The sequence below is a fragment of the Podarcis pityusensis genome (assembly GCF_964106645.2).
Source record: "Podarcis pityusensis genome assembly, chromosome: W".
In the NCBI taxonomy this organism is placed as follows: domain Eukaryota; kingdom Metazoa; phylum Chordata; class Lepidosauria; order Squamata; family Lacertidae; genus Podarcis; species Podarcis pityusensis.
Genome location: NC_138045.1, coordinates 25,769,369 through 26,057,726, shown reverse-complemented (window position 1 = coordinate 26,057,726; position 288,358 = coordinate 25,769,369). Strand labels below are relative to the sequence as shown.

General features: G+C 44.4%; 1 protein-coding gene across 1 annotated transcript; it reads right to left on the bottom strand.

Annotated features, from left to right (window-relative positions):
* Positions 1 to 72,626: 72,626 nt before the first annotated feature.
* Positions 72,627 to 177,042, bottom strand: LOC308467683 (far upstream element-binding protein 3-like; the record flags this gene model as incomplete). Its single annotated transcript, XM_080989402.1, has 6 exons — positions 176,935 to 177,042; positions 143,882 to 143,915; positions 95,479 to 95,525; positions 93,109 to 93,180; positions 90,891 to 90,948; positions 72,627 to 72,729 (listed from the first exon to the last, which is right to left on the bottom strand). The coding sequence occupies exons 1-6, from the start codon at positions 177,035 to 177,037 to the stop codon at positions 72,627 to 72,629; spliced, it is 417 nt and encodes a 138-aa protein (XP_080845528.1). The 5' UTR covers positions 177,038 to 177,042.
* Between the last annotated feature and the right edge of the window lie 111,316 nt (positions 177,043 to 288,358).

Here is a 288,358-nt window from a genome sequence, read left to right as displayed (position 1 = left end):
AAAGACTTAGAAATTTGGTCAAATTTGAAGCTTTCACTGCTGGGCCGTATTGCTGCGATAAAAATGAATGTATTGCCTAGAATGTTGTTTCTGTTTCAAACATTGCAAATTGTGGACAAAATGGACTGTTTCAAGAGGTGGCAGAGAGATATTTCTAGATTTGTGTGGCAGGGCAAGAAGCCCAGAATAAAATTTAAAATATTAACAGATGCAAAGGAAAGAGGTGGATTTGCCCTGCCAGACCTCAAACTTCATTATGAATCAGCAGCTTTTTGCTGGTTGAAAGAATGGCTGCTTCTTGAAAACACTGACATTTTGGATCTAGAAGGCTTTAACAATGTATTTGGATGGCGTGCATATCTGTGGTATGATAAGGTCAAAGCACATAAAGCATTTAAAAACCATATTGTCAGGAAAGCATTGTTTAATGTTTGGATAAGATATAAGGATTTATTGGAAAATAAAACACCAAGGTGGCTGTCACCGATGGAAGCGAAAGCTCTGAAAAAGCTCAATATGGAGGTCAAATGGCCGAAATATTGGGAAATTTTGGAACAAGATGGAGATAGATTGAAACTGCAGAGTTTTGAAAAACTGAAAAACAAAGTGCGAGACTGGCTTCATTATTATCAGATAATGGAGGCATACAATTTGGACACGAAAATTGGCTTCCAGGTGGAAAAATCAAAATTAGAAACAGAATTGTTAGAACCCAAAACTAGGATTTTGTCAAAGATGTATAACTTGCTGTTGAAATGGAATACTCAGGATGAAACGGTTAAATCTGTTATGATCAAATGGGCACAAGACGTTGGACATAATATAATGATGGCTGACTGGGAACAGTTGTGGACCACAGGTATGAAGTTTACGGCATGTAATGCCTTAAGAGAGAATATTATGAAAATGATATACAGGTGGTACATAACACCAGTCAAGCTTGCAAAAATCTACCATTTGCCCGATAACAAATGTTGGAAATGTAAAGAAACTGAAGGTACATTCTTTCCCCTTTGGTGGACGTGCCCAAGGATTAAGGTTTTCTGGGAGATGATTTATAATGAATTAAAAAAGGTATTTAAATATACGTTCTTGAAGAAACCAGAGGCCTTCCTCCTGGGCATAGTCGGCCAATCGGTGTTAAAGAAGGAAAGAATTTTCTTTATGTATGCTACAACAGCAGCAAGAATACTTATTGCAAAGCATTGGAAGACACAAGATCTACCCACACTGGAGGAATGGCAGATGAAAATGATGGACTACATGGAATTGGCGGAAATGACTGGCAGAATCCGAGACCAGGGAGAAGAGTCGGTGGAAGAAGATTGGAAGAAATTTAAAGACTATTTACAGAAATACTGTAAAATTAATGAATGTTAGAACGATGACGGATTGAAGTTAAGTGGTTTCTAGCTGTAATGGTATAAAAGAATATGGAAAAATTGGTTTTTAATACGTAAAAATTTAATTTTATAATATATCAAGATTAAAGATCAGGATTAAAAAGGAGGTAAAGGACTTGCTGGACTAACAAATTGAATTGGAATACAAAAGAGGGAGGTATGAGGAGGTCCGGGAAACAAGTAAATGTAAGAGAAGTGATGAAAAGATGGAATTGTTTTTAACTGTTTTTTATTTTTTGTATTTTGTATTTTTCCTTTTTATTGTTAATTTTCCTATTAATGTAATCTTTTTCTTTTGAAATTTTAATAAATATCATTTTTTTAAAAAAAGAGAAACTAAAAGATAAAGTGCGAGACTGGCTTCACTATTATCAAATAAGAGAGGCTTATAAAGTGGCTTCCAGGTGGAAAAATCAAAGTTGGAAACAGAACTGTTAGATCCTAAAACAAAGATACTTTCAAGAATGTATAACTTGCTGTTAAAATGGAACACTCAGGACGAGACGGTTAAATCTGCTATGATTAAATGGGCACAGGATGTTGGACATAACATCATGTTTGCTGACTGGGAACAGTTGTGGACCACAGGTATAAAATTTACGGCATGTAATGCCCTAAAAGAGAATATTATGAAAATGATTTATAGGTGGTACATGACACCAGTCAAGCTTGCAAAAATCTATCATTTGCCCGATAATAAATGTTGGAAATGTAAAGAAACTGAAGGTACATTCTTGCACCTTTGGTGGACGTGCCCAAAGATCAAGGCGTTCTGGGAGATGATCTATAATGAAATGAAAAAGGTATTTAAATTTACCTTCCTGAAGAAACCAGAGGCCTTCCTCTTGGGTATAGTCGGCCAATTGGTGCCAAAGAAGGATAGAACTTTTTTTATGTATGCTACAACAGCAGCAAGAATTCTTATTGCAAAGTATTGGAAGACACAAGATTTACCCACTCTGGAAGAATGGCAGATGAAGGTGATGGACTATATGGAATTGGCGGAAATGACTGGCAGAATCCGAGACCAGGGAGAAGAGTCAGTGGAAGAAGATTGGAAGAAGTTTAAAGACTATTTGCAGAAATACTGTAAAATTAATGAATGTTAAAATGATGTTGGACTGAAAATAAGTGGTTTTGGTAATAAGGTTACTAAGGATATGTAAATATTGATAGTTATATGGATGAAAATATATAGTTATAATAGGTTAAGATATAGAGTAAAGATAAATGAAAGAGGGTAAGGATTTGCTGAAAGGATTTTGTAAACGGGAATACAAAAAGGGGAGGTGTGAGGAGGTCAAGGAAATAAGTAAATGAGCCTAAAGACATTGAAAAATGGACTTTTTCTTCTTTAAAATATTTTTTCTTTTTTTCCCCTCTATTTTTTTAGCTATCTGTTTTTTGTATTTTGTATCATCCTTTTTTTCCTTTTTTTTCTCCTTTTTAGGTCTCTTTTTTGGTATTTTTCTTGTTAGTTTTTGTTTTTTCTTCTCTCTATGTGTAATTTCTGGTTTAACTTTTTTTTTTAATTCTTTAAATCTATGTTTATCGTAAAATTTCAATAAATATTTTATAAAAAAAAAAAAAAAGGCCATCACGACTCCACGTCACCTCCGGACGATCCATCGATCTCCCGTAGATACAGTATCAGCAATTAGCGACACGAGCTCCAGAAATAGCTTGCCACATTCCAGAGCTGATGCACTCTCTATCAGCAGATAATGCACAGTGAAAGATGCACTCAGGAGAGCATATTTACAACTTTATTCAGCGTTGGTCAGAACAAAGAGAAAACATGACTGCCTGCTTCAGTGTCTCAGACACAGAGAGAGAAACAAAAGCATAGACACAACAGAAACATCCTGTGAACAGGAAATACGCAGACTCTGTGACTCACAAAGCCGGCTCCCTTTTAAGGTGGAACGGAAATATCCTAACATCCTCCCCCTTTCCATGTAACCTGTAGTACCTGTGGTTCAACCCAATTGCAACCTCTGTACATAAACCTTAAGTTGTTCTCTGTTAACAACCTTAGACAACAGATCAGCAGGAATTTCATTTCCTGCCATGTAGGACACCTGAATGAGTCCTTTCTGAATACACTCTCTTGCACGATGTAGCTTAATCTGCAAGTACTTGGTTCTTTGCTTGCAACTCTCTGAGTTCAGCAAAGCCAAACAGGATCTATTGTCTTGATACACTTGTATAGGACATTTCACAGAAACTCTGATGTCCTGAAACAGTTGCATCAACCATTCACAATCCATGAGTGAAAATGACAGAGCATTGAGTTCTGCTTCACAGGAACTTAGGCTTACTGTCGTCTGCTTCTTGCACAGCCAGTCAAACAGACAGTGGTTGTACATGTAGCATACTCCAGAAATGCTTGTACCATCCGTGGTGTCACTTCCAAAACTAGCATCTGCAAAGATTTCAAGACCTCCAGTCTTCTGACTGGTGAACCTCAGCCTGTAGTGCAAAGTCCCTTTCAAATAGCGGGCTATGCGCTTCAGAGCTTTCCAATCCTGAACAGTGGGATTATTAGCATGTCTGCTAAGCAGGTTAATGCTTACAGCTATGTCAGGTCTTGAACATCTAGCAATGAACTTCAACTTGCCTAGAATGCATCTATACAGCGTAGTGTCAGAAAACGCTTCAGCAGTACTATCTACCTGGTAACCTGTCACCATTGGTGTGTCTGCTGGGTTTGCATCAACCAAATTCAACCTGGTTAATACATCAGCAATTTTCTGTGTTTGGTGTACCAGAAAATTACCTGCTTGGTCCCTCTCCACCTGCAGAGAAAGATAGTTGGATACCTCACCAAGATCCTTCATGTCAAAGTGCTCCTTCAGCTGAGCTAGGGTGCTTTGGTACAAAGCCTGATTCTTCCAAAACATCAGAAGATCATCAACAAAACATAAACAATACAGTTTGTTTTGCCCTTCCTCCTTGTCAAACACCACATGGATCAGCTTTGCCCTGGTGAAAACCTAGAGAAAGCAACGTCTCAGTGAGTTTTGTGTTCCAACACCTGGCACTCTGCTTGAGACCATATAAGGATTTCCAAAGTTTACAGACCCTTCCCTTCTGTATCTGCATTCCATCAGGTGGAAGCATAAACATCTCCTCAGCCAAAATCCCGTACAAAAAAGCTGTATTAATGTCATGATGGGAAACATGCAGTTTCTCCTCTGCAGCAATCTTGAGCATCAGCCGAATGCTCTCATACTTGACGGTGGGTGAGTAGGTCTCATGGTAATCCTGTCCTGGTACCTGTGAAAAACCTCTGGCAACCAATCTGGCTTTGTGTCTGACTACCTTGCCATTGTGGTCTGTCTTAGCCTTGAAGACCCATTTGCTGCCAACCAGTCTCATTCCTGGGACTACCGGTACCAGCTCCCAAGTTTGGTTCCTGTTCAAGGAATCAACTTCAGCCTTCATGGCATTAAGCCAAGGCTCAGCATCTTTAGAGGTTAACTCCTGAACCTCTTTGAAGCTTGAAGGTTCCCACACCTTCTCTGAGCTACTAAGAACAGCAGTTGCCGTCTTAGCAAACTCATCAGCAAATCTCTTTGGAGGTTTGCCCTTTGTGGCTCTTTCAGATCTGCGTACTATACGCAAGTCTTCTTGACTCATCTCCTCCTTCTTAGGAGAAAAATGACCAATGGTGAACAGTGGTTCTTCCAGTTCATTTTCAGATGCATCAGATGGTCTGACTGAGGCCTTTGTGCTCTTGTAGTCTGCTGTGTCATCACGGTCACTGACACCAGCAGCAGCGCCGCCCACTGAGCTGGAATCCGAACTCTGATCATCATCATCATCATCCTCAGCTTCCTCAGCTACCTCAACATCAGCTGCTTTTTTCACATCACCTTCATCTTCCTCTGGGTAACTCTGGAAAATTCCCACATTTCCCCCCCACTTAGGATTGTACTCAACACTCTTTGTGAACTTAATGGACTTAGAGTTGGTCATCCATACCCTGTATGCACCTTTTTCGTACCCCATGAACAAACCATGTGCCCCACGCTTCCCAAGCTTGTTGCTCTGTGGGGTGTGTACCCACATGTCAGAACCAAAGATTCTCATGTGCTTGACGTAAGGTTTCTTCCCAAACATCTTCTCATAGGGAGTACAACGAATAGGTGATGACAGTCTGCGATTATAGGTGTAAACAAACGTGGACAGAGCCTCCCCCCAATACTTCTCAGGGAGATTGGCATCATGCAACAAGGTTTTTAGGCCTTGAAGCAAAGTTTGGTTTGCTCGCTCCGCAAGTCCATTCATCCATGGCGATCTAGGTGTTGACAAGTCGTGCTGCATTCCCTTCTCAGTCAGGAAAGCTTCAAACTGCTGAGAAGTGAATTCCCCGCCTTGATCAGTAAAGAGACAGCCGATACGTTTACTGTGAACATTCTCCAACCAAGCACAGAATGCCTTGAACCTAGGAAATGCTTGCAATTTCTGCTCGAGCATAAACACATGAATGTACCTGAAAAAAGAATCAATTAGAACCAAGAAGTACCTTGCTCCACCCAAAGAGGGCGCAAGTGGACCAACCAGGTCTGCGTGGACTAGCTGGTAGGGTTTGGAAGCCTGCCTGCTAGACTCCTTGCCTTTTGGAGCAACCTTCACCTTGTTCTCTGCACAAGATACACATTTCATGTGAAACTTACAGGGTTTGATGTTCAAACCCTGAACCAATCCAGGCATCTTGGCCAGCGCTTGCCAAGACATGTGACAAAATCTTCGATGTGCCTCGTGAATGCATCCTGCATGAAGAACTTTGTTAGTTTGTGCAACACAACAAGAATCAACATTAGACACAACAGCACCAATGTCATCATAAGTTATACAGAACAATCCATCTATAAACTTTGCATGCAAAATGTCCTCTTTGCCTTTCCTGATGACACAGGCGCTCCTCTTGAAGGAAATCTCAAAACCACGCCCAGTCAGCTGTGGGACACTGAGCAAATTGTCTGCAGCACCTGGAACATAAAGTACATCTTTGATGGTTGTGTGCAGACTTGCCAGTCTCACAGTCCCTTCTCCTGCGATTCGCAACGTCTTTCCATCAGCCTGGTGGATCTCTCCGTCTTGAGGTGTGAAGGAGATAAACAGATGCTTATCTTTTGCCAGATGGCGGTTGCATCCCGAATCAGTAACAAATCTGGCCTTGGCCTTTGGAGCAGCTTTTCCAGCAAGCAAAACCTTGTTTTCCACCGGCGTGGGATTTTGCTGCTTGCCCCCCTGCTCCTGGCCATCAAACTTGCCTTCCGCTTTTGGAGAAGCAGTGCCAGCAAACAAAGCCTTGTTTTTGGGCTTTCCACCCCCCCCCCGCCTCTGGCCATCTGCTGGCTTCTTCCTTTGTTTATTTCCAGTCTTTGGACAAAACTTCTGAGTGTGACCTTGGGTCCCACAGTTCCAGCACTTCCAGCTTTGGCTCCCTCTGGAGGCTGGAATGCTGCCTGGGATGACATCACAGTCAGCTCCCCCTGCAGCTTGCAACCGGTGCCCTCGACATCCCTGCAAACACTCTCATTCTGGGATACAGCCAGGACCTCTGATGCAGTCAAATTCTGGGCTGGGATGATCGGCAGATGAGCTACTTTCAAAGCATTCCACATCTGACGTGCAGTCGTGTTGCCAGCTAGTGTAGCAATTTCCACCAGAGAGACGGACAAGACTATTACGTCTATGGCCCTTGAATCTTGGGCCCTCCATCTATCTGTCAGAGGAACTGGAGGGGCTTCAGACACAGTATGCCACACTCCAAACTGACGCAGCAAACTCTCACAGCAACTTGCCCAAGTCTCATAATTGTGCCGATTTAACTTTGGGCACTCAGTGCCATCATCTGAGACTTGTAAAAACTCCATTCCAGGGTTTTCACTTGAGCCGTGAGCCTTATTCACTTCAGAGACTCCTTATCTTGGCTACTCATACATCTTGAGGCCTGCTTGGCTCGACTCCCAGGCCAATTAGCCGGCCGGAGTTCAAAGAGACTTTGCCGCGGCAACGGAAAGCCTTGACATTTCCACATACCTCACAGCAGTCTGTCGCAGTCTTACTCTCCTGTAAGTGCCGTGAATCTGGGCCCGAAACCTGTTGTTGGGATAGTGCCAGGGAGACAAAGTCCATCATGGCCCCCAAGCCGCCTCCGGACGTCCATCGATCTCCCGTAGACACGCAGTATCATTCAATTAGCGACACGAGCTCCAGAAATAGCTTGCCACATTCCAGAGCTGATGCACGCTCTATCAGCAGAGTTCGCATAGCGAAAGATGCACTCAGGAGAGCATATTTACAACTTTATTCAGCGTTGGTCAGAACAAAGAGAACATGACTGCCTGCGTTGATGTCTCAGGCACAGAAAGAGAACGAAAGCATAGACACAACAGAAACATCCTGTGAACAGGAAATACGCAGGCTGTGACACAAACATCCTGCTCCCTTTTAAGGTGGAACGGAAATATCCTAACATTAACATCCTGACGGTAAGGACCTTACCCAACCCTAGTCAGATGTAAACACCATTTTAAAGTAAGGCTTGATGAGATAAAAGATGAATAGGAGTACCCATTCAGAAGCACATCATATTGGAAACAATGCAGTTCAGTACTAACACTCAGATATGCACCAGCTTTATTCCCAGTTCGTGATCCAGCAAGAGACAAACGTACTGGAGCTGATTTACATGTCTTGTTCTTCTTTGCTGGATTGGGGCATAAGCACTGAGCCCTATCTTTCTTCGTACCTTTATTCAAAGGGTTCAAGGCTTCTTCAATGGAAAGTCGGTCATCTTCTGTCTCTTCTGGTTTGTTTACTACCACTAGCCAGCAAAGCTTGTTCTGGCACCTTAGAATTCTCGTGTCTCTTCATTATTTTCTTATTCCAGGAAAGAAACACAAGACAAGGTCAGCTTTTTCCCCCTTTTCTTTTGCTAGTATTTTCCTGTCTTCCGATAATCAAGTTTGGTGCAGAAAAGGAATGGAGAGCTTTGTTGTTGTTGTTGTTGTTTAGTCATGTCCGACTCTGCGTGACCCCCTGGACCAGAGCACGCCAGGCACTCCTGTCTTCCACTGCCTCCCGCACTTTGCTCAAACTCATGCTGGTAGCTTCGAGAACACTGTCCTACCATCTCGTCCTCTGTCATCCCCTTCTCCTAGTGCCCTCCATCTTTCCCAGCATCAGGGTCTTTTATAATTCCTCATAGTAATCCCATCTGATCACTACATCTCTGGATATTTGCACTCCTACATAGGCTGAGCCTGTGACCTGGCTCAGGAACTAAGTATTTGTCATTACAAAAGACTGGCCAGGCTCCCCAGGGTACCCAATCAAGTGAGCACTAACAGGTTACCTGCCAGACAGGAGGTAAACAACGCACTCAGATGTCTGTTGTAGACTGCCCTTTCTGTGATGTAGGTACGATGTATCTGGGGGGTGGTCTTGAGCTGCACCCCTTCTGTGATGTAGGTATGATGTGTCTAGGGGTGGCCTTGGACTCCAGGGCGGGCAATTTAAAATGTCTCTATAAGGGCAGGCACATCTTTGTTCGGAGTTCTCCTCCTTCTCCTGCCTGTGGGGGGAGCACCCTGTTGCAACAGTTCAAAAAAGATCAGGCTTACTAGCTGCTTTGCTTCTCAATCTTCTCTGCTTGGCCTCTGTTATTTTCTCCAACCGATGGAGAACCTACAAAGGACTCTAGAAGGGCTCTTGTGGTCCCCATAAGGGAATAAGGGCAGATTTTTGTTTATTACAATATGCAGGAGTGGGCTGCAAAAGACGGAGTTTGGCCTCATTAGGTCCCCCTACCATGAACTCCTTAGGTGGGCCACCCTGCGTCCACTTCGTCATCACGCCTCGCTATTCTGCATCTCGAGATAACACTGAACTGCTCTGCAGGGTTGTTGTAAGGATTGCAAGTCAAGGCATCCAAAGTGCCTTTGAACATTGAAAAGCCCCTAATCAATGCTTTACTGTCGCTTTAAAAACGAAACTCTGATTAGTAAGAGTTTGGGGATTTAAAAATTGGTTTGTCCTGGGGGCGCTGAAGCTGTGTTCTGGCTTGAAAAGCCAGTGAGACCACTGGGCCATCTAGTTCTGTATGGTCTGCCACAGCCAGCAGCTGCTCTCCAGGATTTCAGAGCTCTGTTTCCCATGAATGGGTTGAAACTGCCGCTTTTTGCATCATGTGTCTCTCCCAGTGGGCCACCCAGAGCCATTTCCTCTATAGCGTTCTACATCCCATGTAGTCTTGCTTCTTCCAGCTCAATTCAGTTCATTCTGCAACTGTGCAGGTTAGGCCGCATCTGCTTTATGCATTCAAAGCACCATCATGCCCCTTGACATTTTAACAGTTGCATCTTTGTATTCAATCCCTTCAGCACCTTGGACAGCAGTCTCTCAAGGCTCAGCCACAGGTACCTTGTGCCCCATGCTTCCTAGGCACAGGTCCGTGCTTTAAAGGCACTGTGTCCGAGTGTTTTGTTGTCCCAGAGCTTTCTAATTGTGACTCATTTTCAGCATCCCTTTCCAGTGCAGCTTTATTTATTTCATGTCTTTAAGGAGTCCTCTGTGCGTGGCAAAGGCTTGTTGCTGGGACAATAGGAGGCTGCCTTATACTGAGTCCCACTATGGCTCTATCTAGCTCAGTCTTGTCCACAATGGATGGCAAAAACTCTCCAGGGTTTCAGACAGAGGTCATTCTAGCTGGAGATACAACAGATTGAACCTGAGAGCTTCTGCATGTAAGCAGCTGCTTTACCACTAAGCTATGGCCCTTCTCCCATTGCTTCTGCCCTGAAAGAACTGCAAGCCTGTCCTGCAGTCCTCCCAAAACTCTCTTTTGTGGCTACACTCTGCAGGAGGTCATTGGTTGCAGAAGTTGAGCTGTCTGCACAAGTGACTGAATCCGTGAGAAGGCTGATCTGTAATGAAATGCTGACTTTCAGGCATCTCTTGAAGACCTTTTTTATGCCAACAGCTCTGTGCTATCATTTAAACATTTCTTGAGCACCCAGACATTTGAATTCTTTGGACTGATTTTAATGTCCACCCTCCACCCGCTTTTGTGTTAGGATATTTCCGTTCCACCTTAAAAAGGGAGCAGGTTGTTGTGTCACAGCCTGTGTATTTCCTGTTCACAGGAAGTTTCTCTTTTGTTTAGAGCTTTTGTTTCTCTCTCCTTGCCTGGACATCAAAGCAGGCAGTCATGTTTTTTCTTTGTTCTGACCAAAGCTGAATAAAGTGAAAGTAAGGCTTTTCTGTTGCCGCGGCAGAGAGACTTTGATGTACGGCTGGCTAATTAGCCTGGGAGTCGAGCCAAGCAGGCTTTGTGATTTATGAGCTGCCGAGATAAGGAGGCATAAAGACTCACGGCTCAAGTAAAACCCTGGAATGGAGTTTTTCCAAGCCTCTGAAGGCACTCAGTGCCCTAAGTTAAATGGCCATAATTATGAGACCTGGGCAGTGTGGTGTGAGAACTTACTTCGTCAGTTTGGAGTGTGGCATACTGTGTCTGAAGCCCCTCCAGTTCCTCTGACAGATAGATGGAAGGCCGAAGATTCAAGGGCCATAGACTTATATGTCTTAATAGTCTTATCCGTCTCTCTGGAGGAAATAACTACACTGGCTGGCAACACGACAGCATGTCAGATGTGGAATGCTTTGAAAGTAGCCCATCTGCCGGTCATCCCAGCCCAGAGTTTGACTGCATCGGAGGTCCTGGCTGTTTCCCGGAATGAGAGTGATTGCAGGGATGCCGAGGGCACCGGTTGCAAGCTGCAGGGGGAGCTGACTGTGATGTCATCCCAGGCAGCATTCCAGCCTCCAGGGGGAGCCAAGGAGTCGGCAGCTGAGAGCTCTGATTCCCATGAGAGCCAAAGTCATCTTTGCAGAGGCCGGAAGGCCAGAAGTAAAGAGACAGAAGCCTGCAGATGGCCCGATGCAGAAGGGGGGTGGAAAGCCCACACCAGGGAAAAACAAGGCTTTGTTTGCTGGCACTGCTTCACTGAAGGCCAAAGGCAAATTTGATGGCCAGGAGCAGGGGGGCAAGCAGCAGCAGCCCAAGCCAGTGGAAAACAAGGTTCTGTTTGCTGGCACTGCATCCACAAAAGCCAAAGGAAGATTTATTGTTGACTCTGGAGCTACCCGCCATCTATCAAAGGATTGGCACCTTTTTATCTCCTTCACGCCTCAAGATGGAGAGTTCCACCAGGCTGATGGAAAGACGTTGCGAACTGCAGGAGTCGGGAATGTGAGACTGGCAAGTCTGCACACTACCATCAGAGATGTACTTTATGTTCCAGATTCTGCAGACAATTTGCTCAGTGTCCCACAGCTGACTGGGCGTGGCTTTGAGATTTCCTTCAAGAGGAGCGTCTGTGTCATCAGGAAAGGCAAAGAGGACATTTTGCATGCAAAGTTTATTGATGGCTTTTTCTGTATAACTTATGATGACAATGTTGTTGCTGTGTCTAATGTTGATTCTTGTTGTGTTGCACAAACTAACAAAGTTCTTCATGCAGGATGTATTCACGAGGCGCACAGAAGATTTGGACACATGTCTTGGCAGGCCCTGGCCAAAATGCCTGAGTTGGTTCAGGGTTTGAACATCAAGCCCTGTAAGTTTCACATGAAATGTGTATCTTGTGCAGAGAACAAAGTGAAGGTTGCTCCAAAAGGCAAGGAGTCTAGCAGGCAGGCTTCCAAACCCTACCAGCTAGTCCACGCAGACCTGGTTGGTCCACTTGCGCCCTCTTTGGGTGGAGCAAGGTACTTCATGGTTCTAATTGATTCTTTTTCCAGGTACATTCATGTGTTTATGCTCGAGCAGAAATCGCAAGTGTTTCCTAGGTTCAAGGCATTCTGTGCTTGGTTGGAAAATGTTCACAGTAAACGTATGGGCTGTTTGTTTACTAATCGAGAGGCTGAATTCACTTCTTGGCAGTTTGAAGCTTTCCTGACTGAGAAGGGAATCCAGCATAGCCTCTCAAGTCCTGGATCTCCATGGGAGATTTGTGAGCAAGCAAAGCAAACATTGCTTCAAAGCATTAAAAACTTGTTGCATGATGCCAATCTCCCTGAGAAGTTTTGGGGGGAGGCTTTGAACACGTTCGTTTATTCTTTTAATAGGAGACTGTCATCACCTATTGGTTGTACTCCCTATGAGCAGATGTTTGGTAAGAAACCTTACGTCATGCACATGAGAATCTTTGGTTCTGACATGTGGGTACACACACCACATAGCAACAAGCTTGGGAAGCGTGGGGCACATGGTTTGTTCATGGGGTACGAAAAAGGTGCATACAGGGTATGGATGACTGACTCTAAGTCCATTAAGTTCACAAAGAGTGTTGAGTACAATCCTAAGTGGAGGGGGAAATGTGGGAATTTTCCAGAGTTACCCAGAGGAGGATGAAAATGATGTGAAAAAAAAGATAATGTTGAGGTAGAAGAGGAAGCTGAGGATGATGATGATGATGATCAGAGTTCGGATTCCAGCTCAGTGGGCGGCGCTGCTGCTGGTGTCAGCGACAGTGATGACTCAGCAGACTACATGAGCGCAAAGGCCTCAGTCAGACCATCTGATGCGTCTGACAATGAACTGGAAGAACCACTGTTCACCATTGGTCACTTTTCTCCTAAGAAGGAGGAGATGAGTCCAGAAGACTTGCATCTAGTACGCAGATCTGAAAGGGCCACCAAAGGCAGACCTCCAAAGAGATTTGCTGATGAGTTTGCTAAGACAGCAACTGCTGTTCTTAGTAGCTCAGAGAAGGTGTGGGAACCTTCAAGCTTCAAAGAGGTTCAGGAGTTAACCTCTAAAGATGCTGAGCCATGGCTTAATGCCATGAAGGCTGAAGTTGATTCCTTGAACAGGAACCAAACTTGGGAGCTGGTACCGGTAGTCCCAGGAATGAGACTGGTTGGCAGCAAATGGGTCTTCAAGGCTAAGACAGACCAGAATGGCAAGGTTGTCAGACACAAAGCCAGATTGGCTGCCAGAGGTTTTTCACAGGTACCAGGACAGGATTACCACGAGACCTACTCACCCACCGTCAAGTATGAGAGCATTCGGCTGATGCTCAAGATTGCTGCAGAGGAGAAACTGCACGTTTCCCATCACGACATTAATACAGCTTTTTTGTACGGGGTTTTGGGGGAGGAGCTGTATATGCTTCCACCTAATGGAATGCAGATACAGAAGGGAATGGTCTGTAAACTTCGGAAATCCTTATATGGTCTCAAGCAGAGTGCCAGGTGTTGGAACACAAAACTCACTGAGACGTTGTTTTCTCTAGGTTTTTACCAGGGCAAAGCTGATCCGTGTGTGTTTGTCAAGGACGAGGGGCAAAACAAATTGTATTGTTTATGTTTTGTTGATGATCTTCTGATGTTTTGGAAGAATCAGGCTTTGTACCAAAGCACCCTAGCTCAGCTGAAGGAGCACTTTGACATGAAGGATCTTGGTGAGGTATCCAACTATCTTTCTCTGCAGGTGGAGAGGGACCAAGCAGGTAATTTTCTGGTACACCAAACACAGAAAATTGCTGATGTATTAACCAGGTTGAATTTGGTTGATGCAAACCCAGCAGACACACCAATGGTGACAGGTTACCAGGTAGATAGTACTGCTGAAGCGTTTTCTGACACTACGCTGTACAGATGCATTCTAGGCAAGTTGAATTTCATTGCTAGATGCTCAAGATCTGACATAGCTGTAAGCATTAACCTGCTTAGCAGACATGCTAATAATCCCACTGTTCAGGATTGGAAAGCTCTGAAGCGCATAGCCCGCCATTTGAAAGGGACTTTTCACTACAGGCTGAGGTTCACCAGTCAGAAGACTGGAGGTCTTGAAATCTTTGCAGATGCTAGTTTTGGAAGTGACACCATGGATGGTACAAGTACTTCTGGAGTATGCTACATGTACAACCACTGTCTGTTTGACTGGCTGTGCAAAAAGCAGACGACAGTAAGCCTAAGTTCCTGTGAAGCAGAACTCAGTGCTTTTTCATTTTCACTCATGGATTGTGAATGGTTGATGCAACTGTTTCAGGACATCAGAGTTTCTGTGAAATGTCCTATACAAGTGTATCAAGACAATAGATCCTGTTTGGCTTTGCTGAACTCAGAGAGTTGCAAGCAAAGAACCAAGTACATGCAGATTAAGCTACATCGTGCAAGAGAGTGTATTCAGAAAGGACTCATTCAGGTGTCCTGCATGGCAGGAAATGAAATTCCTGCTGATCTGTTGTCTGAGGTTGTTAACAGAGAACAACTTAAGGTTTATGTACAGAGGTTGCAATTGGGTTGAACCACAGGTACTCCAGGTTACACGGAAAGGGGGAGGATGTTAGGATATTTCCTTTCCACCTTAAAAAGGGAGCAGGTTGTTGTGTCACAGCCTGCGTATTTCCTGTTCACAGGAAGTTTCTCTTTTGTTTAGAGCTTTTGTTTCTCTCTCCTTGCCTGGACATCAAAGCAGGCAGTCATGTTTTTTCTTTGTTCTGACCAACGCTGCATAAAGTTGTAAATATGCTCTCCTGGGTGCATCTTTCGTTGTACGAACTCTGCTGAAAAAGCGTGCACCAGCCTTGGAATGTGGCATGTTATTTCTGTTTTTTTTTTTTTTTTTTTTAAAATGATATTTATTGAAAAATTTTTAGAATTACAAAAAAGCACAAAGCAGAAAAAGAAAAAAGAAAAAAGAGAAAACAAAGAAAAAACAAACCACATCAAACAATACAAATTCAAAAAAACCAAAAATACACCACAAACAGACAAAAACAAAGCCATCATTCTCGAATCCTCAACTTTCATTACCTTCTTTCTTTGACCTCCTCCTCCTCCCTTTTTTTGTATCCTGGTTATTAATTATCGCAGCAAATCCTTTCCATATTTCATAATATTCTGTCATTACATTACCTTAATCTATTTTCATCTTATCTTATAGAAAACCTTAAAACTTAAATCTTATTTTTACCAACTTCTCATAACCATAATATTCTTACCTAATTCTTTAAACATTTTTACTAGAGCCAAGTAATTTCGTTCCAACATTTTTCTAACATTCATCAATTTTATAAAACAATCCTAATAATAAAAAAAGAAATAAAAACAATCCAATCTTCATCCAGCGTCCCTTCCTCCTGGTCCCGGGTTTTGCCAGTCCTTTTTATCCCATTGATCTAGCACATTAACCTGGTAACCTTATATCCGAGGCCCTTAAGTCTCTTCCATGTCCCTTCCGCGGCTCTTCTTCATATTCTCCTTTCACTCGTGGGAACTCCAGCTTGGTAATGTTTTTGACCCTTTTCAACAAATCAGCCCCTTTTCCATAGTCCAGACTAAACTCCATGTGGTATTTAAAAACATGTTTCAGAATCCCTCCAAAATTAAGAGCCCCCACAGCCCCAAACATCTCACGGCCCATTGCCAGACTTGGAAAGTCCAAACATCCCTGCATAGGGGGGTCTATCCAACCCCCCATTTCCAAACCAGTCCAAACTTTTTCTTTCCAAATCTGGCTTTTTCCAAGTTCATTTGTCAAATCCAAAAGCTCATGTTCCTGCAGGGCCACAGCTCCCTCCATCTCTGGCGCCCAAGATTCAGCAACGTCCTCTTCTCTCATCTGTTCTGTCAGGGCACTCTACTGTTTTAATTCCTGGGTGGGCTCCATATAGTTTCCCACTGCCTGTTCAAAAATTCTGACCGCATTAGTCATCAAATCCGTCTTCTCATTTATCTGTTCCAGTAGGGCATTTGTTTTACAGAGAGCACACAACAGAGCTTCTGAATACATTGTCCTACAAGGTCAAAAGTCTATTCCCACGATTGTAATCTGTAACAGCTGCAAGCTCCCTGGAATTGGTTACAGTTTCACAGTCTCCCTCTAGGGGGAAAACTTCTATTTGTTCTTTCTTTTAAAGACAAATCTAGCAACAAACTTTCCTTTTTCAGATATTTTGTCAATATTTGTTCCTTTAAAATGTGAAAGGGAACAGTGGAATCACTATGTTTCTCTTCTTTTAGCTATCTGTCAAAAACGTTTGTCTCTGGTCAATGAGCTTCAAACGTCAGTCCTGACACCCCGCTCCAGGATCAGGACGGTGGAAAGTTACTTTACTTTAAACTCACTTCTGCAGGTTTAAACAGTCCGAAAAAGATCCCCCTTCTCCTGCTTCCGAAGGGGGGTTCAACAATTTTAAATGATGAAAGTTAATCTTTTAGAAGCGATTTTCTGAGCTCTATTTTACCTTGTCTTTGCTTTATTCTGTCTACAAAGAAACGGAAGGCTGACTTCCTGTTTAGACCTTCCCGTTTCAGTGCCAAATTGAAGTAAATTTTTAAGTCCAATTCCTTTCTGCTCGCAAGTCCTTATTTAAAGTCCAATTGTCCGAAATTTAAGTACTCACGGGTGATTATTTTAGAAGCCAAATTGTCCCAGGAAAAAGGCAGCGCTCTCCGGCAACAGCTATGCGGCTTCGCTCCACGGAAAAAGCAGTTGACTCTCAGCACCGCACCACTTCCCCCTCTTCGCTTCGGAGCCCGTTACTGGGTTCCTTTGCGGGTTGGGGGGGCGCTAAGGGTGCCCGCCGAGTCCCATGGTCACAGGCTTCATCCGCCTGTGATTTCTGAAAGGGTCCCCGCTTCGCCGTAGCGGAAAAGACCCGTTTCGCGCGGAACTAGTCCCTCCAGATCAGAGGGAGTCCGCCATTGCCGATGGCGCCACCCCGGAAGTATAAATGTGGCATGTTATTTCTGAGGCTCGTGTCGCTAATTGACTGATACTGTATCTACGGGAGATCGATGGATCGTCCGGAGGAGACATGGAGTCATGATGGCCTTTGTCTCCCTGGCAGTATCCCAACATTTTGTACATTGCTGTCTTTTATGACATGCCCTAGCTTCTGAGAAGCCTTTCGCTCAAACCAGTTAGACATGACATGTGTCAGGGGTTCAGGAGCAGAGGCAAGGGCAAGGGAGGAAACAGAGAGCGAGGGAGAGGAGGCAGAAGAAAAGATGAGTGATGACGAGGACCCGAGATCTCCGAGTCTTTCCAGTGAATCAGAAGATTCACAGAAAGGAGCACCAGTGGCCAGGGCAAGGGGGGAGCCTAGGGGGACACCCCAGGAAGATAGAGCCAGAGGGGACTCAGAGGGGAGCAGTTGGAAATCAGGACCAGCGTCACCGCCAGAGAGCAGGGAAGAGGAAGGGCGCCAGGGATCAAGCGCTGGCAGCTCACAACAGGGGGGAGGGCACGAGTCAGGAGTGGCCACACCTCCATCGGGGAGCGAAGAAACGGTCAGACGGAAGGTGGAAGGTTGGGCGCGCGCGACAAGTTCAAATGCACAGGAAGGTGGCGCAGTAGGCAGCCCGGAAAGGGAGCCAGGTCCTAAAGCCCGCCGAAAGGAGGGAGAAGAGTCAGGGGGGTCAGCGTCAGCGTCAGAGGAATCCCGGAAGGAAGAGACCCCGGGGGGCAGAGGGACCCAGAGAAGAACAGTCAGGCGGAAAAGGTGGAGCAAGGCTAGGATATTAAGTTGGTGTACAAGGGGCGGAGACTCAGATGGAGCTTCGCCGATCTAACCATTAGACGTAGGGTTGCACGCAGCAGCTTGAGAATGGAAACTGTAACTCAATAAAGACTTTTATTTAATGATCGCTGGCTAGCGTGATCCTCTGTGAGCTAGGATCTGGAAGCAACTCTGACAACATGAATTAGTCATTTTATCCACCCGGCATGTATGGAACAGACCCTGACGAATCAAATGACAAGGCATAATTAATCCCCCAGCTGAACTGAACAGGGAGCAGCAGCTGGGGTAGAACATGCAGACAAGAAATTATTAGTTCAAGGTACAGAAGCCCCAGAACACCCCAGCCACATGCAGTTAAGAATAGCAATTCCAGATTAAAGGGAGACATTTGTTCCTTCCTTTTTTCCAAGACAGGTGATGTTCCTACGAATACATTGGAAATTTTGAAAGGACCGTGGGCATTTCTCCTCCGCAGCTGAAGATCCAGAGCTATCTGAAGAGGGGGAAATACCAGGTCTTGCTCAGCTGGAGATGTCTTATTTCCTTTGAAGATATAAGCGGATGAGAATTTTAGGCTGCCGGGGGTGGGACAAAATCTGAGGATGGGAAAAATGATATCACTGGCAGTCACATGGGAGGCTGCTGAAAATGCACATGGAGAAACAATGGGTCCTTGTACTGAGGGGACTGTCTGACCTGCAGGAGGAAGCCAGTTGTTGAAAGGGAACATGGATCTGAGAAGGAGCTTAGAGGGAGATTTCAACATCCAGCTGGAGCCATCAATGGCAGTTCGTCACTAGTTCGGAGTTGGGGACTCTTTTTCAGTCTTAAGGGCCATATTCTCCTCTGGGAAACCTTCCAGGGGACATGTGCCTGTGGTGGGAGGGGCCACAGGTGAAAGTGGGTGGAGTGATGAATGTAAACTTTGGTTTCCTAAGGGAGGCTGGTTTCTACACACATTCAACTCTCCACTCTCTGTTCTTCATGACTCAAGGTTGCAAGGGGAGGGGTAGTACCTCTGGTGGGGGGCACGTTGTACTCCTTTTGGGGTAGTTTGTCCACCTTTGGTCACTACAGCTCTCACCTGCGGCTCTTAGAAACTGTCAGCCTGCAGCAGCAGCCACACCCCAGGAATGGCTTCAACTGGTGGGCTAACCAGGTGAGGGGAGTTGATGGGTCTCAAACCCTCAGTGAGTTAGGGGCTTCCCCTGTACGCAAAGCTAGTGTCGGGTACTGGCTAGAGGAGGAGGAATGGCAGGAGGCTACAGCCAGGGAACCCCCCTGGGAAGCATCAAATTGGGAAGGCTCCAAGCCAGGAGTCTGCTGGGGGGATGCAGGAGACAGGTCAGAAGAAGAAGAAGAAGGGGGAGCAGATGGCTTGGAGGCTAAACAAGCAACAGGTTTAAGGGAGACTGAGGCAGCTGAGGAGGAGGTGGTTGCGGCTGAGGCTGCAACAGATCCCCAGGCACCTGCCATGTCCACTGTTCCCTTCTCCCCTCCTCCTCTGTCCCCAGGAACAAGGGAGGCATTACATGGAGCAGAACAAAAGGCACAGAGAGCCCCTCCATGACTGTTGGGAAGTCAGCCGACTGGGGAGGAGCCTTAGGCTAGGGATGCCATATTTCTAAAAGTAGAAACCAAGACACCCCGAAAGCTGTGGAGCTATTTTTAGGAAGACCCCCAAATTGTTGAGCTTCTTAAAGGAAGACCCAGAAGCTGTTGATGTATGATAGCCCTACTTTAGGAGGAGGCTAAGATCCTCCTCTCTGGCAACTGGGGCTAGTCCTGCCTGTGGAGTTTCTCTGTCCGGTTTTGTCTCTCTGAAGAAAGAGTCCACCTTACTGCTCATCTCTGAGGTTTGATGCTGAACTGCAGCTGAATCAGCCCTGACACCCAGGCTCCGGACAATTGAGCAGATGAGACCACTAGGGGGTCCAACAGTCAAGAAGGTGGTTTCTGCCCGTGCTTTAGAGGGAAGTGACGAGCAGTGGGGCTCATCCACCTGGGAAGGTAGCTCATTTAAGAGAAGGAAGTCCCTGATCCTAAACCTGATTGATCCATTTAGCCCAGTATTGCCCACTTCCAGCCTGAGTGGCAGGAGCTCTCCAAGGTCTTGGGCAGAGAGAGGCTCCTACCTACATTGAGCTTCTAATTGCAGGTGCTCGGGACTGCACCTGGGACCTTCTGCATGCAATGCAGGTGCTGACACACTGAGGCTATGGCGCCTCCACAAAACCTTCAGTTATGGGCAGGAGGCACTACTTGGCATCCTTATATCCCACCCTTCCTCCCAAAGGAGTCCAGGGCAGCAAACACACAACAGTTAAACAACCAAAACATCCAAAAACAGTTCCTACACAGAAGCAGACTAAGAAAAATCTCTACTTAGAAGGCTTCTTGAAAGAGGAAGAGGAAGTAGGCATTGAAAAGATAGCAGAGAAGGGACCCCCGATAAGATGGTACCTGCAGGAAAATGCCACTACTCCTCTTTTGTCTCTTCCTTCTGAAGGATCCCGGTGAACAAGCAAAAAGCCCTTGGAAAAACACACACACACAAACACACAAGAGGACAAGACAAGACAGGGCTGTGCACCACAAACCATCCCAAAATAAGCCTCCATTCCCCATCAATCAATATTGGGCTAAAAGCTATAGAACACAAAGCTACATGCACCTAAAAACTGGTTTTGAAATAGCCTTGGTCTTGCCTAGTCCCTCAGCCTTGTGAGTTTGGGAGCTAGTCTGCAAGGGTGAAAATCTAATGGAGGATTCCATTGTTGTATTAACCAAGCAAGGGTCATAGGTGCCACCTATGTACCTTGTGGTTGCTCTGTGCCAGAGGGCAAATGAGGGTGGGCCTCCTCCCTCGCCTAGCTGGGAATGAGAAAGGAAAAGGTCAGAGTTGTGTGAGAGAGCTGGGCTGGAAGTTGGCAGAAGTCACAGAGAGAGAGCCATGCCTGATTTCTTCTTGATTCGAAGGCTGTAACTGGAAGAAGCAAGACCTTCTGGGGCGTTAATGCTGTGAGCCTCTCCATCTTTGGCTCAGGTTGTATATGTGTGTGAATAAACCATATATCATAAAGACACCACAGTCTCCGCTGAGCCTCATTCCAAGGAAACTTGCACTAACAACCTCACTAATGCAGCCCCTTCAGTCCTTTATTCTAGTTCCCCTTTCCATGCCGTACCATACAAGGCTTTGCCAGTATTTTCAGGGTCATCTTCCACCACAATTTAAGGTTGCCATATGTCTGGGGAAACCCGGACATGTCCTCTTTTGGGGGACCAACATGCCTATCTGGGCGATTTTTTTACATTTTAAAGGAAATGTCCAGGTTGAGGGGGAGGTGTTGGGGTCTCAGGCTCAGGTGGCTCGGGAGTGGGCTGCTCTGCCCGTCATGGCCCCTGCCAGCCCGAGCTGGGGAAAGGGGCATGGCAGTGGCGACCCCGCACACCTCTTTTCCCAGCTCGGGCTGGCAGTGCCTCAGGCTGTCCTCATTTTTTGCTCTTGTACCCTCGTTTTCAAACAGCTTAGTTCTTGAACGTTTTGGCTCCCGGAGCTGATTCCATTCAACTTCCAAGGTACGACTGTAATCAAAATCAAAACAACAACCACCCAGTAACCCACAACTGGATGGCCCCATTGGGTTCTGGAATTATGGAGGGATGAAAAACTGATCGCATTCCACTTTCTCTGCACTATGCGTGTACCCCTGACTGTGTCCTCCCTTACTCATTTCCCCCCTAAACTAGAAAGCCCCAAATGTTTTAGCTTCTCATCTGGGAGTTGCTCCAGCCCCTTGATAATTTTGGTTGCCCTCTGCTGAACATTCCTGCCCCCCCCCCCCAAGCTCTGCCTTCAACTGCAAACGTGGCAGACAATGCCTTCCTTGCAGTTGCACTGCCAAAAAAGTTCAGTTTTACTTTTAAGGACAGGAAATTCTCCTGCAGGCCATCTGTGCTAAAGAGAGGGTGCAGATATAAGTCGCCTTCTTTTGGACCACCCAATTTGCATAAAAATAAGACAAGATTAAAAGTGTTGAGTTTTCCCCACCCCATGGAAAAGGAGCAAATGAAAAATCCTCTCCTGAGCTGTGGCTGCTACTTGCTGAGCATGAGAGATGAAAAGGGCCTGTATGGATTTGGCAAAGTCAGCATTCAGAGTTCGAGAATCACACTTGGCTCATGACCAAGGGTGTCCAAAAATAGCAAAAGCCAAACTTTTGGCTGAGAGTTGATCTGTGTCCCTCCAGATTTTGCTGGTCTCCAATGCCCATCACCATCATGACCAATGGTCTGGGATTATAGGATCTGGAGTCCAGAAACACCTGGAGGGCCTGAGCTTGAAATTAGGAGTGTCAGTTTTTCACTCTGGGCCTGTGACATTCTGAACAACGGGACAGTCTCTGCAAGAGCGCTCCAATGCTGAAATGAAAAATATGGCATGTCAAACAATAGCTTGGGATCACACATCCACTCTGGAAGTCCTAAGGCCAGATGTGTGGGAGCTGTTTGGGCTTACTCACTGATCAGAGAAAGGAGTTCTGGGCACATCATTTTTTTAAAAAAGCATTCCCTTCTTTTCCTTTTTTACTTTATGCAAGTGGGTTCTGAAACAAAACGTTGCAACTTGGCGAGTACTTATGCCCAAGGCCAGCCTAAGACATTTCGCTGCCTGAGGGAAAGGACAAGATGCACTGAGGTCAGCTGGGTTGTTAAAAAAGTAGAGGGCAAGGCACGTGACAGCTCTCTTCTCCCACAGAAGCAGCCTAGTCAGGAGGAAGAGCTGAGGGGAATACTTTGCTGATAAATCTCATGGTAGTAATGTGCCTAGATAATTAACATTTTCTGTACAAGTATGAAATTGGTATTGTTTAAACAGTTGAACAAAAATATATATTTCCTAATAACATCAACTCTGATTTGGACCTATTTATAGTATATCCTGAGATTTTGCCAAGACATCTATATTTTGCATTATTCTCCAGACATGCCTGGAGTTGTTCAGTGACCATCCGTTCAATCACCTTGCCCAGGAATGGAAAGTTTGAGACTGGACAATAATGGGAAATAATGGCCAGGTCCAAATATGTCTTTTTAATAAGCAGTTTAACAATCACTTCTTAAAGAGGGTCCGAGAAGACTCCCTCACAGAGGGAAGCATTCACCGGCCCACTGAGCCTATTGCTCAGCCATGCCTGGTTCCCTTTTAGAGCTAGGATGGGCGAGGATCAAGGAGACAAGTGGTAGGTTTCACTCGTTCAAGTCTGTCCACATCCTCAGAGGCAACAGGTTGTAATGGATCCCATCCAACTTGACTAGACCCAGTGGCGTAGTGGGCTGCGGGGCACAGGGGCAGTTGCCCCAGGCACAAAATTGTTAGAGGTGCACAATTTCAGCACCCGGTGCTGCCTCAATACAGCTTCACGCTTCCATCACTGGGGTCCGATGACAACGGCTTGTCCATGCGATCAGGTAAGTGACCTCTCCAGACAATGGGATGGCTCTTCTTTTCTTATCTCTGGGGCTGTGATCCCCTGGGTGATGTGGATGCCATTAGGCAGTCGAATGCGCATGCATACTCCGTCTGTTTCCCTCCCTCCTACCCCCTCCTCCACGTGGCACCGGGAACTGGCAAGCCATCCTATGTCTCTGACTAGGCAGAGCTCTGGCATCCTCCTACCTTGGTGGAGTCTACCTCTTTCCAAACCTGAGCAATTTTATCTGCAAAAAAACTCATTACAAGGAGTCATTTCAGGAGATCTTGGACTCTGTATCAGACCCTGATGGCAAAGGTGGTTCTGTTAGACTATGAACCACCTGAAAGAGTCTCCTGGTACTGTTTTCACCAACAGATCCAGCAACAATGGTCCTCCTCACCGTCACTATCGCCACTTGGTAGGCTCGGCGTTGAGCTCTAACCCGTGTTTGGTCTCATTTGAAGTGGGTTTTTCACCACCAGCACTTTAGCTGTCTCAGTAATTGTTTCCTCACCCTCAGCCCCAGGGGTAGAACCACAGGGTCATCCAAGTGCCATGCCATTGGAGAGGGTGCTTTTTATGGTTTGTGGAGCAGCACCCTCTTATTCCCCACCACCAAATGTGCTTTCCATGTGTTTGGCCGCCGTCTATCGCGTCTCCCCAGATGAATTTGCTATTAGAAGGAGGCATGTGAAGCCATAATCCTGGAAAGAGATTCTGGAGAGAAGCACTTGACCCAATTTTAGCCTTTGATTCTGTGAGAGGCGCCCAGTGCTTGGTCTTACTAGCTGCAGCTCAACTTTAGCTATGTTTACAGCAGAGGAGCAAGTCCTGGAGGGCTGGCTTCCTATTCTGCCTCTATGGGTGAGTTGGCATTGATGAGGAAAATTCCGGGGTGTGAGGCTACTCAACAGCCCAGCTCGTCGGGCAGAGCCCGCGGGTACTTGCGGTCAGAAATGAAGGAGATTCCAGCCACAAATTGGAGCAAAACAGCGGTCAGGAGACCAAGATCTTTTTTTGTTGCGCAACAGGTTCCCACAGGAGTAAGAACCCTGAACATGGGGTGACATTGACTTTTAAAACTTCCCACGGTCACCCAGAATACATTATGTACAGACCCAATCGCCTTCTCAATCCAGCCCGCGGATGGTCCAGGAATCAGCGTGTTTTAACATGAGTAGAATGTATCCTCTTGCTCAAAATGCATCTCTGGGTTATTTGTGGGCCATAGGAATCCACTCATTATTTTTTTCAACATATGTGAAAAAACACATGTGAAGCACAAGAGCAGTCAAGTACAACATTCCTAGAGTGCACATGTTTACACATGGGGAGGAATGTTTGTCCAGCCAGCAGGTAAACTTCCTGTTTCCTTCTGGGCTGGGACAAACTTCCTCTACATGTGACTAAAGGTGGGTGTGGCCTCACCTGTGCAGGTAACGACAAAAGCACAGGGCAGGGCAGCCATCTCTCTCTCTCTTTCACCACATGCATCGAAGAAGCAACATCTGCTTAGCCAAAGATGCCCTCTTGGCCTCCAGCCAAGAGAGGACAAAGGGACTGTCTTCTTATGGAATAGTTTTCAAGTGTATGTTACTTTTCTAAGCTAAGTCTGCCCTCTGGGATCCGATTGTGAACAGAATGTGAGTAAACTCTTTTTATACTTTTCTAGCAGACTGTGTCGTGTCTTATCTTTTATGAGGGAATAAGGGGAAAATACCAGAACAGTTATTATAGAGGCTTTAGCGAGCCTGAGAAAACGCATCCGCTGCCAATTTTAGAAGAGGGGAATGTTACTCTGCTAAAATGTGGAACTTGTTAACACAAGTTGGATAAGGATATAATCAGACAATATATCCTCTCCTGCATCCCTGAACATTCCCACAGGTCTGAGGGACGGTGGACAGGCCATAGGCAAACATGTCCAGACTTCTCACTCAAAACAAGCTTAACACAGGCAAACATGTCCAGGCACCTCTTAAGTAAAGCTAAAGGTAAAGGGAGCCCTGATCATTAGGTCCAGTCGTGACCGACTCGGGGTTGCAGCTCTCATCTCACCTTATTGGCCGCCGAGGGAGCCGCCATAAAGCTTCCGGGTCATGTGGCCAGCAGGACTAAGCCGCTTCTGGCGAACCAGAGCTGCGCACGGAAATGCCGTTTACCAGGGAGATCTTGATAGGCAACACCTCCCTGATGAAAGGTGCACACACCCTTCCCCCTTGTACAGCAGCAGGAGAAATAAATCAGTCAGAAAGTCTTTTTCATCTCTACTTTATTTCTGACTGTACACTGTACAAAAAGCATGTCTGCTCACTCAGTCTCCTCCGAGCAACTGTGTTAATAATAATAATAATAATAATAATTTATTATTTATACCCCGCCCATCTGGCTGGGTTTCCCCAGCCACTCTGGGCGGCTTCCAAAAGAATATTAAAATACTATGTTACATCAAACATTAAAAGCTTCCCTAAACAGGGCTGCCTTCAGATGTCTTCTAAAAGTCTGGTAGTTGTTGTTCTCTTTGACATCTGGTGGGAGGGCGTTCCACAGGGAGGGCGCCACTACCGAGAAGGCCCTCTGCCTGGTTCCCTGTAACTTGGCTTCTCGCAGTGAGGGAACCGCCAGAAGGCCCTCAGTGCTGGACCTCAGTGTCTGGGTAGAACGATGGAGGTGGAGACGCTCCTTCAGGTATACTGGACCGAGGCCGTTTAGGGCTTTAAAGGTCAGCACCAACACTTTGAATTGTGCTCGGAAACGTACTGGGAGCCAATGTAGGTCTTTCAAGACCGGTGTTATATGGTCTCGGCGGCCGCTCCCAGTCACCAGTCTGGCTGCTGCATTCTGGATTAGTTGTAGTTTCCGGGTCACCTTCAAAGGTAGCCCCACGTAGAGCGCATTGCAGTAGTCCAAGCGGGAGATAACCAGAGCATGCACCACTCTGGCGAGGCAGTCCGCGGGCAGATAGGGTCTCAGCCTACGTACCAGATGGAGCTGGTACACAGCTGCCCTGGACATGGATTTAACCTGTGCCTCCATGGACAGCTGTGAGTCCAAAATGACTCCCAGGCTGCGCACCTGGTCCTTCAGGGGCACGGTTACCCCATTCAGGACCAGGGAATCCCCCACACCCGCCCGCCTCCTGTTAGACTTCCTCGACACAAGCAACAGGAAGGTCTCATATTACACAGAGAACAAATCCCTGAGAATTGCCTGGAACATCCTGTCCCACGGTTAGACCCATCATGTGATGTAAACATCGAACTGCTTGTTCGCAGCTGCGTAGTACTCATATCCCAACATCGGCATCCATCGCCTCATAAAACTTCCCCAGATCCCGGAGTGCATCATTATCGGTGGCAATTAGGAGCCGCACCCATTCCCTCGCTGACCCTGCCAAATGACTGATTACGAAAGCCACCCTCTGCTGATCGTTGGCAAATCCACTCCTCTGGAGATCCAGGGCATATTTCATTTCAGTCTTAAAGCTCAAATATTCCTGGGGGTCCCCATCGAACCTACCGACCAATGAAGGCATTTTCCTTCCCAGCGGGGCACCCCTCAATTCCTGATCTTGCGACCTGCGTTCCTCCAGCCTAATTCGCAATTCCTGCGCATGTTGTTCCGGTTCTAGGTGTCATTGTTTCAAAGCAGCAAATTCTTTCCTCGTCCCCTCCTCCATCGCTGGTTGTCTCTCCCTCCTTGCTAGCTCCTGGCAATGGACTTCTGGCAAACTGTCAGGATGATATGTGGGTGCTAGCCGAGATAACAACTCGGGACTCCAGCCAGCTTTACAAGATTTATTAAGTCCAAAAAACTATGTACAACCCAGAGCTCTTAAAAGCATGTCTTCCTCAGTCACTATCAGTTGCCGGAAGTGGCTCCTGCCTCTTCCCTTTCCAGCATAGAAACTTCATGAGCCCCCCCCTTTTCCTCCTCTCCCTACGTAAAGACTGAAGCGTCGAAGGCTGTTCCTTTCTCTCTGTTTCTGTGTTTCCTGACAGCCCCTCCTCCTCTTCTCTCTCTGACCAAGTGCAGCTGCTCATTAAAGGAGGCGGCTCCCTGTACATTCCGATCTCTCCCCCCTTCTCAGCCAACAGATCCCTGACACTCAGCCTTCATGGCAGTTAACCATGGCTCAGCATCCTTCGAGTCCAAAGCCTGGATCTCTTGGAAGCTTGAAGGTTCAAATACCTTCTTGGAGCTATTAACAGCAGTTACAGCTTTGGCTGCTTTAGCAAATTCATCAGCAAATCTCTTTGGAGGTCTACCTTTTGTGGCTCTTTCAGACCTGCAAATTAGATGTAAGTCTTCAGCGCTCCCCTCTTCTTTCTTAGGAGAAAAGGGGTCTGTAGTGAACAGTGGTTCCTCCAATTCTCGATCAGAGCCTTCAGAGTGTCGCAGAGAGGCCTTAGCACTCTTGAAATCCTCTGAATCATCTGATTCAGTTTCAGAATCAGAACCTTCATCAGTGGGTGTGGGGTTTTGCTGCTGTTTATCCTCAGACTCTTCACTGTCATCAGGATAACATTGGAAAATCCCCACATTCTCCCCCCACTTGGCATTGTACTCAACACTTCTAGTGAGTCTAATTGTATTAGTGTCAGTCATCATTACTCTGTAAGAACCTTTCTGATATCCTAGAAAGATACCTTGCAAACCACGTTTGCCTAACTTGGAGCTTTGTGGTGTGTGAACCCACGTCAGAACCAAAAATTCTCATGTGCTTGATGTATGGTTTCTTGCCAAACATCTTTTCATAGTGGGTACAACCAATCGGTGATGATAATCTGCGATTGTAAGTATAAACAAAACAGCTGAGCGCTTCTACCCAATAACTCTCTGGAAGATTGGCATCATGCAGCAAGGTTTTCAAGCCTTGAAGCAAAGTTTGGCTTGCTCTTTCACAAAGTCCATTCATCCAAGGAGACCGTGGACTTGACAAATCATGTTGAATTCCTTTCTCAGTCAGAAAAGCTTCAAACTGCTGAGAAGTGAATTCTCCCCCTCGATCTGTAAATAAACATTTCACCTGTTTATCATGCACATTTTGCAACCAAGCACAGAATTCCTTGAACCTAGGAAACGCTTCTGATTTCTGCTGGAGATTGAACACATGGAAAATGTGTTCATACCTGGAAAATGAATCAATGAGGACCATGAAGTACCTGGCTCCACCCAAAGAGGGTGCTAGAGGACTAACGAGATCAGCATGCACTACCTGATATGGTTCTGTAGCTTGTCTACTAGATACCTTACCTTTTGCAGCCATTTTAACCTTGTTTGCTGCGCATGCCTTACACTTTATGTGGTACCTGCAGGGTTTAATAATCATACCTTCAATTAAGGCAGGCATTTTGGAAACTGCCTCGAAGTTTAAGTGACCAAGTTTCCTGTGATAATCATGAATACATCCCGCATTCAAAACCTTGCTAGTATCTTGCACAACATCAACAGAATCATCATAATGCAATACAAACAAATGATCAACATAATCAGCATGCAATAGAAAGTCATCTTTCTTGGTGATGGTGCACTTCCTCTTCTTGAAGGAAACGTCTGTGTCCTGTTCAGTCAGCTGTGAGACGCTCAACAGGTTGTGTGCAGCATCTGGAACAAAAAGAATGTTGCGTATCGAAGCATCCAAGCTGTGAAGAACAACCGTTCTGTAGCCTTGACTGGAGATCGTGTGATCATCTGCTTGGTGAATCGCACCTTCCTGTGGAGTAAAGGACACGAACAGGTGTTTGTCTTTGCAGACGTGCTGGGTGGCTCCCGAGTCGACGATGAAGAAAGATCTAGACGTCTTCTGGACCTTTGGAGTGAAGCATGAGACCATAGCCTTGTGTTGTGTTGTCATGGACTTCTGACCTTTGCCTTTGCCTTTTCCACACGTTGAGCTTTCACTGCGCTGCTCTGTTGCTTTGGCATTGGGTTGTTTGCAATCCCTATTCACATGGCCTAGACATCCACACAAGTAGCATTTCACTGCCTTCAAAGCTTTGGCGCCATCTAGTGGTTGCACTGCATTCTGGGATGACGTCTGTGAGGACTCCCCCTTAGTGATACAGCTAGTACTACACCGATCCGCTTCATTTAACACCACAGCAGTGACATGCGCTACCGTTAGCTGAGCAGTAGGCAAAACAGCAAGCTGGCTGGCAATCGCTTCCCAACTTGAACCCAAAGAATGTAGAATCATGAAGGAATGCACAGCCTCTGGAAAGGTGATTCCACGCTGTTGCAACTCGTGCCTGAGATTCTGCATTTCCATGAGGTGAGCACGTACGTCTGCTCCTTCAACAAGTGCCATATCATGCAACTTGGCATAAAAGAACAAAGAAGCTCCCACGTCTGTTCTTAAATGTGAGTGTTGGAGACTGTCCTACATCTCTTTGGCTGAGGCCTTGTCACGCAAAAGACATAACTCTTCAGGAGACACGATAAGCGTCAGATTTCCCTTGCTTTCGAATCCTTAGCCTCCCATGCTTCGGTAACTGGAGCTGGGGGGACATCTGTTATCACATTAAACAGGCCCTCTTTTCTTAGCAGAGCTTCTGCATACTGCACCCACTCCTGATAATTCCCCTTTGAGAGCTTAGGAATTGCCATCGCATTTTGAAGGGCCTCCATTATTCTGGCATTGGCCTTCTGTGTCATTGAAGCATGCTGCGTCTGTTTACAAGCAGCTGCGTTTCAAACAGCATACTGCTTGAGGCTTTTGCATGCTCATGAGCTTCTGCTGCAACCGGTCAGTGCTTTGGCTATAGAAGTTCAAAGTCCACCCTAATTGCCAATTAATTAGGGACTGGCAGGCTTCCCGGGGCAATGAGCACATACCTCTCATCAATCTTCTTGACACGCAGAGAAGATAAGCTGCATTCCGTTCTTCTGGGCCGGAAACCAAAAATGTCGGAACCTGCGTTCGACTGAGCTCCTCCAAGCTCCTCCGGAATCGCCCTCCGATGATAATTAATGACCTGAGCCTCTGATAAGGCTCCAAGCACGTTCCCATTCCGCAGCGTTTCAAAGCGGCAGAAGTGACGAGAAATATGAGCTACATGCTAAGAGTTTTATTGCTAAGCTACGCAGACAGAAAAGAAATACATCCTCTCTCTGTGAGAGCAGAGAGCAACTGAACAAACAAAGGAACAGGAAACCAGTAACGTCACATCCGTCTCCCATCTCCTGTGAGACTTCCAACAGCCTGGAATGTCTCTGGAATTTAAACAGAGTCTTGTGACTCTAAGCAGCTGCACAGTGGCACAAACAGAAACCAACCATTTTTTTCTACATCTATTTGCTAATAGTCTGGAGTTTTCCCCTCTATAGTCATAGAAGCGTTGTTTAGAGTATAGAATGCTGATCATTGTTTTGTTGATTTCTAGGGAGTCTTCTCTGGTGACTGCTTTCATTGCGTCCCATAGGAGGGGGGTTATTATATTGTCTACATCGTTTTCCTTGAAGTAGTTTTGGAGAGTTTTGGTGAGACTCTAATTTGATTGTTTGAGGTTAGGATGGGACTGAAGGACCATGATGGGGTGGTTTGTGTCTCTCCTATATTAACTGTGACTTCTACTGGGGCGTGATCTGTGATTTTAATGTTACCTATGTTTGTTGATTCCACTGAGGGGATCAGACCCTGTGTGAGCAGGATGCTGTCCAGTCTGGACACTGTATTCTGGCATCTGGATTGGAATGTGTGGCTGGTGTCTCCCGAGTTTTGCTCACTCCAAATGTCGTAGAGACCTCTGGTTTTTTTTTAAGCATTTTTAGTTAGTTTAATTAACTTTTTCTCATTTTCCATTATCTGATTTAAAATTTCCTTTTTTCCTTTCTCTCTAATGTTTTTCCTGATGCTGTTTTATTGAATAAAGAAACCTCACATAACCGCTTTACTGGCGTCCCACACCATGTTCATTTTGGTTTCTTTGTTACAATTATTTACAAAATATTCCATTAGCATCTTCTGTGCCTTCTCATTTGTTTTCTGATCCTCTAATAGATTTTCATTTCACCTCCATCGAAAAGTCCTTTCCTTTAATTCTTTTATTTCACACTTAATTGCATTATGATCTGAAAGTATCTTTGGTTGTATTTCAATTTTTGTGACTCTAGGTGTTAATTCACCAGATGTCCACACGTAATCTCTTCTTGAAGCTGATTGATTTGGTTCTGAAAAGTGGGTAAATTGTTTATCTAATGGGTGTCTCAGTCTCCAGACATCTATCAAATTACAGTTCTCTATCATAGAGAAAAAGGTCCTAGGTAATTTCCCTTCCTTCAATTTTTCTTTTCTCCTTGATCTATCCAATGAGACCACTCCATTCATATCTCCCATTATTATAATTTTTTGATCCATAAATTCCAATATTTTTTCTTCCAGATCTTTATAAAATTCCATCTTATTACCATTTGGTGCATAAATTCCCACAATTATCAGTTTTTCGCCTTGCCAAGTGACTTGTACTGCAATTACCCTGCCCTCTTCATCTTTGAAGATTTGCCGAGCTTCTAGTTTGTTTTTTATATACATCATCACTCCCCTCTTCTTACTTTTATCTGATGAGATAAATTCATTTCCCAATTTTTTATTAACCAGTACTCTTCTATGTTTTCTGGCTACGTGAGTCTCTTGTAAACAAATAATGTCCCAATTATTGTTTAACAAAAAATGCTCAATTTTGTTCCTTTTATTTTTATTATTTATGCCATTCATATTCCAAGTCCATAATTTTAATGCCATTTTGGTTTCTTTTGATAAATAAAACTATAAAAGTTCTAAACCTGTTCTTCTTCCTCCTCTTCTTCCAAATTATCAATATCTTCTCCTTCCGGGGCCACTGCTGCTGCTGCTTCTCCTCTTCCCAACTCTTTATATCTCCTCAAAAATTTATATATCTCATCCACACTCTTGAATTTGAATTTCTTTTCTTTATAATAGAATGAGACTCCTTCTGGGAACTCCCATTTAAATTCAATTCCATTTTTCCCTCAATATTTGTGTCAAAGTCTTATATTGGTCACATTTTTTCAACAAACGAAGTGGAACGTCTTTAAAAATGATTGTAAATGTTCCCTCAATACATACCGCAATCTCTTCTCTATTTTTCTGCAAAATCAAATTTCTCATTTCTCTATCTTTGAATATAATCTAACAATCTCCTGGATTTTTTTTTTTTTTGCCTTTGTAGTCTTTGTTTTGATCCTAAATGCATTTTGTATTGTTTTTGCCACTTCCTTTACCTCCATATTTAACCATTGTGCGATTTCTGTTGTTAGTTTTTCCAAAATATTTTCCCCTTGTGATTCTGGAACTGATCTAAACCTCAAATTCATTTCTTGTTGTCTCAATTCATTCATAGCAATCACGTCCCACAACTCCTCCTGTGTTTTGTTCATTTCTGAGACTTCTCCTTTTTTTCTTCCTCCTTTTTCATATCTCTTACTTCTTGCTTTGTCTGATTCATTCTAAACTTTGTGTTCTTTTAGTTATCTCTTTCATCTGACCTCTCAATTCAGAAACAGTCATATCAATTTTTTTATCCATTTGCTCAAGCCTTGTCTCAAGATTTTTTTCACTCTGTTTTATATCTGTTTTTATATCATTTTTTATTTCTGCAAACATTTTCAAAATGCCTCCTTTATTTTTACTTTCTTGTTTCGATCTCCTCCTTTCTAATGGTGTCCGTCCTTCTCCTGCCTTTTTCTGTGCTGACATTATGCTTCTATTCTATTATAAATGTTACTTCACTCTTCACCACTAGGTGTCCCCCACCAATGTTAAGCATTCAGAAAGAAAACAAAGGAGAAAAAAGCAATATTTTCCGCCTCTTGTTTGGCTAATCCACCGTGTCAGAACAAAAGGATTAAAATCCCCAAAATGACTCAAATTATTAAAAATCAAAGATAATAAATTTCTTCTGCCACTTGCTTGGCTAATCCACCACACAGCTTTCCCCACACAATAAACACAGGAACAGCGAATCCGTTAATATCAAGGAAAAAGAAATCTTCTATTTGCCTTCAAGTGTTTTAATTTTTTAAAAAATCGCCAAATAAAAATCAAACCAATTCTTCAGCCACTTGCTGGCCTAATTCCATTTGAAATCCCACGATCCAAAAAGTAAAAAAGAAGAAGAACAGGTAATATCTATATTTAAAAAAGAAATCCAAATAAAAAACAACCCACCAATCCAATATCAATCCATAAAGAAGAAGGCGGGGGGGTAATTTAAGGTCTTATTTTCTGCTCCACTCCTCCTCAAAAATATAAAAATATACAATCCATAATTCCAAATCAGTTCCTGCTTGGGCTTAGTAGCTTTCCCCGAACACACTGCTGTCTGGCAATAACAAGAACTAAAAGAAATAAAAAATATGAAGCTTTTTAACTTTAACTACGCAGTTCCACAAAAACAAAAGTAAAAGTTTTCCAGGAGGTTCTCCTCCTGCCGTCTCAGAGATCCTAAGATAGACAAACAATATCCACAGTAAGAGGTATTCAACCCTTTTAAATCAATATATAGACAGTTCTGTTGTTGTTGTTGTTTAGTCATTTAGTCGTGTCCGACTCTTCGTGACCCCATGGACCAGAGCACGCCAGGCACTCCTATCTTCCACTACCTCCCGCAGTTTGGTCAGACTCATGTTTGTAGCTTCATGTTTGTAGCTATATAGACAGTTCTACTTTTCAGCAAATGTGTTTGTGTTGAAGTTTATATTTCCGCTGTAGGTAAGATCATATGTTTGTTGTTCCATAGGAACGTCATGTATCTAAGTTCAAATCCCAGACAGGGCTGACCTCCTTTTTTCCACCCCGCTGCTTCCGAATTATTCTAATTATTAAAGTTTTTTATTTCTCATCGAATTAATCCGAATTTTCTTCTTCTTTTGGAATCGATCGCTGTAGTAGGTAAGCTTAAGGCTGTGCTTCTCAGGAGTAGAAAATGCCGTCCCACACTGGTGTCTCGATCTCGCCGATCTTCCCACTCCTAAAAGGAGCGTATTTGGCAGTGGAGAGACCGCTCTTTGGCTTTGCTGGGAACCTGCCCTCAGAATCTTCCTCCTGAGGTTTTTGGGGCCTTGCAGCACCCATGCAATGCCCCCCTTTCCCCCAAAAAGCTGGATTCTCCCCTAAGGGCTGAATCCCACTTGCTCATGGCTTTGCGATCAACCACAAGTTGTTTGCTGTTGTTTCATCGTGGTCATTGCTGTCACTTGGTGTGTCTGTCAGTTGCCAGGGTTGAGTTCAAGGTTCTTCAGTAGTTGCAGGGCTTCGGGTATGTTGGTAGCCATGTGTTGTGTTGTGTTGTGTTGGTTGTTACAGAAGGGGAAGCCCCATTGGTATTTGATCCCTGCTTGTTGGAGATGCTGGGTGCATGGGCATAGGCTTTTTCTCTGTTTTAGGGTGTCCTGAGATAAATCTTGTAAGGCCAGTATGGGTTTGTCTCCATATCGAAGGTTGATTGAGTTTCTGAGGTTATTCCTTGCCTCTTCTTTATTTTTGTAGCATGTGAAGCACACAATTATGTCTCTTGGGAGGGGGGCGCTGGGTTTCGGCATAGGTTTTAGGGCTCTGTGAGCCCTCTCCAGGTCGTCTACTTCAAGTGTCAAGTTTGGGATTGTATTTTTCAGCCAGCATACAATTAGGTCTGCTGGGCTTTTCTCCTACACTTTTTCAGGAAAGTTGTGGAAGCGGATGTTGCAGCATCTACTATGGTCTTCGAGGTCCGCCTGTTTGATTTTCATGACTTTATTTTCCGTTTCTATTATTTCCAAGTGACTTTCCAGTTCAGCCAATTTATTATTCACACGTGTGTTTTCCTCTTGGTACTTCTGTAGTATTCTTTCTTGTATTTGGTTCTTGTTTTCTAGAGTTTCCACTTTAGAGGTTAGGTCACTTAATGCTTTCAGTAGTTCTTTTAATCTCATTTTCACTTCCTTCAGTTCTCATTTTGTTGCTGGGTCATTGTCATCTTTGGGGGGGGGTGTTCTCTGTGCTGTTTGCCATCTCCCTGGTTGGTGTCATCACAGTCTCACTGATGTTTTTGGTTTGAGACCTGCTTGGTGTTCTCTTGGAGAAGGGTGTGTTGTGGTTAGGAGTTGTGGTGGTGGTTCCTGGGTGTTGTTGAGCTGAACAGGCGTTGTTGACTGGTGGCTTTTACAGAGTGTCTGGATTAGGCAGCCATTAGTGTTCTGTCTGGGCTGTGCTTTAAGGGCTTCTCTGGGGTTCCTGCATGTCTCCTCAGCGGTGTTGCCAGGGCCGGGGGGGGGCAGACAAGCAGACAGATGAGTAAGCCAATAGACAGACAGTTCACATAAAGGGGTTGGTAGGCAGGGGTGTGAGATATTGATGGGGTGGGGCCAGAGGAAGGGTGTGTGTTTGAGGGGGTTATTCGGGGGTGCACCTGTGTGTACCAGTCTGTGCAGTGATATGCACCAAGGGGGTATTGGGGTCCAGTTGAGGGTGGAGGGTGGGGTTATGGGTTCATAGAAAAGAATTAAGAATTTAAGGTTGGCAAGGGTGTGTTCAGGAACAGAGCCAAACAAAACAATATAGAGGTTAAAGATGAAAAAGAAGTGGAGGAAAGGGGGAAGAGCAGAGGATTGGAGGAATGGAAGTTAGGGTAAAATAAAAAGGAGAGAAAGAAAAAGAGGGAAAGAGAAGGAAAAGAAAGAAAGAAAGAAAGAAAGAAAGAAAGAAAGAAAGAAAGAAAGAAAGAAGGAAAAGTGGGAAAGAGACAAAGAAAGATGAAGATACTTGGTTGCAAGTGGTGGTTTTAGTTTTAGTAAATAATAACTTTATTAACCTCCTCCTCCTTGACTTCCCAGTCAAGGAGGAGTTGGTATGTTTTCGAGAGAGCTTTGGTTTTTGTCCTAATTAAGTCTAACTCAAATCTTGAACTTTCTTGAGCAAAGCTTTTCCCTTTGTCAACTTTGAATCTCTCAAATAATTGATAATATTGGAACCAGTCAACAACATATTCTCTTACTTCCTCAAATTTCTTCAGCTTTAGCTGGTTCTCTTCTTCCTTCAATAGTACTTGGTACATCGGCCAGCTTCCTTCTGTGTTTTTTCTTTTAACTCCTAGGGTTTCCATTGGTGATAATCCACCTGGGCATCTTAGGTTCCAGAAGGTCTTTATATTTTTTCCAGACCTTATACAAGGATTTCCCAGCAATATGGCTCAGGAAGTTTTGATGTACAGTGGTACCTCGGGTTAAGTACTTAATTCGTTCCGGAGGTCCGTTCTTAACCTGAAACTGTTCTTAACCTGAAGCACTACTTTAGCTAATGGGGCCTCCCGCTGCCACTGCGCCGCCGGAGCACAATTTCTGTTCTTATCCTGAAGCAAAGTTCTTAACCCGAGGTACTATTTTTGGGTTAGCGGAGTCTGTAACCTGAAGTGTATGTAACCTGAAGCGTATGCAACCCGAGGTACCGCTGTACTTTTACTTTCTCGTATACTAGGTACGCATGCCAGCCGTACCTATTGTGTCCCTCTAAGTCAAGCAATTCTGAATTTTGGAGTGTACACCAATCTTTTAGCCACGTTAGACAGGCCACCTCATAATACAATCTTAGGTCTGGCAGGGAGAGACCCCCTCTGTTTTTAATATCAATTAAGATCTGATGCTTGATTCTGGGCCTCTTCCCCTGCCAAATGAACCTTGAAATAGATGCTGCCATTCCTTGAGGTGGCCCCTCCTGCCCAGTATTAGGATTGATTGGAATTAAAAAAGTAGTTTTGGTAGAAAACTCATTTTTATGACTGAAATTATTCCTGTAAAAGATAGTTTAAGTCTGGCCCAAATATCCAAATTTATTTTGATCTTCTCCCAGGTTTTTACATAATTATCCTGAAATAAGTTACCATATCTTTCGCTCTATAAGACACACCTGACCATAAGACGCACCTAGTTTTTGAGGAGGAGAACAAGAAAAAAATATATTCTCTCCCTTTCTGCGCAGCGCCCCTTCAGTGAAGCAGCAGGAGAAGCGGAGCCCCTTCCGTTTCTCCTCCCGCTTCGCTGAAGGGGCGCTGCGCAGAGAGGGAAAGCTTCAGCGAAAGCAATGCGAAGCCTCCTGAGCACAGCGGTAGGCTCCCGCTGCACTCAGGAGGCTTTGGGTGGCTATCCCTGAAGCCAGGAGAGCAAGAGGGATCGGTGCGCTCCTGGCTTCCGCGAAAGCTGCGCAGCCTGCAAATTTCCTTACTTTTTAGGAGGGGAAAAGTGCATCTTATAAAGCGAAAAATATGGTAATATTCTTTGAAGTTAGCCAGACGCCCAAGTATTTTGCTTTTTGGCAGATTTTCAAACCAAACATTTTTTCCAGTTCTTTTTCTTTTTAAAAAAATATAATTTTTATTAACAGGCCAATCAAATCACATCGATTCCAAATCACATTAGTTCCAAATTATACAGCCAAATTTTTAAAATTTTGTTGGGGGTACCCATACTTCAAGCTCCAAAAGGGATCCAAATATCACTCTTGCTGCTGCTTTAATTAAACAGTTCTATCCAGTTCTGTCCAGATAGTCTCTTTGTTATTTTCCTCATCTTCTTGTTGTTATCATATATTCCTTTCTTTGTGATATCTGATAATCTTCACAAGCGGGTTGAAAATAAACATGTCTTGTGTGGGTTTTACACTTTCCAAGAGTCCTATCACATAAAGGACAGACGCCATTTCCACACCTCCGTAAAAAACATTCCCACAGTCTGTCCGTTGATTTCACAGGCTTGCCAATCTATATCTCAGGGGGCTCTGCCAGGTCAAGATCACATTCTGATCACCATACATTCACATTCCGATGACCCTGGTCCTCCTCCCCCTCGTCCTCCTATGAGCAAGCCTGTCTTAACGAAGCTCCATTTTTAGCTGCGTCATAAAGCTTTCTTTCCAATCCCTGATGTTTCCACCAGTCCTCTCTTTAATCAATAATTCATTTCCATACAGTTTCTTATTCTCCTGCTTGTGATTAGTAATTTGCAACGATTCTTCTCTCTGGAGGGGAGGGTTATTGAATACTCACATAAGACCAAAAAAAAGAAAAGTTTTTTCCTCCCCCCCTTTCCGGTTCAGTCCAACATACCGATCTTTTAATGATGATTCTTCACTTGATTTATTGTCCAGCCCGTCGCTCTGCTCACAGAGATCCCATTATTCAACAGTCTTTACTCCCGATCTTCACTTGATGTATGTGCATTAGCTTCTTTCCAATTATATATTTCCAATTATATATTTCGAGCTAATGCTAACCAGTGTGCAATTAGAGACAGCGTCAGGGAGAGCCGACCTCACCCGAGGGCTTCGTGCCAAGTGCCCACACCCCCTTCTTTCGAATCCGGGGGTGAATTATGGGCACAGCTGCCAAGGCAGTCCCCCCATTCCCTTGGGGGGGCAAGGGAGGCTGCATACTCCCATATCAGCCTCTTAATTACCTCGTGTGGGTTGGAGAGATGTTATTGTAGGCCATCTTCCAGTGCACCCCCTGGTGGCCCCCTCCAGTTCTTTTTCTTGATTTGATGTGTTCTTAACCAGTATTTTTGTTTTTGTTTTATTTCGTTTGAATCCTGCTACTTTGCCAAATTTTTGTATTATTTCCATTATTTTTGATAAGCTCTCTTTTGGGTTTTCCGTCATTATAAGCAAGTCATCAGCGAATGCCTTTATTTTATAAGACCTATCTCCCTTTAATTTGGCTTTCTTCTAGTATTCTTCTATTTAAAATTTCCAAAACCAGCATAAATATTAAGGGATATAAGGGGCAGTCTTGGCATGTACCTTTATTCATTTGGCATTCCTTCATAATATTGCCATTAATAATTATTTTAGCTTGCTGTTCAGCATATATGTCCCTTATTCCTCTACAAAAATTTTCTCCAAACTTCATTTTTACCAGTAGTTCTTTCATAAATTTCCACGAGATGTTATCAAATGCTTTCTCAGTATCTACTACCATAATCACAGCAGGTTTGTCTATTTTGAGATCCAAATATTCCAACACTTTAATAACATGTCTAATATTTTCCTGCATTTTGTGCCCTTGTAGAAATCCAGTTTGGCTTCTGTGTATCAGTTCTTGTAGAGTTATTTTGAGCCTAGAGGCTAGGACATCTGCAAAGATTTTGTAGTCATTATTTAAAAGCACAATTGGCCTGTAGTTGGCTTTGTTTGTTAGGTCATGTGATGGGACGATGAGCTGCTTGTGTGTAAAATCCTAGTCCCTCAGAGTTTGGTCAAGTTTGCAAACCTCTGTCTGTAACGGAGCCCCTTAAACATGGCTCCGTCAGTCGCTGGCAGATTCCGACAGTGGTTGCTTTCGGAATCGCTTCCAACATAAAAGCTCCTTAACGGAAACACGTCTTCTGGACTCTCTGCGTGACAGTTTCCGGCGAGGAGTGGGTGTCCCTACAGGAGGTCCTGAAACCTCCCCACTGTTTTCGCTGGAAGTGTCTCTGAGCCATCCCTCCAGCTCCCTTTCCCTCAGCTCAGCTCCTCTCCCCCTACTGGTTCCCTCTTCAGCTGCTGAGTCTCTCCCAACCTGTTTGAGCCCTTTCACTTCCCTTCCTTCCGATGGCAGTTCCCTGACATCCACCTCCCCTCCAGGGCCCCCTTCATCCCCTCTCGCCCCCTCCTCTACGGGCGGTGAGGAGGCAAAACCCCGGAATGAACTTCCTTCATCTTCCGATGTCCCGAACACTTCTCTCCACCTGTTGCGGTTCCTGGTCTCGAAGTACTCCTCCTCCTCAGAGTCCATCTCCCCTTCCCCTTCCGATTCCGAGAATCCTTCCAACTCCTCCTCCTCATCGGTGGTCCCAAAGTATTCCCTCCGGAACCTCTCCACAGGCTGAGGTTTCCTTGGGAACCTTTGATGGAACGTTTCTATCAATACCTCGTCATTGATATCTTCTGCCATTACCCAAGTGTTTTCTGACTCCGGTTCTCCTTCCCACGCTACCAAATACTCCACCTGATCCCCCTTCCACCTGGCGTCGAGGATTTCTGCCACATGGCTGCTGCATTCCCTTTCTTCTATGACCGGTCCCCGAGTGGCCATCCCTTCTCGTCCCCCCTCATACGGTGACAGTAACGACCTGTGAAATACTGGGTGCAGTTTCATGTGGTTGGGTAACCGGAGCCTGAAAGCCACTGGGTTGACCTGTTGAATGACCTCAAAGGGACCCAATCTCCTGGGTCTTAATTTCTTACAACCTCCTTTGAACGGCAACCCTTGGGTTGACAGCCACACCCTATCTCCCACCCTTATGGTTTCACCTTCCCTTCGGTTCTTGTCTGCCTGCCTCTTGTATTCTTCCTTCGCCCTTTCTAAGTTGAGTTGGAGCTGACGATGGATTGCTTCCATTTCTTCTACAAAATGCTCGGCTGCCGGGACACCCCATCTCTCCCCTTCTCCCCCTGGGAAAGCCCTGGGATGACACCCATAATTAGCCAAGAAGGGGCTCATCCCTGTGGACACATTCTCGGCATTGTTGTAGGCAAATTCCGCCAGCGCCAACTTTTCTACCCAGTCATTCTCTCTGTCATTGACATAACACCTCAGGTATTGCTGGAGGACCCCGTTTGCTCTTTCCGCCTGCCCGTTGGTTTCAGGGTGCCGGGCAGTCGAAAAGTTGACCTCCACCTGCAGTAAGCTCATGAGCTTCCTCCAGAACCTGGAAGTAAATTGTTTTCCTCGGTCTGAGACCACCCTCAATGGCACCCCGTGCAACCTAAAAATGTGTTCTACAAATAACTTCGCTGTCTCTTCCGCCGTGACTGCATGCGAGCAGGCTACAAAGTGGCACATCTTTGTTAGTAGGTCTACCACCACCATGATGGCTGTTTTCCCCTTGGACTTCGGCAGATCAGTCATAAAATCTATCGACACTGCCTCCCAAGGTCGTTCTGGGGTTGGTAAGGGTTCTAATAGCCCCGCCGGTGCCCGCCTCTCCCCTTTGGCTCGCTGGCATTGCTCACACCCTCTTACATACTCCCGTACATCTTCCCTCACCTTAGGCCACCAAAATTCCCTGGTGACCAACCACATGGTTTTGTGTTGTCCAAAATGCCCCGCCGTGGGGCTGTCGTGCAACTGCTTGAGTACCCTCCCCCTTAAGTCTCCTTCAGGGATATACAGTGCCCCTTTGTAATACAAAGCTCCATTTCTTTCCTCGAAACCCCCTGGTTCCTCTCCCTCACCCCTAAGACCTCTGAGCTTATTCTGGGCGTATTCATCATTCTCTGTTTCCTCTACCATTCTCTGAATACACCAACACGTCGTCTAAGAAGGCCACACAATTCTTGTAAAGCAAAGGCCCCAGGACGTGGTTCATAAACGATTGAAAGCACGCGGAGCCTCCTTGTAGGCCGAAGGGCATAACTAAATATTCAAATGCCCCCAAAGGGGTGAACATGGTGGTTTTCCATTCATCCCCTTTCCTTATTCGTATCAGGTTGTACGCCCCCCTTAGGTCCAGTTTAGTAAAAATCTTTCCCTTCCTGACCCTTGTCAAAATGTCGTCAATCCTGGGCATAGGGAAAGCCACTGGTTCTGACACTGCATTTAAGGCCCTGAAGTCACACACAAGCCTCGGCTTGTTCGTGTTTTTTTTATCCACAAAAAACACTGGGCTGCCCCCCACCGCCCTGGACTCTCTGATGAACCCTCTCTTCAGGTTCTTGTCAATGAACTCTCTTAGCTCCTGCATCTCTCTGTCTGACATGGCGTACAGCTTGCCTACAGGGAGCTGTGCCCCAGGGAGTAAATTGATTTGACAGTCAAAGGGTCTATGCGGGGGTAGTTGGTCAGCTTCCCTTTCGCTGAAGACGTCGCGGAGATCTGCGTATTGTCGTGGTACCTTCACGTTCTCCGTTACTTCAGTCCCTGCTAGGGTGGCTTGGGCCCCTGCCAAACCCTTTCCCTCTTTGCAGTGTTCTAAGCAATGTGCTGAACCAAAAGAAACCACTCTCTGATGCCAGCCCACCAGCGGATCATGTAACGCTAGCCAGCTCATCCCCAATATAATGGGAGCTCCTCCCAAGGTGGCCACATTAAACGCTATCAGTTCGGTGTGCCTTGCCACCTTCATTATCATTGGGACGGTCTGCAAGCTGACTTCTCCTCCCAACAGCTCCCTGCCATCGATCGTGGTCACCTGCAGGGGGTTGCTTAAAGGGATCGTCTGTATCTGGTGTTCAGCTGCAAACTCTTTGCTCATGAAATTGCAGGAGCTGCCTGAGTCCAACAGCGCCTTTATCTTTAGAGGGTGTCCGTTTGGCAGCTCTAGCGCCACTTCTATCACTAGGGCGGGTTTAGGAGGTTCTGGCGTGGGCACTTTCACTGCTCTTTGGCCTGGCTGCTGTGCCCCGACGGTGGCAGCCAGGCGTTGGCTTTTACTTGCTTCGGTATTTCTTCCTCTCTTCCCTCCACAGCTCCTACCATCCCTTGCCATTCCTTCCTCTGGGGGCAGACTCTGGCAAAGTGACCTGGCTGTTGGCAGAGATAGCATTTCCGGGCGCCTTTTCCCTCCTTCTTTCCCCCCTCACTGGGCTTTGAAACTGCGCGCGCGCGCGCTGTTCCGATTTCCATCGGCTCTGCCGGCGGGAAAGTTGGCTCTGGAATGTCTGGAATGCGGAACTCCTTCCAACGTTCCCCCTTCCCTTCCCGCCTCTCCAATGCTCTCGCCTCCTGGCGCGCTCCTATGGTCAGCGCTGATTTGGTCAGCTGGTCCATAGACTCCGCCCTGGGCGCCCGGGAAAGTTCGTCTTTCACAGCCGAAGAAAGCCCTTCTTCAAAGAGCATTTGAATGGGTTCCGCCGATAGATCCCACCCCAATTTATGGATCAACATGGTGAACTCAGTCCAGTACTCACGGACAGATCGGCTCCCCTGTTTGCAAGCCATTAACTGTCTGCGGACCACTCCCTGTTCAATATCGCTGGAAAACATCAGATCCATGGCGCGAAAGAACTTCATCGTGTCCTTTAGGACGTCACTATTCGCTGCCATCAGGGGTCTAACCCAGTCTCTCGCCCCCTTTTCAAGATGCCCAATCACGAAAGCCACTCGTGATTCCTCGTCAGGGAATTCATCAAACTGCAGATTGAGGGCATATTGCATCTCTGTCCGAAAGCCATGATAGTCTTTGGGCTCCCCCCCAAACTTCTGCACCAATCCTGGTACCTTTCTGACGAGCTGGGTGTCTTTCCCCTTTTTGTCTGCATCCTGAGCCCTCCTCTCCTCAAGCCTCGCCGTCTGCAGCGCTAGCTGGACCTCCAACACCCGGTACCTTTCTTCCAGGCTTGGACCCGCTCCAGCTCCTGCTTCTCCGGTTCCGGCTGGGTTGCTCATGATGCCTTCTCCTGCACAAGCTGCTCACGGAGACTGTCGGAATGCTGTGATGGGACGATGAGCTGCTTGTGTGTAAAATCCTAGTCCCTCAGAGTTTGGTCAAGTTTGCAAACCTCTGTCTGTAACGGAGCCCCTTAAACATGGCTCCGTCAGTCGCTGGCAGATTCCGACAGTGGTTGCTTTCGGAATCGCTTCCAACATAAAAGCTCCTTAACGGAAACACGTCTTCTGGACTCTCTGCGTGACAGTTTCCGGCGAGGAGTGGGTGTCCCTACAGGAGGTCCTGAAACCTCCCCACTGTTTTCGCTGGAAGTGTCTCTGAGCCATCCCTCCAGCTCCCTTTCCCTCAGCTCAGCTCCTCTCCCCCTACTGGTTCCCTCTTCAGCTGCTGAGTCTCTCCCAACCTGTGTGAGCCCTTTCACTTCCCTTCCTTCCGATGGCAGTTCCCTGACAGGTCAGCTCCTTGCTTTGGAATAAGCGTGATGTAACTTTCCTTCCACGAGTTTGGGAGGGATCTGTTCATCAGTATATCATTCATTAAATCTTTTAGGGGGAGAAATAGAATTTATTCCATTTGTTTGTAATATATTGCTGGGAGCCCATCTGGACCAGGGGTTTTCCCTGTTTTGGATCTTTGTATTGCTTGTTGAACCTCTAAAGGCGTAATTGGTGAGTTCAATAAAGTAATTTTATCCTCTGGGATCTACGGTAATTTGTTTTCCTCTAGGTAGTTTTTAATTTTGTCTAGTCCTTCTGACCCTTCTTGGTATAGTTCTTTATAATATTTGATAAAGTTATTATTTATTTCATTTTGGTCATCAATCCATTGATCTTCTATTTTGATTTTATTAATTATCCTTTCCTCTCTCTTTCTTTAATTGCCAGGCCAGACGTTTTCCAGGCTTATTCCCAAATTCAAACTGTTTTAGGTTTAACCATTTAATTTTCCATTCCAGCTCTTCATTTATCAACATTGAGAATGACATTTGAAGAATGTTGATGTTTTGCTTAATGTTTTCATTATCTGGATGTTTGAATAATTCTCTTTCCTTTTGCTTTAGTGCTTCCCATATTTCAATGTTTTTCCTTTCTTTCATTTTTCTTTCATATGCATTTTGTTGAATAAAGAAACCCCTAAGCAGGTGGCTTAAACCACAAAGCCTAGGACTTGCCGATCAGAAGGTCGGCGGTTTGAATCCCCGCGACGGGGTGAGCTCCCGTTGCTCGGTCCCTGCTCCTGCCAACCTAGCAGTTCGAAAGCACGTCAAAGTGCAAGTAGATGAATAGGCGGGAAGGTAAACGGCGTTTCCGTGTGCTGCTCTGGTTCGCCATGCTGGCCACATGACTCGGAAGCTGTACGCAGGCTCCCTTGGCCAATAAAGCGAGATGAGCGCCACAACCCCAGAGTCGGTCACAACTGGACCTAATGGTCAGGGGTCCCTTTACCTTTACCTAAGCTTTACTTGACTCCCAGACAGTTTTCATATCTGTTCCTTGATTTGAATTCAATTCAAAATATTATTTTAGTGTTTGTTGGGCTTTTTGTAAGATCTTTTCATCTTTTAATAGATTTTCGTTCATACGCTACCTCTTTTAACTATATTTCCACCAGGTTATGGTCTGAAATTGTGCTGGGGTGAATTTCAGCTTTTTGGAATTCACTCAACATGTCCTTTGTGATCCATATTTCGTTGAGTCTTCCCACTGAATTGTTGGGATCAGAAAAGTGGGTAAATTATTTTCCCGTTGGGTGATTAAACTGTTGGGATAATGCTCCGGGCTATCTGCAGCCCCCCCCCCCGGATCTGTGAGCGTCCTCTGGTGAGCATAGCTCTGGAAAAGGCATCCCCGTCTTCTCCAGGGTGCTTCAGCGACATAAACCAACTTGATTTATGCACACTAGCCTTCTCTCCTGACACAGCAAAAGAAAGAGGCATTGTAGTTCTAAACTACAGTGGTATCTCGGGTTAAGAACTTAATTCGTTCTGGAGGTCCGTTCTTAACCTGAAACTGTTCTTAACCTGAAGCACCACTTTAGCTAATGGGGCCTCCCACTGCCACCACGCCGCTGCCACATGATTTCTGTTCTCATCCTGAAGCAAAGTTCTTAACCCGAGGTACTATTTCTGGGTTAGCGGAGTCTGTAACCTGAAGCGTCTGTAACCTGAAGCGTCTGTAACCCGAGGTACCACTGTACTATTTATTTACACTGTATTACACAGAGAAGGAATCATGGTGCTCTCTCTCATCCAGCTCTGAGAGAGAACAGGCAGGCAAAAGTGAAAGTACAGTTTCACAGTCTTACAACGGAAGAGTGATAAGACAGACTTCCTTTCTCAGGCTTTACTCAGACAGGCTTGGGAATTATACCAATCATAAAAAAACAGCATTGGGAAGCATGAAATCCTAACATAAACCTTCAAGTGTCATTCAAACCCATTAAATCTATCAATTGGATGAACGTATTTGGTAGCTTATTTTGTTTGCTGTCTTTTTTATTCTTTGTTCTGACTAAGTAAGGGTGAGTGACTCCATTGAAGTCACCTAAAAAAAAAATTTTTCCCCTAAAAGTCCACCATAAACAAAAATTGGTTGTAGCTCGTTGTGTGGAGTGAAACAAACCATGAGCTCAGGCTGGTATGTTACTCTTAAGCCAATCCATAGCTCAGGTCCGGGTAATGTGGCAGCAAGGTGACAGGAGAGAAGCAAAGCAGCTACCATTTCTACTAGGAATGCTAGCACATTCATGCTAGGCCATGGTTAACTGAACCAGGCCCCAATGTGATAATAGACACTAGCTCAGATTGGAGGGGGATTGTGTTGGATGGTTTGTGACGATAGGTAAAAGTGTGTCTCCACAATCAGAGGCAGTTTGTCACTGGAAACCAGTTGCTGGGGATAAATGGGACAGCCACTCTCTCCTTTGTGCCCAGATTGTAAACTTCCAGCTGTCTGTTGCCAGAAGCAGAATTATGGTTTAAGAACTGTGGTGGGCATTATGGGAAATGAGGCAGCAAAATTCTGGATTGAGCTGCTTCAACATTGCAAATGTGGTCATTGTTTGCCTTAACTCTTCAATGCTTTCCCACATAAAAATATGGCCTAACTAGTCATTTTAAAATTAACTGCTCATGGATAAAGTACTTCTTCCAAGCATATAATTGTCATGATTCTGCTCCATATTGATCCAGAGCAGAGCTCAACTTATGTTAGCAGAGTAAAAACTTAAACACAATGCAGGGTTCCCAAAAAAATGACTCAGAGGGAATCCGCTTCATCCAGCAGAGCATAACAGTTACAAATCCATAAACTCAGGATTGGCATAGTCCATAAGAAATCCAGTTGCAGCAGACTTACACTTACAATAAGACTAAAACCTTAACACTTAAGCATACTACGTACAGAACACCACACCAGAAGGAGAGACAGAAAGTGAAACCCAGACTCCTTCTGACCTTACTATTATAGTCAGCATGACCTTGCATGAAAGAGATCACAAAACCAGTTCGTGTTTTTCTTTGATAACATTTTTTTGATTTTCCAAAAATAACAAAAAGAAAAAGAAAAAAATCATAAGCAAATTAAACCATAATTTTTGGGTTGACTTCACTCCCCCTCTTGGTTCCATTATAATATACTTGTTCATGCACATCCATAAAATCTTATATACTTAACAATCCCATTTCAAAACCTTCTTCATCTTATTACAAGTGACTTTTAAAAGTTATACTAATGTAAAAATCTATACACAAAGCTTAAAAAATATGCATTAAACAGTTGCCCTTTTTTGTAATAATTTGTCCTGCATAGTTCAGTAACTTATTTTGCCAATCTTCTTTATCTTCTTTGGCCAAGGCTTCTTCCTTCCATAGGGGCTGGCTGGTCTTGGCCTGGCATCCAGTCTCGCATATCGGAACAAAGTCTTTTGCTCAAACAATCCATCAAGTCCTGTACATTTCAAAATCATAACTTCAATTTTTTTAACAACAATCATTTCCCACAATTTCTTCAAATCTTTATATGTCTTTTCCCAGGCCTTTTTGATAATTTTACATTGCCACCACATAAAGTAGCCTCTTAAACCTTTTGCCCTCCCTTCTTGTTTCTTCTCTAGCACAGTCAAAGCCTCCCTAATCATTTCACACAAGGTACCATCTTTATCAGTCAGGTCCTCCCATATCATATCACATTAAATTCCATTTTGTCTTTGACTCTTCTCACTTTCCCTCGTATGTTCTTCAGACCTCGTTTGTCTACCCGTCCCACCTTGGTGGTTTGTGCATTCACTTCTTTTAATTGTCTTGCAGCCTCTGGACTTCCGGGGGCGGCGCGAACGGCAATGGCGGTCCTCTTCCACTAGTGAGGAGGAGGCTCCGCAGAAACTGGGTCGTCCGCTACGGCGAAGCGGAGACCCACCTTGGAAACCCACAGGCAGCAAGAGCCTGTGGTCTTGAGGCTCGGTGGGCGCCAGAAGCGACCCTCAAAACGCAGAAGGAACCCCGTAAGGGGCTCCGGAACGTGGAGGGGGGTAGCGGCGCTGTGAGCCGTTTCGCGATCTGTGGAGCGAAGCCGCGCGGCTGCTGCCGATGAGCGCTGATCCTTTTTCCTGCAAATTTCTGATTCGGAAGAAAGCAACAACCCGTGAGTAAAGACTGAACATTTTAAATTCGAGACTAAAAGATTAAAATTAGCTGAAAGCGGAGAGACGTGGAAACAGGAAGTCCGTCTTCCGCTGTCACTGAACTTTAAAGCAAGGAGCTGGAGGAGTGGAGGCGTTAAAAGAACTTTTAATCCTACTGATCTGAGCACCCATTGAATCTTCTTTTAAACAAAGTAAGGACCTTAAGCTTATGATTTTGTACCTTTTATTCGCATCGTTCTACCTTCCTTCTATTGGAATTACAATTGGAATGAGAAGCCCAGGGTCTGGAGCTGCCTGAGCTGCCTGAGAGACTGAGCTGTCAGTTTTGCAGATTTGGCTATTGTGTATCAGAACTTGCAACAATTTGAGGGCATCTGGACTTGCTACTTTGAAACACCGTTTGAAACACCAGTAAGCACTGGTAGAAACAAAGTGACTGTTAACATTAACTCTGCTAAATACTTGTTTTTGAAGGTTTCTGGACACTAAACTGGACTTTAATTTTATTAGAATTCTTCCCTAAAGATATCTTAAGCTCCCTCTAGAGGATTTGAGACTTACAACAGTGACTGTACATTTACTTTCCCTTTCCCGGCCTCCTGTTTTCTCTGGGCTTCTGCTTTCCCATGGGAATAACTCAGCTTGACCTTGACTTTTAGATAACTTTGGAATGAGTGGCACAAGAAGAAGGGGAAGAACTAGACAAACAACCTTGACAACTCTAACCTCAGCCTCGCAGATACGTAGATCATCTGTACCTACTCTGCCTTCAGAGGTAGAAGAAGCCGTTCTGCCACAGGCAAGGGAGGGAGAAACGGAGCAATTACAATTGGAAGATATGGCCTCAGGATCATCTGCTTCTATTCTAGAGAAAATCTATGAAAAATTGGAATCTTTGGATAAGAGAGTGGAATCTTTGGACAAGAAAGCAGATGAGCAAACAGCCAAGATTGATCAAAATACAGAATGTTTAAATAGATTAACTGGACAAGTCGCACAGAACGTACAGGTAATTGGACAGTTGACGGAGGCCACAGCAGAAAATCGGAAACTGGCTGAGGATACTAGTAAAAAACTTGAAAATTTAGAACAAGAGGTAAGACCACTCTGCAAACAAGTAGGTGAACATCAGATTTATCTTTCTATGATAGAACTGCGAAACCGGGAGAATAATCTAAGGATTAGGTCGGTACAAGAAGCGGAAGGAGGCAACCTAGCTGAGTTCCTGACTAAAGAATTCTCCAAGTTTTGGAATTTAGAGGAAAAGGACTTTAAAATTGTGTCAGCTTTCAGGCTTGGAAGATTCGTAAAGAAGGAGAGGCCCAGAGATTGTTTGATAACATTGAGATCAAAGGAGGAAAGGGATAAGATTTTAGGCCTACATTACGAAAAGTCACTGGACATTCTGGACAGAAGAATTGAAATTTACAAAGATATTCCTAGACAACTGTTGGACCTCAGATCCGCCTACTCCGAACTTGTCAAATTACTGAGGAGCAACTCAATTGCTTTCAGGTGGGAATTTCCCCAAGGAATATCTTTTACCTTTAGAGGGAAGAAGGTTAAAATCAGAACATTGGAAGATAGAGACAAATTTCTGTCTACATACGGAGAGGACCTTCAAAAAGGAATTGAATTACCCTTTGGGCCTGGAGCATCGGCAGTACCGGCACCCGTGGAACCTGAAGATCCTGTGAATAAGATACCACCCCTAGAAAAATAACCAGATTTATTCAGGATGTCTCTACAACTTTTGAGCTGGAATATAAATGGCTGTAACATTCCGGAAAAAAGGAAGAAAATATTTCATATATTAAAAAAAGAACAATTGGACATTATTTGTTTACAGGAAACACATGTGACTAGGCTCCACAGAAAAGTGTTAATAAATAAAAGACTTGGCCAGGAATTTATATCTTCGGATAGAGTTAAGAAGAGAGGTGTGGTGATATATGCGAAAGAGAGCCTGTCACCTAAATTCCTATTCAAAGATGAACATGGAAGAATCTTGGCAATTGAGATACAACATCAAGGAGAGAAGCTTTTGATATTAGGAATCTACGCACCAAACGAAGGGAAATCGGAATTCTACAGGAAGTTGCATGAGACTATGCTGGACTATCTGGACTATAACAACATCATTATGATGGGAGACATGAATGGGGTCGTATCAACTAACATGGACAAGTCACAAAGTCAAAATGTTACAAAAGACGGCAGACTACCCAAAACTTTTTTTGAAATGACAGACAATATGGATTTGATTGACATCTGGAGGACAAAGAACCCCTTGGGAAGAGAGGGAACATTCTTCTCTGAAGCCCAACTGACCTGGACAAGAATCGACCAAATATGGATATCTAGAGGTCTGGCACCTAAGGCTAGAAAAGTGGAAATCTGCCCAAAGACCTGCTCCGACCACAATGCAGTAAAGATGGACATGATACTGTTACCAACCGGCTCTTTTAGATGGAAGATGAATGACAACTTGCTTAGAGATCAGGAGATTACCAAGAAGGCCCAAAAAGCCCTGAAGGACTATTTTGAGATAAATATGAACACCACGGTGGAAAAAAGAATCGTCTGGGACGCAAGCAAAGCCGTTATGAGGGGATTCTTGATACAACAGAATGCAGTAAAGAAAAGGACACAAAAGGAAAGAAAAGACAAGATTTTGGACAAAATAAAAGAATTAGAGAAGAAATTAAGATTAAACCCGAAGTCACAGCCAACTCTGAGAGAAATTAAACTCTATCAAGCACAATATTCTAAATTGATAAACCAGGAAATAGAGTGGAAGGTCAAATTAATGAAACAAAAAACGTTTGAGTCGGCGAATAAATGTGGAAAACTGCTAGCTTGGCAGTTGAAGAGAAGACAAAGATTAAATACAGTTACAAATTTAGAGATTGAAGGAAGAAATATTCAGAATCCTGTGGACATTAGAAAGTGTTTCCAGAGATATTTTAAAAAATTATACACTCAAGGGCCGCAAGACGAGGCTGAGATTAAACAATTTTTGGGGAAAAATGGACTACCAAAATTGTCACAAGAAAATAGGACAATCCTGAATTGTAAAATAACACGACAAGAGATTGAACAGGCCATTCAGAACATGCAATTGGGCAAATCTCCAGGGCCAGATGGGCTGACCTCCAAGTACTATAAGACATTAAAAGATTATTTGATACAACCTTTGATGGAGGTCAGCAATGAAATTATGGAGGGGAAGAGGGCGCCGGAGTCGTGGAAGGAAGCGTTTATCACATTGATACCAAAGTCGGAAGCTGAAAAGACACAACTTAAGAACTACCGTCCCATCTCTCTTCTAAATGTGGATTACAAAATATTTGCAGACATTTTGGCAAGTAGACTTAAAAAAGTTTTAAATGAAGTAATCCACAAGGACCAGGCAGGCTTTCTCCCAGGCAGACATTTGTTTGCTAATACAAGGAATATTGTTGACATTTTGGAACTTTTGCAAACAGATATAAACACAAAAGCAGTTCTAATTTTTATAGATGCGGAGAAGGCCTTTGACAACATTTCCTGGAAATTTATGAAGGGAAATTTAAAAGAAATGGGAGTGGGACGGGGCTTTGAGAATGGGATTGAGGCGATATATTCAGAGCAGAAAGCTAAACTGATAGTTAATAATGTGGTTACAGAAGAGTTTAAAATTGAAAAAGGAACACGACAGGGCTGCCCTATTTCCCCTTTGTTATTTATCTCGGTTCTGGAAGTGCTCCTGAATATGATCAGAGGGGACCGGTTGGTGGAAGGAATTCAGGTCGGAGAGAAACAATATAAGCTTAAAGCTTTTGCAGATGACTTGGTTTTGACCCTGCAGGAGCCAGAGTCTAGTACGAAAAGAGTATTACAACTGATTCATGACTTTGGTCGGGTGGCGGGATTTAAATTAAATAAACAGAAAACTAAGGTTTTGGGGAAAAACTTGACAGATACAGAGTCAGAACGGTTTCAGAGAGAGACAGAACTAAATGTGGTTAAAAAAGTAAAGTACCTAGGGGTAAACATAACAGCAAAAAATCTGAGTCTATTTAAGGATAACTATGAAAAATGTTGGTCAGAAATTAAGAGAGATTTAGACAGCTGGACAAAATTGAAACTTTCTTTGTTAGGCCGAATTGCCGCTATCAAGATGAATGTATTGCCAAAGATGTTGTTTTTGTTTCAAACACTCCAGGTTGTGGATAAGACGGAGTGTTTTCAGAAGTGGCAGAGAGATATCTCTAGGTTTGTCTGGCAGGGCAAAAAGCCCAGAATTAAGTTTAAGATATTAACTGATGCGAAAGAAAGAGGGGGCTTTGCCCTGCCAGACTTAAAGTTGTATTATGAGGCCGCAGCTTTCTGCTGGCTAAAAGACTGGCTACTTCTCGAAGACACTGACGTGTTGGACTTGGAAGGGTTCAACAACACTTTTGGATGGCATGCATACTTATGGTACGACAAGGTTAAAATCAATAAGGCCTTTAAGAACCATATTGTCAGAAAATCACTGTTTAATGTCTGGACAAAATATAAAGACTTGCTGGAAAATAAAACTCCAAGGTGGCTTTCACCTCTGGAAGCTAAGGCCCGAAAAAGACCCAATATGGAGGCCAAATGGCCAAAATACTGGGAAATATTAGAAAAAGATGGAGACAACTGGAAATTGCAGAGTTTGGAGAAAATGAAGGATAAAGTGCGAGACTGGTTACACTATGCTCAGATTAAAGAAGTTTTTAAAAATGACAAGAAACTAGGGTTCCAGGTGGAGAAATCGAAACTAGAAACAGAACTGTTAGAACCAAAGACTAAGGTACTTTCAAGAATGTATAACTTGCTGTTAAAATGGAATACACAAGATGAAATGGTTAAATCGGCTATGATAAGGTGGGCGCAGGACATTGGGTATAATATCATGTTTGAGGACTGGGAAAGGTTGTGGAGTACTGGGTTGAACTTTACTGCATGCAATGCTTTGAAAGAAAATGTAATGAAAATGATATATAGATGGTATATGACCCCAGTCAAACTTGCAAAAATATACCACCTGTCTGATAATAAGTGCTGGAAATGTAAAGAGAGTGAAGGAACATTCTTCCACCTCTGGTGGACCTGCCCTAAAGTGAAGGCGTTCTGGGAAATGATCTATAATGAACTGAAAAAGGTATTTAAGTATACCTTCACAAAGAAACCAGAGGCCTTTCTTTTGGGTATTGTCGGCCAAGGGGTGGCAAAGAAGGACCGGACATTTTTTATGTATGCAACAACAGCAGCAAGGATACTTCTTGCAAAGCACTGGAAAACTCAAGATCTACCCACACTGGAAGAATGGCAGATGCAACTGATGGACTATATGGAATTGGCTGAGATGACCGGCAGAATCCGAGACCTGGGAGAAGAGAGGATGGAGGAGGATTGGAAGAAATTCAAGATTTATCTACAAAAATATTGCAATTTGATTGAATGTTAAGCAGGATGCTAGATCATAAATAATTGAGCACCACTAAATTAGATGATTCAGGATGATAAGTGAGAATGAGAAAACATAAACTTTTTCGAGAATTATTAGACTATAAATAAATAGATGGGATATAAATGCAAACAAGATGATAAATTGCTGAAAAAAATTTATTACGATGAAAGTGGGAGCGGGAGATGTGAGGGAGTCCAAAGAAGATGTGAAATTATGTTAGAACATATGTTACTTTGTTTATTATATCTATTTGTATTGTAAACCTTAATAAATATTTATAAAAAAAAAAAAATTGTCTTGCAGCCTCTGAAAGTACATTAGTATTTTTTAAAAAAGTAGAGGCTGTTTTGTTAACATCTTCCTTTATCTGCTCACATTCTCTTTTAATATCTAAAAGCAAATCAAACCACTTGTGTTTTAAAATCTCTTGCCTTGCTTCCTGACTAGTTAGTTTTAGCACTGAACTTTTTCCTTTTGCCATTTCCGGTTTAGAATGAGGGGGGTCAATTCTCTCCCCTGTTCCCAGCACAGAACCAGTTTGAACTGGCTGTTCAGCTTCTCTGAAGGAATAACCCAAACATCAGGAACCTTCTGCTTGTTTCCAGGCAGAATAGAAGCTTACTTGACAGCTAGAAACTTTCAGCTTGCACTAGCTTGTATCACACAGAGAAGCTTCCAGAACCTTATTGAATTAAATAGAATAGTAAAGATCTCTACACCTTAAACCAATAGTTTCTGTACAAAAAAAATGCAAACCTGACAATAATATCTGGAGTTCTTTGCCACACCATGCCCCAGTAACACTTGGATGGCTTTAAATTAAACAAATTCATGGTGCACGAGGCTGTAAAACAAATTAAGACAAATTTAACATTTTTTCCAAATCTGACTGACTGACTTCCCACATGCTTTCCTGGATGTGTCAATGGTTCTCAATAGTGCTGCATCATATTTCCCACTTATTTCTAGTTTATCTTCAAACATTACACATACCTTACATCACCATACAATATATTTGCTTTTCAACTTAATTTGTTTTCAAACAACTATCCATCAATCAATTCCTGCATGTATATTAAGTTAACATTTCCAACTTCAACAAGTGAGGTTACTTAATCAGATTGTCAATCCCTGCTAAATCATTAATTAATATTAATTAACATGAAATAAACTTCTCCTTCCATCTGTGTGTGTCGAGACATAACAATCTTCTTGCTGCTCAGCTCCTTTGTCCCATGTCCCATGTAATCTGTAGTCTTCTTTTTTTAAGATAGGAACTCCAAGGTTGACCATCTCACTTGATATATTTTCCCACCAGCAACTTCAAAGCAAACAGCCCATAATGTCAGGGGGCTAACCGCCTTCTCCTAGATATTTCATAATCCTTATTGCAGCCTCTCCCCCTGATGCTAACCGCTCAAGTGGATGTGTCCCCCCAATGGAATTTCCAGTTCTTCTCTATGCAGACAAATCTGCTCCTTTCTGGCCAGTTTGCTTTTAATGTGGTGTAGTGGTTAAGAGCGGTAGTCTCGTAACTTGGGGAACCGGGTTCGCGTCTCCGCTCCTCCACATGCAGCTGCTGGGTGACCTTGGGCCAGTCACACTTCTCTGAAGTCTCTCAGCCCCACTCACCTCACAGAGTGTTTGTTGTGGGGGAGGAAGGGAAAGGAGAATGTTAGCTGCTTTGAGACTCCTTAAAGGGAGTGAAAGGCGGGATATCAAATTCAAACTCTTCTTCTTCTTCTTTTCTTCTTCATCATAGAATATCCAATGATCCAAAAGTCCAAATTTTAATTTGCTTCATTAGTAGTTCATTAATAGTTTTGTCCTCCGTAAGTCTCATCAGTCTAGGAAAGGAAAGGCATTTCTGTCTTAGCAAAACATCTTACGGCAGCCTTCGCTTCCTCCATTGTTCCAGCAGCGTCACATTACCCTGAACCACCTCTCCCTCACAAGTTTCCAATCTCTCTCTATCTTGTTTAAAAATCCTCACTTGTACTCTTATATTTCCATGGTCAAGGGGGAGGGGCCGGATTCTGAACCCTTACTTAATAAAAATAAGTTTTAAACTTTGTTATCATAAATGTTTACAAAAATAATAACAAAAGATGATCTAACCCCCCCCCCCATCTTTAATCTAGTCTATGCAGGAATTGTCATTCAAGTCTCATACCTCATTTTTTGTGGGGATAGCCAAATAGTTTGTAGCTTGTAGTTCACATCCAGTCCTGGGTGCTCCTTTAGATTTATTCCAATGGTCCCAATTGCAAAGGTGCTCGGCTGCTTAGCATGGCGGTCTTGGAGACAGCTTTAGTGATGGAGGACTTTGCACCCAGCACCTCACCCCCCCCCCTGCTTCCACGGCGGCAGGAACAAGCTCAGGATATGACCATGAGTATCCTTTCCCCTCAAGGGGAAATGGAAGGCAACTCTGCCTCAGGTTACCCCCTTCTCCTACGCCAGAATCTCTCCCACGAGTGAGAGAGGCACCACCATTGCTGCAGACTGAAACAGGAAGCTGGTTGCTTATGTTCTTATACTGAGCTAGAAGGACCAATTTAGTATAAGGCAGCCTCTTGCATTCCTGGGGTACTTAGACACCACTTTTCCCAAAGGCTCAAAGAGGGTGACAAAAAAATAAGTATTGTAAACACAAAAGATAAAGTTTTGTTGTAAACCCTTATTGTTTTGAAAGATGCACAGTCAAACCTACAGGCACCTGGTGACATCTCCAAAGTTAGGAGTGGGATAAGATTCCCAGTGGCACTTCTCCATGGCTAGGAAAACTGGAATAAAACAAATTAACCATGATGTTATGACTATGCAAAGCTGCCTTTCAATTTCCATGATTGACTCAGTCCATGAAAACGTGGGTTTCCTTAGCAAAGAATGGTGGTTTATCTTGTTCCTTTTGGAGTACAATCCAATCCACACATAACATATGTCATGTTGCTGCATGTGTTTCCTGATACAAAGAGCACACATAACAGAGGGGGAAAAAACCATTTCTGTAGCATCCTACAAATTTGGGCTTTCCATTTCCCCCAACTGTTGGGATACTGCCGGGGAGACAAAGTCCATCATGGCCCCCAAGCCGCCTCCGGATGTCTATCGATCTCCCGTAGACACGCAGTATCAGCAATTAGCGACACGAGCTCCAGAAATAGCCTGCCACATTCCAGAGCCGATGCAAGTTCTATCAGCAGATAATGCACAGCGAAAGATGCACGCAGGAGAGCATTATTTACAAGTTTATTCAGCATTGATCAGAACAAAGAAAAACATGACTGCCTGCATCAGTGTCTACGACACAGAGAGAGAGAAAGGAAAGCAATAGAAAACATAAACTTCCTGTGAACAGGAAATACGCAGACTCTGTGACTCAAAGCCTGCTCCCTTTTAAGGTGGAACGGAAATATCCTAACATCCTCCCCCTTTCCATGTAACCTGTGGTACCTGTGGTTCAACCCAATTGCAACCTCTGTACATAAACCTTAAGATGTTCTCTGTTAACAACCTTAGACAACAGATCAGCAGGAATTTCATTTCCTGGCATGTAGGACACCTGAATGAGTCCTTTCTGAATACACTCTCTTGCACGATGTAGCTTAATCTGCAAGTACTTGGTTCTTTGCTTGCAACTCTCTGAGTTCAGCAAAGCCAAACAGGATCTATTGTCTTGATACACTTGTATAGGACATTTCACAGAAACTTTGATGTCCTTAAACAGTTGCATCAACCATTCACAATCCATGAGTGAAAATGACAGAGCATTGAGTTCTGCTTCACAGGAACTTAGGCTTACTGTCGTTTGCTTCTTGCACAGCCAGTCAAACAGACAGTGGTTGTACATGTAGCATACTCCAGAAGTGCTTGTACCATCCGTGGTGTCACTTCCAAAACTTGCATCTGCAAAGATCTCAAGACCTCCAGTCTTCTGACTGGTGAACTTCAGCCTGTAGTGCAAAGTCCCTTTCAAATAGCGGGCTATGTGCTTCAGAGCTTTCCAATCCTGAACAGTAGGATTGTTGGCATGTCTGCTAAGCAGGTTACAGCTTACAGCTATGTCAGGTCTTGAGCATCTAGCAATGAAATTCAACTTGCCTAGAATGCATCTGTACAGCGTTGTGTCAGAAAACGCTTCAGCAGTACTATCTACCTGGTAACCTGTCACCATCGGTGTGTCTGCTGGGTTTGCATCAACCAAATTCAACCTGGTTAATACATCAGCAATTTTCTGTGTTTGGTGTACCAGAAAATTACCTGCTTGGTCCCCCTCCACCTGCAGAGAAAGATAGTTGGATACCTCACCAAGATCCTTCATGTCAAAGTGCTCCTTCAGCTGAGCTAGGGTGCTTTGGTACAAAGCCTGATTCTTCCAAAACATCAGAAGATCATCAACAAAACATAAACAATACAGTTTGTTTTGCCCCTCCTCCTTGACAAACACACATGGATCAGCTTTGCCCTGGTGAAAACCTAGAGAAAGCAACGTCTCAGTGAGCTTTGTGTTCCAACACCTGGCACTCTGCTTGAGACCATATAAGGATTTCCGCAGTTTACAGACCATTCCCTTCTGTATCTGCATTCCATCAGGTGGAAGCATAAACAGCTCCTCCCCCAAAGTCCCATACAAAAAAGCTGTATTAATGTAATGATGGGAAACATGCAGTTTCTCCTCTGCAGCTATCTTGAGCATCAGCCGAATGCTCTCATATTTGACGGTGGGTGAGTAGGTCTCGTGGTAATCCTGTCCTGGTACCTGTGAAAAACCTCTGGCAACCAATCTGGCTTTGTGTCTGACAACCTTGCCATTCTGGTCTGTCTTGGCCTTGAAGACCCATTTGCTGCCAACCAGTCTCATTCCTGGGACTACTGGTACCAGTTCCCAAGTTTGGTTCCTATTCAAGGAATCAACTTCAGCCTTCATGGCATTAAGCCAAGGCTCAGCATCTTTAGAGGTTAACTCCTGAACCTCTTGTTGCTCTGTGGGGTGTGTACCCACATGTCAGAACCAAAGATTCTCATGTGCTTTGACGCAAGGTTTCTTACCAAACATCTTCTCATAGGGAGTACAACCAATAGGTGATGACAGTCTGAGATTATAAGTGTAAACAAAATTCGACAGAGCCTCCCCCCAATACTTATCAGGGAGATTGGCATCATGCAACAAGGTTTTTAGGCCTTGAAGCAACGTTTGATTTGCTCGCTCCGCAAGTCCATTCATCCATGGCGATCTAGGCGTTGACAAGTCATGCTGGATTTCCTTCTCAGTCAGGAAAGCTTCAAACTGCTGAGAAGTGAACTCCCCGCCCCGATCAGTAAAGAGACAGCCGATACGTTTACTGTGAACATTCTCCAACCAAGCACAGAATGCCTTGAACTTCGGAAACGCTTGCGATTTCTACTTGAGCATAAACACATGAATGTACCTGGAAAAAGAATCAATCAGAACCATGAAGTACCTTGCTCCACCCAAAGAGGGCGCAAGTGGACCAACCAGGTCTGCGTGGACTAGCTGGTAGGGTTTGGAAGCCTGCCTGCTAGACTCCTTGCCTTTTGGAGCAACCTTCACCTTGTTCTCTGCACAAGATACACATTTCATGTGAAACTTTCAGGGTTTGATGTTCAAACCCTGAACCAATCCTGGCATCTTGGCCAGCGCCTGCCAAGACATGTGACAAAATCTTCTGTGTGCTTCATGAATGCATCCTGCATGAAGAATTTTGTTAGTTTGTGCAACACAACAAGAATCAACATTAGACACAACAGCACCATTGTCATCATAAGTTATACAGAACAAACCATCTATAAACTTTGCATGCAAAATGTCCTCTTTGCCTTTCCTGATGATACAGACGCTCCACTTGAAGGAAATCTCAAAGCCACGCCCAGTCAGCTGTGGGACACTGAGCAAATTGTCTGCAGCACCTGGAACATAAAGTACACCTTTGATGGTTGTGTGCAGACATGCCAGTCTCACAGTCCCTTCTCCTGCGATTCGCAACGTCTTTCCGTCAGCCAGGTGGATCTCACCATCTTGAGGTTTGAAGGAGATAAAAAGATGCCGGTCTTTTGCCAAATGGCGGGTGCATCCAGAATCTACAATAAATCTGGCCTTGGCCTTTGGAGCAGCTTTTGCAGCAAGCAAAACCTTGTTTTCCACCGGCGTGGGCTTTTGCTGCTTGCCCCCCTGCTCCTGGCCATCAAACATGCCTTTAGCCTTTGGTGAAGCTGTGCCAGCAAACAAAGCCTTGTTTTCCACTGGCGTGGGCTCTTCACCCCCCTTCTGCTTCGGGCCATCTGCAGGCATCGGTCTCTGTTTACCTCTGGCCTTCCGGCCTCTGCAAAGGCGATGACCTTGGTTCTCACGAGAAACAGAGCTCTCAGCTGCCGACTCGTTGGCTCCCCCTTGGGGCTGGAATGCTGCCTGGGATGACATCACAGTCAGCTCCCCCTGCAGCTTGCAACCGGTGCCCTCGGCATCCCTGCATTCACTTGCATTCTGGGAAATAGCCAGGACCTCCGATGCAGTCAAACTCTGGCCTGGGATGACTGGCAGATGGGCTATCTTCAAAGCATTCCACATCTTACGTGCAGTCGTGTTGCCAGCTAACGTGGCAATTTCCTCCAGAGAGACGGACAAGACTATTACGTCTATGGCCTTTGAATCTTGGGCCCTCCATCTATCTGTCAGAGGAACTGGAGGGGCTTCACACACAGTATGCCACACTCCAAACTGTCGTAGTAGGCTTTCACACCATTTTGCCCAGGTCTGATAATTGTGCCGATTTAACTTTGGGCACTCAGCAGCTTCAGAAGCTTGGAAAAACTCCATTCCAGCTCTTTACTTGAGCCGTGAGTCTTTTTCACTTCAGAGACTTCTTATCTCGGCAGCTCATAAATCTTGAGGCCTGCTTGGCTCAACTCCCAGACCAATTAGTCTGCCGGAGTTCAAAGAGACTTTGCCGCGGCAACGAAAAGCCTTGACTTTTCCACACATACCTCAGCAATCTGTCGCAGTCTTACTCTCCTGTAAGTGCCGTGAATCTGGGCCCGAAACCTGTTGTTGGGATACTGCCGGGGAGACAAAATCCATCATGGCCCCCAAGCCGCCTCCGGATGTCCATCGATCTCCTGTAGACACGCAGTATCAGCAATTAGCGACACGCGCTCCAGAAATAGCCTGCCACATTCCAGAGCCGATGCACGCTCTATCAGCATATAATGCACAGCGAAAGATGCACGCAGGAGAGCATTATTTACAAGTTTATTCAGCGTTGATCAGAACAAAGAAAACATGACTGCCTGCTTCAGTGTCTCTGGCACAGAGACAGAGACGAAAGCAAAGACACAACATAAACTTCCTGTGAACAGGAAATACGCAGACTCTGTGACTCACAAAGCCTGCTCCCTTTTAAGGTGGAACGGAAATATCCTAACACCAACCCCATAACAACAATGTTTTAAGATTAAAACTGAATCGTGCTCCAAAATTATATGCTTAGAAGAAGTAGCCAAGTGAAGGTGGTAAATGTCCTGTGTAAGTGTCAGGAGGTGGTTGGCGAATGGATGGTGGTCAATGAATTGAGGCTGAATCCTGATAAGACAGAAGGAATGTTTCTGGGGCACGGGGCAGGTAGGTGTGGGGGACTCCTTGGTCCTGAATGGGGTAAATGTGCCCCTAAAGGACCAGGTGCACAGCCTGCGAGTCATTTTGAACTCTCAGCAGTCCATGGAGGCACAAGTCAATTCTGTGTCCAGGGCAGCTATCTACCAGCTCCATCTGGTACACTGGCTGAGACCCTACTTGCCTGTGCACTGTCTTGCCAGAGTGGTACATGCTGTAGTTATCTCCCGCTTGGACTACTGCAGTGCACTGTATGTGGGGCTTTTTTTGAAGATGATTCAGAAACTACAACTAATCCAGAATGCGGCAGCTAGAATGGTGACTGGGAGCGGCCGCCGAGACCACATAACACTGGTCCTGAAAGACCTACATTGGCTCCCAGTACGTTTCCGAGCACAATTCAAAGTTTTGGTGCTGACCTTTAAAGCCCTAAATAATAATCATCCCATCCATTCTATTTTTCCCTCTTTTTCTGTCCCACGGTGCCTTGCACAGATCAACAAAGCCAGCAACAGAACAACCAACCAGACTACAGCAAGGCATGGGAGGATTATTACAAGAAACAGAGTGAGTAAAAGTCTGTATGTGTGCATGTGCGTGTTGCATCAGTTAAATGTGTTGGGCTAGGATCTAGGAGAGGCCAGGGTTCAAATCTCCTCTCAGCCATAAAGCTCACTGGGTGACCTTTTAATTTATATATATATAACAATTATTCAATATCATCATTTAACATCCATTTTCTAGTTTTCCCCCTCCCTGTTGACTTCCCCCAACTTCCATTTCTGGTTTGTTACACCAAATGTTACATTCTGCTGTTTATACATAATGTTCTGTTATTACTGATTATATTTCTTGTTCTCTGTAAATAAAGTTGTAAATGTTTATTTAAATCCTGACAATGATTGACAAATAGTAAATTTTGAAGTAGAAAACAATATACGGTGGATGAAACAAAGATCATTCGAGTTTGCAGATAAACCTGGAAACATGTTGGCATGGCAACTGAAGAAAAAACAGAAAGAGATGATAATCAACAGAATAATGGATGAAGGGAAACTCCTAGACAACCCTAAAGAGTTAAACAACAGTTTTGTGAGATACTTTAAAAAACTATACAAGAGGGAGACCGAGACTGAAGATGAGATAAAAGAATATCCGAAAGGGAAACAACTACCAGTGATACCAAAAGGAAGAACTGAATCTTTAAATGCCCCAGTGTCTATGATGGAAATACATGAAGCCATAAGAAAAACAAAGAAAGGAAAATCCCCTGGTCCGGACAGAATTATGGCCCTTCACTATAAAAAATTAGAATAATAATAATATTTTTTTAAAAAAAATTATATCCCGCCCTCCCCAGCCGAAGCCGGGCTCCGAGCGGCTAACAACAGTAAAATAATATAGCATTCTAAAATCAATTCATTATAAAATCAGTTCAAATAAAATTAATGGCAACCATTGGGCTAGAGTTCTGTGAGGATTGCCAAAGGCCTGGTGGAACAGCTCTGTCTTGCAGGCCCTGCAGAAAGATGTCAAATCCCGCAGGGCCCTAGTCTCTTGTGACAGAGCGTTCCACCAGATTGGAGCCACAGCCGAAAAAGCCCTGGATCTGGTTGAGGCCAGCCTAACCTCCCTGTGGCCCGGGACCTCCAAGATGTTTTTGTTTGAAGACCGTACGTTCCTCCGTGGGACATACCAGGAGAGGCGGTCCCATAGGTATGGGGGTCCTAGGCCGTATAGGGCTTTAAAGGTTAAAACCAGCACCTTAAACCTGATCCTGTACTCCACCGGGAGCCAGCGCAGCTTGGATAGCACTGGGTGAATGTGATCCGGCAGCAAGGACCCCATAAGGAGTCTTGCCGTGGCATTCTGCACCTCCGGATGCCGGGAGTTGAGCTGATACAGGCTCGTTTTATCTTGAGCCCAAGCAGAGCGTATTCTCGCAATCAGCCAGGATGGGCACGGGTCAAGAGGACAGGTGGTGGGCTTTCCAGCTCAGAGGAGTCTGTCCACATTGGCTGGGGATATCCAGTCAAAGTGGTCCAATACTGGACCCGAGGTATGGTTTTCCCAGTAGTGATGTATGGAAGTGAGAGCTGGACCATAAAAAAGGCTGATCGCCGAAGAATTGATGCTTTTGAATTATGGTGCTGGAGGAGACTCTTGAGAGTCCCATGGACTGCAAGAAGATCAAACCTATCCATTCTTAAGGAAATCAGCCCTGAGTGCTCACTGGAAGGACAGATCCTGAAGCTGAGGCTCCAATACTTTGGCCACCTCATGAGAAGAGAAGACTCGTTGGAAAAGACTCTGATGTTGGGAAAGATGGAGGGCACAAGGAGAAGGGGACGACAGAGGACGAGAGGGTTGGATAGTGTTCTCGAAGCTACCAGCATGAGTTTGACTAAACTGCGGGAGGCAGTGCAAGACAGAAGTGCCTGGCGTGCTCTGGTCCATGGGGTCACAAAGAGTCGGACACGACTAAACGACTAAACAACAACAACACTGGACCCGAGGACAGTCAAGGGGCCTCCAGTTCTGTTATTGTATCCAAATTGGCAGGGAGGTCACGGTGGAGCAACAGGACGTTCTCCGCAAAAAAGCTCGCAAATGCCTCACAGCTGTGTGTCAAATTGTTATTTAAATTTGGCTGTCCCTCCAGGGATGTTAAAGACATAATTATACTAAATAATTGCACCAGGCAAGAGCTAGCGGATGCAATGGAGGCCGAGAAGTAAGACTTCTTAGCGGCCTTCACTGCCATCTCATAGGTAGATGTTATTGAAGCTCTGTCACGGGCACCCTGCCATACTCGCTGTAGCCGTCTGAGGTCCCGCTTCATTTTCCGGAGCTCCTCGGTAAACCAGGGAGCCCGGTTTCTGCGGGGTCGCAGAGGGCGCTTAGGTGCGATCTCATCGATGGCTGCCAGGAGCTGGATATTCCAGCCCTCAACAAGCTCAGTCAATGAGTCGCCAGGGGGAGCAAGGTCCCGCAAGGCTTGACGGAATCTATCAGAGTCCATCAGCCTCTGTGGGCGAGCCCAAATCGGCTCGCCACCTAAGCAGGGTGGGGGTGGAAAGGCAATCCTGGCTTTCAGAGCGTAGTGATCAGACTATGGCACCTTCATCGAAGGAAACATGATCACATCTATGCCTGCACCAAAGATCAAATCCAGCGTGTGACCTGCTTGATGTGTGGGGCCCGAAACAAACTGGGAAAGCCCTAGTGTCGCCATGGAAGACACCAGGTCCAGAGCCTGTGAGGAGGGAGTGGCATCAGCATGGATGTTGAAGTCCCCCAATACCAATAGGTTAGGGAACTCCAAGGCCCAGCTGGCCACTGCCTCCAGTAGGCCTTACAGGGTGGCTGCTGGTGTGCTAGATGGCTGGTACACCAGGCAGACAGCCAAGCTCTCCTCGGAACCCCACACTAGGCCAACACATTCAGTGCCGGGGATCGATGGCGATGGTAGAGCCCTGAAAGGACAATCTTCTCGGTTTAATAATGCCACCCCTCCCCCCCCGGCCCACAGTCCGTGACTGGTGGAGGACAGAGAAACCCGGGGGTGCCATCTCTTGTAAGGTAACTGTTTCCTGTTTGCACACCCAGGTAAAGAAATCTCACAGGGTGGCAGTTTTGCTGCCTATAGAGCTGGCATTGCACAACACCAGTGACGGAGGTGAGTAATCCTTGCTCACCCTACCGTCGTCCCTCGAGATGGGGCACAGATTGGAAGGGGTATGAGCATATCCATATCTCAATCCCCTTCACCTATAAAATCTGCCCCCACCGCCATACCTCCCTCACCCCTCCACGGTAGCAGTCCCAAGCCTCATACTATCCTCCATTGATGGCATTGATGTTACTCTTTCCCAGCCTAGTTATTCTGCTTATAATAGCAACAACTCGATAAACTCTAATAGTCGAGTAGGACAAACCAGCTAATCATCAGCTACCTCTCTGATTATATGAAACTATTACATTATTTGTCAACCTTCTATTATAATATTAGACTAACCGATTAATTAAATCGGAAAATAAACCACAAAACATTCCACAGCTAAACAGAACTACCATATAACATACATTCAGGGAAGAAAAACCACCTAAATAGCAGGAGAACAACAATCAAGCATCTAACAGTAAACAAGCAAAACTTAAATATAATCATGAAACAATGGACTATAAAGAACTAAAACAGATGGCAAAGGAACGGGGGGGGGGGGAGAAAGAAAAAAGAAAAAAGTTTCTTGTAGCAGAGGAAGTTCTTGTAGCATCACATGCCAGCTCGAGAAGATTCATTAGCACTACCAATGAAGACACTAATAAACAAGATAATGGAAGAAGGAAAAACACCAGATACTTGGCAACAAGCGCACATTTTAGTGATACCTAACAAGGACAAAACAAAGAGAACATCAATAATTATCGACCAATTTCACTACTTAATATTGATTATAAAATCTACGCAGACATACTGGTTTTAAAAGACTACATTAATGAAGAGCAAGCGGGGTTTTTACCAGAGAGGAAAATCAGCAATAACCTAAGAATAGTAATAAATGTAATAGAATATCTGGAGCTGAGACTGAATAAAAAAGTGGCCTTTATATTTATAGATGCTGAAAAAGCGTTCGACAATGTATAATGGAAATTCATAGAAAAAGTTATAGAAAAAATGGGCGTGGGAGAAAAATTTATAAAAGGGTTAAAAGCGATATATAAGGGGCAAACAGCAAATTTAATAATTAATGGGGAAATGACCAAATATTTTGATATTGAAAAGGGGACCAGGCAGGGATGCCCTCTTTCCCCATTACTTTTCATATTAGTACTGGAAGTGCTAAATCAAGAGATAAAACTGGATCAGGATATAAAAGGAATAAATTTGGGTAACAGATCATACAAACTACGGGCATTTGTGGATGATTTGATATTAATGGTAGAGAATCCAAAGGAAAGTATTGCAAAACTATTGGGTAAAATGAGACTTTGGCAAGGTCTCGGGCTACAAGCTGAATAAAGAAAAAACAAAATTAATGGTAAAAAACATGAGTGATCGGGAGGGAAAGGAACTTGAGGACAAGACTGGGATACAAATAGCAAAGAAAGTAAAATACCTAGGAATACAAATGATGATGGAAAACATAAGCTTATTCGAAGATAATTATAATAAAACCTGGAGAGAGGTGAAAAAAATATGGAAATTTGGTCAAGATTAAATTTATCTCTGTGGGGCAGAATATCAGCCATAAAAATGAGTATATTACCAAAATCATTGTTTCTTTTCCAAACGATACCAATAATAAGCAAAATGGACTGTTTCAACATATGGAGGAAAGACATAGTAAAATTCTTATGGCAAGGGAAAAAACCTCGTATCAAGTATAAATTATTAACTGAGAAAAAGAAAGAGGGGGCTTTGGTCTTCCTGATCTGAAGATTTATTATGAGGCAGCATGCCTCAACTGGTTAAAAGACTGGATAACATTGAAAAAGGCAGACATTCTAGACCTAGAAGGCTGGAATACGAGGTTTGGCTGGCATGCCTACTTAATTACAACAAAGTGGCATTGCGTAAGGATTCTTTAAATCATATAGTTAGAAACTCATTATATAAGGTCTGGGACAGGTATCACAGATTATTAGAGCCTAAGATGTCCTGGTGGGTATCCCCAGTAGAGACGATATCGGTAAAAAAGAAGAATATGGATACAAATTGGGTAACCTACCAGCAACTGATAAAAATAGAACAGGGCCAATTAAAGATAAAACCATATGAATAAATCAAACAGTTCTGTAACAGTTGGATTCAATATCACCAAATAGTGCATATATTCGATCAAGATAAGAAGATTGGTTTTGGAGAAAAGGAGTTATTATTACAAAAGGAATTACTACAAATTAATAAAAAGACCCTATCTAGGATGTACGACCTACTTTTGGAATGGGAACTCAAGGATGAGATGGTAAAGGATGTTATGATAAAGGGGGCTCAGGACCTTGGACATAACATAATGTTAGAACAATGGGAACAGCTGTGGAAAATTGACATCAAATTCACAGCATGTTACACAATAAGGGAGAACTTAATGAAAATGATCTACCACTGGTATCTAACCCCCGAGAAATTGGCAAAAATTTATAAGCAAAAAACGAATGCGTGCTGGAGATGCTACAGCGAAACAGGAACAATGTATCATATGTGGTGAGGGTGTAGCGTGATAAAAAACCTTTTGGAATAAAGTTCATGAAGAGATAATAAAGATTTTTTAAAAATAATTCAACAAGAAACCAGAAGCGTATCTTCTGGGATTAATAACAAATGACATCCCCCATAAATAAGAAAAGGATATTCTTATACGCATCCGCTGCCGCAAGAGTTCTTATAGCAAACATTTTGAGTTATGTTGAACCAATGGGGGGGTGAGGTGGGGGGATGCTTTGTGTTACTAACATGTACATATGTGTAAACCTTTCTTTCTGTTATTTTGTAGAGATGAAAACTTCAATAAAAATTAATTAAAATAAAGAAATAAATCCTGCCAACAAGTCCGTGTTTTTGTTGTTGTTTCTGCAAGTATGTTGTAAAGGGTTCCCATTCTTTTCCAAAGTCACTATTGTCCTTCTCACGCAGTTTGTCCATTAACTTTGCCAGTTCTGCATAGTTCATCAATTTTTCTTGCCATTGTTCTGTATATGGTGTTTCTCCAGTCTTCCAGTTTTGTGCTATTAGAATTCTTGCTGCCGTAGTAGCGTTCATCAATAATGTCCAATTTTTCTTTGGCATTTCTTGTCCTAGAATACCTAACAAAAAGGCTTCTGGTTTTTTCACAATGGTTATTTTGAACATTTTTTTCAATTCATTATATATCATTTCCCAATTTTTTAGAATAATCTTACAATCCCACCACATGTGATAAAATGTACCTTCTTCTTTAAATCTCCAACAGTTCTTCTGTTCTGTTTTATACATTTTGGCCAGTTTTAATGGTGTAATGTACCACCTGTACATCATTTTCATATAATTCTCTTTCAACAATATACAATCCGTAAATTTCAAGTTCACTTTCCAAAGCCTTATTCAATCCTCAAATTGTATGTTATGACCTATGTCCTGTGCCCACTTGATCATTACTGCTTTAACTTCCTCATCTTTAGGTTCCCATTCCAACAGAATATTATACGCCTTCTTTAACAATTTAGAATTATCATCAATTATATCCTTTTGGAATTTGGAAACTGTGTAAGTGAATCCTCTCTTATTATCTTCGTCGAAGATTTCATTTAATTGCCTATAATGCAACCAACTCTGAAGGTGTTCCTTTATCTCATCATAATCTTTCAATTTCCACTTTCCTTCTTGTTCTACTAATAAATCTCTATACGTTGGCCATATCCCTTTCATTGTTAACGTTTTAAGTGATAATGCTTCGATAGGTGACAACCACCACGGAGTTTTGGATTCCAGTAATTCTTTGTATTTTCCCCATACCCTTATCAGGGACTTTCTAATTATGTAATTGTGGAATCCTTTGTGTACTTTTACTTTTCCATACCACGGGTATGAATCTGTCAGGGAACTGCCATCAGCTCAGAGGCGAGAGGTGGAAGGGCAGTTGTGTTATAGGGAACCTCCGAAGATCTTGCGAAGCAGCTCCTCCTCCAGTGGGGAGGAGGTGCAGGGACCAGGAGATGCTAGGGAGAGCCTCAACACCGAGCCTGAGCAAAGCGGAGGGGAGGGAAGTACCCCTTTGCCAGCGCCCACTCTGCACAGTAGGTTTCGGTGCAGAGAGGGGAGGAGAAGGCTGGGGGTCATGCGACTGTTATGCTGGGGGAGGTACAAGGACCGGCCACTCCCAGATTCTGCTAGCGACTGAGCCAGACATGAACTTGCGACACTCTTCACTGTAAATAGTTTGCACTAAGAATAAAGCTTGGAAAAGACAGGTCAGAGTCTTGTCTGTTTGCTCTCGAGCAACCACACCACCACCTGACAGAATGCCAATCAAATCTGTTATCGTGTCCTTCTAACTATTGCCTCCTCTTTTTCCAATTTAATCCAATCCCGAATCCAAGTAAGGCATGCTGCTTCATAGTAAATTTTAAAATCTGGAAGAGAAAAGCCTGCTCTCTCTTTTAAATCTGTAAGTATTTTATACTTTATTCTTGGCCTTTTCCCATTCCAGATAAATTTTGAAATATCTTGCTGCCATTTTTTGAAGCAAGCATTATGATTATTTTTATTTTTATTGGTATTGTCTGAAAAACGAACAGCATTTTTGGCAATACATTCATTTTTATTGCAACAATTTGTCCTAAAAAACAGAGATTCATCCTATTCCCAAATTCCTTTTTATTTCATTCCAATTTTTTTTTCATAATTGTCTTTATAAATATTAAGATTCTTTGTCATCAACCATATTCCTAAATATTTTACCTTTTTGTGGATTTCTATATCTATAGATTCTGATAGTTCTTTCTTTTCTGATTCTTTAAAATTTTTAACTAACAGTTTGGTTTGGTTTTTATTAAGTTTAAAACCTCTTGGATTATGCCGGACAAGAGTGTAAACAGAGGCTGAACATGGAGCCTGGCACACTTCCCTTGCGTAGCTTGCAAGCTATCCGTGCTCATCCAACGATCCTTCCTGCCTCTCCCTCTTGCCGGTAGCAGAGCGAACACAGCGGTGAGAAGCAAATTGCAGCACGTGTGTAATAATTCAGAACAGACACAAGGCATTCCTTATCTTCTCTTGCCTTTAATCATGAAGAATAACACCATAAATTCAGACCTGGCGAGAACTGACACATTCTCCCTCTCGCATAGCGTCCCAGAGGCAGACTGAAACACTCGGAGTCAAACCCCTCCCTTAAGTGTTTCTAACCACGCCTCAGGAAAGAGACGTCACCAGAACTCTTTAACTCTGTGAGTTCTGAAACCATTAACACCCCCTCTCGTCACGAATCCTGAGGGAAACTGTGAACCCCTATTTACAGACCTTTTTGAGTTCAACTCACCTCCCATTGCCTTTTGCCTCCCACTGGCATCTATCCCAGGCAATTGTTGAATCCCTTCCACACTCCCAGAATCACACTGTGCGAAACCAACCCACGCACTGGTGACCTGAAACCTCTTAGGTGGAACCCCCTTTGTGGTCCGAGTTGACTGCTGGAGCACAACCTCGGGCGCTCCTCCTGACCCACTGGGGTCAGCAAGTGTGTCTCCAGCAAGCTCAGAAGACTCCCCCTCTGACTTGCTGCGTCTTCGGGCCTCCTGCACTTGGCTAACAGGAGATGAAGGCTCACTCTTGGGTTCCCTCTTAACCTGTGGAGAAACCCACCCCTGTGCTTGACCATCATCAGTAACCTGGTCTTCAGCAACAGGCTCCGCCTCTGCCTCTCCTTCCTCCCTTTCTTCCTCCCTTTCCTCCCCCTCAGAATCGGACAAGCATTCTGAGAGAAAATCAGAACCAACCCTAGGCTGTGACCAACCACCCTGCTCAAAGAACTCAGCATGCTTGCTGACCAGCAGCTTGGTCTGATCACCCTCTGGGTATGCAAACTTCCACCCATTTGTTGCAGGATCATACCCACAGAAGATCATGTCCTGGTACCTAGGACCACCCTCCTTCCGTTGCGCTGTTGGTATTGGCACTGAAGCCCTGGAACCAAACGAACGGAAGAAATGCACCTGTGGCTTCCTCTTGTGCAACAGAAAATACGGTGTGTCACCTACATCGTGATTGTAGGACCTGTTAAAAACAAAGCTGGCAAACTTCCAAGCCTCACTCCAAAAGCTCTGAGGCAGCCCAGAGTCACACAGTAAAACCCTGACAGCTTCAGCCAGTGCTTCACTCCTGTGCTCTGCCACGCCTCTCTCTTGAGGAGACTTTGCACCCGTCACCTGGTGACGAATTCCCTTTTCCTTGAAGAACTCCTTCAGAGCAGACCCAGTGAACTGTGACCCACGGTCGCTCCTGAACTCTTGCACCTTGGTGGAGAACCTTAGTTCCACCTCCGCAACCCAATCCTGGATGAGTTGCGCCGCCTCCCTCTGCGACCTGAGAGAGAAACACCATAAATTCTGAGAAAAATCATCTGCCATTGCCAGCAGATACCTGGCCCCACCCAGACTCTCACACTTCATTGGCCCTGTAAGGTCTGTGTGAACCAACTCAAAAGGTTTTGTGGTTACCCTCTTTACCCCGGGAAACCTGCACCTTTGAACCTTGCTGCATGCCCTGCACACTAGGGATCCCTCACATGGCGTGATTTTACAACCTTTGGTGCAGCCTGGCAACCTCTTAACATCCTCCAGACAAGCATGAGACATTCTCTTGTGCCATACATGAACACATGAATCATTGCTGGGAACACTAGCACACTGCGCCTTTGCTTTTCCTGCATTCCCCCCACCCTCCAGAGGTGTTTCCAGAACAAAGAGATTGTCCTTGCTTTCCATGTTGACAAGTTGCCTCCCCCCCTCTGAAAATGGAACAGGTATCATTTTCAAAACAAATTTTGTATCCCTGCTTCGCAAGAGCAGATATCGATAACAAGCAACACTTCATCCCTGGTACAATGAAGCACTCCAGCTCCGCCTGCAAAACAGAAACATATACATTTGCAGCTTTAGAAACTTTCTTTTTTGTCCCGTCAGCTAATGTAACAGTCATTCCAGCTGAAACAGTTCTGCAATTCCGCAGCTCCCCAGCAGATGGCGTTATCAGGTGATGACTCGCTCCTGAATCCAACACCCACTTCACAGCTGTGTCCCTGCTGACAATGCTTGAATCTATCCTGCCTGAAAACAAGCTGCTCCGTCGTAGCGGATCAGCTGAGACACGGGGATTCGCGAAGTTTTCCCCTCTCCCTCATCCCCAGCCTTTTTTTTTTTTTTACTTCCTGGTTTTCACTGCGTGGCTCAGAGCTCGAGGTTGGTTTTATTTTGCTGCTGGTTGCTTAAATTTTATCTTTCCTGCCGTCCCTCTGCAGCCTCATTGCTCTGTTTAGAGAGCGCGCGGACCTTTGCTAGCGTCTGTCCCTCCTCCTGTGTAAGCGGCTGCTGCCCGCTTTACTGCCATGGCTCTCCTTCCCTCCCTCCTCCCCGGGTCCAGGTCGCTTTAAAGCAAAGCGAGAGCCTCGTAGAGCGTGTAAGCGGCTCCCGCTTTGCTTGACTGACAGCAGCCATGGCTCCGATCCGTGCATTCGCTCCGTAACACGCACAGGCATTTTCCCTTACTTTCTAGGAGCAAAAAAGTGTGTGTTTTGGAGCGAAAACTACGGTATATAATATTGTTATTTTCTTTTTTTATATATATAAAATATTTATTAAAGTTTAAACATTGCAAAAAAGAAAAGAAAGACAAAAGAGAAATATAAACAATAAACAGTAACAAAACCTCAAAAACAAAATCAAATACAGCAGTACAAAACATCAACAATACAAAAAAACAAAAGGAAAAAAAAAACAAAAGCATTTTTAAAAAAACCCAAAAGAAAACAAACAAACATACAAAAGAACCCCATATTTTCATATCCTTATCTTTCATTAGCTTATTTCCTCGACTTCCTCACACCTCCTTTTTTGTATTCTAGTTCAATTAAATATTCTAGCAAGTCCTTTCCCTCTTTCACAAATTTGGTTCCATAATTTAACTTAACGAAATTTTAGACTTAAATTTACATCTTTACCCAATGTCAATCTATTCATGCTTAATTCTTTATAATATTTCAACTAAAGTCATATAGCTTCTTTCCAGCATCTTTCTAACATTCATTAATTTTAGAATATTTCTGTAAATAAGCTTTGAATTTTTTCCAATCTTCTTCCACCGACTCTTCTCCCTGGTCTCGGATTCTGCCAGTCATTTCCGCCAGTTCCATATAATCCATCAGCTTCATCTGCCATTCTTCCCTGGTAGGTAGGTCTTGTGTCTTCCAGTGCTTTGCGATGAGTATTCTTGCTGCTGTTGTAGCATACATGAAAAAAACTCTGTCCTTCTTTGGCACTAATTGGCCCACCATGCCCAGAAGAAAGGCCTCTGGTTTCTTTAAGAAGGTATATTTAAATACCTTTTTCATTTCATTATAGATCATCTCCCAGAATGCCTTAATCTTTGGGCATGTCCACCAAAGGTGAAAGAAAATGCCTTCAGTTTTGTTGCATTTCCAACATTTATTATCGGGCAAATGATAGATTTTTGCAAGCTTGACTGGTGTTATGTACCACCTGTAAATCATTTTCATTAAATTCTCTTTTAAGGCATTACATGCCGTAAACTTCATACCAGTGGTCCATAACTGTTCCCAGTCAGCCATCATAATGTTATGTCCAACATCCTGTGCCCATTTAATCATAGCAGATTTCACCATTTCATCCTGAGTATTCCATTTCAGTAGCAAGTTGTACATTCTTGACAAATTCTTAACTTTAGGGTCTAACAATTCTGTTTCCAGCTTTGATTTTTCCACTTGAAAACCTAATTTTTTGTCCTGATTGTATGCCTCCATTATTTGATAATAATGGAGCCAATCTCGCACTCTGTTTTTTAATTTTTCAAAGCTCTGTAATTTTAATCTGTCACCCTCTTGTTCCAAAATTTCCCAATACTTCGGCCATTTGGCCGCCATATTGAGTTTTTTCTGAGCCTTTGCCTCCATAGGTGACAGCCATCTTGGGGTTTTATTTTCTAACAGATCCTTATATCTTATCCAGACATTAAACAATGCTTTTCTTACAATATGGTTTTTGAACGCTTTATGTGCTTTAACCTTATCATACCACAAATATGTATGCCAACCAAATACATTATTGAAACCTTCCAAATCCAAAACGTCTGTATTTTCAAGAAGCATCCATTCTCTCAGCCAGCAAAAAGCGGCTGATTCATAGTAAAGTTTTAAGTCTGGCAGGGCAAATCCACCTCTTTCTTTAGCATCAGTTAAAATCTTAAATTTTATATGGGGCTTCTTGCCCTGCCAGACAAATCTGGAAATATCTCTCTGCCACTTCTTGAAACAGTCCATTTTGTCCAAAATTTGCAGTGATTGGAACAGAAATAACATTCTTGGCAATACATTCATTTTTATCACAGCAATTCGGCCTAGCAGCGATAGCTTCAAATTTGACCATATTTCTAAGTCTTTTTTCACTTCAGTCCAACATTTTTCATAGTTATCCTTGTATAAATTCACATTTTTAGCAGTCATGTTAACCCCTAAGTATTTCACTTTCTTGACCAGTGTCAAGCCTGTCTCTCTCTGAAACTTCTCTCTCTCAATCACATTCAGATTTTTCTCCAGGACTTTAGTTTTCATCTTATTCAACTTAAAACCTGCTACCTGACCAAATTCTTGAATCAATTCTAATACTCTTTTCGTGCTTGATTCTGGCTCCTGTAAAGTCAATACTAAATCATCTGCAAATGCTTTCAACTTATACTGTTTAGATCCCACTTGTATACCTTTAACCAATTGGTCCCTTCTAATCATAACCTCCAGGACCAAAATAAAAAGCAATGGAGAAATTGGTCAACCTTGTCGTGTTCCTTTCTCAATCCTAAATTCTTCCGTCACTACGTTATTCACAATTAGTTTAGCCCTTTGTTCTGAATAAATTGCACCTATACCATTTCCAAAACTTTTACCAACCCCCATACCTAATAAATTCTTCTTCATAAAACTCCAGGAAATATTGTCAAAGGCTTTCTCCACGTCCACAAAAATCAAAACTGCTTTAGTATTAATCTTCACTTCTAACTTTTCTAAAATGTTAATTATATTCCTCGTATTATCAGACAAATGCCTGCCCGGGAGAAAGCCCGCTTGGTCTTTATGAATTTCTTCTGCTAACACCTTTTTTAGTCTTTTAGCCAAAATATCTGCAAAAATTTTGTAATCCACATTAAGGAGTGATATGGGACGGTAGTTTTTGAGTTGCGTCTTTTCAGACTCTGATTTTGGTATAAGTGTAATATATGCTTCTTTCCACGATTCAGGTGCCCTTTTCCCTTCCAATATTTCATTGCAGACTTCCTTTAATGGTTGTATTAACCATTCTTTCAAAATTCTATAGTATCTAGAAGTCAGTCCATCCGGTCCTGGAGATTTACCCAGTTGCATATTCTGAATGGCCCCTTCTACTTCCCGATCTGTTATTTTGTAGTCCAGCATTAATTTGTTGGAATTTTTTTGTAGTCCATTTATTTTCAAGAATTTATCAATGTCCATTTCGTTCTGCTTTTCTTGTGTATATAATTGTTTAAAATACCTCTGGAAGCACCTTCTAATTTCAGCTGGATTCTGTATATTCTTTCCTTCCACTTCCAGATTCGTAATAGTATTTAATTTTTGTCTTTTTTTCAATTGCCAAGCCAGCAGTTCCCCACACTTATTTGCCGATTCAAATGTCTTTTGTCTCATCTGTTTAATCTTCCATTCTATTTCCCGGTTCATCAATTTCATATATTGTACTTGATAAAACATTATTTCTTTTAAGATCTCCTGGGACTTTGGTTTCACCCTCAATTTCTTCTCTCCTTCCTTTATTTTTTCCAGAATTTTGTCTTTTTTCTCATTTTGCCTTTTCTTCTTAATTGCATTCTGTTGTATCAAAAAACCTCTCATTACGGCTTTACTTGCGTCCCAGATTACTCTTTTTTCCACTGAAGTATTCATATTTATCTCGAAATAATCTTTCAAAGTTTTTGGGGCCTTTTTAGTAAATTCATCATTCCTGAACAAAGAGTCATTCATCCTCCATCTGAAGGAAACGGTTGGCATTAATTTCATTTCCATCTTCACCGCATTGTGGTCAGAGCTAGTTTTTGGGCAAATTTCAGCCTTACTGATCTTTGGAGCCAGTCCTCTAGTTACCCAGATTTGGTCAATTCTTGTCCATGTCATTTTAGCCTCCGAGAAGAAAGTTCCCTCTCTTCCCAGAGGATTCTTCATTCTCCAAACGTCAATTAAGTCCAAGTTATCAGTCATATCAAAAAATGTTTTTGGTAGTCTTCCATCCTTGGTAATTGTTTGTCTTTGCGCCTTGTCCATATTCGTAGATACGACACCATTCATGTCTCCCATCAAAATCATGTTATAATCCATATAGTCCATCAAGATTTCATGTAACTTTTTGAAGAATTCCGATTTCCCTTCATTTGGTGCATAGATACCTATCACCAAATATCTATCTCCTTGTAATTGAATTTCAATTGCTACCAGTCTTCCTTGTTCATCTTTGAAGATAAATTTGGGTGATAGGTTCTCCTTTGCATAGAGTACCACTCCTCTTTTTTTGACTTTATCTGATGAAATAAATTCTTGACCTAATTTCTTGTTACTTAATAATTTCCTGTGTAATCTTGTCACATGCGTTTCTTGTAAACAAATTAAGTCCAATTGTTCTTTTTTCAATAAATGAAACACTCGTCGCCTTTTCTCCGAGATGTTGAGGCCATGGACATTCCAACTCAAGGCCTGCAGCGTCATCCTGTGGTTACTTTGGTACGCCCCCCAACTGCCCCCAGCTCTTGTTCCTCTTCTGTTGGTAGTAACGTTAACTCCTTGTCGGGGGGGTCCAATCCAAAAGACAATGATGAAATGTCCAAAGTATCCAAAGTATCTTTTTTTTGGTGATGCTCTCTTCCGTACTCTTTGCTCCAATCCTCTGTCTGGTGACCCTCTTTCCGGTGATGTTGGCTCTTTTCCGATTCCCTTCTGTAGGTCTTCTTCGTAGTTGTGCAATAACTTTATTTTATCCTCCAATGATCTTATCTTTATTTTTCTTCCTTTAAAGCTGAAAGATAGGCCTTGAGGAAATTCCCACCGAAAGTTAATTCTGTTCCTTCTCAGCAGATCAACCAAATCTCTATAATTAAATCTCAAATCTAAAAGATATTTGGGAATATCTTTAAATATCTCCACTCTAAATTTGTGTATTGTCAAGGCCTCCTCGTAATGCCAACTCAAAATTTTATCCCTCTCTTCCTTCGATCTGAGTGCAATCAAACAGTCTCTTATTCTGTTCTTCTCCTTCTTCCCTCCTCTTCCCAGTCTGAAGGCTCTCACAGTTTTAAACTCCTCTTTTTGTAGGTCCCGTTTCCAAAAGGTTGCGAATTCCTCTGTAAGAAAGTCTATCAAGGAGTCTTTTTCTAGTTCAGATACTCCCCGGATTCTCAAATTTATCTGTTTCTCCTTGAGCTCAAACATAGAAAGCATCTGTTGTTTCCACACATCCGGGACCTCTGTTTCCAATTGTGCTACTTTCGCTTCCACCGTAGCAATCTTTTCCTTAGCGTCCTCTGCAGTCTGTCTAGTTGAGTTAGATTCCTTAACTAGTGTCTCAATAGCTTCTGTATTAGAACTGACTTTTTGTTCCAAACTTTTTATACTTTGTGTGTTTTGGTCCAATTTTTGTGAATTTTGATCCAATTTTTTATTCATTTGTTCCAAAGAACTATTGATTTTGCTTAAAACAAGAGCCCAATCTTCTTCCGAGGGCATTCCTCCTTTTGATTTAGTATACATTGACACAGCTGCAGAGGGAGCAGAGGGGCCAGATGTAGAGGCTCTCCGAAAGATTCTGCCGGATCTAGTTGTCTTTTCCTGTGATAAATCTATTTTTCCCTTCCCATCTGCCATAACACTCAAGGCACTCAAGGTCAGATACAATTCCCAGGGTTTGGTCTTTAAGGCTGGAAAATTCCACTCCTTGTGACAGTTTCAAAGTCCTCCTCTAGAGGGAAGTAGTTGATGTTTATCTTATATTAGTCCAAAGTATCCTTTTCTTTTTATTTTCCTCTTTAAAGTTACTCTAACAAATTATGCCAATATATTTAATATCAAGCTTTTTAGTTCAAAAGCAAAGTTGTAACGCTTAAGCCAAGAGAAGATAGTTGAAACAATGTTTCACTCACTGACAGTTGGTTGGTCTATTCACAGTCAATGCGGAGCTCCACAATGCAGCAATTTTAATGGCTGCCGTTCCCAGGTTCCGAGCGATGAAACGTTAACTTTTACCCTCTTTTCCTGCAAGGAAGTGATGTCCAGAAGTCCCCCCCTTTTTCCCCTGCGACCAAGGGGGGTTCACTAGTTTTATGCTGAAGATTTAAATGTCAAAAGCAGTCTTTCAGGCTTTAGTTTCAGGCTCCTTGCTTCCCACTATTTACAGAAAAAGGAAGGCGGACTTCCTGTTTTACGCCTCCCCCGTTCGTGGCCGAATTCAACTTGTTAAAAGTCCAATTCCTTCACTTTACTCACAGGTAGTTGCTTTAAATCCAAATATCCACAGGAAAAAGGTCAGCACTCCCTGGCCATGGCTGTGCGGCTTCACTCCGCGAAAGTAGCATTCAGTTCGCAGCACCGCGGCACTCACCCCACTCGCTCCAGAGCCCTTAAAAAAGGATTCCCCACGAGTAGGGGGGCGCTCCAGGTGCCCTGCCGAACCCCCACGTTCTCAGGCTTCTCCCACCTGAGATTTCCAAGTGTTCCAGTGCCTCCTTTTGCTGTTCCAGGGGGCTTTTCAGTTCTTTTGTCCCATCTCTAAATTCAGGATCCCTGCCATGTTTTTCCAGAAACTAATGGACCTGACTCTCCATCACCAGCCTGTATCTTTTCTTTCTATAGGTTCAGGAAATTCCCATTTGTATCTTATGTCAATTTTTCTAAGGGCTGTTCTCAAGATCTTGTACCTCTGTCTCCTAACTCTTCATTTAAAGGGAATTTCCCGGAAAATGTCCACTTTTTTACCCTCAACCTGCAGACCCTCTTCATAATTTTTTTGAAGAGGGTCTGCATCCTTAACTCTTTGTGACAAAAGTTACCAAGACGTCTGCAGGCTGCTTTTTTTCTCTGGGTGCTCTTGTCCTGACTTGGTAAATGTTTTCAATTAATTTGTGCATCCCCACTTGCCCCTCCCCCATCCGACCTGCTAGAATCTTACTCAAATACATGGTAAGGCCTTGCTCTTTTTCTTTTTCTTCCTTTTTTAAAAAATTAATTTTATTAGTATTTTCCACACAACATACACAACACAGAAAAATCAACAATCAAAAACTTAAAAAAAACCAAAAAAACCAAAACAAATCCATATCTTACAAGTTAACATTATAAACACTAAAACAACAACAAGACATTGACTTCCACCAATCCCACAGCACCTCCTTTATCTCTCATTGTGTCTTCCTGTTTTCCTGTTTCCTTTATCATCTCTATCCTAACATCTAGATATAAATCCTTCTTTCATAGAACATAGAACATAGAATCATAGAGTTGGAAGAGACCACAAGAGCCATCGAGTCCAACCCCCTGCCAAGGAGGAAACACCATCAGAGCACTCCTGACATATGGTTATCAAGCCTCTGCTTAAAGACCTCCAAAGGAGACTCCACCACACTCCTTGGCAGCAAATTCCACTGTCGAACAGCTCTTACTGTCAGGAAGTTCTTCCTAATGTTGAGGTGGAATCTTCTTTCTTGTAGTTTGGATCCATTGCTCCGTGTCCGCTTCTCTGGAGCAGCAGAAAACAACCTTTCTCCCTCCTCTATGTGACATCCTTTTATATATTTGAACATGGCTATCATATCACCCCTTAACCTCCTCTTCTCCAGGCTAAACATGCCCAGCTCCCTTAGCCGTTCCTCATAAGGCATCGTGTCCAGGCCTTTGCCATTTTGGTTGCCCTCCTCTGGACACGTTCCAGTTTGTCAGTGTCCTTCTTGAACTGTGGTGCCCAGAACTGGACACAGTACTCCAGGTGAGGTCTGACCGGAGCAGAATACAGTGGCACTATTACTTCCCTTGATCTAGATGCTATACTCCTATTGATGCAGCCCAGAATTGCATTGGCTTTTTTAGCTGCCGCGCCACACTGTTGGCTCATGTCAAGTTTGTGGTCAACCAAGACTCCTAGATCCTTTTCACGTGTACTGCTCTCAAGCCAGGTGTCACCCATCTTGTATTTGTGCCTCTCATTTTTTTTGCCCAAGTGCAATACTTTACATTTCTCCCTGTTAAAATTCATCTTGTTTGTTTTGGCCCAGTTCTCTAATCTGTCAAGGTCGTTTTGAAGTGTGATCCTGTCCTCTGGGGTGTTAGCCACCCCTCCCAGTTTGGTGTCATCTGCAAATTTGATCAGGATGCCCTTGAGTCCATCATCCAAGTCGTTGATAAAGATGTTGAATAAGACCGGGCCCAAGACAGAACCCTGTGGCACCCCACTAGTCACTCTTCTCCAGGATGAAGAAGAACCATTGATGAGCACCCTTTGGGTTCGGTCAGTCAGCCAGTTACAAATCCACTGAGTGGTAGCATAGTCAAGACCGCATTTTACCAGCTTCTTTACAAGAATATCATGGGGCACCTTGTCAAATGCCTTGCTGAAATCAAGGTAGGCTACATCCACTGCGTTCCCTTCATCTACCAGGTTAAAACGAGATCAGGTTAGTCTGACATGACTTCTTTTTCAGAAATCCATGCTGACTATTGGTGATCACAGCATTCCTTTCTAGGTGCTCACAGACTGTTTGCTTAATGATCTGCTCCAGAATCTTCCCTGGTATTGATGTCAGACTGACTGGGCGGTAATTATTTGGGTCCTCTCTTTTCCCCTTTTTGAAAATAGGGACAACATTTGCCCTCCTCCAGTCTGCCGGGACTTCGCCTGTTCTCCAGGAATTCTCAAAGATGACTGCCAGTGGTTCTGAGATCACATCTGCCAGTTCTTTTAATACTCTTGGATGCAGTTCATCTGGCCCTGGAGACTTGAATACATCTAAACTAGCGAAGTATTCTTGTACTATCTCCTTAGTTATTCTGGGCTGCGTTTCCTCTGCTGAATCATTTGCTCTAAATTCTTCAGGTCGGGCATTGTTTTCTTTATCAGAGAAGACTGAGGCAAAGAAGGCATTGAGGAGTTCAGCCCTTTCTGTGTCCCCTGTTTGCATTTCACCATCTTCTCCTCTGAGTGACCCCACTGTTTCTTTGTTCTTCCTTTTGCTACGAACATACCCATAAAAGCCTTTTTTGTTGCTTTTAACCTCTCTAGCAAGCCTGAGTTCATTCTGTGCTTTAGCTTTTCTGACTTTGTGTCTACACGTGCTGGCTATTTGTTTGAATTCCTCTTTGGTGGTTTCCCCCCTTTCATATCCTTTCACTTCACAAGGTTATTCCAGACTCAGCCAGATTTCTGCCCTCGAACCTTGACTTTTGAGGTATTCATTTAGGCACTCCCATTCTTTTTTTACTTCACTTTTTGGTTTTTGTCTTATTATGTCTGTCAATTTGGCTAATTCTAAGTATTCTGAGAGCTTACATAGCCACTCTCCCCTAGTGGGTAACTGATTCCCTTTCCAGTACTTAGCCACCAGGATTCTTGCTGCAGACGTTGCGTATAAGAAAAAAATAATTTTGTCTTTTGTAAAGGGAAGTTTTCTTTCTGCAGTTCTCTTTCTACACATAACTGTGGCATTAAATCTTGCTATGAGAACTATTGCTTCTTTTCTCTTGCATTCTGGGAAGTTTTTGCCTCTGCACATGAGTCTGAGAATGTTCTGAACAGTTCCCATTGAGTTCATGAAACAGTGTATCCTGACCTGTTCCTAATGCATTGCTGACCACATCTACGGAACGTGATTGTTGTATTCTTTCATGTTATGTTCTTTCAATATCAATCTTTAGTTATAATTTAATTAGGAGGTTTCATGCCTGTCTAGTTCCAGCTCCGTTTCTCAGCCTTTGATCTATCAGTGATAAATGGTCATATGTAATTCCCGCCTTGTACCTATGTTAACCAATCAGCAACAAGTTGCTTTGTGTTTGTATCAACCAATCAGCCACAAGCACACCTGTGGCAATGTTTGTAATATTCAATAAAAGAGAGTTCCCGGGGCTTGCCCCGGCAGACGCCTCTCATATGACACCTGCCACTCGTCTGTCGTGGATTCATTCCAACATCTGGTGACCCCCGACGTGCCAGATCCCTTACGCAGCCAGCCCTCATACTTCACTCAACTGGAAAAGTCTCAGCGCGCTACTTCGTGAGTATGGGAGGGGAATTGACTAAATTCCAGAAAGAGCATGCTAAAGAATTGCTTTATTTAGTTAGACAGCGAGCGGTGGGTGTTAATATTTCTTTAAAAGAAATTGAACAATTGCTATGTGAGATTAATTGCCAATGTCCCTTCTATCCTGAGGCTGGTTCCTTGGAGGTAGAGACTTGGCAAAAGATCGGAAAGACCCTTTTTACAGAACCAAGGGCTCCGATTCATTGTCTGCTCACTTGGCAGAAATGTGCAGACGCCGTTGCTAAATTAGGGCCCCAATTGGGACCCCAGGCGTCTCCCCTTCTGGCCATTGCAGACAATCCCCCACCTTACCCAAAGCTTTTGCCTCCTTCTCCTTTGCAGCCCGGCCAATCCCTCCCTGCGTCTCAACCTCCTCAGCCTGCATCCTCCCCCCCATCCCTCCGCCTCAGCCTGCATCCTCCCCCCCCATCCCTCCTCCGCCTGCCACAGCCCCTGTTTGCTCTATAGGAGCTGTGCGCGCTGCGCTTTCTTTGGCCAGGCAGAAAGGGCTCTTGTCCTTAGAGGAGGAGTCTGAGTGGCCAGGTGAAATGCCGTCTGCTTTCCCTATCACCTATTCAAACCCTGGAACTGCTCAACAGCAGGTTTTTTATGAGGCACTTCCTTATTCTGTAATGAGAGAATTAAGGAAAGCCATCACTGATTCTGGTCTAAAATCCTCTTATGTAACAGGAATGCTAGAAGGAATAGCAACTGGTTACACAATGCTACCTCAAGACTGGAAAGACCTGATGCGCATGCTTTTATCCCCAGCTCAGTATGTGGTGTTTGAGAGTGAATTTAAACATAGCGCATCAGCCCTGTCTGATCCGCAGCATACTGCCAATCAACTTTATGGCGCTGGTCAGTATGCTGATATAACAGCCCAGGCGACGCTGACACCTGTACATTTTAGTCGCACCGCGACCTGTGTACAACGCGCCTTTCGGAAAGTCCCTGTCTCAGGGCAACCGCTGAGCTCCTTTGTTAATATTAAGCAACAGCATTCGGAGCCATACCATCAGTTTATAGATAGATTGAAAGAATCAGTCACTAGGCAGATTGATAACACTACAGCTCAAAATGAATTGATGAGAAAATTGGCCTTTGAAAACGCAAACACCGATTGCAAGAAAGCATTGCAGTCAATCATACATCGCCCTAAATATGACCTGGCCGATATGATTCAAGCTTGCGCGGATGTCGGTAGCCAGAGCCATGTGATGTCTTTGCTTGCCGGCGCAATCCAAGCTACTAATAGACCTACAGGTAATTGCTTTAATTGTAAGCGCCCAGGCCATTTTGCCAAGCAATGCAGAGCCCCTGGCGGGGGGGCAAACAAGGATGGTGCTGCCAATAAGGCTAGACCTTCTAAAAAATGCCCGAAATGTGGAAAAGGCTATCATTGGGCTAATCAATGCAGGAGTCCGGGAAACTCCATTGCGGCCCCACTCTCGGGCCAGGGCAATTAGAGAGTTTTCCACCTTTAGTTTCCGCTGCTGAAAACTTTTCTAAAAATTCACCCTCTGAATTTGCCATTGATTTGATCAATCAAGAGACCAAAGACTCTGTTTTACCTGGTGAAATTGTGCTTATGCCCACTCAATTGGCAGGCCCACTGCCTCCTAAAGTCGCAGGTTTAATTTTACCCAAATTTTCTGCGGCAAAAGAAGGAATCCAGGTTATTCCAGGAGTTCTGGATCCTGACTATGTAGGCACAATAATGGTTCAACTCTGGAGCCATATGCCCATGCAATTAAAAAAGGGTGAGTCTTGGGCGCATTTGGTGGTGCTCCCTTCTCATCCTACTGCTTCTATTATGGATACTAATTTGCACGAGCTCTCTTCTTTCCCTCCACAGCTGTTAGCTGTAGTCCAGAGGATTGGTGAAAAGAAACTTCTTCGTAAGTATAAAATCAATGGTATTGTGCTGGAAGGCTTGACTGACACAGGCGCAGACGTTTCTGTAATTTCTAGTAGTTGCTGGGACCCCACGTGGCCCCTTGAGTCTGCCTCTGCAGTCTGGGGTGTGGGTGGCCCCCAAACCTCTTCCAAAAGCCTACAGTGGCTGCCTGTTTCTCTGCCTGACAGCTCTGAAACCATTGCTTACATCCAGCCCTGTGTGCTGAAAATCCACCTCAATCTGTGGGGAAGAGATTTACTACAACAATTACAAGCTACCATTCAATTTAATGAGCAAGCTTGCACTTCCCCTCAGCTGGAAATCTACCAGTCCTGTATGGGTGGAACAATGGCCCATAACGGGAGAAAAGCTACTTGCTTTAAAACAATTAGTGAATGAACAATTATCGGCAGACCATATAGAGCCTTCAGTTAGCCCCTATAATACACCCACCTTCGTCATAAAAAAGAAGAGTGGCAAATGGAGATTTCTCCAGGATTTAAGGAAAATTAACCAGATCCTTGAACCCATGGGGCCTTTGCAGTGTGGTCTGCCTAATCCAAATGTGATTCCACATTCTTATCAATTGGCTATAATAGATCTGCAAGATTGTTTTTTCTCCATTCCCCTACAGGAGAAAGATCGTAAATTCTTTGCTTTTACCGTTCCTGTGTTAAATAACAGTCAGCCCACGGAACGGTACCAATGGAAAGTCCTACCACAAGGAATGCTGAATTCCCCTACCATGTGCCAATACATCAGCCATGGCACACCCTGCTGTTTAAGCCGTTTGTCCATCATTTTACCCAAGAAGCATCATTTATCCCGCTCTCGATATCGCCGCTCTGTGGAATTGACTAATGATTGTGATGCTTTTGTCTCTCTTCTCAGTAGGTCTGAATATATCTCTTTAGTTGTTTCTCTCTTAGGAGTCCCTGGATTGGCTGTACGGAATCGTATGAACATTAATTCTTAAGCTTGTTCTGCAGCAAAAACTCTGAATTTTACTTCACAAGCTCTCCACCTTTTGAATAAAGAACAGTGAACTCCACCATGGACTTTTATGAAATCGTGCTGCTATCACTATTTGCTCATGCTTCATCATTATGGCTGTGAACAAGTGAATGACATGTGTTGTTTCAATATTACTGACAATTCTAGAGCCATTCAAAGCCAAATCTCTCATTTGCAAAATCTTACACATCACATTAAACAGGACGTTGGATTTTCTGGCCTCTGGGATTCTTTCACCCAGTGGCTTACCGCTTGGCTGCCTAACCTTACTTGGCTTCGTGGTCTTTTTCAATATGCTATTGTCATAATTTGTATACTTATTTTGCTATGCTGCTTCCTTCAGTGCGTTCCTAGCCTCATAAGTCTTTTCTCTCGGCTTCTCTCTCCCCCTCAGCCACCAAGTAAACTCCTTGCTGCCTACTTTGCGAAATGGCAACACCAACAGTAAACTTTAGGGGAGATGTGGGTGGACTTATTTTGGGCATGCGCTGGCAAACCACGTATCCTGAAGTATTTTTGTCCCATCGACCCTGGCGAACTTATTTTGGGCATGCACTGGCACACCACGTATCCCGAAGTATTTTTGCCTTATTTACCCAGAACGCCTCGCAAACAAGAAAAGAAAGGGGGAGATAAAGGGAAGTTTTCTTTCTGCAGTTCTCTTTCTGCACATAACTGTGGCATTAAGTCTTGCTATGAGAACTATTGCTTCTTTTCTCTTGCATTCTGGGAAGTTTTTGCCTCTGCACATGAGTCTGAGAATGTTCTGAACAGTTCCCATTGAGTTCATGAAACAGTGTATCCTGACCTGTTCCTAATGCATTGCTGACCACATCTACGGAACGTGATTGTTGTATTCTTTCATGTTATGTTCTTTCAATATCAATCTTTAGTTATAATTTAATTAGGAGGTTTCATGCCTGTCTAGTTCCAGCTCCATTTCTCAGCCTTTGATCTATCAGTGATAAATGGTCATATGTAATTCCCGCCTTGTACCTATGTTAACCAATCAGCAACAAGTTGCTTTGTGTTTGTATCAACCAATCAGCCACAAGCACACCTGTGGCAATGTTTGTAATATTCAATAAAAGAGAGTTCCCGGGGCTTGCAGACGCCTCTCATATGACACCTGCCACTCGTCTGTCGTGGATTCATTCCAACAATTTTGGAATATTGTCATTTAAAATTCCTAAAAGGAATGCCTCTGGCCTTTTACTATATGATATTCTTAATATTTTCTTTATTTCTTTGTGGATCATGCTCCAAAATTTCCCAATTTCGGGGCATGTCCACCACATATGGTAGAAGGTTCCTTTTTGTATCTTGCATCTCCAGCACTTATTATTATATGTTATTATTTATTATTTATGTTATTATTATTATTCATTTTTGCAAGCCTTTCTGGTGCCAGGTACCACCTGTGATACATTTTCATATAGTTCTCTCTTATTAGGTAACATGCTGTAAAATTTATATTTTTTTGTCCATAGTCTTTCCCATTCATTATATTCAATTGGGTGGCCCAGATCTTGTTCCCATTTTTTAATAGCGTCTCCTTTTTCCTCCTTTTCTACTTTCCCATTTTGTAACAGTTTATATATTATTGAGAGAGTCTGTTGGTTGTTGTCAGGGCTGCCTCAAGTCTCAGCTCACAAAAGACCAACGCCTTTCTTCTCTTATATACAAAAGTGTTTATTGCAGTTCATTGTTTGCTTAAGATCTGAGGCGCGCAGCCCTACGTCTCCTAGGCTTAGACCGCTGAAGTCCCTTCTGAATCCGTCCCTCCCCTGCACCAGTTTAAGAGGCTTGCGCTGCTCCACCTCTTTCTCTCTTTCCTTTTCCGCAGGGTCTTTCTGCCCGCTGGGGTTTCGCCCCTCCTGGATTCCTCCGACGCGGAATCAGACTGCTCTTGCCCCCTCCTGCGGGCTTTGGGACCTGGCCCCTCCTCCGGGCTCCCTGTACTTCCGCGCGCCTCTACATTTGAACTTGGCGCGCGCCCCCAACCTCTAACTTTCCTTTTGACAGCTACGCTACTCCCTTCACTACTCCCCTCCCCTTCCGGGAGGGTGGCTTGCTCCGACCTCCCTCCTTTCTCTACTGCCGGAGCCGCCTCCCCTGATACACTGGAACCTCCACCCCCTTCGCTGCACTCTGGCGGGGAGGCTGGTCCTGACGCCCAGCTGCCACTTTGGGATCCCCCGCTGGCCCCCTGCTCCTGACACGTCCCCCCTGGGGCTCCCCTGGCCTTGACCACCGGCGCCCCCTTCTGGGAATCCTCTGATTCGCTGGAAAGACTCATGGAATCTCTAGAGTCATTGTCATCCTCTTCCTCGCTGTCCTGGGATTCATCCCCATCGCTCTCCATCTCCTGCCTACCCTGTGCCTCTGTCCCTGAACCCCTGACAGTTGTTATATAAAATTTCTTTTTCCCATACCAAGATTTTTTTTATCAAACCCCTTAAGCTTACTATCCTTCTCAAATATTGTTTTTAATTGGAAATATTCTAACCAATTCACTCCCCTCTCTTTTAATTCTTCAAATTTCTTTACTGTTGGGCAATTTTTTATCTCTTCTACGAGTTCCCTATATGTTAGCCAGCTATCTTTCATATTGCTTCTATGCAAGGCTGATGACTCTATAGGTGATAGCCACCAGGGAGTTTTGGCTGTTACTATTGTTTTATTTCTTTCCCAGACTTCGAATAGGGCCTTTCTCACCAAATGGTTAGTGAATCCTCTATGTGCTTTTATTTTATCGTGACCCAGGTAGCCATGCCACGCGAAAACTTTGTCCCAGCCCTCCAGGTCCAAGATTTTGGTATCTGTCAGTAACATCCAATCTTTCAGCCATGTCATGCATGCAGCCTCAAAATACAGCTTGAGGTTTGGGACTGCGAACCCGCCCCTTTCTCTAGGCTCCATCAGAACTTTGAACCTTACTCTTGGTTTCTTACCTTGCCAGATAAAATTAGACAGATCCCTTTGCCAACCTTTAAAACATTTTGTCCCGATAATTATTGGGATCGTCTGGAAAAGGAAGAGCATTTTTGGTAGAACTGACATTTTATCAAGGATATCCTTTCCCATAAGGACAAGTTCAATTTATTCCATTTATTTAGATGTCCTTTTATTTCCTTCCACTTCTTCACATAGTTATTCTTGTACAAATTGGTATTTTTATTTGTGATCCAGATCCCCAAATACTTAACTTTCGTGGTAATTTTAAGGTCTGTTACTCTTTCCAGTTCTTCCTGTTCCTTTACCCCCATATTTTTCATTAGTAATTTAGATTTTTCTTTATTTAACTTAAAGCCTGATACTCCTCCATATTCAAACAATTTCTTTAGTGCTTCTGGTATACTTTCTTCTGGGTTTTCTGTGGTAATGATTACATCGTCCGCAAACGCTTTGACTTTATATTGTCTGTTACCTAGACTAATCCCCTTGATTTTTGGGTCCTTTCTTATCGCTATTAGGAGTGTTTCCAGCGTCATAATAAACAAAAGTGGGGCTAGAGGGCATCCTTGTCTGGTGCCTCTTTCAATTTGGAATTCTTCAGTTATTTCATTGTTAATTATTAGCTTAGCTTTCTGGTTTTCATATATCGCTTTAATACCATTAGAAATTTTGTTCCCAAGTTTCAAACTTTCCACAGTGTGGACCAGAAAATTCCAGGCCACACTGTCGAAGGCTTTCTCCGCATCTACCAGTAGCATTGCCACCTTCTTGCTAGGTTTCATATCAATATATTCTAGAAGATCAATCACTATTCTTGTATTATTTTTTATCTGTCTCCCCAGTAAGAAGCCATTCTGGTCCCTGCCTATTACTCAGTTCAAGCATTTTTTCAATCTATTTGCTAAAACAACTGCAAAAATTTTGTAATCAATATTCAGTAGTGAAATTGGCCTGTAGTTCTTTATAATATTTGGGTCCATTCCTTGTTTTGGTAATAAGGTTATCCATGCTTCGCGCCAAGAGTCAGGAATTTTCCCTTCTTCCATTATCTCATTCATGATCTTTTTAAGTCTAGGGATTATTACTTCTTCTAGTTTCTTGTAATATGTAATCGGTATTCCGTCTGGGCCTGGTGATTTCCCAGTTTCCATTTTCCTTATCACCTCTCTTATTTCTTCTGAGCTTATGCACGAGTTTAAATTACTAAATTCCTTGCCATCTAGTTCAGGGATTTTGTTTTCTCTTACATACTCTTTAATTTTATTCTCATCTTTGTCTTCCAACTCGTATAATTTTTTATAAAAATTCCTAAACATCATTTTTATTTGGTCCGGGTCTGTAATTTCTTTTCCTTGTACAATAATCTTATTTATAACCCTATCCACTTGCTTCTCCTTTGTTAGCCAGGACAACATCCTACCGGGTTTATTTGCCGATTCAAAACACCTTTGTTTTGTCCATTTAATCTTATTTTCTACCTCTGTGTTTATTAAATTATTTAATTGGGATTGTAAAATTTTAATATTCTGAATTATACTCTCTTGTTTTGGATTTTTCAACAGCTCTTTTTCCTTCTCCCTTATGTGTTTATTTATTTCCATAGTATCCTTTGCTTTATCCTTCCTTATTCTTGCCATTTGTTGTATTCCAATTCCTCTCATATAGGCTTTACTGGTATCCCAAATGATTTTCCTGTCTGTCCCATGTCTCTCATTAATTTCGAAAAATTCCTTCAACAATTCCCTCATTTTATTCACCTTTTGCTCATCTCTCCAAAGTTCATCATTCATCCTCCACCTCCCTCTCGTATGTTTTTTAAATCTTATGTGTATAGTAACTGGATTATGGTCTGAGAGAGATTTATTCAGAATCTCTGCTTTTACCAAGCTCAATGTCAATTTTTTAGAGGCCCAAATTGCGTCTATTCTCCCTCCCGATTTTTTATCTTCGGAAAAATAAGTAATATCCTTTTCAGTGGGATGCTTCAATCTCCAGGTATCGAATAAATTAAGATTATCAGTCAACTGGAAGAACGATAATGGTGCCCATGTTCAAACAAACCCACTTGAGGGTTGTTTTTTTTTTTTTAAAAGAGGACTATGAAGATTTGTCTACATTGGGAAAGGGAGCTAAATGTGTATATAGGAAGGAAGCCTTCAACAGGTCAAACTGCTGAGCTGTTAACCAAGAGACGGCAGGTGGGGGTGGATCTAGTGCATGATGAGTCTACGGCTGGCCGTCTGATCATCTGTGGCAGCTATAAAAATGATAGCAAGCAAACAAACAGAAGAAAAAAGTGTAATGGAAAAAGGAAAGAGGAAAGAGGACAGAAGGGAAGGGGTAGAAGCAACCAGTATTATATAAATGTATGTGTGGATTTTTTTTTAAAAAAACAACTCACTCAATGCTCTCTGGAGTTCCGGTGAGCACGCAGGGTCTCTCCACCAACCCACCACAGTCTACAAAAGACAAAGCAATAAATAAATAAAAGATCAACACATACTGAGCGTCCCATAATTCTCAACTGCCTAGCAGCTTCCAGCTGGTTGGTTACTGGTGATACTGGTGAAGGAGCGTCTCCACCCCCATCGTTCAGCCTAGACACTGAGATCCAGCGCCTAGGGCCTTCTGGCGGCTCCCTCATTGCGAGAAATAAGGTTACAGGGAAACAGACAGAGGGCCTTCTCGGTAGTGGCACCCACCCTGTGAAACACCCTCCCTTCAGATGTGAAGGAAATAAGTAGCTATCCTATCTTTAAAAGACATCTGAAGGCAGCTCTGTTCAGGGAAGTTTTTAATATTTAATGCTGTATTGTTTTTAATACTTGATTGGGAGCCGCCCAGAGTGGCTGGGGAAACTCAGCCAGATGGGCGGGGTATAAATAATAAATAATAATAAATTTATTATTATTATTATTATTATTATTATTATTATTATTATTATTATACTGTAATGCACTCTATGTGTGGCTGCCCTTGGGCCTTGGTTCAGAAGCTACAGAATGGGGCAGCCAGACTGCTGATAGGGAAATCTGGCTGGCAGCATGTGATACCCTTGTACGAAACCAGGTTTAAAGTCCTTGCATTAATTTGCGAAGCCCTGAAAAACTTAGGCCCTGAGTACCTCAGGAACCACCTGGAGTGTTGCAGCTGCAGGAGTGTTGTTGGTCATTCCCCAGATTGGTGAGGCAGAAAACAACAGAAAACCGAGCTTTTAGTATCATTGGCTCAGTTTCGTGGAATGCTTTGCCAATAGAGATTCATGGGCCAGGAGTCAGCTTCTGAAGGAGCAGAAGGCAAAGTGACTCCACCTGCTGCTGATCAGCCGTCTTGCTCCTAATGAGAACCACCTGGCTCCAACTTTCTTAAGCAGGGTTTCCAGCCTCAGTCAGTTGCTGCAAACAACATTCGTCGTTCCTGATCAGATCTTGCTGCTTCTTGTGACCTTGGACCCTTGCCTTTCTTGACTCCTGGAACCTTCTGACTATGTGAACTGAGATGCTCCTGATCTTAGGACTGGACTAGACTGGACCTTGTATATGAACTCTGCCTCTAGACAAGTACCTCACTGAGACTTGGCTGGCTGGTTGGTTGGCTGACTTCTCCCTCCACTGAGCTCTGCCGTGGCTTGGCAGCATGAGACTGCGACATAAATGCCTGCTGAAAACTTTTCTGTCAGGTTTATGCAAGCAATTAAGAAATACCTCTTTCCGCAAGTTACCCTATTTCTGATTTTAACACTTTTATATGGCTTTTATTGTCTAGTTTTATGTTCAATTGGTGTAAACCTTGGATATTTTTAATGAATAACAATATATAATTTTTTTTAAGCATGCACATGGACATACACCATGCCTGGATCTAGAACCAAGACTACCTGTAAAACAGAGAATGGCTTTTGGAGGCAGAGAATTTTGAATTCTATCTCCTGCATAAATTAGCCATAGCGAACTAATTCCACACATATTTCCTTAAGCTTGCAAGTTTCAGTCTTGATATTGTTTTGGAGAAAGGAGTGATACCAGCCTCATCCTGAAGCTATTCTGAGCAGCAACTCCCCCCCCCCCCCAAAAAAAATAAAAAATAAAAAATATTGTCTGGCACTGAACAAGTTGGGACCAAAGTTGCTGGAGCCACTGTTAGCCCTTACTCAAGAGCAGACATCTTGAAAATGACTTGACCTAAAACAGTCATGTTCTATTTTCTATGGGTCTATTCTGAGTAGGGATAACATTGGATACAACACTGTATCCCCAAAATTGTTCAGGGCTTGATCTATCAGCATAAGTCTTTTAAAGTGGGTTCTATGCTGCCCCCTTTCTTGGGCAGAAAAAGGGTTCTGATTTTGGGACAGGAACGTGGGGCATGTTTTTTGTAAGGACTTATCCCTCTTGTTAAAGGAGAGGGACAAATAAGGGTATAGAGATGGGCCCAAGCAAGAAGCCTTGTGGAGGAACACTTTGGGACTCTAAGAGGATGTTTTACAGAACATTTCTCTCAGCTTTTAAGTTGGTCTGATGGTTTTATATTAGTATACCACTCAAAGACTAGCAACTGTGTTATTTTGATGATGCCTTGGTTCTTCTAGAAAGTGGAGAGTGAGGCAGAAATAGTCTTACCTGGTGCAATCTGAATTTTGCAGCCTGACTCTGCCTGAATCCGGGAAATCTGCTCACCGCCCCGGCCTATAACTAAAACAAAAATTTCAATTGATCAGAATTTAACTGTTGCTCACAGACTAGAAGTTTTGTTTTTTTATCAAGAGTAAGACCCAAGCAAATACCTGGACTGAAGTTTTGCACACATCTGTGTCGGGAGCAACTGAAAACTTAAGTGTCTTGAAGAACAGGAGGTGGAGATGCCAGCACTCCCAAATCTTTAGTTTAAGTTCTTCACTGTCCCCCACCTGCTTTGGTTATTAAGCGTAACTGAGTTGACACACCTTCAGTCCTAAAAGTTGAGGAAGAGGGGTCAACAAAGAGCTGACCACTTCCATCCAGCACTGCTAATTCCCATATTCTGCTGGAAGGTTATCCTGCTTGTCGGCTTCCTATTGCAGCACCTGGTTGACTACTGTGAGAACAGGATGCTGGACTAGGTGATGATGATGATTATTATTATTTATACCCCGCCCATCTGGCTGGGTTTCTCCAGTTACTCTGGGATGCTCCCAACCTGAATATTAAAAACACAATACGGCATTAATCATTAAAAACTTTCCTAAACAGGGCTGCCTTCAGATGTCTTTTAAAAGTAAGATGGTTGCGTATTTCCTTGACATCTGATGGGAGGGTGTTCCACAGGGTGGGCGCCACTACTGAGAAGGCCCTCTGCCTGGTTCCCTGTAACCTCACTTCTTGCAGTGAGGGAACAGGCAGAAGGCCAACGGCGCTGGATCTCAGTGTCCGCGCTGAATGATGGGGGTGGAGAGGCTCCTTCAGGTATACAGGACCAAGGCCGTTTAGGGCTTTAAAGGTCAGCACCAACACTTTGAATTGTGCTTGGAAACGTACTGGGAGCCAATGCAGGTCTCTCAGGACCAGTGTTATATGGTCCCAGTGGCTCTTCCCAGTCACCAGCCTAGCTGCCGCATTCTGGATTAACTGCTGTTTCCCAGTCATCTTCAAAGGTAGCCCCACATAGAGCACATTGCAGTAGTCCAAGCAGGAGATAACTAGAGCATGCACCACTCTGGAGACACAGTCCACGGGCAGGTAGGGTCTCAGCCTGAGTATTAGATGGAGTTGGTAGACAGTTGCCCTGGACACAGAATTGACCTGCGCCTCCATGTACAGCTGTGAGTCCAAAGTGACTCCCAGGCTGTGGTCCTTCAGGGGCACAGTTATCCTGTTCAGGACCTGGGAGTCCTCCACACCAGCCTGCCCCCTGTCCCCCAAGAACAGTACTTCTGTCTTGTCAGGATTCAACCTCAATCTGTTAGCCGCCATCCATCCTCCAATCGCCTCCAGGCACTCACACAGGGCCTTCACTGCCCTCACTGGTTCTGATTTGAAAGAGGTAGAGCTGGGTATCATCCGCATACTGATGAACACCCAGCCCAAACCCCCTGATGATCTCTCCCAATGGCTTCATGTTAAAAAGCATAGGGGAGAGGACGGAACCCTGAGGTACCCCACAAGTGAGAGCCCAGGGGTCTGAACACTCATCCCCCAACACCACTTTTTGGCCCAGGAGAAAGGAGCAGAACCACTGTATAAGTGCCCCCAACTCCCAGCCCCCCCCCCCAACGGTCCAGAATGATGTTATGGTCAATGGTATCAAAGGCCACTGAGATCCAGCAGAACTAGGAAACAACTCTCACCTTTGTCCCTAGCCCGCCGGAGATCATCAACCAGCGCGACCAAGGCGGTTTCAGTCCCATGGTGAGGCCTGAATCCCTTCGGTTCTACTTCCATGGTTGGAACCAGGATGCCTCTGAATATCAGCTGCTGGGAATCACAAGCAGGGAGAGTATACTAAGCCTGATGGCTTCCCAGAGGCATCGGGTTGGTCAGTGTGAGAACAGAATGCTGGACTAGATGAGCTCCCTTTAGTCAGATCCAGCAGGGCTTCAGTTATGAAGCTGGGACCCTGAGCAGGCAAAGCACATGCTCCATTATCAAGCTGCGCATTCTCCCTGTGAAATGGCTCTTCAGTGGTATATCCTCTTCCCACGCACATATGCCCCACACAATTTCCCCTTCGCTTATCCCCCACAGCACATTACTAGCAAAGTTTGTCATCAAGATCTTTAACTACAGGCTGCTGTAGCAGTCAGGAAGTAACTAAATCATCCTCAATTTATTTTAAAGTTCATATGACAAGCATTTCCCCTGAAACTGCCATGTTCTCAGAAGGATTAACAGAAATCTGCAATGCTATGCCGAGCACTACCTATCATAATACAAGTTAGTCTTCCGATGGAAGGAGTGTTCATAGAGGCCCCCTATGCAGCCAAGAGAAAAATTGCCTCAAACTAGAATACTTACTGAATCCAACCATTTTGTCAGGCACTTTGAATTCTTCGGTTATTACCCTGAAGAGAAAAGAAAAGGGGAAGACTTAAAATGACAGGGAGAAATTAATGCCTTTTCCAATAGCATCAACAGTCTCAAAGCATTTCAGAAATTATGCTTTAGTTCCCAGAAAGTGAAGTAGGAACTGTCATGACTAAAGTTTTTGAGAGCAGAAACAGGAAAGTGCTGGAATATTCTAGCAGGTTCACTTCTGAAGCAAATATTGTTTTGACTACATAAAGGTCACGCTGAGCCAGGATAAAATCCTATGCTCAGCGAGCTGCTCTCTCCCTCTTTCTTTCACTTGTACAGTGCTTGTAATGAAGTTTGTTGCCTCAGTAAAGTTTTTGCCTTTACTGTGAATCTTTTGACTCTGCGTCATTCTTTGATTCTTCTTTATTGCAAGACACCACTGTCCGTCAGTAACTAGTTAAAACATTCTGGAAAACTGGGCAATGAAGAATGGAGTTTTCAGCTGGTGGCCTCCATCAGCTTCCTAAGAGGATATATGGAGGAGTGACCCCAAACCCAGCTAGCCTGTGTCCTGAGCACTGTGCAGAAGGCCCTGTCTGCTCTTGCCCCATCCCTAAATGTGAAGCACATTACAGACACGGGATAGGGCTTTTCACTTTGGTGGGGCACCAACTCTAAAAATGTCCTGGTACCAATGCTGCTGAGTTTACAGTACCAGCTGAAAAGACACTTTGTTGTCCAGTTTCTTGCAGGGATTTGATTTGTATCTGTGAATGCCAGATAGTAAAGGATACATAATGTTATATGAAATTCCAAGGTCAAAATATTTTAATACGTTCTCAGGGCTAATCACCACCCTTAGTGTTGGGGTCATGTGTATGCACTGCAGAAGCTGTCATACAGTTAAGCTCACTGCAGAAAAAGGCCATTTAGCAGAGTTGTCTTTACTAGGCCACCACCAACATACACTACTACACACACACACACACACACACACACACACTTTTTTTTTTTTAAACAGATGTACAAGTAGTCTTCTCTCACTAAGTCCAGAGGGGGTTCTTTGCTTCAAAGTTCTTGCTGTGTTAAAGTCCACAGACAAGTCCCTAGTTTACAGTAGTTGCTTGCAAAGATTGGGTTCTAAAGTCTGGCAATTTTCCAACTTCTTCCTCAGATGATCTCATCAAAAAGTCTTTACTCAAATCCACAGGTCCAATAGATATGCTGTAACCTGAGCCCTTTATACACAGAGTTACTTCCCAAATCTGCCCAGTAACACAGATAAGAGTCATAAGATGTATGCAGGTGCATTGTGGGGAATGAGTAATCCCTGCTGATTTAAGGATAATTAAAATATTCATTAACATAGTGGCATTGACAAAATGAAACATATGCTGACTAGCAGGGCTAAACCTGTTATGTTCAATCCAGTTAAGTTTGATAAAAGCTTCCCAACTCAGAATAGCCTATGAGTCTAGCCTTGTGACCTGAAACATGTGTGTATGTATGTGTTTTATGTTATTAACTTTGCTTGTTAAAATCTGTTTGCTTATTTGTTTTTAGGCTATAACCTGTATTAGGTTGACCAATAAATTTTGATTCAGCTTGGCTGGCTGCCAATTGAGTAAGTGGTTTACAAAAAAGAATAAAACAATAAAATATCAGCAAAAACTGCAAAAAAGTTATTTAAAACATTCAAAGAATAATTTAAATTGGCAATATGTTAAAAACCAGATTAAAATGCATGTCGACATTCTACATGTCTGGATATGCTTGCCTAAACAAAAATGTTTTCAGCAGGTGCTTAAAAGAATATAGCAAAGGTGCCTCCCTGATGTCAATAGGCAGGGAGTTCTAAATTGTAGGTGTTGCCACATTAAAAGATTGATTTCTTACAGATGCGAAACAAGGAACATGTGGCACCTGTAATATTGGCAGTTCCTGAATTCTAACGGTTTGAATTCTCATTGCAGCTTCAGGGAGACCTTGCAATCAGGAGCAATGATTGCTGGAGTAGACTGACGAGAGTGAGCTTGTGTCTTTTAGAGCCTGATCATTCTGCGGAAACACAGGATTTGAGGGGGAAGAGTTACAGTTGAGAGGAAGCCAGGTTGAGGGAGGAGCTAGAAGCCAGCAGCAGTCAAACTTAGCTCAGTGCACACAGGTGTTTGCAAGAGCGTTTAGCAGGGGACTTTAAAGGGGAGGCCCAGAACTCTGTCCCTTGGTGTGCATAGGACCAAGAGACATGGAGGGTGAGGGAGCTGCTGCAGTGACCTGCAACATCTGTGCTATGTTTATCTTACTGCCAGGGAACAAGCAACAGTACACTTGTAGCAAGTGCAAGCTGGTTGTCTTGCTGGAAGAGAAGCTCCAGCAACTTGAGGCCCGTCTAGCCACACCTCAAGCAATAGGACAACATGCAGAGTTGCTTGATAGAGCTGAATCGACTGTGATGGAGCAGCAAGACAGATGGGGTGCCCCTAGGGAGGTGAAAGATTGCCCATTGCAATAGATGAACCCCTGGAGGAATCTGATGCACAGAAGTAGAACATTCATGAGCCATGCTTTGCGTGGCAAGACCCCTCCCCCAAGAGAAATAAAGACACTGGACACATAATGTAAGGTTAATGGGCATAAAAAGGCCACAACTTTATTGATTACAGAAATGAAGGTATTGGCCTTAGGCATTGGCACCTAACGACTACCCGGCATGCTGGCCGGGAAGGGTTAACCACAAACCGCGGGAGTCCTGTTGAAGTACGCCAACTAGGATTCCACGGGTGTCACCGCTCGGGGGCGTGCCGGAGGCCCTTACCTCCCTAGGTTTCGGACAAGGCCACGCCCCCCGGAGTCCTCTACCGGACTACCCTTCTTCTGGGGGAAGGTGATGGCGCTTCCTTCCCCCCCGTTTATTTGCATAACAATAATCCCCTGCCAATGCCTAACCGCCATATACCAAAAGTTGTGACGATTGCTACGAGGTAGGCGAAAAAACCAAAAGGCAGACAGTGCGCCAAGTTGGAAAAATTCCTACCAGGCCCCTTGCGGCGACCAACCGGAGTCCATAGCAAGGTCAAATCTAGCTAATCCTAAAGGGTGGGTGGGATGGGAAAATTCTTCTACCAGCTGGCGAGGGGAAAGAGGGCGGTCCCCGGGCGTACCTGGCCTTAAGTAGGTTAGGCCACGCCTCCCCAGCCCGCCGATTGGCGGGTCGGGTCGCAGGCACGCCCGGGGATTCCCTGAGTCTCGCGGGGGCAAGGCCTGCCCCCGCGTGTGTGGGAGGGTGGCTGCCCGCAACCCCCTCTCCTCAGGAATTCGGAAATGGCTTTGTCATTGGAGTTGCAAAATCGCTTCCATGCTCTGACCATTGACACCAATTCTGTGCCAGAGAAGCTACGACAGCAGTTGCCGTGAGCAAGTCGCACACAGTAGCAAAAATGTCTGCAGTTGAATACTTGATAGTCTATCTTTCAATAAACACTACATACAAATACATAATTATGTTGCTTTGTTCTTCCCACCACCTTGCTGCTCTGTTCTGTTCACTGTTGACTGCAAGCTCCTGCAATCACATCCTTGCAAAACGGCTGTATCCTAAAAGCCTGAAAGTCTCCTGTTGGAGTGCAAAGGCAACTGCCTGCTCCAAACTGAGTAAATTGTACTTACTGTAAACCAGCTCGTGACCTTGAGCCTTGGACATAAAAGCAGATGCATTGGTCCTGAGCCAAGTACTCCAGTTAACTGTTGCTGAATGTGCAAATTACTGACACCAAGGTGGCTGTGAAAGGTACAGTGCACAGAATGATTCCTACCACCCCCAGAGAAGAAAGAGACAGGAGAAGATAGATAGACTTGGAGGAGTCTTTCTCCATTCTTGATCCAACCCCTTTGGATCCAGAGTTCCTGACTGAGGGTGAGTATGCAGATAACCCATTTACTACCTTCCATGGAGACGATACTGGAGAAAAGAAACTGCAGTCGAGACATGATAAGGCGAGAGGAAGGAATAGGAAGTATTCAAACCATAAGGTTCCTGCCTTTGTAACTTCTCAAGAATATCAAAATAAGCTCCAATAGACAAGTGGAGAAGACTCAAGAACAGCAGGTGGAAGAACAGCAGGAGGAAGAGATGTGTGGTGGTGATAGGTGACTCCCTACTGAGGGGAACCAAGGCAGTAGTGTGCCAAAGATTCACGATGTGACAGAGAAGTTGCCAAGTCTTATAAAGCCCACTGACCACTATCCCTTCCTTCTGATTCATGTGGGTACTAATATTACTGCCACACACAGCTTGCAGTGCATAACAAGGGACTGTGAGACCCTGAGCAGGGAGCTGAAGAGACTTGGGGCACAGGTAGTCTTTTCATCACTCCTTCTTGTTGAAGGTTGTGGACCAAGGAGAGGAAAATACGTGAGGTAAACCACTGGCTGTGCAGGTGGTGTCATCAGGAAGGATTTGGCTTCTTGGATCATGGTCTCGGCTTCCTTGAAAAAGGACTTCTGGTGAGAGATGGGCTGCAACTCACAGCGGCTGGCAATAATGTGTTTGATAAGAGTATCAAGAACCTGATCAAGAGAGCTTTAAAGTAGATGTTAAGGGGGAGGGAGACAACATTACAAACGACAGAAGAGCACCTGGCACTGAGGATAATAGCTTCACTGATGCACAGGAAACTGAGGTGGTGCTCCAGAAACCTGCTAAAGGGCAAGAAACTACAGGAAAGAAGCAGCTGGAGGGAACGAATCCTGGTTTCTGTTGTCTCTACACAGAGTATGGGAAACAAGCAAGACGAACTGGAGCTTTTAGTTCAGGATGGCAAATACGACCTGGTTGGCATTACTCAAACCTGGTGGGATGAGACTCATGACTGGAATATAGGAAATGAGGGGTATAACCTGTTCAAAAGGAATACAGTGGTACCTCAGGTTACATACGCTTCAGGTTACAGACTCCGCTAACCCTGAAATAGTGCTTCAGGTTAAGAACTTTGCTTCAGGATGAGAACAGAAATCATGCTTCGGTGGCAGCAGGAGGCCTCATTAGCTAAAGTGGTGCTTCAGGTTAAGAACAGTTTCAGGTTAAGTACGGACCTCCGGAACAAATTAAGTACTTAACCTGAAGTACCACTGTAGACTAAACAGGAAGGGAGATGTAGCAGCATTATATGTAAAGGATGCAAACACTTGTGAAGAAATCCATGACCTGGAGCATGGAGAGCAGATTGAGAGTATATGCATAGAAATTGTAGGAGAGAGAAACAACAGTGACCTTACTATGGGGATCTGCTATAGACCACCAACCCAGACTGAAGACTTGGATGATGCATTCCTAGAGCAGATTACCAAACATTCAAAAAGAAGAGATATAGTAATGGGGGGGGAGGGGCTTCAACTTCCCCAATATCTGTTGGAACTCAAACTCTGCCAAGAATATAAGGTCTGACAAATTCCTCCATTGCCTCACTGGCAATTTCATTTTGCAGAAGGTGCAAGAACCAGCAAGGGGATCATCTATTTTGGACCTGATCCTCGCCTATAGGGAAGAACTGGTTGACGAAGTGGAAGTACTTGCAAACTTGGGAGAAAGTGATAATGCTCTCCTGGGTTTCAGGATACAGAGGCAGGGGAGAGCTGAGCGTAGTCAGACATGCACTCTGGACTTTAAGAAGGCCAATTTCAAAAACCTTAAGGAGCTACTGGGTGAGATCCCATGGTCAGGAATACTCCAAGAGAAGGGAGTCCAAGAAGGATGGGAGCTTCTAAAAGGAAAAACTAAACAATTAAGCCTGACAGACCTCTTGGACTGGGCAATTGCTGAAATTGAACAAGAGGTGCCTGATGGGCTAGAAACAAGGACAGGGGAGCAGGTGGAGGAGGGGGGCAATGGGCATGATGCCGACTCACAGTCTCCCCACAGTCCTAAATAGCAGCCAACTAGCTGTTTTGAAGACCCCCCCCCAAAAGCAGCCAAAAGGCCCAAGACCGAAAAATTCTAAGTACAATGGGACCACAGGAATTAGTTCAGAGATTAAAGCAACCCAATCGTCCCACGCCGTTGCCCAGACAACTCCTCAAAAGCTACCTTCACAGTATGGAGCTGGGAAATTGCTAAGTTTGTTAGGAGAACAAAGCTTACTTACCAGAAGGTCATTGGTACTGATTCTTCGAAAGTTGGAGAGCATTGAGAACCTTGCGGTTGGTGGTCGGGGGGCGGAGAGCCCAGTGCAGTCCCCTGGGCCCCGGGAGAGGAATGCTGAGTGGGTACCGCCAGGCAGGCTGGAGATCCCTAATCCTTCCAGGGAGAGCCCCCAAGCTGCACAGTCCATATATAATCCCAGGAAGGAGCCCAAGGGTCCCCCCCCCATACTAAGAGGTGTTTGCAGCTGGATCAGATAGTTCTGATTATCCAAAACAACTGGGAGAACAAAGGGCGTTGGATCTCCAGACTGAGAGTCTGCCTCTCCTTATCTGAACTTCTGAGATTGGATATAGGCTCTCTGGACTTAAAAACGCTGGAAAAACTGCCGAGCCACCCAAGAGTAACAAAGCTACTTCTCAAATTTCAAAGTCATGCCATCCCCCTGCTTTTCCCCAAAATGGCTGGCTTCCTGAGTCATTTCCACATTACAGTTAATTTTTTTTTTAATTTTTATTTTTAAATGATATTTATTAAAGTTTCAAAAAATACAAGAAATACAGAATACAGAAAAAAAGAGAATAAAGTTTTTAAAATATAACAAAAAAGTAAAAAAGAAAAAGAAACATACCAAATAAAACAGTTAAAAAGACATTAATTTTCCATAACCTACAGTGGTGCCTCGCAAGACGAAATTAATTCGTTCCGCAAGTTTTTTCTTCTTGCGAGTTTTTCGTCTTGCGATGCACGGTTTCCCATAGGAATGCATTGAAAATCAATTAATGCGTTCCTAGGGAAACCGCCTTCAGACCAGGTCCGGGGACAGTCTGTCCCCCGACCTCTTCTGAAGGCTGGGGGGGGGGGGGCAAGGGCTTTTCTTCCCACCCCCAGCATTTTAAAAAACCCCGGGACAGCGGAGGACTTCTCCGCTGTCCGGGGCGATCTTAAAATGCTGGCGGGCGGCATTTTAAAATCGCCCGGGACAGCGGAGGACTTCTCCGCTGTCCGGGGCGATGTAAAAGCCCCTGGGAAGGCAGGCAGGGGGGAGCAAAGACTTTTGCCCCCCGCCCGCCTTCAGAAGAGGTCCTGGACCTCTTCTGAAGGCGAGCGGGGGGCGAAAGTCTTTGCCCCCCCCGCCTGCCTTCAAAAGCCGTCCGGAACAGCGGAGAAAGGCGCTGCCTTTCTCCGCTCTCCCGGGAAGGCAGGCAGGGGGGAGCAAAGACTTTCGCCCCCCGCCCGCCTTCAGAAGAGGTCCTGGACCTCTTCTGAAGGCAAGCGGGGGGCGAAAGTCTTTGCCCCCCCCCCCGCCTGCCTTCAAAAGCCGTCCGCGATAGCGGGAAGCTCTTCCCTGCTATCCCGGACTGCTTTTAAAATGCTGGCGGTGGGGAGCAAAGCCTTTCGGCCCCCGCCGACCTTCCTGGACCTCTTCTGAAGGCCGGAGGGGGGGAAAGGCTTTGCTCCCCACCGCCAGCATTTAAAAGAGGTCCCCGGAGATTTCCCTATGGGCTTTCGTCTTGCGAAGCAAGCCCATAGGGAAATTCGTCTTGCGAAGCGCCTCCAAAACAGAAAACCCTTTCGTCTTGCGGGTTTTCCGTCTTGCGAGGCATTCGTCTTGCGGGGTACCACTGTATCTTCCCTACACTTATTTCCCCGGACCTCCTCATACCTCCCTTTTTTGTATTCCAGTTCAATTTGTTAGTTCAGCAAATCCTTACCATTAAGCTTTTACCCAATTGCAAACCTTTTTCCCATATCTCTTAAAGCATTACAGCTAAAAACCTCTTAGTTTCTATCCAACATCCTTCTAAGATTCCTTAATTTTACAATATTTCTGTAAATAATCTTTAAATTTCTTCCAGTCTTCCTTCACCGACTCTTCTCTCTCGTCTCGGATTCTGCCAGTCATTTCCGCCAGTTCCATATAGTCGATCACCTTCATCTGCCATTCTTCCAGAGTGGGTAGATCTTGTGTCTTCCAATACTTTGCGATGAGTATTCTTGCTGCTGTTGTGGCATACATAAAAAAGGTTCTATCCTTCTTTGGCACCAATTGGCCGACAATGCCCAGAAGAAAGGCCTCTGGTTTCTTCAGAAAGGTATATTTAAATACCTTTTTTATTTCATTATAAATCATCTCCCAGAAAGCCTTAATCCTTGGGCACGTCCACCAAAGGTGAAAGAATGTACCTTCAGTTTCTTTACATTTCCAACATTTGTTATCGGGCAAATGATAGATTTTTGCAAGCTTGACTGGGGTCATGTACCAACTGTATATCATTTTCATAATATTCTCTCTTAAGACATTACATGCCGTAACCTTCATACCTGTTGTCCATAACTGTTCCCAGTCAGCAAACATAATATTATGTCCAACATCTTGTGCCCATTTAATCATAGCAGATTTCACCATTTCATCCTGAGTATTCCATTTCAACAGCAAGTTATACATTCTTGACAAATTCTTAGTTTTGGGTTCTAACAATTCTGTTTCTAATTTTGATTTTTCCACCTGGAAGCCAATTTTCTTATCCAAATTATATGCCTCCATTATCTGATAATAATGAAGCCAATCTCTCACTTTATTTTTTAGTTTCTCGAAACTCTGCAATTTCAATTTGTCTCCTTCTTGTTCCAAAATTTCCCAATATTTCGGCCATTTGGCCTCCATATTGAGCCTTTTCAGAGCTTTCGCTTCCATTGGTGACAACCACCTTGGAGTTTTATTTTCCAATAAATCCTTGTATCTTGTCCAAACATTAAACAGTGCTTTCCTGACAATATGATTTTTAAATACTTTATGTGCTTTGACCTTATCATACCATAAGTATGCATGCCATCCAAATACGTTGTTAAAACCTTCTAAATCCAAAATGTCTGTATTTTCAAGAAGTAGCCATTCTTTCAACCAGCAAAAAGCTGCTGATTCATCATAAAGTTTAAAGTCTGGCAGGGCAAATCCACCTCTTTCCTTGGCATCAGTTAATATCTTAAATTTTATTCTGGGCTTCTTGCCCTGCCAGACAAATCTAGAAATATCTCTCTGCCACTTCTTGAAACAGTCCAACTTGTTCACAATTTGCAATGTCTGAAACAAAAACAACATTCTAGGCAATACATTCATCTTTATCGCAGCAATACGGCCCAGCAGTGAAAGCTTCAAATTCGACCAGATTTCTAAATCTTTTTTCACTTCGGTCCAACATTTTTCATAATTATCTTTAAATAAGTTCCCATTTTTGGCTGTCATATTAATCCCCAAGTAGTTCACTTTCTTTACCACAGTCAATCCTGTCTCATTCTGAAACCTCTCTCTTTCAATCGGTGTTAAATTTTTCTCTAAAACCTTAGTTTTTAGCTTGTTCAATTTAAATCCTGCCACTTGACCAAATTCTTGAATTAATTCTAAAACCCTTTTAGTACTAGATTCTGGCTCCTGTAACGTCAATACTAAGTCATCTGCAAATGCTCTCAGTTTGTACTGTTTAGCTCCGACCTGTATACCTTTAACCAACCGGTCCTTTCTAATCATGTTTAGCAGGACCTCCAGGACCGATATAAAAAGCAGTGGGGAAATTGGGCACCCCTGTCGTGTCCCTTTTTCTATCCTGAATTCTTCCATGACCACATTATTTACAATTAATTTGGCCTTTTGTTCAGAATATATTGCACCTATACCATTTTCAAAACCTTGGCCTACCCCCATCCCATGTAAATTCTTCTTCATAAAACTCCAAGAGATATTGTGAAAGGCTTTCTCCGCGTCCACAAATATCAAAACTGCTTTAGTATTTATATTCACTTCTAATTTTTCCAAGATATCAATTATATTCCTCAGATTATCAGACAAATGTCTTCCCGGGAGAAAGCCCACTTGATCTTTATGGATCTCTTCCATCAATACTTTTTTTAGTCTCTTGGCCAAAATATCTGCAAAAATTTTGTAATCCACATTAAGTAACGATATAGGGCGGTAGTTCTTAAGCTGAGTCTTTTCAGTCTCTGTTTTCGGTATAAGTGTAATATACGCCTCTTTCCACGACTCTGGCGCCCTTTTCCCTTCCAATATTTCATTGCAGACTTCCTTCAAAGGTTGCAATAACCACTCTTTCAGAGATCTGTAGTATCTGGAAGTCAGCCCATCCGGTCCTGGAGATTTGCCCAGTTGCATATTTTGTATGGCACCTTCTACTTCCTCTTCAGATATTTTATACTTCAACATTAATTTACTTTCTTGAGATATTTTTTGTAGGCCATTTGTCTTCAAAAATTGGTCTATGTCCATTTCCTTCTGTGGCCCTTGTGTGTATAATTGTTTAAAGTACCTCTGGAAGCAATTTCTGATCTCAGTTGGGTTATGTATACTCTTTCCTTCCACTTCTAGGCTTGTAATGGTATTTAATTTTTGTCTTTTTTTCATTTGCCAGGCCAACAATTTCCCACATTTGTTAGCTGATTCAAATGTTTTTTGTCTCATTTGTTTGATTTTCCATTCTATTTCCTGATTCATCATTTCCATATATTGTACTTGATATAATTTTATTTCTCTCAAAATCTCCTGGGACTTTGGTTTTGCTCTCAATTTCTTCTCACCCTCTTTTATTTTCTCCAAGATTTTGTCTTTCTTTTCATTTTGACTTCTCTTCTTTATTGCATTCTGTTGTATCAAAAACCCTCTCATAACAGCTTTGCTTGCGTCCCAGATTACTCTTTTTTCTACATTGGTGTTCATGTTTATTTCAAAATAGTCTCTCAAAGTTTTTTGGGCCTTTTTATGAACTTCTTCATCTCTAAATAAGGTGTCATTCATCCTCCATCTAAAGGATCCGGTTGTTATTTGTTTCATCTCCATCCTTACAGCGTTGTGGTCGGAGCAGGTTTTTGGGCAGATTTCTACTTTCTTTATCTTTGGTGCCATTCCTCGTCCATGTCATCTTGGCTTCAGAAAAGAAGGTTCCCTCTCTTCCCAGGGGGTTCTTTACCCTCCAAATGTCCACTAAGTCCATATTGTCTGTCATCTCAAAGAATGTTTTCGGTAATCTACCATCCTTGGTAACTACCTGTCTTTGTGCCTTGTCCATGTTTGTAGATACTACTCCATTCATGTCCCCCATCCAAAATCAAATTGTAATCCAAATAATCCAGTAAAGTCTCATGCAACTTTTTATAGAATTCAGATTTCCCCTCATTCGGTGCATAAATTCCCACAATCAAGAATTTCTCTCCTTGTACTTGAATTTCAATTGCCAAAAATGTTCCTTGGTCATCTTTAAAGATAAGTTTCGGTAAAAGTCTCTCCTTTGCATAAATCACAACTCCTCTTTTTTTAACTTTGTCAGATGAAACAAACTCCTGTCCCAATCTTTTATTAATCAATAGCTTCCTATGTGCCCTTGTTATATGTGTTTCTTGTAGACAAATCAAGTCCAATTGTTCTTTTTTTAATAGATGGAACACACTTTTTCTCTTTCGAGGAGAGTTCAAACCGTTACAATTCCAGCTTAATAGTTGCAGAGCCATGATGGGGGCTACTTCACTTTACCTCCAACTGCTCCGAGTGTCAGTTCTTGTTCTGTGGGTAGTATCACTTTTTCTGGACTGTGCAGTCCAAAAGATAGATTTGATATGTCTAATATACCTTTTGGTTCTTCTTCAGATTCCACTTCTTTCAGTAGATCTTCCTCGTGGTCTTTCAAGAACCTGTCTTTTTCCTCAACTGATTTTATTTTTATCTTTCTTCCTTTGTATTTAAAGGACAGGCCTTGAGGAAATTCCCACCTGAAAAGAATTCTATTTCTTTTCAACAAGGTCACTAGATCTCCGTATTTAGACCTTAAGTCCAACAGATGCTTTGGGATGTCCTTAAAGATCACCAAACTTGAATCGTCAATTTCCAAAGTTTTTTGATAGTAGATTCAGAATTTTGTCTCTCTCTTCTTTTGTTCGAAAGGTAATCAAACAGTCTCTCACCTTGTCCTTGCCTTGTCTTCTTCCGAGTCTGAATGCATTCACTATCTTAAATTCTTCCTTCCCCGAGTCCAGTTGCCAAAAATCTATAAATTCCTGTGTAAGAAAGTCAGCCAAGTTATCTTTCTCCCATTCTGGAACAGCCCTGATTCTTAAATTTCTTTGTCTATCTTTCAGTTCAATCATAGAAAATGTCACATCATGGTCCTCCAATTTCTTATATACTGGTGGAATTTTCTCTTGAGTAACAGTTGCAATATCTTTTGCTTCCTCTGCTATCTTTCGAGTCGAGGCAGATTCCTGTAGTAATTTTTCGATGGTCTCTGTGTTGGCATTCACCTTCTGCCCCAAGGTATTAATACTTGCAGTGTTTAAATCAATTTTGCTTGATGCTTCCGCAACTTGTCTATTTGTCTCAGCTACTTGTCTGTTTGTCTCAGCTACCTGTTTACTTAAACTTTCCAAAGATTCATTAATTTTTGCCAGTGCCTGTGCCAAAACTTCTTCCGACGACATAACTTTTAGTTTAGCCTGTGGGAGTGCGGCCCCTGATGTTCCAGATGCTCCAGATGTTGAACCCCTTCGCGGCTGCCCAGTGTCTATCCGATAATGTCTGCCAGACCTAGTAGTTTTTTCCTGCGGCTCTGTCTTCTGCGGCTCTATCTTCCCTTTGCCATCTGCCATAACAGTCTCATAGAAATTCAAGGTCGCTCCCACAGTCAAACAATTGTTTTAGAATAGAATGGAATTTTCCTCTGAGCCAGTTGTTGTTGTAACAATGTCCAACTTCCTCTAGGGGGACACAGTAACAGCCAGAACTTGCAACTTTTAAGAACAAAGATAGTCTTTATGAGTCCCCCAATTTACTTTAAAAACCACAGTCTCAGTGCACTTAAACAGTTACTTTCAAGCCAAGAGAAGTCCAGAAACACTGTATCCCTTTTGCAGAATTAGCTGTCAGAAATAGACTTTCCACTATGCAACCCTTATCTCAAGGCAGTCCGTTCCAAATCTTAAACAGTAAATTTTTTCTTCCTTTCCCCTTCTTTTTTGCAGGGAAATTCAGCTCAGTCTTTTTTCCCCCCTCCTCTCCTGCAATCCGGAGGGGGAACCACTTTCAAGATGTTAGGATTTAGCTCTTTTTCAAGTAACTTTCTGTGTTTCCGCTTTAGGGTCTCTTTGCTTTGATCTATTTACAATACAAGGAAGGCAGACTTCCTGGTTGTACCTTCCCCGCTCAGTACCAAATTAAACGTTTTTCTTTTAGATCCAATTTAATCCTACTCACGGGTAGTTGTTTTCAAAGTCCGATTATCCCAGGAAAAAGGCAGCGCTCTCCGGTAACAGCTTCGCGGCTTCACTCCACGGAAGAAGCAATTTGCTCACAGCACCACGCCACCCCCGCTCCGCTCCGGAGCCCGTTGCCGAGCTCCTTTAACAGTTGGGGGGCGCAAACGGTGCCCGCTGAGTCCCACGGTCACAGGCTTCACCCGCCTGTGATTTTTTGGGGGGTCCCCGCTGCGCCGTAGCGGTAGGACCCAGATTCCGTAGAGCCGGTTCCCTCCGAGTTAGAGAGAAGCAGCCATTACCGATGGCGCCACCCCGGAAGTCCCCCCACATTACAGTTAAAAGGGTGTTTGCAGACTTGGACGCTGTACCTCTACTTCCAGCTATACAGAGGCCAACAAGTCGGTTATCTCCCAAGCTACCCCCCGACTCAAGCTCTGCCCCACCTTCAAGATGAAGCCAACGTGGAAATTTTCCAGTTCCTCTGACTGACACTAACACAGCTGCAGTTAATACAGGAGGACCTCAAAGAGTGACTTTAAAGACATCTCTGCTCCTTAGGAATGTTGAGCAAAGAGTAACGATAAATACAACCCCAATTAACTCCATACTAGAGGAAATTGAAGAAATAGCAAACAGTATTCAAGATTCGATGTGTGACCTCAACAAGCCTAAGACAAACCCCCATGAACCTGCTAACGTGGGCAGCAGGAATACAAACAATGATAGGTCTGGAAAAGAGGAGATATTGGCCTTTCTACAGGAGGAATCCCCCGTAAGAGACTCACCCAACCAAGAAAGGCGTTTGCAGACCAAGGGACTGGATCCAACTATACGCCGAATCAACATGTATGGCACTATAGATAATCCATCCTCACCTCTATCCATAGAACAGACTTTGCCCACAGTTATGAAGGAGGAGCAAGCAAGATAAGAAACTACACAAATGTCTGGGGGACTGTTTGAACTCTTTTTTTTTTTTTTTGGCACATTTTTTTTTATTTGCTTAGTAACATAACATTACTATATATATTCTAGAAAACAAAGACTACAAAACAACATTCATTCATACTACAATGCATAACTACGTAACATTAATATATCTGGTTTCTGAAAAAGGGCTTACATAACAAAATCCATTCAAAATACCATCTGGTTTACCTTTTTTTCTTCTTCCCCTCCCTCTCCACTTCAACCCTCCTCCCCCCCCCCGGTCAGGCCTTCCTTCTTCATATCTTTATCCATGTACACAGTCTGTTCATTCGAGCTTGTATGTTAGGGTTGGCTTCCCCTCTTTCTATCCAGTTCCTGTAAAATGCCCATTTATTTGTGATTCTTTGGCATTTATTTTCCCATCTATCCTCTGCCACTATCTGTGCAAATATTTCTGATTGTACGTATTCAAAAACATAATCGTTCAATTTTTCCATATTCCATTTGGCCTTTTCTTTCCATCCCAGAGCAATAACTGCCATTCCAGCTAGAATCATAATCTTGTACAACTCTTGCTTATTACTTTCTATTTTGTTATTTCCCAGTATTCCCGAAAATAACAAATCCCTATTAACTTCTATGTTTATTTGAAATAATCCAGAAATTACCTTTATAATCTTTTGCCAATATTCCTTAACCAGATTACATTCCCACCACATGTGTGAATATAGTCATTTTTCCTGACCACAATGCCAGCATTTGGGACTAAACCCTTTCACTATATACGCCATTTGTGCCGGAGTTCTATACCATTTTAATAAAAATTTTCTACTTAATTCTTTATATTTTTCTATTTTAATATTGTTTATATTCTTCATCAGTTCTTGGGCAGTGTTTGGATGGATCATACCTTCCTGCTCCCATTTAATCTGGATTATCCTTATCATTCTTTCTTTGTCGCTTATCATCAGTTTATATAACATCCCTGCTATCCCTTTCTCAGTCATTTGTCTTTTGTTCAGCACCATTTCTATTTTCATTTCTGTCCTCATCATTTCCTCTGCTCTTTCCGTTTTTATTAAATCATAAAGTCCTTGCACTTTCAGCCAATATTGTTTTCCTATTTTTTCTAAAAAAAACTTTTTTTGTAATTAAATTCCTTTCTTCATCAAACATATCTTTTAATTTATAAAATCCCTGATCTTCTAATTTCTTCCACCAACCAGGTTCCCTTTGACCCTCCTGCATATATTTTAACGGCATCCACCTTGAGTATGTTGGCATCCATTTCGTATTCCAGTTCTTTCAGATTCCTAACACAGTTTTCCTTGGTCCTATTGTCTTCTTAAAAGCCGTGTTCATATCTCTATTAAATATCCGTTATCTTCCTATTCCTTCATTTATTTCATTCTCCAGCCTTATACATTTAATCCCTTCCTTATGTCCAATATCTATTAGATTTTTCAATTTGAACGTTTCATAGTAAAATTCTAAGTTCGGTATTCCCCATCCCATCTCTTCTTCGAGGTGAATAGTTTACTATGTCTGGGGTTCTAACTCTTTTCCTTCCAAAAATCCAATTTTTAAATACCTTATTCCATGTTTTAAACCATATTTTCCTAATGGGTAGTGTAATTACTTGAAATAAATATAATAATTTTGGTACCAAAATTATTATAAACTGCTCTAACCCTACCTAGAATACATAAATTCTTATTTTTCCATGATTTTATATCCTTCTTGATCTGCCTCCATGCTTCTTTGTAATTTACATCTGGAATCCTAGCAATATTTTTAATAATATTTACCCCCAAGTATTTAATTTTTTCCAATTGATATCCATCTTTGTCATTTTTGCAAATTCCTTCTTCTCCTCTTTATTTACATCCCAAAATAAAATTTCAGACTTCTCCAAATTTACTCCCAATCCCGACTCCTCTTTAAAGTCCTTCAGGATTATCATAAATTCTCTTACACCCTCTAAGGGGTTAGTAAATAATAATAGGATACCATCTGCATACATGTTTAACTTGAATTCTTCCTTTCCTTTCTTATATCCTTTTATCCTTTACTGAGTTTCGTATTCTGTCTGCCAAGTACTCCATACCCAATACAAATAGTAGTGGTGGGGGGCCGCCAGGGGCGCATTGAAAGATGGCCGACAATACCATCTCTCCGTCTCACACAGGGTAATTAAGAGGCTGATATGGGAGTATGCAACCTCCCTTGTTACCTCAGGGAACGGGGAAACACTGCCTCGCCTGCTGTTGCCATAAATCACCCCCGAGTTCGAAAGAAGGGGGTGAAGGCACTAGGCGCATAGCACCCGTGGGAGACGGCTCTCCCTGACGCTGTCTCTGATCGCGCAAACTGATTGCAGGAGCTCAAAATAAACAATTAGAGAGAAGCAAATGCACATATTTCAAGTGAAGAACGGGAGTTAAGACTGCTAATTGAAGTGACCTCTGTGAAGTAGAGTGACGGGTTGGATTCAACAGGACAATAAATCAAGAAGAAGATACATCAAAGGGTCGGTATGTCGGAACGGGACTGGAAGGGGGGGACTTTTCTTTTTTTCTCTCTATGTGATTACCTAACAACCCCTCCCCAAGAAAGAACCGTTGCACAATTGACTATAAGCTGGATGATTAAAAAACTGTGTGGAAATGAATTATTAACCAAAGGTTTGGCTTATGGAGACTTGGAAAAGAATAAGGGCTTTTGGAATGACGCAGCTATAAAAAGAGAGTCACCATGTTGGCAGGTTTTGTCGAAAGATTGATGATCGAGGAGGAGGAAGCTATGGCTGTTATCATACTGGACTCCTGGCAGAACCTCCTCGGAAGATCGAGAAAGGGAGTGACAGGCCTGCAAAGATTAACGAACGGACGGTAAAATTGTTTTCTCTATGGAAGTGATGAAAGGCGGCAGCCGTCTGAATATGACTCTTGGATGAATGGAAAAACCCACACAGGACTACAAAAACATTTGTCTTCAACTCGCTTGCAGAGACTATCAGAGGCCACAAAGAAAAAGGAAAAATATATGAAAATAACAAGAAGAGATGTGGAAAACAACAAGAAAGGATTGGACAGAATCGTGAACATCATTTGGACAGAATTGTGGATATTAAAGCAGCAGCAACAAGATGATTGGATCCCTTTCGGAACTTGAAATATGGGTACCCCCAACAAAAATTTAAAATTTGGCTTTGTAATTTGGAATTAATGTGATTTGATTGGTCTGTTAATAAAAATTATTTTTAAAAAAACAAAAACAAATAGTAGTGGTGAGAGTGAACATCCTTGTTTAACTCCTCTTTGTATATTGAATTGATCTGAAACCCCCTCATTCACTCTGACCACAGCCTTCCCTTCTCTATACAATTCCTGGATTGCTTCCACAAAGTTCTCTCCTAATCCTACGTCCCGCATAATATTCCATAAGAACTTATGTCTAATCGTGTTGAAGGCCTTATACACATCCAATTTTAAGACCACCAATTTTCCTTTTACCCTGCTTGTTAATACGTTTAACACATTTCTTATAGGATGGCCTATGTATCTTCCCTTAACAAATCCATATTGATCTTCCTTAATTATTTTAGGTAGTAGCTTTTCCAGTCGCCTTGCCAGGATCTTTGTAAATATCTTATAGTCTTGATTTAATAGGCTAATTGGTCTGTATGACCCCACCTCTGTAGGGTCCTTTTGTGGTTTTTCAATCACTACTATTTCCGCTAGTTTCCAAGTGTCTGGGGCTTTCCCCCCTTCTAAGATATTATTAAATACTTTTTTTCAGTTTTGAGCCCAGGATATCAATTGTTTATTTATAAAAGCACCCTTTATCGGATTGCCCATTAGTATCCGTAAATCATAGATCTCTGCAAACCCTTCTATCATGTCCTGGAATGTAGCCGGACTTTCATGTAAATTAGCTGACCCAGATTTTATAAATTTTCTTGATTCTCATAATATAATCCTTTTGCAGGAAACTTGGTCTCTTAAACCTTTAGATATTCCTAATTTTATTACTTATAATTTACCCACCACTAAAATGTCAAGAAAAGGACACCCCAAATCCAGTTTGATCTGTGGTATTAAACAGTCTTCTAACCTTAAAATTAATTGCATTAGAAATATTGGGCAGTATGCACAATTGTTATCATTTTCCAATGTTCACAAGGAAATTCCTCTTTTAAATACATATTTCCCTCCCATAGAGTAAGAAGCCAGACCAGATTATTGTTGGAATATAGTGTTTGAAGAGCTGTACGTAATACGCAGTAAATTTCCAAATATCCCCCTGATTGTAATGGGGGACACTAATGCGAGAATTGGATCACATCTTAAGGCAGCCCTGTTCAGGGAAGTTTTTAATATGTAACGCTGTACAGTTTGGAAACTCAACCAGATGGGCGGGGTATAAATAATAATAAATAATAATAATAATAATAATAATAATAATAATAATAATCAGATAACACAGCTCTCTATAAACACTATGTCGCAACTCTAGCTGAAGATGTTCCACTTCCTTTGAGAATAGGGAGAATTTCAAAGGACATTACTGTTAATAAAGCGGGAGGAAAACTCTTACAATTGGTTTTAGAATTTAATATTTCATTTTTGAACGGTTCAAATGGCCTGATACTCCAGGAGATTTTACCTTCTGCTCCAAAAGGGGCAGGAGTGTAATTGACTATTCCTTAGTCTCCTTAGAAATGTTAGATGAAGTTGCCTCTTTTACAGTTGTACTCCACTCTGAGAGTGACCACTTTCCAATTGTTTTAGAGATGTATAGAAACTCCAGAATTAATGACCCTTGTCCTCTTATTAGTACCGATAAGACTAGTTATGCCAAAATAATTTATATAAGTGATAAAAATAGGGAGGGTCTATTAGCAGTATTTGAAAATAACCCAGTTATTCTCGAACCTTTGGCTAACCAAAATTCGATACTTTTGGCAGACATTGAGTATTATTACAATACTATTCAGGAATTATTTTCTTCTTTTTTAAAATCTGTAGTTCAGCAACAAACCTTTAAATAAGTATAACTGGGTTGATAAGGAATGTATTAACCATAAGAAAGAACTTAGAACTTGTCTAAAAGAAGCCTCTATTACTAACTCCCAAGATCTCTGGAAGACCTATTTTGAAATGAAAAACGCTTTTAAGAACATGCTCCTGGGGAAAAAAAATCAATGTTTTCACAAGCCAAGTGGTCCAAAATTGTTACTGCATTAGAAACTAAAGATACCAAAACTTTTTTGTCACTCCTTTCAATAAAAGATACCACTGATTTGCCTAATATAAGTGATGAAGCTTGGATTACGCATTTTACTGCTGTTTTCTACGATTCCCAAGTTTTTAAGAAGGAAAATTTTAACTCTTCTTCGGCAATAACCACACAATTTCAAATTACTGTTGAGGAGATGAAAAGGATAATTATTTTGTTTAAGCAAGGAAAATCTCCAGGTATGGACGGCATCTCAATACACCTGCTGAGATTAAATGTGGAATGGTGGGCCACTAATCTTGTCCCGCTCTTTAAGTCTATCTATCACTCAGGCTTGGTACCTAAATTGTGGAATAACTCAATAGTGGTGCCGATTTTTTAAAAAGGTGATGGGAATTGCCAAGAGAATTACAGGCCTATTAGTGTGTTACCATGCATAAGCAAAATCTATGCCAAATTCCTGCTTATTAAACTGGAAGACTGGATGCTTGCAAAAGGTCTACCTGGTAAGGAACAAGCTGGTTTCAAGGCAGGTTCTTCAACTCTTGACCAGTGTCTAGTGTTAAGTCATCTTGTGGACAAATATGTCTTGAGAAACAAACGAAGACTTTTTGTGGCATTTGTAGATTTAAAAAGTGCCTTTGATTTGGTCAATCGTAATAAACTGTGGACCAAACTGGAACATCTCGGTATTGACCCATACCTACTTACATTGATTAAAAGTTTACACTCTAGTAACCAAATATATGTTAAAGTTTCAAAAGATGGTAGACTTGCAGGTCCAATTCTGAATAACCGAGGAGTTAGGCAAGGCTGTATCTTGGCCCCTACCCTATTTAATCTCTTTTTATCTGACCTCCCATTATTTCTTCAAAATGCAACCACTCATATTCCTTATTTAAACAATATCCCAGTTTTTTTATTACTTTATGCAGATGATGCAGTAATTATCTCACTTTCCTCTTTGGGTTTAAAAAAATATTTAAGAGTTTCTCAAATTTTTGCTCTCTTAATAACCTCAAAATTAACTATGATAAGACAAAAATTATGCAATTTACAAAGAGAGGAAACCCCAAAAAATGGATAATCAATGCACATCTAATACAAGAAGTTAAGCATTTCAATTATCTGGGAATTGTATTTAAAAATAACATGAACTGGAACACAAATATCTGCGCTGCAATAGCTAAGGCTAAAGTGACAGCTCACCATATTAAATCGTATTTTTTTTTTCTCCTGTAGGAAATAGATATATTCCAGCTGTATTGCAAGTGATTGATATGAAACTTTGTGCCCAACTTTTATATGGCACCCCAGTGTGGATTTCAGGTGATCTCAAGAGGGTTGGATAAATTTCATGGATCCCTTCTGAGGTCATTATTAGGACTTGCAAAGTCTGTAAAATATGAATCAATATGTTGTGAGTTGGGAATACTTCCTTTATCAGTAAGAGTATGGCTGAGAACCTTGAAATATTGGATCTTCCTGCATCATAGAGCCCTAACTCCTAATTCTCTCCTTTACGACCTCTTAAGTGATAATGTAATTTACAATTTATCATTTATTTTTATAAAAATAAAAATAAAAATAAAAATAAAATTTATTTATATCCTGCCCTCCCCAGCCGAAGCCGGGCTCAGAGCGGCTAACAGCAGTAAAATAATACAGCATTCCAAAATCAATTCATTATAAAATCAGTTCAAATCAAATTGATGGCAACCATTGGGCTAGAGTTCTGTGAAGAATTACCAAAGGAGGGGGTCAGGCTGTGCCTTGGCCAAAGGCCTGGTGGAACAGCTCTGTCTTGCAGGCCCTGCGGAAAGATGTCAAGTCCCGCAGGGCCCTAGTCTCTTGTGACAGAGCGTTCCACCAGATTGGAGCCACAGCTGAAAAAGCCCTGGCTCTGGTTGAGGCCAGCCTAACCTCTCTGTGGCCCGAGACCTTCAAGATGTTTTTGTTTGAAGACCGTAAGGTCCTCTGTGGGACATACCAGGAGAGGCAGTCCCATAGGTACGAGGGTCCTAGGCCGTATAGGGCTTTAAAGGTTAAAACCAGCATCTTAAACCTGATCCTGTACTCCACCGGGAGCCAGTGCAGCTGGTATAGCACTGGGTGAATGTGATCCCACAGCGAGGACCCCATAAGGAGTCTCGCCACGGCATTCTGCACCCGCTGGAGTTTCTGGGTCAGACGCAAGGGCAGCCCCACGTAGAGCGAGTTACAATAATCCAGTCTGGAGGTGACCGTCGCATGGATCTCAGTGGCTAGGTCAGGGCGAGAGAGCTAAGGAGCCAACTGCTTAGCTTGGCGGAGATGAAAAAATGCCGCCTTTGTTATAGCTGCAATCTGCGCCTCCATGGAAAGGGAGGTGTCGAAGATTACACCCAAACTCTTAACGGACGGTGCTGGCACTAATTGCACCACCGCAAGAGATGGGAGTTGCCCCCTCAATCCCATATCGTCCCGTCCCAGCCAGAGGACCTCTGTCTTCGAAGGATTTAACTTCAACCGGCTCCCACATAACCATCCAGCCACAGCTTCCAAACATCTGATAAGTGTGTCTGGGGCCGAGTCAGGATGGCCATCCATCAACAGATAGAGTTCGGTGTCATCGGCATACTGATGGCAGCCCAGAACAAAACTCCGGACAAGCTGGGCGAGGGGGCGCATAAAGATGTTGAAAAGCATCGGGGAGAGTATCGCACCCTGCGGCACTCCACACACCAAGGAGTGGTGCGACAGTTCCCCCCCAAGTGCCATCCTCTGTCCCCGACCAGAGAGAAACGAGTGCAGCCATTGAAGTACTGTGCCTTGGTTCCCCACGTCGACGAGGCGGTGGTCCAGGAGTTTGTGATCGACCATGTCGAAGGCTGCTGACAGGTCTAAAAGAATCAGCAGCCCCGACCTGCCTCGATCCAGCTGCCTACGGAGATCATCTGTTAGGGCCGTCTCGGTCCCATGACCAGAGCGAAAGCCAGATTGGAATGGATCCAGAGCCGATGTTTCATCCAGAAACCCACCAAGTTGTTCAGCAACTGCTCTCTCAATCACCTTACCCAGGAATGGAAGATTCGAAAGCAGGCAGTAATTGGATAGATCTAAAGGATCTAATGATGTTTTCTTTAAGAGCGGGCACACCACTGCCTCCTTGACTTCCCCTGGGAATGTCTTGGTGGCAAGGGGACAAATTGATGATATCCCCTAGGGGGACCCGCACCTCGTCTGGACATGCTCTAATCAGCCAGGACGGGCATGGGTCAAGTGGACAGGTGGTGGGCTTTCCAGCTCGGAGGAGTCTGTCCACATCGGCTGGGGATATCCGGTCAAAGTGGTCCAATACTGGACCCGAGGACAGTTGAGGGGCCTCCAGTTCCGTTATTGTATACAAATTGGCAGGGAGGTCACAGTGGAGCAACAGGACGTTCTCCGCAAAAAAGCTCGCAAATGCCTCACAGCTGTGTGTCAAATTGTTAGTTAAATTTGGCTGTCCCTCCAGGGACGTTAAAGACCTAATTATACTAAATAATTGCACCAGGCAAGAGCTAGCGGATGCAATGGAGGCTGAGAAGTAAGACTTCTTAGCGGCCTTCACTGCCATCTCCTAGGTTTTCATAAAAACCCTGTAAGATGTTCTTGAAGCTCCATCACGGGCACCCCGCCATACTCGCTCTAGCCGTCTGAGGTCCCGCTTCATTTTCCGGAGCTCCTCGGTAAACCAGGGAGCCCGGTTTCTGCGGGGTCGCAGAGGGCGCTTAGGTGCGATCTCATTGATGGCTGCCAGGAGCTGGATATTCCAGCCCTCAACAAGCTCAGTCAATGAGTCGCCAGGGGGAGCAAGGTCCCGCAAGGTTTGACAGAATCTATCAGAGTCCATCAGCCTCTGCGGGCGAGCCCAAATCGGCTCGCCACCTAAGCAGGGTGGGGATGGAAAGTCAATCCTGGCTTTCAGAGCGTAGTGATCAGACCATGGCACCTTCATCGAAGGAGACATGATCACATCTATACCGACGCCAAAGATCAAATCCAGCATGTGGCCTGCTTGATGTTTGGGGCCCGAAACAAACTGGGAGAGCCCTAGTGTCGCCATGGAAGACACCAGGTCCAGAGCCTGTGAGGAGGGAGTGGCATCAGCATGGATGTTGAAGTCCCCCAATACCAATAAGTTAGGGAACTCCAAGGCCCAGCCGGCCACTGCCTCCACTGCCTTCTTCCGTGGAGCGAAGCCGCGTAGCTGTTACCGGAGAGCGCTGCCTTTTTCCTGGGACAATTTGGCTGCAAAACAACGATCCGTGAGTAGGCTAATTTCGGAATTAAAGGAACTTTACAAATAATTTGGCGCCGAAGCGGAGAGGCATAAACAGGAAGTCTGCCTTCCGTTCTTGTAAATGGAGTAAAGCAATGAACTTGTAAGCGGAAACCTTAAAAGACGTCGGAAAAGGATTATAATTCGAACATCAAACAAGCGATTCCCCCCCCTTGATTGCAGGGGAGGAGGGGGGAAAGGTTTGAACTGTATTTCCCTGCAAAAAGAGAGGAAAAGAAGCTAAAATCCACCGCTCAAAACCCTGGAACAGGTTGCCAGTGAACAGTAAGAAAGCCGTATTGTGAAATGCGCTGTTGCTGAAAGTACTCTTTGACAGTTAACTCTGCATCTGAGATAACTTCCATCTAGAGCGCCGGTGGCGGAAAACTCATTCTGAATCAGACCGGACACGGGTTAGAGCTCAACGTCGAGCCTACCAAGTGGCAATGGCGACGGCGAAGAGGGCCTTCTTCGCCGCCTCCATTGCATCTGCAGAAAACAGCAGCAGGAGACTTTTTCAGGTGGTTCACAATCTATCGGAACCACCTGTACCACCGGGGCCTGGTAGGGACCCCAAGATCTCCTGCAATGCTTTTGCAAAGTTTTTTGCAGATAAAATCGCTCAGATTCAGAAGGAGGTAGACTCCACCGTGGGAGCAGGGCCAGGGCGGGAGAGTGCTAGAGTTCTGTCTGGTCCTGTTACATGGGATCAATTCCAATCTGTTACCTCCGAGGATGTGGACAGGCTGCTTGGACAAGTGAAACCGACCACCTGTCTCCTTGATCCTTGCCCATCCTGGCTGATAAAAGCGAGCCGGGAAGGGCTGGGCGATGGGCTCTGCGGGGTGGTGAATGCTTCCCTGTGTGAGGGAGCCTTCCCAGACCCGCTGAAAGAGGCAGTCATTAAACCGCTTCTTAAAAAAACATCTTTAGACCCGGCCAATTTGGCCAACTATCGCCCAGTCTCAAATCTGCCATTCTTGGGCAAGTTGATTGAGCGGGTGGTTGCTGAACAACTCCAAGCACGCCTGGAGGAAACGGACCATTTGGATCCCTTCCAATCGGGATTCAGGCCTCACCATGGGACTGAAACTGCCTTGGTCGCGCTGGTTGATGATCTCCGGCGGGCTAGGGACAAAGGTGAGAGCTGTTTCCTAGTTCTGCTGGATCTCTCAACGGCCTTTGACACCATCGACCATAACATCCTTCTGGACCGTCTAGAGGGGCTGGGAGCCGTGTCCAGAAAGTGGGGGGGGGGGATGAGTGTTGAGACCCCTGGGCTCTCACTTGTGGGGTGCCTCAGGGTTCTGTCCTCTCCCCCATGCTTTTTAATATCTATATGAAGCCGCTGGGAGAGATCATCAGGGGTTTGGACTGGGTGTTCATCAGTATGCAGATGACACCCAGCTCTACCTCTCCTTTAAATCAGAACCAGTGAAGGCGGTGAAGGTCCTGTGTGAGTGCCTGGAGGCGGTTGGAGGATGGATGGCAGCTAACAGATTGAGGTTGAATCCTGACAAGACAGAAGTACTGTTTTGGGGGGACAGGGAGTGGGTTGGTGTGGGGGATTCCCTGGTCTTGAATGGGGTAACTGTGCCCCTGAAGGACCAGCTGCACAGCCTGGGAGTCATTTTGGACTCACAGCTGTCCATGGAGGCGCAGGTTAACTCTGTGTCCAGGGCAGCTGTCTACCAGCTCCACCTGGTACGCAGGCTAAGACCCTACCTGCCCGTGAACTGTCTCACCAGAGTGGTGCATGCTCTAGTTATCTCACGCTTGGACTACTGCAACGCGCTCTACGTGGGGCTACCTTTGAAGGTGACCCGGAAACTGCAATTAATCCAGAATGCGGCAGCTAGACTGGTGACTGGGAGTGGCCGCCGGGACCACATAACACCGGTTCTGAGAGATCTGCATTGGCTCCCAGTACGTTTCCGAGCACGATTCAAAGTGTTGGTGCTGACCTTTAAAGCCCTAAACGGCCTCGGTCCTGTATACCTGAAGGAGCATCTCCACCCCCATCATTCAGCCCGGACACTGAGATCCAGCGCCGAGGGCCTTCTGGCGGTTCCCTCATTGCGAGAAGTGAGGCTACAGGGAACCAGACAGAGGGCCTTCTCAGTGGAACGGCCTCCCATCAGATGTCAAAGAGATAAATAATTACCTGACATCCAGAAGACATCTTAAGGCAGCCCTGTTCAGGGAAGTTTTTAATATGTAACGCTGTACTGTTTTTAACACTGATTGGGAGCCGCCCAGAGTGGCTGGGGGAACTCAGCCAGATGGGCGGGGTATAAATAATAAATTATTATTATTATTATTATATATTTCACCACTGGTGGACGTGCCCAAGGATTAAGGCTTTCTGGGAGATGATATATAATGAATTGAAAAAGGTATTTAAATATACCTTCTTGAAGAAACCAGAGGCCTTTCTCCTGGGCATAGTCGGCCAACTGGTGTTAAAGGAGGATAGAACTTTCTTTATGTATGCCACAACAGCAGCAAGAATACTTATTGCAAAGTATTGGAAGACACAAGACCTACCCACTCTGGAAGAATGGCAGATGAAGGTGATGGACTACAGGGAATTGGCGGAAATGACTGGCAGAATCCGAGACCAGGGAGAAGAGTCGGTGGAAGAAGATTGGAAGAAATTTAAAGACTATTTACAGAAATATTGCAAAATTAATGAATGTTAGAATGATGTTGGAATGAAGCTAGGTGGTTTAAGCAGTAATGCCATAAAGGTGTATGTAAAAAAGGATTGATAAGAGATGAAAATTTAAAGTTATAGTATATTAAGTTAAAGGACCATAAGAAAACAAAGAGGGAAAGAAATTGCTGACTTAACTAATTGAACTGAAATACAAAAAAGGGAGGTATGAGGAGGTCAGGGAAACAAGGATATGAATGTAAGCTATGGAAAGATTGATCTATTTTTCTTTTTTTTTCTTTTTAAGTGTCTTTTATTCTTTTATTTTGTATTTTGTATTCTGTATTTTTCCAGTATTTTTGTTTTTTGTTTTTGTGTAATTCTTTTTTTCTGAAATTTTAATAAATATCATTTAATTAAAAAAAAAGAGAAAATCGAACTTGATAGAGCTTAATCTAACTGACTTTGAAAATTCTGACCCCAAATATACTTGGGAAATTATCAGGAAGAATTTTACAGAAAAAAGTGTTGTTTCCACTCTTGAGGTTGCAAAGCACAGCACTTGCTCTCCTCTCTATTTAAATCTCCCTTTGTGTAGAGATTTTCAAAAGGGATACATGACAAATCCGAAGAATCATGAATTGTGCAGGCTGTTTATGTTAGCCAGATTTAATATGTTTCCCTCGATGATAGTAAGAGGAAGATATTTAGCTCTCCCAGAATCAGAGCGCCTCTGCAAATGTAGTAAACAGGAACCTGATACTTTGGAGCATATTTTCTTTTCCTGTGATTTTGGCATTTATGCCAGAAGACAATTACTAGAGGACTTGCAACTCAACAGGCTCAATTCTATGCTACCAACGGTTCAGGACCTGCTCTCTGACAGGAATGATCAAATTACTTTAATAGTGGCTGGATTTTTGAGTGCTGTCCATGTAGAAAGATTGGGCCATTATAAAGAGATTTAGTGGTTCTTAATTGATCGGTATGTGGTAGTGTTGTATTGTATTATTTATGCAAATTGATTTTCTCTGGAGTTAAAGATCTGACTGGGACAAACCTTGTTATGTTGAGCTCATATTTGGCACATTTTGCATATGGTGTCTGTTTGATAATGTGTGGTTTGCTATGCCTAATAAAGGATACTGGTATTTAAAAGGACAAATATTGAAGGCCCAAATGCAGACAATACCAATAAGAAAGAAAAGTGGGGAGGCATCTAAGTAAAGTGATAAGGAGCTTAGGGATGAGCTGAGAGTTGAAAAGGGCATGTATAAGAAATGGAAGGATAAATCACAAAGGAGGAGTATACATGAGCAGCCAACAGTTGCAGGAGGAAAATCAGGCTGGCTCAGAATGAGCTCAGGCTTGCAAGAGAGGTTAAAAATAATAAAGGTTTCTTTGGCTGTGTCCGAAGTAAGAGGAAGAACAAGCAAGTGATAGGTCCTCTGTGTGGGGAAGATGGAGAAATGCTATTGGGTGACAGAGAAAAGGTGGAACTGCTCGACACCTACTTTGCCTGTCTTCAGCCAAGAGGAAAGCGGTGCCCAGCCTGTGGATAACAGAATAAATGATGTAAGGAGGGAGCTGCAACCCAAGATAGGAAAAGAGGTAGTAATGGAACACCTAGCTACTTTAAATTAATTCTCCAGGGCTGCATCCAAGGATACTAAAGGGGCTTGTGGATGTAATTTCAGAGCCTTTGAGCCTTTGTCTATGATCTTTGAGAAGTCTTGGAGAACAGGCGAGGTCCCTACAGACTGGAGAAGGGCTAATGTTGTCTCCATCTTCAAAAAGGAAGACCCAGGTAACTACCAACCAGTGAGCTTGACATCCTAGAACAGATAACAATGGGCAACAATTTTTTACTTTTTGTATGTTGTCTAGATTTCTACAATTGATTTAGGGTATTTTTGCACTGCTGAATCCGGAAATGGCATCCGTTTCTCTCCATCAGGTCAGGTTTTTGTGCTATGTTGATTTGAAAAAAATCAGATCTTGTGACAAAATCGATTACATTTTTGTGGCATTATCAGCTGATTTTTGTCAACACGTGTCAGGGGTTCAGGAGCAGAGGCACAGGAAAGGGAGGAAATAGAGAGCGAGGGGGAGGAGTCCGAAGGAAATGTTAGCGATGACAGCGGTCCGAGGTCTCTGAGTCTTTCCAGCGAATCGGAAGATTCACAGAAAGGGGCTCCCATGGTCAGAGCAAGGGGGGTGCCGAGGGGGACACCCCAGGAAGAAGGGGCCAGAGGGGACTCAGAGAGCAGCAGTTGGAAATCAGGACCAGCGTCCACACCAGAGTGCAGTAGGGGGGAGGAGTCCCAGGCATCGGGATCAGGCGGCGCACTGCCAGTGGGAGGACATGAGTCAGGATTGGCCACGCCTCCATCGGGGAGCGAGGAAACGGTCGAGAGGAAGGTTGAAGGCTGGGCGCGCGCGCCAAGTTCAAATGTACAGGAGGGCGGCGCAGTTGGCAGCCCGGATAGGGAGCCAGGTCCCAAAGCCCGCCGAAAAGAGGGGGAGGAGTCAGGGGGGTCAACGTCAGCGTCAGAAGAATCCAGGAAGGAAGGGACCCCGGGGGGTAGCAGGACCCAGAGGAGAAAGGAGAGACGGAAGAGGTGGAGTAAGGCTAGAATCTTAAACTGGTGTACAGGGGGCAGAGACTCAGATGGAGCTTCGCCGATCTAACCCCTAGACGTAGAGCTGGGGCGCTGCGGCTTGAAAATGGAAACTGTACTTCAATAAAGACTTTTGTACATTACTGCCGGCTAGCGTTGGTCCTCTGTGAGCTGGGACCTGGAGCCAGCTCTGACAGTAAGCTCCATCTCAAAAAGTTTTGCACCAAAAACCTCGTAACGTGAGTGGACGCAGCGAGGGAAGAAGATTGGTGCTTCGCGAGCTCACAAAAGTCAGGCAAGATGACTACAGAACAGCAACTAGCAGCCCTGCAAGATGCAGTGACACAACTCAACGCGGAGGTACTCGCATCCAGGAAAAGGGAAGAGGAAGCGGCTGCCGCCTGCAGGGATCTCCAAGCCAGGTTGGAAGTGCTTGCTAAGCAGGGGCAACCGGGACCCAAATCAGAGGGGATTGGGCTGGGGAAAAGAGGAGGCAGCCTGGTATCTCATTTCGATGGGAATTTGCAGCAGTACCCTAACTTCCGAGCAGACGTGCTGTTTGCGCTGGAACTGCTGGATAAAGACTTTAGAGATGAGCAAGAGAAGGTGGGGTTTATCTTGTCCCATTTGCATGGGGAAGCTAAAGCGTGGCTGCGCAATCTGTGGAGAGATAAGGATCCGGCGCTCCAAAATGCGGATGCATTCATTAAAGCGATGGATTCGTGTTTTTTATCAAATATAGACATTGATATCGCCAGAAAAGACATACATGGGCTCAAACAAGGCAGAGCCAGTGTAAGGCAGTACCATTCCCGCTTTTTTGCATTAGTCCATGCGCTGGGATGGGAGAAGGATTCTGCCCCAGCCAGAGACCTTTTTTGGGAAGGCTTGAATGCAAATGTGAAAGATGAGATTGCAAGGGGGGAGAGACCAAAGAGCACTCAGGAGGTTGTCCGGCGGGCGCTGCAAATTGGGGTGCGTCTGGAAGAACGTCCATGGAACAGAGAAGAAGGACGTTGGGGACGTACGCCAGTGAGAGCACCTCCCCTCTTTCCCAAGGATGCAGCGCGTGCGCAATCCACACCTCCGCAGGGAGGGGGAGAGGAACCGATGGAGATTGGAGGCGCCAGGGCTCAGTCAGCAACCAGAGCCCTAACACCGGGAGCAGTCAAAGCGAAGCCTCCTAGAGGGAACAGGAAGTGCTACATCTGCGACAGTGCTCAGCACATGGCGAAAGAGTGTCCCCAGAGGCTCCACAAGCACACTGCAGCCTCAGCAACAGTAACAGACGCAACTCAGCAGAGAGAACCACAGCAGGGAAACGACAGAGTCTGGTTGGAGGAAGAGGCACTGGGGCCCAGCCAGACAAGTCACTGAAGCCGTCCCCAGAGATTTTGCAGCCCACAGACCCCCTCCCGCCCAAACCAGTGGTGCAGCTCACAGCATCGCTCCAACTACCCAATGGACTCACTATGGAAGTGCCGATTACCATTGACTCTGGTAGTAACGCAGACTTCATAGGACTGGATTTCATTCAAGAGCACAACATAGCACTCCTGCCAGCCACACTGCCTCTGAAGGTTGTCACGGTGGATGGCAGGGAATTGCTGGGGGGGCAGGTGGTGCAGCAAACGCCTCCGATGGTGATGCAAATTGGGAATCACCGAGAAGTCATCAGCTTCAATGTCACCCAACTGTCAGACACGCCTATAGTATTAGGCATGAGTTGGCTGCACAGGCACAGCCCAGCATTGGCGTGGTACCAGCGACAACTGACCTTCGGCTCCTCATACTGTGCGGAACATTGCATTCTGCCTAGCCCGGAAGGGGAAGAGGATGACCCGCAGCTACAATTAGGCACGCTGCAAGCAGTGCCACTCAAGTACGCAGCGTTTTTGGAGGTTTTCTGCGAGAAGGAAGCGGACAAGCTGCCTCCCCACAGGTCGGGGGAGCAAGATTGGACGGACTGCAAGATTGACCTCCTGCCAGGGGCGACGCTGCCAACCGGGAAACTGTATTCCATGTCTGAAGACGAGCTGCAGGAACTCAGGGAGTTCATAGACCTCAACTTGAAGCGCGGTTTCATCCAGGAGTCGAAGGCAGTGGGGGGCAGTCCTGTATTCTTTGTGAAGAAGAAGGACACGCCCCAAAAAAGGCTTGTGGTGGACTATAGAATTTTGAACTCGAAAACCAAGCCCACAGCCTTTCCCATGCCCAAGATAGATGACCTGCTCGCAACGGTGAGGAAAGGACGCGTTTTCACAAAGTTGGATCTGCGAGGGGCGTACAACCTGATTCGCATACGGGAGGGCGACGAATGGAAGACTGCCATGTTCACGCCCCTGGGCACCTATGAATACAGAGTTATGCCCTTTGGATTACAAAATGGCTCCCACTGTTTTCAAGCCTTCATGCATCACGTATTGGCGGGTCTCCTCTACAAGAAATGCGTCTGCTTCCTGGACGACATCCTGATATTTTCAGAATCAGAGGAGACCCACGAGGGAGACGTCAAGGAAGTTCTGCAGAGACTGCAGGAGCACAGGCTGTACGCCAAGCTGGAGAAGTGCCAGTTCGACATGAAGGAGGTAGATTTCCTGGGCTACAAGTTGTCGGACAAGGGGCTCGCCATGGACAGCGCCAAGGTTCGCTCAGTGTTGGACTGGAAGAGCCCGCGCAATCGGAAGGAGGTCCAGCGGTTTGTCGGTTTCGCCAACTTTTACCGCAAGTTCATCAAGGGGTTCGCGATGCAGACGGCGGCCATTACCGACACGCTCAGCTCCAAGAAGAAGAAGTTCATCTGGACGGAGCAAGCGGAGCAGTCCTTTCAGAAACTCAAGCGTCTCTTCTCGTCCGAAGAGCAGCTACTGCATGTGAATCCCAGCAGACCGATGAGGGTTGAAACGGACGCCTCAGACAGAGCCGTGGGAGCAGTACTGTTGCAGCAAGACCCGCATGGGGACTGGAGACCGTGTGCCTTCTACTCCAGGAAGCTCAGCAAGTCAGAGCAGAACTACACCATCTGGGACAGGGAGTTGCTGGCCATTCATGCAGCATTCAAGGCGTGGCGGCACTTCCTCATTGGAGCCAAACACACAGTGCAGGTCCGCACGGACCATAAAAACCTGGAGTACTGGCGCACGGCAAGGTTCCTGAACCAGAGGCACATACGATGGGCGGAGTTCTTTGCGGATTTCGACTTCAGGATAGAGTACATCCCAGGCGACAACAACATCATGGCGGATGCACTGTCCAGAAAGCCGCAATACCTCGAGGAGGCGGCACCAGCAGCGGCCAAGCACATTTTCGCACCGAAAGCGTGGGCGTGCGCTTCAGCAACCGTGGACCTGGATGCTGTACGTCGAGCACTGCAGGAGGACCCCTTCGCACAAGCCAAGATGGAGGAGGTGCAAAGGGGCACGGCGGAGGACGACGAGTTCCAGATACGCGACGGATTGCTCATCCGCAGAGGGGCCCTCTACGTACCGGGAGACGACCTCCGCGCGAAAGTACTGCAGCAGTTGCACGACGCACCCACCGCCGGGCACTTTGGCAAAGAGAAGACGGTAGAATTAGTAGCCAGAGATTTTTGGTGGCCCAAGATGCGGGGGGAAGTCGCGGATTACGTCTCGAGGTGCGACACCTGCCAAGGGGCCAAGTCAGTGCACAAACCGCCGGCGGGACTGCTCGAACCGCTGCAGACACCGCTCGAACCGTGGGAGAGGGTGGCCCTGGACTTTGTCACGGATCTACCCAGCTCGAGGGGCAAGACGGCAGTGCTAGTGGTGGTGGACATGTTCACCAAAATGGCCCACTTCATTCCGTGCGCGAAGGTGGCCACGGCGGAACAGACCGCCAAACTGTTCATAGACCACGTGTTCAGGGTTCACGGTCTGCCACGGTCTATCCTGTCCGACCGAGGGCGACAGTTCATCTCGAACTTCTGGCAGAAGCTGATGGGTTTCCTGAACGTCAAGATCAACCTAGCGTCGGCGAGACACCCGCAGACGAACGGACAAGCGGAGCGAGTCAACGCCATCATGCAGCAGTACCTGCGATGCTACGCAAATCAGCAGCCGGCAACATGGGTGGACTACCTGCCGCTCGCTGAGTTCGCCTACAACAACACGAAGCACGTGTCCACGGGGGTGACACCGTTCTTCGCCAACAACGGGAGGCATCCCAGAACCTTCCCGGGATTAGCGAGAGCGGGGGAGGGGGAGCCACAGGCAGCGGAAGCCTTAGCATCAGAGTTGCAGGAGGTTCACGAACAGCTTCGGAGGCAGTTAGAACTAGCAAAGCACGCATACAAACTGCAGGCTGACAAGCACAGAAGGGTTGGGGAAGACATACAGGTGGGAGACTGGGTTTGGTTAGCAGCCCAGGCAGTGCCGGCCAGATCGTTAGCGAAGAAGAAGCTAGGGCATAAGCAGCTAGGACCTTACCAAGTCGAGGCACAGGTCAATCCAGTGGCCTTCCGGTTGACACTGCCGGAGGGATCCAGAATGCACCCAGTTTTCCATAGATCAGTGCTCACGCCCTACAAAGCACCTCATAGATTTCAGGAGCCAGGCACGGCACCAGACCCGTTCAGGGAAACGCCCACAAGGGGGGGGTCGCCAAGGCGGGAACCCGTCAACGAAGTCACAGAGATTTTAGACTCGAGATGGGGGGAAGAGGGAGTAGAATATCTTCTCGCCAGAGAAGGTACCCCGGCCAGCGCCAACAGTTGGGTGCCAGACTATGCCTTGGACGAACCTCTTCTCAAGGACGAGTTTCATGCCCTTTTCCCACACAGGCCCATGCCAGCCGAGTATTTCGACGACTGGCTTTTCACACCCACATTTTCAGCCAGCACATTCCAGGGGTTCACCTCGGACGAGGAACCGGCACTAGAAACACGTTCCCCGGAGGGATCACCCTCGGGGTCTGCCTCAGACCGTTCCTATTGGTGGGACGATCGACCAGAGGAGCAGTGGCGCAGGAAGTGGCTGGGGGGTCCTTGGCAGGCAACGTCCCCGGAGGAGACCGGGGGAGAGACGGACATGGACGTGTTGGGGGAGGACCTTGGGTTTGAGCACGGCGGCAAAGAGATGGAAGCAGAGGAAATTGAGGTCGGCGAGAGCACGGAGGACGAGCCGGACTTATCCGGCTGGATGCACGCCACGGGGGACGAACTGTATCCGGCACTCACCCCCACAACGACGGAGCACCCAGTACCCACACCTGAAGGAGGGGAGGGGGGAAGGGGGGGCTTCGAGGGGGGGATGGATGTCAGGGGTTCAGGAGCAGAGGCACAGGAAAGGGAGGAAATAGAGAGCGAGGGGGAGGAGTCCGAAGGAAATGTTAGCGATGACAGCGGTCCGAGGTCTCTGAGTCTTTCCAGCGAATCGGAAGATTCACAGAAAGGGGCTCCCATGGTCAGAGCAAGGGGGGTGCCGAGGGGGACACCCCAGGAAGAAGGGGCCAGAGGGGACTCAGAGAGCAGCAGTTGGAAATCAGGACCAGCGTCCACACCAGAGTGCAGTAGGGGGGAGGAGTCCCAGGCATCGGGATCAGGCGGCGCACTGCCAGTGGGAGGACATGAGTCAGGATTGGCCACGCCTCCATCGGGGAGCGAGGAAACGGTCAAGAGGAAGGTTGAAGGCTGGGCGCGCGCGCCAAGTTCAAATGTACAGGAGGGCGGCGCAGTTGGCAGCCCGGATAGGGAGCCAGGTCCCAAAGCCCGCCGAAAAGAGGGGGAGGAGTCAGGGGGGTCAACGTCAGCGTCAGAAGAATCCAGGAAGGAAGGGACCCCGGGGGGTAGCAGGACCCAGAGGAGAAAGGAGAGACGGAAGAGGTGGAGTAAGGCTAGAATCTTAAACTGGTGTACAGGGGGCGGAGATTCAGATGGAGCTTCGCCGATCTAACCCCTAGACGTAGAGCTGGGGCGCTGCGGCTTGAAAATGGAAACTGTACTTCAATAAAGACTTTTGTACATTACTGCCGGCTAGCGTTGGTCCTCTGTGAGCTGGGACCTGGAGCCAGCTCTGACAACACGTATCATCCTAAATATGTTTTTAAGAGAAAAGAATGTTTTTCCAACAACATATATTGATTACCTGATAGAAACATCGATTTCTGTAAACTGAATGGTGGGCATTGATAAAGGTAAGTACACGTAAATTGCATGTTGCTTCACCATTTTTCAAACTTCAGGGCTTGAACTTCCATTTCTTGGAACTCCTGAAATGCTCAGCGGCAGGGAGGTCTCTCTTCAGAGTCCAACAGTAGTCAGCCATCATGACTGCGTCCCAGCGACCCTGAGACCTGGTCTCCATCTCTTTCATGTCCTGATGGAATCTCTCCCCCTGCTCGTCACTCATTGAACCCAGGTTCTCAGGAAACCGGTCCATATGTGAAAATAGGTAGTGCATCTTGACGCTCATGTTGCAGCCCAGGTTTCTGAAAGCAGTCAGCATGTTGTTGACAAGTTCTGCGTAGTTTCTGGCCTTATTGTTGCCAAGAAAGTTCTTCACTACCAGAAGAAGAAGAAGAAGAAGAAGAAGAAGAAGAAGAAGAAGAAGAAGAAGTAGTAGTAGTAGTAGTAGTAGTAGTGGTGTTTGGATTTGATATCCCGCCTTTCACTCCCTTTAAGGAATCTCAAAGCGGCTAACATTCTCCTTTCCCTTCCTCCCCCACAACAAACACTCTGTGAGGTGAGTGGGGCTGAGAGACTTCAAGGAAGTGTGACTGGCCCAAGGTCACCCAGCAGCTGCATGTGGAGGAGCATGTGGAGGAGCGGAGACGCGAACCCGGTTCCCCAGATTACAAGACTACCGCTCTCAACCACTACACCACACTGGCATGCCTTCCACGCTTCCAGTTCCACTTCGTTCATTGAGTTTCCGAACTCTGGATCTCTGATGAGCTGACGGATCTGAGGACTGTCAAAGATGCCAGCTTTCAACTTCTCCATGGTCAATCCTGGAAAAGCCTGGCACAAGTAAGTGAAGCAGTCACCATCCTTGTCCAGAGCCTTGGTGAACTGCTTGATTAAGCCGAGCTTGATGTGCAGCGGTGGGAAGAGTATTCTGTCTCTGTCCACCAGAGGGTCGTTGATGACGTTCCTTTTTCTGCAAGGCACCAATTCCTCCCGCACAGGCCAGTCCTTCTTCGTGTAATGCTGAGCACGGTCCCTACTATCCCACATGCACAGAAAACATGGGTACTTGGTGAAGCCAGACTGTTGTCCCAACAAAAAGTTCACCATCTTCAGGTCAACACAAATAAACCACTTATGCTGATCATAACCAATTTTCTCCAGCACATACTTCACCGCTTCATAGTTCTCCTTCAGTGTACTCGAGTGAGCCAGGGGTATAGAGGCAAACCGGTTGCCGTTGTGTAGCAGAACACATTTCAGTGATCGCTTGCTGCTGTCAATGAACAGTCTCCAATCTTTGGGTTCGTACTGTGGCACTCCAAGCTTGAGCAGAAGCTGCGCAATATCTGCACAGTACACCAAGTCCTTCTCTTCCGAGAAAAAACGGAGGTACTCTTGATGCCTGTTGCGGAAGAAGCTGATGTGAGCACTGTCAGAGAGGAGGTTTTTTCCTTCAATCTGGATGTCAACAGTTCGGCAGAGTCCTTTGACAAGCTGAGGTCGCGAACTAGATCATTCAACTCCTTTTGGGAAAATGGATGTGGAGCATCATCTTCAAGAACCACTTCTTCCTCTTCATGTCCTTCAACACTGGAGGCATCTTCGTCACTAATGTCAGGAAGTTCTCCGAAGATAGGCACTGGAATTTCATCACAATGAGCTACAGGACGACGTGCTGATTGAAGATCAGGATACTTTAGGCTGCTCCGGTTCTTTCTGTTGATCCCAGTCACATCAAAAGCGCAGAAGTAGCAGTCAGTGACATGGTTTGTCGGCTCCCTCCAAACCATGGGAATTCCAAAGTTCAGACTCCTCTTGCCATTGGTCCACCCACCTAGAGTCTCGGTGCACGCCTTGCACACCATGTGTGGCGCCCAAGCTTTATCCTGGTCACCAAGTTTAATACCAAAATAACTTTATGCTTTGCCGCACCAATTTATGGAAGATTTCGAGGTTTTATGACTTCAAACTGATCCCTTTTCGACATAATCACCCAGAACTATCGGACCTGAATACTTCTTGTCATTAAAATAATCATTTCCAATCAAAACATTTATTCAAAATGGCATTTTACCCCCACCAACTTCTTCTAAAATGCTCCACACAAGCGTACATGTGAACAAAAACGTAAAAAACCCGACATGTGGCCATAGCTCAAAAACTTGACCTGATTGAGCAAAACCAATGTGATTTTTGGATTCAGCGCATCAGATTCATCCTAAATCATCTGAAAAAACGCTGTGATTACTGAGACCCAGCATGGGTTTCTCAAAAATAAGTCATGCCAGACCAATCTGATTTCTTTTTTTGATGGAATTGCAAACTTGGTGGATCAGGGAAATGCTGTGGACATTGTGTATCTTGATTTCAGTAAGACTTTTGACGAAGTCCCCCATGATATTCTCGTGAGGAAGCTGGTAAAATGTGGGTTGTACGAGGTTACTGTTAGGTGGAATTGTTAGGTGGTTGACTGACCGAACCCAAAGAGTACTCATTAATGGTTCCTCGTCATCCTGAAAAGCGATAACTGTGGTGCCACAGGGTCCTGTCCTAGGCCCATTGTTGTTCAATTTCTTTATAAAGGACTTGGACGAGGGAATTGAGGGGATGCTCATCAAATTTGCAGATGACACCAAACTGGGAGGGGTAGCTAATGCCGCAGAAGGCAGAATCAGAATTCAAAATGACCTCAACAGATTGGAGAACTGGGCCCAGGCCAACAAAATGAATTTCAATAGGGACAAATGTAAGATTCTGCATTTAGACAGGAAGAACCAGGTGAACAAATATAGGATGGGAGACACCTGGGAGAAAAGGATCTAGGGGTCAAGCTTAACATGAGTCAACAGTGTGATGCAGCAGCAAAGAAAGCGAATGCTGGTCTAGGCTGCATCAACAGAAGTATAGTGTCCAGATCAAGGGAAGTAATAGTACCACTCTATTCTGCTTTGGTCAGACCACACCTGGAATACTGTGTCCAATTCTGGGCACCACATTTTAAGAAGCTTGTTGACAAGCTGGAATATGTGCAGAGGAGGGCAACTAGGATGATCAAGGGTCTAGAAACTAAGCCTTACAAGGAGCGCTTGAAGGAGCTGGGTATGTTTAGCCTGGAAAAGAGGCTGAGAGTAGATATGATAGCCATATTCAAATATCTTAAGAGCTGTCACATGGAAAAGGGAGCATGCTTGTTTTCTCCTGCTCTGGAGGAGGGTAGGACTCGAACCAATGACTTCAAGTTACAAGAAAGGAGATTCCGACTAAACATCTGAAAAATTTTGACAGTAAGAGATGTTCAGCAATGGAACAGACTCCCATGAGAGGTGGTGGACTCTCCTTTCTTGGAGGTTTTAAAGCAGAGGCTGTATGGCCATCTGTCATGGATGCTTTAGCTGAGATTCCTGCATTGCGGGGGGTTGGACTAGATGATCCTTGGGTCGCTTTCAGCTCTAAGATTCTATGATTCTCAGTTCAATTTTACCAGATCTTGTATTTTCACTGTCACTATGCTTTATGTTCTTAACCCACCCAGGGATCACGAACAGATGAAAGGTGGGATAGAAATGGAATAAGTAGTTATTTCAATACATTAAAAAGAATATTTTAAAAGTGAAACAAGCTTAAAGCACCCTTGGAGGCAGCCCTACCCGCACTGCAGGCAGAGAAACTTGGTAGGGATTAGGAGCTTGTGCAGCCTTCATTAATACCACACTGTGATGTGCAGTAAAGGTTGGGCAAGAAAGGTCATTCAGAGGCTGGTAGGAACACAGGAAGCTGCTTGGGCTGAGTGATATCTGGTTTTCAACATTGTGTTACATCAGCAGCTCAACACTGCGATATACTGATATATCACGATGTCTGAAATAAGGATGGAGCTGTGTTGGGGCATTGGTTGGCTTCACAGTTTTCCCCACATCATGTTTTTTGCATAGAACACACACCCATACACCACGGTTTGCAATATATTGCCAGGTCAAAAAGTATGGAATTGTTATCACAATATGGACTTCAAACCTGTTTGGGGTGAGATATCACCCAGACCTAGAAGCTGCCTGATACTTACTGAATCCATCTAGTTAAGTATTGTCTGCAGTGACTGACAGCAGCTCTCTGGGGTTTTAGACAGAAGGCTTTTCCAAGCCACACTGTGAGATGCCAGCAAAGATTGAAACTGGGACCTTCTGCATACAAAGCTGACCTACAACTGAGCCACAGACCTTCCCCAAAGGATCCATGGTGCAGTGCTAAAGCATTCACCTTCCATGCAGAAAATCCCAAGTTCAATCCCTGGTGTCTCCAGGTCGGGCTGGGAGAGAGTCCCTGCCTGAAACCCTGGAGAGCTGCTGCCAGTCAGAGTACGCAATACTGAGCTAGATGGACCAATGTTCTGATTCAATATAAGGCAGCTTCCTAACACTCCTTTGTACTAATTTTCATGAATCATAGAATTGTAGAGTTGGAAGGTATTAGGGGTTAATTTCATTCCTTCTCAGAACACAGGTGTTCAAGGCAGGATAGTGAGATCACCAGACATACAGACGCATAGGAAATGAGTGTCGGGTCTATAAAAGCAGCTTTGCTTTTGCTGTGCATTGACTCTCCAGGATGGACTCATGACTGTCTGCTGGGATTCAAGTGTATGGACCACAGCCAGGGCTCTGACTGCTGCTAATGGACTCCTGTATATAACTATAACAGTTTAACATCTTAATTTGCCTGACGGTAGGTCTGTCTGAAGATCAGTTGTCCTGTCATTTATCACTACTCCAACCTGGGTCTCCGCATGCCGGAAGCTGTGTGCCGGGCCTGATCAATCGAGTAGCTGTTGTTTTTATGGAAATTGGCACACCATAACAATTCCAGCAGAAGGAACCTCAAGGGTCATGTAGTCCAACCCCCTGCAATGCAAGAATCACAACTAAAGCATCCATGACAGATAGCCATCAAAGCTCTGCTTTTAAAAATCTCCAATGAAGAGGAGACCACCTTCTGAGGGCACCAGTTCCACTGCTGAACTGCTCCTACTGTCAGAAAGTTCTTCCTTTAAAAAAAATTAAAAAATAATTAATATTTTTATTAAATGCAAATTAGAAAACATACATATTCACAACAAAAGAAAATACAAAAGAAAAAGAAAATACATCTAACCAAGGAAAATAAATTAAGAGACTATTTTGTCTCTTTTCATATTTACAGTTATTTATACCTCTATAAAATGCTATTCACAATAAAGCAGTGAAAGATAAAATATTAGAAAAAAGAAAAAAAGAACAAAGAATAAAGAAGTAAGAGAAAAAGATCATAAGTGAAATTTTTTTAAAGTAGATAAGTACTCACAATACATAGCCATTTCCCATCTATATTTATATTCAATTGTATAATTTCATCTTGTCCTTATCTACCTTTTAAAAAAAAGAGAGACTTCCACTGTTTACCTCACGCATTTTTAATAATCCGTTCGTCAGAACCTCTGTTCTTCATATTTTCCCTTTGGATTTCCTTAATTCTCACTTTGTATTTTTTATATTACGCACAAGATTATTCTAAACACAACCAGATTTTTGTAGTTGAGCCCTGGTTTTGTAAATAATCATTTAAGAACTCCCATTGCTTCATAACCATAGTTTTGGATTTTCTCCTTATTACAGCTGTCAATTTTGCTAATTCCAGGTACTCGCAAAGTTTCCCCAACCATTCTCTTTTTGTTGGGATGCTGTCTTCTTTCCAGTAGCCAGCAATCAAAATTCTTGCCGCTGTTGTCGCGTATAGAAATAAATTAGTTTTATCTTTTGGGATATCTTTATCTAGAATTCCTAATAGATATGCCTCTGCCTTTTTTGTGTGTGATGTCTTTATCAATTTTTTTATTTCATCATGGATCATGTCCCAAAAGGTTTTAATCTTTGAGCAAGTCCACCACATGTCCACCACATGTGGTATAACGTACCTTTTGTTCCGTTACATTTCCAACATTTGTCGTTGTTCCTTTTATTTATTTTTTACAATCTGTCAGGGGTTAGGTACCATCTGTGGTGAATTTTCCTGAAATTCTCCCTTAATAAATCACACGCAGTAAATTTTTTGTTTTCCTCCCAAAAAGTTTTCCATCTTTCCAGATCTATCTCATATCCCAAATCGTGCTCCCATTTTAACATGTTTTCCCCTTTCGTCTCTTGTTCTAAGGTGGTTTTCATTAATAATCTATACATTTTTGCAAGTATTTTTTGATCACTTTGCAATATTTCCTTTTCTAATTTTGAGGTTTTATCTTCACCCCCCCCCTTTTTATGTCTTTTTCATATGTTGCTTTTAATTGATAATATTGTAACCAATTTATTCCAGATGTTTGTAATTGTTCGTAAGTTTTTAATTTAATATTTCCGCCTGCATCCTCTAATTTTTCTCTATATGTTGGCCAAATCTCTTTTACATTACTCTTTAATGTTGTGGTTGCTTCCACTGGCGAAACCCATTGGGGAGTTTTCTCAATAATTTTTCCTTTTGTTCTTTCCCAGACATCCAATAGAGCCTTTCTTACTATGTGATTTGTAAATTTTTTATGTTGTTCTTTTTTGTCATAGAATAAATAGCCGTGCCAGCCGTATATTTTGTCCCAGCCCTCTAATGTTAAGACTTCATTATCTTTTAATAATATCCATTTTTTTATCCAACACCAACACGCTGCCTCAAAGTACTTTCTTAAATCTGGCACTGCGAATCCTCCACTTTCCTTTGGGCCCGTCATTACTTCTAATTTCATCCTTGCCTTTCCCCCCTGCCATATAAAATTTGCAAGATCTCTTTGCCAGCTTGTAAAATATTTAGTTCCTATTACAATTGGAATCATTTGGAATAAAAATAGAATTTTGGGGAGTATCATCATTTTAATCATAGATATTCTTCCTCCTAATGATAGTTTTAGTTTCCCCCATTTATCCATACTTCCTTTAATTTCTTTCCATTTTTTGATATAATTATCCTTAAATAAATTTGTATTTTTATTTGTAATCCATATCTCTTAGTAGTTCACTTTATTTTCTATTTTTAGTCCTGTTGTTTCCTCCAATTCCTTTTTCCCTTTCTCGCCTATATTTTTAGTTATCAATTTCGATTTATCTTTGTTCCATTTGAATCCTGCTACTTCGCCAAATTCTTTCATTCCTTCGAATGCTTTTTTAATGCTTTCTTTTGGTGTTTTGGTTGTAATGATCACATCGTCTGCAAATGCTCTTACTTTGTACCACTGTGTACCAAGACATATGCCCTTTATTTCTTCGTCCTTCTCAGAGCTATTAATAGGGTTTCTAATATTGTTATAAATAGGAGTGGGGATAAAGGACATCCCTGTCGTGTCCCTCTCTCGATGTCGAATTCTTCTGTAATTTCGTTGTTTAGGATTAATTTGGCTCTGTTTTTTTGTAGATTGCTTGAATTCCATTCATAAATCTTTTACCTAAATTTAAACTTTCACAGTTTTTGATCATAAATTTCCAAGAGACACTGTCAAATGCCTTTTCAGCGTCTACCAAAAGCATTGAAATTTCTTTACTTGGGTTCATTTCGGCATATTCTATTAAGTCTATAATTATTCTAGTGTTGTCCTTTATTTCTCTGGCTGGCAAAAATCCTGCCTGATCTTTTTTAATTACCCTTTTTAGCAGAGTTTTCATTCTATTTGCAAGAACTCCAGTAAATATTTTATAGTCTATATTCAATAATAGTCTATATTCCTCCTCCTGTCTTTATATGTAAATGACAGTCCCTCTGGGAATTCCCATTTAAACCTTATTTTGTTTTTCTTTAGCGCTGATGTCATGAATCTATAATTGTCCCTCCTCCTCAACAAGCGTGTTGGGATCTCTCTCATAAATTCTACATAGCTCCCTTCTATGCAGAGTGGGTCTCTCCTGCCTTTCAATAGTAGTTTATCTCTAAGCAGTCTTGAATTTAAAAACATCAGTCTCCAGGTCCTTTCCTTGTTTTGGTCTTGTCCACCTTTATTCTAAATATTTTTTCAATGTCCAATATCATCTCTTGTTCTTGAACCCCCAGCCATTCTGCTATTGCCTTTGTCAATTTTGTCAACATGTCTTCATCTTGATTTTCCTTGACACCGCGCACGCGAAGAATCATTTCTTTTTGTTTCATCTGTAAGATGGCCAAGGAATCCCAAGTGTCTTCCTGTATCTTCTTCAGTTCATCTATTTCTTCTTTATTTTTTTCTTGGTGTCTTTTCATTTCTCTTTGTTCTTGCAAGCTTTTTTTCAGACTTTTGTCCTGCTTCTGTACTTTTATTTTGCTCTCCTGGACTGTTTGATCTAAATTTTTGTGTTTTACTGTCAGTTGGTTCACTTGGGTTGAGAGGTCCATTATCACTTTGGAATTCTTTTCTATTTTCGCCCCCATACTTTCCATCTTCCCGTCAAGCATTCTTATATTTCCGTCCAGAGCTGTTATTTTTTTCTCCTAGATTTTTCTCCATTCTTTCCATTGCTGCTAATATTTCTTTCATGTCCATGTTATTTTCACTTTCTGCTTGTGCTGGTCCTGGGGGGAGGTTACTGTGAGGTGTGGTCAGAGTCCGGTCCTGGGCTGAGGGTCTGGAGACCGTCCACCAAGGGCGAAGCGGGGTCCAAAGCAAGAAGCCGGGTGTGGTCGGGAACTTTGGAAGAACAGGTCTGGGTGCTGGCAGAAACAGGTTTCCAACGACGTTGCTCCTGCAACCTGGGACTGGGCTGACAGGCCTTTATTTCCTCTGAGGCCACGGGCGGTCCCGGCCCACAGATGACCCACCTCTCCTGGCCTTAAGGTGAGCATTCCTCCTGAGAGAACCCAGTTCCCTCCACCTCTCTGCCCTGAGCCTCTGCAGCTCAGGAGAGGCTGGAGGGTTATTGGACCCAGGGGCAGCTTCACCTTCATCTGACATGGCTGGGAGAGGCACACCTGCAGGCAATGGGCCCTCAATCACCTCCGGAGCCAGAGTGGATACATCTGGTGTCTGCTCCTGAGGATCCGGCACAGGTGCAGGCCCTTCAGATTCAAGCCCCTGCCCCGGCTCAGTCGGCCCTAGAGGCGGGGACTCCTGTGCAGGCTGGGACTCCTCAGGTTCAGATTCTGAATCAGATTCCCAGGCCATCACACCATCCCCCCTCCCAGCCCCCCCCCTCAACCGAGGGTCCGGACCCGGCTTGCTGGGGTACGCCGCATGGAAATCACGGAGGCAGGCAGGCGCGTGGACGTTGGCTGCTGGTTCCCAGGAACGGTCCTCAGGTCCATACCCCTTCCAGTCTGAGATACTGCAGCTTCCCCCTGCGGACTCAGAAGGGACCTGTGGAATACCGGGTGAACCTTCAGGGCTGCGGGCAACCGGAGACGGAATGCCACAGGCGAGACCTGGTCCACGATGGGAAACGGGCTGGTAAAGCGGGCGTCCAGCTTCCGTGAAGGCCGAGAGGGGTGGAGGTGAGGAGTGGAGAGCCATACCAGGTCACCGACGTGGAGTTCCGGCCCCACCTGGCGGTGGCGGTCGGCCTGGGCCTTGTACGCCTCCTTGGCCTGGCGCAGTTGCTCCATCAATAGTTGTTGCTGAGACTGGAGCTCCTGAAGGCACTCTGTCACCGCAGGGACTGCGGATGCCGGCAGCACATCCGGGAACAACCGCGGATGGTAACCGTAACTGGCCTGGAATGGGGTCTGCTGGGTGGACGCGTTCACCGCGTTGTTGTAGGCGAACTCCGTCAATGCTAGGTGGTCGACCCAGTCATCCTCCTAGTAGCTGCAGTAACACCGGAGGTACTGCTCCAGCACCGCGTTTGCCCGTTCCGTCTGGCCATCGGTCTGTGGGTGGTAGGCTGATGATAGACAGACCTCTGTCCCGAGGGTCTGGGGCAATGCTCGCCAGAAACGGGATGTGAACTGAACGCCCCGGTCGGACACCACACGCTCAGGTAGGCCATGCAGGCGGAAGACATGCTGAAGGTCTTCCTTCAGCAAGAAGCCGGGCGTGGTCGGGAACTTTGGAAGAACAGGTTTGGGTGCTGGCAGAAACAGGTTTCCAACGACGTTGCTCCCGCAACCTGGGACTGGGCTAACTGGCCTTTATTTCCTCTGAGGCCAGGGGCAGTCACTGTTTCCTCCTTCAGTTTCCTTCCTTCCCTGTGTTTCTTTCTCTGAGGTCTTTAGAATCTCCTCTTTATCTCCTCTTCCTATCTTTGTTCTCAGTAATCTCCGTCAATGGTGGAGGGCCCCCGTGACTCAGCAATCGCCCTCCATACCTCTCTATCTCCACTCTCACACAGGTATGTCAGTTTTCTCAAGTTACTTTTCCTCAGCGGGTCTGTTTTTTAGTCATTTATTTTCGCTACATTTTTTAGTCCATTATAAAGTCCTCCAGTAGTTTACTCTTCTAATTTCTTCTAATTTCTAGTTTCAGTTCGTTTATTTTTACTCAGTCTGGTGTATCTAGGCACGCTTTTCTTAAAACACCTTGTGCAATTATTAACAGAGGGTTTTCACGTGAGGAGTACGGCCCCTTCTCTGTTGTCTGTTCAGTTCTGTAGTTCCTTTCACAAACTGTTTCTTCCTGCCTCCCCCTCCCTCCACTGAACAGGCAGAGGTTTTTCAATTGTTTTCTTTCAATTTTATTTTACGGGGAGGCATTTGCTTTTAACAGTCTCCTTTTTATAGGAGAGTTCAGCGCTGCTGTGCCGGGGAATTGGGGCGTTTGTACCAGAGAGTGGTTTTGCCTCTTTGCGCAAAGGTCTTCCCCACGTTTTTCTATATCAATTTTCGTTGTTCTATAATATTGGGAAAACTCTTCTTTTGAGCTGCCTTAGGCTTCTGCCCTCATGTTCCCCCCCCCCCACCGAGGTCGAGGTGACTTGCGCCTAGTCCCTCGTTTCTCTCTCTCTGGCACCAGGTCCGCCTTGAGATTGCAGGAGCGCTGATCTCCACCCGTCTCTCTGGCGTGCTGCTCTGGAGGTCCTCCAGAAAGTTCTTCCTATAGTTTAGTTTCAGCTTTTGTGAGATTTTGGGTGTGTTTTTTCACCTTTACTGATGCAGTACTTGGGTTTTTCTGAGTGTTTTAGAAGTTGAATTAAAACACAGTGATGAAAGACAGGGGGGGACGTGCAGCATGGCACCCTACCCAGTCATAAGCTGTTGCTTCCTTCTCAGTGCCCTCCAGTTGGAGGACAGTTAGGAAGGATGCAACAGTTGTGCGCCCTGGCCCCTGCAAGCCCAGCACTGCTTTTGTGAGCGTGCTGTGAACTGTTGAATCCTTCTCACAATGCCCTCCAACTGGGGGAGTGGCTGAGAAGGATGCAACAGACATGTGCCCTGACCCCTGCGAGCAGTGCCATAGCATGCCTGTTGCATCCTTGTCAGCTGTAGGAATGTCACAGCAACTCACAGCGCCCTCACAGCCAGCACCACTTGCAAACGCAGTGCTGGGCTTGCAGGAGCCAGGGCACACACCTGCTTGCGGTGCCCCGCGAGCCCAGCCTCGTTTATATGAGTCTTGCAAAGTGTTGCTGCGCTTGCAGGGTGCCATGCGTGTTCCCCACTTTGCAGCAGTGGGCAGGGGTTGCTCCGGTGGTGAGCCCAACCCATGGCTTTGCCCCCACGGTGTGCCCTGCACACATATGCCTCAGACGCAGGTGGGGAACGGTCCACCGCTGACTGAGAGTAGAGGAAATCTAATAAATGGGTATCAAGTGGCTCCCCAAACCCCCCTCCCAATTCTTTCATCATAACACTAGACAGGCCTCTGTGTGGAGGGAATTCCCCAATTACTAATAACATATATAAATGAATGCTTGAGAGCTGCAGATTTTCCCTCAAACACAGAGTGAATTGAACATTGTTCTCTTCTCACTGTTATCTTTTTACCATGTGAACCTGAACAGTAAGGATGTCTGTACTGGATGCTCCAAGCTTAGACTGTGGCTTCAGCAAGCCATTTTTGTGTTTCTATACAAATAATTTAGAAACTTTTTGAAACTAAGTTGTACTGTCTGTCTTTTCTTGCTGCTGTGTTTAAAAGCACATGAATCTGACCTTTGAGGAGAGTATAAGTAAACTATTTTCAAATTACCAAACGTGGGGCCTCTTTCTAGCCTAAGGGAAGTGGGTAGCTTAGGAACTGACTTAGAAGGAGATATTTTAACAGTATAACAGCCTTTATTTCAACGTGATTTTAAATCTCTGCAGGGGCTCTCTCACCAATGAGTACTTGCCCCAAACCTGGATCTAGACATCCAGGAATTCTTTTATTTTACCTTGTTCTATTTTCCCCTTTAACCAAAATGCCAAAAACCAACAGCAGAGCCTCAAGCTTAATCTTTGAAAGCATCTCCAGGGGGGACAGGTGATGTCTCTTGGCCTCAAACCTGCAAAAGCTGCTGCCAGTTACAGAAGGCAATACTGAGCTAGATAGACTAAGCTGTCATTAATTTGCACATTCAGCAACAGTTAATTGGAGTATTTGCTTCAGGGCCAATGCACCTGTTCTTATGTCTAGGACATTGGAGGTGAGTTACTATAAAAGAAATTTGCACTCAGATTTTGTGTGGTTTTCAGGCATTTGGGATTCAGGCGTTTTGCAAGGAGGTGATTGCAGGAGCTTGCAATCAGCAGTGAGAGAACAGCAAGGTGGTGGGAAGAACAAAGCTAAAGGATTCTGTATTTGTACATAGTCTGTCTATTTTTCAATAAACACTATCAAGTATTCAGATGCTTCTGTTACTGTGCTCAGCTGGCACAAGGATTTTGTCATTCCAAGTTTTTCGTGGGAGTTTCCCAAATTCCATTTGGCTACCCTAAGCAGCTCTGTGGATCTTAGCTCAAGACACAATGTTTAATTAAATGCAGACCTTCCTTTATGTGCTACCCATGCCATACATGCCCCTCATTCCTTTCCCAAGACATGCAATATCTAGAAATGCAAGCAAATAAGTTCAGCATGGAAGGGGTTTGCGGGGTGCACATGTGGGAAGATGAGAAATTGAGTCTATGCAGTTCTGCCATATTCTCAACCTCTGACTCTGTCAGTATAGATGGCAGATGAATAAATGATTAGAAGTGATCAATAAAAGATAAAACATAGCCCACTGCTTACCTTTGATGTTCCAGGGCCCCTAACTGGTTACCTACTGTGTCAGAGAAGAGAGAGAGAGAAAAAAAAATCAAAGCATCAGCACAGATAAAATAACTTCATCTTTATAGCAGGAAAAGAAATACGTTCTTAACATTTTCATCGGGAGGGAGGGGGAATAAAGGAGAAACAGCACTAAAGAACAGCAGCTTGGGTTCAATAGCTGAAATGAATGGGTTACATGGGAGGAAAAGCAGGTGATTTATTGATCAACAGAAGCTGAGAAGTGACGTGTCTAGCTGAATGCAGGATAGGAAAATGATCTGTTTTGCCATCATGCTGTGAACGGCAAGGCGGGGGGGGGGGTTCTGTCTCGGGATCCCAAAATCCTTAGTAAAGTACAGCCTGTCCCACTGCCAACCTCCCCAAATTAAACCTGATGTAAAATAAAGGAGATGAAGCAGATTGGTACAACATTTAAAAGGGGGGAGGAAAGAAGTCACAATACACAAAATATCTGGAGGGGATATTTAGTCTAATCAAAAGCACTAAGAGAGGAGAGAGAAATTGAAGAGGGGGGCAGGAGGCTTGCAACATAGTTCCCTGAGTCTGTCTTAACTGTGCTCCATGGAGCCAATTTCCCCAAAGACCTGTTAAAGGAATAGGGCTGTTAAAGAACCTTGCACCCTCATCAAGTTTTATGGCCTCTTACATTTCTACTCAGTATGACCAGGGGATGAGCTATTTACAACGTTGTCAAGGGGGGGCATCTTCTACACAGACCATTGCCATTTTTCTATTTATCTTTTAAGTATTTCCCTATAATAAAGGAGAGAGTCCCATCTAGTGACATTTGTATATAATTACAAACATTGAATATATATATATAATACACACATTTTATTTCTTTTCTCACCTTCCTCCCTTTTGCTTTAATTTTTTATTTCTTCTCTATACAGAAATTGAAAATTGAAACTTAATTGTTGAAAATTGTTTAGTTATTCTGAGTTAATATTTTAAAGAATAAAAAATAAAAAAAAATGTTCCAGTTATTTGTTCCTTTGTATTCTGAATATTTGAAAGGAAGTAGGCAAGGGAAGGGAGAGAAGGGCAGGGGAGGGGAGGGGAGGAAGGAAGAGGGTTTCCATATACATAGATATAGATATATATGTGTGTGCTTTTTTTGCTTTTTTGTGTCCGTTTCCATTGTTGTGGACAAAACTATGGCTAATACAGGCAAAAAACACCTCCAGGCCCAACTACAACATCAAGTCAGAGAAAAGAATCAATTGCAGAAGGAGACACAAAGTCTGATTTAACAACAATTTTATTAGAAATGAAGAACGAGATGAAGAAAGGAATACAGAGACTGGAACAAAAAGTGGATTTCAATACCGTGGCAGTCACAAACTTAACAACAGAAATTAAAGAATTGTCACATAAAACTTCAGAATTGGAGAAAACAGTACAGGACTTAAAGCTTAAAACCTCCAGCTTGGAGGAAACTTCTAAGAAAAAGCAAGTGGAGGTAAGAGAAACAAAGAGGATACTGAAGCGATTAAATTTCTTTATGAACAGGCTCTAGATGAGATTGCAGTTCTGAAAGTACATCAAAAAGATCTGATTCTTCATCTGAGAGGCATGGCAGATGACACAACGGTGGAATTACCATATTTTTTGCTCCATAAGACACACCTTTTTCCTCTTAAAAAGTAAGGGGAAATGTCTGTGCGTCTTATAGAGCGAATGTGTGTCCCTGGAGCCAAATTGCCGGAGCGGCACGCTCCTGAGCTGCTCTTTTGGGGTGGTGGGGGGAGCCGCGCTGCTCTGCCGGCAACTGGGGCTGGAGGGGGAAGCCCCGGGAAGCTCTGGGAGCAGTGAGCAGGCTGCACGCAGATGCCCCGCGCTCCTGGGCTGCTCTTTGGGGGTGGGGAGCCACACTGCTCTGCCAGCAGCCTCCGCTTTCCCCTTGTCCTTAAGGTTTGTGAGCAGCGGGCAGGCTGTTCGCTGAGAGAGGGGAGGAAGAGGATGGAGAGAAGGGGGACCAAGAAGCTCTGCTTGCTTTACAATGAGCAGGAGGGAGGCCAGACGCTTCTGCCCCTCCCCCAGCTGACTGTAATTCAAGCAAAGGGAGAGCCGCTTGCACACGTGTAAGCAGCTCTTACTCTGCTTGCTTTACAATGAGCCGGAAGGATGGAGACAGCCCCTTCCGCCCCTCCCCCAGCTTACTGTGCTGGTAAGTCCCGGCATCGCCTCCTCTTTTTGTTCCGGTTCCAGCGAGGCAAGGCAGCTGCCCTCCACAGGCACCCACAAATGTGAGCTCTCCCTCTCTCTCTCTTCCTTCCTTCCCTCCCTCCCTCCCTCCCTCCCTCCCTCCCTCCCTCCCTCCCTCTTCCAACTTAAATAAAATATGTGGGGGGGGCAGTTAAGCCCCCACCTCACATACCACAATTCAGCCTTTCTCAACCTGTGGGTACCCAGATGTTGTTGAACTACAACTCCCATTGACCCTAGGTAGCAAGGCCAGAGCTCAGGGAAGATGGGAGTTGAGGGATGATATGAGTTTTAGTCCAACAACATCTGGGGACCCACGGGTTGAGAACTGCTGCGATTTCAAGACAAAGTGGGGGGGGCGAAGGCGCCTAGGACAATTCAAGAAAGCAAAATGATGCATTTGCTATAATATCAATAAACATTTAGGGTGATACCGTAATTTTATTTTTTTTCACAGACTGTATGTTGGCTATGTTTACTATGATGCCATTAGTTAAAGGTATGGTCAGCACTCAGTGGTGAACATTGGAGATACTGTACATTACTGACAGTTCCTTCATCACTGTATTTTCTTGCAGAAAACCTCTCCCATTCTGATAAGGATGATAAAGCAGAAAAGACTAGCATATAAGATTCCTTTTAAACTAGATTATTAGTACTTGACCAGTTTAGAGCACATATTAGCGAAACTACAAAAAAGTGCTTTAAAGAAGTGAAGACTCATCTAGCTGTAATTCCTGGAGGTCTTACCAGCCAGTTGCAACCTCTCGACGTTTCCATCAACAAGCCATTTAAGGTCTTTATACGAGAAGAGTGGAAAAAATGGATGGCTGTTGATAATCATGATCTGACATCTACTGGACGAATGAAGAGGCCCACTATCACTCAAGTTTGTGAACGGGTGAAAACATCATGGCACTCGGTGAAGGAGGAAATCGTTGTCCGGTCATTCAAAAAATGTGGCATTAGCAATGCTTTGGGTGGAAACGAAGATGGTATTTTACATGAAGATAGCGAAGAAAGTGATGTCAGTGATTGTGTGCAACTGAGCTTCATAAATTCTGACTCTAGCAGTGATGAGTTCTTGGGGTTCACAGAAGACTAGAAGAGTACTCAAACCTTAAAGTCTCTCTTCATTTGTTAATGACACTGATGATGGTTCTTAATGCCACTGTTGACTGCTGTTCACTTTACATGGCTGTAATATGATTCTGATATACCGGTTGTTTATTAAATACGGTAGTTTAGTACAACATTTGATTCCAATTTTTTTTTCTTGTTTTCCTCTAAAAACTTGTGTCTTATGGTCGGGCGCGCCTTATAGAGCGAAAAATACGGTAGGTGAGAAAATAATAATAGAACTTGCTAATCTGATTGAAATGGAGGAAGAAATGGTTAGTGCAGCAGTGGACAAAAAAAAATCGTGTAAAATCAAGATATGCTAAAGCACAAAAACTGTTGGGCGGCTGTCTTTAATTCTCTTTGAGTTAAAAATCTCCAGAGTAATACAGATGCACTATCAGAAAGATCTCCAGATTGACGACCAAAGAGTAATAATCCTGAAAGAAATACCGATGAGACTGTTAAAGAAAAGAGCAAATTATAAATATCTGACAGATGCTCTGTGATACAACAAAATCACATTTCATTGGGAATACCCTGAGGGAGTAATCCTTTACATTTAAAGAGAGAAAACAGAGGTGTAGGGATCCTACAGAAGCAGATAAATTTTGAAGAAAATATGGAAAAGAATTAGCAGGAGAAAGGGCATTTGGTTTGGAGACAGGACATGAAGAAGAAGAACCAACAGAGGTGGAGAAGAGAGATAAATAAATAAAGGACAAGATGGAGTTGAAAATCTTAACTTGGAACGTAAATGGACTCAATAATAAAACAAAAAGGAATATGATGAGGTAAAAATTTGGATGTGATCTGCTTTCAGGAAACACATATTGTGAAGAAACACAAAAGAATCCTGATCAATAAAAGATTGGGAAAGGACTTTGCGGCCGCTGATGTAGCAAAGAAGGCGCAGTAATGCATATAAAACCCGAATTAGATCCAAAGCAATTATTTAAAGATGAGCAAGGAAGAATATTGATAATGCAGACGTCACAAGGAGAAAAAAATAATGTTAATAGGTGTATATGCACCAAATGAGAAAAAAAACTGAATTTATAAGAGACCTGAAGAAAACCTATTTGAATATATGAATGAAAAGCTCATCTTGATGGGAGATATGAACGGTGTAGCTTCCCTGGAATGGGACAGGACTATAAGAAGAAGTGATACAAAAAGAAGGGAAGTTGCCCAAGGCTTTTTTTCAGATGACAGAAAATTTAAGTCTAATTGATATATGAAGGAAAAAACACCCACTGGACAGACAATTCACATTTTATTTGACCACAAATAATTCTGTGAGTAGAATAGTTATGGCCCTCTAGAGATTTGTACATTAAGGTAAAGAAGGTAGAAATTCTACCCAGGACATTATCAGATCACAACTCTATTATGGTGGAATAAAGAACAGGGCAAAATTTCCCAATGAGATGGAGATTAAATGAGAATTTATTAAATGACCAACAAATATTAGAAAAGGGGTAGAATATTAAAATATTATTTTGAAATTAATTTGAATCAGGAGACAAATTTGAAAGTGGTATGGAATGTGAGCAAAGCAGTGAAGCAAGGCTTTTTTATTCAGCAAAGTACATACCAAAAAGAAAAAGAAAACGAGTGTTGAAAAAGCAAGAAATTCTACAAGAAATAAAAAGGAAAGAAAAGGAATTGATAAATTCCCCTGAAAAATAGATAGTAAAAATGGATATTAAAATATTGCAAACACAGTTTTCAATTATAATAAACTGAGAAATAGAGTGGAAAAATAAATATTTAAAACAGAAACAATTTGAGCAGGCTAATAAACCAGGGAAATTATTAGCATGGCAAATAAAAAAAAGGCAAGAGAAATCTCCTTTCTGATAAGAGCAACTTTTGCATCTCATTTGGAAACCAAGGACCCAGAGTCTGGAGGAAGAATGGGGAGGCACACAATGCCAGATGCTTGAAGTCCAGTGTGAAGTTTCCATAGTCTGTGTTGATTTGGGGAGCCATGTCATCAGCTGGTGTTGGTCCACTGCGCTTCATTAAGTCCAGGGTCAACGCAGCCGTTTACCAGGAGATTTTGGAGCTGTGCTGGTCCCGGGGGGGTTACCGTGAAGCGTGGTCAAAGTCCGGTCCTGGGCTGAGGGTCTGGAGACTGTCCACCAAGGGGGAAACGGGGTCCAAAGCAAGAAGCTGGGCGTGGTTGGGAACTCTGGAAAAACAGGTCTGGGTGCTGGCAGAAACAGGTTTCCAACGTCGTTGCTCCCGCAACCTGGGACTGGGCTGACTGGCCTTTATCTCTTCTGAGGCCAGGGGCGGTCCCGGCCCACAGATGACCCGCCTCTCCTGGCCTTAAGGCGAGCACTCCTCCTGAGAGAAACCAGTTCCCTCCGCCTCCCTGCCCTGAGCCTCTGCAGCTCAGGAGAGGCTGGAGGGTTACTGGACCCAGGAGCAGCTTCACCTTCATCTGACAGGGCTGGGAGAGGCACACCTGCAGGCAATGGGTCCTCAATCACCTCCGGAGCCAGAGTGGATTCATCTGGTGTCTGCTCCTGAGGACCCGGCACAGGTGCAGGCCCTTCAGATTCAAGCCCCTGCCCCGGCTCAGCCGGCCCTGGAGGCGGGGACTCCTGTGCAGGCTGGGACTCCTCAGATTCAGCTTCTGAATCAGATTCCCAGGTCATCACAGGAGCACTTCATGCTTCCTTCCACAGACGAGCTTTATGGGGATTGCTGACTTCATTTTCCAGCAGGACTTTGGCGCTTGCCCACACTGCCAAAAGTACCAAAACCTGGTCCAATGCCCATGGGATTACTGTGCTTAATTGGTTTGCATTTGAGAGAGAGAGAGTGGCTGAAGGATGAGGAGATTTCACCCCTCCCATATCCAAGAATCTGGTGATGAGTCTGGTGATTTTCCAGAGAGGAGGGGCGGTGTTCTGCTCTCTACTTATTCCGCTCCAGCCTAACATCAGTCAGTCAGTCAGTGTGTCGGAGAGAGAGAGACTGAGTGTTAGAGATCGTGTGTATAGATAAGCTTGCTGCTAAGAGCAGCTGCAGGCACTCAGTGCAGTTCAGCATTCATTTTGCTTAGACCTCATATAGCTCTGTATATAGTTGTGTATTATAGTTGTAGATAGAATAAAGAAGATATTCTACAGAGCTGCTCTCCGAGTCGTTTATGCTCTGCTATACTCTGCTATACTCTGCTGTGTGACGACTGTCTTCTTGTGGAAGTGAATCCGGTGCTCACAACTCTAAGCTGTGAGTCCACAGCACTTTGACCTGTTCCTGTGCAGAAGGTGGTCTCTGGAAGTGCTACCCAGCTCGCCTAGCCCAGTCGGGGTTGAAGTGGATGAGTCCAGTTAGTGGCACTGGCTCAAGGACGATGCTGACACTGCCCACACTGCCAAAAGTACCAAAACCTGGTTCAATGCCCATGGGATTACTGTGCTTAATTGGCCATCAAACTCTCCTGACTTGAACCCCATAGAGAATCTATGGGGCGTTGCCAAGAGAAAGATGAGAGACATGAGACCGAGCAATGCAGAAGAGCTGAAGGCTGCTATTGAAGCATCCTGGTGTTCCATAACACCTCAGCAGTGCCACAGGCTGATAGCATCCATGCCATGCCGCATTGAGGCAGTAATTGATGCAAAAGGAGCCCAAACCAAGTACTGAGTACATATGCATGCTTCTACTTCTCAGAGGTCCATTATTGCTCTATTTGCAATCCTTGTTTTGCTGATTTCATTTCATATTCTAATTTTCTGAGATTGTTAATTTGGGGTTTTCATCAGCTGTACACCATGATCATCACAATTATAACAAATAAACGCTTGACATATCTCGCTTTGCATGTCATGAGTCTATCTCATATATTAGTTTCACCTTTTAAGTTGAATTACTGAAATAAATGAACTTTTCCATGGTATTCTAATTTTCCGAGTTTCACCTGTATATTATAAGAAGTTGCAGGTTTGTCTAATACAACTATTAAATGACATTATGCATATGAGTTTATATATAGGCGAGCTGCCAGAATCTTGGAAGAATGCTCATATAACTTTGATTTCGAAACAAGACAGGGATCCTGAGCAGCTAAAAAAATTATTGACCTATTTCTTTGTTGAACAATGATTATAAACTTTTTGCAAGCATATTAGCAAATAGGTTGAAACTGGTATTAAAAGAGGTAATCCACCATGACCAGGCCAGATTTTTGCCAAGAAGACAAATGAAAGATAATATTAGAAATGTAATTAATATTAGAATACTTACAAGTGAGAAACGAAAAACAAACGGCTTTCGTGTTTTTAGATGCCAAGAAAGCATTTGATAAAGTCTCCTGGGATTTTATGTTTACAGTTTTAGAATATATGAGTTGTGGAGAAACTTTTATAAAAAGAGTCAAGGCAATATATATATATTGTTGTTATTGTTGTTGTTGTTGTTGTTGTTTGGTCGTTTAGTCGTGTTCGACTCTTTGTGACCCCATGGACCAGAGCACGCCAGGCACTTCTGTCTTTCATTGCCTCCCGCAGTTTGGTCAAACTCATGCTGGTAGCTTTGAGAACACTATCCAACCATCTCGTCCTCTGTTGTCCTCTTCTGCTTGTGCCCTCCATCTTTCCCAACATCAGGGGCTTTTCCAGGGAGTCTTCTCTTCTCATGAGGTGGCCAAAGTATTGGAGCCTCAGCTTCACGATCTGTCCTTCCAGTGAGCACTCAGGGCTGATTTCCCTAAGAATGGATAGGTTTGATCTTCTTGCCGTCCATGGGACTTTCAAGAGTCTCCTCCAGCACCATAATTCAAAAGCATCAATTCTTCGGTGATCAGACTTCTTTATGGTCCAGCTCTCACTTCCATACATCACTACTGGGAAAACCATAGCTTTAAATATACGGACCTTTGTTGGCAAGGTGATGTCTCTGCTTTTTAAGATGCTGTCTAGGTTTGTCATTGCTTTTCTCCCAAGAAGCAGGCGTCTTTTAATTTTGTGGCTGCTGTCACCATCTGCAGAGATTATGGAGCCCAAGACAGTAAAATCTCTAACTGCCTCCATTTCTTCCCCTTCTATTTGCCAGGAGGTGATGGGACCAGTGGCCATGATCTTCGTTGTTTTTTTTATGTTGAGCTTCAGACCATATTTTGCGCTCTCCTCTTTCACCCTCAATAAAAGGTTCTTTAATTCCGGCTAGGGATTCATCCAGCCCAGCCTTTCGCATGATGAATTCTGCATATAAGCTAAATAAGCAGGGAGACAATATACAGCCTTGTCATACTCCTTTCCCAATTTTGAACCAATCAGTTGTTCCATATCCAGTTCTAACTGCAGCTTCTTGTCCCACATAGAGATTTCTCAGGAGACAGATGAGGTGATCAGGCACTCCAATTTCTTTAAGAACTTGCCATAGTTTGCTGTGGTCGACACAGTCAAAGGCTTTTGCATAGTCAATGAAGCAGAAGTAGATGTCTTTCTGGAACTCTCTAGCTTTCTCCATAATCCAGCGCATGTTTGCAATTTGATCTCTGGTTCCTCTGCCTCTTCTAAATCCAGCTTGCACTCCTGGGAGTTCTCGGTCCACATACTGCTTGAGTCTGCCTTGTAGAATTTTAAGCATAACCTTGCTAGCGTGTGAAATGAGTGCAATTGTGCGGTAGTTGGAGCATTCTTTGGCACTGCCCTTCTTTGGGATTGGGATGTAGACTGATCTTCTCCAATCCTCTGGCCACTGCTGAGTTTTCCAAACTTGCTGGCATCTTGAGTGTAGCACCTTAACAGCATCATCTTTTAAAATTTTAAATAGTTCAGCTGGAATACCATCACTTCCACTGGCCTTGTTATTTGCAGTGCTTTCTATTTTTTTTTTTTTAATGATATTTATTAAAGTTTATCCTTCACCTTTAGAGGGAAGAAGGTTAAAATTAGAACACCGGAAGATAGAGACAAATTTCTGTCTACATACGGAGAGGACCTTCAAAAAGGAATTGAACTTCTCCCTGGGCCTGGAGCATCGGCAGTACCGGCACCTGTGGAACCTGAAGATCCTGTGAATAAGATACCACCCCTAGAAAAATAACCAGATTCATTCAGGATGTCTCTGCAACTTTTGAGCTGGAATATAAATGGCTGTAACATTCCGGAAAAAAGGAAGAAAATATTTCATATATTAAAAAAAGAACAATTGGACATTATTTGTTTACAGGAAACACATGTGACAAGGCTCCACAGAAAAGTGTTAATAAACAAAAGACTGGGCCAGGAATTTATATCTTCGGACAGAGTAAAGAAGAGAGGTGTGGTGATATATGCGAAAGAGAGCCTGTCACCCAAATTTTTATTTAAAGATGAACATGGAATAATTTTGGCAATTGAGATACAACACCAAGGAGAGAAGCTTTTGATATTAGGAATTTACGCACCAAACGAAGGGAAATCGGAATTCTACAGGAAGTTGCATGAGACTATGCTGGATTATCTGGACTATAACAACATCATTATGATGGGAGATATGAATGGGGTCGTATCAACCAACATGGACAAGTCACAAAGTCAAAATGTTACAAAAGACGGCAGACTACCTAAAACTTTCTTTGAAATGACAGACAATATGGATTTGATTGACATCTGGAGGACAAAGAACCCCCTGGGAAGAGAGGGAACATTCTTTTCTGAAGCCCAACTGACCTGGACAAGAATCGACCAAATATGGATATCTAGAGGTCTGGCACCTAAGGCTAGAAAAGTGGAAATCTGCCCAAAGACCTGCTCCGACCACAATGCAGTAAAGATGGATATGACACTGTTACCAACCGGCTCTTTTAGATGGAAGATGAATGACAACTTGCTTAGAGATCAGGAGATTACCAAGAAGGCCCAAAAAGCTTTGAAGGACTATTTTGAGATAAATATGAACACCATGGTGGAAAAAAGAATCGTCTGGGACGCAAGCAAAGCCGTTATGAGGGGATTCTTGATACAACAGAATGCCGTAAAGAAAAGGACACAAAATGAGAGAAAAGACAAGATTCTGGACAAAATAAAAGAATTAGAGAAGAAGTTAAGATTAAACCCGAAGTCACAGCCAACTTTGAGAGAAATTAAACTCTATCAAGCACAATATTCTAAATTGATAAACCAGGAAATAGAGTGGAAGGTCAAATTAATGAAACAAAAAACGTTTGAGTCGGCGAATAAATGTGGAAAACTGCTAGCTTGGCAGTTGAAGAGAAGACAAAGATTAAATACAGTTACAAATTTAGAGATCGAAGGAAGAAATATCCAGAATCCTGTGGACATTAGAAAGTGTTTCCAGAGATATTTTAAAAAATTATACACTCAAGGGCCGCAAGACGAGGCTGAGATTAAACAATTTTTGGCAAAAAATGGATTACCAAAATTGTCACAAGAAAATAGGACAATCCTGAATTGCAAAATAACACGACAAGAGATTGAACAGGACATTCAGAATATGCAATTGGGCAAATCTCCAGGGCCAGATGGGCTGACCTCCAAGTACTATAAGACACTAAAAGATTACTTGATACAACCTTTGATGGAGGTCAGCAACGAAATTATGGAGGGGAAGAGGGCGCCGGAGTCGTGGAAGGAAGCGTTTATCACATTGATACCAAAGTCGGAAGCTGAAAAGACACAACTTAAGAACTATCGTCCCATCTCTCTTTTAAATGTGGATTACAAAATATTTGCAGACATTTTGGCAAGTAGACTTAAAAAAGTTTTAAATGAAGTAATTCACAAGGACCAGGCAGGCTTTCTCCCAGGCAGACACTTGTTTGCTAATACAAGGAATATTATTGACATTCTGGAACTTTTGCAAACAGATATAAACACAAAAGCAGTCTTAATTTTTATAGACGCGGAGAAGGCCTTTGACAACATTTCCTGGAAATTTATGAAGGGAAATCTAAAAGAAATGGGAGTGGGACGGGGTTTTGAGAATGGGATTGAGTCGATATATTCAGAGCAGAAAGCTAAACTGATAGTTAACAATGTGGTTACAGAAGAGTTTAAAATTGAAAAAGGAACACGACAAGGCTGCCCTATTTCCCCTTTGTTATTTATTTCGGTTCTGGAAGTGCTATTGAATATGATCAGAGGGGACCGGTTGGTGGAAGGAATTCAGGTCGGACAGAAACAATATAAACTAAAAGCTTTTGCAGATGACCTGGTTTTGACCTTGCAGGAGCCAGAGTCTAGTACGAAAAGAGCATTACAACTGATTCATGACTTTGGTCGGGTGGCGGGATTCAAATTAAATAAACAGAAAACTAAGGTTTTGGGGAAAAATTTGACAGATACAGAGTCAGAACGGTTTCAGAAAGAGACAGAACTAAATGTGGTTAAAAAAGTAAAGTACCTAGGGGTAAACATAACAGCAAAAAATCTAAGCCTATTTAAGGATAACTATGAAAAGTGTTGGGCAGAAATTAAGAGAGATTTAGACAGTTGGACAAAATTGAAACTTTCTTTGTTAGGCCGAATTGCTGCTATCAAGATGAATGTATTGCCAAAGATGTTGTTTTTGTTTCAAACACTTCAGGTTTTGGATAAGACGGAGTGCTTTCAGAAGTGGCAGAGAGATATTTCTAAGTTTGTCTGGCAGGGCAAAAAGCCCAGAATTAAGTTTAAGATATTAACTGATGCGAAAGAAAGAGGGGGCTTTGCCCTGCCAGATCTAAAGTTGTACTATGAGGCCGCAGCGTTCTGCTGGCTAAAAGACTGGCTACTTCTTGAAGACACTGATGTGTTGGATTTGGAAGGGTTTAACAATACTTTTGGATGGCATGCATACTTATGGTACGACAAGGTTAAAGTCAATAAGGCCTTCAAGAACCATATTGTCAGAAAATCACTGTTTAATGTCTGGACAAAATATAAAGACTTGTTGGAAAATAAAACTCCAAGGTGGCTTTCACCTTTGGAAGCTAAGGCCCGAAAAAGACCCAATATGGAGGCTAAATGGCCAAAATATTGGGAAATACTAGAAAAAGATGGAGACAACTGGAAATTGCAGAGTTTGGAGAAAATTAAAGATAAAGTGCGAGACTGGTTACATTACGCTCAGATTAAAGAAGCCTTTAAAAATGACAAGAAACTAGGGTTCCAGGTGGAGAAATCGAAACTAGAAACAGAACTGTTAGAACCAAAGTCTAAGGTACTTTCAAGGATGTATAACTTGCTGTTAAAATGGAATACACAAGATGAAATGGTTAAATCGGCTATGATAAGGTGGGCGCAGGACATTGGGTATAATATCATGTTTGAGGACTGGGAAAGGTTGTGGAGTACTGGGTTGAACTTTACTGCATGCAATGCTTTGAAAGAAAATGTAATGAAAATGATATATAGATGGTATATGACCCCAGTCAAACTTGCAAAAATATACCACCTGTCTGATAATAAGTGTTGGAAATGTAAAGAGAGTGAAGGAACATTCTTCCACCTCTGGTGGTCCTGCCCTAAAGTGAAGGCGTTCTGGGAAATGATTTATAATGAACTGAAAAAGGTATTTAAGTATACCTTCACAAAGAAACCAGAGGCCTTTCTTTTGGGTATTGTCGGCCAAGGGGTGGTAAAGAAGGACTGGACATTTTTTATGTACGCAACAACAGCAGCAAGGATACTTCTTGCAAAGCACTGGAAAGCTCAAGATCTACCCACACTGGAAGAATGGCAGATGCAACTGATAGACTATATGGAACTGGCCGAGATGACCGGCAGAATCCGTGACCTGGGAGAGGAGAAGATGGAGGAGGACTGGAAGAAATTCAAGATTTATTTACAAAAATATTGTAATTTGAGTGAATGTTAAGCAGGATGCTAGATCATAAACAATTGAGCACCACTAAATTAGATGATTTAAGATAATAAGTGAGATTGAGAAAATATAAACTTTTTTGAGAATTACAAGATTATAAATATACAGATGGGACATAAGAATGCAAATAAGATGATAAATTGCTGGCAAAAAGTTACAACGATGAAAGTGAGAGCGGGAGATGTGAGGAAGTCCAAAGAAAATGTGAAATTATGTTAAGACATATGTTATATTGTTTATTATATCTATTTCTATTCTAAACCCTAATAAATATTTTTTTTTTAAAAAAAATAAAGTTTCACAAAAATACAGAAAACAAAGAAAAAAGTATAAATTACAGCAAAAAAGTAGAAAATAAGAAAAAACATACAAAATAAAACAGTTAAAAACACAATAATGTTCCATAGCCTATCTTCCTTACCCTTATTTCCCCGGACCTCCTCATACCTCCCTTCTTTGTATTCCAGTTCCATTTGTTGGTTCAGCAAATCCTTACCATTAATCTTTTACCCAATTGTTAACCTTTTTTTTTTTTCCCCCATGTCTCTTAAAGCATTACAGCTAAAAACCTCTTAGTTTCTATCCAACATCCTTCTAAAGTTCCTTAATTTTGCAATATTTCTGTAAATAGTCCTTAAATTTTTTCCAGTCTTCTTTCACCGATTCTTCTCCCTGGTCTCGGATTCTGCCGGTCATTTCCGCCAATTCCATGTAGTCAATCACCTTCATCTGCCATTCTTCCAAAGTGGGTAGATCTTGTGTCTTCCAATACTTTGCAATAAGTATTCTTGCTGCTGTTGTAGCATACATGAAAAAAGTTCTGTCCTTCTTTAGCACCAGTTGGCCGACAATGCCCAAGAGAAAGGCCTCTGGTTTCTTCAGAAAGGTATATTTAAATACCTTTTTCAGTTCATTATATATCATTTCCCAGAAAGCCTTAATCTTTGGGCACGTCCACCAAAGGTGAAAGAATGTACCTTCAGTTTCTTTACATTTCCAACATTTATTATCGGGCAAATGATAAATTTTTGCAAGCTTGACTGGGGTCATGTACCACCTGTATATCATTTTCATGATATTCTCTCTTAAGACATTACATGCCGTAAACTTCATACCTGTGGTCCATAACTGTTCCCAGTCAGCGAACATAATATTATGTCCAACATCTTGTGCCCATTTAATCATAGCAGATTTCACCGTTTCATCCTGAGTATTCCATTTCAACAGCAAGTTATACATTCTTGACAAATTTTTAGTTTTGGGTTCTAACAATTCTGTTTCTAATTTTGACTTTTCCACTTGGAAGCCTATTTTCTTATCCAAATTATATGCCTCCATTATCTGATAGTAGTGGAGCCAATCTCTCACTTTATTTTTTAATTTTTCAAAACTCTGCAATCTCAATTTATCTCCTTCTTGCTCCAAAATTTCCCAATATGTCGGCCATTTGGCCTCCATATTGAGCCTTTTCAAAGCTTTTGCTTCCATTGGTGATAGCCACCTTGGGGTTTTATTTTCCAATAAGTCTTTGTATCTTATCCAAACATTAAATAATGCTTTCCTAACAATATGGTTTTTGAATGCTTTGTGTGCTTTGACCTTATCATACCATAAATATGCATGCCATCCAAATACATTGTTAAAACCTTCTAGATCCAAAATGTCTGTGTTTTCAAGAAGTAGCCATTCTTTCAACCAGCAAAAAGCTGCTGATTCATAATAAAGTTTAAAGTCTGGCAGGGCAAATCCACCTCTTTCCTTGGCATCAGTTAATATCTTGAATTTTATTCTGGGCTTCTTGCCCTGCCAGACAAATCTAGAAATATCTCTCTGCCACTTCTTGAAACAGTCCATTTTGTCCACAATTTGTAATGTCTGAAACAAAAACAACATTCTAGGCAATACATTCATCTTTATCACAGCAATACGGCCCAGCAACGAGAGTTTCAAATTTGACCAAATTTCTAAATCTTTTTTCACTTCCGTCCAACATTTTTCGTAATTATCTTTAAATAAGTTCCCGTTTTTGGCTGTCATATTAATCCCCAAGTATTTCACTTTCTTTACCACCCCTGTGGGCACCCCTGTCGTGTCCCTTTTTCTATCTTAAATTCTTCCGTAACCACATTATTTACAATTAATTTAGCCTTTTGTTCAGAGTATATTGCACCTATACCATTTTCAAAACCTTGGCCTACCCCCATCCCATGCAGATTCTTCTTCATAAAACTCCAAGAGATATTATCAAAAGCTTTCTCCGCGTCAACAAATATCAATACTGCTTTGGTGTTTATATTCACTTCTAATTTTTCCAAAATATCAATTATATTCCTCAAATTATCTGACAGGTGTCTTCCCGGGAGAAAGCCCGCTTGGTCTTTATGAATCTCTTTCATCAATACTTTTTTCAATCTCTTGGCCAAAATGTCTGCAAAAATTTTGTAATCCACATTAAGTAACGATATAGGGCGATAGTTCTTAAGCTGAGTCTTTTCAGTCTCTGTTTTCGGTATAAGTGTGATATACGCCTCTTTCCACGATTCTGGTGCCCTTTTCCCCTCCAATATTTCATTGCAGACTTCCTTCAAAGGTTGCAATAACCACTCTTTCAAAGATTTGCAGTGCTTTCTATGGCCCATTTGACTTCACTCTTCAGGATGTCTGGCTCAAGGTCAGCAACCACACTACCTGGGGTGTACGCACCATCCATATCTTTCTGGTATAATTCCTCTGTGTATTCTTGCCGCCTCTTCTTGATGTCTTCTGCTTCTGTTAGGTCCTTACCACTTTTGTCCTTTATTATGGTAATCTTTGTACGAAATGTTCCTTTCATATCTCCAATTTTCTTGAACAGATCCAGTCAGCTAAGCTGATAGTAAATAATGTCTTGACTGAGAATTGTAAAACAACTAACGGAACAAGACAAGGCTACCCATTGTCACCTTGGTTGTTCATAATAGTTTTAGAAGTATTGGCGCAAAGAGTAAGATGTAATCAAGATATTAAAGGAATAAGAGTGGGACAGAGACAATATAAATTAAAAGCATTTGCAGACGACGTGGTGATATCAGTAGAGGAACCAATAGAGTCAATTCTGAAAGTATTACAAGGGATTTAAAAAAAAGGTGAGGTAGCAAGTTTTAAGATTAAGATAAAACCAAACTCTTGGTTAAGAATATGAATGATGAGAGTAAAAATAAATTACAAGATGTGTCTGGATTAAAGATTGAAAGGAAGGTTAAGTATTTAGGTGTATGGGTAACAGCAAACAATATAAATTTGTATAAAGATAATTATTTAAAAACCTGGGAAGAGATTTTAAAAATTAGCAAATTTGGAACAGAATGAATCTTTCACTATTAGATAGAGTGTCAACTATAAAAAATGAATGTATTACCTAGAATGTTATTTCTGTTTCAATTGATTCCAGTGATTGGCAAGACAGATTGTTTCAATGTATGGCAAAAAGATATTTCTAAATATATTTGGCATGGGGAAAACCCGAGAATAAAATATAAAATATTGATAGATGCAAAAGAAAGAGGATTTCCCCTGCCGTATATGAGACTATACTATGAAGCATCCTGTCTTTGTTGGATGGAGGAATGGACAACATTAGAGAATCCACATATTCTAGACTCTGAAGGTCATGCTGTAAAGGTGGTGTTTCCCCTTCGAAGTAACACTCCTGCACACGCAACGTGATATTTACAGTCTTTATTACATATATACAAGAAACAGCTACAGTTCAGAATGACACGTTCGAACCCATTGAGTCAGATTCAGGGAGTGGCTTCCTACGATTCCCGCGCCAACAAAGTAGGCATGGGAATCAAGCGAGACTTAGATCTTTACGTTTCATTTCACTCCTTGTCTGTGCTGATTTGAAAGTCCCCTCCCTTCCTGAGTCTGAGCTTCCTTCCCGAGCCTCTGGGTGGTTGCAGGGATCTTCAGCATCCCTGAGGCCCTGTTCTGCATCTTCTTTCCATTGCTCCTCCAAATCCTCCCTGACACATGATAATATTTTTGATTGGCACGTTTATTTATGGTGTGAAAAGCTGAAAGTACATAAAGGATTTACAAATCATATAATTAGGAAAAAATTGTATATAGTATGGGATAAATACAAAAATCTATTAGAGGTTAAAACACCACTTTGGCTCTCGCCGTTGGAAGCTATAGCAGTAAAGAAAAATAGTATGATAGAAGGGTGGACAACTTATAGAAATTTATTAAAACAAGAGGGAGGAGAGTATAAATTAAAAGAATTTAAGGAATTATCAGGAAAATTAACAACATGGATACAATATCATCATTTGAATGAAGTATTCAAGAAAGATAGGATACGAGGGTTTGGGGAACAAATACCACAACTGGAGAGAGAACTGTTGAAATGTAATGTAAAAGTGCCGTCTAAAATGTATAAAATATTATTGGAATGGGAGACAAGGGATGAGCAAGTAAAATCCTTAATGATACATTGGGCAATAGATATTGTTTATAATATAGATATGGACGCATGGGAACGATTGTGGAATATGGATGTAAAATTTACAGCATGTTATGGTCTAAGACATCTGAAGGCAGCTTAGAAGATATCTAAAGGCAGCTCTGTTTAGGGAAGTTTTTAATGTTTAATGTTTTATCGTGTTTTTAATATTCTGTTGGGAGCTGCCCAGAGTGGCTGGGGAAACCCAGCCAGAAGGGCAGAGTATAAATTTGTTGTTCCTGCTGAAAGTTATATGAAAATGTTATATCAATGGTATCTAACACCAAATAAATTGGCAAAAATGTATAAATCTAAATCAAATAAGTGTTGGAAATGTAAAGAGAATGAAGGTTCTTTTTATCATATGTGGTGGTTAAAGCTTACTGGGAAACGATAGATAATGAATTGAAAAGGATGTTTAAAATAACGTTTGTAAAATAAACCAGAAGCTTTCCTTTTGGGAATTATAGGGACAGAACTACCCAAACTGTACAGAAACTTATTTATGTAGGCTACGACAGCGGCAAGAATGTTACTTGTCCCCAAATGGAAAGAAGTATAAGCCCCAGCAAAGAAAGAATAGATACAAAAACTTATGGAATATGCAGAAATGGCAAAACTTACCAGAAAAATAACAAACTTTTTATAAAAGAATGGAAATGGTTTATTGAATAACGTAAAGGTAAAGGGACCCCTGACCATTAGGTCCAGTCGTGGCCGACTCTAGGGTTGCGGCGCTCATCTCGCTTTATTGGGAGTCGGCATATATTTACAGATAAATTGTAAACAGATAAGAACATTGGCAGGATTATTGTAATAACCTGCAGTTTCATAAGACTACCTATATATTTAAAGTAGATGAATAAATGAACAAATTAGGTTAATTTGGATATGAAGATATTAAAAATAAATTTAAGGAACTGCAGAAAGAGGGGGAAGGAAGTCAAGTTTTGAAATGTTAAAATGACTGTAAAATTATTGAAATGTATAAACCTGAAAATCATAAATTAAATTAAATAAAATAAAAACACAATATTGCAGGATATTAGAAACTATTAAAATTACAATATGTGGGTCCTAAAAATAAAATATATATCTCAAGTATATGCATCTTATTCCTGCACTGCAGGGAGCTGGAGTAGATGACCCTCAGGGTCCCTTCCAATTCTATATTTCTATGATTCTATGTGTCAAAAGTCAGGGTAAAGAGGTGCACCTTCAAGCATTTCCGAAAAGCTGTGAAGGTGCCAGACACGCCTCTGGGGGGAGGGAGTTCCACAGCTTAAGGCCTGCCAAAGAGAAGGCCCTCTCTGTGGCTGCCACCCTCGCAAACTTCTGAGGGTGAAGAAACTACAAAGAGGACTCCCTGTGACAATCTTAGCATCTGAGAAGGTCTATAGGGAAGGAGGATGTGTTTCAGATATTTGGGGGCCAAGTCGTTTACTGCTTTAAACACTAACACAAACACACTGAATTGGACACAGAAAGAAACTAGCAACTAATACACCTGTTTTAAAGAGGGGTTATAGAAGTTCTAACTGAAAGTCCAGTCAATAATCTGGCCACGGCATTTTTGGACCAACTGAAGCTTCCAAGTCATCTTCAAGGGCAGCCCCATGTAGAGCTCGTTGCCATTATTATTATTATTATTATTATTATTATTATTATTATTATATTCTACCCCAGCCACTCTGGCTGGCTTCCAGACATATAAAAACATCATAAAACGTAAAATATTAAAAACTTCCCAATACAGGGAATGTCTTCTAAAATTTGTGTAGTTCTTGATCTCCTTGACATCTGAAGGTAGGGTGTTCCACAGGGAGGGCGCACTACCGAGTAGGCCCTCTGCCTGGTTCCCTTTAACTTCAATTCTCGTAGTAAATGAACCAGCAGAAGACCTTTGGAGGACCTCAGTCTCCTGGCTGAGTGATGGGGGTGGAGACGCTCTTCTACTCTAGAGATAGGAAAGGTGCAGAGGAAGCCCGCCTATTTTTAAAAAATGATTTAGGTGCAGAGTGTCAGGATTTACGGTCTCCCTTGCACACCAAGAGACAGCAGGCTGACAATTTTATGGTTTTTCAGATTTATTAGTATTTAATAATAATAATAATAATAATAATAATAATAATAATAATAATAAATTTTATTTATATCCCGCCCTCCCCAGCTGAAGCTGGGCTCAGGGCGGCTAACAACAATCAAAATAATCCAACATTCTAAAAACATTCATTATAAAATTAATTAAAATCAAATTAAAATCAAATTGATGGCAACCATTAAGCAAAATTCTGTGCAGATTGCCAGAGGAGGGGGTCAGGCTGCGCCCTGACCAAAGGCCTGGTGGAACAGCTCTGTCTTGCAGGCCCTGCGGAAAGATGTCAGGTCCCGCAGGGCCCTAGTCTCTTGTGACAGAGCGTTCCACCAGATTGGAGCCGCGGCCGAGAAAGCCCTGGCTCTAGTTGAGGCCAGCCTAACCTCTCTGTGGCCTGGGATCTTCAGGATGTTTTTATTTGCAGACCGTAAATTTCTCTGTGGGACATACCAGGAGAGGCGGTCCCGTAGGTACGAGGGTCCTAGGCCGTATAGGGCTTTAAAGGTTAAAACCAGCACCTTAAACCTGATCCTGTACTCCACCGGCAGCCAGTGCAGCTGGTATAGTACCGGATGAATATGATCTCGCAGCGAAGACCCCATAAGGAGTCTCGCTGCGGCATTCTGCACCCGCTGGAGTTTCTGGGTCAGTCTCAAGGGCAGCCCCACGTAGAGCGAGTTACAATAGTCAAGCCTGGAGGTGACCGTCGCGTGGATCACAATGGCTAGGTCAGGGCGAGAGAGATAAGGAGCCAACTTCTTAGCTTGGTGGAGATGAAAAAATGCCGCCTTTGTTATAGCTGTAATCTGCGCCTCCATAGAGAGGGAGGTATCGAAGATTACACCCAAACTCTTAACGGACGATGCTGGCACTAATTGCACCCCCGCAAGAGATGGGAGTTGCCCCCTCAATCCCATATCGCCCCGTCCCAGCCAGAGGACCTCTGTCTTCAAAGGATTTAACTTCAACCGGCTCCCACGTAACCATCCAGCCACAGCTTCCAGACATCTGGTCAGTGTGTCTGGGGCCGAGTCAGGATGGCCATCCATCAACAGATAGAGTTGGGTGTCATCAGCATACTGATGGCAACCCAGCCCAAAACTCCGGACAAGCTGGGCGAGGGGGCGCATAAAGATGTTAAAAAGCATTGGGGAGAGAATCGCACCCTGAGGCACTCTACACACCAAGGAGTGGCGAAATGACAATTCCCTCCCAAGCGCCACCCTCTGTCCCCAACCAGAGAGAAACGAGCGCAGCCATTGAAGGACTGTGCCCTGGATCCCCACGTCGGCAAGGCGGTGGTCCAGGAGTTCGTGATCGACCATGTCGAAGGCTGCTGACAGGTCTAGAAGAATCAGCAGCCCCGACCCGCCTCGATCCAGCTGCCTGCGGAGATCATCTGTTAGGGCGACCAGAGCGGTCTCGGTCCCATGACCAGCGCGGAAGCCGGACTGGAATGGATCGAGAGCCGATGTTTCATCCAGAAACCTACCAAGCTGTTCAGCAACCGCTCTCTCAATCACCTTACCCAGGAATGGAAGATTCGAAACCGGGCGGTAATTGTATAGATCTAAGGGAAATAATGATGTTTTCTTTAAGAGCGGATGCACCACTGCCTCCTTCAGTTCCCCTGGGAATATCCCGGTGCCAAGGGACAAATTGATGATATCACCCAGGGGGGCCCGCACCTCGTCTGGGCACGCTCTAATCAGCCAAGACGGGCATGGGTCAAGAGGACAGGTGGTGGGCTTTCCAGCTCGGAGGAGTCTGTCCACATCGGGTGGGGATATCCGGTCAAAGTGGTCCAATACTGGACCCGAGGACAGTCGAGGGGCCTCCAGTTCCTTTATTGTATCCAAATTGGCAGGGAGGTCATGGCGGAGCAACAGGACCTTCTCCGCAAAAAAGCTCGCAAATGCCTCACAGCTGTGTGTCAAATTGTTATTTAAATTTGGCTGTCCCTCAAGGGACGTTAAAGACCTAATTATACTAAATAATTGCGCCGGGCGAGAGCTAGCAGAGGCAATGGAGGCCGAGAAGTAGGACTTCTTAGCGGCCTTCACTGCCATCTCGTAGGTTTTCATAAAAACCCTATAAGATGTTCTTGAGGCTCCGTCACAGGCACCCCGCCATACTCGCTCTAGCCGTCTGAGGTCCCGCTTCATTTTCCGAAGCTGCTCGGTAAACCAGGGAGCCCGGTTTCTGAGGGGTCACAGAGGGCGCCTAGGTGCGATCTCATCGATGGCTGCTAGGAGCTGGATATTCCAGCCCTCAACAAGCTCAGTCAATGAGTCGCCAGGGAAAGCAAGGTCCCGCAAGGCCTGACGGAATCTATCAGGGTCCATCAGCCTCTGTGGGCGAGCCCAAATTGGCTCGCCACCTAAGCAGGGTGGGGGTGGAAAATCAATCCTGGCTTTCAGAGCGTAGTGATCAGACCATGGCACCTTCATCGAAGGAGACATGATCACATCTATACCGGCGCCAAAGATCAAATCCAGCGTGTGGCCTGCTTGATGTGTGGGGCCCGAAACAAACTGGGAGAGCCCTAGTGTCGCCATGGAAGACACCAGGTCCAGAGCCTGTGAGGAGGGAGTGGCATCAGCATGGATGTTGAAGTCCCCCAATACCAATAGGGTAGGGAATTCCAAGGCCCAGCCGGCCACCGCCTCCAGCAGGCCTGACAGGGTGGCTGCTGGTGCGCTAGGTGGCCGGTACACCAGCCAGACAGCCAAGCTCACCTCGGAGCCCCACACTAGGCCAACACATTCAATGCCGGGGATCGATGGCGATGGTAGAGCCCTGAAAGAACAATCTTCCCGGGTTAATAATGCCACCCCTCCCCCCCGGCCAACAGTCCGCGACTGGTGGAGGACGGAGAAACCCGGGGGTGCCATCTCTCCTAAGGTAACAGTTTCTCCTTCGCGCACCCAGGTCTCTGTCACACAAGCCAGGTCAACCCCCTGCGAGGTGAAGAAGTCTCGCAGGGTGGCGGTTTTGTTGCCTATAGACCTGGCATTGCACAACACCAGTGACGGAGGTGAGTAATCCTTGCTCACCCTACCTTCGTCCCTCGGGATGGGGCACAGATTGGAAGGGGTACGAGCATATCCGTATCTCGATCCCCTTCACCTATGACATCTGCCCCCACCGCCATACCTCCCTCGCCCCACTACGGTAGCAATCCCAAGCCTCAAGCCAACCTCCATTTACAAAATAGAAAAACAAATCAAACCAGAAACAATTGTACCAAAACAAAACAAATCCCCACCCCACTCACTATCCAACCGCAAACCAACATAAAACGGAACAAAATAAAAATACATCAATACAAACCACCGTTCCCGGTGGTACAACAGAGTAAAAAGTAAAAACCCCTTTAAAACCCTTTAAAATATATAAAAACATTTTTAACATTTGCTGCAGCAACACCAGTGTCCTTAAAACTGTAGCAGTGGCGAGTGTGGGCCCCGCCCCCTAGGCCTTGTGGAGTGGGCCTACAGGAGGGAGCGGCCTTCCTCAACCCCCACGGTGCAGCAGCAGCAGCGGTGTCCCAGTGCCTCATGAGGCCTCTTAAGCTGTGGCGGTGGTGAGTCAGTCTGGGCCCCGCCCCCTGGGCCAGGTGGAATCAGCCTGAGGAGGGAGCGGCCTTCCCCAGCTCACAGTGCAGCAGCAGCAGCGGTGTCCCAGTGCCTCATGAGGCCTCTTAAGCTGTGGCGGTGGTGAGTCAGTCTGGGCCCCGCCCCCTGGGCCAGGTGGAATCAGCCTGAGGAGGGAGCGGCCTTTCCCAACTCACAGTGCAGCAGCAGCGGTGTCCCAGTGCCTCATGAGGCCTCTTAAGCTGTGGCGGTGGTGAGTCAGTCTGGGCCCCGCCCCCTGGGCCAGGTGGAATCAGCCTGAGGAGGGAGCGCCCTTCCCCAGCTCAATTTACACAGAAGCCCGGTCGGAGCACACAGTTCAATCATCATCACTTGAGATTCCAGTTGAGCCGACTAAAGAGCGGGCTCTGCGTAAGCAGGAAATACACCAATGACTCCTCTTCTTGTGGGCTTGACGCCAAGCCTGCAGTCTGCCCCATCTACGAGAGCGATGGGATTCCAGCACAGACTGTCCAGCTTCTCCCTCTTCCCCTGAGAGCATATCGGAAAGCTGTGTCTGTTCTTCCTGCCTTACGTCTCCCTGTGAATTAATGACAGGCATTGAGCGATAGGCCAAGCTTTTCGTAATCTTCTGCGAAGATATTTAGGATGGTTTGGAGGGCATCCTCTGAGCGTGCACACACTACATTGTCATCAGTATACTGAAGCTCTATGACAGAAGTTACGGTAACTTTACTCTTTGCTTTCAACCTACTCAGATTGAAGAGCTTTCCATCTGCTCAATATATGATTTCTACTCTGGTGGGGAGTTTCCCTTCAACATAATGTAGGATCATGGAAATGAAACTAATGAATAGAGTTGGGATAATAACACAACCCTGTTTAACACCTGATCAGTCCACAGTCCACAGAGTGTTGCAATTTACAGTGTCAAAAGCCTTAGTCAGATCAATAAATGCCATATACAGGGGTTGGTTTTGCTCTCTGCATTTTTCTTGAAGATGTCGAGCAGTGAAAATCATGTCCAATGTCCCCCTAGAAGGCCAAAAACCATTTTGGGATTCAGGAACGGTCACCTCGGATATTGTTAAAAGACGGTTTGCTAAGATCCTTCAAAAAATTTGCCAGCTGCAAATAGAGAGATGCCTCGATAGTTTCCGCAATCAGTTCTGTCACCTTTTTAAAAGAGATTGATAATTTTGGCATCCCTAAAGTCTGTAGGGATCTCTTCTCTCCCCCAGATTTTTTCGATGAGCTTCTGAAGTTGTTGTGTAAGTTCAATTCCACCCACTTTGAAGACTTCAGCAGGTATACCATCAGGTCTGCTGGCTTTGTTGTTTTTCATTTGGTTAATAGCTGTACAGTGGTACCTCGGGTTACATATGCTTCAGGTTACAGACTCCGCTAACCCAGAAATAATACCTCGGGTTAAGAACTTTGCTTCAGGATGAGAACAGAAATTGCACGGCGGTGGCATGGCAGCAGCAGGAGGCCCCATTAGCTAAAGTGGTGCTTCAGGTTAAGAACGGACCTCCGGAACGAATTAAGTACGTAACCAGAGGTACCACTGTACACAACTCTCCCAAATTTGGAGATACTGAAAGCTCATCTTTAACTTGGTTTTTGTGAGAGGACCTCAGCAGCTACTGGGGAGTTGCGGTTGAGGAGATGTTGGTAATGTTCTTCCCAGCTCAGTGCAATAGTTTCTTTCTTTCTTTTCAGAAGTGTGGTGCCGTCTGTTGAGCGTAGGGGGCATATGCCATGATTTATTGGCCCATAGATGGTCTTTGTGGCTTTAAAGAAACTCTGTGCATCATGAGTGTTGGCTAAGTGCTGGATCTCTTGAGCTTTTTTTTATCCACCAGGTGTTTTTTAGTTCTCTGGTCTTCTTTGAACCTTAGCCTTAGAGCTGGCATAGGGTTTTTTTTTTCTTTTTTTAATAATAATTTTATTGAGTTTTCCATATTTAATCACATTTTATTACATAACTCTATAACCTAAAACATTGCTCAAACAGAGCATCAACCTCCTTCCCTCCCTCTAACTTCCAAATGTCTTTTAGTAAATTCTTAGCATTTCTATACCCACTTTTTTACCTTCGATCTTCTCTCAACGTTTCACCTCGTTATATGTAAATCAGCTCCTTATTTTCGCATTACAAAACATTTCAACTCAAACCTACAAACGTTTTCAAATGTTTACAATTTTCTTTCATAGAAAATATAAATTTGCTCCAGTCCTTTTGAAACAGTTCACCGCACCGATTCCGGATCTTCCCCATCAGCTTTGCCAGCTCTACGTATTCCACCATTTTTATCTGCCATTTTTCCAATGTAGGAAGATCCTGCTGCTTCCATTTCTGGGCCAGAAGTATCCTTGCAGCCGTTGTGGCGTACATAAACAAATTTACATTTTTTTAAAAAAAATCCTCTCCAATTAAACCTAACAGAAATGCCTCTGGTTTTTTTTGTTGAAATTATATTTAAAAACCTTTTTCAACTCATTAGATATTGTATCCCAACAGTCTTGGAAGCACATTCATTTTAATAGCTGAGATTCTACCCATCAATGATAATTTCATTCTGGTCCAAATCTCTAGATCTCTCTTCAGTTCGTTCCACACCTTTTCATAATTGTCCTTAAAGAGGTTTATGTTCTTCGACATGAGCCATACACCCAAATATTTTACTTTTCTTGCTATCATCATTCCTGTTTTTTGTTGTAGTTCGCCTACTTCTTTACTATCCATATTTTTAGTTAGTAATTTTGTCTTGGTTTTATTGAGTTTAAAACCTGCTAGTTGCCCATATTCTTCTATCTTGTCCAGTGCTTCCACTGCACTGGACATTGGTTGTTCTAATGTCAATACCACATCATCAGCAAAAGCCTTAAACTTGTACTCTTTTGAGCCAATCCCAATACCTTTTATTTCTTTTGCTGCTTCTATTTTCTTCAACAGGACCTCCAATATTATTATAAATAATAATGGTGATAGCGGACACCCCTGTCTGGTCCCTTTTGTTATCTCTATTTTTTCCATAAAATTATTATTATCAATTTAGCATGTTTTGAATATATGGCCCTAATGCCATTTAAAAACTTCATTCCCATATCCATAATTTCTAAATTTCTTTTCATAAAATACCAAGACACATTGTCAAATACCTTTTCGGCATCCAAAAACATTAACACCGCTTGTTTATCCCTCCTGGAATCCAGGTATTCAATTATGTCGACTATATTTCTAACATTGTCTTTCAACTGTCTACCAGGTAGAAATCCAGTTTGGTTCTTTCCAATCTCCTCTCCCAGTACTTCTTTAAGCCTATTGGCTAAAATACTAGCAAATAATTTGTAGTCATTACTCAGGAGCGAGATTGGTCTATAATTTTTAACTTGCGTTAAGTCTGTGCCTTGTTTAGGAATGAATGTGATATGGGCCTCTCTCAAAGTCTCCAGAATTTTATTTCCCAGTAAGATGTTGTTCATTACTTCCATTAAAGGGACTGACAGTTGCTCCAAACATTTCTTATAATATTTGGCTGTCAAGCCATCTGGTCCTGGTGCCTTTCCAATTATTGTTTGTTTTATTACTGCTTTTACTTCCTCCACTGTTATATTGGTATTGAGCTGGCTCTTTTTATCGTTGGGGATTTTCTGCAACCTGTTCATTTCCAGGAATTCTTCTATTTTTTCCTCATCTTCTTTTTCTTTTTTATATAATTGTTTATAGAATCTTTGAAAGTTCTTCCTTATTTCACCCGGATTGTCTACTGTTTTTTCCTTCCACCATAAGTTTTGTTATCGTATTCTGCTTTGGTCTCTTCCTTAACTGCCAGGCTAACAATTTGCCTGGTTTATTTGCAAACTCAAAGCTTCTTTGATTTAAGAATTTAATTTTCCATTCAATCTCTTGGTTTATCAATATTGAAAATTGTGTCTGTAGCATTTTTATATTATATTTAGGCTTGACTATCTTTAGGGTTGAGTGCTAATTTCTTTTCATTGCATGTTATTTGTTTTAATATCTCTTCCTTTTTTCTCTCTCTTAGTCTTTTTTGAATTGAGTTCTGCTGTATCCAAAATCCTCTTATTACTGCCTTAGAGGCATCCCATACTATATTTATGTCCACGCCTTTATTTAAATTAAGCTCCAAATAGTCCTTCAATGCCTTTTGCGCCTTTTCCAATATTACTTGATTGTCCAATAATCCATCATTCATTCTCCACCTAAATAAAATCTCTTCTTTTCCTTTCAGTTCCATTGTTAACGCATTGTGATCTGAAATAGTTTTAGGAAGAATTTCTGTTTTTGTTACTCTCGTTGCCAACTCTAGAAATCCAGATATAATCAATCCACCCAGCACTCTGGTTTGGTTCTGAGAAGTAACAATTGTTTCTCTAGTGGATGTTTTAATCTCCAGATGTGTATCAAATCATTATTTTTCACCAGTGTAAAAAACATTTTGGGCAGTTTCCCTTGATTTGTTACTTTTTTCCCTTTCCGTTCTATCCATCTCTAAGGAAACTACCCCATTGAAGTCTCCCATTAATATTATTCTTTGGTCCATAAATTCAAACAATTTCTCCTCTAATTCTTTATAGAAATCCATTTTTTATCATTTGGTGTGTAAATTCCCACTATAATCAATTTTTCGCCTTGTGCTACCATTTCAACTCCTATTATCCTTCCTTTTTAATCTTTGAAAATCTGACCCAATTCATATTTTTCCTTTATATACAAAGCCACCCCTCTTTACTTACTATCATCTGCAGAGATATACTCTTACCCCAATCTTTTATTTTTAAGAATTCTTTCGTGCTTTTTCGCAACATGTGTGTCTTGTACAGTGGTACCTCGGGTTAAGAACTTAATTTGTTCTGGAGGTCTGTTCTTAACCTGAAACTGTTCTTAACTTGAAGCACCACTTTAGCTAATGGGGCCTCCCACTGCTGCCGCACCACCGCCACGCGATTTCTGTTCTCATCCTGAAGCAAAGTTTTTAACCTGAGGTACTATTTCTGGGTTAGCGGAGTCTGTAACCTGAAGCGTATGTAACCTGAGGTACCACTATATACAAATTATGTCTGAATTCTGTTTTAATAATATATGTTCAGTTTTATTCTGCTTACCTTTATTATTTAAACCATTCACATTCCATGATATTATTTTCAAACCCATAATTGTCAGCAATTAAATACAGTCTTTATTCCTTAAATCTCTTTCTCTTCTTCTTCTTCCAGTGGTGTGTCATCTTCCTTCTTCCCCAGCTCTTTACCATATCTTCTCATAAATTTCACTATCTCCTGAGTAGATTTAATCTTAAATTTCTTGTCCTTATAAAAAAAAGAAACCCCTTCCGGGAATTCCCACTTGTACCAAATTTCATTCTTTCTCAGGATCAGGGTAATATCTTTATATTCTTCTCTACGTTTCAGAAATCTTTTGGGTGTTTCCTTGTAAATTATAATAATTTTTTCATTAATACACAGCTTCCTTTCCAGGTTTGTTCTTAGAATCAAATCTTTCATTTCTCTTGAATTTAAAAAGACAAGGCAGTCACCTGGAAGGTTTTTTTTACCTCTTTCTGTCTTATATTTAATCCTGAAAGCCTTATCAATTGTCTTTCCAACTTCTTCTTCATCCAATCCAAGCCAATTTGCTATTTCCATAATTAATCTTTCCTTTATATTCTCTCCTTCCTGTTCTATTACACCTCTGAAGCGGAGATTCAACTCCTTCTGCTTGATCTCCATAAATGCCAAAGCATCCACAGTTTCTTCATGCATTTTTGTTAATTCTGCAACTTCTGATTTTATTTTCTCTTCCTCTCTTTTGTTTTCTCTGACCTCTTTTTGTGTCTTCTTCACTGTCTCCTCCAGGGCTCTTAACCTCTTCTAATTGGCCTTTTAACTCTGCCACTGATCGGTCAATTATTTCCTCCATTTTATCAAATTTACGATCTAAAAAATGTTCAGTATCTTTTATATCCTTCCTAATTTCTGCTAAAATCTCTGCAATGTCCATTTTAGGTTCCTCCTGTTTTGAATTTCTCCCATCCGTTGGTGTAGCTGTTGGTCCTTTCTTCCCCACCATCTTCTCTTTCTAATCTAATTTTCTCCCTTTTTCAAATTCCCTGCAATTCTTTATTTGACCTCCACGTGGCACTTATTCAAATCAAATTTCAAATTGCAATATTATAGTTGGCCACTTGGTGTCCCCCAGAGTAACTTCAAAAATTTCATTGCAATTAACTCCTTTAACCACTTGGTGTCATGTATCAAAGATGAACTGAAACCCGGAAAACAAAATAAGAGGAAGAACAAAAGCAAATGGCACAGGTTCCTTCTCGGGAAACAAAAGCTTTCTTCGGCTGCCAATACAGCCTAATCCAATTCTGGAAACCCCAGCCACCGAATCTTCATACGTCTCAATTCCAAAAATATTAAACAACTCCCCTCTTCGGCCTCTTCAATGACCTAATCCTCAGTAACAATTATAACCCCCCCCCCAATAAATAAATAAATAAATAAATAAAGGAAGATGACACAGTGAAATCTCAGTTTAGAGTCAAAATAAAACACAAGGAAAATTAAAGGTTCAAAGCTGCAAAACTCCACGGGCAAGTCGCTGGTTCAAACTCCTTATAGAACTATAGAGACTAGTTGCTGGCTCGTTAATCTCTTTTTCCTTTTCCAGTTACAAAGTTGCTTTCGGCAGAGCCAGCAGGGTTCCCCCCCCCAGCGTTCCTGAGCTGCTTCTCAATTCGTAACTTTAAAAGTTGCAACACTGCAGCAAACATCAAGTCTTTAAGTATCTTTAAGTGACTATTTTCTCCCTTCCCTGAAGGGCTAGGGAAAATTAGCAGTTTGTATCCACTTATATCTGTTTGTAGCTGATCTTTTTGTGTCGGGAAATCAGCTGCCTTTTGCCATTGGAGCCAGAGGTTTCGCTCAGCAGAAGTAGCGAGTAGACCCCCTTTGCACCCGCGCCTCTATCCGCTCGGGCTTCCGAACCTTTTTACGGGGTCATTTGTATGGGGAGATATGCCAGGGGTGCCGCTGGGTCCCCAGTACCCAAAACTCCCTTTTGGGTTTTTTTCCAGAGCTCACAGTGCCTTTGTGAAGCTCCAATCTCCTGCTGAGCTCTGATTTTCCCCTAGAGGCTAAATCTGTGCCCAAAATGGCCCCCACAGCCAACCGGAAGTCGGCACAGGTTTTTTTTCTTAGTGGCACAGTTTCTATCTCTTTGCCAGATCTGAAAGGCCTTCCTTTTCTTGTCAATAATGCCTTCAAATCTCACTGTAGTCTCATCAAACCAGTCCTGGTGTTTCTTGGTTTGGTATCCAATAGTTTGTTCACAGGCTGCTATAATGGATGTTTTTAGCTTGATCCAGTGTTCCTTGATGTTATCAGGGCATTCCGAATGCAGATGGTCCTTAAGAGTCGTTTGGAAGCAATCCCGCTTAATGGGATCTTGAAGGGCTTGAGTGTTCATTTTGCGCCTTGGTTTCCTTCCTTGAAGCCCGCGTTGAGGTATAATCTTGATAGCCATAATGGAGTGTATTAGTCGGTGATCTGTCCAGCAGTCGTCGGCACTTGTCATAGTTCTGGTAAGGAGCACATCACGGCGATCTTAAGAGGTGCCAATGGTTCGACCGAGGGTACCTCCATGAAGTTTTAAATTTATTTTTCTGTCAAAAGAGTGTGTTGGTAATAACAAGGTTGTGCGGCTGTGGGGAAGCCTTGTGAATGTTCTGCCACCGCAGGGAGATGGCAAGGCCCTCTGCTGCTGCGGGGAGCCAAAGTGCACTCTCCACCGCCACGGGGTGGTATGGTGGGACCTCTGCCGCCGTGGAGAGGCCCAGGAAGGCCCCCCACCGCTGTAGATATATATCGTGATATTTAGCTGGTGGTATATTGTGATTTTGAAAATCAGATATTGCCCAGCCCTATTTGCCAACTTGTTTCTGGATGCAGCCCCTCAAGTGGCTGCAGTGGATACCACTCCAGGCAGCCCCCTCATCTCCAGGAGGGGCTTTCTGGGAAACACAGGATGCAAAAGAATCTCAGTGCACCCAGCTCTTCACAACCCAGCCAGTGGGATTCTCCACTTGAAAAAAAAAAGTGTAAAACTCTAGACAATCTTTAAAAAAACACATTTAGTTCTAGGTGGGCTTCCTAATACTAGTTGCTGTTGCACACAGATTCTGCTTGTGGGCTTCCCAGAGGCATCTACTTTGTCACTGTGAGAACAGGAGGCTGCACTAGATGGGCCAGGGCTCCTATGTTCTCTCCCCTTGGCTTAACATGAGCCAGTTCAATGGGTTCAGCAGCCATGGTCCCACAAAGCAGCCACTGCCACACTGAGTTAGGGGCACTTCAGCCAATGGAAACCAATAGGCCAATAAGACACACCTAACTCTGCAGCCATTAAGTTTGGCCCAACAGGCCCCTGCAGACCTCTCCCCTCCCCTCTCCTCGTTTCCCAGACACAGATAGGCTTCAACTGACCCTCACTTTCCTCTAATAAAGGGACCATTTAATCTGGCCTTATCAGTGTCACAAAAACCTACTTGTTTTCTGACAGACATTCAAAATTATTATTATTATTTTATTTATACCCCGCCCATCTGGCTGGGTTTCCCCAGCCACTCTGAGCAGATTACAGCGTATATAAAACATAGTAAAATATCAAACATTAAAAACTTCCCAATACAGGGCTACCTTCAGTTGTCTTCTAAAAGCTATGTAGTTCTTTACCTCCTTGACATCTGAAGGGATGGTGTTCCAAAGGGAGGGTGCCACTACCGAGAAGGCCTTTTGCCTGGTTCCCTGTAACTTTGCTTCTCACAGTGATGGAACCAGCAGAAGACTCTCAGAGGAGGACCTCAGTGTCCGGGCTGAATGATGGGTGTGGAGACGCTCCTTCAGGTATACTGGGCTGAGGCCATTTAGGGCTTTAAAGGTCAGCACCAACACTTTGAATTGTGCTTGGAAACATACTGGGAGCCAATGTAGGTCTTTCAGGACCAGTGTTATATGGTCTCGGCAGGCACTCCCAGTCACCAGTCTAGCTGCCGCATTCTAGATTAACTGCAGTTTCCAGGTCACCTTCAAAGGTAGCCCCACATAGAGAGCATTGCAATAGTCCAAACGAGAGATAACCAGAGCATGCACCACTCTGGCGAGACAGTCTGCGGGCAGATAGGGTCTCAGCCAGCATACCAGAAGGAGCTGGTAGACAGCTGCCCTGGACACAGAATTGACCTGTGCCTCCATGGACAGCTGTGAGCCCAAAATGACTCCCAGGCTGCACACCTGGTCCTTCAGGGGCACAGTTACCCCATTCAGGACCAGGTATTCCCCTCCACCTGCCCACCCCCTGCCCCCCAAAAACAGTGGGGCACAAAGTTTTTATCAGTGCTATTCAACCACCATGGTTTTGATTTTTGAATCATAGAATTGTAGAGTTAAACTGAGGAAAAGTACAATGGAGTGCCCCGACACAGTCACTAGATAAGAGATTAGTTTCATAACCACATTTGGCATTCCAATACTACACTATTTCTTTGCAGTCAGTGGTCTGGTAAGATGGCAGACATCATGCTGCCCACCTGACAAATAAGGAACAAAAGGGGTGGGGAAACAGAAGAAAACTGAGGGGACTTACTTCTCTCATCCAGTGGCCGTTTTACTCCATAACCGTACACTGAAGGGTCCACAAGTGGTGCGGAATTATTTAAGTGAGGAATCTCTCCAATTTTAGCAGCCATTTGCTGTAGAGAGAAAAAAATAAAATTAAAAATAAAATAATTTTGGAACAGTATTAGCAAAACTAGTACTGCTTGTGTAACTGGATAGCAAGAAACAGCTTTTCTAGCACTAACCCCCCCCCCCCAAAAAAAGTTGTCAACATTTTATCAAACTAGAGCATGACCAAGAGACACGCTATGCAGCACAACCAAGAGACAGAATCCAGGAGGCACAGTACAGATTTAGCACCCACCTCTGTGGGCTTGCTTCCCATCACATCATTATGCAGATGCCACTCATTCCTGTGAGGAAAACCCACGGGAGTGGACAGTCCAGCTCTTGCCAACTAGGCCAACACAACAAGTTGACTTCCGGTGTGACCACCATGGCGTTTAGCAGCTTTCCCATGGCACCGAACCCCAGTTGTGCAATTAATCAGGTAGTTTGGGGGTAATTATCCCTGCCAACACCCCCAGGGCTGGGGGGGACGGGACTTGCTGTCACCCAGGGGTTGTCCAATAACTGCCGCTCGCTACAATGGAATGAGGGGGCAGGGACACTGGGTGCTTAGCATTGCACGAATTGGAAACTCTCCAATGCCATCGCCATGAGCGGGAGTATTCCTGTTTTTCATCAAATATTTGAATTCTGACTTGAAAACAGGCATGTTCTGGAAAGGAGACAAAAAACGGCCTGTTAAACAAATCAGTCACTGAGTGCCAAGGTTTTGATCTGGAAAGGACTTTCGTCGTCTTGCTATGGTATATGTGAGGTGAGCGTCCGTTTCTCTTTTATACTTGCTATTTCATGATCTGGCAAACCTCACTAAGATTTAATTAATTAAACAGAATGCAAGAGGAATTTTATAAAAACTTTGAGAATTTGGTGCTTTATGGCACAGTCCTTTGTGGAGGGCTCTATTTAGAACTGACAAGGTATCAGCTTGTTAGAAGATATGAAGGGACTTTGTCCAAAGACATGATTAGATATGCTTTTGGCTTGGGATGGTAAAATGGCGTAAATGATGGCACATTAGAAAAAAGGGGCCCCTCTATGGGGGCTGAAGACAACCAATGGATTACAACCAGGGAATATTTCACACAGGAAACTACATCTGCTTGCATGGACTCTCGTCGTATATGGATTAATATAAAAGTGAAGGTGAATCTTTGATCTCTGTAAGCTTTCCCCAAGGCCCAAGTGGAGCAAAGCTTGGATTGTAGAGGAACCAAACAATTACTAACTGTGAAATATACCTTATGGTACTGCCTCATACGGAAGACCCCTATTCAGATTGGGAAAACTTCAGTTCGTTACAAGACTTGAAGGATTGCTGTGTTTTATGCTGTGGAATGAAAAAGGGGCCTCTGAGGGGGACTGTGCCAAAAATAATTGACGGACAACAACAGGTAGAACAAAATTCCTCTTTCACATAGATTTGCTAAATACGATTGAAAGTCTCACACCAGTGGCTGTTAAGATAAAGGATTATGATCAGAGCTATGATATTGGGAATAAACAAGAGAGAAAAAGCAGGAACAAGAAATAAAACATTTTCTCCTGACCAGCCAGAACATGGGAAGTCTTTTTAAAATATAAAATTTGGAATGTATAATTGGCTTTATTTGGATTATGATGTGGCAAGATTTGATATTCTGAGTGTTATTAATGAAAAATTAATAAAAATTATTTACAAAAGGACAACACAACAAGTTGCACCCTTCGGGGTCCTTGCACCATACACACCCTCCCACTGCTCACACCCATTTTGTTGGCCAGTTTATTTAGAGGGGGCCCATTACTGGATTCTGTTAACAGTTGAGCATTAGACTGAGAGAACTTCCCAGGCCCATGTCCCAGAGATGCCTCAGGAGCACACAGGACCACGGTCCAGCACACAGCTCAGTCTTGGACAGCTGAAGGTCTCCTCCACATGGCAGGTGTACGAGTCACAGCAGCTGTGGGGGCTGCAGGGTTCCACCCAGAGGATGTGTTGCAGCAGGGAAGGTCCAAAGGAGGGGCTATGGGAGTAGTATGGCCCTGAGCCCTGTATCAGATATGTTTCTATCAAGGCTGATTCCGGACTGGTGCACAGAAGGGCAAGTGACCACATTCCTGTTTGTTTAATAACCCTGTCACAGTTTTTTGTCCATGTAGGGAAACACCCCACCACACACACTGTTAATGGTTTCAGAACTCACAGAGTTAAAGAGTTCTGGTGACGTCTCTTTCCTGAGGCGTGGTTAGAAACACTTAAGGGAGGGGTTTGACTCTGAGTGTTTCAGTCTGCCTCTGGGACGCTATGCGAGAGGGAGAATGTGTCAGTTCTCGCCAGGTCTGAATTTATGGTGTTATTCTTCATGATTAAAGGCAAGAGTAGATAAGGACTGCCTTGTGTCTGCTCTGAGATTTATTCCACACGTGCTGCACTTTGCTTCTCACCGCTGTGTTTCGCTCTGCTACCGGCAAGAGAAAGAGGCCTGAGGAGGACTTTTGCAGGAGGCACGGATAGCTTGCAGCAGAGTTGCGCAAGGAGGAAGTGTGCCAGGCTCCATGTTCATTCTCTGTTTACACTCTTGTCCGGTGTAAATCTAAGAGGTTATGGATGCTCGCTAACGCTTTGAAGCATTGCAGGAACGTCCCACGTGTGGGGGAAGCCAGCAGGAAAGTTGCTGGGGCCAGCTGGAGCTCTGGAGCTGTGTCTTTGAAGCTGGAAGGAGCTCGCTGGGAGGAGAAGCCGATCTGCCGGAGCCGGGAGACGTGAGTAAGCTTAGCCCCCGGGGAGGAGGAGATGGCTCAGTCCCAGGAACACGGCTTTGAGCTTAAGCTGCCGTGTGCGAAGCTAACTATTAACTCGTGGTTAGAGTGGAGTTATTTAGCAGAGTTGTCCCTAGTTGGAGCCAAGCTCTGGGAAACAGTCACGCCGATGTCTACGTCAGCTGGGGCTGTTGCAAGCCAACGTGAAGCTGAGGAGCGTGTTCTGGCATTTCTGGCTGATAACGTGAGTGCTGATTTGAGGCCTATTGTTCTGGATGCAAGGAAGCCTGAGGTCGCTTGGGTAGCTCTCCAGGAAGCGTGTAAAGCTGGGGGCAGAAGCCAGGGCCGGGAGATGGCTGCATCAGGACAGAAAAGACAAGAAAGCACGGAAAGCCGGTGCACAGCTGGGAAAGGCTGTGGGACCCCTGAGGGGGGCGAAGGGACTATTGCCACTGCTGCTGCTGCTGCTGGTTTAGCAGAGTCTAAAAGCTGCGTGGGTGATGCAACATGTCTGCGTGAGGAGCTTGGAGAGAGGCAAGCTGCTGGGGACCCTTTACCCATCACTGGGGGTGCAGGAAAGCGTCCTGGGAGCCCTGGGAGCAGTGGGGGGGCGGTGAGCGGTAAAAGCTCAGTGAAGCCTCTTTTTCCAAAGGCTGCCAAAAGTTGTTTGCGTCGTGAGTCGAAGCCTGGGAAACAGAACAGTGCTGAAGGCTTCAAGGCCAGCCATCTGCTGCAGAGGGAGATACGTGCTGCAGAGCTGTCTGGGAACTCTGAGATAAGTCCAGTCTTCAGAGCAACGCAGGAAGTTGCGGTTACGGACGCTGTCAAGGACAGGTGCAGCCAGACGTTTGTTGGCATGGCAACGCTACAGAGCAATGCCAGCAGGGACACAACTGTGAAGTGGGTGTTGGACTCAGGAGCGAGTCATCACCTGATAACGCCATCTGCTGGGGAGCTGCGGAAGTGCAGAGCTGTTTTGGCTGGAATGACTTTTAAATTAGCTGACGGGACAAAACGAAATGTATCTAAAGTCGCAAATGTATATGTTTCTGTTTTGCAGGCGGAGCTGGAGTGCTTCATTGTACCAGGGATGAAGTGTTGCCTGTTATTGATTTCTGCTCTGGCGAAGCAGGGATACAAAATTTGTTTTGAAAATGATACCTGTTCCATTTTCAGAGGGGGGAGGCAACTTGTCAACGTGGAGAGCAAGGACAATCTCTTTGTTCTGGAAACACCTCTGGAGGGTGGGGGGAATGCAGGGAAAGCACAGGCGCAGTGTGCTAGTGTTCCCAGCCATGATTCATGTGGTCATGTATGGCACAAGAGAATGTCTCATGCTTGTCTGGAGGATGTTAAAAGGTTGCCAGGCTGCACCAAAGGTTGTAAAATCACGCCATGTGAGGGATCCCTAGTGTGCAGGGCATGCACTCAGAATTTATGGTCTTTTTCTCTCAGGTCGCAGAGAGAGGCGGCGCAACTCATCCAGGATTGGGTTGCGGAGGTAGAACTAAGGTTCTCCACCAAGGTGCAAGAGTTCAGGAGCGACCGTGGGTCACAGTTCACTGGGTCTGCTCTGAAGGAGTTCTTCAAGGAAAAGGGAATTCGTCACCAGGTGACGGGTGCAAAGTCTCCTCAAGAGAGAGGCGTGGCAGAGCACAGGAGTGAAGCACTGGCTGAAGTTGTCAGGGTTTTACTGTGTGACTCTGGGCTGCCTCAGAGCTTTTGGAGTGAGGCTTGGAAGTTTGCCAGCTTTATTTTTAACAGGTCCTACAATCACGATGTAGGTGACACACCGTATTTTCTGTTGCACAAGAGGAAGCCACAGGTGCATTTCTTCCGTTCGTTTGGTTCCAAGGCTTCAGTGCCAATACCAACAGCGCAACGGAAGGAGAGTGGTCCTAGGTACCAGGACATGATCTTCTGTGGGTATGATCCTGCAACAAATGGGTGGAAGTTTGCATACCCAGAGGGTGATCAGACCACGCTGCTGGTCAGCAAGCATGCTGAGTTCTTTGAGCAGGGTGGTTGGTCACAGCCTAGGTATGGTTCTGATTTTCTCTCAGAATGCTTGTCCGATTCTGAGGGGGAGGAAAGGGAGGAAGAAAGGGAGGAAGGAGAGGCAAAGGCGGAACCTGTTGCTGAAGACCAGGTTGCTGATGATGGTCAAGCACAGGGGTGGGTTTCTCCACAGGTTAAGAGGGAACCCAAGAGTGAGCCTTCATCTCCTGTTAGCCAAGTGCAGGAAGCCCGAAAACGCAGCAAGTCAGAGGGGGAGTCCTCTGTGCTGGGAGACACACTTGCTGACCCCAGTGGGTCAGGAGGAATGCCCGAGGTTGTGCTCCGGCGGTCAACTCGGACCACAAAGGGGATTCCACCGGAAAGGTTTCAGGTCACCAGTGCGTAGGTTGGTTTCGCACAGTGTGATTCTGGGAGTGTGGAAGGGATTCAACAATTGCCTGGGATGGATGCCAGTGGGAGGCAAAAGGCAATGGGAGGTGAGTTGAACTCAAAGAGGTTTGTAAATAGGGGTTCACAGTTTCCCTCAGGATTCGTGACGAGAGGGGGTGTTAATGGTTTCAGAACTCACAGAGTTAAAGAGTTCTGGTGACGTCTCTTTCCTGAGGCGTGGTTAGAAACACTTAAGGGAGGGGTTTGACTCTGAGTGTTTCAGTCTGCCTCTGGGACGCTATGCGAGAGGGAGAATGTGTCAGTTCTCGCCAGGTCTGAATTTATGGTGTTATTCTTCATGATTAAAGGCAAGAGTAGATAAGGACTGCCTTGTGTCTGCTCTGAGATTTATTCCACACGTGCTGCACTTTGCTTCTCACCGCTGTGTTTCGCTCTGCTACCGGCAAGAGAAAGAGGCCTGAGGAGGACTTTTGCAGGAGGCACGGATAGCTTGCAGCAGAGTTGCGCAAGGAGGAAGTGTGCCAGGCTCCATGTTCAGTCTCTGTTTACACTCTTGTCCGGTGTAAATCTAAGACACACCATATGAACTTTATGTAAAATCCTAGCTTTCCGCCATTCTGGAAGTCTCTGCTGACCAAAACAGGCATGACACTAGGGCTGGGTGATATCTGCTTTCCAATATCATAATACACCACCAGCTAAATATTGCAATATGGTGGTATATTACGATGTCGGAAAGGAGGCGGGGAGGAAGAAGGCAGTTGCCAGCCACGGAGACAATTAGTGTTCCATGAGCAGCTTCTGCCTCTTCCACAGCCACCGCCTCCTCCAGTGCCTGCCCATATCAAGGCAATGGAGGCAGGCCCACAAACACTCCATTTGCGCAAACGCCTCAGCAGCCACCACCCAGGAAAAAGAGGTAGCCCACCCCGAAGGGGAGAGATTGATCAGCTGAGAAGCTGGGATTTAACAAAGCCCGTTTCTCAGCTGATCAAATCCCCAGCCTCCAACTCGCACAAGTCAGAGTAGGGGCTTCGTTAAATTGCTGGGGTGCAGCAGCTACACGCCCCTCAGCAGAGCAGTTTAAAGAAACTGCCTGCCTGTGCGGTTCCTCTGTGGTATGAGGGCCAGAGCATGCTGGCAGCTTCACCCGGTGAAGCAGCCACCGCTCCTCAGTCCCTCTGCCACTTGGTTGATTAACGCCAGGTGAAGCTGCCAGCGCGCTCTGTCCCTCATACCAGTCGGGCGATGTATCAATACATCACCCAGGCCTACATGACACATCACATAACTGCTCCATCCCAATATCAAGCTAATAGATGACAAACCCTGACCATCTCCTAATACCAGAACACATGGGGGTGGGGGATTAAGATGTTTCTCAAAAAAAAAGTAACAGGAGCTAAACACATTTTTACAAATGCAGTGTTAAAATCAGTTAGAAACTCAGATATGTAAGCTATTCACCAAATGACCCCTTAAACCTAGGTTACAGGCACAATGGACTGTCTAGTCATCATTTTGCAGGGCAGCTTGCAGGGCAGCAGTTGAAGGAGGAGCAAAAAGGGTTTTTGTGTGTGTGTGTGTGTGTGTGTGTGTGTGTGTGTGTTTCTTTGTGGCTGATTAGCTGCTCTCCCTGTGCAAAGGTCAGAGGGGGCAGGGTTTCTGTTGAGGCAGGTGATTAGCTGTGGGAGGAGCTTATCAGAGCTTGCAGGGCAGCAGTTGAAGAAGGAGCAAAAAGGGGTTTCTTGTGTGTGTGTGTGTGTGTGTTTCTTTGTTGCTGATTAGCTGCTCTCCCTGTGCAAAGGTCAGAGGGGGCAGGGTTTCTGTTGAGGCAGGTGATTAGCTGTGGGAGGAGCTTATCAGAGCTTGTAGGGCAGTTTGATCCATCTTTTAGATTTAGGGGAGCTAGTCTCAAACGTTTGTTGGGGGAGACCTAGGTTTTTTTGTGGGGGGAGTTATTTGTCCTGTCTTCACGCTTTTTATGATGGAGGACCGCTGTAGCCACCCCCAACGACACGTTCTCAAGATGGAGGGGGAGGGAACAGCTGCAGTCGCCTGCGGTTCCTGCGCAATGTTTGCCATCTTGCCAAAGGTTGCAGGCAGCTTTACCTGCAGCAATTGCATGTTGATTGCCCTCTTAAAAGACAAAGTCCAGCAACTGGAGGAACGTGTAGCTACGCTCCAAAGAATTAGAGAGCTGGAGCTCTTCTTGGAAGCAACAGAGCACACCGTCTCCACCAAGGAGGAGACAGGGGACTCCCCTGAGAAGGAGGCTAGTTCACCAACACAGGAGCCAGATATATGGAGAAACGTGACTCAAAGAAGTAGGAGGCCCAAGGTTCGCTCTGATTGTTTAGAAATACACAATCGCTTTGAGGTCCTCTCCCCTAGCATGGAAGATGAAGAGCAGACTCCATTTGAGGATCTCTCCCTCATTACAGTCGATCAGGTATATGAAGACGAGCAGCAAAGTCAGTCCTCAGGGAATGTGCAGGCGACCTTGGAACGGACAGCTCATGGAAGAACCCCGACCAAACCTAAGAGGAGGCGTGTAGTGGTGATAGGGGATTCCCTACTGAGGGGAACAGAAGCAGTGATCTGTGGGCCTGACAAGATGTCTCGGGAAGTGGGCTGTCTTCCCGGGGCTAAGATCCAAGATGTAACTGAACGACTGCAAGGAATCATAAAGCCCACTGACAAATACCCCTTCCTCTTGGTTCATGTGGGAACCAATGACACTGCAAGCAATAGCCTCCAGAAGATCAAAAGAGACTACGAGGCTCTGGGCAGGAAATTGAAGCAATTAAATGCACAAATTGTCATCTCATCTGTCCTCCCAGTTGAACGACGTGGTCCAGGGAGAGAGGGAAAAATAGTGGAAGTGAACAGCTGGCTTCACAAATGGTGTAAACAGGAACGGTTTGGATTCTTAGATCACGGACTGCAGTTTCTTGAAGATGGACTTCTGGCAAGCGATGGGCTGCACCTCACAACGGTTGGGAGAAATGTTTTTGCCAAAAATCTCAGAAACCTCATCAGGAGGGCTTTAAACTGACTAATGTGGGGGAGGGAGACAGTGCTCCTGAAGGTAGGAGTCTATCAATTGATGAAGATGATCATCCAAATGTCATAGACCAAATGGAGCAAACAGCACGCAGACCTAGTGGTGGGAGGAAAAAATCCTTAAATAAGAGATACGGGGGAATGATTAATGGACTTCAATGTCTGTACACTAATGCGCAAAGCATGGGAAATAAACAAGATGAGCTTGAGCTCTTGGTACAGCAAACTAAATATGACATAATGGGCATCACTGAAACCTGGTGGGATAAGTCCCACGATTGGAATGTAATAATGGGGGGATACAATCTATTTCAGAGAAACAGACCAGACAAGAAAGGAGGAGGAGTGGCGTTATATGTCAGGGATGTGTATACCTGTGAAGAGATCCAAGATTTAGAACCTCAAAGCCAAAGTGAGAGCATTTGGGTCAAAACTAAGGGAGAGAAGAATAACAGTGACCTCATTGTGGGAGTTTACTATAGATCCCCAAGCCAAACGGAGGACATAGATGATGCCTTCCTGGAACAGATGGCCAAGCATGCAAAAGGAAGGGAGATTGTAGTAATGGGGGACTTCAATTACCCGGATATTTGTTGGATGTCAAACTCAGCCAAGAGCATAAGGTCAAACAGATTCCTCACTGGCCTTGCAGACAACTTCATTGTCCAGAAAGTGGGAGAAGCAACAAGAGGAACAGCCATTTTAGATCTGGTCCTAACCAATGTTGAAGACCTGGTTAGTGGGGTAGAAGTGGAAGGATCATATAATGGTATGGGGTTGCTCGTGCGTAAGTTGCCGCCTCTCCTGGCTATGTTGCCTTGTTAAACCTTTCTGTCTGGACAGCCCTTCAATTCGTGGCTGCCTCAGTCGCTAGCAGAATCCGTCAGTGGGCATTTCTTAAACCTTTTCCAACATAAAAGTTGTTTGACACCCAGTCTCCTCCTACTCTCTCTGCGCGGAAGTCTTCTGCGCAGGGAGGGCGTGGGTAGCGGAGGACCAGTGCTCTCCCCGCTGGTGTCCGGTGAAGAGTCTGGGAGCCCTCTCGCCGATTCCCCCATCTGCCCCTCCTTATTCCTGGTGTTGCGCTGAATTGCTTCCCCATCTGCTGAGCTGCCTCTCTCCCTGCTGGGCCCTTCTCCAGCATCATTAGAGAGCCTTCCCTCCACCTCTAGCTCTGATGTCAGTTCCCTGACATCCACCTCCCCCCCAGGACCCCCTCAACCCCCGGCCCAACCTGTTGATCCAACTTCGTCCCTTTCTTCGGCCGACGATGCGGGGAACCCCCGGAAGGAGCTGTCGTCATCCTCAGAGGATTCGAAGCCCGCTTCCCACCCGTTCTGATCCCTTCCCGCGGGGTGGGCCTCCCAGTCTGATTCTTCTTCCTCCGAAACCTCTCCTCCCTCCTCCTCAGAGGTAGAAAAACCCACAAAAGCCTCTTCATCGTCTGTGGTTCCAAATTGCTCCTCCCAGAATCTCGCCAGTGGTTTGGGTTTGCCCGGGAACAGGCGGTGGAATTCCTCCATCAGATACCCGTCATCAATTGCCTCCGCGGGAACCCACGTGTTTTCCGACCCAGGTTCTCCCTCCCAAACTACCAAGTACTCCACCTGGCGTCCTCGCCACCTTGAATCAAGTATTTCCGTGGCCAAGTGGTGGTGCTCCCTCTCTTCTACCTGCGGGTGTGTGGTGACTTCTCCCTCTCGCCCCGGGAATTCCCGCCCCTCCCTGTACGGTGAGAGTAGGGACCTATGGAACACCTGGTGTATTTTCATGCTGTCAGGCAACTTGAGCTTGAATGCCACGGGGTTCACCTGCTGTGTTACTTCAAACGGTCCCAGCCGCCTGGGCTGCAACTTCTTGCACCCCCCCTTAAAGGGTAACCCTTGGGTTGACAACCACACTCTGTCCCCCACCCGTATGGTTTCCCCTTCCCTACGGTGCTTGTCTGCCTGCCTCTTCTAAATTTCCTTGGCCCGCTCCAAGTTCATCTTAAGTTGCTGGTGCAGGGCCTCCATTTCTTCCACAAACTGCTCTGCCGCAGGCACGCTCCACCCTTCCTCCCCACTCCCCGGGAAGGCCCTGGGGTGACACCCATAATTGGCCAGGAACGGGCTCATTCCCGTGGACACATGTTCAGCGTTATTGTACGCAAATTCAGCCAGCGCTAGTTTCTCCACCCAATCGTTCTGCCTCTCGCTGACGTAACAGCGTAGGTATTGCTGGAGTATACTTTTCGCTCTTTCTGCTTGCCCATTGGGTTCCGGGTGTCTTGCCGTCGAGAAGCCCACTTCGACCTGTAGCAAGCTCATGAGCTTCCTCCAGAACCGGGAAGTAAATTGTTTCCCGCGATCGGAGATAACCCTCGAGGGAGCCCCATACAACCTGAAGATGTGATCTACAAACAACCTGGCTGTTTCCTCTGCCGTAACCGCATGTGAGCAGGCTATAAAATGGCACATTTTTGTCAGTATATCGACCACTACCATGACTGCTGTCTTTCCCCGGGACTTGGGCAAATCGGTCATAAAATCAATGGACACCACCTCCCAGGGTTTTCCCGGCGTGGGTAAGGGTTCCAGTAATCCTGTGGGGGCAGCCCGCTCCCCCTCTGCCTTTTGGCAGCGGTCGCAACCCCGTACATATTCCCGTACATCCTCCCTCACCCTGGGCCACCAGAACTGCCTGGAGACAAGCATCATGGTTTTGTGCTGTCCAAAGTGTCCAGCTGTGGGATTGTCGTGGAGTTGTTTGAGTACCTTCCCCCGTAGGGTCTCCCCCGGTACATACAGCGCCCCCTTATAGTACAGCACCCCTTCCTTCTCCTCAAACCCTCCCTGGGTTTCTCTTCCATCTCGGATTTCCCGGATTTTAGTTTGTGCGAACACGTCGTTTCTAGTAAGTCCAGCCAGTTCTCGTTGCCTCACCAAGGTTCCCCCACACACCCATCGGTCCTCGGGGATCACGTGTCGTATCTCCGGCGGCCCCTCTCCTTCCAAGTACTCCAGCTTCCGGGAGAGAGCATCTGCTCTCACGTTTTCCTCCCCAGGTACGTATCGGATTTCGAAGGAAAACTTGGAGAACTCCTGTGCCCATCAAATCTGCCTCTGGTTGAGTACTCGTGCGGTCCTCCAGTATTCCAAGTTCTTGTGATCTGTACAAACCTGGATCTTGTGCTGTGCCCCTATTAGTAGATGGCGCCATCGACGAAACGCCGCATAGATCGCAAGCAGTTCACGGTCATACACAGTATAGTTTTGCTCCGATTTGCTCAGCTTTCGCGAGAAAAAGGCACACGGCTTCCATTCCTGCTTGCTCCTCCCTGGCTGCAAAAGAACCGCCCCAATGGCTCTGTCGGACGCGTCGGTCTCTAGCCTCATGGGTTTCTCCAGATCCACGTGCAGGAGCTGCTCTTCCGATGCGAACGCCTTCTTCAGTCTTTCAAAGGACTGCTGGGCTCGCTCTGTCCAGATGAACTTCCTTTTGCTACTGAGACAATCTGTGATGGGCGCTGTCAAGTGGGCGAAGTTCTTGATGAACTTCCTGTAGAAGTTGCTGAACCCTAGGAACCTCTGCACGTCCTTCCGGGTTTTGGGAGCCTTCCACTCCAGCACTGCCTGCACCTTGCTTGGGTCCATCGCTAGGCCCTTGTCTGACAACCTGTACCCCAGAAACTCGACTTCTCTGGCGTGAAACTGACATTTTTCCAGTTTGACCCACAACTGGTGCTTCTGCAGTCGTTTTAGCACTTCCCTGACGTCCCTGACATGTTGCTCCTCATTGTCCGAATAGATTAAGACGTCGTCCAAGAAGGCTACGCAATTCTTGTACAGCAGGGACCCCAGCACGTGGTGCATGAATGCTTGAAAACAGGTGGAGCCCGACTGTAATCCAAAAGGCATAACTAGGTACTCAAAGGCCCCTAGGGGTGTGAACATTGTGGTCTTCCATTCGTCCCCTTCCCTCATCCTAATCAAATTGTATGCTCCCCTGAGGTCCAGCTTGGTAAAAATTTTCCCTTGCCTCACCCGTGTTAAAATGTCGTCAATCCTGGGCATCGGGAAGGTCACGGGTTCCGACACCAAATTGACGGCCCTATAGTCCACAACGAGCCTGGGTTTATTTGTGTCCTTTTTGTCCACAAAGAACACCGGACTGCCCCCCACCGCTTTCGATTCTCTTATGAAGCCTCTTTTCAGGTTCTTGTCAATAAATTCCCGCAACTCCTTCATCTCCCTGTCCGACATGGCATACAGTTTACCCACCGGCAGCTGCGCCCCCGGGAGCAAGTTGATTTGGCAGTCAAAGGGCCTATGGGGGGGTAGTCTATCCGCCTCCTTCTCGCTGAAGACCTCCTGCAGGTCAGCATATTGTGGTGGCACCTCCCCTTTCCGCTCCACAGCTATCCCAGCCACCCTGGCCACGGTCATTCTTGGGGTTCCCCCCCTAGACAGTGTTCCAAACAGTAAGCGGACCCAAAGGTGACCGTCCTCTGATGCCACGCCACCACTGGATCATGTTGTGCTAGCCAGCTCATCCCTAATATTATTGGGGGGCCCTGCCAGTGAGGCTACGTGAAAGGCGATGGTCTCCGAGTGCCTGGAAACCCTCATTCTCATTGGTGGGGTCTGGTGTGTCACTTCCCCTCCCAGCAGCTCTCTGCCATCAATGGTGGTTACTTGCAAGGGGAAGTCCAAGGGCAGCAGGTGGAGCTGGTGCTCTAGTGCAAAGTCCTTGCTGAAGAAATTGCAGGAACTGCCTGAATCCAACAGCCCTTTCACCTTGACTGGGTCCCATTCGGGAGTTCTAGCACCACTTCTATGGCTATAGCCGCCCTGGGGGGGTCTGGTTGGGGCACTCCTATTGGTTGCTGGCCTGGCTGCTGTGCCCACTGAGTGGCAGCCAAGCGTTGTCGTTTCCCGGCTCCTTTGCTTTTTCCACCTCCTCCTCACCCCCTGCAGCTCCCACCATTCCTTGCCAGGCCTTTCTTTGAGGGCAGACCCTGGCAAAATGTCCTGGCCGCTGGCAGAGGAAACACTTCTTATTAGTTTTCCAATCCTTTCCCTCCTTCTTGCGACCGTCGCTGGAATTTGAAACCTCCCGCGCACGCGCCCCATCTATTTCCATTGGCTCCGCCGGCGGGGAAGGCTGCCTTGGTATTTCAGGAATGTGGTAGTCATGGTAACGTTGCTCTCTCCCTTCCCGCTTCTCCTGAGCCCGCGTTTCCTGCCTTACACCAATCGCAAGCACAGCCTTGGTCAGCTGATCCATCGACTGCGGGCGGGGTGCACGGGAAAGATCGTCCTTCACCGTTGGGGACAACCCCTCCTCGAACAACATTTGAATGGGTTCAGAGTCCAGTTCCCACCCGAGCCGGTGAACTAACATGGCAAAGCGTGACCAGTAGTCTCTAACTGACTGGTGCCCCTGTTTACAGTTCATCAGTTCCCGCCGAGTCACACTTTGCTGCACATCACTGGAGTACCTTGCGTCCATCGCCTGAAAAAATTTCCTCAGGTCCTTCAAGGCGGCATTCTGCGTTGCCATTAGGGGCCTGATCCATTCCCTGGCCCCATCCTGCAGATGCCCAACAATATAATCCACCCGTCGTCTGCAAAATCATTCTGCTGCAGTTCCAAAGCGTACTCTATTTCCGTCCGGAACGCACTATAGTCCTGAGGCTTCCCTCCAAATTTGTGTACCAGTCCCGGTACCTTCCTTGCTACGGGGGTGGGTCTGACCTGTGCATCTTGAGCCCGCCTTTCGTCTAGCAGCGCCGTTAGAAGAGCCACATGCTGCTCCAAATCTCGGTTCCTCTCCACCAGATTTTGCACTCCTGCTGCTCCCTCCATGACGCCAGCTTCTCCGGTTTTGCTCATGATGCTGCCTGCCGCTGTGCACAAGCAACGTCAGGGACTGACGGATTGCTATAATGGTATGGGGTTGCTCGTGCGTAAGTTGCCGCCTCTCCTGGCTATGTTGCCTTGTTAAACCTTTCTGTCTGGACAGCCCTTCAATTCGTGGCTGCCTCAGTCTCTAGCAGAACCCGTCAGTGGGCGTTTCTTAAACCTTTTCCAACATAAAAGTTGTTTGACACCCAGTCTCCTCCTACTTTCTCTGCGCGGAAGTCTTCTGCGCAGGGAGGGCGTGGGTAGCGGAGGACCAGTGCTCTCCCCGCTGGTGTCCGGTGAAGAGTCTGGGAGCCCTCTCGCCGATTCCCCCATCTGCCCCTCCTTATTCCTGGTGTTGCGCTGAATTGCTTCCCCATCTGCTGAGCTGCCTCTCTCCCTGCTGGGCCCTTCTCCAGCATCATTAGAGAGCCTTCCCTCCACCTCTAGCTCCGATGTCAGTTCCCTGACAGATCATTAGGCGCGAGTGATCATGCTCTTCTGAAGTTTACTATACAGCAGAAAGGAGCAGCCAAGCATACTAGGACTCAATTTCTTGACTTTAAGAAAGCCGACTTCATAAAACTTAGGGAAGTGCTGGGTGAGATCCCATGGACAGTAATACTAAAAAGAAAGGGAGTTCATGATGGCTGGGAGTTTGTTAAGAGGGAGATAGTAAAAGCACAACGTCAGGCAATACCAATGAGACGGAAACATGGAAGGTGCCTAAAGAAGCCAGGGTGGCTATCTAAAGAACTTTTAACTGACTTAAGATTAAAAAAGGATGTGTACAAAAAATGGAAAAGGGGGGAAACCACCAAAGAGGAATTCAAACAAATAGCCAGCACGTGTAGACACAAAGTCAGAAAAGCTAAAGCACAGAATGAACTCAGGCTTGCTAGAGAGGTTAAAAGCAAGAAAAAAGGTTTTTATGGGTATGTTCGTAGCAAAAGGAAGAACAAAGAAACAGTGGGGTCACTCAGAGGAGAAGATGGTGAAATGCAAACAGGGGACACAGAAAGGGCTGAACTCCTCAATGCCTTCTTTGCCTCAGTCTTCTCCGATAAAGAAAACAATGCCCGACCTGAAGAATTTGGAGCAAATGATTCAGCAGAGGAAACACAGCCCAGAATAACTAAGGAGATAGTACAAGAATACTTGGCTAGTTTAGATGTATTCAAGTCTCCAGGGCCAGATGAACTGCATCCAAGAGTATTAAAAGAACTGGCAGATGTGATCTCAGAACCACTGGCAGTCATCTTTGAGAATTCCTGGAGAACAGGCGAAGTCCCGGCAGACTGGAGGAGGGCAAATGTTGTCCCTATTTTCAAAAAGGGGAAAAGAGAGGACCCAAATAATTACCACCCAGTCAGTCTGACATCAATACCAGGGAAGATTCTGGAGCAGATCATTAAGCAAACAGTCTGTGAGCACCTAGAAAGGAATGCTGTGATCACCAATAGTCAGCATGGATTTCTGAAAAATAAGTCATGTCAGACTAACCTGATCTCGTTTTTTGACAGAATTACAAGCCTGGTAGATGAAGGGAACACAGTGGATGTAGCCTACCTTGATTTCAGCAAGGCATTTGACAAGGTGCCCCATAACATTCTTGTAAAGAAGCTGGTAAAATGCGGTCTTGACTATGCTACCACTCAGTGGATTTGTAACTGGCTGACTGACCGAACCCAAAGGGTGCTCATCAATGGTTCCTCTTCATCCTGGAGAAGAGTGACTAGTGGGGTGCCACAGGGTTCTGTCTTGGGCCCGGTCTTATTCAACATCTTTATCAACGACTTGGATGATGGACTCAAGGGCATCCTGATCAAATTTGCAGATGACACCAAACTGGGAGGGGTGGCTAACACCCCAGAGGACAGGATCACACTTCAAAACGACCTTGACAGATTAGAGAACTGGGCCAAAACAAACAAGATGAATTTTAACAGGGAGAAATGTAAAGTATTGCACTTGGGCAAAAAAAATGAGAGGCACAAATACAAGATGGGGGACACCTGGCTTGAGAGCAGTACATGTGAAAAGGATCTAGGAGTCTTGGTTGACCACAAACGTGACATGAGCCAACAGTGTGACGCGGCAGCTAAAAAAGCCAATGCAATTCTGGGCCGCATCAATAGGAGTATAGCATCTAGATCAAGGGAAGTAATAGTGCCACTGTATTCTGCTCTGGTCAGACCTCACCTGGAGTACTGTGTCCAGTTCAGGGCACCACAGTTCAAGAAGGACACTGACAAACTGGAACGTGTCCAGAGGAGGGCAACCAAAATGGTCAAAGGCCTGGAAATGATGCCTTATAAGGAACGGCTAAGGGAGCTGGGCATGTTTAGCCTGGAGAAGAGGAGGTTAAGGGGTGATATGATAGCCATGTTCAAATATATAAAAGGATGTCACATAGAGGAGGGAGAAAGGTTGTTTTCTGCTGCTCCAGAGAAGCGGACACGGAGCAATGGATCCAAACTACAAGAAAGAAGATTCCACCTAAACATTAGGAAGAACTTCCTGACAGTAAGAGCTGTTCGACAGTGGAATTTGCTGCCAAGGAGTGTGGTGGAGTCTCCTTCTTTGGAGGTCTTTAAGCAGAGGCTTGACAACCATATGTCAGGAGTGCTCTGATGGTGTTTCCTGCTTGGCAGGGGGTTGGACTCGATGGCCCTTGTGGTCTCTTCCAACTCTATGATTCTATGATTTTATGATTTTGTATATTTTCAACATTAATATATTTAATATACTGTATTTACGTGATTCTATTGTACCTTTGAATCTAATGCACACCTCAGTTTTCAGAACCTTGAAACCAAAAAAGGATTTGCTGGCAAATATAAATGAGTCATCAAATCTACTGTGCACCCTAATTTTTGCAACGTAATTTGGCCAAAAAAGGTGTGCATTATTTTAAAGCTTGTTTCAGTTCATTGTATATTATTTCCCAGAATTCCTTTATTACTTTACAGTTCCACCACATATGGTAAAAGGTGCCTTCCTTTTCTTTACATTTCCAACAAGTATTATGTCGTTTGGATTGTCTACTACTTTTCCTTCTACTTTCAGTTTATTTATTAAATTTGTGCTCTGTTTTTTCTTTAGCTGCCATGCCAAAAATTTCCCCAGCATATTAGCAAATTCAAAAATTTTCTATCTTAACAACTTTATTTCCCATTCAATTTCTTGATTCACCAACATTGAGAATGGTGTTTGTAACATTTTAATATTTTGTTTTTATGGATTCTGGGTTTTTTAAACAGTACTTTTTCATTTTTAATCAATTCATCCAGCAGCTCCTGCCCCCCCTTCTCTAATCTTTTTCTGAAGGGCATTCTGTTGTATATAAAAAAAAACCCCTCACCTTACTGCCTTACTTGTATCTCATACCACATTCAAATCCGTTCCCTGATTTAGATTTAATTCAAAGAAATCGCTTAAAGTTTTTTGAGCTTTCTGCGAGGTGCTTGTATTATCCCAAATTCCTTCATTTAACTTCCACCTTTGTGGAGTCTTCCCTTTTCCCCTCAATTCCAGAAAGACTGGATTGTGGTCCGAAAGTGTCCTAAGCTGTATGTCTGCTTTCTTCGTCCTCAATGACAAATAACTGGATATCCATGTCGAGTCAATTCATCCAGCAGACTGATTTGGTTCTGAGAAAAAAAGTGAATTCTTTGTCCAGTGGGTGTTTAAATCTCCAAATGTCAATCAAGTTAAAGATTTCCACCATTTAAAAAAAAGTTACAGGTAGTCTCCCTTACTTAGTTTCAGTTTTCCTTATTGTCCTGTCCATTTCTAGGGAGACTATCCCATTAATATCTCCAAGTAATATTATCTTCTTGTCCATGAATTCAAACATTTTTGCTTCTTTTTTAAGAATAATTTTATTAACCGACCAATCACATCAAATCAAACCAAATTACATAAATTCCAAATTACACAGCCGAATTTTAAATTTTTGTTGGGGGTACCCATATTTCAAGTTCCGAAGGGATCCAATCAACTTCTTGCTTCTTACTGCTGTTTTAATGCCCACAAATCTAACCGTATGATGTTCACAGTACTATCCAGTCCTTTCTTATCATTTTTCCACATCTCTTGTTGTTATTTTCATATATTTTTCCTTTCTCTTTGTGACCTCTGATAGTCTCCGCAAGCTGGTTAGAACAGTTTGTAATCCTGCGTGGATATTTTTTTTATACAGTAGCCATATCCAGACGTTTTCCATATAACATCACTTCCATACATCAAAACAGTCTTAGCGTCATTAATCTTCACCAATCTGCCTCCTTTCTCAAAACCTCTGAGGAGATTCACCAGGAATGCAGTCTGAAACCAAGTCCGTTCTTCCTCCCGGCTATAAATCCTTTGGCAAGATGGCAACTCCGAATTAATTGCTGCACCATTCCCAAAAGCTCTTATTGCTTCTCGGTCTCCATAAAGCATACTTTTGGTTAAAGTTTATCTCCACACAGACCTTAATCATCCTGCTTGGGTCAGTTCAACCGACGGTTCTAATGAGGAGGGGTTCTTGTAAATCACATAGAAGGAAAGTAAAAAAGGTTCCCCCCCCCATTCAGCCCCGTTGTCAACATACCCCGCCTTTGGTGTATCTTCATCATAAAATATTCCTGTTTCTCCAGCCCGTCGTCTTCTTTCGCAGAGGTCACTTAAATTAGCAGACTTCACTCCGCTTCTTCACTTGAAATATGTGCATTTGCTTCTTTTGTAATTAATTATTCCAAATTGTTGCAACTAGTGCGCGATCAGAGACAGCGTCCAGGAGAACCGATGTCCACACGGGGGCATTCTGCCTAGGGCCCTCACCCCCTTCTTTCGAATTAGGGGGTGATTTATGGGCACAGCAGGCAAGGGCAGTGTTCCCCATTTCCTTGGGGCAACAAGGGAGGCTGCCTACTCCCATAACAGCCTCTTAATTACCCCGTGTGGGTCGGAGAGATGGTATTGTCGGCCATCTTCCAATGCGCCCCCTAGTGGCCCCCCCAAACATTTTTGCTTCTAATGTTTTATAAAATTCCAACTTTCTCTCATTTGGTACATAAATTCCAACTACTACTAATTTCTCACCTTGTGACATTATCTGGATTGCTATCATTCTCATTGTGGAATAATAATTTCAGATCATACTTGGCTTTTGCATAAATTACTACGCTTTTTTGTTTTATATGATGCAATAAAGTCCATTCCCAATCTTTTGTTTATCAAGACTCTTCTATGTTAAAACATGTTCTATCTCCTTTCTTTTTACTTTGTTGTTTAGTCCATTTACATTCCATGTTATAATTTTCAAATCTATCCTGAAATTCTTTTCAAATGTCATTAATATTCTGCTAAGTCTATTTACGAGTCTTGTTCTTTTACCTTTTCTTGCTTTTCTTCTTTATTCTCTACCACCACCTCGCTCTCTTCTCCTGCTATCATAGGCATTTTCCCTCCTAGTTGCTTTTTGTACTTTCTCCAGAATTTTTCTGCCTCACCTATATCTCTACATCTGTGCTTCTTCCCTTTGTTTGTGAAAGAAATACCTTCCGGAAATTCCCATATATAGTGGTACCTCGGGTTACAGACGCTTCCGGTTACAGACTCCGCTAACCCAGAAATAGTACATCGGGTTAAGAACTTTGCTTCAGGATGAGAACAGAAATTGTGTGGTGGTGGCATGGCGGCAGTGGGAGGCCCCATTAGCTAAAGTGGTACCTCAGGTTAAGAACAGTTTCAGGTTAAGAATGGACCTCCAGAACGAATTAAGTTCTTAACCCGAGGTACCACTGTATATGGACCAAGAACTTAGATACTTCTTTAAGTAGTCACGTCAGTATTTCCTTCAATATAATATTTTTGTTGTCAATTTGAAGCCTTTTTTAATCCCTCACAGTGGGTATTCCAATCATAAGTAAAAAAATGAAATAAAAATACGAAATAAATCCTGTAACTTTTGGCTTCCTTATGAAGTTTCATGAAGGCGGGGGGGGGGGAGAGAGAGAGAATGGAGGAGTGCAAATTGGAAGAAGAAAAGTACCAGAAACAAAAGAAAGATTATCCTCTTCGACTGCTTCCAAAGTCTAATCCTAGAATCTTTCCAAACAGCTCCCTTCACTTTCCAAGATTGATCGCCCCCCCCCCTTAATCAGTTCCCAATACAATAAACAAAAAATCAGACGAGATGGAGGATAACAGGAGCCCAGGCTGCAGTCTTGATAACACAGCACGCAAGTCGTAATTAGCTTGAAGATTTATTGCAATACAATTAGCCTCCGACATCTAACGAAGCGTCCATGCCTTAGGAGTCAGTTGACCCTTCTGATGAGTGCTTCCTGGTTCTGCAGAATATCCAACTTCTCTCTTTATACACATCACTAGCTGTGCCTAATTAGCCTGGAAAACCACACCCAGAACTCATAGAAAACATCCTTATCTTCACCTTTTTCCTGTTTCGTGATGAATGATACCTGACTTCTCTCCCTCCCACTCCCTGCTAACTCCTTATCTAGATTCCGTTCTGGTGCAGATGAGGGGAAGGGAGACTGCTCCTAGCTGTCTGACTGCTTCCTAACTCATACTGTGTTTCTCTACTTGGGGCAGATGCGTTCATGACACAGGATATAGCACACTCGCCAAAAATAAAATGTCAAGTCCAAGCACGCAGGTTTCATCTTACTCTTAAAATTGTTTTTGTTTTGTTTTTTGAATAGGTTAAATTCGTTTTTTAGTGTCCTCTTTTCAGAGTGCAAAAATGAATAAAAGTCAGCAGAGTCTGTAACTAGCTAGCTGACCACAGCATATAAGAAATGAATTAAAAAGAGACATTCCACTCGAAGTCAGTATCAGGAAGATCTCAGTCCCCAACTCAAAGTGAGGGGGAGGGGGCTCATAAAACCACTGTATTTAAAGTCCTCTTGATTACTAAGTCAAATCCAAAATGCAATCTGTCAGGGAAGTGCAAACGGCAAAAGAGCCAAGGGGGGAGGGGGGGAGACCAGCACTTACAGAGAGCCGAAAGAGCTAATTAGCGGCCTCTCATCTGACAGCGAAGAAGAGGCAGGGAGGGGGGATGCTCAGCCCGGAACTAGCTATCCTTTGAACAGAGGAAATAAGAGGCGGGGTTTCCGCTGATTAGCCTGCTGGGGAAGGAGGAGTAAGAAAAAGCCATTCGAGGCATCTAATCAGACAGAGATGGGCATGCTTTGAAGCTCTGGAAACCTTTTTGAACTTTGTAAATAAATCTAAAAGACAGAAACTGGCAGCAAGCCTGGAGTTTTATCTATGCTGGCTTTGGCAGCACTCACCTCTCACACAATCCTTCTCTCACACGATTTCTTTAGCATGTAAAAATTCAAATCTTTTTTTCTTAATTTTTACTCTTGCAGAATATTCCCATGAAGTCAATCAAACCACGTCAAGGTGGATCTCCTTTTTACACCCATTTGTATTGCCAATTTTAATCCATAAATTTATGCTGATCGGCTATTTAAATTTTGCTATAACAATTTGGAAAGTTTTACCGCTTGATGTGTAGAGATTGAGGCTTCTTGTCGCTGGGTTACAATTATGCCTTTCGTCTGTGTTCAATCCACCTCCTGCCACTCCTTTCTTTTTAATATTAAATTTTATTAATTTTCAAATTTTAACAAATTGATCTAAATTATTTAAAGTTAATACATTTTTTCCAAAATAATTAGGTTTCCCACTCCTGTTGCAAACAATATGTCCATTGAATTCCTGATGTTAACGCTTCATTCTTCTTCTTTGATCCCCTTCTCAACCTTCTACTAGTTTTAATCCATTTTCATAGCCAGTTGATTTTGTTACCTTGCAAACAGTGTCAATATTTTCCACTGCCACTATTGCAGAGGGTCACGTGATCGGATGATTTCATTTCTTATCACTGTGTGTGTGAGCGGAAGTCAAGCCGACAAACTTCCACTCTTTGCTCTCTGTTCAGCTAGAAAGCTAGAGAGGATGTGTGAGAAGGAGCTCACACAAAATGCCATGTTTCTTTTGCTGCAAATAATAAAATACTTGATGCCACAATTCCTACATAATTTTGCTTTTGATGACTCTGCTAATATGCTTCATATCATGCACATGTCTCTTGGATGTGTGCTGATGCTTTCTACGAGACTCTGGCAAGAGGCACCTCCCATCATCGGTTATGGGCCCAGAATTGAGATTTATGGCGAGAAGAAAGGAATGTGGCTCAAGTCCAGCTGCTAATGAGGCATCTGTCTGTTTGGCTGCTAAGCTCTCTCGGGTGGTTCGCTGATTACGCGAAGAGGGGTGAATTGCAGGTCATCAGTCTCTGCTGCCATGTGCTACATTTGCTAGCTAAAAGTGAGAGCTAGAAATGGCTGGAGTGCAGAGCGGAAACAACGCTTTTACATTCCCTCGCCTGGATTCCACAAATTATGCAATGTGGAGCTTTTGTATGGAAAGTTTACTAATGCATGAGAAAATTTGGCATGTCATTATGGAGGACACACCACAGCCCGTCACAGATGCTTGCCGTGAAGCAGACCAAAAGGACAGAGGCACGATCGCACTGGCGGTTTCTGATGCTCAATTAATTAATCTGCAAGGTAAGCAGAGTGCAAGACAGATGTGGGATGCTCTCAGAGACATTCATTTGAGAATTGTTGCCGGGTCCTCTGTAGTGTATTTTAAGAAGCTTTGCTGGATGCAGCTTCAGCCAGGTGGTGATATAGAGGCCCATGTGATGCAGCTTAAATTTCTCCAGGAGGAACTTAATAAAAGTGGAGTGAAACTCTTAAGATATTTTCTGTTTCATGATTATCAATAGTTTGGAAGCGAGCTTTGATTCAATTGCTGCCCAGCTTTCTGTTCTCCCGGCAACACAACTGACCATTGATCATGCGGAAGGTATTTTGCTTAATGAAATGGATTGGCGATTAGCCAGGGGGAGTGTGATGGCCTAGGAATCCGATTCAGAGGCTGAACCGGAGGAACCCCAGCCTGCACAAGAGTCCCCGCCTCCAGGGCCGGCTGAGTTGGGGCGGGGCCTTGGATCTGAAGCGCCTGCACCTGATCCTCAGGAGCAGGCACCAGGTGATTCCACTCTAGCTCCGGAGGTGATTAAGGACACAGTGCCTACAGGTGCGCCTCTCCCGGCCCTGCCAGAGGAAGGTGAGTCTCCCCCTGGGTCCAGTAACTCCCCAGCCTCTCCTGAACTGCAAAGGCTTAGGGCAGAGAGGCAGAGGGAACTGGTTTCTCCCAGGAGGAGTGCTCGCCTTAAGGCCAGGAGAGGCGGGTCTCCTGGGGGCCGGGGCCGCCCCTGGCCTCAGAGAAGATAAAGGCCAGTCAGCCCGGTCCCAGGTTGTGGGAGCAATGTTGTTGAGTACCTGCTCTTGCCTGGACCCAGACCTGACCTTCCAGTGTTCCTGTCCCCGCCCGGCTTCCTGCTTCGGACCTCGTCTCGCTCCTTGTGAACTGTTTCCAGACCGGTGACCCAGGACCAGACTTTGACTACGCCAACGGTAACCTTCCCCCCGGGACCAGCACAGTTTGCTCCCACCTCACCTGCACTCCCCCTTCGTTGGGGTGTGTTCGGGAAGAGCCAGAAGCCATGGCCGACCAAGCAGCTGCGCTGGTGGCATTGGCCCAGGAGAACCAGGCCTTGATTCACACCGTGCAGCAGCTCAGCAATGCGGTTACGGCACTTCAGCAGCGGTTGGACGCCCTACCGGCTCCTGGGGCCGACGCCCCGGCTCCTGGCAAGTACCCAGTGGCTTTGCCAGAGAAATTTGATGGGGCCCCGGCCAGCTTTCCCATGTTCCTCACCCAGGCCAAGTTGTATATTCAGGGGCGAGCCCGGAACTTCCCTGACGACCGCACCAAGGTGCACTTTTTGATTAGTTTGTTAAAGGACCAGGCGGCCAAGTGTGCTCAGGCAAGACTCCCCCTTGCTGACAGACTATATGGGGTTTTGCAGTCATTTGGAGGCCGCGTTCGGCAACCCCCAGAAGGGGAGTCAAGCCAACTGGGCAATTAGGCGGTTGAAACAGGGCAAGTCCACTGTGGCCGCATACACCACGGAATTTTGGCTGCTGGCACAGGACTTGACCTGGAATGACTCTGCTCTTCGGGACCAGTATCTCGAGGGGCTTTCGGATGAGATACTGGACCAGCTGGCCACGATGGAACGCCCCACCACGCTAGACGCCCTCATTCAACTACAGATAGACGATCAGCTGGAGGACCGTCGTCAGGCCCGGGGCCGCCGGCACTTCCAGTTCTCGGCGCCAGTTTCTACCAGCAGCTCCACGGCTACAGCCGAGTCATCGGAGGAGCCTATGCAGCTCGGGGCAGTGCGGCCATGCCTTTCCCCCGCGGAGAAGATGCGGCGTTGGGAGGGGAACCTATGTCTCTACTGTGGCGGAAGCGAACACTATGCCCGGTCCTGTCCTGAGAAACGCCAGCCACAGGGAAACCGCCAACCCCAGTAGCTGATGGCCCTGGCTACCTGGGGTCCCAAACAGCGCAGAATGGGCCCGCACCAATGGAATTGCAACACCTGATGGTCCCGGTGCGTCTATACCCTCCAGGTGGGCCCTGGATTCTTACCCATGCTCTGGTAGATTATGTTACCATAAAGCACCAATGCTGCAGCAAGCAAAGGCACTAGCAGCTCAGCCACCTGCTTGTGGCACATTCCTCTGACCCAGGCAGAATTCCAACAGTGGCAGCCTTCGGATGGTTGCGATTCATCGGACATCTGCATGAGAGGCTGGTGGATTGTCCTCCTCTGCTCCAAGGAGGAAGAGAAGCGTCTGAAAGCAGCCAGAGGCTCCACAGACAGCTGATGGAAAGAAGAGGTGTTTTCCAGAGCAACAAAGTTCAAGGTATGCTGCATTTCGGGCTAAAAGTGTGAACGCAGGAAGATTTTTTTCCCTGGTTCACGGAGCTGCGTTTCAGAGAAAACAAAAGCTCCGGAGGAAGAGGCCTGCAGCTTGGAAGCTCAGCCTGCATTCCACAAATTTTTGTGGTAGATAAGAAGTCCTATTGAAATGCATTGTTGCTAGGTAACGGAAAGTTACTGGCAGAGGGGCTGGACTGTGAGTGTAAGCCTGGGAAAGCGAAACAAAATCAGAGAATGTTTTGGCTACAAGGTTTACGAGCTCTTGGAAGGGACTTTTCAATAGCAGCCTGAGTTTAGCTGCCAGGTGCAAAGAGCGTAAACAATTTGCAGTTTGCTGCGTGAGAAAGGAAAAAAACGACTGTTGGATTTTACAGTTTGTTTGAGAGTGTGGGCTGGAAAGCTGAAGAGGCTTGGCTTCAAGATGGATGCCAAAAAAGGAGCTTTGCCTTGCCCACCTCCCTTGACCAATGACAATTATTCATCTTGGTCTGTAAAGATGAAGGCCCTGCTGCAGAATCAGAGGCTTTTTGATGTAATTGAAAACCCCATCCCTGCAGCACCAACCAGAGGTTGGGAATCACAGAATGTAAGGGCCAGGACTGCTATAATTCTGTGTGTCTCAGATGATCAGTTGGTGCATGTTCAGCATTTAGAAAATGCGAAAGAGGTATGGGACACGCTGCGTACAACGCATCAGAGAGATGCTGGTTCTTCAGCGTTGCTGTATTTTGAGAAATTGACCAATCTGAGACTTGCGCCTGATGGAGATGTTCAAGCGCACCTGACAGAAATGAAGTTTCTGCGTCAACAGATGGTGGAACGCAATTTTCGTCTTCAGGAGGAAGTGTTTTGCTTCATGATGATAAACAGCCTTAGCCGCACCTACAAGGTTGTTGCCAGTCAGCTTGGTTCCCTACCGGCCGCGCAGCTGACCGCGGAGAGAGTTTGTGCTGTGGTCCTGAATGAACACGACAGACTTGCTGCACTGGAAGAAAAAGACAGGGGGAGGGAAGAACAGAGTTCTAATTCCCCCACTGCTGATGCTACTGGAGAGCATGGAGTAGCATTGAGTGCTGTCCGATGCTACAATTGTGGACAGACTGGGCATCTACAGCGAAACTGTAAGAAGCCGCGCCAGTCAAGAGGAGCAAAGAGCAGCTCTACGAAGCCTCAGACGTCAGGCAAAAGCCGTACCAAGTGCCAGGTGAAACCTGCAAAGGCTATGATGGCGAAAGGAACCACGCCAGATGTTGGGAACTCGTTCATAATTGACACGGGCGCCACGGTTCACATGTGCCCGCACAGAGGACTATTTTCAACGTTGAAGAAGCAAAGCTTCACTGTGAAACAGGCCAACGGTCAGGAGTTGGAAGCAACTGGAATTGGGACTGTGTATCTTGAGAGTCTGAACTTGACTATAAATGATGTTTACCTGGTTCCAGAACTGAGATTTAATCTGCTGAGCGTGTCGCAGATTGCAAAGAAAGGACTGAAACTGTCCTATGATGCTAAAAGCTGCAAGATCTACAAAGATGGAGAACTGTTTCTTACTGCCAAAGAGAAAGATGGACTGTATTTGTTGACTTTTGATCAAAGTGATTACATGAAATGTAATTCTGATGTTTCTAACGAAATCTCTCTTGCAGGTGTGACCAGTGTGAGCACCAGGAAGGTGACTAAGACGAAGAAGGTCAACAGAGCATTTCAGCGGGTGTATGCTGATGTGATTGGTCCTCTAGAACCATCTAGAGGCGGTGCACGATTTTACCTTGTGTGTGTGGATTGCTTCACAAATTATTCTTGGGTTTATATGATGGAGAAACCGCAAGAAACTTTAGAAAAGTTTCAGGAATTTTGTGACAAGGTTAAAAGTATGCATGATGCTAACATTGATTGTCTTTTCACAGATGAGAAGCAAGTTTTTCTGTTGCAGAAGTTTCAGAAGTTCCTGGATGGAAAAGGGATAGACCACAAAGTGGCAGTTTCGCAAGAAGCGTGGAACAGGGGGTTCTGTGTAAAAGTGAACAAAGAATTGCAAAAGGGGATGAATGCGCAATTGCTGAGTTCACATTTGCCACGTGAATATTGGGCCGAATCGTTAGCGTCCTATCTTCATGTGTGGCTGAGAAAAGTCTCAACAGAGTTGGGATGTTCTCCTTTTGAAAAGCTGTTCAATAGAAAACCTTCTGTTGCCTATTTTAAGGTTTTCGGGTCTCATGTGAGAACAGAAGCTCCAGGTGGAGTAAAGAATGCCAGAGGCATTTTTGTGGGTTATGAAAAAGGTCTCTACAGAGTAATTTTGTCTGAATCTGGTCAGGTGATTCTCACAAAGTTCCTAGAGAGTGCTCCGAAGCAAGAGCGGATAGTACAGACATTTCCCACAGGAAACGATTCTGATGATGATGATGATGAGTTTGATCTTATTGAGTTCAGTAGTACTGATGATGACAGCGATAGCTCAGACAGCTCAGTTGTCACAGTCATTGAGAGGAAATCTCACATAATGACTAGACCCTCAGAAGAGGAGGATGAACCATTGATTAAGCTTAGTACTGGTTCTCCAGAGAGTTCAGAGGCTGAACCAGAAAGCAGAGAAGAGCAGCAACTCTTACGTAGGTCTGAGAGAGCAACGAAGGGTGTACCACCCAAGAGGTATTCAAAGGAGTTTGCTAACCTTGCATATGTTGCTATTGTAAACGACCAAGGACAGATTGAAGCTGTGTCTGAGTCAGAGACAAAGGCACAACAGAGAGTTGTTAACCAAGGTAATGCGAAGTCACACAACCAGAGAGGTACATTGGTTAAACCAGTGGCGGGTAGTTCCAAGGGTGGAACTGAAACAACAGGGGAATGTTATAAATATAACAACTGTTTGTTTTCTTCTCTGGATGACGCTTTGCTCGCAGCACACATTGATACTTTAGGGGGAGTATGTTACCATAAAGCACCAATGCTGCAGCAAGCAAAGGCACTAGCAGCTCAGCCAGCTGCTTGTGGCTGGAAAGCCAGACAGGATGTTTGTGACTGTTGCCATGGGAACAAAGGGGCAGTCCATTCTGTACTGAGCACCGGATGTTAGCTCAGTGTGTGTGTGTCATATGACCCGTACTGGATGTACTTGGGAGGAGTTTTCTTCTTGCTGTTGTTGAGTGCAGACATGATTCTCTGTACTGATGTAAGAGGCAGAAATAAATGATGTAAATAGTTTTCTGTCTGCTTCTTTCCCCTCCCTGGGGACACCAAAGGGGAGAGAGGAAGAACGGTGTGTTCCTCTCATACATCTGAGAAGAATCGCCGGACCTCGCCTGCTTATCAGCAGAGGTTGGGAGACGCGGGGAGGTCGACAGGAATATCTGCCGGTGCCTGCTTGTGGCACATTCCTCTGACCCAGGCAGAATTCCAACAGATTCGGGGGCAACCCGCTCCTATATGGACGCTGCTTTTGCTGCCCATCATCAGGTGCCACTTCAGAACAGGCCAGAACAGGTAGAGGTGGAGGCAATTGACGGACGGCTCCTGCGTTCAGGTGCCGTTACTCAGGAGACCCAGCCCTTGGTCCTGTGTCTCCAGCAACACCGGGAGATGCGAACTTTGGACGTTGCCTCCATGCCCCAGTTCCCCCTGGTGCTTGGGATGGACTGTCTGGAGGCTCACAATGTTCAGATTGACTGGGTCAAACGGACTGTGCACTTCCCAGACCCATGTTCCCATGCTCAGTCCGAGATGCTAGCAGCCGCGCCCACTGAGGAGGCTGCATCAACGCTCCCCGCTGAGTACCGGGACTACCACAACGTGTTGGAGGAACGGGGTGCAGACCAGCTGCCGCCGCATCGGTCTTTGGACTGCGGCATAGACCTCCAGCCCGGAGCGCCCCTGCCGGTGAGTCACTTATACTTTCTTACAGAGCCAGAGCGCGAAACTTTGCAGGACTTCCTGCGCAAGAACCTGGAGCGTGGTTTCATTCGGCCTTCTACCTCGCCCACCGCTGTGCCAGTGCTCTTTGTTAAGAAGAAGTGTGGGGAGCTTCGCCCTTGCCATGATTACCGGGCCCTGAACAAAATTACCATACCAGACCGGTACCCCTTGCCCCTTATTTCGGAGTTGCTGGAGCGGGTGCAAGGGGCGCAGGTGTTCACCAAGTTAGACCTCCAGGGGGGCCTACAATTTAATTCGGATCCGAGCCGGGGATGAGTGGAAGACAGCATTCGGGACCCAGTATGGGCAGTTCGAATACCTGGTTATGCCCTTCGGATTGTGCAACGCGCCCGCTGTGTTCCAACGGTATATCAACCACGTGTTCCAGGACTTGCTAGACAAGTACGTGATGGTGTACTTGGATGACATTCTGGTTTTCTCCCGTGACCCGGCTCGCCACGAGGGTCATGTCCGGACCGTGCTGCAGCGTTTGCGGGAGCACCGCCTGTATGCAAAGCTCAGCAAGTGCGAGTTCCATCAGCGGTCAGTGGACTTCCTTGGTCACCGACTCTCTCCAGATGGGGTGCAAATGGATCCTGGGAAGGTGGCAGCGGTTCGGGAATGGGCGGCACCTCGGAACCACAAGGACCTACAGCGATTCCTGGGGTTCGCCAACTATTACCGGACCTTCATTGCGGATTATGCTCATCGCACCACCCCGTTGACCCGGCTACTGCGCCCCAAGACGCCATTTTCCTGGGACAAGGAGGCAGAGGAGGCGTTTCAGGGGTTGAAAGCCTGTTTCCAGAGAGCGCCGATCTTGCATCATCCTGATCCCTCTCGACCTTTTGTGGTAGAGACTGACGCCTCCAGCCCGGCCCTTGGTGCCATCTTGTCCCAGCAGCACAGACCTGAGGCGCCACTCTTACCCTGCGCCTTCTATTCCCGCCAGCTCCTTCCGGCGGAGCGTAACTATACCGTGTGGGAGCGGGAACTACTGGCCATCAAGAAGGCCTTTGAAGTCTGGCGCCACCAACTTGAGGGGGCACGACACCCGGTGGAGGTGAGAACCGACCACCGGAACCTGGAGTACCTCCAGACCACCCGCAAGCTGAACCAAATGCAGATCCGGTGGGCGTTGTTCTTTTCCCAGTTCCAGTTCCGGATCCGCTATATCCCTAGCTCCCAAAACCAGAAGGCGGATGCCCTGTCCTGGAAACCTGAAGACATCGCAGACACGGTACAGCAAGCAGTACCAACCACGATCCTACCACCGGCTGCGTTCTTGGCCACTCAGGAGGCTGAGCCACTGCAGGCTCGGGTGCGGGAACAGCAGCGGGTCAACGCCTGGGCCCAGGAACGACTCTGGGAACTGGCCGAAGGATCATGCCCTCAGTATCCGGGGCTGGTCTTGCACCAGGGCCTTCTGCTGCACCACGGTCGCCTGTACATCCTGCCAGGGCCACTGTAGGCTGAGATACTCCGGATGATCCATGATGCCCCAGCAGCGGGACACTTTGGGCGGTATCGGACCATCCATTTGGTAAGCCGCGAGTTTTGGTGACCCCGCCTGAAGGCTGACATGGCTCGCTACGTCGCTGGTTGCGACATCTGCCGGCGGGCCAAGGGCCCTACCGGGCGACCCCCCGGCCTACTTCAGCCACTGCCAGTCCCACCGCGTCCTTGGCACACGGTTTCACTGGAATTTGTGGTGGACGAAAAGGGATCAGTTTGAAGTCATAAAACCTCGAAATCTTCCATAAATTGGTGCGGCAAAGCATAAAGTTATTTTGGTATTAAACTTGGTGACCAGGATAAAGCTTGGGCGCCACACATGGTGTGCAAGGCGTGCACCGAGACTCTAGGTGGGTGGACCAATGGCAAGAGGAGTCTGAACTTTGGAATTCCCATGGTTTGGAGGGAGCCGACAAACCATGTCACTGACTGCTACTTCTGTGCTGTTGATGTGACTGGGATCAACAGAAAGAACCGGAGCAGCCTAAAGTATCCTGATCTTCAATCAGCACGTCGTCTTGTAGCTCATTGTGATGAAATTCCAGTGCCTATCTTCGGAGAACTTCCTGACATTAGTGACGAAGATGCCTCCAGTGTTGAAGGACATGAAGAGGAAGAAGTGGTTCTTGAAGATGATGCTCCACATCCATTTTCCCAAAAGGAGTTGAATGATCTAGTTCGCGACCTCAGCTTGTCAAAGGACTCTGCCGAACTGTTGACATCCAGATTGAAGGAAAAAACCTCCTCTCTGACAGTGCTCACATCAGCTTCTTCCGCAACAGGCATCAAGAGTACCTCCGTTTTTTCTCGGAAGAGAAGGACTTGGTGTACTGTGCAGATATTGCGCAGCTTCTGCTCAAGCTTGGAGTGCCACAGTACGAACCCAAAGATTGGAGACTGTTCATTGACAGCAGCAAGCGATCACTGAAATGTGTTCTGCTACACAGCGGCAACCAGTTTGCCTTTATACCCCTGGCTCACTCGAGTACACTGAAGGAGAACTATGAAGCGGTGAAGTATGTGCTGGAGAAAATTGGTTATGATCAGCATAAGTGGTTTATTTGTGTTGACCTGAAGATGGTGAACTTTTTGTTGGGACAACAGTCTGGCTTCACCAAGTACCCATGTTTTCTGTGCATGTGGGATAGTAGGGACCGTGCTCAGCATTACACGAAGAAGGACTGGCCTGTGCGGGAGGAATTGGTGCCTTGCAGAAAAAGGAACGTCATCAACGACCCTCTGGTGGACAGAGACAGAATACTCTTCCCACCGCTGCACATCAAGCTCGGCTTAATCAAGCAGTTCACCAAGGCTCTGGACAAGGATGGTGACTGCTTCACTTACTTGTGCCAGGCTTTTCCAGGATTGACCATGGAGAAGTTGAAAGCTGGCATCTTTGACGGTCCTCAGATCCGTCAGCTCATCAGAGATCCAGAGTTCGGAAACTCAATGAACAAAGAGGGAACCGGAAGCGTGGAAGGCATTTGTTCTGGTAGTGAAGAACTTTCTTGGCAACAATAAGGCCAGAAACTACGCAGAACTTGTCAACAACATGCTGACTGCTTTCACAAACCTGGGCTGCAACATGAGCGTCAAGATGCACTACCTATTTTCACATATGGACCGGTTTCCTGAGAACCTGGGTTCAATGAGTGACGAGCAGGGGGAGAGATTCCATCAGGACATGAAAGAGATGGAGACCAGGTCTCAGGGTCGCTGGGACGCAGTCATGATGGCTGACTACTGTTGGACTCTGAAGAGAGACCTCCCTGCCGCTGAGCATTCCAGGAGTTCCAAGAAATGGAAGTTCAAGCCCTGAAGTTTGAAAAATGTTGAAGCAACATGCAATTTATGTGTACTTACCTTTATCAATGCCCACCATTCAGTTTACAGTAAACCTGACCTGATGGAGAGAGACAGATGCCATTTCCTGATTCAGCAGTGCAAAAATACCCTAAATCAGTTGTAGAAATCTAGACAACATTCAAAAAGTGAAAAATTGTTGCCCAGTGTAATCTATGTTGGAAATGTAAAGAAAAAGAGGGTACCTTTTATCATATGTGGTGGACCTGCCCCAAGGTGAAAAACTTCTGGGAGATTTATAATGAATTGAAAAAAATGTTGAAATATACATTTACTAAGAAACCAGAGGCCTTTCTTCTTGGAATAATAGGTCTGGAATTGCCCAGAAAGATGTTAGATTGTTTTTGTATGCCACAATTGCAACCAGAATTTTGTTAGCTAAGAATTGGAAAACACAAGAAGTCCCAACAGTAGAGGAATGGCAGATGAAGATGATGGACTTTTCGGAGCTAGCCGTCCTGACTGGAAGAGTCCGCGACCAGAAGGAGGAGGAGTACCAAAAGGAATGGATGAAATTTAAAGACTATTTAGTTAAATATGTTAAGATAACTTAATTGGAAAACCCTGCAAATACCAGATAGGCTTAGGATTTAAATATGTGATGTTAGAGAATAATATGTTTAAAGTTAAAATGAAAAGAAAGAAAGATGTTAAGTGATTAAGTTAACTTTTATGAGAAATTTGGTTCTGGAAAACTGTTACATTGATATACACTGAAACTCAGCCAGGGGGATGCGAGGAAGTCACTTAACAATGTTACTAAGATTGGAGTAACTACAGCTAAGATTTATATTTGTTTGTTTGTTTGTTTGTTTGTTTAAAATTCTGGAAAATCAATACAAAAAAATTGGAAAAATAAATAAATATTATAAGACATTAAGTGGTCAATTAACATCGGTGCTGTGTGAGGTTATGAATAATATTTTAAAGGAAGGGAAAATTCCTAACACCTGGAAAGAGGCATACATTACCTTAATCCCAAAGAAGGATACAGATGGTTTGGATGTTAAAAATTACAGGCCTATTTCCTTATTGAATAATGACTATAAATTATTTGCGGATGTGTTGGCGGAAAAACTAAAAAGACTTTTAAATGAAAAAAATCATAAGGACCAAGCTGGCTTTCTTTTTTTTTTTAATGATATTTATTGAGAATTTTAAAGTTACAAAGAAAAAAGAAGGAAAAAACAAGAGAAAGAGAAAAAGAAAGAAAAGGGTAGATAAAAATAACAATTAAACAATACAAATCAATAAAAACCAAAGTCAAAAAGAGAAAACAAAACACACAATACATCAGAATCAAAAAGCAAAAATAAACAAAAAATTTAAAATCAAATCCAATGTTCCCAAATCCTTAACTTTCATTAACTTATTTCATCGACCTCCTCACACCTCCCTTTTTTGTATTCTAGTTGTTAATTATCTCAGCAAATCCTTTCCATCTTTCACAATATTCTGTCATTAAATTACCTTAATCTATTTTGACCTTATCTTACCATAAAAAACCCTAAAGCTTAAAACTTAAATCTTATTTATACCAAATTCTTTTAACCATAACATATTCTTACATAATTCTTTTTAACATTTCTGCTAAAGCCAAATAATTTCATTCCAACATTTTTCTAATACTCATTAATTTTACGATTATTTTCTAAATAAATTTTTAAAACTTTCTTCCAATCTTCATCCATCGTCTCTTCTTCCTGGTCTCGGGTTTTGTCAGTCCTTTCTATCCCATCCATCTAGTCCATCAACCTGGTGACCTTTTATCTGAGGCTCTTAAGTCTTTTCCATGTCCCTTCCGCAGGTCTTCTTCATGTTTATACCTGTACTTTACTTTGTCTTCTGCTGATCTTATTCTTAATTTCCTTCCTTTCACTCGGGGAGACTCCAACTTGACAATATCTTTGTCCCTTCTCGACAAGTCAGCCCATTTTCCATAGTCAACACTGAAATCCATGTAATATTTAAAGGCATGTTTCAAAGTCCCTCCAAAGTTAAGGGCCCCCACAACTCCGAACTCCCCCCGGCCCAAAGCCAGACTCGAAAGGTCAAAACATCCCTGCATAGGGGGATCCATCCAGCCCCCCATCTCCAAGCCAAACAGAACTCCATCTCTCCAAATCTGACTTTTTCCAGGTTTATTCGTCAAATCCAACAACTCATGTTCCTGCTGGGCCGCAGCTCTCTCCATTTCTGCTACTTGAGGTTCAGCAACAACCTCCTCCTTTATCTGATCTGTCAAAGCACATTCCTGGATTAATTCCTGAGTGGGTTCTATATAGGTACCCACTGCCTGTCCAAAATTTTCGACCGCAACAGTCATCAAATCCATCTTCTCATGTAACTGTTCCAATAAAGCACTTGTCTTGCAAAGAGCAAGCACCAAAGCCTCCTCTAAGCACATTCTTGTTCAAGGTCGAAGTCTGGTCCCACGATCTTTAATCTCTACAGCTGCAAAGCTCCCCAGTTCGACTCTAATAACAGTTTCACAAGCTCCCTCTAGGGGAAACAATTTCTATTTGTATCCATCTTTTTTTTTTTAAAAAAAAAGCAGATCTAGCAACAAAGTTTTCCTTTTTCGGATATTTTGTTCCTTTTAAATGCGAAAGGGAACAATGGAATCAATATGTTTCACTTCTTTTGACTATCTGTCAAAAACGTTTGTCCACAGTCAATGAACTTCCCCAAAACGTCTGTCCTGACACCCCGCTCCCAGGTTCAAGACGGTGGAAACTTATCTTTCTTTACTCTCTCTTCTGCAGGTTTAGACAGTCTAAAAAAGGTTCCCCCCTCTTCTCCTGCTTCCAAGGGGGGTTCAGTAATTTTAAATGGTGAAAATTTAATCCTTTACAAACGACTTTCCAGACTCTAGCTTGCCGTGTCTTTGCTTCAATCTATTTACAAAAGCAGAAGGCGGACTTCCTGTTTAGACCTTCCCGCTTCGGTGCCAAATTAAGAAATTTCATAGTCCAATTTTCCGTTTTACTCACGGGCAGTTGTTTAAAATCCAATTGTCCACAGGAAAAAGTCAACGCTCTCCGGCAACAGCAATGCGGGTTCACTCCGTGAAAAGAGCAGTCGATTCGAAGCACTGCGCCATTCACCCCACGTCGCTCCGGATCCCCGAAACCGGGTTTCCCCGCAAGATGGGAGGCGCAAAAGGTGCCAGCCGAATCCCACGTCCACAGGCTTCTCCTGCCTGTGGTTTTTAGTGGGTCTCCGCCTCGCCGCGGCGGTCCAGACCCTAATTCTCACGGAGCGGATTCCTCCCGATCAGAGGAAATCCGCCATTGCCAGAGGCGCTAACCCGGAAGTTAGGACCAAGCTGGCTTTCTACCAGGGCGACAATTGAAGGATAATGTTAGGAATATAGTAGACATCACTGAGTATTTGGAAATTAAAAATGATAAACAAGCGGCTATGGTATTCATCGACTCCGAGAAAGCATTCGATAATGTTTCATGGAGGTTTATGAAAGAAAATTTTAAAATAATGGGAAAAGGCGAAGGGTTTTTGAAAGGTATTGAAGCTTCCAAGGGGACCAGACAGGGGTGTCCCCTGTCACCTTTGCTGTTTATTATGGTTTTGGAAGTTTTAAATAAGAATTTGAGAGAAACGTCAGAAATTAGAGGTATTAAGGTGGGAGTAAAGGAGTTTAAAATAAAAGCGATTAAGATGAACATTTTACCTAGAATGCTATTCTTGTTTCAAACAATTCCAGTGATTAAGGGGACAGGACAATTTAGAGAGCGGCAAAAAATATTGTTGAGATTTGTCTGGAAGGGAAAGAAGCCGAGGATTAAAATGAAAATTTTGACAGATAAAAAAGAAAGAGGCGGATTTGATCTGCCAGACATGAATCCCTATTATGAAGCATCCTGTCTTGTATGGTAAAGAGAATGGATAACACTGGAAAACACAGGTCTTTTGTATCTAGAAGGGCATGACAACAGGTATGGGTGGCACTCGTACCTGTGGTATGATAAGGTAAAGGTCCATAAAGGTTTTTTTAAATCATGTGATAAGAAGGTCCATTTATGAGGTGTGGGAAAGAAATAAAAATTTATTGGAAAGGAAAACCCCATGGTGGATATCACCAATAGAAGTGTTGACCATCAAGAAAATGAATATTGACGGAAAGAGGGCCACCTATGAGGAAATCACTAGAAGAACGGAACAAGGGATAAAACTTAAGCCATATGATCAAATAGAAGGTATGCTTACAGGTTGGTTGCAATATCATCATGTTAATGATATTTTGAATGAGGACAAAAGGAAAGTTAGGTTTGAAAATAAAAAATCAAGATTCCAAATAGACTTAATAGAAGGCAGATGTAAATTATTATTTAAAGTGTACGATTTGTTATTAGAGTGGTTTACAAAAGATGAAGAAGTGAAAGAAGCAATGATAAAATGGGCTATAGATTTTGGGCATAATATTGAAATGGATGCATGGTATCAGTTGTGGAATGTAAATATGAAATTCACGGCTTGTACAGCTTTAAAAGAAAACCTAATGAAAATGATCTATAGGTGGCATTTAACGCCGGTAAAGGATAAAGGATAAAAAATGTTGGAAATGCAAAGAGGCCGACGGGGACTTTTATCACATGTGGTGGACTTGTGACAAAGTTAAGAACTTTTGGGAACTAATTTATAATGAAATTAAGAAAATATTTAAATACACCTTTCCCAAAAAACCAGAAGCCTTCTTGTTGGTTTTGATGGGGAAGAAAATTAAGAAAGTGGACCAAAGACTCAGCAGCGGCAGGAAATAGGCTTGCCCAAAATTGGAAACTGCAAGAAATTCCTACTATTGCGGAGTGGCAGACGAAAATGATGAGCTACGCGGAGTAGGCCAAACTGACGGGAAGAATTCGGGATCAGGACGAACAGAGGTTTCAAGAAAGTTGGAGTAAATTTATGGTGTATATAAACGATAATTGTAAAAATTTAAAAACACTGGCAGGACTGGAATAGCTCTTACAATGTATGACAGATATAAGGGTTAAAAAAAAAATAGAATACGCGACACAAGAAAATAAGGGATACTCACTGAAGAGATGGAGGGAAGTCACAAGCTCGGCAGAGCTAAAAGTATTTAAGTGATTTATTGTAATGTATTGTAAAAGTATGTATAAGGAAAACAATAAAAACATTTATAAAAGAGAGACTTGGGGTTCTTTGCAAATATTTGCAGTAAGTGAACAAGGCTCACCTTCCAACATTTAGCACTGTGGGCAGTGAACTTTCCCAAATCCCTTTATTTCACACTCCCTATATTCCAGAAGAGGGACGCGGGTGGCACTGTGGGTTAAACCACAGAGCCTAGGGCTTGCCGATCAGAAGGTCGGCGGTTTGAAACCCCGCGATGGGGTGAGCTCCCGTTGCTCGGTCCCTGCTCCTGCCAACCTAGCAGTTCCAAAGCACATCAAAGTGCAAGTAGATTAATAGGTACCGCTCCAGTGGGAAGGTAAACGGCGTTTCCGTGCGCTGCTCTGGTTTGCCAGAAGCGGCTAAGTCATGCTGGCCACATGACCCGGAAGCTGTACGCCGGCTCCCTCGGCCAATAAAGCGAGATGAGCGCCTCAACCCCAGAGTCGGTCATGACTAGACCTAATGGTCAGAGGTCCCTTTACCTTTACATTCCAGAAGACCAAGAGCTCAAACAGTTCCCAGATCACTTCTCCCTCCCCAGAGGATAAAGCATTTAAAACACAGGGAGCTCAAAGAAAGAGGGGGAGGATAATTTACCAGAACTTCAATCCTTGCCCACCTCCACTTTTTGCCTTCCTGGCTTTCACTTTCCTTCCCAAAAGACCAAAAATAGGAATCTTTTGAGAGAGATTTCTAAGCTGCTTTGTGCCCCACAAGCAATAACCAATATAAAACCAGACAGCAGAAACATCTTCAGACATCTAACAGATGTATGGTGACATAACCTTTTAAAGGCTAGAACAGAGATGGAGAGTCTCTTGCTTCCCAATTTTATATATATATATATATATATATATATATATATATATATATATATATACAATTTATTAATTTTACAATAAGAAAAAAGCATTCATCACATTCAAAAATTTAAACCATAAATCTAGATTGACTTCCCTCCACTCCCCCTCCTGGTTCCATTATTTTATACTTATTTATGCACATCCTTAAACTCTTATATTCTTAACATCCAATTTTGCAACCTTATTCATCTTATTACAAGTGACAGTTTGAAGTTCACCTAATGTAGAAACCTATACACAAAGCTCACAAAATATGCATTAAACCTTTCCACTCCTTTTTTTTATAAAAAAAATGTCCTTTCTTTAAAACAGTTCTGTTTTAAAATCTAAAAGCAAATCATACAATTCAAATCTTATACAGTGGTACCTCGAGTTAAGAACTTAGTTTGTTCTGGAGGTCCATTCTTAACCTGAAACTGTTCTTAACCTGAAGCACCACTTTAGCTAATGGGGCCTCCCGCTGCCGCTAAACTGCTGCTGTGTGATTTCTGTTCTCATCCTGAAGCAAAGTTCTTAACCCGAGGTACTATTTCTGGGTTAGCGGAGTCTGTAACCTGTAGCATCTGTAACCTGAGGCGTCTGTAACCCGATGTACCACTGTATTCTCTTGCACTACGGCCTGGCTGGTTTGTTTTAACATTGAGATTTTTTCTTCTGCCATTTCTAATCTAGGGTAAGGCGGGGTCAGTTCCCCCATTCCCCAGCTTCCTCTATAGAATTAGATTTCAAAACGAAGAGTCCTTTCCCACCACAAAGAATGTTATTTTTAGCTTTATCAGTACTTTGTCAAGAACATTTCGCTAGGCTCAGTAGAGGAAGCCAGTACTTCCAACCTAATCCCACCCCCTCTCCCCCATTACTGACAAATACAAATTTTAGCAATTATATATTCAAATCTTTACATCCATTCATATCAAAATAATTTTAATATCCTGTACAATAAATCTATATTATTGAGTTTTATTTTGAATCTGGTTTAGTCCAATATTAGCAATGAGTATTCTAGTCCTCTTTTTACAATCTTGATTTTAACCAGCTAGTGCCTTGTAATAAACCTTTGACACTTTAATTAACACAGAAGCTCTTTCCCAGAGGTAAAGTAATTTCCAGAGTCAGTCCTGTCTTTCTTCCAGAAAAGAAAATTATAGTATTCTTCCATTAAATAACATTGTAATCCTTCTCAGATTTATCCTCCATTTTGGGTCAAGTTCAATCTTGTCAAAAAGTAAGTTCAAGTTCAAATTAAGTTTGAGTCAAGGCCATTGCTTTAAAAAGTCTTGAGATTGGTATAGACAAAAGCTATGTGAAATATTTTAATCCTGGTTATTCATTAATTAACTTATTTCCCAAAGTGAATTTCATCCACACTTCACTTGTAAGTATTTTGTGCTTTTAGCACCAAGAACGGGAGCAGACTTCCTTTTATCAGTCCCATTTCTCTTGCCAGATTAGCCAAATTTCAATTAATTGTCTCCTCACCTTCCAATTGGCACAATATGCTGGAAAGGTAACCGCTTGTGGCTGGATCAGAGGCTTTGCTTTTGCGGAGCTGCGTTGGTGCCTAGCTCACCGGCACTCTCGGCTCCCCCCGTGCCTTTCAGGATGGAGGCAGGGACCGGCAATGTCGTGGCGCCGTCTGTGAGCCGAAGGTGCCCGAGACACTCCTTTTGGGGTTTTCTGGGGAAGGTGCTCTTCCCCAAGGTTCCGCAAAGCTGAATCTGATGGAGCCGTCCGATTCATGGTCCACCCGCCATGTCACGGGAACCCGGAAGTCCTTGCTTCCCAGATGTCAAGTACTAAAACTACCATCCTCCTTCCCTTATTGGTCATGTTGGCGGAGACTAATATGAGTTGGAGCCCAACTATGTCTGGAGGGCTACAGATGCCCCAGCCTTAGAGTCTATTTCCTTGGGTGTGTGAAGTATTATAAACAATTAACACTGGGACTGTGCAGGTAGAAGAAAGTGTTGGGATTCAAGCCTTTATCAGGAGAAACTGGCCACTCTCCAGGCACCCGGCTTGATCTCCTGTTGACCTCCCTGTCTGCATTCCCGGCAGGATCCAGGCTAGGTCGCGATAGGCGATCCTCCTCAGCGTGAGAAGAACACACCCCCTCTTTCCTGCCCCCCCCCCGGGCAGGGGAAAGAGATAGACAGAAACGTATTTACATTCCTTTATTTCTGTCTTTGCAGTGTTACAAAAATCATGTCTGCTCTCTTCAAGCTCCTGCAGTCGAGAGACTAACTCCTCCTGTACTTCCTGTACAGCTCATATTACACTCTGAGCTAATTCCGGTGCCCTCTGCACTGTGAATTGACTGTCCCTCTGTTTCCCACGGAACAGTCCCAACATTCCCATTATGTTTTGCTTTCAAGCTACCAGCTCGCGGCCGCATTGCTTCTATATCGTAACATACTCCCCCATATGAATCAATGTGCGCTGCGAGCAAAACATGATCCAGAGAAGAAAGCAAACAGTTGTTATACATATAACACTCCCCTGTTGTTTCAGTTCCACCCTTGGAACTACCCGCCACTGGTTTCCCCAGTGTACCTCTCTGGTTGCCTGTCTTCCAAGGAATGAGTGCATCTGCATTACCTTGGCTAGGGAATGTAGTGTTACGCTGAGCAACTCTCTGTTGTGTCTTTGTCTCTGACTTAGACACAGCTTCAACCTGTCTTGAGTTGTCAACAATAGTAACACATGCTACAGCTGAGTTAGCAAACTCTTTTGAATACCTCTTGGGTGGTACACCCTTTGTAACTCTCTCGGACCTGCGTATGAGGTGCTGATCCTCTCTGCTCACTGGTTCAGTCTCAGGACTCTTTGGAGAACCAGTTCCAATAGTAAACAGTGGTTCATCCTTCACCTGTGAAGGTCTATCTATTGTGTGAGATTTCCTCTCAATGACTGTGTCAACTGAGCTCTTCGAGCTATCACTGTCGCTCTCAGTACCACTGTAATCAGTAAAATCATCATCATCATCTGAATCGTCCTCAGTGGGAAATGTGTGAACAATTACTCTCTCCTGTTCAGGAGCACTCTCTAGAAATTTTGTGAGAACCACCTGACCAGATTCAGACAAAATTACTCTGTAGAGACCCTTTTCATAACCCACAAAAATGCCTCTAGGATTCTTTACTCCACCTGGAGCTTCAGTCTTCACATGAGACCCAAAAACCTTAAAATGGGCAACAGAAGGTTTTCTGTGGAATAGCTTTTCAAAAGGAGAACTTCCCAAACCTTTTGAAACCTTTCTCACCCAACTGTAACAAAAACACATTAACGATTCCGCCCAGTACTCATGTGGCAAATGTGAACTCAGCAATTGTGCCTTCATGCCATTTTGCAATTCTTTGTTCACTTGCACACAGACACTTCTGTTCCATGCTTCTGCAGAAACAGCAGTCTTGTGCCCTATGCCTCCCTTATCCAGGAAATCCTGAAAATCCTGCAAAAGAAAAACTGGCTTTTCATCTGTGAAAAGACAATCAATGTTAGCATTATGAACATTCTTAACCTTGTCACAAAACTCTTTAAACCTTTCTAAGGCTTCTTGTGGTTTCTGCAATATATGTATCCACACATAATGAGAGAAATAATCCACACACACAAGATAATATCTTGCATTGCCTCTAGACGGTGCTAGAGGACCAATCACATCAGCATACACTCGCTGAAAAGTTTTGGTTACTTTTGTCGTCTTCTGGACGTTTTTCGACACACCTGCGAGAGAAATCATGTTAGAATCAGATGCATTACAATTTATGCAATCACTTTGCTCAAAAGTCAACAAATACAGTCCATCTTTCTCTCTGGCAGAAAGATACAGCTCTCCATCTTTGAAGATTTTGCAGCTTTCTCTATCATAGGACAAAGTCAGTCCTTTCTTTGTGATCTGTGAAACACTCAGCAGATTGAACTTTAAATCAGGAACCAAATACACATTGTTAATAGTCAAGTTCAGACTCTCAAGATACACAGTTCCAAACCCGGTCGCTTCCAGCTCCTGACCGTTGGCTTGTTTCACAGTGAAGCTTTGCTTCTTAAACGTTGAAAACAGATCTTGCTGCGACGTCATGTGTTGCGTCGCTCCAGTGTCCAAAATAAAAGCGTTCTCCATTGAAAATGCGGCTTTTGTTGACAGCAATGCCTTTGCCGGTTTCACCTGGGACTTGGTACGACTTTTGCCTGATGCCTCAGGCTTTGCAGAGCTCCCCTTAGCTCCTTTCTGTTGACGTGGCTTCTTACAATTCCGCTGAAGATGCCCAGTCTGTCCACAATTGAAACAACGGACAACGTTCAAAGCAACAGCCTGTTCTTCACTAGCAATAGCAGTGGGGGTATCAGAACTCCGAGCTTCTCTCCCCCTGTCTTTGACATCTATTGCAGCAAGTCTGTCTTTCTCATTGAGAATCACGGCACAAATTCTCTCCGTCGAAAGATCTGTGGCAGGTAGAGAACCAAGCTGACTTGCAACCGTTTTATAAGTCCGATTAAGGCTGTTAATAATCATGAAGCAGAATATCTCTTCCTGTAGAGGGAAATTGCGTTCCGCCATCTGCTGGCGTAAGAATTTCATCTCTGTCAGATGCGCTTGTACATCTCCATCAGGCGCTAGCCTTAGATTGGTTAGCTTTTCAAAATGCAGCAACGCTGAAGAACCAGCATCTCTTTGATGTATTCTACGCAGCGTTTGCCAAATCTCACGCGCGTATTCCAAATCCTGAATATGCACGAGCTGATCATCTGAGATACACAGAATTATGGCCGTCCTGGCTCTCACATTCTGTGAATTCCAACCTGGCGTTGGTGCAGCAGGGATGGGGTTATCAATCACCCCAAAAATCCTCTGATTCTGAAGCAGGGCTTTCATCTTTACAGACCATGAGGAATAATTGTCATTAGTCAGTGGAGGTGGGTAAGGTAAGCCTCCCCCCCTTCTTGATATCCATTTTGAATCCAAGTGTCAGCTCTCACTCTCGAGCCTGTAAAATTCCAAGAGTCTATTGGCTGTTTACTGCCTCACTTGGCAGCTAAACGCAGGCTGTTTTGAAAGTCCCTCCAAGAGCAGTGAGATATACAGACAAAACAAACGCTGTTTTCTCAGTGTTTTTCCAGCCTCTCACAGTGCTCAGCCTTACTTCCGTTGTTGGCCAGTAACTTTCCACTATACTGACGTTTCGTTGCTTAGCAACTGGACATTCCAGGCTTATCAAGACTCAGGTATGCGAAATATGTGGCTCTCTTTCAGTGCTGGTTTCATCCAAAAGCAGACACTCAGTGAACCGAAGAATGCTTCAATTCGCGTTCACTCTCACAGCCATAAAATCACCATACCTTGAGGGAATCCGTTGCTCAGCAAAAACACCTCCTCCGGTGCTCAGCCGTCCTTGTAGCTTCCATCCGCCCGCTACCACATTCTTTCTTTATCTCCTTGCAGAGGATGAAGTACGATCCATCAACCTCTTTTGTTGCTTTGATGGATCAAAACCATCCTCTGCTACCATATGTTGGGATTCAAGCCTTTATCAGGAGAAACTGGCCACTCTCCAGGCACCCGGCTTGATCTCCTGTTGACCTCCCTGTCTGCATTCCCGGCAGGATCCAGGCTAGGTCGCGATAGGCGATCCTCCTCAGCGTGAGAAGAACACACCCCCTCTTTCCTGCCCCCCCCCGGGCAGGGGAGAGAGATAGACAGAAACGTATTTACATTCCTTTATTTCTGTCTTTGCAGCGTTACAAAAATCATGTCTGCTCTCTTCAAGCTCCTGCAGTCGAGAGACTAACTCCTCCTGTACTTCCTGTACAGCTCATATTACACTCTGAGCTAATTCCGGTGCCCTCTGCACTGTGAATTGACTGTCCCTCTGTTTCCCACGGAACAGTCCCAACATTCCCATTATGGTTTGCTTTCAAGCTACCAGCTCGCGGCCGCATTGCTTCTATATTGTAACAGAAAGCTCTACCAATCTCAAACAAATATTTGATGAAACAGACACAGAGGATGGTGATACAGAGCAGAGTCTTTGTGGTTTCATCAAGGCTTTAGAAATCCACACTATGGGAGAGAAGTGTCTCATGCTCTTTCAGAAGTCTGGAGTGGCAAAAGTCAAAGAAGTGTTAAATACAGTATTGGCCACATCATGTGGGGTGAGGGGCTTAATAATTTGGCATGGAGTCATCAAAATGGCAGTACATGGGGTAAAGGGAGGTTTAAACCTTCCTTGCCCTGCCACAGTTGCAAAAAAAATCTGCCTCCCCCCCCCCCACCAAAAAAGCTGCAATTTGCCTGGGAAGATAATATGCCTATTGAGAATGTGGTCAAATCCACATCATTAATTTAGAGCACATTCAGTCATATGGCTTCCCCCAAATAATTCTGAGAACTGTAGCTTGTTAAAGTTAATAGATATGTGAAGGGTAAACAGTTACACGGGTGGTGCTGTGGGTTAAACCACAGAGCCTAGGGCTTGCCAATCAGAAGGTCGGTGGTTCGAATCCCTGCAACGGGGTGAGCTCCCATTTCTCGGTCCCAGCTCCTGCCAACCTAGTAGTTCGAAAGCACACAGTGCAAGTAGATAAATAGGTACCGCTCTAGCAGGAAGGTAAATGACATTTCCGTGCGCTGCTCTGGTTCACCAGAAGCAGCTTAGTCATGCTGGCCACATGACCCAGAAGCTGTACGCCGGCTCCCTTGGCCATTAAAGCGAGATGAGTGCCGCAACCCCGGAGTCGTCTGCGACTGGACCTAATGGTCAGGGGTCCCTTTACCTTTACACAGTTACCAGGATTCTTGGAGGGAGGTGTGTTTCAAATGTATGGTATGTACGTAGCCTGATTAAAAGAATTCCAGTTCACAAAACCTTACACCAAAACAAATCTCTTTTAAGATGACAATAGGACTCCGGTACTTCCAGAACATGCACTCCGAAAAGTGGGTCTTCCCAATAGGATGCCTGATGTAAGCTAATGACTTCCTAAAAATCACTGCAACCCCCCCCCCCCCCACCCACATGCCTTGGGATGCTGTGCATAAGAGAAACTTGGTGGACAAGCAGCAGTGAGAACAGTTGCAGCTGCCATGTCCAACCAAATCTCTGTTATAGATGCCAGGTCAATCCCTTCATCTATGATCAAATCATGGATGGCAGTGGTTTTATAAATCATTGACCTGGCATTGCACAGAGCCACTTAAAGGCGATGTGGGGCACCCTTGTTGATACCTGCATCCTTTTGACCATGACTAGATCTGGAGGCAGGTATATTCTTCAGACAATGATTAACCCAGCCTCCTTGGTAATGACATAGACTGGCCCTCAAGCAACTTTTTTGGAGGTTTGCTTGGGCCTGCTACTGGTGCCAAATTAAACAAGTTTTCTCCAGTACGCTGTTCGAACGGTGATTCTGGATCACAACTAGGATTGCCCTCAGAATCACTTGATGATCTTGCTCTCATTTTGAAAACATCTGTATCCATATTCTGCTAACAAAAAATATATTTTGTTACTTTACTATACTACACTGAAATGTTTAAGTGTTTCTTTGATTGATAACAGGGTGCATATGTGCCTGGTGCCTGGCTAATTTCGAACACTGTTTGAACCTTAGAAGGTATTTTGCTTTGCTGCTCAACCTGCTAAGATTTATGAGTGTTTCAGGACCGCCTCTCCTGGTATGCCCCACGGAGGACCTTACGATCTGCAAATAATAACGTCTTGGAGATCCTAGGCCTCAGGGAGATTAGGCCGGCCTCGACCTTTTTTCCTTCTTGTGGGGAGCCACCACTGCTACAGCCATCTATTATTTTTGTTTGCATTTTTATTTTTAATTCCCTTTCCTTATTTTTTAAAATATTTCTCAATAGGTTTTTCCCTCCCCCCAATTTTTTCTGATCGTTAATAATTAAAATGACGGTGCCCAGAAGAGAGCCCTAAGCCAACATAGGCCACTGTGAAATAAACTGGATGTCCAGCACGCTTCCGCTACGCCTCTGGACTTCTCCCAGCTGCCAGCAGAGCATCGCGAATACCGGTGTGTGCTCTGTGTGGGTGCAGAAATAACAGATTTAGGAAGAAGCTGTGTACAGACTAGAAGCTTTATTTACAGCAGAGCAAGCAGAGCAAAATAACTCATTCCAGGAGTGAGCCAGCATGGCTGCCTCCCCCTCAGAGCAAAAACCCAGAAGTAACTTGGCTCACACACAAAGAACATTCCAGTATAGCCCCCAGAGGACAGGACTACAGACAGAGCTATTAACCCTGTAAGCTCTGATTCTCCTCACAGCCACTTCCTGGGATTGCCGCTTCACCCCCTGACTGTTCTTTTTTAATTTTAATTTTATTATTCTCTTTAATTTTTTAATTTTCTCATTTTAAAAAAATTAAATAGGGAGAACAAAGACATTGGATTCTTATCCCATTATACATGACTAAGCCATTTCTCACCTTCTCACCCCTTGCCTTTTCCTGTAAGACCTATTACAGTCGTTAAGAGTCGTCAGCAGGCTCATCTCAGCTATCTGCCAATCTCCCATTCCCACCACCCTTCTGAGTAATACCCCTCCCCACCTTCTCACTATATAGAAGGATCTGGCAACTTCTGTTTCAGTGTATCCGAAGAAGTGTGCTTGCACACGAAAGCTCATACCAAGAACTAACTTAGTTGGTCTTAAAGGTGCTACTGGAAGGATTTTTTTTATTTTGGTAGATCGTGGTATCTTTATCGTGTACAAAAAGTTGCGGGGGGGGGGGAGAGCTCAACAACTCTTGGCAATCCACCCACCCACCCCATGCACACTCCTCCTCTCTCCAATGACAATGGGTAGATCACTGCCAGATTTTTTTATACTGGGAGTAGATCACAGTCTCTTCATAGTTGGACATGCCTGATATATACTACCTTCCAGGTACTACCACTTCCAACATCTTCAGTCGTTTCTTTTCCTTTTTCCTTTCTGGTTTTGTTTGTTTTTTGCTCTTTGTTTTTTGCTTTCTCTTTCCTTCCCTCTTAACTCTTAAATCTCCTCCCCCCTCCCTCCCCCCTTTTCTCTTCTTCCCCCTCAACAAATAATAATAAAAATCACAGACCTACACACATATATCTCCCCACCCACTTTCAATAGTAACCCACCAACCCTCTTTGTGGCCACTCACTTCATACTATAACTTGGACTATCACTGCAATTATTTATCATTACAGTGGTACCTCGCAAAACGAATGCCTCGCAAGACAAAAAACTCGCTAGACGAAAGGGTTTTTTGTTTTTTGAGCTGCTTCGCAAGACGATTTTCCCTATGGGCTTGCTTCGCAAGACGGAAACATCTTGCAAGTTTGTTTCCTTTTTCTTAACACTGTTAATACAGTTGCGACTTGACTTCGAGGAGCAACTCATAGAACGCTGTGTGGTAGCCTTTTTTGAGGTTTTTAAAGACTTTGGTGGTTTTTGAAGCTTTTCCAAAACTTTCCCGACACCGTGCTTCGCAAGACGAAAAAAATCGCAAGACGACAAAACTCGCGGAACGAATTAATTTCGTCTTGCGAGGCACCACTGTACTATTACTAATTTTTCCCCTCATCTATTTCATAGAATCATAGAATCATAGAGTTGGAAGAGACCACATTTCTCTCTCCTCTATTTCTTCTTTATATTTTACTCCATTTTCCCTTCCTTCCCTTCTTTTTCTTCCTTTTCCTCTCTCCCTTGTCTTTGTTGTGTTTTGTGTTGTTCTGCTCCTGAACACAACCTTGCCAGTCTTAAATTCTTAACTCTCTACTACAAATCGCTAACCTCTTTTCCCACCCTTAACTGGATCCCACTCCCCCCCCCATTGTGTGCATGAGCATGTAGGTATGTGCCCACAGGGATATCTACAAATTACCCTCCCCACCCTCCCTCTCCCTCTGGCCCCACCCTATTGGTCTCTTGAATCTCTGCCTATTAACCCTTTTATGTCAACTGTTTGTCTGTTGGTCTATTTGTCTGTCTGCTTGTCTGCCCCCTGCTTCACCAACACCGCTGAGGCAACTACAGAAACCCCAGAGAAGCCCTTAAAACACAGCCCAGATGTGACAAAAATGGCCGCCTAATTGACTATGTTAGAGAAGAAACAAGAAGGGAGGGCAAAAGGTTTAAGAGGCTACCTTATGTGGTGGCAGTGTAAAATTATCAAAAAGGCCTGGGGAAAGACATATAAAAATTTTAAGAAAATGTGGGGAATGATTGTTTAAAAAATCGAAGTTATGATCTTGAGATGTACAGGACTTTATGGATTGTTTGAGGGGAAAACTTTGTTCCGATATACGAGACTGGATGCCGGGCCAAGACCAGCCAGCCCCTATGGAAGGAAGACGACTCAGCCAAAGAAGATAAAGAAAAACACTGGTAAAATAAATTACTGAACTATGCAGAACAAATTATTATAAAAAGGGCAACTGTTAAATGCATATTTTTAAGCTTTGTGTATATATTATTACATTAGTATAACTTTTAAAAGTCACTTGTACTAAGATGAAGGAGGTTTTAAAATTGGACTGTTAAGTATATAAGATATTATGGACGTGCATGAACAAGTATATTATAATGGAACCAAGAGGCGGAGTGGAAGGAAGTCAACCAAAAAATTATGGTTTAATTTGGTTATGATTTTTTTCTTTTCTGTTTTTTCCATTTTGATATTTTTGGAAAAACAATAAAATTTTATTAAAAAGAGAGAGAGAGAGAGAGAGAGAGAGAGAGAGAGAGAGAGAGAGAGAGAATGTAAAGTGTCAGTGTGTGAATTGTACATGACTCAGCACTGAGTCTCAGAGCCAGATGGCTGGAAGAAGGAAAGGATAATGTTATTTTATTTGAATTTGACAAAATGTAAATCTTTGTCAACAATAAAGAAGCTCAATAGAAAAGAAACTGCTGTAAGTTTATGAGAAGAAAACTCAAGAATATATTCTGCGCACACATCAACACACTGTGGTAGCAGGGCTGGGGCGGGAGAGTGCCAGTGCTCTTTCTAGTAAAGTTGTATGGGATCAGTTTTAACCTGTTATCTCAGAGGATGTGGACAGGCTGCTTGGACGAGTAAAAACAACCACCTGTCTTCTTGACCCTTGTCCATCCTGGCTCATAAAAGCACGGGCATGCACACACACACACAGAACTTTATTGTAGTCCATAGACCCCAAATACACAGTACAACAATAGTAAATATCAACAGTTATTAAGGTGTAAAATCAGCCTTGCTAGCCAACAGAGGAGCATTAGCCTGTACATACTGATTTCTGATTTTTACTGCCTCCAAGAGGAATTTTGCCACAGCCAATATAATAGAATCAAACTTATCCTCAAGGAGAAGCTTAACATAAAAGGATTCAGCAATTCCAGGTTGTTCTGTTGGTATTGGATCGATTAGATGCTGTCTAACCTGTTTATACAGACTACAATACAATAAAATGTGTTCTATACATTCAACTTCCTGGGAACATGGGCACAGCCTATTTTGGCATGGGACACCAGTCAATCTTCACTTCAGCACTTCAGAAGGGAAAAATCTGGCTTTAGAAAACAGAAGGTGATAGTTAGAGACGGTCAAATTTTTAAGGTAGGGAGATAATAAAAAACCCTGCAGGGCCACAGGTCCCGTGAGCAAGATTGTAAATCACTAAAGACAGTATTCCCATAACCTCTGTTTCAGTTTTGACAGCAGTATCATACCCCAGGTGTGTAAGAAAAGATGGTGAAAGACCTATCAAGGAGGCCTTACGCACCATGGTTTTTGACCAGGAGCTGATGTATCAAATGAAGGAGTAGACCGTCCCCAAGGCCATACACACGGATTCTTAGCCAATATTTCATAGCACTCCACCAGGCCTTAATTGAAAATGGACCTTCTGTTTCCAACAGAAGTATCAAATTTGGTACACAATTTAATACCTGAAGTAAGGAAAGGACCTCAGAAACTTTAACTGAAATGTATCAAGCTTGAGAAAAGAGCCCTTGTACAAAATGTTGGCAGCATATAAGAGTTGTGATGCAGATTTCGCATTAAATACTTTTAAGGTATACTGACCTCCCTGTGTATGAAAGAAACAGAGAATTGCCAGTTTGCTTACCTCTGCTACTTGGGGTGTAATCAACCAATGGGTGTTCCAAGACTTTGTGTGGTGAAAGATAAATCCTAAATACCGAAAGCTTTTGGTCTGTTCAAGGCATGACCGTTGAGGAACCATCTGTTTGAGGAGAATTTATTTCCATAATTTTATATTTTGCATAATTGATTGTGAGGTCATTTTCAGAGAAATAATCCAAAAACTTCCTCAGCTGATGTTTTAACCCAGATTTGGAGCGTGAAAGGATAGCAACTTCATCCGCATACAATAGAAGTGGGGTGCTTCTTATCCCCAGTTTGGGGCAGTGCCCATCTCGGCCCATTAGGACTTACTCTAAATCATTTTTTAAAAGATTAAACAATAGGGGGGCAAGAATAAAACCCTGTCTGACCCCTCTTGATATCGTGATTTTGTCAGAGTGTTGCCCCAGTGGGCCGTATCTTACCTGCATGTTACTATCACTATATAAGGCTTTTGTAAGGTATAAGAATCTTTTGTCCTCCATCACTCAATACAACTTTGACTACAAAGGAAGATTTTAGGTCCATAAAGGCCACATAGATTGCCTTGGAGTGGTCTGGTCAGATGTTAAGTAGTTTGCATGGAAAGCAGCTTGGGTTTCGGAGATTATGTTATTATTATTTGATTTGATCAGCTCCTCTGGAATCATCATTGCTCGGGGCCTTGCCACTCTTTAGGCTCCTGATTAATTCTTCTACTATGACCTTGTTCCATAATGGGACATTTAATACGTCAATAGCAGGACCATCACTTCTGGAGAGGGAGTTTGAAGTTTCAGCAAAAATTGTTTTTAAATGATTCTCCCATATATGAGTCGGGATGGTGCACCTGGGGGCAGGAGTGCTATTTTTTAACATATTGAAAACCAAGTGCCAGAACAATTTGGGGTCATTCCACACCAAATCACCTGGTGCCATGTATTCTCATGACTCAGATTTTCTTCAATTTTGGGGGGAAGAAAACTTTTTTAAAAAAATTCTCCTGCACCCAATTTTGGACCAAAATATCTTTAAAAATTAATTTGTGGTTATCTCATAGGTATGTATTTTTTTTTTTGAAGAAAATCTGAGTCGTGAGAGCACGGTCGAGTATGAAAAGCAGGTGATTTGGTGTGGAATGACCCTTTAGCATCATTATTTAAGAAATCGTTCAATAGTAAGGACCAGGAATTATGTTCAAGCTGCCTTTTCTTCATTGCTAACAGTGCTTATACTATCTTTTCAATACAAGATAGGTTGGAGGTAAGTAACTTAGGCCAGCTTTACTATACTCTCTGTAAGAGTCCAAGATCTTTTTTCTTTCTATGACAAGCATTGATGAACCAGTTACACCCTGTGGAATTAATGGTTTTGTCACCCGAATTTACGCTAGTTGAGACCACATCCTGTAAAAGTTCAATAAGATTATCATATGCCTCAATAGAAGCTTCTACAGATTGACCTTTTTATTTTTTGATCATATTGCTGATTCCAAATTTAGCCTGGCATTAACTGCAGTAGACTGCTTTAGGTAAAGGTAAAGGGACCCCTGACCATTAGGTCCAGTCGTGAATGACTCTGGGGTTGCAGTGCTCATCTTGCTTTACTGGCCGAGGGAGCCGGCGTACAACTTCCGGGTCATGTGGCCAGCATGACTAAGCCGCTTTCTGTCGAACCAGAGCAGTGCACGGAAACGCTGTTTACCTTCCCGCCAGAACGGTACCTATTTATCTACTTGTGCTGTATGCTTTTGAACTGCTAGGTTGGCAGGAGCAGGGACCAAGCAACAGGAGCTCACCCCATCGCGGGGATTCAAACTGCCGACTTTCTGATCGGCAAGCCTCCATCTAGTTCATGGTTTGGCATCCGGACTGGGGGGTGCAAGTTTATGTCCTGGGGTACAATAGAAAGAACCAAGGGCAAATGGTCACTTTCTGTCCTATTATCAATATTAAACAAATTAATTGACATAAGAGCCTTTCTAGTTACCAGGCAATAGTCGACTGTACTTGCTCACTTGCTGGATCATCACCTTGTTGTGGTGAGTGGGCTTGCACATTCCTATGACCCTTGTGTGTGAAGCCGTCGAGAGTCTTGTACTCCCAGCAGGGTCACCCAAGGCACTAAGGTCAAAGGGGAGGAGCTAGACAAAGAATGACCCAAGAAATCCTCAACGGCATAACAGGCGGATGCTAACAAGCGGTATGTTACAATGGCTGTGAAGGCGGATGAAGGCTGCAGCAGATAGGAATCTACTGGTCGTCGTGATACTCATGCCATTGAAACAGAGCCAGGGACTTTGGATATAATATACAATTGGAGGATTGGAAAAAGATATGGAAGGAAAATATAAAATTTACAGCATGTACTGCGTTAAAAGAAAACGTTATGAAAATTATATATAGATGGTATATTACACCGGCTAAACTAGCGAAAATGTATAAAACATGTAATAAGTGTTGGAAATGTAAAGAAAAAGAAGGGACATTTTACCATATGTGGTGGGAATGTAAGAAAGTGAAGGGTTTCTGGGAAATGATATATAATGAGCTGAAGAAGATGTTGAAATATACATTTGTAAAGAAACCAGAAGCCTTTCTTTTAGGAATAACAGGAACTGAGATAAACAGAAGGGACTGTAAACTTTTCCAATATGCTGTAAAAGCGGCGAGAATATTAATGGCCCAAAAATGGAAACAGGAGGAACTACCGACCCTTGAAGAATGGAGAATGAAACTTATGGAGTATGCAGAATTGGACAAGCTAACTGGGAAGATTAGATATCAACGAGATCACAAGTTCATCGAGGACTGGGGAAAATTTACAGAATATCTGAAAAATATATGTGATGGTCAAATAACGCTAGCGGGGTTTAAAGAAACTCTGTGAAAGTTTGAGGAGTATTGTAAAAAAGAGAACAAGATAGGAAGGGTATATTAAAAGGCAATATTAAATTTAGGGAATGCGTAATAAAAAAATTTAATATGGAAGATTGGCAGAGAAGCTGACGGAAGTCCAAAAGTTGAAATTTGTGAAAATGTTTGATTTGGTTATATGTGTTTAATGGAAAATCAATAAAAAATTATTACAAAAAAAAAGGAACAGAGCCTTACTGCGAAGACTGTGCGTTGATCGGCGTGCACTGATATACACACATAAAACAAATTCGTGCACAGGCGTCTTCCAAAAACCCATCCCCATCCCAAACCCTCAAAGTCCCATGGCGATAGGCAAATGGTAACAGGGGCAGGACCATGAAACCTGGAATCCCCTAGTCATGAACAGGCACATGGGCGGTGGATACAGATTCAGTCACTCTAACTCAAGGAATGAGGCAGTTGAGCAGTTCGGCAGCTAAATCCATGACTGAACAGCCCTATTTAGGATCCACTCTGCTCACCCTGAAAAAGGGGGAGGGGCTAGAAAGGCTGCCCTAAACATAGTCTGCCTCCCTTTTTCCCTGACTGGATTACCATGCCCAGTGGGGTCACCACACAGTGGTCGTAAAAGACAATGGAACATACAGACTTTGTTGGATAACACAGATAATGAGCGTCCTGAACACAGAATTGTCATCATTGCAAGAGAATTGTGACATTTTAACATCGATACTGCAGCAGGAGAGGGACAAATGAAGGAAGAAAAAGGGGGCTACACATTGTTCTGGAAAGCTCTACCTGAACAAGAACCTCCAGTACATGGAGCAGGCTTTGCTATCAAAAATGATATTGTGACGCTCTTGTCAGAAGTCCCTACTGGCATTAATGAGCAACTATCAACCCTTCGAATAAACTCGCCAAAAACCAACAGGCCACTATTCTAAGTGCTTATGCACCAACACTGGATGCCGATGAAGACATGAAAGAAAAATTTTACTCTCAGCTGGATACCATCCTATCAGAGATACCTAAGGAGCATAAAATTATCCTCCTGGGTGACTTTAATGCAAGAGTTGGACAAGATTTTGAACTGTGGCCTGGGACTATTGGGAAAGAAGGAATTGGCAACAGCAACCAGAACAAAATCTTACTTTTGTCGATATGTTGTTATTACCAACACACTCAATAGATAAATTAATTTTAAATATCTTGGGAGGCACCTTCGGTCAAACCACTGGCACCTCTTAGACTATGTAATTGTCCGAGCTGAAGATCGCTCCTTACTAGAGCTATGACGAGTGCTGATGATTGCTGGGCAGATCACCAATTAATATGCTCCATGATGGCTATCAAGATGGCTTCAAGGAAGGAAACCAAGCCGCAAAATGAACACTCAAGCGCTTCAAGAGCCCATTAAGCAGGATTGCCTCCAAACAACTCTTAAGGACTATCTGCTTTCGGAATTCCCAAATGACACTGAGGAACACTGGATGAAGCTAAAAACTGTTGAATGGTCACTTTAAAATGTGAAGGTTCATTATTGCTTCACAAGTTGTGTATGTCTTTAAGGGCCAGGGCCAGCGCAAATAACGAGACCCAGTCTTACAGCTGTGAAACATAGCAGGTGCTGCTAGGTTGTGTTAATTAAGCTGTGTCAGCATTTGGGCATAGTATATAAGGAGCAGCACCTAGCTCTCTCCTTACCCTGGGGGATGGGTTGGTGGTTGGGTCATGTTTGTTGTTGGTGTATTTAGTGTATAAGGAGTTTTTGTTTTTGTTATTTAAACCTTGCTTAAGTTATTTTTTAGTCCCTTTTTAATGCATGGTCTCCCCAGCAAGCTCTCTGCAGTGCTGTTGTTGTTTAGTCGTTTAGTTGTGTCCGACTCTCCGTGACCCCATGGACCAGAGCATGCCAGACACTCCTGTCTTCCACTGCCTCCCGCAGTTTGGTCAGACTCATGTTTGTAGCTTCGAGAACACTGTCCAACCATCTCGTCCTCTGTCGTCGCCTTCTCCTTGTGCCCTCCATCTTTCCCAACATCAGGGTCTTTTCCAGGGAGTCTTCTCTTCTCATGAGGTGGCCAAAGTATTGGAGCCTCAGCTTCACAATCTGTCCTTCCAGTGAGCACTCAGGGCTGATTTCCTTAAGAATGGATACGTTTGATCTTCTTGCAGTCCATGGGACTTTCAAGAGTCTCCTCCAGCACCAGAATTCAAAAGCATCAATTCTTCGGCGATCAGCCTTCTTTATGGTCCAGCTCTCACTTCCATACATCACTACTGGGAAAACCATGGCTTTAACTATACAGACCTTTGTTGGCAAGGTGATGTCTCTGCTTTTTAAGACGCTGTCTAGGTTTGCCATCGCCTTTCTCCCAAGAAGCAGGCGTCTTTTAATTTTGTGACTGCTGTCACCATCTGCAGTGATCATGGAGCCCAAGAAAGTAAAATCTCTCACTGCCTCCATTTCTTCCCCTTCTATTTGCCAGGAGGTGATGGGCCCAGTGGCCATGATCTTCGTTTTTTTGATGTTGAGCTTCAGACCATATTTTGCGCTCTCCTCTTTCACCCTCATTAAAAGGTTCTTTAATTCCTCCTCCCTTTCTGCCATCAAGGTTGTGTCATCTGCATATCTGAGGTTGTTGATATTTCTTCCAGCGATCTTAATTCCGGCTTGGGATTCATCCAGCCCAGCCTTTCGCATGATGAATTCTGCATATAAGTTAAATAAGCAGGGAGACAATATACAGCCTTGCCGTACTCCTTTCCCAATTTTGAACTCTGCAGCACTACTAAACTGCAAATAGCCAACAAAAACATCCATTATTGCAGCCTGTGAACGAACTATTGGATACCAAACCAAGAAACACCAGGACTGGTTTGATGAGAATACAGTGAGATTTGAAGGCATTATTGACAAGAAAAGGAAGGTCTTTCAGATCTGGCAAAGAGATAGAAACTGCGCCACTAAGAAAAAAACCTATGCCAACGCTAAGGCTGAGGTTCAAAGAAGAACCAGAGAACTCAAGAACACGTGGTGGATAAAATAAAGCTCAAGAGATCCCGCACTTAGCCGACACTCATGATGCACAGTTTCTTTAAAGCCACAAAGACCATCTATGGGCATATGCCCCCTACGCTCAACAGACAGTACCACACTTCTAAAAGATAAAGAAGCTATTGCACTATGCTGGAAAGAACATTACCAGCATCTCCTTAACCACAACTCACCCGCAGCTGCTGAGGTCCTTTCACAAATTTTGCAAAAACCAATTAGAGATGAGCTTGCAGTATCTCCAAATTTGGGTGAGTTGTGTACAGCTATTAACCAAATGAAAAACAACAAAGCCAGCGGACCTGATGGGATACCTGCCAAGGTCTTCAAAGTGGGTGGAACTGAACTTGCACAACAACTTCACAAGCTCATTGGAAAAATCTGGGGGAGAGGAGATCCCAGCAGACTTTAGGGATGCCAAAATTATCAACCTCTTTTAAAAAGGTGATAAGACACGATTGCAGAACCTATCAAGGCATCCTTTTTTATATGCGGTTGGCAAAATTCTTGCAAGGATCATAGCAAACAATCTCTTAACAATATCCGAGGTGACCCTTCCTGAATCCCAAAATGGTTTTCGGCCTTCTAGGGGGACAGTGGACATGATTTTCACCGCTTGACAGCTTCAAATGCAGAGAGCAAAACCAACCCCTGTATATGGCATTTATTGACCTGACTAAGGCCTTCGACCAGGGTGGATAAAAATCAATGATATTTTTTAAAAATTATAAAATCAGATTTATTTTTTGAAATTGGATTTTTTTTTATTTAAATTGGATTTTAAAAAAAATGTTTTTGGAGGAAAAATCTTTCTAAAGATAGTTTTCTATTTAAGTTACGTTATAGTTCAAAAGCTATTCATCAGGAAATAAGGATTTGTTTTTAATTATGTAGCATGAGGTTTTATATGCAATGTTTAATTTTTTTGGTAAATGAATTCCATTAATCCATTCACAATGTCATGATCTTCCAGAAGTTTCTGGAAGATTATTTGGGACAGTTTTTCTAATGAGAAGATATAAACACAGATGCTTGCTTTTGCAGTTCTCAAAAGTGTGAATTTGTGTCTACAGAGATAACATGCCTTTTCATCTCTCAAGAAAATAAATTAATGCTGAACTATAAAATAACTGAACAGGAGGTAGAAGGTGCCATTCAGAATATGCAACTAGGTAAATCTCCAGGACCGGATGGACTGACTTCTAGATACTACAGATCCTTGAAAGAATGGCTAGTACAACCTTTAAAGGAAGTCTGTAACGAAATAATGGGTGGGAAAAGGGCACCAGAGTCGTGGAAAGAAGCGTATATTACACTTGTACCGAAAATAGAGACTGAAAAGACCCAGCTTAAGAACTACCGCCCCATATCACTGCTCAATGTGGATTACAAAATCTTTGCAGACATTTTGGCTAAAAGACTAAAAAGAGTCCTAATGGAAGAGATACATAAAGATCAAGCAGGCTTTCTCCCGGGTAGACATTTGTCTGACAATGTGAGAAACATAATCAATATTTTAGAAAAAACTACAAGTGAATATAAATACCAAGGCAGTTTTGATATTTGTGGACGCGGAGAAAGCCTTTGACAATATTTCTTGGAGTTTCATGAAGAAGAACCTACAGGGGATGGGGGTAGGCCAAGGCTTTGAAAACGGTATAAGTGCAATTTATTCAGAACAAAAGGCTAAATTAATTGTAAATAATGTTGTGATGGAAGAACTAAAAAATGAAAAAGGGACACGACAAGGTTGCCCAATCTCCCCATTGCTTTTTATATCGGTCCTGGAGGTCCTGCTGAATATGATCAGAAGGGACCAATTGGTTAAAGGTATACAAGTCGGAGCTAAACAGTACAAATTGAGAGCATTTGCAGATGACTTAGTATTGACATTACAGGAGCCAGAATCTAGTACTAAAAGGGTTTTGGAACTGATTCAAGAATTTGGTCAGGTTGCAGGATTTAAACTGAATGAGTTAAAAACCAAGGTTTTAGAGAAAAACTTAACTGCGATTGAGAGAGAGAGAGGTTTCAGAATGAGACAGGTTTAACAGTGGTTAAGAAAGTGGGGATTAACATGACAGCAAAAAATGGGAATCTATTTAAAGACAACTATGAAAAATGCTGGGCTGAAGTGAAAAAAGACTTAGAAATTTGGTCAAATTTGAAGCTTTCACTGCTAGGCCGCATTGCTGCGATAAAAATGAATGTATTGCCTAGAATGTTGTTTTTGTTTCAAACATTGCAAATTGTGGACAAAATGGATTGCTTCAAGAAGTGGCAGAGAGACATTTCTAGATTTGTTTGGCAGGGCAAGAAGCCCAGAATAAAATTTAAGATATTAACTGATGCAAAGGAAAGAGGTGGATTTGCCCTGCCAGACCTTAAACTTTATTATGAATCAGCAACTTTTTGCTGATTGAAAGAATAGCTGCTTCTTGAAAATACAGACATTTTGGATTTAGAAGGTTTTAACAACGTATTTGGATGGCATGCATATCTGTGGTATGATAAGGTCAAAGCACATAAAGCATTCAAGAACCATATTGTCAGGAAAGCATTGTTTAATGTCTGGATAAGATATAAGGATTTATTGGAAAACAAAACCCCAAGGTGGTTGTCACCGATGGAAGCAAAAGCACAGAAAAAGCTCAATATGGAGGCCAAGTGGCCGAAATATTGGGAAATTCTGGAACAAGAGGGAGATAGACTGAAATTGCAGAGTTTTGAGAAACTAAAAAATAAAGTGAGAGATTGGCTTCATTACTATCAGATAATGGAGGCATATAATTGGGATAAGAAAATAGGCTTCCAAGTGGAAAAGTCAAAATTAGAAACAGAATTGTTAGAACCCAAAACTAAAAATTTGTCAAGAATGTATAACTTGCTGTTGAAATGGAATACTCAGGATGAAACGGTGAAATCTGCTATGATTAAATGGGCACAAGATGTTGGACATAATATTATGTTCGTTGACTGGGAACAGTTATGGACCACAGGTATGAAGTTCACGGCATGTAATGCCTTAAGAGAGAATATTATGAAAATGATCTACAGGTGGTACATGACCCCAGTCAAGCTTGCAAAAATTTATCATTTGCCCGATAATAAATGTTGGAAATGTAAAGAAACTGAAGGTACATTCTTTCACCTTTGGTGGACGTGCCCAAAGATCAAGGCTTTCTGGGAAATGATATATAATGAATTGAAAAAGGTATTTAAATATACCTTTCTGAAGAAACCAGAGGCCTTTCTTTTGGGCATTGTCGGCCAACTGGTGCCAAAGAAGGACAGAACCTTTTTCATGTATGCTACAACAGCAGCAAGAATACTTATCACAAAGTATTGGAAGACACAAGATCTACCCACTTTGGAAGAATGGCAGATGAAGGTGATTGACTACATGGAATTGGCGGAAATGACTGGCAGAATCCGAGACCAGGGAGAAGAGTCGGTGAAAGAAGACTGGAAGAAATTTAAAGACTATTTACAGAAATATTGTAAAATTAAGTAATCTTAGAAGGATGTTGGATAGAAACTAAGAGGTTTTTAGCTGTAATGCTTTAAGAGATATGAAAAAAGGTTTACAATTGGGTAAAAGCTTAATGGTAAGGATTTGCTGAACTAACAATCTGAACTGGAATACAAAAAAGGGAGGTACGAGGAGGTCCGGGGAAATAAGAGCAAGGAAGATAGTTTATGGAAAATTATTGTGTTTTTAACTGTTTTATTTTGTATGCTTTTCCTTATTTTCTACTTTTTTGTTATATCTCAAAACTTTATACTTTTTTCTTTATTTTGTATTTTCATGTATTTTTTGAAACTTTAATAAATATCATTATAAAAAAAAAAAAACAGAATTCACCTGCACCTCCATGGACAGCTGTGAGTCCAAAGTGACTGCCAGGCTGCACACCTGGTCCTTCAGGGGCACAGTTGCTCCATTCAGGACCAGGGAGTTCCCCACACCTGCCTGCCCCCTGTTCCCCAAAAAGAGTACTTCTGTCTTGTCAGGATTCAACCGCAATCTGTTGGCCACCATCCATCCTCCAACTGCCTCCAGGCACTCGCACAGGACCTTCACCGCCTTCACTGCTTCCGATTTGAAAGAGAGGTAGAGCTGGGTATCAGCCTCACACTGATGAACACCCAGCCCAAACCCCTTGATGATCTCTCCCAGTGTCTTCATATAGATATTAAAAAGCACGAGGGACAGGACGAAACCCTGGGGCACCCCACAAGTGAGTGCCGAGGGGTCTGAACACTCACCCCCCTACAACCGCGTTCTAGAAACGGCCCAGGAAGAAGGAGCGGAACCATTGTATAAGAGTGCCCCCAGCTCCCAGCTCCTCTAGACGGTGCAGAAGGATGTTACGGTCGATGGTCTCAAAGGCCGCTGAGAGATCCAGCAGAACTAGGAAACAGCTTTCACTTTTGTCCCTAGCCCGCCGGAGATCATCAACCAACACGACCAAGGCAGTTTCAGTCCCATGATGAGGCTTGAATCCTGATTGGAAGGGATCCAAACGCTCAGCATCCTCCAGGCGTGCTTGGAGTTGTTCAGCAACCATCTGCTCAATCACCTTGCCCAAGAATGGAAGATTTGATTTTTTTTTTAAAGTAATTTTTATTAAAGTTTTAAACAACAAAGAAAGAAAAGAAAAACATACACAATACATATCTCAAAAAGAAGATAACAAAAACACAAAAAAAAACGAGATTCAACAATAAAAAACAAAAAACATAACAATTAAAAACAATATCTCTTTTCCATTTCCGTTTTTTAGTTTACTTATTTTCTGGACTTCCTCATACCTCCCTCTTTTGTATTCCAATCCAAATTGTTTGTCCAGCAATTTCTTTTCCACTTTTTTAATCCCAATCTTTAACTTTAATATAATATTAAAATATATAACTTCAACTTCTTTAAACCTGATCTTTAGTCTTAGTATAATATAACATTAAAATTTTCCCTCTTAATTGTCAGATTTCCATTTCTTTAAACATCTTTAATCCTAATCTTAATCTTAATCTATCATTAACTTTAACCTGTACAAGAATGGAAGATTTGAGACTGGGCGAGAGTTGGCCATATTGGCCAGGTCTAAAGATGCTTTTTTAAGAAGCGGTTTAATGACTGCCTCTTTCAGCGGGTCTGGGAAGTCTCCCTCACAGAGGGAAGCATTCACCACCCCGCAGAGCCCATTGCCCAGCCCTTCCCGGCTCGCTTTTATTAGCCAGGATGGGCAAGGATCAAGGAGACGGGTGGTTGGTTTCATTCGTACAAGTAGTCTGTTCACATCCTCAGAGGGAACAGATTGGAATTGATTCCATGCAATGTGACCAGACAGGACTCTATGTGCTGGTCCTGGGGGCTAACCGAGGGGCGAGGTCCGGGTCCAGTCCGAGGTCGATGGTGCAATATGAAGGCAGTCCGTAGAAGTTGAAGCTGGGTGCAGGGCAGGGCGTCGGGTGAGGTCAGGAGCTCCGGCAGAGAAGCAGGTCAGGGATCAGGCTGGAACTGACAACCAACGATGTTGCTCCCGCAACTTGGGACTGGGGCAGGCTGGCTTTTATCTCCCCCGAGGCATAGGGCAGCCCCGTTCCTCAGGTGACTCGCCTCTCCTGGCCTGGAGGCGAGCACTCCTCCTGCGGGAACTTAGTTCCCTCCGCCTCTCTGCCCTGAGCCTCTGCAGCCATTTGGATCCATTAAGTGACGGGGGCAGACCATCCAAATCGGTCCCACCTCCCTGCAGAGGGGAAGGGTCGCGGAGAAGTCCAGTTGCACTTAGTGTCAGATCACCAACGTCCATAGAGGTGAACACCAGGTCTAAGGCATGTCCACGGCTATGAGTTGGGCCAAACTTATTTAGGGACAGCCTCATGGAGGCCATGCTTTCCACAAAGTCCCCAACGGCCCCTGGTAAGTTCGTGTTGGCAGGGATGTTGAAATCCCCTCGGACAAGCATACTAGGTGTCCAGAGGAGCACATCTGCCACGACCTGAAGCAGCTCGGGCAGGGAATCCTTGGTGCAGCGGGGAGGTCGGTACACCAAAAGGAATCCTGTACTGCCCCTATTGCCCAACTTCCAGAACATGCACTCAGAAAACAGGACACCTGGTGCAAACTAATGACTTCCTAAAAATCACTGCAACCACCAGCCCACATGACCTGGGTTGCTGTGCATAAGAGAAACCTGGTGGACGAGCAGCGGCAAGGACAGGCCCATCTGCTTCATCCAACCAAGTCTCTGTCAAACATGCCAGGTCAAGTCCTTCATCCACAATCAGGTGGGGGGGGGGGTGGCAATGGTCTTATTCATCATTGACCTGGCATTGCACAGCAACACTTTCAGGTCATGTGGGTTTCTCTTGCTCATTCCAGTATCCTTCAGGTTAGGACCAGACCCGGAGGTAGGGATGGTCCTCAAAAAATGACTAAGCCTCGGTAAAGACGTGGTCTGGTCTTAGCGCAACTGCTCCTCCCACCCGCGATAAAGCGTGTTCTCACTAAAGGAGAGCACGTGTTGCGGATGGGGCCGGACAAAGCACCCTGCAATGACTAGGCAGGAAGGGGGCCTAGTGCTGGTTGGAGTGTATGTTGCTGGGGAAAATTTGTTGTTGCAAATTTAGGGGTGGGATCAGAGGATATTTAAGCAGGGTCCACAGCAAGCTACTTTCTCTTTCACTGTGGACATCGGATCACATGGAGCACTTGGACTGTCTGGAGGACAGTGATGCAATCTTCTCATTGTCTGGTTACATTTCTTTATTTCCCCCTTCTTTTAATCCTCTCTAGTCCCTTAAATAATTTAATTCCCTCTTTTTCCTGTTTGATTTCCCACCCCACCCCTTACCCTGTCCTGTGGGAAGATTCTCCCTGTATCTGTGGCTTGCCTTTCCAATAGGGAGAGAGCCCCATTAGGGGCTTTCTTTCGCAAAAAGGTTTCCCCCATTTCTCCTGTTGTAAATTGTGGGGCTAGTCAGGGCTGTTCCCAGCTTAGCTGGAATCACTTTCGTTTATAGTATCCCCGAAGGTTGGCTTTATTTTGAGTGTGTGCAGCGCTGTTGGCCAAATTTTAATCTAGCCTTGGACAGGAGCACTATTTTGAGTTCCTTTAATATTGCTATGAGACTCAGATTCTCAAGAGCAGAAGCAGGGAGGCCTAGTCGGCCTGCACACAACTTCCAAGCCTAAGTCTGCTACAGGTACCAGTTAATTGTTAAGTCTCTGACACGTGATTCATTCTCTCTATGTATCTGCTTGCAGGCCCAGTTGCTGCTAAGGTATATCTGAGGCAGACAGAGGGTGCCAGAGGCTCTCTGTGCCTCCAGTGACTATGAGCCCGCTGTATATGCTCTTGAACTATGCTGTTTCTGAACAAGTTTATTTTCTCCAAGTTTGTTTTGCCCTGATAGTGGTGACTGCCATTTTAGAGACGAGCCATTGTGGCTTAGTGGCTAAAGTGTAGGACTAGGACCTGGGAGACAGGGTTCATATCCCCCTCTTAGTCATTGTTGTAAAAAACCAAAACAAACTGCTCCTTTTGGGCTATTCTGTTGCTGGGTAGTTCGGCCCATTTGTGATAAAAGAATTTTGGGTTTCTTGAAGGGGTGCTTCCCTCTAAAAGGGCAAGCAGGGGTACCTGGACAAGCTGTGGGCTACCTCAACTCTGCTATTTCACTGGAAATATTTATGCCTGGCCTAGCAGGTGATCCTAGGGCTTTGCCCTAGAATTCGATGGCCTGGAAGCGTTTCCGGCCTGAATAGTGTCCCCATGTGGTCCATGAAGCATTGGTTTCACTGGGTCAGCGCATAGTGCCGGTAATGCCTAGGTTGCAGGATTGGTCCCTGTATGGGACAGCTGCATGCTCCCCCATTCCTCTACCTGGACACTTAGGTCCTTTTGGTGGTTACCTCACTGCGAGGGATGTAACGGGCGCCACGTTTGCAATATGCAAGCGGGAGAAAGCACCTTTGCGTGCCCGCATTGCAGTTTGCTCTGTGCGTTGCAGGGCACGGTGCTGCACGGGCTGCAATTGCATTGCATTGCGTGAGAGATTTGCAGTTGCATTGCATGGAGGGTGTGTGCATTGCATAGAGGGTGTGTGTGCATTGCACGGAGTGTGTAGTTGCATTGTACGAAGTGTGTTGTTGCATTGCACGGAGTGTGTGTGCATTGCATGGAGGGTGTAGTTGCATTGCACAGAGTGTGTTTTTTGCATTGCACGGAGTGTGTGTGCATTACACGGAGTGTGTAGTTGCATTGAACAGAGGGTGTGTGCAGTGCACGGAGTGTGTAGTTGCATTGCACAGAGTGTGTAGTTGCATTGCATGGAGTGTAGTTGCATTGCATGGAGTGTAGTTGCATTGCATGGAGTGTCTAGTTGCATTGAACGGAGTGTGTAGTTGCATTGCACAGAGTGTGGTTTTTGCATTGCACGGAGTGTATAGTTGCATTGCATGGAGTGTGTGTGCACTGCATGGAGTGTGTTTTTGCATTACACAGAGTGTGTGTCTGAAAAGGAAGCTGGCTCGGCGGCAGCTTTGTCGGGACTTCTTTAGGGGTTCTGGCCAGCGTCGGCCCTGTAAATTTACATATCATGATGGCAGCACAAGATGCCCCCTGCCCAAGCGGGGGCTGGAAGCTGGCAAGCAATAGCTCAATACCTTTTGCCCATATTCCCATTTTATTTAGGGATCCAGTTGGATATCATTGCTAAAACATACCACTTGCCTATGGAGAAGCTGTCTGCCTTGAAGGAAGTTATTTTGTAATACTTCCTCTGTAGCAAGTGATGCTTCATCAGATCCGATCTTGCTGGGTCACTTAATTAATCATGCAATGGTTGCAATTCCGAAATGAATGCAATAGTCGTTCGCCATGGCAGGATACCTTGAACCCGCACAGGGATTTTCAGGTTCATGCTGCTGCTGCTGGATCTTTGCCCTTTGGTTGTTATTTCAAGGGCTGCTGGTGTGCAAAGCCATGGCCTCAAGCCCAGTGTGGTGAGGCAATCATGTGACCTAACTTTCTTGAGTTTTCCCCATTGTAGTAGCAGTTCACATGTGGCCCGAGGAGTCCAGTGACCATCGGATCTGCTTTTGGCCTGATAACCAGGTAGTGGTGAGTGTCTTGGCAAAACAGTCCTCACGCTCCAGCAGAGTCTCCGCCCCTCCGCTCACGTTTTCGAGCTGCGCCGTTTAAGGTTTAATATTGTGCTTTCTGCTCCTGATTACGGGATCCTCTAATGATGTCGCTGACACTCTATCCCATTTTCAGATGGAGCGCTTCAGATCCTGGGCTCCAGACACTCAGCTACTGCCAGAATTTTCCAGACCACCTGTGGCATTTTGACAACAATTAGTAATTACAGAGAGCAGCAGCTTCCATTTCCCCTTCTGCTTTTAGCTCTTATGGGAAGGCCTGGATGGATTTCTTAGACTTAAGCTGGCAGTCCTCGGCCATTCAGATGAACTGGCCCCCATCCTCTGAGCAGATCCTGCAGTATTTGGTCCACCTGCTGCAGATTGGGCATGCGGTTATAACTATTAGAATTCAGTCCGCTGCAATGTCTGTTATACTGAAGCTTTATTTTTCAGAGACCCTTGTATAAAGTTTGTAGTGCGCAGGGCCTTGGAAGGTTGGAATAGGCTCCAACCTCATAGGACAGTGGGCAGGAAGTCTGTCAATTTTTACCTATGCAGTAGCTGCAACAAGTTAAAACTTGTCTGCTGGTTAAAGATCAAGGCGAGACTCCTTTCAGTATTCCATTGCCTTTTGGTGCACTGAGGGTTGGGGAAATGGTTGTTGGTGCCAGCACGGGGCTGAGAGTCTGGAGGCTTATTGCTTCAGGACTTTTCCTTATCCGCTTTGGAGCTGGTCATTAGAGTTGGGAACTCTAAAACAGACTTAGTGGGCAGGAGTGCCACAATCTGGCTTCCCGACACAGGTGAGGAGGGCCCTTGCCCAGTTATGGATAACAGAATATTTGGCTTTTCATTCCCCTGGGGGCTGGCCCGCTCCTAGTGCATGAAAATGGGTTCCCGTTAGCCAAGCATCAATGTGTTTACCTCGTGCACCAGTTATTACGGCCTGCGGCTTGCTTACCGCTGAACACGCCTCATTCCTTCCGAATAGGTGCTGCTGCAAAGGCTGCACACTGGGGGCCTGTCAGTAGACAGGATTTTGAATACGGGTCATTGGAAGTCTGACGCTGACAAGGGTTATATCAGGAAGTGTCACAATGATGTCTGTGCTGATGCTTGTCTGTTATTTCCTTTTTTCATAGGAGCAGCTGTGCACATTTGGGCCACAGCATTGTACACTGGGCTGGCAAGCACGCTGACGAGTCTGGACTGGGGCGCCATCTCAGTCTTCCTGCCCATGTGAACATATACTGGCTGTCCAGATGGGGAATGCTTTGGGAAGAGATCCTTCCTTTGGTGCGGTCGAGTGTGACCTGTGCAGATCCTCCCGCAGTGCTGGTGGTACAGCTGGGCGAGAATGATTTGCTGTCTTCCCTTAGTTTTACAGGGAGTAGCTGCATTTCTTGCCCCCTCCACTTTGAGGTCTTATAAGAAGGCTTGGACTGATTTTTTACAGTTCACTGGGCAGCCGGTGGTGGGGGGAGTTGGTAACCCCCATTCTACCACCCAGGTGCTCCAGTACCTGGCACACCTATTTCAGAGGCGTCGGGCAAACAGGACGCTGAGACTGCATTCTGCAGCAATTTCCTTCTTTAGCAAGGCAATTTTTAACAAGGATCCATGTGGGAAATTTGTGGTGCGAAAGGCACTTGACGGCTGGGGGCGACTTCGTCCCTCCAGACCATCTCCCAGGCGGCCCATCACATTTCACCTGCTGACTAAGATACGCAGCAAACTGATGAGCATCTGTTGGTCCAGGTTTGAGGCTCGGTTGTTTTCCGCAGCCTTCTCTTTAGCCTTCTTTGGGGCCCTGAGAGTGGGGGAGGTGGTCCTGGAGCCTAAGCGGGATGGAGGTTCTAGGGGTTTGTTGCTACAGGACGTGAGCTTGGCTCCGTCAGAAGTGCAAGTCAATGTCAGGAGTCAAAAACGGATCAAATGGGAAAGGGAGCGGTGATTCGGCTCCCAGCAACTGGGAAAAGGGGCCCGTGCCCGGTCAAGGATCTCCAGAAATATATTGGCCCTACGACCGCCAGGTGAGGGCCCTTTGTTTATTCATGAAAATGGGCATCCGTTGGCCCGGCACCAGTCACCAAGGTGCTGCGCAAGGTGATTGCGGATTGCGGCCTTGCAGCTCCCGAGTTTGCTCCTCATTCCTTTCGGATAGGGGCTGCAACGACGGCTGCTCACTGGGGTTATCGGTGGAGAGGATTAAGGACCTGGGCCGGTGGAGGTCAGATGCGTACAGAGGTTATGTACGGAAATGATGTGATTGCATGCGCTTACGTTTCTTGTTTCCACCCTAGGCCCAGCAGCTATACGCATCTGGATTGTGGGGCACAGTATTGTACACTGGGCTGCTAGCAGAGCTCGTCAGTCCGGAGTGGGTGATGGCCTTGGCCTGCCACAGCAAGTGCGTGTGTCCTGGATCGCCAGAAGGGGGATCCTGTGGAAGGAGCTTCTACCGCTTATGCAGAGGCGTGTTCTCATGGAAGGCCCTCCTACAGCGATTGTGGTTCAGCTCGGAGAAAATGATATGGTTCATCTTCCTGTTATGTCCTGCGGGCTGTTATGTTGGAAGATTTGCGGTAATTGGCGGCCATGGTGCCGGCAACTAAAATAATTTGGTCACAGTTGCTTCAACACCGTAAGTGGCGAGGTAGCCCCTGCTTGGCGGCCACTGAACGGGTTGGAAAGCGGATTAATTCTGCGTTCTTATTACGTTACCCTCTTATTACGTTCAAAGCCGCTGAATTATTTATGATGGATGGGGGTTCATCTGTCTTCTGTTGGGAATGATGTGTGGTTACGTTCAGTGGTGGATAAGTTGAGGGCGTGTTGAGGCTGTGAGTGGTTGGCGGCGAGCGTAAGGGCTCGTGTGGCGGTTAGGCATTGGTTTAAATTGGTTGGTGGAGGGGTATGGATTGGCTGTGCCTGCCCCTCCAATGCTGTTGCGGAATGGGAATTCCGTTAAAGGAATTCAGGGGCTTACAATCCTTTCGTCCAAACCCCTGGAATCAGGTGCGGGCCGTGTAAGCCCCTAGGAGCATGCAGGGAGAAGCTGAGGGTCTGTGTCGCAGCTCCAGTCATTTTTATTTAAGTTTTAAACAACAAAGAAAGAAAAGAAAAACATACAAAATACATATCTCAAAAAAAGAAGAAAAAAGATAACAAGAACACACAAAAAAGAACACAATTCAACAATAAAAGACAAAAAACATAACAATTAAAAACAATATCTCTTTTCCATTTCCGTTTTTTTAGTTTGCTTATTTTCTGGACTTCCTCATACCTCCCTCTTTTGTATTCCAATCCAAATTGTTTGTCCAGCAATTTCTTTTCAACTTTTTTAATCCCAATCTTTAACTTTAATATAATATTGTAGTATATGTCTTCAATTTCTTTAAACCTGATCTTTAATCTTAATATAATATAACATTAAAATTTTCCCTCTTAATTGTCAGATTTCCATTTCTTTAAACATCTTTAATCCTAATCTTAATCTTAATCTATCATTAACTTTAACCTGTACAGCTGGAAACCGCTTATTTTCAGTCCAACATCACTCTAACATTCTTTGATTTTACAATGTTTCTGAAGATAGTCTTTGAATTTCTTCCAATCTTCCCCCACCGCCTCTTCTCCCTGGTCACGGATTCTGCCAGTCATTTCTGCCAGTTCCATATAGTCCATCAGTTTCATCTGCCATTCTTCCAGTGTGGGTAGGTCTTGTGTCTTCCAATACTTTGCAATGAGTATTCTTGCTGCTGTTGTTGCATACAAAAAGAAAGTTCTATCCTTTTTTAACACCATTTGGCCGACTATGCCCAGGAGAAAGGCCTCTGGTTTCTTAGGGAAGGTATACTTAAATACCTTTTTTAATTCATTATATATCATTTCCCAGAAAACCTTAATCTTTGGGCACGTCCACCAAAGGTGAAAAAATGTACCTTCAGTTTCTTTACATTTCCAGCATTTATTATCGGGCAAGTGATAAATTTTTGCAAGCTTGACTGGGGTTATGTACCACCTGTATATCATTTTCATAATATTCTCTCTTAAGGCATTACATGCCGTAAATTTCATACCTGTGGTCCACAACAGTTCCCAGTCAGCAAACATAATGTTATGTCCAATGTCCTGTGCCCATTTAATCATAGCCGATTTTACCGTTTCGTCCTGAGTATTCCATTTCAGCAGCAAGTTATACATTCTTGACAAATTCTTAGTTTTGGGTTCTAACAGTTCTGTTTCTAATTTTGATCTTTCCACCTGGAAGCCAATTTTCCTGTCCACTTTAAATGCCTCCATTATCTGATAATAATGAAGCCAGTCTCGCACTTTATTTTTTAGTTTTTCAAAACTCTGCAATTTCAGTCTATCTCCGTCTTGTTCCAAAATTTCCCAATATTTCGGCCATTTGACCTCCATATTGACCTTTTTCAAGGCTTTCGCTTCCATTGGTGACAGCCACCTTGGGGTTTTGTTTTCTAACAAATCCTTGTATCTTAACCAAACATTAAATAGCGCTTTCCTGACAATGTGGTTTCTAAATGCTTTATGTGCTTTGACCTTATCATACCATAAATATGCATGCCATCCAAATACATTGTTAAAACCTTCCAAATCCAAAATGTCAGTGTTTTCAAGAAGTAGCCATTCTTTCAACCAGCAAAAAGCTGCTGATTCATAGTAAAGTTTGAGGTCTGGCAGGGCAAATTCGCCTCTTTCCTTTGCATCCGTTAAAATTTTAAATTTTATTCTGGGCTTCTTGCCCTGCCAGACAAATTTAGAAATATCTTTCTGCCACCTCTTGAAACAATCCATTTTGTCGACGATCTGCAAAGTTTGAAACAAAAACAACATTCTAGGCAATACATTCATTTTTATCGCGGCAATACGGCCTAACAGTGAAAGCTTCAAATTTGACCAAATTTCTAAATCTTTTTTCACTTCAGACCAACACTTTTCATAGTTATCTTTAAATAAGTTCCCATTTTTTGCTGTCATGTTAATCCCCAGGTATTTAACTTTCTTAACCACTGTTAAACCTGTCTCATTCTGAAACCTCTCTTTTTCAAACGGTGTTAAATTTTTCTCTAAGACCTTGGTTTTTGACTTGTTCAATTTAAATCCTGCCACTTGACCAAATTCCTGAATCAATTCTAAAACTCTTTTAGTACTAGATTCTGGCTCCTGTAACGTCAATACTAAGTCATCTGCAAACGCTCTCAATTTGTACTGTTTAGTTCCAACCTGTATACCTTTAACCGACTGGTCCCTTCTAATCATATTAAGCAGAACCTCCAGGACCGAAATAAAAAGAAGTGGGGAAATAGGGCAACCTTGTCGTGTCCCTTTTTCATTTTTTAGTTCTTCCATCACAACATTATTTACAATTAGTTTAGCTTTTTGTTCTGAATAAATTGCACCTATACCATTCTCAAAACCTTGGCCTACCCCCATACCCTGGAGATTCTTCTTCATAAAATTCCAAGAAATATTGTCAAAGGCTTTCTCCGCATCTACAAATATCAAAACTGCTTTGGTTTATATTCACTTCTAATTTTTCCAAAATATCAATTATATTCCTCAAATTGTCAGACAAATATCTTCCCAGGCTAAACTTAAAGTAATCCCCGCCCCAACTAAACATTTGTCCCACCCCAGAAAGAAAATAACAACAACAACAACAAACCACCGTTTGAGGTGCAACAAATTAATAACTCTTTCAAAACATTTAAAAACATTTTCGCCACTTGCTGCAGATAGCTGTTCAAAGTATGTGTGGTCCCCGCCCACTAGGCCCGATGGAATTGGCTTGCAGGAGGGAGCGGTCTTGCAAAAAAAAAAAAAAAAAAAAAACAGCAGCCGCAGTGTCCCAAGGCCTTCCTGGAGCTTCTCAAGCTGAGGAGGTTACTGTGGGACCCGCCCCCTAGGCCAGATGGAATTGGCTTGCAGCTAGATACATTGAAGGAGCCTGAAACAGAGACACAGCCAGAAACTAAGCCAGAAACTAAGCTACAGCCACAGCCACAGCCACTTCTTGATACAGCGTCAGAACCTGAAACAGAGACACAGCCAGAGACAGAGCGAGACCCTGAATCAGTGCCAGACCCAAGCCCTCATTCAGAACCAGAGCCTGAAAAAGAGCCACAGCCAGAACCAGAGCAACAGCCACAGCCACAGCCTAGAGCCACAGCCTGAGTCTGCAACAGTACTTGATACAGTGCCGGAGCCTGAAACAGAGATACAGCCTCAAGCAGAGCCTGAGCCTGAAACAGAGGCAGAGCCACTGCCACAGCCTGAGTCTGAAACAGTCCTTGATAGAGTGCCAGAGCCAGAGCCAGAGCGAGACCCTGAATCAGAGTCAGAGTGAGACCATGAATCAGAGCCAGAGCCAGAGCCTCATTCAGAGGCAGAGCTGAAAGAAAGCCAGAGCCAGAGCCAGAAATAGGGCTTGATAAAGGGCCGGAAACATAGCTGGGCCAGCCACAGCCACAGCCTGAGTCTGCAACAGTACTTGATACAGTGCTGGAGCCTGAAACAGAGACACAGCCTCAAACAGAGCCTGAGCCTGAAACAGAGGCAGAGCCACAGCCACAGCCACAGCCACAGCCTGAGTCTGAAACAGTTCTTGATAGAGTGCCAGAGCCAGAGCGAGACACTGAATCAGAGTCAGAGTGAGACCATGAATCAGAGCCAGAGCTGAAAGAAAGCCAGAGCCAGAGCCAGAGCCAGAGCCAGAGCCAGAGCCAGAGCCAGAGCCAGAAATAGGGCTTGATACAGGGCCGGAGCGCAAAACATAGCTGCAGCCACAGCCTAGAGCCACAGCCTGAGTCTGCAACAGTACTTGATACAGTGCCGGAGCTGGAGCTGGAGCCAGAGACACAGCCAGAGACACAGCCAGAGCCAGAACAAAACCCTAATTCAGAACCAGAGCCTGAAAGAGAGCGAGACCCTGAAACATAGCTGGGTCAGAGGCAGAGGAAGAGCCATCATGAGACCCTGAATCAGAGTCAGAACCAGATCTTCATTCAGAACCAGACCCTGAAAGAGAGCCAGAGCCACAGACAGAGCCACAGACGGAGCCTAGAGCCACAGCCGAGATCCACAGCTTGAGTCTGAAATAGTGCTTGATAGAGTGCTGGATCCTGAAACAGAGACACTGTCTGAAACTGAGCCTGACGCTTAAACGTAGCCAGGGGCAGAGGGAGAGGCAGAGCCTGATACAGTGCTTGATACAGCATAGGAGCCTGAAGCAGAGACACAGCCAGATCCAGAGACACAGCCAGAGCCAGAACAAAACCCTAATTCAGAACCACAGCCTGAAAGAGAGCCAGAGCCATAAACAGTGCTTGAAACAGCATCGGAGCCTGAAACAGAGAACCAGCGTGAAACAGAGACAAAGGCTGAGACACAGGCCGAGCCTGAAACAGAGCTAGAATAAGTGCTAGAGCCAAAGACTGAGACAAAGCCTAATAAACAGCAGAAGCCTGAGCCTGAGCCTGAAACAGTGCTTGATACAGTGCCAGTGCCTCAAACAGAACCAGAGCCACAGCTACAGCCATAGTGCCACAGCCTGAGTCTGCAACAGTGTTTGATACAGCGCCGGAGCCTGAAACAGAGACACAGTTAAGTGCGAAGGCAAAATAATAAACAACCCTAAAGAAATAGAGAAACGATTTCTCGAATTCTTTAGAGAAATCTATAAGGAAGGAAATGAAACAACAGAAGAAGTTAAAGAACATTTAGAACAGAACTGTCTTCCGAAACTTACTAAAGAACAAAAAGAACTGTTGAATAACCCTATTACATCGTACGAAATTCAAAGAGCAATTAAGGAAGCAAAGATTGGAAAGCCACCAGGGCCAGACGGCCTACCGGCAATATATTATAAAAAAATTGAGGACTTACTGTCTGACCCATTAAGAAGTATCATGAACAACATCTTAAAAGACGGAACCATGCCGGATTCTTGGAAAGACAGCCTTATTGCATTAATTCCAAAACAGGGAACGGACAATCTACTTATTAACAACTATAGGCCTATCGCACTTCTAAATAACGATTATAAATTATATGCAAATATTTTAGCCGAAAGATCAAAAAAAGTCTGCCAGATGATGATACACAATGACCAAGCTGGCTTTTTGCCCGGGAGGCACATTTATAGCAACACTAGAAACATTATAAACTTATTAGCCTATTTAGACTTAAGAATAGAAAAGAAGGCAGTCTTAATGGCTATAGATGCAGAAAAAGCTTTCAACAGGGTATCCTGGAAATTTATGAAAGGTCTATTACACCATATGGATTTTGGTATACAGTATATAAAAGGGATTGAAGCAATATAATCAAAACAAAAAGCTAAAATCATAATCAATGGAAATTTATCACAGAAGTGTGAAATCAGTAAAGGGGTCAGACAAGGTTGCCCACTATCCCCCTTAATTTTCATATTAACATTGGAAGTTTTATGTAAACAAATTAGGGAAGAAAAAGAAATAAAAGGGATTATGCTGGGAAATAGAAGTTACAAAACGAGGGCATTTGCTGACGATTTAATTATAACTAATTATAACTTGCTTTGAGTTTCCTCTGAGTTTACTAGTCAATTGAGCCGTCTCCACCAATTCCTGTAATTTGATTTGCCAATCTGTTATTTTTGGAGCCTCGTGATCTTTCCATCCCTTGGCCACAAGTATACGAGCCGCTGCAGTTGCATACAAGAATAACTCTCTTAGATTTTTTGGGATCTCTTTATCTATAATACTTCATAGAAATGCCTCCGGTTTTTCCGTAAAAGTTATCCCCATCATCTTTTTTAGTTCATCGTATATTTTCCCCCAATTTTTAAAAATCTTTTCACACGTCCACCACATGTGGATCATGTCACCGTTATTTCCTCCACATCTCCAACAAGCATTCGCCAAGTTTTTATACATTCTTGATCATCTGGAAGGAGTGAGGTACCACCTATGAGCCATTTTCATCATGTTCTCTCTTATATTATAGCTGGCTGTAAATTTCAGATTTACCTTCCATAAGTTTTTCCCATCTTTTAGCATAATTGGATGGCCCACATCTTGGGCCCACTTTATCATTGAAGCCTTAACCTCCTCATCCATTACTTCGTAGTCTAAAAGAAGTCTATACATTTTGGTGATTATTTTAGTTTTACTATTCAGTAATTCTCTTTCAAATCTTGAAGGATCCTTTTCAAAACCTATCTGCTTATCCTGTCTGAACATTTCATTAACCTGGGAGTAATCTAGCCAACTAGAAAAGTGATCTTTTATTTTCTCATAACTTATCAATATTAGTTGACCCTCCTCCTCCCCCCTTAATATTGTGTTATACGTTATCCAGGTCTCTTTGATGTTATTTTTTTTTTAACAGCGATTGCTTCTAATGGAGAGTTCCATCTTGGGGTTTTCTGTTCCAAATATTCTTAACTTTTTTTAAAGTTCTAAATCTCAATTATTTCACTAACTCTTACTTTCATCCTAGGCCTATTTAGTACTTTCAAGTAATTTCAACTAAAATTTAGTACTTTCAAGTAATTTCTAATTTTTAATGTTACAATATTTATTCAAATAGTCTTTAAATTTCTTCCACTCTTCTTGATGTTCCTCTTCTTTCTGGTCACGGATTCTTCCAGTAAGGTCAGCCAACTCCATATATTCCATCATTTTCATCCGCCATTCTTCCACAGTTGGTAGTTCTTGTGTTTTCCATTTCTTGGCTATAAGAATTTGAGCAGCAGTTGTGGCATACAAAAATAACTTTACATCTTTCTTGGGTTGGTCGCTTTCGCGGAAAGGAGAGACTGCTTTTTTTTTGCAGTGGGACTAGTGGACTAGTGGAGAGGCTGGGAAGAAAATTTGTCTGCTCTCTTATCTCCCCCTTGTGACTGAGGCTGACCTTGGGGGGGATTTAAAAAGTATGGATGGGGGAGAGAAAGGAGAGAAGGGAGAAAGACCAGAGAAAGCTAAAACTAAAGTAAGGAAGGACTCTAGGTCACCAGCTTTTGAAGAGTCAGTGATGCAACTGCTTCAGGAAATTAAAGCAGAAGTAAGAGGAAATCAAAAATCTATACAGGACCTAAAAAATGACTTCTTTGAATTAAAGCAAGATTTGAAAGAGGTTAAGACAGATGTATCTGCACATGAAGCTAGACTGACACAATTGGAAACTGTAAGAGTCCCTGATATGGAAACAATTCAGCAGGAAGCCCAGAATTCAATTGCGTTTCTTCAATTGAAAGCGAGGGAGACCCATTTGAGATTGAGAGGGATACCCCAGAAGGAGCAGGACAATTTGAAGGACTGGCTTATTGATGAATTTGCTGCTCAGTGGGATCTCTCAAAAGAAGAATTAAATTCCTGGACTGATAAGGCTTATAGATTTGGACCGAAAAAGGACTCTAAGATCACACAGGATTGCATGGTGATCTTTAAAACAAAAGAACAAAGAGACATTGTTCTAGGACATCACTATAAAAAAGGCCTAAAGATAGAAGGGAAGGGGATAATCTTGTTTAAAGAGATCCCGATACACTTCTTGGCCCTGAGAAATAACTGCACAGATTTGGCGACTGCTTTAAGAAGAAAGAACATCTTTTTCAGGTGAGAGTTCCCAGAAGGTCTCTCTTTCAAATTTCAAGGGAGAAAACAAAGAATTAGAACTGTTGGAGAGAAAGAGAGATTTCTGGAGAAAAACGCAAAAGAGCTTGGATTGGAAAGTCCCTCTTCACTGGGGGCAAGGGCAGTAGGCCCCTAAAAAACTAGGATGTCCCTAAAAATTTACTCCTGGAACGTGAATGGTTTGAATTCTCATCGAAAAAGGAACCAAGTTTACCATGTTTTGGTAAGACAGAATCTGGATATAATTTGTTTACAAGAAACACATGTTATTAGACTTCATAGAAAGATTCTACAGAATAAAAAACTTGGACAGGAATTTATCTCATCGGACAAAGTTAAAAAAAGAGGCGTGGTTTTTTATGTTAAAGAAAAATGGAATCCCAAGTTGTTGTTTAAGGACGAGGAGGGGAGATACATTGCTGTTGAAATTACAGCACAAGGCGACAAATTTCTTTTACTGGGAATCTACTGGGAATCTACTGGTAAAGTAGAATTCTTTAAGAATTTGGACTTAAAACTTACGGATTATTTGGATTACAAATTGATTTTTTTTTTTTTTAAAGCAATTTATTGGGTTTTACAATAAAAGTAAACATAATAAACAATATAACATTTGTCTTAACATAGTTTCACATTTTCTTTGGACTTCCTCACATCTCCCGCTCCCACTTTCATCGTTATAACATTTTGTCAGCAATTTATCATCTTATTTAAGTTCTTATATCCCTTCTATATTTCATAATCTTATAATTCTCGAGAGGAGCTAAATTTTCACAATCTTACTTATTTTCTTAAAAACTTCTAAATTTAGTGGTGCTCAGTTATTTTAATCTAGCATCTTATTTAGCATTCACTCAAATTACAATGCTTTTGTAAATAGTTCTTAAATTTCTTCCAATCCTCCTCAATCCTCTCTTCTCCCAGGTCACGAATTCTGCCGGTCATTTCAGCCAGTTCCATGTAGTCTATCAGTTGTATCTGCCATTCTTCCAGTGTGGGTAGATCTTGAGTTTTCCAGTGTTTTGCGAGAAGTATCCTTGCTGCTGTTGTTGCATACATAAAAAATGTCTGGTCCTTCTTTGCCACCCCTTGGCCGACAATACCCAAAAGGAAAGCCTCTGGTTTCTTAGTGAAGGTATATTTAAATACCTTTTTCAATTCATTATAAATCATTTCCCAGAACGCCTTCACTTTAGGGCAAGTCCACCAGAGGTGGAAGAACGTTCCCTCACACTCTTTACATTTCCAACACTTGTTATCAGACAGGTGGTAAATTTTGGCAAGTTTGACTGGGGTCATATACCATCTATAAATCATTTTCATTACATTTTCTTTAAGAGCGTTACATGCAGTAAATTTCAATCCATTACTCCACAACCTCTCCCAGTCCTCAAACATGATATTATGCCCAATGTCCTGTGCCCACCTTATCATAGCCGATTTAACCGTTTCATCTTGTGTATTCCATTTCAACAGCAAGTTATACATCCTTGAAAGTACCTTAATCTTTGGTTCTAACAATTCTGTTTCTAATTTCGATTTCTCCACCTGGAACCCTAGTTTCTTATCATTTTTAAAAACTTCTTTAATCTGAGCGTAATGTAACCAATCTCGCACTTTGTCTTTCATTTTCTCCAAACTCTGCAATTTCCAATTGTCTCCATCCTTTTCTAGTATTTCCCAATATTTTGGCCATTTAGCCTCCATATTGGGTCTTTTTCGGGCCTTGGCTTCCAGAGGTGAAAGCCACCTTGGTGTTTTATTTTCCAGCAAGTCTTTATATTTTGTCCAGACATTAAACAGTGATTTTCTGACAATATGGTTCTTAAAGGCCTTATTTGCTTTAACCTTGTCATACCATAAATATGCATGCCATCCAAAAGCACTGTTAAACCCTTCCAAATCTAACACATCAGTGTCTTCAAGAAGTAGCCAGTCTTTTAGCCAGCAGAACGCTGCGGCTTCATAATACAACTTTAAGTCTGGCAGGGCAAAGCCCCCTCTTTGTTTTGCATCGGTTAATATCTTAAACTTAATTCTGGGCTTTTTGCCCTGCCAGACAAACTTAGAAATGTCTCTCTGCCACTTCTGAAAGCACTCCGTTTTGTCCAAAACCTGAAGTGTTTGAAATAAAAACAACATCCTTGGCAATACATTCATCTTGATAGCAGCAATTCGGCCTAACAAAGAAAGTTTCAATTTTGACCAGCTATCTAAGTCTCTCTTAATTTCTGTCCAGCATTTTTCATAATTGTCCTTAAATAGACTTAGATTTTTTACTGTTATGTTTACCCCTAGGTATTTTACTTTTTTAACCACATTAAGTTCCGTCTCACTCTGAAACCGTTCTGACTCTGTATCAGTCAAATTTTTCCCCAAAACCTTAGTTTTCTGTTTATTTAGTTTAAATCCAGCCACCCGACCAAAGTCATTAATCAGTTGTAATACTCTTTTCGTACTGGGCTCTGGCTTCTGCAAGGTCAAAACCAGGTCATCTGCAAAAGCTTTTAATTTATATTGTTTCTGACCGACCTGAATTCCTTCCACCAACCGATCCCCTCTAATCATGTTCAATAGCACTTCCAGAACCGAAATGAATAACAAAGGGGAAATAGGGCAACCTTGTCGTGTCCCTTTTTCAATTTTGAACTCTTCTGTAACCACATTATTAACTATCAATTTAGCTTTCTGTTCTGAATATATCGCCTCAATCCCATTCTCAAAACCCCGTCCCACTCCCATCTCTTTCAAATTTCCCATCATAAATTTCCAGGAGATATTGTCAAAGGCCTTCTCCGCATCTATAAAAATTAAAACTGCTTTTGTATTTATATCTGTTTGCAAAAGTTCCAAAATGTCAATAATGTTCCTTGTATTAGCAAACAGATGTCTACCTGGGAGAAAGCCGGCCTGGTCCTTATGAATTACTTCATTTAAAACTTTTTTAAATCTATTTGCCAAAATGTCTGCAAATATTTTGTAATCCACATTTAAAAGAGAGATGGGACGGTAGTTCTTAAGTTGTGTCTTTTCAGCTTCCGACTTTGGTATTAATGTGATAAACGCTTCCTTCCACGACTCCGGTGCCCTCTTCCCCTCCATAATTTCATTGCTGACCTCCATCAAAGGTTGTATCAAATAGTCTTTTAATGTCTTATAGTACTTGGAGGTCAGCCCATCTGGTCCTGGAGATTTGCCGAGTTGCATGTTCTGGATGGCTTGTTCAATCTCCTGTCGTGTTATTTTAGAATTCAGGATTGTCCTATTTTCTTGTGACAATTTAGATAGTCCGTTTTTTGCCAAAAATTGTTTAATCTCAACATCGTCTTGCGGCCCTTGGGTGTATAATTTTTTGAAATATCTCTGGAAACACTTTCTGATATCCACTGGATTCTGAATGTTTTTTCCATCAACCTCTAAGTTTGTAACAGTATTTAATCTTTGTCTTCTCTTCAACTGCCAAGCTAGCAGTTTTCCACATTTATTCGCCGACTCAAACGTTTTTTGTTTCATTAATTTAACCTTCCATTCAATTTCCTGATTTATCAATTTAGAATATTGTGTTTGATAAAGTTTAATTTCTCTCAGAGTTGGCTGTGACTTCGGATTCACTCTTAATTTCTTCTCTAATTCTTTTATTTTATCTGTGATGGGACGATGAGCTGCTTGTGTGTAAAATCCTAGTCCCTCAGAGTTTGGTCAAGTTTGCAAACCTCTGTCTGTAACGGAGCCCCTTAAACATGGCTCCGTCAGTCGCTGGCAGATTCCGACAGTGGTTGCTTTCGGAATCGCTTCCAACATAAAAGCTCCTTAACGGAAACACGTCTTCTGGACTCTCTGCGTGACAGTTTCCGGCGAGGAGTGGGTGTCCCTACAGGAGGTCCTGAAACCTCCCCACTGTTTTCGCTGGAAGTGTCTCTGAGCCATCCCTCCAGCTCCCTTTCCCTCAGCTCAGCTCCTCTCCCCCTACTGGTTCCCTCTTCAGCTGCTGAGTCTCTCCCAACCTGTTTGAGCCCTTTCACTTCCCTTCCTTCCGATGGCAGTTCCCTGACATCCACCTCCCCTCCAGGGCCCCCTTCATCCCCTCTCGCCCCCTCCTCTACGGGCGGTGAGGAGGCAAAACCCCGGAATGAACTTCCTTCATCTTCCGATGTCCCGAACACTTCTCTCCACCTGTTGCGGTTCCTGGTCTCGAAGTACTCCTCCTCCTCAGAGTCCATCTCCCCTTCCCCTTCCGATTCCGAGAATCCTTCCAACTCCTCCTCCTCATCGGTGGTCCCAAAGTATTCCCTCCGGAACCTCTCCACAGGCTGAGGTTTCCTTGGGAACCTTTGATGGAACGTTTCTATCAATACCTCGTCATTGATATCTTCTGCCATTACCCAAGTGTTTTCTGACTCCGGTTCTCCTTCCCACGCTACCAAATACTCCACCTGATCCCCCTTCCACCTGGCGTCGAGGATTTCTGCCACATGGCTGCTGCATTCCCTTTCTTCTATGACCGGTCCCCGAGTGGCCATCCCTTCTCGTCCCCCCTCATACGGTGACAGTAACGACCTGTGAAATACTGGGTGCAGTTTCATGTGGTTGGGTAACCGGAGCCTGAAAGCCACTGGGTTGACCTGTTGAATGACCTCAAAGGGACCCAATCTCCTGGGTCTTAATTTCTTACAACCTCCTTTGAACGGCAACCCTTGGGTTGACAGCCACACCCTATCTCCCACCCTTATGGTTTCACCTTCCCTTCGGTTCTTGTCTGCCTGCCTCTTGTATTCTTCCTTCGCCCTTTCTAAGTTGAGTTGGAGCTGACGATGGATTGCTTCCATTTCTTCTACAAAATGCTCGGCTGCCGGGACACCCCATCTCTCCCCTTCTCCCCCTGGGAAAGCCCTGGGATGACACCCATAATTAGCCAAGAAGGGGCTCATCCCTGTGGACACATTCTCGGCATTGTTGTAGGCAAATTCCGCCAGCGCCAACTTTTCTACCCAGTCATTCTCTCTGTCATTGACATAACACCTCAGGTATTGCTGGAGGACCCCGTTTGCTCTTTCCGCCTGCCCGTTGGTTTCAGGGTGCCGGGCAGTCGAAAAGTTGACCTCCACCTGCAGTAAGCTCATGAGCTTCCTCCAGAACCTGGAAGTAAATTGTTTTCCTCGGTCTGAGACCACCCTCAATGGCACCCGTGCAACCTAAAAATGTGTTCTACAAATAACTTCGCTGTCTCTTCCGCCGTGACTGCATGCGAGCAGGCTACAAAGTGGCACATCTTTGTTAGTAGGTCTACCACCACCATGATGGCTGTTTTCCCCTTGGACTTCGGCAGATCAGTCATAAAATCTATCGACACTGCCTCCCAAGGTCGTTCTGGGGTTGGTAAGGGTTCTAATAGCCCCGCCGGTGCCCGCCTCTCCCCTTTGGCTCGCTGGCATTGCTCACACCCTCTTACATACTCCCGTACATCTTCCCTCACCTTAGGCCACCAAAATTCCCTGGTGACCAACCACATGGTTTTGTGTTGTCCAAAATGCCCCGCCGTGGGGCTGTCGTGCAACTGCTTGAGTACCCTCCCCCTTAAGTCTCCTTCAGGGATATACAGTGCCCCTTTGTAATACAAAGCTCCATTTCTTTCCTCGAAACCCCCTGGTTCCTCTCCCTCACCCCTAAGACCTCTGAGCTTATTCTGGGCGTATTCATCATTCTCTGTTTCCTCTATCAGTTCTCTTTGTCCCACCAATGCCGCCCCACACACCCAGCGGTCCTCTGGAATGACATGTCTCTCTTCGGGTGCTCCCTCCCCCTCCAAATATTCAGGTTTGCGTGAGAGAGCGTCCGCCCTAATGTTCTCTGGGCCTGGCACGTAACAAATCTCAAAGTTAAATTTGGAGAACTCCTGGGCCCATCTCACTTGCCGTTGGTTGAGCACTCGTGCCGTCCTCCAATACTCTAGGTTCTTGTGGTCAGTGCACACTTGCACCTTATGTTGTGCGCCAATTAGCAGGTGCCTCCATCTCCGGAACGCCTCATGAATGGCTAGTAGTTCTCGGTCATACACCGTGTAGTTCCTCTCGGATTTGTTCAGCTTTCGCGAAAAAAAGGCACACGGTCTCCACTCTGACTCCTCCTTCCCTGGCTGCAGAAGCACCGCCCCAATAGCTCTGTCTGATGCGTCAGTTTCCACTCTCATCGGTTTTTGTAAATCCACATGCAGGAGTTGTTGTTCCGAGGCGAAGGCCCTTTTTAGTTCCTCAAATGCTCGCTCCGCCTCCTCAGTCCAAACAAACTTCTTCTTACTGCTGAGACAGTCCGTAATGGGCGCCGTCAGGTGGGCAAAGTTTCGGATGAACTTACGATAGAAGTTCCCAAATCCTAGGAACCTCTGCACATCCTTCCTTGTTTTGGGTGTTTTCCATTCCAGCACCGCCTGGACCTTGCCGGGATCCATGGCCAATCCCTTGTCTGACAGGCGATACCCCAGGAATTCCACCTCCTTGGTATGAAACTGACACTTCTCCAGTTTCACCCACAGCTGGTTGGCTTGCAGCCTGCTCAACACTTCTCTGACGTCTCTCACATGCTGCTCCTCATTCTCAGAATACACCAACACGTCGTCTAAGAAGGCCACACAATTCTTGTAAAGCAAAGGCCCCAGGACGTGGTTCATAAACGATTGAAAGCACGCGGAGCCTCCTTGTAGGCCGAAGGGCATAACTAAATATTCAAATGCCCCCAAAGGGGTGAACATGGTGGTTTTCCATTCATCCCCCTTCCTTATTCGTATCAGGTTGTACGCCCCCCTTAGGTCCAGTTTAGTAAAAATCTTTCCCTTCCTGACCCTTGTCAAAATGTCGTCAATCCTGGGCATAGGGAAAGCCACTGGTTCTGACACTGCATTTAAGGCCCTGAAGTCACACACAAGCCTCGGCTTGTTCGTGTTTTTTTTATCCACAAAAAACACTGGGCTGCCCCCCACCGCCCTGGACTCTCTGATGAACCCTCTCTTCAGGTTCTTGTCAATGAACCCTCTTAGCTCCTGCATCTCTCTGTCTGACATGGCGTACAGCTTGCCTACAGGGAGCTGTGCCCCAGGGAGTAAATTGATTTGACAGTCAAAGGGTCTATGCGGGGGTAGTTGGTCAGCTTCCCTTTCGCTGAAGACGTCGCGGAGATCTGCGTATTGTCGTGGTACCTTCACGTTCTCCGTTACTTCAGTCCCTGCTAGGGTGGCTTGGGCCCCTGCCAAACCCTTTCCCTCTTTGCAGTGTTCTAAGCAATGTGCTGAACCAAAAGAAACCACTCTCTGATGCCAGCCCACCAGCGGATCATGTAACGCTAGCCAGCTCATCCCCAATATAATGGGAGCTCCTCCCAAGGTGGCCACATTAAACGCTATCAGTTCGGTGTGCCTTGCCACCTTCATTATCATTGGGACGGTCTGCAAGCTGACTTCTCCTCCCAACAGCTCCCTGCCATCGATCGTGGTCACCTGCAGGGGGTTGCTTAAAGGGATCGTCTGTATCTGGTGTTCAGCTGCAAACTCTTTGCTCATGAAATTGCAGGAGCTGCCTGAGTCCAACAGCGCCTTTATCTTTAGAGGGTGTCCGTTTGGCAGCTCTAGCGCCACTTCTATCACTAGGGCGGGTTTAGGAGGTTCTGGCGTGGGCACTTTCACTGCTCTTTGGCCTGGCTGCTGTGCCCCGACGGTGGCAGCCAGGCGTTGGCTTTTACTTGCTTCGGTATTTCTTCCTCTCTTCCCTCCACAGCTCCTACCATCCCTTGCCATTCCTTCCTCTGGGGGCAGACTCTGGCAAAGTGACCTGGCTGTTGGCAGAGATAGCATTTCCGGGCGCCTTTTCCCTCCTTCTTTCCCCCCTCACTGGGCTTTGAAACTGCGCGCGCGCGCGCTGTTCCGATTTCCATCGGCTCTGCCGGCGGGAAAGTTGGCTCTGGAATGTCTGGAATGCGAAACTCCTTCCAACGTTCCCCCTTCCCTTCCCGCCTCTCCAATGCTCTCGCCTCCTGGCGCGCTCCTATGGTCAGCGCTGATTTGGTCAGCTGGTCCATAGACTCCGCCCTGGGCGCCCGGGAAAGTTCGTCTTTCACAGCCGAAGAAAGCCCTTCTTCAAAGAGCATTTGAATGGGTTCCGCCGATAGATCCCACCCCAATTTATGGATCAACATGGTGAACTCAGTCCAGTACTCACGGACAGATCGGCTCCCCTGTTTGCAAGCCATTAACTGTCTGCGGACCACTCCCTGTTCAATATCGCTGGAAAACATCAGATCCATGGCGCGAAAGAACTTCATCGTGTCCTTTAGGACGTCACTATTCGCTGCCATCAGGGGTCTAACCCAGTCTCTCGCCCCCTTTTCAAGATGCCCAATCACGAAAGCCACTCGTGATTCCTCGTCAGGGAATTCATCAAACTGCAGATTGAGGGCATATTGCATCTCTGTCCGAAAGCCATGATAGTCTTTGGGCTCCCCCCCAAACTTCTGCACCAATCCTGGTACCTTTCTGACGAGCTGGGTGTCTTTCCCCTTTTTGTCTGCATCCTGAGCCCTCCTCTCCTCAAGCCTCGCCGTCTGCAGCGCTAGCTGGACCTCCAACACCCGGTACCTTTCTTCCAGGCTTGGACCCGCTCCAGCTCCTGCTTCTCCGGTTCCGGCTGGGTTGCTCATGATGCCTTCTCCTGCACAAGCTGCTCACGAAGACTGTCGGAATGCTGTGATGGGACGATGAGCTGCTTGTGTGTAAAATCCTAGTCCCTCAGAGTTTGGTCAAGTTTGCAAACCTCTGTCTGTAACGGAGCCCCTTAAACATGGCTCCGTCAGTCGCTGGCAGATTCCGACAGTGGTTGCTTTCGGAATCGCTTCCAACATAAAAGCTCCTTAACGGAAACACGTCTTCTGGACTCTCTGCGTGACAGTTTCCGGCGAGGAGTGGGTGTCCCTACAGGAGGTCCTGAAACCTCCCCACTGTTTTCGCTGGAAGTGTCTCTGAGCCATCCCTCCAGCTCCCTTTCCCTCAGCTCAGCTCCTCTCCCCCTACTGGTTCCCTCTTCAGCTGCTGAGTCTCTCCTAACCTGTTTGAGCCCTTTCACTTCCCTTCCTTCCGATGGCAGTTCCCTGACATTATCCAAGATCTTATCTTTTTTCTCATTTTGTGTTCTTTTCTTTACTGCATTCTGTTGTATCAAGAATCCCCTCATTACAGCTTTGCTTGCGTCCCAGATTATTCTTTTTTCCACCATATTATTCATATTTATCTCAAAGTAGTCCTTCAAAACTTTTTGGGCCTTCTTGGTAATTTCCTGATCTCTAAACAAATTGTCATTCATCTTCCATCTAAAGGATCCAGTTGGTAATAGTGTCATATCCATCTTTACTGCATTATGGTCGGAACAGGTCTTTGGGCAGATTTCCACTTTTCTGACCTTAGGTGCCAGGCCTCTAGAAATCCATATTTGGTCGATTCTTGTCCAGGTCAGTTGGGCTTCAGAAAAGAATGTTCCCTCTCTTCCTAGTGGGTTCTTTGTCCTCCAAATGTCAATCAAATCCATATTGTCAGTCATTTCAAAGAAAGTTTTAGGTAGTCTGCCGTCTTTTGTAACATTTTGACTTTGTGACTTGTCCATGTTAGTTGATACGACCCCATTCATATCTCCCATCATTATGATGTTGTTATAATCCAGATAGTCCAGCATTGTCTCCTGCAGCTTCTTGTAAAATTCCGATTTCCCTTCATTAGGTGCATAGATTCCTAATATCAACAGTTTCTCTCCTTGATATTGTATCTCAATAGCCAAAATTCTTCCATGTTCATCTTTAATGGATTACAAATTGATTTTTGTTGGGTGTAGTGAAGGGTTAACCTTCTGTGTCTCGAGGCTGAGAGGAGGCGCTTACAAGGGAAGTAAGCCAGGACGTGACGAAAGCAGCTTGGAATGCTGTGAGCTGAGTGAAAAGTGAAAGCAGCTTTGTTACGCAGCTGCAAGCTGAGAGAGAAGGATGCAAAATGCAGCTTCAATCAGATGGTGTATATGAATTGTAAATATGCTACTTTTGAGCAAATAAAGTGCTACTAGGAAAGAAGAAACGTGTCGGACCGTTTTACTGCCCTTTTCTACACGAACTGCTGTGCAATTCTGCTAATTGCTTTACGACCTGCAGAGGCTCGCAGGGGGAAGTGTGCTGGACGACAAGAGTAAAGCAATAAATCTTATCTTAACATGGTTATGGTTCAACGTGAAGCGTGTAAGAAAGGGCTTTGAAGCTTTATCTGCTGGTCGTCAGCTTGATCGACTGCCGGAGACTTCAAAGAGGCAGATCGGAGGAGGCTGACGGAGTGGGAGCCAAGAGCCATGACGTCCGGAGTTCCCAGTTTGGCTGAGTGAGTACCTTTGGGAAAAGCCAACAGAAGGGAGAGGCAATGGCTCAGCCCTGTGAGCATGGCTTTGAGCTTAAACTGCCATGTCAGAAACTGACTAGCCAAAATTGGCTGCAGTGGAGCTTTCAAGTGGAGCTTTTGCTGGTGGGGGAGCAGCTGTGGAATGTAATTCACCCCACACAGAATGCAGCTGGGAAAGCAGAGGCTGAAAGGGCTGCAGAGCAAAGTGAAGTGGAGAAGCGTGTGCTTGCTTTTTTGGCAGAAAGTGTGGATGCTCATCTGGTGCCTGTTGTCCTGGGTGCAAGAAAGCCAGAGGCCGCTTGGCTAGCACTCCAAGAAGCTTGTGGAGCTGGAGTGGGAAGCAAGGGCCGAGAAGTGGCTGCATCTGAAAGGGAGAGGCAAGATGGCGCCGGCCACCGATGCACAGCTGGGAGGAGCTGGGAGCCCCCACAGGGGGGCGAAGGGACTGTTGCTGTTGCTGTTGTTGTTGCTAGCAATGCTGCTTGTGCTTTTGCTGAGCCTGGGAGCTGTGTGGATGCTGCAACGTGTCTGTGTGAGGAACCTGGACAGAGGCCAAGTGTTGGGAGCCCTTTACCCATCAGAGGGGGTGCAGAAAAACGTCCTGGAGACCCCGTGAGCAGTGGGGGGGGGGCAGTGAGCAGTGAAAGCTCAGAGACGCCTCTTTCTCCAAAAGCTGCCAAGAGTTGTTTACGTCGTGAGTTGGAGCCTGGGAAGCTGAAAAGAGCTAGAGGCTTCAAGGTCAGCCACCTGCAGCAAGTAGAGATAACAGCTTCAGAGTTGTGTGGGAACGCCGAGACAAGTCCAGTCTCCATGGCAACTGAGAGAGTTGCATGTGAAGCTGTGAAGGTCGTGGGCAAGTCTTCCTGCCGGGGGGAGTCTGTTGCCATGACAACCAGAAAGGACATCTGCAGAAGCCCCAAGGAGGGGGGTAGTGAGGAGATTGTTGCCCTGGCGACCCAGGAATGTAAACAACAAGACTTTCTCACTATAATAATTGACAGTGGTGCCTCAAATTCGTTAGTGCCATCTGCTGATCTTTTGAGGAATTGCAGGACAGTAAAAACTGAGAAGTATGTTACGTTTGCAGGTGGAAGCAGAAAAAAGCTGACAGAGACAGTACTGTTCTTCTGTCCTTTTCTTAAGCATGAAGTCAAAGCTTATGCAGTGCCCGGTTTAACTAACTGTTTGTTAAGTGTGCATGATCTATTGATTGATAATTTTCAAATTTATTTTGCAGGTGACAAATGTGAATTTTCCAAGGATGGGAAACACGTGTACACAGTGCAGTCTAAAGATAATTTGTTTGCTGTAAATGTGCCTTTTTCCACAGGAGAAGATGATACCGAAGATGCGAAGGGCCAATGTGTGAATGTAGCGCCCCACAATGGTTGTTTACATATTTGGCACCGACGCTTCGCTCATTTAAATTGGAAATTTCTCCAGAAAGCACCAGAGCTGACACAAGGGTGCAAATTTAATGTTTGTGACAAATTTCTAGATTGCAATGCATGTAAACAAGCGAAAGTTGTGACATGCTCATATCCAAAGTCAGAGAGGCAGACCACAGAACCCTTTGAATTAATTCATGCAGATTTGTGTGGACCCATGTCTGTTGAGTCACTGGGAGGTTCGAAGTATTCTTTGCTTTTGATTGATGATTTTTCGAGGTCTGCTTGGACCTTCTCTCTGAAAACGAAAGGGGAGGCGGCTAAAATGATCAGGGATTGGATCACCGCAGTTGAGGTAACTTTTTCCACCAAAGTTCGTGGTTTTCAAAGTGACAGAGGTGCTGAATTCACTGGTTCTGCTTTACAGGATTTCTTTAGGGAGAAGGGGATTAGCCACAGACTGACCGCTCCTTACTCTCCGCAACAGAATGGGGTCGCAGAGAGAAAGAACAGGACGGTGCAGGAAGCTGTGTCTGCGATCCTGTGGGACGCAGGGCTACCCCAGAAATTTTGGTCGGAGGCTTGGCGGTATGTGGTCCATACCGAGAACAGAGTGTACAACTCTAGTGTAGGAAATACACCGTATTTCTTACTTCATGGAGATAAGCCCAAGGTACACTACCTTCGTGTGTTTGGTTGTGAGGCTTGGGTGCTTATTCCAAAGGCTCTACGCAAAAAAGGTGAGCCAAGATCTAGAAGGATGATCTTTGTAGGGTATGAGCCTGGCTCAAAGGCCTGGAGGTTTGCGTACCCAAGTGGAGACCAGTCTAGGTTGGTTATCAGCAATAGCGCTGAGTTCTGTGAGCAAGCCGGTTGGAAGCGTCTGCATGCTAATCCAGACGTGCTTCCACAGCAGTTCTATGACTCAGATGTTGAGGAGGAAGAGGAACTTGTTGCTGGGGACCACGGTCCAGAGCAACAGAGTCCAAGGCAGGGACAGCTCAGGATCCCTCAGAGGGGGGAACCTAGAACACCTCCTCAGGCAAGTGTCAAGTTTGAGCCAAAGAGTGAGCCTTCTTCACCTGCTGGACCAGCTGTAAGGCCCAAGAGGCGCAGCAGGTCAGAGGGGGAAGACACTGAAGTTGAGGATGATTTAGCTGGACCCAGTGAAGCGGCAGGGTCACCAGGAGTCACACTGAGGAGATCAGCAAGGACAAGGAGGCCTCCTGATCGGTACGACGCTTCAGGCGTCTGGGTAGGTTCTGCAAGATGTGAACCTGAATCCTTCGAGGATATTCAGAGTTTACCTGAGGAAGAAGCAGGCAAATGGCGCAGGGCAATGGACAAAGAGATGAAGTCCATGAAAGATCTAGGTGTGTTCTCACTCACAGAGTTGCCACCGGGGAAGCAGGCTGTGAGTTCCAGATGGGTTTACCGCTTGAAACCCACTGACGCTGGAGAGCCGCAGTATAAAGCCAGGTTAGTTGCTCGAGGATTTACTCAGAGGAAGGGAATACACTTCACGGAGGTGTATTCGCCAACGTCATGAGCGGAGACTCTGAGAACGCTTTTAGCTTGTGCAGCACAGAGAGGCTGGAAGGTAAACCACTTTGATGTGGATGTTGCCTACCTTAACTCAGATCTCCAGGAGGAGCTGTACGTGATTCCTCCTCCGGGGTTTGAGAACTCAAGGCAGGATGTTGTGTGGAGATTGCACAAATCCATCTATGGATTACGTCAATCTGCTAGAAACTGGAACATGTGCCTGAATGAAGCTTTGGAGAAGCTAGGTTTCAGGAAGAGTCTTGCTGACAGTTGCCTGTTCCTTAGAGGATCAGGAGACTCACAGGAACTGGTGTTGTTTTTTGTTGATGACGTGCTTTTCGTCTCAGAAACAGATGAACAGGCGGAGAAGTTTGCCAAAGAGCTAGGTAAACGATTCAAGCTGAAACAGCTTGGTGCTGTCAAAACCTATCTAGGTGTCAATGTTGAGCGTGCACAGGATGGAAGTTTTTTGCTCAGCCAGAGAGGTAAAATTGAACAGTTGCTTCAGAAGTTCAGGATGAGTGATTGTGCAGGAGTGAGAAGTCCTATGGAGACTAGTTTTGTGAAGGACAGCCAGCAAGCAGAACGCGCTGCGTTCGAAAATACTGAAGTGTTTCAGTCAGCTCTAGGGAGTTTGTTGTACTTGTCCCAATGGAGCAGACCTGATATAGCGTTTGCTGTCAATCTGCTCAGCAGGGAGGCATCAAACCCTAGTGTGCAAGCCTGGAATGGCGTCAAGAGAGTTCTGAGGTATTTGCAGGAGACCAAAGACTTTTGTTTTAGGTTGCCAGCACAAGGAGAAGTCAAACTGACTTGCTTTGTGGACTCAGATTGGGCTAATCTTGAGGATCGCAAGTCTGTGTCTGGCCTAGTGGTGAAGTTTGGGAACTCAGTAGTTGGATGGAGGTCCAAGAAGCAAAGTCTTATAGCGCTCTCATCCACTGAGGCTGAGTTTAGTGCTCTTTCAGAGATGTGCAGAGAAGTAGAGTTCTATGCTTGTTTGGTGCAGGAACTCTGCGAAGTGGATTGTCTGCCGATACGTGTTTTCGAGGACAATCAACCATGCCTGCGTTTGGCAGAGTCAGGTCAGTTCAAGGCCAGAACTAAACACCTAGACATTCGCTTTCGGAATGTGTGCCAAAGTGTTCAGGAGGGATTAGTTGTGCTGAAGTATTGTCCCTCTGCCAAGAACCTAGCTGATGGGTTCACGAAGCCACTCACCTTCCAAAGACATGGGGAGTTTTGTGAAGGTCTGGGTTTGGGACGACCAAGGGTCGATTCTCCCCTCAGGCGCGAGACAAGAGGGGGTGTTGGGTGTAGTGAAGGGTTAACCTTCTGTGTCTCGAGGCTGAGAGGAGGCGCTTACAAGGGAAGTAAGCCAGGACGTGACGAAAGCAGCTTGGAATGCTGTGAGCTGAGTGAAAAGTGAAAGCAGCTTTGTTACGCAGCTGCAAGCTGAGAGAGAAGGATGCAAAATGCAGCTTCAATCAGATGGTGTATATGAATTGTAAATATGCTACTTTTGAGCAAATAAAGTGCTACTAGGAAAGAAGAAACGTGTGGGACCGTTTTACTGCCCTTTTCTACACGAACTGCTGTGCAATTCTGCTAATTGCTTTACGACCTGCAGAGGCTCGCAGGGGGAAGTGTGCTGGACGACAAGAGTAAAGCAATAAATCTTATCTTAACAATTTTAATGGGTGACCTGAATGGGGTAGTCTCAACATTTATGGATAAGTCACAAGAACAAAAACTTCAAAATTCTGGCAGATTACCTAAGATCTTGATATGATGGATAAATATCATCTGTCAGACATACGAAGGCTACGGAATCCTATGGAATGAGACTACACTTTTTTCTCAAATTCAAGCCAAACATTTTCAAGAATCAATTCACTGGGCAACAATTTTTTCCTTTATGAATGTTGTCTAGATTTCTACAACTGATTTAGGGATTTTTGCACTGCTGAATCAGGAAATGGCATCCGTTTCTCTCCATCAGGTCAGGTTTTTGTGTTATGTTGATTTGAAAAAAAATCAGATCTTGTGACAAAATCGATTACATTTTTGTGGCATTATCAGCTGATTTTTGTCAACACATATCATCCTAAATATGTTTTTAAGAGGAAAAAATGTTTTTCCAACAACATATATTGATTACCTGATAGAAACATCAATTACTGTCAACTGAATGGTGGGCATTGATAAAGATAAGCACACGTAAATTGCATGTTGCGTCACCATTTTTCAAACTTCAAGGTTTGAACTTCCGTTTCTTGGAACTCCTGGAATGCTCAGCGGCAGGGAGGTCTCTCTTCAGAGTCCAACAGTAGTCAGCCATCATGACTGCGTCCCAGCGACCCTGAGACATGGTCTCCATCTCTTTCATGTCCTGATGGAATCTCTCCCCCTGCTCGTCACTCATTGAACCCAGGTTCTCAGGAAACCGGTCCATATGTGAAAATAGGTAGTGCATCTTGACGCTCATGTTGCAGCCCAGGTTTCTGAAAGCAGTCAGCATGTTGTTGACAAGTTCTGCGTAGTTTCTGGCCTTATTGTTGCCAAGAATGTTCTTCACTACCAGAACAAATGCCTTCCACGCTTCCAGTTCCACTTTGTTCATTGAGTTTCCGAACTCTGGATCTCTGATGAGCTGACAGATCTGAGGACCGTCAAAGATGCCAGCTTTCAACTTCTCCATGGTCAATCCTGGAAAAGTCTGGCACAAGTAAGTGAAGCAGTCACCATCCTTGTCCAGAGCCTTGGTGAACTGCTTGATTAAGCCGAGCTTGATGTGCAGCGGTGGGAAGAGTATTCTGTCTCTGTCCACCAGAGGGTCGTTGATGACGTTCCTTTTTCTGCAAGGCACCAATTCCTCCCGCACAGGCCAGTCCTTCTTCGTGTAATGCTGAGCACGGTCCCTACTATCCCACATGCACAGAAAACATGGGTACTTGGTGAAGCCAGACTGTTGTCCCAACAAAAAGTTCACCATCTTCAGGTCAACACAAATAAACCACTTATGCTGATCATAACCAATTTTCTCCAGCACATACTTCACCGCTTCATAGTTCTCCTTCAGTGTACTCGAGTGAGCCAGGGGTATAGAGGCAAACTGTTGTCATTGTGTAGCAGAACACATTTCAGTGATCGCTTGCTGCTATCAATGAACAGTCTCCAATCTTTGGGTTCGTACTGTGGCACTCCAAGCTTGAGCAGAAGCTCCGCAATATCTGCACAGTACACCAAGTCCTTCTCTTACGAGAAAAAATGGAGGTACTCTTGATGCCTGTTGCAGAAGAAACTGATGCGAGCACTGTCAGAGAGGAGGTTTTTTCCCTTCAATCTGGATGCCAACAGTTCGGCAGAGTCCTTTGACAAGCTGAGGCCGCGAACTAGATCATTCAACTCCTTTTGGGAAAATGGATGTGGAGCATCATCTTCAAGAACCACTTCTTCTTCTTCATGTCCTTCAACACTGGAGGCATCTTCGTCACTAATGTCAGGAAGTTCTCCGAAGATAGGCACTGGAATTTCATCACAATGAGCTACAGGACGACATGCTGATTGAAGATCAGGATACTTCGTGGGGCGGCTGCCCCATTAACTTAGTTTGGATCCCCCAACTTTATGCTTTGCCACACCAATTTATGGAAGATTTCGAGGTTTTATGACTTCAAACTGATCCCTTTTCGACATAATCACCCAGAACTATCGGACCTGAATACTTCTTGTCATTAATATTATCATTTCCAATCAAAACAATTATTCGACATGGCATTTTACCCCCACCAACTTCTTCTAAAATGCTCCACACAAGCGTACATGTGAACAAAAACGTAAAAAAAATGACATGTGTCCATAGCTCAAAAACTTGACCTGATTGAGCAAAACCAATGTGATTTTTGTATTCAGCGCATCAGATTTGTCCTAAATCAACTGTAAAAACGCAGACAACAAATTTGTTGTTGACCAGTGTAATCGTTATTTAGAAGTGCGATAGGCCTATAGTTGTTAATAAGTAGATTGTCCGTTCCCTGTTTTGGAATTAATGCAATAATCCTTTAATAATTCTTTGGTGTTATCCATAATCCTAAATACTTGATACTTGGGCGTAATAAAACTATGTACTTGATTACCAAGGAATTCTGGTGGCCCAAAATTAAAGAGGAAGTAGCAGAGTACGTCAGGGGTTGTGCAGTTTGCCAAAGGGCAAAAGGGGAAAGGGCAGCGCCTGCAGGCTTGCTCCAGCCTTTGCCCACACCTAACAAACCGTGGGAGGTGGTATCTATGGATTTTATCACAGACCTGCCGGTATCTCAGAGGAAAACAGTGATTCTAGTAGTAGTGGCCATGCTGACGAAAATGGCGCATTTCATACCCTGTACCAAGATGCCTTCTGCGCAGGAAACAGCCAAACTGTTTATAGACAATGTATACAGGTTGCATGGGATGGCCTCTAAGCTAATTACGGATAGAGGAAGTCAGTTTACTTCACGATTCTGGAGGAAGTTAATGCAGCTGCTGGAGGTGGAAGTAAACGCCACCTCAGCTAGACATCCCCAGACGAATGGGCAATCAGAAAGGGTGAATGCTATCTTGCAGCAATACTTGAGGTGTTACGTAAGTCATCAGCAAAATGACTGGGCAGAGAAATTAAGTTTGGCTGAATTTGCATATAATAATGCAGTGCACACCTCTACAGGGGTGTCGCCCTTCATGGCCAACTATGGGAGGCATCCCAGGGCCTTTCCTGGGAGGGAAGAAAGGTTGTTGGTACCTGCAGCAGAAGAGTTTGTAGAAGAAATGGAGTTTCTGCATAGGATGCTGAAGGAGGACTTGGAAAGGTCAAACTTAGAATATAAGCGGACGGTGGATGCTCGGAGGAGAGGGGGAGAAAAGATACAAGTGGGAGATAAGGTTTGGTTGTCCTCCAGAGGGTTACCTTTTAAGGGTAGGTGTAAAAAGCTGGAACCCCGGAGGTTAGGACCATTTGAAGTAATAGAGCAAATTAACCCAGGGTCCTTCCGACTCCGCTTACCAGAGAACATGAAAATACACCCTGTGTTTCATAGATCCTTGCTATCACCATATAATCCTGCGCATAGGTATCAAGTGGAGGCAAGGGAACCTCCTCCATCTCCGACAATGGTGGTAAATGAGGAGGGGGAAGAGGTTGCGGAGATTCTGGATTCCAGGTGGCATAGAAATAGGCTGCAATACTTAGTGGCTTGGGAGGGTTGTCCTGAAACTGAGAACTCTTGGGAAACGGCAGAGAGTATCCAAGTGCCGGAGTTGCAAGAGGAATTTCATGCACAATACCCCCACAAACCCAAACCCCACAATTGGCGACTAAAAGATATATTTGCACAGATTGATGAGGAAGAGGAAGACTTTTTCGGGTTTCAATCCTCAGAAGAGAGCGAGAGAGGGTCTTAGTGTTGGAAATCAAGCCTTTATCAGGAGAAACTGGCAACTCTCCCAGGCACCCGGCTTGGTCTCCTGTTGACCTCCCTGTCTGCTTTCCCGGCAAGATCCAGGCAGAGGTCACGATAGGCGATCCTTCTCAGCGTGAGAAGAACACACACCCTCTTTCCTGCCCCCCCCCCCGGGCAGGGGAAAAAGATAGACAGAAACGTATTTACATTCCTTTATTTCTGTCTTTGCAGCATTACAAAAGCATGACTGCTCTCTTCAAGCTCCAGCAGTTGAGAGGCAAACAAAACCTGTACTTCCTGTACAAGAGCAAAAGGAAGAGCTCATATTACACTCTGAGCTAATTCCGGTGCATTGCCCTGTGAATTGACTGTCCCTCTGTTTCCCACGGAACAGTCCTAACATTCCATCATGTGCTGTTTTCAAGCTAGCAGCTCGCGGCTGCATTGCTTCTATATCGTAACATACTCCCCCATATGAATCAATGTGCGCTGCGAGCAAAGCTTGATCCAGAGAAGAAAACAAACAGTTGTTATACATATAACACTCCCCTGTTGTTTCAGTTCCACCCTTGGAACTACCCGCCACTGGTTTCCCCAGTGTACCGCTCTGGTTGTCTGACTTCCAAGGAATGAGTGCATCTGCATTACCTTGGCTAGGGAATGTAGTGTTACGCTGAGCAACTCCCTGTTGTGTCTTTGTCTCTGACTTAGACACACCTTTAACCTGTCTTGAGTTGTCAACAATAGTAACACATGCTACAGCTGAGTTAGCAAACTCTTTTGAATACCTCTTGGGTGGTACGCCCTTTGTAACTCTCTCAGACCTGCGTATAAGGTGCTGATCCTCTCTGCTCACTGGTTCAGTCTCAGGACTCTTTGGAGAACCAGTTCCGATGGTAAACAGTGGTTCATCCTTCACCTGTGAAGGTCTATCCATTGTGTGCGATTTCCTCTCAATGACTGTGTCAACTGAGCTCTTCGAGCTATCACTGTCACTCTCAGTACCACTGTAATCAGTAAAATCATCATCATCATCTGAATTGTCCTCAGTGGGAAATGTGTGAACAATTACTCTCTCCTGTTCAGGAGCACTCTCTAGAAATTTTGTGAGAATCACCTGACCAGATTCAGACAAAATTACTCTATAGAGACCCTTTTCATAACCCACAAAAATGCCTCTAGCATTCTTTACTCCACCTGGAGCATCAGATTTCACATGAGACCCAAAAACCTTAAAATGGGCTACAGAAGGTTTTCTGTGGAATAGCTTTTCAAAAGGAGAGCTTCCTAAACCTTTTGAAACCTTTCTCAACCAAGAGTAACAATAACACAATAACGATTCCGCCCAATACTCATGTGGCAAATGTGAACTCAGCAATTGTGCCTTCATGCCATTTTGCAATTCTTTGTTCACTTGCACACAGACACTTTTGTTCCATGCATCTGCTGAAACAGCAGTCTTGTGCCTTATGCCTTTCTTATCCAGGAAATCCTGAAAATCCTGCAAAAGAAAAACTTGCTTTTCATCTGTGAAAAGACAATCAATGTTAGCATCATGAACATTATTAACCTTGTCACAAAACTCTAAACCTTTCTAAGGCTTCTTGTGGTTTGTTCATTATGTATATCCACACATAATGAGAGAAATAATCCACACACACAAGATAATATCTTGCATTGCCTCTAGATGGTGCTAGAGGACCAACCACATCAGCATACACTCGCTGAAAAGCTTTGGTTACTTGCATCGTCTTCTGGACGTTTTTCTTCACACCTGCAAGAGAAATCATGTTAGACTCAAATGCATTACAACTTATGCAATCACTTTGATCAAAAGTCAACAAATACAGTCCATCTTTCTCTCTGGCAGAAAGATACAGCTCTCCATCTTTGAAGATTTTGCAGCTTTCTCTATCATAGGACAAAATCAGTCCTTTCTTTGTGATCTGCGAAACACTCAGCAGATTGAACTTTAAATCAGGAACCAAATACACATTGTTAATAGTCAAGTTCAGACTCTCAAGATACACAGTTCCAAACCCGGTCGCTTTCAGCTCCTGGCCATTGGCCTGTTTCACAGTGAAGCTTTGCTTCTTAAACATTGAAAACAGTTCTTGGCGCGATGTCATGTGTTGCGTACAGCCCGTGTTCAAAACAAAAGCGTTTTCCGTTGAAATTGTGGCTTTTGTTGACAGCAATGCCTTTGCAGGTTTCACCTGGGACTTGGTACGACTTTTGCCTGACGCCTCAGGCTTTGCAGAGCTCCCCTTAGCTCCTTTCTGTTGACGTGGCTTCTTACAATTCCGCTGAAGATGCCCAGTCTGTCCACAATTGTAGCATCGGACAACGTTCAAAGCAACAGCCTGTTCTTCACTAGCAATAGCAGTGGGGGTGCCAGAACTCCGAGCTTCTCTCCCCCTGTCAGCGACATCTATTGCAACAAGTATGTCTCTCTCATTCAAAACCACGGAGCAAATTCTCTCCACCGTAAGATCTCGGGCAGGTAGAGAACCTAGCTGACTTGCAACGGTTTTGTAAGTCCGATTAAGGCTGTTAATAATCATGAAGCAGAATATCTCTTCCTGAAGAGGGAAATTGCGTTGCGCCATCTGCTGGCGTAAGAATTTCATCTCTGTCAGATGCGCTTGTACATCTCCCTCAGGCGCTAGCCTTAGATTAGTCAGTTTTTCAAAATGCAGCAACGCTGAAGAACCAGCATCTCTTTGATGTATTCTACGCAGCGTTTGCCAAATCTCACGCGCATATTCCAAATCCTGAATATGCACGAGTTGATCATCTGAGATACACAGAATTATGGCCGTCCTGGCTCTCACATTCTGTGAATTCCAACCTGGCATTGGTGCAGCAGGGATGGGGTTATCAATCACCTCAAAAATCCTCTGATTCTGAAGCAGGGCTTTCATCTTTACAGACCATGAGGAATAATTGTCATTAGTCAGTGGAGGTGGGTAAGGTAAGCCTCCCCCCTTCTTGGTATCCATTTTGAATCCAAGTCTCAGCTCTCACTCTCGAGCCTGCACCTGGCAGCTAAACGCAGGCAGCTCCGGAAAGTCCCTCCAAGAGCAGTGAGACAACAGACAAAACAAACGCTGGAATTTTTTACCAGTGTTTTTCCAGCCTTTTACAGTCCCAGCCCCTCTTCCGTTGGCTAGTAAATTTCCACGTTCTTTCAAGCTAACTATCTCCAAAGTAGCTGAAAAGATTGACGTCTCGTTGCTTAGCAACTGGACTTGGCTTATCAAGCCTCAGGAATGCGGAATATGCAGGCTGTTTCTCCGTGCTGTTTTCATCCAAAAGCAGACACTCAGTGAACCGAAGAATGCTTCAATTCGCGTTCACTCTCACAGCCATAAAATCACCATACCTTGAGGGAATCCGTTGCTCAGCAAAAAACACCTCCTCCGGTGCTCAGCCGTCCTTGTAGCTTCCATCCGCCCGCTACCACATTCTATCTTTATCTCCTTGCAGAGGATGAAGTACGATCCATCAACCTCTCTTGCTGCTTTCATGGATCAAAACCATCCTCTGCTACCAGATGTCGGGAATCAAGCCTTTATCAGGAGAAACTGGCAACTCTCCAGGCACCCGGCTTGATCTCCTGTTGACCTCCCTGTCTGCATTCCCCAGCAGGATACAGGCTAGGTCGCGATAGGCGATCCTTCTCAGCATGAGAAGAACACCCCCCCTCTTTCCTGCCCCCCCGGGCAGGGGAAAGAGATAGACAGAAACGTATTTACATTCCTTTATTTCTGTCTTTGCAGCGTTACAAAAAACATGACTGCTCTCTTCAAGCTCCAGCAGTCGAGAGAGAAACACTTCCTGTATAAGAGCAAAAGGAAGAGCTCATATTACACTCTGAGCTAATTCCGGTGCATTGCCCTGTGAATTGACTTTCCCTCTGTTTCCCACGGAACAGTCCTAACATTCCATCATGTGCTGTTTTCAAGCTAGCAGCTCACGGCTGCATTGCTTCTATATTGTAACACTTAGAAGGGGGGGGTGATATCATGGTATTGCCGGAGAATGAAGGGGAGGAGCAGAAACAGGCAGAGGAAGGGGGGCAGGAAGTGGAGATGGAGGAAAGAAGGGAAAGCCAGGAGGAGGGACAGCTCACAGATGTTGGACCAGAGCCTCAACACCGCACAGGAAGTTCTGGCACAGACAGTGAAACAATGCCTATTCCGTCTGCCAAAGAAAGGAGAGTGTTAAAGGTCAGTCCATCCGGTCCTGGAGATTTACCTAGTTGCATATTCTGAATGGCACCTTCTATCTCCTGTTCAGTTATTTTATAATTCAGCATTGATTTATTTTCCTGAGAGATTTTTTGTAATCCATTTGTTTTCAAAAATCGATCTAAGTCAATTTCTTTCTGTGGTCCTTGTGTATATAATTGTTTAAAGTACCTCTGGAAACAGTTTCTAATCTCAGCTGGGTTCTGTATATTCCTTCCTTCCACTTCTAAATTTGTAACTGTATTTAATTTTTGTCTTTTTTTCATTTGCCAAGCCAACAATTTCCCACATTTATTAGCCGACTCGAATGTTTTTTGTTTCATTCGTTTGATTTTCCATTCTATCTCCTGATTCATCATTTTCATGTATTGTACTTGATGTAACTTTATTTCTCTCAAAATCTCTTGCGACTTTGGTTTTGCTCTCAATTTCTTTTCACTTTCCTACCCACACTGGAGGAATGGCAGATGAAAATGATGGACTATATGGAATTGGCGGAAATGACTGGCAGAATCCGAGACCAGGGAGAAGAGTCGGTGGAAGAAGATTGGAAGAAATTTAAAGACTACTTACAGAAATATTGCAAAATTAATGAATGTTAGAATGATGACGGATTGAAGTTAAGCGGTTTCTAGCGGTAATGGTATAAAAGAATATGGAAAAATTGGTTTTTAATATCTAAAAATTTAATGTTATAATATATCAAGATTAAAGATCAGGATTAAAAAGGAGGGAAAGGAATCGCTGGACTAACAAATTGAATTAGAATACAAAAGAGGGAGGTATGAGGAGGTCCGGGAAACAAGTAAATGTAAAAGAAGTGATGAAAAGATGGAATTGTTTTTAACTTTTTTTTTTTTGGTACTTTGTATTTTGTATTTTTCCTTTTTGTTGTTAATTTTCTTATTAATGTGATCTTTTTCTTTTGAAATTGTAATAAATATCATTTAAAAAAAAATAAATCTCTTGCGACTTTGGTTTTGCTCTCAATGTCTTTTCACTTTCTTTTCTTTTCTCCAAAATTTTATCCTTCTTCTCATTTTGAATTCTCTTCTTTAATGCATTCTGTTGTGTCAAGAACCCTCTCATAACAGCTTTGCTAGCGTCCCAGATTACTCTTTTTTCCACATTGGTATTCAAATTTATCTCAAAATAGTCTCTCAAGGTTTTTTGGGCCTTTTTGTACACTTCTTCATCTCTGAATAAGGTGTCATTCATCCTCCATCTAAAGGAACCAGTTGGTGTTAGTTTCATCTCCATCTTCACAGCGTTATGGTCGGAGCAGGTTTTTGGGCAGATTTCCACTTTTCTTATCTTTGGTGCCATTCCTCTAGTTACCCATATTTGGTCAATTCTTGTCCATGTCAATTTGGCTTCAGAAAAGAAGGTTCCCTCTCTGGCCAAGGGATTCTTTGTTCTCCAAATATCAACTAAGTCCAAGTTGTCTGTCATATCAAAAAAAGTTTTCGGTAGTCTGCCGTCCTTAGTGACTACCTGTCTTTGTGCCTTATCCATGTGTGTAGATACCACTCCATTCATGTCTCCCATCAAAATCACATTATAATCCAAATAGTCCATCAAGGTCTCATGCAACTTTTTTAAAAATTCAGATTTCCCCTCATTTGGTGCATAAACTCCTACTATCAAAATTTTCTCTCCTTGTCTTTGAATTTCAATTGCCACAAATCTTCCTTGGTCATCTTTAAAGATAAATTTCGGTAATAGTCTCTCCTTTGCATAAATCACTACCCCTCTTTTTTTAACCTTGTCTGAAGAAATAAACTTCTGACCCAGCCTTTTATTAATCAGTACTTTCCTGTGTAGCCTTGTTACATGTGTTTCCTGTAAACAAATCAAGTCCAATTGTTCCTTTTTTAATAAATGAAACACTGTTTTCCTTCTCTGAGGGGAGTTGAGACCATTACAATTCCAGCTTAATAGTTGCAGAGCCATGATGTAGTTACTTTGCTTCTCCTCCAACTGCACCCAGTGCCTGTTCCTGATCTGTCGGTGGTATGACCTTTTCCAGGCGGTCTTTTAGTTCAGGAGGTAAGCTTGGTATGTCTAAAGTTTCACTTACTATTGCTCTTAACTCTTCTGCGGCTTCCTTCTGCAGGTCTTCTCCGTGGTCTCTCCAAAATCTGTCTTTGTCGTCCTCTGATCTTATTTTTATCTTCTTCCCTTTGTAACTAAAGGATCGGCCTTGGGGAAATTCCCACCTAAAGATGATTCCATTGCTTCTCAACAGGGCAACCAAATCTCTATAACTGGACCTAAGGTCCAAAAGATGTTTCGGAATGTCCTTAAATATCTCCACTTTTGACTGGTGTGTTTCCAAAGTCTTCTGGAAGTGCAGACTCAAGATTTTGTGTCTCTCCTCTTTTGTTCGGAGGGTGATCAAACAGTCTCTCACCCTGTTCTTCTTCCCTCCTCTTCCAAGCCTGAAGGCACTCACTATCTTGAAGTTTTCCTTCTCCAAATCTGGGTTCCAAAAGTCTGCAAATTCCTGCGTAACAAAATCAGTCAAGTTGTCTTTCTCAAGTTCAGGTACGGCCCTGATCCTTAAATTCGTTTGCTTCTCCTTCAACTCAATCATAGACAATATTGACCTGTGGTCTTCAAGTTGTTTGTGTATCGGTGGTATCTTCTCTTCTACAGCAGTTGCTATTTCCTTTGCCTCTTCAGCTGTCTTTCGTGTCGAGGTAGATTCCTGTAGTAATTTCTGAATAGTTTCTGTGTTGGTATTTACCTTCTGTCCCAGATTATTAATACTTGTGGTGTTTTGGTCAATTTTGCCCGATGCTTCGGCTACTTGTTTACTTATTCTTTCCAAAGATTCATTAATTTTACCTAGTGCCTGAGCCAAAGCATCTTCAGCTGCCATTCCTTTGGAATTAGGTTGTGCCGATGAGGCTACTGTTGGTAATCCAGAAGGGCCAGATGTTGATGCTCTTCGCTGCAGCCCACCGTCTGTGCGAAATAGTCTGCCAGACCTCGTTGTTTTTTCCTGTAGCAACTCTATTTTCTCCTTTCCATCTGCCATAACACTCTAGATAAGGCCCAAGGTCAGTCTCACGATCAGAATTTGTTTTGAAGTGGAAAATTCCTGGCCCCACTGCTATTGTAGCATTTTCAAACTTCCTCTAGGGGGACACAGTAACAGTCAAAAGTATCTTAAAGTAGTTAACTTTTTTTCCTTTAGCCCCCCAATTCACAAAAAGGACAACAGTTTCAATCTCAGTTATTTCCTGTTACTTTAAAACCAGGAGAAGCCAAGCAGGAATATTGTATCTTACTTGTATCTCTGATGCAGAGTTAACTGTCAAAAAGTACTTTCAGCAACAGCGCGTTCACAATACAGCTTTCTTACTGTTCACTGGCAACCCGTTCCAGGGTTTTGAGGGGTGGATTTTAGCTTCTTTTCCTCTCTTTTTGCAGGAAAATACAGTCCAGACCTTTCCCCCCTACTCTCCTGCAATCAGGGGGGGGAATCGCTTGTTTGATGTTCGGATTATAGACCTTTTCCGACGTCTTTTAAGGTTTCCGCTTACAAGTTCATTGCTTTACTCCATTTACAAGAACGGAAGGCAGACTTCCTGTTTATGCCTCTCCGTTTCGGTGCCAAATTATTCATAAAATTTGTAAATTTCCTTTAATTCCAAAATTAGCCTACTCACGGATCGTTGTTTTACAGCCAAATTGTCCCAAGAAAAAGGCAGCGCTCTCCGGTAACAGCTACGCGGCTTCGCTCCACGGAAGAAGCAATTGACTCACAGCACCGCGACACTTCCCCGCTCCGCTCCGGAGCCCAGAGCCGGGGTCCTTTGCCAATTGGGGGGGCGCAAAGGGTGCCCGCCGAGTCCCACGGTCACAGGCTTCACCCGCCTGTGATTTTTGAAGGGTCCCCACTTTACTGTCCATTTCTCTTGCTTGACAAGTCACGTACACAGCCCAGCTGCCAGTTGCTTCACCAGGCATGCATCCTGGGCTGTGAAAGATAGTGGGCAGCTTCTTTGATGTAGCTTTTCTGATATGTTAATCTTAGGATGTTAATCTTAGGGCCAGGAAACAGATCTCACATGAAGGTGTTAATGATCGCTGTCCTCCTGGCCATCCTTCTTATCATGTATATTGTTTGTTTATAGCTTCTGGGGTTGCTGGCTGCACTTGTTTGTAGTTCTGTTTTATTTACCCCAGAAGTGCATGCTTAATTAGCTCTTGTAGTGTAACTTTGTTTTCACGTGGGGCTTGTTGAAATGCTCAGAAGAAATCTGATTGGTTCTTACGAACACTCTATAAAAAGTTCTTTTGCGAATAAAACGACCTGGGCCGGGGGAGAGACAGATTATTATATGCACCCTTCCCAGAGTCTTGCTGGTTCAAGCCTCTGTGTGTATTCTTATTAATCAGAGTTCAATCCTTCCTTTACTTTGTGAATGCCTCAAGCTCCCAGTCACCAGTCTAGCTGCTGCATTCTGGATTAGTTGCAGTTTCCGTGTCACCTTCACGATCAGAATTTGTTTGAAGTGGAAAATTCCCCTGGCCCAGCTGCTATTGTAATGATTTCAAACTTCCTCTAGGGGGACACAGTAGCAGTCAGAAATTATTGTCTTAAAGTAATTAACCTTTTTTCCTTTAGCCCCCCAATTCACAAAATGACGACAGTTTCAATCTCAATTGTTTTCAGTTACTTTAAAACCAGGAGAAGCCAGCCAGAAATATTGTATCTTAGTTGTATCTCACTTGCAGAGTTAACTGTCAAAGAGTACTTTCAGCAACAGCGCATTTCACAGTACGGCATTCTTATTGTTCACTGGCAATCCGTTCCCAGGTTTTAAGCGGTGGATTTTAGCTTCCTTTTCTCTCTTTTTGCAGGGAAATACAGTTCAGACCTTTCCCCCCTCCTCCCCTGCAATCAAGGGGGGGAAATCGCTTACTTGATGTTAGAATTATAATCCTTTTCCAACGTCTTTCGAGGTTTCTGCTTACAAGTTCATTGCTTTACTCCATTTACAAAGAACGGAAGGCAGACTTCCTGTTTATGCCTCTCCGCTTCGGTGCCAAATTACTTCTTTGTTCCTTTGTTTCCGAAATTAGCCTACTCACGGATCATTGTTTTGCAGCCAAATTGTCCCAGGAAAAAGGCCGCGCTCTCCGGTAACGGCTGTGCGGCTTCGCTCCATGGAAGAAGCAGTTGACTCACAGCACCGCGCCACTTCCCCGCTCCGCTCCGGAACCCGTAATCGGGCTCCTTTGCAAGTTGGGGGGGCGCAAAAGGTGCCCGCCAAGTCCCACGGTCACAGGCTTCACCCGCCTGTGATTTTTGAAGGGTCCCCGCTTCGCCGTAGCGGTGCAAACCCGATTTCCGCAGAGCCGGTCCCTTCCGAGTCAGAGGGAATCTGCCATTACCGATGGCGCCACCCCGGAAGTCCTCTGGATCCTGTTTCGTTTTGACAGCTCCATAGACTACCGTTTGTTTGACAGCTCGCTTTGACAGCTCGTTTTGACAGCTCCATAGACTGCCGTTTGTTTGACAGCTCGCTTTGACAGCTCGCTTTGACAGCTCGTTTTGACAGCTCCATAGACTGCCGTTTGTTTGACAGCTCGCTTTGACAGCTCGCTTTGACAGCTCTATAGACTACCTCCTTCCCTTTCTAACCTCTCGTGACTGCGGACTGTGAACTAACCCATCATGAACTTGATCCTCACCTTCCTTATTCTCATTGCCCTGACTGGGATCTCCCCTTTCTCGTCGGACCACTGTACAGGACTACAAACGGACGACCATTTCCTGGATTACCACAAAGTCGAGACCGGGGGAAAGTCCAACCCCGACCAAATGGGGGATTTTGATTTCTGCCTCCCAGAGTCTCGGACCCTACTGCGCCATTCGCTTGTACCCCGACTCACTGATAACGAGTACTGGGAACCTTTCATCCGAGATAAAGACCTACACCGCATCGGGTCAGCTGCCCTCACACTTGATCACTCGTTCTACCGGCTGAAGTGTTATAATGGGACCTACCTTCTCTACAGCAACGTGGAAGTCTCACGGAGCCCAAATTGGACCGAGATCGAGGTAGGAGGAGCCTCACATGTGTACACGGACTCAAACCACCCCTCCGAGAACTTGATCTTCGGGTTCCAATGCCTCCTTACGACCCCGGAACCCCGGAAGCCTCAACTCCAAGGACTCTGCCTGAGACGGTTCTGCTGCCTGTGGAACCTTGGGGTCACTCATGAGTGGAAGGGGGCCGAGTACCTAGAAGGTTGGCACCACCCTGTACACCCCTCACACTCCCCCTCATGAGACAATGTTGGGCCTCTGAGGTGCGGAGGCATTGCCAAGGATAGGCGGCTCCTCAACACCACCGACCCACTCCACCCATTCGGTACAGCACCCCGACAACTTGGTGCTGACCCCACCCTCCCAGGAGAAGATCTTCTCTCCTCCTGGGAACAAAACTCCTACATCAAACTCCTCAGCCAGGTGGCAAAGGAAGCACCCTACCCTGATTGTTGGATCTGCGCCCATGCACCCAGCCACCTTCAACAAAGCCTTCCCCTGGTCCCAGTGCCAGTGACTTTGGAGCAATTTCGTTCCGGAGATGTCACCTCCTGGAACCTAACCGCATTAAACCTGACACACCAGTATCTGTACCTCACCGGCCCCACGAAAGGACCCCTTTGCCGCAGCTTCACCGGAGAAGGGACCTTCATCGGATCCAGCACATGTAGTTCTGACCTGGAGATCCTAGCCACTGGCCAAGTCACCGTCACCGACATAGGGGGTTCCCAGACTTTCCCGAACCTACCCTGATTGTTGGATCTGCGCCCATGCACCCAGCCACCTTCAACAAAGCCTTCCCCTGGTCCCAGTGCCAGTGACTTTGGAGCAATTTCGTTCCGGAGATGTCACCTCCTGGAACCTAACCGCATTAAACCTGACACACCAGTATCTGTACCTCACCGGCCCCACGAAAGGACCCCTTTGCCGCAGCTTCACCGGAGAAGGGACCTTCATCGGATCCAGCACATGTAGTTCTGACCTGGAGATCCTAGCCACTGGCCAAGTCACCGTCACCGACATAGGGGGTTCCCAGACTTTCCCGAACCTCACTATTGCCTGGGCCACTGTCGTCGGCCACCCCCCCGACTGGAAGCCTCAGCCCACGGACTCTATGCTACTGCAGACTTTTGCTTCAGGCAGAATGGAGCCCTACCTCAGCGGCTTATTCTGGGTGTGCGGACACCGCGCGTACACCTGGGTGAGTCCACATATGTCTGGATCCTGTTTCGTAGGATACATCGTCCCCGGAATCAGGGTAGTCCCACATCTACCCCCCAGGAGACAGAGGAATAAAAGAGAGCAGAAGGAGCTGTCGGACCTCTCAGACGTTGCTGCAAATGGAGAAACTGTAGGCCGAGCCCTCTGGGGCAGGATCTAATCATGTAGACATTCTTCAACTTACTGACATCCTCCTCAAATTCATGCAGGAAGCAACCCAGATTACGGATTCCTTGATGTCCGAACTGTCTGAGGTAAGACAGCTCAGTTTGCAGACCAGGATTGCGACGGACTTTTTGCTGTCCAGTCAGGGAGGGACGTGCGCCTTAATAGGCACCGAGTGTTGTACATACATGACCGATCAATCCTTAAATATAACTGGACATTTAAATAACATCCATGACCTAGCAGGGAGACTAAATGATATACAGCATGAGGGGCTATCTGATGTGGACTTGTGGGGATGGTTGCCCAAGCTGGGATGGCTCCGACAATTACTGAAAGCCATATTTTTTACTGTCCTTATTGTTGTCCTTTGTATCTCTATCCTCTGTTGTGCTATACATTGCATTACTCCTTGCTGTTCCCTCCCTCGCTGCTCTGCTCAACCTACCCCTCTCTCTCTTAGAGCCTATTCCCGCTCACAGGGCACCCCTACTTTCCCAGAATATGTACAGATGAGGCATTTGGGGGAAGGGGAATACGAGATTACTGAGATTTAGAGTGCGGAGAAAAGATTTGCAAGTTCTTACAGAACTTTAATGCAAATCTATCTCCGAATGGGGGACTGATACGGAAAGGGGGGGTGCCTTCCTTCACCCTTCCTTTGGAGGGTCTGAGGCGATGACCTCAAGGGCACCCAGCCCTACATTCACCCCTCAGCCCCACACCGTTGCACAAGCACCACACCCTACCCAAGCTCCAAGTTTAAAGTGCCTTTCCCTTTTCCACACGGGCGAAATAAGCCCAAATTCTCAAGCCTCTTTCTCTCTCTCTCGCTCCACCTTTATCGTGGGTTGACCGTATCAAACTGTGTTCCCCATTCGTTTCAATGGCCGCGTTCTACCCAATCAGAACCATGCATTCGCTTTGCAGAGCTAGCTCAGTGAGCTCCTGCACGCCTCATTTAACCCCTTGACAAGCTGCTGACGGCTCCCCGCTGGGAGAACAATGGAATCGAAACTCGTGAACCCATAAAAGTGTCAAATCTTGCAACAATGTATCTATTTTGTTTCCGACTTCAATTATTAATATAAGAATGGACTGAAACGGACTGAAACTTCTAAAATTCGTATAAAATCAACCACAGCTCCAATTTCCTTGGTTTTTGTGTCAATCGACTCAGTTTCTTCAGGACTCCATGACACCTCCTCTGCCTCCATAATCCCTCGAGCGAGGAGTCACGTACTCAGGAAGACCCTAATCCGGTCAAATCACTCTGCCCAACCTCTCCTCCGGGCAATGCCAGGTGGCAGACTTTACATACTAGGACTATCGTCTTCTCATCACCGGTACTCAGGAAGCGCTTATCCGCGCATATCTCCAGCTCTGCATATTCCCCCCTCCCTCCTCCATATGTTAATCTGTGTAACCCAACCTCTCCTTAAGATATTCATGATGTAACCTGTGTAACCCAACCTCTCTCTAATGTATTCATGATGTAATTATGATATATTTTGCACTGTATTCTGGGACATGGAGGGAAGTTTCAAAAACTCATGTTGCCCCTTTCTCGGGGTTCAATCTCATCTTGAACCTGTTGCACAATAAACTTGGGTCTTCTCCAGTTTGCTCCTGTCTCCGGCTGAGCTCATTTTCTTCCGCAGCGACCCGCGGACCTAGTCCGACGAGCTGGGTGGCTGAGTAGCCCCGCACCCAGATTTTTCCGTAACATGGGGTTACTCAGAGCCCATATAGAGTCCTTTTGTAGCTTCTCTATCGGTAGGAGAAAATAACAGAGGCCAACCAGAGAATATTGAGAAGCAAAGCAGCTAGTAAGCCAGATCTTTATTACCTGTTGCAACAGGGTGCTCACCCCCCCCCCCACGCAGGAGGGAGGAGGAGACCCCAAACCAAGTCCTTATATAAACATTTGAAATTGCACACCTGGAGCCCAAGACCACCCCTCCATACATCATACATACATCACAGAAGGGGCGGCCTACAACAGACTCCTGTCTGGCAGAAAACCTGTTGATGGGTTTACCTGGCTGTTCATGGGTTTACCTGCATATTCTTTTGTGATGAGAACTACTTACGGTATTTATGTATGTGTTCATATCTTAGACCTTCTAATTCTCCTCGCACCAGGAACTGATCAGATGGTGCAGAATCCCCTCCCCCCAAGTATCTGTTGGAAGCAGATTTAGGAATGGGGGGTGGAAGCACCTACTGGTGGGGAGCACACTTCTTCTGGGGATGCTTCCTCCTCCTCCTCCTCCTCTTCCCACTTCTCGCTGGGGCCTCAAGATGAGAAGTCAGGCTGGAAGTCTCCTCGGAGAAGACAAAGGAGCAAGCATAGCTGCCTTTCCTCTTCTCCAGACCAGTTAGTTGGACTAGAAACCTTTCCCATCCCAGTTCTGCAGTGGTTTTCAAGCAGTGTGCTGTGGCAGCTGGGGTGCCTTGAATGATGGTCAGGGGTGCCGCGGGAGACACTGGCCTCTGTCCCTCTTTCCTTCCCTCCCTCCTCGGATGCCATCTCTGCCTCCCCAAGGCTTGCCCAGCTGTTCTCCCCCAGAGAATGGTGCCTCTGGGGCTGGCCAGGGGGTGTGAGCTGCCAGGAGCTGAGGCGGCCTCAGAGTAAGCAAGCCAACTGGTGAGGGGCCCTTGCTGTTGGGAATGGACAGGCAAGTCCCAGGCCCCTGGGGGGCAGCGGGGGCAGCTCAGAGACCAAGAGGAGGACTCCTAAGGAGAGGGGAGAGGAGAGGAGTCTGAGAGAGCACTCCGCAAGGGAGACTGTTCGAGAAAGGGGGAGGGGAGGCAAGCAAGGGGGGACCTAATTGGTCTCCTGAGCCCCACAGGGGTGCCGCAGAAAGAAGGGAGTTGGTCCAGGGAGCCGTGGACCCAAAAAGGTTGAAAACCTCTGTACTTTTTTTCCCTCCAGTAAATTACTGTGCTATTATAGCAAGGCCACTAGACCAAAGAAGCCAGTATAATATTCATCTCCTCTCTTTGTGTCTCAATCAAAGCTGAGTTTTCCCTTTTCTTGTCAGGGAGAGATCTGTCGCCGCCTGGAGATTCGGAGGAAAGAGAGAGGGGAAATTCTGGCCTATCAAGCAGACCTGGACAAGGAAAGCAAAGACCTCCTTGGAAGTGTCACTCTTGTTACTAGTGAGGGAACAAGCACTTCAAGAAGCAAGTCCGGACTGAGGAGGGATGGAGAAATCTGCCCATTTCAACTTCTCCCCATTTCTCCTTTTTCCATATCGGTTTGTTATTTATTTATTCTTCTGAAAATGAATCAAATGCTAGGGTGGCTACCTTCTCGTATAAATATGTTGATACGTGCTTTACCCTCATAAGGTCAACCTTGAAAAAGTCAGAGGTGTGAATTTCAAAAGATTGCTGTTCTTTTGAAAATATGGTCTCCATATTTTTCCAAGAATTGCGAATTAGGTAAGTTCACCTTTGAATGCAGCTAAATGGAGTTTATTTCTCATTGTTGTTTATTATGTGAAAAGCAGTAAAGGAGAAGCCTGAGGACTTGTCAGCTGAGAGGGTGGAAGCAGTTCAATTCAAATCCTAATTCTCTCTTTTTTAAAAAATAATATTTATTAAAGTTTCACAAAAAAGGAATCACATTAATAAGAAAGAAAAATTTAAGAATAAAAAAGAAAAATACACAATACAAAATACAAAAATACAAAAAGATAAAAGAAAAAACAGTTAAAAACAATTCCGTCTTTTCATAACTTCTTTTACATTTACTTGTTTCCCGGACCTCCTCATACCTCCCTCTTTTGTATTCCAATTCAGTTTGTTAGTCCAGCAATTTCTTTCCCTCCTTTTTAATCCCAATCCTTAATCTTAATATATTATAACATTAAGTTTTTACCTATTAAAAACCAATTTTTCCATTCTTTTAGCCTTTTTTAGTCCTAATCCTTAATCTTGATATATTTATAACTTTGAAACCTGTACAGCTGGAAGCCACTTAACTTCAATCCAACATCACTCTAACATTCATTAATTTTGCAACATTTCTGTAAATAATCTTTGAATTTCTTCCAATCTTCTTCCACCGACTCTTCTCCCTGGTCACGGATTCTGCCAGTCATTTCCGCCAATTCCATGTAGTCCTTCATTTTCATCTGCCATTCCTCCAGTGTGGGTAGCTCTTGTGTCTTCCAATACTTTGCGATGAGTATTCTTGCTGCTGTTGTAGCATACATAAAGAAAGTTCTATCCTTTTTTAACACCAATTGGCCGACTATGCCCAAGAGAAAGGCCTCTGGTTTCTTCAAGAAGGTATATTTAAATACCTTTTAAAATTCATTATATATCATCTCCCAGAAAACCTTAATCTTTGGGCACGTCCACCAAAGGTGAAAAAATGTACCTTCAGTTTCTTTACATTTCCAACATTTATTATCAGGCAAATGGTAGATTTTTGCAAGCTTGACTGGGGTTATGTACCACCTGTATATCATTTTCATAATATTCTCTCTTAGGGCATTACATGCCGTAAACTTCATGCCTGTGGTCCATAACTGTTCCCAGTCAGCGAACATAATGTTGTGTCCAACATCTTGTGCCCATTTAATCATAGCAGATTTCACCATTTCATCCTGAGTATTCCATTTCAGCAGCAAGTTATACATTCTTGACAAATTCTTAGTTTTGGGTTCTAACAGTTCTGT